The sequence below is a fragment of the Hyperolius riggenbachi genome, chromosome 9 (assembly GCF_040937935.1).
Source record: "Hyperolius riggenbachi isolate aHypRig1 chromosome 9, aHypRig1.pri, whole genome shotgun sequence".
NCBI classification, from domain to species: domain Eukaryota; kingdom Metazoa; phylum Chordata; class Amphibia; order Anura; family Hyperoliidae; genus Hyperolius; species Hyperolius riggenbachi.
The window spans coordinates 62,758,860-63,047,217 of NC_090654.1; the positions used below are offsets into that span (position 1 = coordinate 62,758,860).

At 46.7% G+C, this 288,358-nt stretch overlaps 3 protein-coding genes and 1 long non-coding RNA gene across 4 annotated transcripts; 1 reads left to right on the forward strand and 3 right to left on the reverse strand.

Moving 5' to 3' along the window:
* Nucleotides 1-8,943: 8,943 nt before the first annotated feature.
* LOC137533436 (cadherin-related family member 4-like) lies at nt 8,944-93,928 on the reverse strand. Its single transcript, XM_068254827.1, has 17 exons — nt 93,884-93,928; nt 90,314-90,476; nt 88,786-88,877; nt 76,099-76,191; nt 75,694-75,797; nt 72,133-72,263; nt 70,915-71,098; nt 68,155-68,305; nt 64,967-65,069; nt 62,875-63,093; nt 59,592-59,737; nt 57,948-58,095; nt 51,494-51,711; nt 18,576-18,715; nt 17,462-17,518; nt 12,508-12,610; nt 8,944-9,159 (listed from the first exon to the last, which is right to left on the reverse strand). The coding sequence occupies exons 1-17, from the start codon at nt 93,926-93,928 to the stop codon at nt 9,157-9,159; spliced, it is 2,100 nt and encodes a 699-aa protein (XP_068110928.1). The 3' UTR covers nt 8,944-9,156.
* Nucleotides 93,929-93,973: 45 nt separating this feature from the next.
* LOC137532441 (uncharacterized) lies at nt 93,974-104,715 on the reverse strand. The gene is made up of 3 exons (XR_011023928.1): nt 104,621-104,715; nt 95,958-96,087; nt 93,974-94,077 (listed from the first exon to the last, which is right to left on the reverse strand). It is a non-coding gene; the product is annotated as an uncharacterized lncRNA (long non-coding RNA).
* An 8,549-nt stretch (nt 104,716-113,264) lies between these two features.
* On the reverse strand, nt 113,265-230,027 carry LOC137531613 (cadherin-related family member 4-like). Its single transcript, XM_068251553.1, has 20 exons — nt 229,959-230,027; nt 217,421-217,550; nt 215,015-215,208; nt 209,677-209,839; nt 203,499-203,590; nt 199,616-199,708; nt 193,937-194,040; nt 180,472-180,602; nt 178,256-178,439; nt 175,325-175,475; nt 166,743-166,845; nt 162,073-162,285; nt 156,971-157,116; nt 144,746-144,893; nt 134,886-135,103; nt 127,796-127,935; nt 122,482-122,538; nt 118,553-118,655; nt 117,808-117,835; nt 113,265-113,556 (listed from the first exon to the last, which is right to left on the reverse strand). Exons 2-20 carry the CDS (start codon nt 217,485-217,487, stop codon nt 113,501-113,503), a joined length of 2,391 nt encoding a protein of 796 aa, XP_068107654.1. The 5' UTR covers nt 217,488-217,550; nt 229,959-230,027; the 3' UTR covers nt 113,265-113,500.
* Nucleotides 230,028-241,954: 11,927 nt separating this feature from the next.
* On the forward strand, nt 241,955-256,607 carry LOC137533437 (toll-like receptor 7). The gene is made up of 5 exons (XM_068254828.1): nt 241,955-242,318; nt 242,478-242,911; nt 244,330-244,534; nt 244,635-244,897; nt 253,572-256,607. The coding sequence occupies exons 1-5, from the start codon at nt 241,955-241,957 to the stop codon at nt 256,605-256,607; spliced, it is 4,302 nt and encodes a 1,433-aa protein (XP_068110929.1).
* Nucleotides 256,608-288,358: the final 31,751 nt, after the last annotated feature.

The window sequence follows — 288,358 nt, forward strand, 5'->3', positions numbered from 1 at the left end:
ATGTAATAAAGGCACATTACTGTGATTCCAAACATCTGATCAAATTTTAAGGGATAAAATTGGTTACCTGGTGCACGCAATTTTTATTCAACTACTTATTCCCTTCACATTCACTAATTCAGTGTATCATGTCTTTATATGATGCTGACAACTTCTGCATCGCTTTAGAATACACTGAATAATGTACTAGTTACAGAGGAACTCCAGTGAAAATAATGTAATAAAAAATGCTTAATTTTTTTTACAATAATTATGTATAAATGATGATTAAGTCAGTGTTTGCCCATTGTAAAATCTTTCATCTCCCTGATTTACATTCTATCATTTATCACATTGTGACATTTTTACTGCTGGCAGGTGATGTCAGTGGAAGGAGATGCTGCTTGCTTTTTTTGGACGTTTTAAATGGCTGTTATTTCCCACAATGCACCAAGGATCACACTGTGGGAGGGATTTCACCTCAATATCAGCCATACATACCCTGATGATCTGTTTGTGAAAATGAAAATATTTCTCATGGGAAAGGGGGACTCCACTACTGATTGGGATAAAGTTCAATTCTTGGTTATGGTTTCTCTTTAAAGGGAACCCGAAGTGAGAATAATATGGAGGCTGCCATATTTATTCCCTTTTAAAGTGGATCCGAGATGAACTTTTACTCATTGCATAATTGTGTTCCTTACATACAGTTTATAGGGCATTCCTTAAGCCAAATACTTGTTTTGTTTTAATATCCTAATTTCCTATAAACCAAACAAGCCACGCCCACAGCTTCTCCAGAGTGCCTTGGCGCTTGCAAGGGATTGTGGGATTTCAGTCTGGGCAGGTGAAAAAGGTGTTACTAACTATAGATTTCAGAGACAGAGTTTTCACAATCTGAGAGCTGCAGTCCAGATACAGATCAGTTGCCTGTGTAATGGAGGAGATAGGAGTGGAGTTTTCACAGAAAATGCAGATATGCAGATTAGCATGCCTACATACAGATAAGCTTGCCTGTGTGTGTAATTGTGTAATAGTGACAAGCAGAAAATATGTCTGCTGCCATTGTATCACAGGAAAAATATAATAATATACTGTTGAAGCTGTTTGCAGATAGATTTGCTGTGTAAATATCTAAACTTTAGAGAAGATATATAGACAAGTTACTTGTTATAGTTAGTTTTTCATCTCGGATCCTTTTAAGCAATACCAGTTGCCTGGCTGTCTTGCTGATCATCGGCCTTAAATACATTTAGCCATAGCCCCTGAACAAGCATGCAGTAGATCAGGTTCTCTGACAATATTGTCAGAACTGACAAGATTAGCTGCATGCTTGCTTCTGGTGTACTTTAGCCACTACTGCACCCAAATAAATAAGCAGGGCTGCCAGGAAACTGGTATTGTCTAAAAGGAAATAAATATGGCAGCCTCCATTTCACTCTCACCTCAGGTTCACTTTAAGGCTCATTTACACTATGTGTTACTGAGTTGCAGTAAGTTTTGATGCACTGCACGTAGGGTGCATTTTATATGGAAACATTAAAGTCCATAGAATATCATTTTATCATTCACACCACAACAGTGAGTTGCTGTGCAGTGTGTTTAAACTAATCGGGAGTGATTAAAACTCATATAAATGCGTGAAATGCACAATAAATCATTGACCAATTCATGAGTTTTTACTCATGCATTTCAACTCACTAACTAGTGCGAATGAGCCCTAAAGCTTTGTACACCTGTACAACGACTGTCGTCTTGACAGTGTGGGGCCGAGGCTGTATAAACACATCGCTCTAGTGACACGTTCTGTTTCTATGGAGGAGGGAGAATGTTCTGTTGCTTCTATTGACATAGAAGAGGAAGGATGGCTGTCGGCACGGTACACTATGGAACAGCAGAGGCGTAACTAGAGGGGTACAGGCATAGGTCATGCCATAGGCGCCACTGCACCATGGGCACCATGCCTGCCCCCATACTTCGGCCACTGCTGCCTCCCTATTGGTAAGTCCCTTCCGCCGCCGCTGCCTCTCTGTGCCGCCTGTCATACCTCAGAGCAGTGGTGACAGGAGAGACAGAGAGCGGTCGCATACACTATGCGCCTGATGCACTCCAAATGCAGAAGTGACCAATGACATCACTTCGACATTTGGGCTGCACCAGGCAAGTGTATGCGCCTGCACTCTGTCTCTCCTGTTGTTGCTGTTCTGAAGCGAGGGAGAGAGGAAACGGTGGCAGAGGAGGACTTACTCACTGGGAGGCAGCACTGGCTGCTCGACTCGTGCTGATCTGAGGTCTGTTATAGCGAGCCCCCCAGCCAGCCTCAGCTTCCCCCCAGCCAGCCTTAGCCCTCACTAAGCCTCCAGCCAGCCCAGGGCAGTTTCTAGGCTAAATTACACCCAGGGAGAAGGTGTAAATATTACCCCCCCCCCCCCTTTCCCCCCACCCCCGTGAACTCGCAAACCCTTACTCTTTCGGGACAGTCACACAGCCACAGGTCACAAGTAGATCTGCTTACTTACTAGTGACCAGCCGCTCATCCAGGAGGAAGCAGGGACCAGGAAAACCCACAGGCAAACTGAGCCCGGAAAGCAGACTCCTCCATGGGCGCCGCACACTGACAGCCTGCAGTACTGCTACTGGACATCAGATGTCATCACGCGGTGATGACGTGATGATGACATGCTGATGCAGGCAGCCCAGGAGGAGTCAAGGAAGGTGATCGCGCTGGTAATCTTTCTTCTTCCATTTGGCTGCACCATGTGTCACCAGCTCCCTAGCAGTTATGTCCCCAGCCAGCTTTAGCCCCTACTCAGCCCCCAGCCAGCCTTAGCCCCCAACCAAACTCCAGCCAGCCTTAGCCCCCACCCAGCCTCCAGCCAGCCTTAGCCCCCCGCTCAGCCCCCAGCCAGCCTCAGCCCCCCACTCAGTCCCCAGCCACAGCCTTAGCCCCCACCCAGCCTTACCCCCCCCCACTCAGCCCCCAGCCGGCAGCCAGCCTTAGTCCCCCTCCCTCAGTCCCAGCCATCCTTAGCCCCCACCCAGCCTCCAGCCAGCCGTAGCCGCCATCCAGCCTCCAGCCAGCCTAAGATAGCCTTAACCCCCCCCCCCCCACACACACACACACTCTGCCCCCAGCCAGCCTTAGACCCCCACTCAGCCACCGCCAGCCTTAGCCCCCCACCCAGCCTCGCGCTCCAAAATACACAGACAATTACAAATGCACTCCAGGGGGGAGGGGCACAATTTCAGTGTTTGCCATAGGCGCCATATTAACCAGATACGCCTCTGTGGAGCAGGCAGTGTGAGTAAGGTCAGGCAGATCATTGGCTGAGGCGCCGAGGAGGGTTAGGAGCCACTGTACATACACTAGTTACTCAGGAAAGGGAGCCTTGGCTGAAAGTCATCTAGTGTGTATGCAAGGCTTAACTGCCCTTCAGAGGACTGCACAATCTACTGTACTGCCCCTACCACAGTTAGATATATCTACCATAGTAGGGCCACTTTACAGAGGGTTACTTTACTTTACAGAGTCAGTTTTCTGGTATATTTTGAGATGTGGCAGGAAACCGGAGTGCCTAGGCTAGTTGGAACTCAAACAAATATGGTGAAAACATATCAACACCATACATATAGTGCCCTGGGACTGGGCGGGATCTGAATTTGGGACTTTAACATTTCAAGGTAAGAGTGCTAATAAAAACAAGACATCTGTAAAGCTCTTTTGTCCCATAGGACCCCAAAGTACATAGGTTTAGCTCAGATCAGTGCATAGTTGTGGTTTGTGTGATGTGTAGGGAGAAAAGTTATGTGATCATAAATGCCAGACTAAACAGCTGAATGTTCATTTTTAATTTAAATGCCTTCAGGGTTGGAGCTGTCTTGACTGGGTGCGGAAAGGCTTTTCCAAAGGGTAGGATCAGCATGACTAATCACCTAACCATGCTAAATTACTTAAGTAGTTGCAGTCATGTGATCCTTGTTGTCTACTGAGTAGTGCCATGCTGCATATGACATTTCCAGGGATCCTGCCGCTGGAGTCATGAATGGGCATAGATGGGAGGGGTAAGGATTGACTTTCATGTTAAAGGGAACCAGAGAGGATGACACATACATACCTGGGGCTTCCTCCGGCCCCATACGCACGGATCGCTCCCACGCCGCCGTCCCACGCTGCCTGGATCCGCCACCACCGGGTCCCGTCATTGCCCGAGTCGGCCGGCGGACGCGGCCAATTCTCCGCATCACAGGGTGCTCTCTCCATACAGATACATATGTGGTTGCCTACTGCGCAGCCGCATGCGTACGTGTATGGAGGGAGCCCCTGTGATGCGGACAATTGGCCGCGACCACCAGAAGTGACGGGCCCGGTACCGGCAGATCCAGGAAGCTGAGGACGGCGGCGTGGGAGCGATTCAGGCTTATGGGGCTGGAAGAAGCCCCAGGTATGTATGAAATCTTTTCCTTTTTTCACCCCCCGTTCCTCTATGGTTCCCTTTAAAGCCAAACTTCCTGCTTCCTGGTTAGGTGGCCGGAGAATTTTTAGCATTATATAGTGGAGAAAAAGTAATGGATGCTAACGCACTACTAATGGAGTTGGGTGACCTTGGGGCTTTTAATAGTTTTAATAGTTTTACCTCAGTTCATGTACACTTTAAATGCATATAAAATGCCTGAACTTGGTTATATGTTTGCTGAGAAATACTCAGTGCCGCCCATTTGTAATTTGATAACAAATGTGAAATTTCCCCTCTGTGGTTCAAGGTTATTGTTTTTCTGAATGTAGGTACAATTAGAGTGACCAGATTTTTGTGGGTCCAACCTTGGACGGGGAGGGGGGCGGCGAAATGACATTGTATGGGCGGAGCTAACGTAATGATGTAACAGTGAGGCATAAGAAAGCAGTGTTTATGCCATGATGTGGACAAACGAGACTTTGCATCATGGGTGTGCAGAAACTGTGTGATGCTAATAGTATACCGTAACCACAAAGCAGCAAACATACCCATCTATGACCATTAAATAATAAATGCAGTAACAGTTACCCCGGACACCAGAAAATAAACGCAATAGGCAACATGTCAGCACAAAATAACCGCAATGCGGGCAACATGTCAGTATAAAATAAATGCAATACGGGCAAACATGTCAGTACAAAATAAACGCAATGCGGGCAAACATTTCACCAGAAAATAAACGCAATGCGGGCAAACATTTCACCAGAAAATTAACGCAATGCGGGCAAACATTTCACCAGAAAAGAAACGCAATGCGGGCAAACATTTCACCAGAAAAGAAACACAATGCGGGCAAACATTTCACCAGAAAAGAAATGCAATGCGGGCAAACATTTCACCAGAAAAGAAACGCAATGCGGGCAAACATTTCATCAGAAAAGAAACGCAATGCGGGCAAACATTTCACCAGAAAAGAAACGCGCTGCGGGCAAACATTTCACCAGAAAAGAAACGTAATGTGGGCAAACATTTCACCAGACAAGAAACGCAATGCGGGCAAAGTTCACCTGGAAAAAAAGCGTTTACTCACCTGGCAGAAGTCTCCGGCCTCTGGCGCGCTCCTCCCGGGACCACCTTCCTCCTGCTCGTCTCCCGCGCTGACAGGAGGAGAGAGTGGCCAGAGTCCCAAGGCCAGGACGTCCCGCTGCTGAAAGCGGGACGTTTCCTGGGACCTCATTAAGCCTGGGACAGCGGACCCCGAATCCGGGGCGTGTCCCGGGCAATCCGGGACGTCTGGTCACTCTACTACAATCCACACTCCTAAGTAGGGGCGTAAATAAAAAACATGCTCCCCAGAACTTTGATGGGGTTCCCCTTAATGTTCACAACCCTCCCCTTGCCTCTCCGGGTGACCCTGGCAGCCTGTGGACCCATCTCACAAGGGTAATATAACAAGTGTGGTCATCAGAATCTTCACACCCATAACCTGCAGCCACATAAACACCTGATCTGGAGTATTGGAGGGTATCTGCTCACCGTAATGCAGAGCTCGATGATGGGCGGGGAGGAAGTGTCAGTACTTCCTCCTCTCTGCCCGTCATCAGTAACGCCCCCTGTACTTGCTGCTATTAGTTCCTATGTGCACAGCACGCTGCGGAGCTGCGCTGTGTATGGTACTGAGGTAATTTAGCTAAGAACGATAGTGCACTAATACAGCTACTAGTACACTATCATTCTGAGCTAAATTACCGCAAGACCGCACACAGCGCAGCTACCCAGCATGCTGTGCAGAAAGGAGCTATTAGTGGCGAGTGGAAAGGACGTTCCTGATGATGGGCAGAGAGGAGGAAGTACTGACACTTCCTCCCCGGCCATCATTGACGTTTTGTTCCAGTCAAAGCTTTCAGCTGAGCAGAATGGGGGACGGTCACAGGGACGGGGGGAGGGCGCTAAAGGGAGAGGAAAGTGCTGTGATTTATGTCACAACACAGCTAATAAAAAAACATTAAAAGTATGCTATTTTAAAGCGAGGTCATTAAGCAGGCTCATGGTGCTTAATGGTATGATGGTCATTCCTAGATTCATGCCTAGATAACAGAGTCCTGTGCAGCTCTAATTATCTCACAAGTCTATTTTTGGTTAAGGTTTGCATAAAGGGAGACTTAAAGGACACATCCAAGCAAAATAAAATTAAAAGATCCAGTTACCTGAGGCTTCCTACAGCCCCTGCCTGCCATTCTGTGCCCAGCCGCAGCTTCGCTCCACGCTGGTGGTCCCTACGTCCCCTCCGGCGGATTCCTACTGCGCCTGCGTCAGCGGCTCTCAGAGTCGCGCTGACATCATTTGGACTGTACAGAGCAGGCGCAGAACTACTGCACCTGCGCTGTATAGTCCAGATGACGTCAGCGCGACCAGTGAACCGCACGCTGGAGGGCAGAGGGAGCTGACATGGAAGTTTACCTGGCGAGGTCGGCTTCACCACCGGAGGGGACCGGGAGCCACCAGAGCTGCGGCGAGGGCACAGGACGGATGCCAAGGGCTGGAGGAAGCCCCAGGTAAGTGGATTTTTTATTTTTATTTTCCTTGGACCACTCCTTTAAGTCTGATAAAAAATAGTTTAACTTACCATGGGCTTAGAATGGGAGGATGCATGGATCAAACCATTTGGGTACCTTATTGCATCTAGGGACAAATTGATACAGTTTAAAATACTACATAGGGCATATAAAACCCCTGCCAGGTTGTCTAAATTCGACCCGAACAACCCAGAGACGTGCTGGAGATGTGGAGCACCAGATGCAGATTTAGATCATATTATGTGGTCATGCCCTAAGGTGGCACCTCTCTGGAAAGACATATGTGCATGCATTACTAAGTTAACAAAAAAAATATCCCCGGTGACCCATATTACTGTTTGCTGGGAGATACTACGAAGCTAGCTAATACACGGGCTGAGAGAACACTCTTAGGCCTCTTGCTCTATTACTATCGCAAAGCAATAATCCTAAATTGGAAAAAGGAAGCTCCACCAACAGTACAATACTGGAAGAAACTAATAAATGACTCCCTCCAACTATATAAGGCAGCGTACTTAGCTAGAGGGTGCCCCCAAAAATTTGAAAAAGTATGGAAAACCTGGACCAATAGTAAAGATACAAACTAAAAAATTTAATGAGTCAAAAACAGGTATAATCCTCTTCAGTATAGGGAAAAACCAAAACAGCCATATTTCTCTGGAAAAGGTTGAAATATATTGTTAAATACTCTGATATTATTCAATGACCAATGCACCTGCAGTGTAAACTATATAACAAGTGTGGTTTGTGGGAATGGGGAGGGACGGGAGGGCAAGGATGCGGTTGTGGGCCGCTCCTACTGGTAGTGTGACATGTGTAACTTGTTCTGTGTCTTGATGTAATGTTCTTTTGCTGAGGCTATCCTTGTGTGGCCCTCGGCAATGTTTGTATAAAGTTTTTTTTTGATGTTCATAAAATTCAAATAAACAGAATTTATACATAAAAAACTTACCATGGGCTTCTTGCAGCTCCCTGGAGTTGTATTGTATCTACGCCGTCCTTCTAAGTCTCTCCGTCCAGCAGCGCCGATCCCTGCAAGGCTAGCCTGTCGCCGCCAGTCGGCTGCTACTGTCCATGTGCAGCCCCCGAGCCGCATGCACCCTGATCGTGCTCCCACGCCTGGGACCTGGGAGCACTCTATGCGCATGTGCAGTAGCGATTTCCATGGTGAGGAGACGCGTGGCTGGGAGCATTGTGGGGGTCACTGCTGCTTGCCAGAGGGCCCCGGACCAACATTGTGGGCACTGGACGACTCCAGGTGGCTTCAAGAAGCCCCAGGTAAGTTAAACTCATTTTTTTGATTACACTAAGATTACAAGAGAACCTAAAGTCAACATAAAAAAAGTTTCACTTACCTGGGGCTTCTCCCAGCCCCCTGCAGCTGTCCTGTGCTGTCCTGGAACGATTCTCCAGTCCCTGGCCGCGTGTCCTTGATCACACTTTTGCCACCAGGAGCGTTCTGCACATGCATTTTCGCGTACTGTGCAAGACGCACACAGCCAGGACCGTGCAGGAGCAGTGGCCGGCGACTGGCTCTGTCGCACAAATTGAAACTCAGCCACTGCGTGGGACCAGAGAATCGTTCTAGGATGGCGCGGGCACAGGGCGGCTGCAGAGGTCTGGTAGAAGCCCCAGGTAAGTGAAACTTTTTTTTTTATGTTGACTTTAGGTTCCCTTTAAGATTTCCTTTAAAAAAAAAAAGGGTGGCAGAATATTTCCATACAACGCTACTTAGTGAAATTTTGGATAATTTTGTAGAGGTTGTATTATTGAGTTGCTTCCTTTATAGTTTGTCCTGTGCTGAGAAAAGCAGTTACTGCGCACCATCATATCCAAAGCAAGAAAAGATGCCAATTATAATCAAAATATTATTTATTTTAGAAAACAGACACTGTGAATTACATTAGCAATTTTTTTTAGAAGATTACCGGTAATAAAGTGCATTTGATCAAGTATTTGATTTGGATATCCTTCCCATTACAGATGTTAGAGCTCCTGCGGTATGAGCACACAATCACATCATTTATACGATTGCCCACAAGGATAAATGATTGGATGTGATAGAATTGGAGTTCCCGGGGGTGTTCGCTGCTCTCAGACCCAGCGCCGCTCTCCAGGGTGGCTGTTGAAGAGATATTCACGTCCCGTCACTGCGGAGAAAGCAGAAGAGAGGATGCAAACACAAGAATCCTGATTGCAGCTCACCACAATCCTGCCTGATGTATAAAATATATAGAAACTGCACATGACTGCTGCTGTGTGCTATAGCTGTACATTATGTGCTGTGTACATCATAAGTTGGTGTGAATTAAGGTACCATCAAGAGATGAACTGTATGAGCAAATTGGCCAAGAGTGAAGAGACAGATCTTTCAATCTGATCACAGAGATCTGTTAGCTGCTCATACACCGCAGGCCGATCAATTTAACCATGAAATCTCCCGGGAATCAGCCTTGTGATGCCAGCTCCACTGCGGATAGCATGTGTCGCTTGGGAGAAGCAGCAAACATGGGAACAGTTGGAGCAGATGAGATTTAAAAGCATGGGGGGGGGGATCAGTGTCACATTTAACAATGTGGGATGAAGGCTGTACACTGAGGTCTGTGAATAAGGTGTAAACAAAAGTTATGATGCAGGCTATGCTGTAGGCAGACGCTGTGGTGCAGGCTATGCTGTGGAAGGAGGCTGTGGTGCAGGCTATACTGTGGACAGAGGCTTTGTTACAGGCTATGCTGTGGAAAGAGGGTATGGTGCAGGCTATGCTGTGGGCAGAGGCTGCAGTGCAGGCTATGCTGTGGGCAGAGGCTGCAGTGCCGGCTATGCTGTGGACGGAGGCTATGGTGCAGGCTATGCTGTGGGCGAAGGCTGTGGTGCAGGCTATGCTGTGGGCGGAGGCTGTGGTGCAGGCTATGCTGTGGGCGGAGGTTGTGTTACAGGCTATGCTGTGGACGGAGGCTGTGGTGCAGGCTATGCTGGGGGCGGAGGCTGTCGTACAGGCTATGCTGTGGATGGAGGCTGTGTTACAGGCTATGCTGTGGAAAGAAGCTGTGGTGCAGGCTATGCTGTGGGCGGAGACTGTGGTGCAGGCTGTGCTGTGGATGAAGGCTGTGTTACAGGCTATGCCGTGGAAAGAGGCTGTGGTGCAGGCTATGCTGTGGGCGGAGCCTGGCTGTGGTGCAGGCTATGCTGTGGGCGGAGGTCTGTGAATAACGTGTAAACAAAAGTTATGATGCAGGCTATGCTGTAGGCAGACGCTGTGGTGAAGGCTATGCTGTAGGCAGACACTGTGGTGCAGGCTATGCTGTGGGCGGAGGCTGTAGTGCAGGCTATGCTGTGGACAGAGGCTGTGTTACAGGCTATGCTGTGGACGGAGGCTGTGGTGCAGGCTATGCTGTGGGCAGAGTCTGTCGTACAGGCTATGCTGTGGATGGAGGCTGTGTTACAGGCTATGCTGTGGATGGAGGCTGTGTTACAGGCTATGCTGTGGAAAGAGGCTGTGGTGCAGGCTATGCTGTGAGCGGAGGCTGTGGTGCAGGCTATGTTGTGGACGGAGCCTGTGTTACAGGCTATGCTGTGGAAAGAGGCTATGGTGCTGGCTATGCTGTTGGCGGAGTCTGTGTTGCAGGCTATGTTGTGGATCGAGGCTGTGTTACAGGCTATGCTGTGGAAAGAGGCTGTGGTGCTGGCTATGCTGTGGGCAGAGGTTGTGGTGCAGGCTATGTTGTGTTGCAGGCTATGCTGTGGACAGAGGCTGTGGTGCAGATTATGCTGTGGGTGGAGGCTGTCGTGCAGGCTATGCTGTAGACTGATGCTGCAGTGCAGGTTATGCTGTGGGCGGATGCCATGGTGCAGCACAGGCAGGGACGGATCAAGACCAAGTTGCGCCTGGGGCAAGGTCAGATTTTGGCGCCTAAACTGCCATTCATTTTGCTGCCTTTTTAAGAATTCAACAAACTGCGCCTGGGGCAAGATACCCGCCTGCCCCCCCCCCCCCCCCCCCCTAGATCCGACCCTGAGCACAGGGGAGCAACTATAAGGGAACAGCCACTGCGATCACAGAGGGGCCCAGAGCAGTGAGGGGCCCCATCTAGTAACATTTACTCATTCGAATACAGGGGTCCATCCTCCAAATCAGGTTTTTGTACCTGTTATGGTTAGAAGATCATGATGGACACAATTATTTTATGACCATTGCAAGATGAGACTCCAGGCTGTGAGGGTCACCGAAAGGAGGAAAAGGGAAGGGGTGTGAACATTGAGGGCCTCATCAAAGTTTTGCTGTTGGGCCCCATGATTTGTAGTTATGACCCAGAGTATAGGCTATGCTGTGAGTGTGGACGATGACTGTGGTGCAAGTTATGATGTGGCCAGAGGCTTTGGTGTAGGCTATGCTGTGAACAAACAGAGGCTGTGCTGAGGATGAAGGAGGGCCGGAGACTGTGCTGAGGATGGAGGAGGGGCAGCACTGCAGTAGGATCTGACACTTACCTGGATCCTGACCTCTGCCATCAAATTGCTGTAATGCTGGATACACACCATGAGTTTCCGCGTCGAATGCGTCCGTCGATACGCGTCGATTCAATTATCTCCGAGCATTTCCGAACGAATTTCGATGATTTTTAGGTCGATTGCCATGTAAAGTATGGCAAATCGACCTAGCGATCCATCGAAGCTTGAATCGGACATGTCGGAAATAATCGAATCGACGCGTATCGACGGATGCATCGAACGCGGAAACGCGTGGTGTGTATCCAGCATAAGACAAAAGTTAGAAGAGTCACACATTACTCCTTGTGTATTATATACCATGTGTATTATTTATTTTGAATATGGCTCATTTTCATAGATGTCAGAATATAGTGTGTTATGTAATATTTTATTTAGTTCCATTGTCCCTGCCATAGTGAAAAGGTGTCCTTCATCTCATTCTACATTGTTTGACCCTCAATAAACATCCAGCTTCTGCCCAACCCTTTTGCACCATGGAGTTTTTTTCATCATATGTGCAACATCATACATGTTGCTCTTTTTATTTGAGGTAAGCAAGTACTATTATTTTTTGTAGACGGTCTACAGCCATCTCTCCAATTTTTGAGGATGCCATTGCCACTTCCCTCCCTATATATTGTTAGTCCCACCAATTTTTGGAGGGAGTTTGCTCTAAGCTCCATGAACTTTGAGTTCCTTTGAACTTTTAGTTGATTTTGTAGCGTGACCCTAAGATTAAGGAACCCCAGGTCTTCTCCCCTGCCTTCATACTGTGGTTGCTAGTGCTGCAACCCACTTTTGTGAGTACCACTCCTATATCTACTACTTTCGTTGATGTCCCCAATTACTACATTAGCAGGGGCTCCTGGGGTCTCTGTGTCTTTATTTTTTTGGATGGATCTTTGGACTTCTCCAAACGTCTTTCATTTTTTGCAGAGAACCAATATCAGCTTAGTGACCTAGCTGTTGGACGTGGCATTGTCACCAGTGGCGTGTGGATCTATTCATACCAGGCTTAGCGGGCTGACTGGAGCAACATCTTTCTTCTCCTTCGCAGGGGGTGGTGGCTGCTGGTTATTTGGGTTTGTTGGTTGTTCAGGATTCTGCAGTGAGCTGCCAAAAGGAAGGAGACAGTTCTGTTAAACCAGCACTGATGTGAAGTGACCAAAAAGTGGAGATAGGTGCCATAAGTGGACAAAATGCATGTGAGAGAACTTCTCTCTTCCTCCGCTCTGCACCCTTTACTCTAGAATTCTCCACTACCAAAGTCTTTTACTATCCTATATTCGACATTGGCCTTTTCCTCTATAGCAAGGGTGTCATACTCAACCACACAATGGGCCACATAAAATAGTGAGGAGGACCGGATTCAGCCCATGGGCCTTGAGTTTGACCCCTGTGCTCTATAAGAAAAGGTGGCTGACAGTAGATGGCTGTGTTGCCAGTAAAATCCTGCACAGCCCCTTCTTCTTCTGATCACAGTTTTGGACTATGTCTGACACTCTGATCATCGCCCCCATCCCCCGCTGCTTTGCCCTCCATCTACCATGTCAAACCACTGCACTTTGCGCCTTTGTATGGGAGGTGCTTCCAGATCAGGTCCAGCACGGCGTCCCCCTATGTGGATCAAAGTGATGAACAAAGTCCACCACTTTGATCCCTTCTAGGAGCAATGAGCGTCGCATAATAACAATATTACGCTGGCGCTCGTGCAAGGCCCCACCCCTGCCACTGATGCCAGGCTCCGCCCCCTCACAACTGGTAAACTTGTAGAGCTCGTTCTGATCCTTTCAGGATCACCTATGTTCTCTCCAGCACCATAGGAAAACAGGATTGTAAAGGGTTAAAAAGTACCCGAGGCAGAATAAAATAAAAAAAAAAAAATTGATAGTTACCTAAGAAGAGGGAAGCCTCGGGATCCTGTAGAGGTGTTCCACATCCTGTCGGCCCCCACTGTTGCAATATGAAGACCCCCGGAACATATCTGACAAGAGCTTGTCAGATATGTTCTCATGGCCACACTCCCCGCCATTTATGAGTGTGGCCATACTGTGCATGTGTGAGTATGGCCGTGCCTGCGCAGTAAGCAGAAGCCACTTGTGGTTGCAATCTTACAGAGGGGCCCGGGCAGCAGCGGTGGTCTCCAGGAAGATGTGGGGAGCCTATGGAGGGTCCAGAGGCTAACTTCTTCTTAGGTAAGTATCTAATTTTTTATTTGAACCCATTTGCAGCTTCAAAAGAATTATCTAATTTGATTAAAAGAAAATCTGTAACGAAAACAGTTCCCCTGGGGGGTACTCACCTCGGGTGGGGGAAGCCTCCGGATCCTATTGAGGCTTCCCCCGTCCTCCTCAGTCCCACGGCGGCAGCGATAAAGCTCCCCGAACAGCGAGGATGTAAATATTTACCTTCCCGGTTCCAGCGCAGGCGCAGTATCGGCTCTCCACTCGGAGATAGGTGGAAATAGGAGATCGCTGTCGGGCCGCTCTACTATGCAGGCGCAAATCTCCTGTGCCTGCGCAGTAGAATGGACCTGACGGAGATCGGCTATTTTCGCCTATCTCCAGAGGCGTAGCTAGGGTTTTCAGCGCCCGGGGACAAAGACTATTAATGCGCCCCCCAAAGTCAAGGTTGCGCCGCGCCAAAAAGGGGCGTGGTCACATAATAAATGTGGGCGTGGTTATGGGTGGAGCCAAATGTATATGGAGGTTAGCAGGCTCACGCTCACCCACCCTCCCTCAGTATGTACCTTCCAGCATGTTCCAAGACAAATTCAGCAATCATGAGCCCCCCCCCCATCAAGACAAATTCAGCAATCATGAGACCCCCAACATAACCAACTCAGCAATCATGAGGCCCCCAACAAGACAAATTTAGCAATCATGAGGCCCCCAACAAGACAAATTCAGCAATCATGAGGCCCCCAACAAGACAAATTCAGCGATCTTGAGGCCCCCAACAAATCATGAGGCCCCCAACAAGACAAATTCAGTAACCATGAGGCCCCCAACAAGACAAATTCAGCAGTCATGAGTCACATAAATAGACAGCATTTCACATAAATAGGTAGAATGCCCCCTTAATATGGTAGACACCTCTCACCAGGCAGCAGTTCTCCAAAATACACTCAATCTGACGTGGTTCCCCAAAAATAGGTAGCCCCAGGTCTATAGTTGTCCCCAGAATAGGTGGCCAGCAGTATAGATGTCCCCAGAATAGGTGGCCAGCGGTATAGATGTCCCCAGAATAGGTGGCCAGCGGTATAGATGTCCCCAGAATAGGTGGCCAGCGGTATAGATGTCCCCAGAACAGGTAGCCAGGGGTAGAGATGTCCACAGAACAGGTAGCCAGGGGTATATGTGCCCAGTATATGTAGGCAGGGATATGTGTGCCCAGTATATGTAGCCAGAGGTATATGTGCCCAGTATATGTAGCCAGGGGTATATATGCCCAGTATATGTAGCCAGGAGAATAATATGTGCCCAGTATATATAGTCAGGCGTATATGTGCCCAGTATATGTAGCCAGGGGTATATATGCCCAGTCCATGTAGCCAGGGGGTATATATGCCCAGTATATGTAGCCAGGGGGTATATATGCCCAGTATATGTAGCCAGGGGGTATATATGCCCAGTATATGTAGCCAGGGGTATATATGCCCAGAGTAGGTAGCCAGGGGTATATATGCCCAGTATATGTAGCCAGGGGGTATATATGCCCAGTCCATGTAGCCAGGGGGTATATATGCCCAGTATATGTAGCCAGGGGTATATATGCCCAGTAGATGTAGCCAGGGGTATATATGCCCAGTAGATGTAGCCAGGGGGTATATATGCCCAGTAGATGTAGCCAGGGGTATATATGCCCAGTAGATGTAGCCAGGGGTATATATGCCCAGTATATGTAGCCAGGGGTATATATGCCCAGTAGATGTAGCCAGGGGTATATATGCCCAGTAGATGTAGCCAGGGGTATATATGCCCAGTAGATGTAGCCAGGGGTATATATGCCCAGTAGATGTAGCCAGGGGTATATATGCCCAGTAGATGTAGCCAGGGGTATATATGCCCAGTAGATGTAGCCAGGGGTATATATGCCCAGTAGATGTAGCCAGGGGTATATATGCCCAGTAGATGTAGCCAGGGGGTATATATGCCCAGTATATGTAGCCAGGGGTATATATGCCCAGTAGATGTAGCCAGGGGTATATATGCCCAGTAGATGTAGCCAGGGGTATATGTGCCCAGTAGATGTAGCCAGGGGTATTTGTGCCCAGTAGATGTAGCCAGGGGTATTTGTGCCCAGTAGATGTAGCCAGGGGTATATATGCCCAGTAGATGTAGCCAGGGGGTATATATGCCCAGTAGATGTAGCCAGGGGTATATATGCCCAGAGTAGGTAGCCAGGTGCCCCCCTCCCTGCCTCCCCAGCAGGAGGGGAGCAGCGCAGAGAAGAGGGAGAGCTGCTCTCTCTCCCTCGCTGTCCCCTCCATTAATGTCCGGGTGCTGGCAGCGGCGGGCGGAACTTACCTCCGTCTCGTCGCAGCGCGGATGGATCTGCCGCTACTCTGGTCTAGTCCAGACCAGAGCAGCGGCTGCGGGATCCGAACTTCCGGCCGGCGCTGGAGCGAGACGGAGGTGAGTCCCGCCCGCTGCGCCAGCACCCGGACAATAACGGAGGGGACAGCGATGGAGGGAGGGAGAGCCCTAAGGTGAGAGAAGGGGGGGAGATGGCCTCCTTCTCCACCGTCCACATAGCTCTCCCTCTTCTCTTCTCTGCGCTGCTCCCCTCCGCAGAAAAAAAAAAAATCAGCTCAGCTGGGCGCCCTTAGGGACCCGGCGCCCGGGGGCACTTGACCTACCCCGACCCCCCCTAGCTCCGCGCCTGCCTATCTCCGTGGGAAGAGCCGCAACAGCACCCCCGCTGGAGCCAGAAAAGGTAAATGTTGCACAGCCTGACAAATTGTTGGCTGTGAGTTCCGGGGGCTGCAGCTAGACCGCCGTGGGACACAGGAGGACGGGAGAAGCCTCGATAGGGTCCAGAAGCTTCCCCCTACTGAGGTGATTACCACCCAGGGGAACTTTTTTCGTTGAAGAATCTCTTTAAAGGATACCCCAACTGAAATGTGACATAATGAGATAGACATGTGTATGTACAGTGCCTAGCACACAGATAACTATGCTGTGTTCCTTTTTTTATTTTTCTGCCTGAAGGAGTTAAATATAAGATATGCAAGTGGCTGACTCAGTCCTGACTCATACAGGAAGTGACTACAGTGTGACCCTCACTGATAAGAAATTCCAACTATAAAACACTTTCCTGGCAGAAAATGGCTTCTGAGAGCAAGAAAGAGGTAAAAAAGGGGAATTTCTTATCAGTGAGGGTCACACTGTAGTCACTTTCTGTCTGAGTCAGGACTGAGTCAGCCATTTACATACCTGATATTTAACTCTTTCAGGCAGGGAAAGAAAAAAAAGGAACACAGCATAGTTATCTGTGTGCTGGGCACTGTACATACACATGTCTATCTCATTATGTCACATTTCAGTTGGGGTATCCTTTAAGTGCACTGCTTTTTGACCTCAGTCATTCAGAACTTGTTGTGCTGTAGATTCTTGGAAAGCTTTGATGTCTCTCTACTAGCAGAAAATGTAGAAATTGAAAGCAGTAGTTCTCTATTATTGTCTCACACTGTCCCCTAGTGACAAGTGGCCATAAATACACATTGCAGCAGTACTAATTACTAACAAAGAAAGGTAACAAATATGAAATAAGAAAAACAACTTGCTTAAATAAATTGGCTGCTAAAGGTTTACTCCACCTCGGAGTCTCTATAAAATGCGTTTGTGTATACTAGGGCAAACTTACAGATTAATTATTCAATAGACTGCATGACACTCAATATACGTTAGTATCTGCTCGATTTATAAGGTTGCTGCAACATGTAAAAGTAGATTCACTCACCTCTGCTGCAATAGGGGTTCTGTTTCTTCTTTTGGGCCTCCCACACAAAGCGGATACCTTAGGAGGTGAAAAAACGTATTACTTTCTCTGCCGTATGTGTCTAGCAGGATTGGCCACTGAGTGAGATATTGTGAAGATTTTGCCAAAGAAGCAGCATTGATGAAGTGACGTCGACGTCACATTCCAAGATCTTTAAGACATTTGGAAGATTCCACTACACTCAAACTGCACTGTAGAAGTAATGCATACCTTCCAACTTTTTAAGATGACACTTAAGCCACGCCCATGACACACCCTTAATCACACCTCTAGTCACACATACCATAAATATTTCATAAGAAAAATATGTAAATTCAAAAAAAACTTGTTAATTTTCCTTTATTGTAACAGTTGAAAATAAGAAATATATCAATTTAAATGATGGGAATAAAGTTTAGAGTCAATTAAACATTTTTAGTAGAAAAATGCAAATATTTAGATAGATCTGTACATGACTCCTGAAAGAGGGACAAATGAGGAAGAAAAATTGAATTGAATTATCCCGTAGAACCTTGCTTGGGCTTTTATTGCTGTCTGTGTTCCACCTGGCGATATTTTTCCTCTTTCCCTTTCTTTGGAACTTCTATGACTTTCATATGAGCCCTGATGGACCCAGAGAAGAGAATGGGGACAGCAATAAAAGTTGTATAGGTGTGGCACAGGCAGCAATTAAATCCCAAAAGAAGATACAGCCGATTACCAACTGTCCAAAACCAAAATTATTATTATTATTTTTTTAACTAGATTTTACTAACTAGGTTTAAATAAAATGTGTAGGAAGATCATGGCTGGATTCTGGACTTTCCTGGTCTGTTATGATCTGCTGCAATGATATGCTTTGTAACGTTCCATGGTAATGTAATAGCAATATCCCTGATGGAACAGCCTCCCTACTGTGCTGAGATGTTACAGGACAACTCCATGCAGGAAGGTGGGAAGAGTCTCTGGATTCTGATTGGCTGGAAATAATTATCTTCAGCCTTCAGTGTGGCTGCCAAAATTCTCCATGAGACTGGGCTGACTGGTCCCTGAATTCTACACTCATGTGTCTATCCTACTACGCCACTATACACACCTTGTACACAGTGCCCAGGTGAGCAAAGCTATGGCGCCGAAGAGGAGCGCCCCGGTGATCGTCAGAACCGCCACAAACCAGGCGTCAGGCTGCCAGTACTGCTGCATCACATTCACAATCTTCGTCTGTTTCTGTGGAATCTAGAAAGAGGATCAGAGGGTGTCTTAGCATGAAGACTATAGTTCCCTATCTAACTAATTTAAAGTTAACCTGTAAGAGAAAAAAGTTCCCCTTTGGGGTACGTACCTCAGGAGGAGGTAATGATCCTTGTCACGGAACAGCCGTGAGAAACGCAGGCGAATTGGAAGGAGCCGCGCAGCCCAATTTCTGATCGCTGTCTGGCTAGATTTGTGCAGCCATTACAGGAATTAGAACGGACATTCCTGTTTTTTTAAAATACAAGTTTTTCTCCTCTGCCTCTAATTTAGGTGCAGGATGTCTTTTGAGTTGTTAATTAGCTTAGACATATTCCCTGTGGAAAGGCAGAATAACATGGAGGCATTCATTCCCTTTTCTGTTCTGGGAACCAGGTGACACCTAGCTGATCTCATGTAGATGTTAATTAACCAAAGGGTGATAAGGAGGCCTAGGTTCAGCCAGGCAGGCTACGAATCCCCGGGAGGTCTTGACACCTTGCTCCCTGGTAAGGATCAAAGGGAAGCCAGCTGCTAGCCCACATCCTAAATAACCTGAGGCTCATAGCATAATCCATAACTTCCCAGATCGGTCATATTTCTGGGGTTCCTGAGATGGCAGCTTCGCCAAACGTGGGGAAAGTGTAGCATGAGTCCCGGTGCTGGTTCTGAGGAAGTTTCAGAACATTTGGAGGTAAAGACTGCCAGTTAGGCAGTTTGAAAGTGCCCTGATGATGCCACAGGGGTCCCACCCCTCATGTCTGGTATCAGGGTGCTGGGTAAATCGAGACAGACCTGAAAATGTTAATAAATCTGCCCTGACCTGTACGGTTCTGTGAGATAGAGCCCATATATGGTTAGATATGATTTCTGGTCCCCAGGACAAGGGGAGGGCTCATCTCATCTTCTAAGGGGGTGTGTGGCCCTGCCCTCACTCCCTCCTACTGGATCAGGGGCATAAGAATGGCAGAGGACCCAAACTCAGTGTCCTCCACCCTGAAACTCCATCTTGATCTCATCTGTGCCAGCTTGAGGATATGCTGGCATCCACCTGGTCTGAACTCTGAACTTTGAGCTGAAACAAATGATTTTACCAAGGACTTTATGATTCTTCCCACAAAAGGACATCTTTCCTTTTATTTTTTCTCCCTTTCTTTTATTTTTTATACCGGCTATTAATGTCTCAATAATTGTTGATTTTAATAATTGTGTAACGAACGGTGAAGCACAGAGAGGATCTGATTACCGGTGATCTGCAGTATCACTGGGAATACAGATGTATACCAGATTATAAGTGATCTGCAGTATCACCGATAATCTGATATACCAGCTAACCTCTGTTCACCTGAGTAGAGTGTTTGGTGTGACCGTAACACTTAGAGGACTGGGCCTCAGTGCAGTGAGGAGTACTGCACGGCTTCCTTCCAAAGACCTGAACTCCCCAAGGCGGGAGGAGTCAGGCTGAGAGAGGAAGGTAGTCTGAAAGTGACACTCAGGGGGAAGTGTCACTAACAGGACGGGGAACCGCCTCCAATAGTAAGGTCGGTTCTCGAGGTCGGACAAGCCAGATCGTAACACACGGACAGATAAAGTACAGATTCAGAAGGCAGAGGCGGAGTCTAGGTACAGGCAGGGTTCAGCAACAGGGTATCAGAAATATCGAGGTACAAGATCAGAGTTCAGGAGGATAGTCAGGCAGGCAAGAGGGTCATAACAGATAATCGCAATCAAACTAGTACTTTAAGCTATCAACAGAATCTAGATAAGTGTAGGATTACAGCTCCAGCTGGTCCCGGCACACTTAAGGATCTGACTACAGGTCTGAGTGCTCCCACGTATGTGTTCGCAACGCCAGACAACCAGCAACTAAGCAGCTAGTAGTATATATACACATGCATCTCTCCAGCACCTCCCTAAGTGCTGGACCAATCAGGAGTGGAGCCAGAATCAGCTGACCAGGCTGGTCAGCTGACTCACCTCTGCCTGTCACAAAATCCCTGCCTGAGTGCGCGCGCGCACGTCACTCTAAACCTAGAGGGACTATGTGTCCCAGCCACACCAGCACCGCGGTTTTTCCGCGCTCCGTCATGCCCTGCACGGGGATAGCCGCCTCAGACTGAGTGGAGGCGGCTGACTCCCCGTGCTCTGCCACGCTGGATGCGGAAGCAGCCGCCCCGCTCTGAGAGCGAGCGGCTGTGCTTCCGCGTTTTCTGACAGTACCCCCCCCCCCCCCGAGGAGTGGACTCCGGACAACTCCTACCCGGTTTCTCAGGATGTAGAGCATGAAACTCCTTCCTTAATTCGTCCACATGCATGCGACTCCTCGGTACCCATTGTCTCTCCTCAATCCATACCCTTTCCAATGCACCAGATACTGTACTGAGTTTTGTACAATGCGTGAATCTAATATCTTTTCTACCTCGTACTCAGGTTGGTCATCTATCATCACAGGAGGAGGAGGAGTAGGGCCCACATGAACTGTCGGTTTGAGCAGAGACACGTGAAATGATCTTACCCCACGCATGCTGGCGGGAAGATCAACGGCACAAGTGACGTTGTTGATTTTTTTTGTCACAGAAAATGGACCCACAAACCTGGGGCCCAGTTTGGCAGATGGCTGCTTCAGGGTCAAGTGACGTGTGGACACCTAGACTAAATCCCCTGGCTGAAACTTCCATTCCAAGGAACGTTTTTTGTCCGCTTGACCCTTTTGACCTTGAAATGCTTTCTGCAAATTCTCCTTAACCATTCCCCAATTGTCCCTGAGTGACCTCTGCCAATCCTCCAGTGCTGGGAACGGAGGCCACTGGCAATGGGGAGAACTTAGGCAACCGCCCGCAGGGCCGGGCCGAGGCATAGGCTGGAGAGGCTCCAGCCTCAGGGCGCAGTGTAGGAGGGGGCGCACAATTCATTCAGCTGTCATTCCTAATTGTGTTTTAAGCAGAAAGAAATAAGAAAAGGGGATACATAGCAGTGACTGCACACCAGATAACTAGATATTAAGGTGTTGGGGAGGTTGTGGGCCCTGTGGCCCTCTTAGTGTAATAGCAATCAGTGTGTAACAGCTGGGGTGGGAGGGATGGAGGGGTGGAGGGGTGTCTCAGCCTTGGGTGCTGGAGGACCTTGTCCCAGCTCTGACCGCCCGTTTACTATCTGTAACGGAGAGAACCCCGCGCAGGAACTTTTCAAGTTATTGTGTGCAAACTCAGCGAAAGGCAAGAACCTGACCCAATCGTTCTGTGCCTCCGCAACATAACACCTCAGAAATTGTTCCAAGGCCTGATTGACCCTCTCCGTTTGCCCATTGGTCTGTGGGTGGTAGCCTGACAAGAATGATAGCTCCATGCCCATTTGGTGACAAAATGCCCTCCAAAATCCAGACACAAGTTGGACTCCCCTATCTGACACAAAGTTTTCCGGAATGCCATGCAGCCGGAAGACGTGAATGATGAACAATTCGGCCAGTTAGTGAGCCGAGGGGAGTCCTTTCAGGGGCACAAAATGGGCCATTTTGCTAAAACGGTCGACCACCACCCAAATGACCGACATGCCCTCAGACCTGGGCAAATCCCCCACAAAATCCATGGACAGGTGGGTCCATGGTTCACTCGGGGTGGGTAAAGGCTGTAACCATCCCACAGGTGCCAGCCGGGAGGGTTTACTCTTAGCACAAACCGCACATTCCCTGACATATTCTTTGCAGTCTGTTGCCATGGAAGGCCACCAAGCACATCTGGCAATCAGATCCTGCGTTCTGGCAGCTCCAGGGTGACCAGCATTCTTATGGGCGTGAAACATTTGTAGAATCTGCAGACGGAATGGCAGTGGGATGAACATAACCCCCTCAGGTTTTCCCTCAGGGACATCCTGCTGAAAGGGACTCAAAACCTCTGTCCAATCCTCCCAGGTCTCTGTGGCTGCTAAGACTAACCTCTGTGGGATGATGGACTCAGGAGCGGGGGGCTGTGCTGTCTCTGGTTCAAAACATCTGGACAGGGCATCTGCCTCAATGTTTTCGCTGCCTGGAGTGTACGTGATTACGAATCTGAACCTCGTAAAAAATAAAGACCAACGGGCCTGACGGGGACTTAGTCTCTTAGCCCCCTCGATGTATTCAAAATTTTTGTGATCAGTATAAACCATGATCGTATGTTCTGCCCCTTCTAACCAATGGCGCCACTCTTCAAACGCCAACTTAATGGCCAGAAGTTCCCGGTTGCCTATATCGTAGTTTCTTTCTGCTGGTGAAAACCTACGGGAGAAATAAGCGCAAGGATGTAATTTGCCCTGCAACCCTGACCGTTGAGACAGCACCGCCCCCACCCCAACCTCCGAGGCATCAACCTCCACAATAAAGGCGTAAGACGTGTCTACATGCCTCAAAATGGGCGCTGAGCAAAACAATATTTTCAGACGAGAAAAGGCTGCCACAGCCTCAGGGAACCAGTGGTTGGTATCTGCCCCCTTTCTTGTGAGACTGGTAAGGGGTGCAATGATTGTGGAGTACCCCTTTATAAACCTCCTATAGTAATTTGCAAACCCCAGGAATCTCTGGAGGGCTTTCAGGCCCACAGGTTGCGGCCAATCTAGGACTGCTGTAACTTTGGCAGGATCCATAGACAAACCTGAGGTAGACATCACGTACCCCAGAAACGTGACGGATGTTACCTCGAAAATACATTTTTCTAACTTGGCATACAGCATATTTTGCCTCAGTTTGTTCAGTACAAATTTGACATGGACCCTGTGCTCGGAGAGGTCGTCGGAGTAGATCAGTATATCATCAAGGTATACGAGCACAAATCTACCCAACACCTCCCTAAATACCTCGTTGATTAATTCCTGGAAGACGGCTGGCGCATTGCATAACCCGAAGGGCATCACTAAGTACTTGTAATGCCCATTGGGTGTGTTGAAGGCCGTCTTCCATTCATCGCCCTTTCTAATGCGGATCAGGTTGTATGCACCCCTCAGATCTAATTTCGAGAAGATCTTAGCGTCTGTGACCTGCGTAAATAAATCGTCTATCAGTGGTAACGGATAACGATTCTTCACCGTGATTTTATTCAGGCCACGCTAATCGATGCAAGGTCGAAGACCTCCGTCTTTTTTCTTAACAAAAAAGAAGCCGGCCCCCGCAGGCGACCGAGAGGGGCGAATGAACCCTTTGGCTAGATTGTCACGGACGTACTCCTGCATAGCCACTTTCTCCGGTCCCGTCAAATTATACAGGTGACCCCTAGGGGGCATACAACCGGAACGGAGATCGATGGGGCAATCGAAAGGACGATGAGGAGGTAACCTATCAGCAGCCTTGGGACAGAATACATCCGAGAATTCGGAGTATTGCTCGGGAACACCCTCCACATGAACCTTGGTCTGACACAATGTCACTTTCCCTAGACACTGTTGGGAACAGAATTACGACCAACTAGTCAATTGTCCCGTAGCCCAATCAACCTGCGGCGAATGAAGCTGCAGCCAGGGCATACCTAGGACAATTGTGGAGGTAGTCATATGTAACACAAAAAAACTTAAACTCTCCCTGTGCAGTACCCCAGTAATGACTTCCACCTCTGGTGTCTGAGACAGCGGACGGTCCCTTTGTAGCGGGGAGTCGTCCACGGCAGTAACCTGGATGGGTGGTTTTACTGGGGTGAGGGGAATGCCCAACTTCTCTGCAAACTCGGTACTCTTAAAATTAGCCGCGGAGCCTGAATCAACAAAGGCCTCCGTGGCTACCGATTTGTCCCCCCATGTAATCGTACACGGAAGGAGGAAACGTTTTTCTTTTAGGGGTGTGAGTTGAGCGCCTAGGGTGTCACCCCTTACAACTCCTAGGCGGTAGCGTTTCCCATCGTATTCTTATTTGGCTTAACGGGACAGTCTCGTACCCTATGCCCCCCTTCACCACAGTACAAACATAACTGTTCAGTCATACTCCGTCTTCTCTCCACTTGGGTTAACTTAGACCGACCGATCTGCATCGGCTCAGGTGGAGGCAAGACCGGAGATGATGAGACAGAGGGAGATGGAGTTACTAGGGGTGCAGCAGGAGGAGCTGCGTAAGAAGTCAACCTGACACGATGGCTGCCCCTAGTCTGTCTCTGATGGCGTAGCCTACGGTCGATTCGAATGGCCAATGAGATGGCCTCATCGACTGTTTTGGGCTCAGGTAGACTTAACAATAGATCGGAGACCTGATCTGACAACCCAGACAGGAAGTAATCCAGCAGGGCATAGGTGTCAAACCTGGCAGTAACTGACCACCTACGCAATTCGGCCGCGTACTCTTCGACTGGACCCTTGCCTTGCCATAAAAGCTTGAGCTTCCGCTCAGATGTCGCAGCAAGGTCTGGGTCGTCGTAAATTACTGCCATGGCCTTAAAGAATTCCTCTACCGAGGTCAGAGCTGTGTCTCTAGGAGGCAGGTTATATGCCCAGGTCTGAGAGTCACCGGCCAGTAAAGTTTTGATGAACGTGACTCTCTGGGCCTCAGTACCAGAGGAACGGGGTCTTAATTCAAAATATGATAACACTCTACTCCTAAAATTGCGGAAGTCAGATCTGTGGCCAGACAACCGTTCAGGAACGGGCATGCGTATGTCTGCGCTAGGAGGGGATCGCACTTCATCCACTGATGTCTGGAGGGTTTGGACGGACCCTGTCAAAGCCTCAATCAATGCTTTGTGTTCACCCAGCACTCGATTGACATTATCCACCGAATTGGAAACAAACCTTATGAGATATTGTGTGGAAGGGGTATGGCCCGATTGAATACAAAAAATATATATGTTATTTGTAAAAATACAAAACTTTATTAATCACTTGCAAAAGACAATATCCAAAATTAGCTTAAAACCATGTATGGCAGCGGAAAACTCCATACTCCCCACAACCCCAACCCCCAAAACCCGCTATACCTAGGGCCCTCTGATTCAAAAAAGATCCAACCGGTGGACTTAGTGCACATAGATAATGAATGAAAGCTGCGCAGCTTAATGAACAAAAAATCAAACAAAAAAATGAAAAGCAAAAAGCAAAAGAGTCCAATCTAGCCACATGACTATAGCCAGAGTTCATTGTGGATATTCCAATGTGGAGAGAGGCCAAACAAGGAAAAGCAGGTATCCTCAACTCTCAGCAAACCATGCAGACATCACCTCAGATGTTAACAGCTCATTAATATTCACACATGCTCAATTGCTTATTGGCTCTTCATGATAACCATGCTGACATATGCATATTGATTCTTGTGTCACTGAAAACCAATGCCTATTGCACATACACAGAGAGCCAGATAGTGCAGCATTTAGTGGAAGCAAAAGTCCATGCAGCAGTAGCTCAAGTGAGCACAGGCAGATTGACAGATGTTAGCAATGTTGGCATTGACAGTTCTTTGCAGATAAGCACATTAAAACTGAAAACAGATCAAGCAGCCAGTGGATACAAAGCAGCAGCAGCCATGGAGCATGATGGCAGTGTGTGGCAGCCAAGGCGTGTGGATTGCATAAAGTTGCCCAGTGGGCTCTTACTCATCCGGACAGGATTCCTGCAGGTTTCAGCAGCGTTGTCCGAGAGGAGGTGATGTCCTGTTGGAGCATGGGGAGTCAGGCACCAGGGGGGTCCGCCGCCATAGGAGAGGACGGCGTCCTCGATCGATTTTGCCGGCTACTACCGGCTTCTTCAGGAGGCGTGTCCAAACAGCTGTGACGCACTCCCTATGTAGCAGCCGCCGCCCAATCCCGCCGCACAACACGGCCACTCGCGCCCCCGCCCCCGGGCCAAAGCGAGCAGGGGGGCGGGGCAGGCAGACACGATGGGCGAGCCAACCAAGCCAGCCCCCCCCCCCCCCGCACGCAGGCCCGGGGGCAGGGGCGAGAGAGACCAGGAAGCCGGATCAGGCGGCGGGGGCGCACAGGGAGCGCGCACAGACCATCCATAGACCAGGTAATTGCTCAATTAGATGTCACATCATACATATTATAACCAACCTTTTATCAAAAAGTAAATCCATATGAGACAGCAGCTAGTAAAATCACCCAATATAAGATAATATGCCCCACAGGTAGAATAGGCACCCTCAAATTACATATGGTGCCAATCATATGGGGCAGGTGTACCACCACAACGGTGGAATTAACAAACATAAATGTAAGCTAACTAGCAAGGCTACGAGAATGCTCTTATAGAACAGATGGTCCCCACTATTCACGCAGACAGTGACAGGGGAATGCAGCAGCACAGCATAGACCCACAGAAATCGAAACTCAAAGGGGCAAGAATGGAACATAACTGATATTCTCATTTAAGCCAGGATATCTAGTTGCGTCTAACTCAAATATCCATCTGGCTTCCTTTTGTAACAAGAGACGATCCATATTGCCTCCTCTAGGTGAGCCGTGGATCCTATCCAATCCAATAAATCGCAGAGACAAGTACCTACCATTATGGGCTTTCTTAAAGTGCCTCGCCACCGGGGTGAGATTGGTCACCCTCAAACTCTTGATACTAGTAATGTGCTGTGACATCCTAGAGCGGAGTTCATTCCTAGTCTTACCCACATAGAATGCTCCACAGGGGCAGATCAATAAATAGACAACCAGAACAGTGCCACAGTTAACATAGTGCGAGAGCGACCAATCCCTACCATCCGGCAGCAACACACTCCTTCCAACCTGAATAAATCGGCACATGGTGCAGCCACCACAGGTATATGTGCCCGTTAACTTACAATGCTTAGTATTGGACCGGGGATCCACAAAATGGCTATTCACCACCAGATCACGAAGAGAAGGTGCTCTACGGAAAGATAAAAGGGGAGCATCTGAAACGATGGTACTTAATTTGGCATCATTCGTCAGGATATGCCAGTGTTTCTGTAAGGTACGCGAAATCTCTCTGTGCTGAGCAGAAAATTTAGTGCAAAATCTCGGTCTCTGTTTCTCGCCTCTGGCAGGGCGTTGTTTCTCAGCCAGGAGCAATGTCCTTGAGCTTGCATCTGCCCTTTTATATGCTTTAATCAAGTTCTTATCATTGTACCCTCTTTCTCGAAATCTCGACCTCAGGCGAAATGCCTCTTCATGAAAGGTTTCATCGTCGGAACAATTTCGACGGATGCGTAGGTATTGACCAGTAGGAATACCCTTGATGGTATGTGTAGGATGAAAACTTTCCGCCCTTAACAGGGAATTTGTCGCTGTCTCTTTTCTATATAAGCATGTTGATATATGGCCATCGCCGGAGATCGAGATCAGGAGATCTAAAAAAGGAATGTGTGTTGGGCTCATCTGCATAGTAAATTTAGGATTACGGGTATTATTATTGATAATATTAACAAATCGAGTGAGGAGAACGGGATCCCCTGTCCAGAAAACGAGGATGTCATCGATGTATCTGTGCCACGCCATGATGTTATCAAGAATATAGTAAAAGCATCAGGGCAATGCTCAGTGATCAGAGCAGCTACTGCATGATACATGGAGAGCCTACTCATTCAATACTTAGGAAATTGAAAGATCTGTTATTACTTGGGCGATCGAACGATTGGATTACAGAAAAAGAAATGGAGTTTCTCCTGCCGGAACATCCTCAAAAACCTGTTATCTACGGACTGCCTAAAATACATAAAGGGATCGCACCTCTGAAATATCGCCCAATTATATCTGGCTCTGACTCGGTTACCCAACCCATTGCCCAATTTATTGACTTCCACCTTCAACCCATTGTGCAATCCTTGCCTGCTTATTTGAAGGACACACAGCAGTTTCTATCCAAACTTAATGATATTTCAGTAGATCTTGATAATGTCATCTTGTGTACAATGGACATTGGCTCATTGTACACGTCAATCCCCAATGAAGACGGACTTGGGGCGGTAAGATACTTTTTGTTACAACAATAGAATATCCTTTTACCATCTGAGTTTATCCTGGCAGGTCTTGAGCTCATATTGACATGCAACTGCTTTCGATTTGAGAACATTTGGTTTAGACAGAGCAGGGGGACGGCCATGGGCAGCTCGGCTGCCCCTGCCTATGCTAACTTATTTGTTGGATATCTTGAGGACATGTTTGTGTTTCAGTCGCCGTTGTACCTTGCCCACGTGGTTATGTGGGTAAGGTACATTGACGATGTGTTTGTGCTATGGAGAGGTGATCGCAAAGATCTTTGTGATTTCATTGAGTATCTTAACTCACTGTTTGTAGGTATTGTTTTCAACCCAGAAATCTCGGATCTCTCTGTACCTTTTTTGGATGTTAAAGTGGAAAAAACAGCAAGTGGTTTGAGCACTACTTTGTACAGAAAACCGACTGATCGGAACACATTGTTGCTGTACAGTAGTGCTCATCCCAGTCATCTAATGAATGGGCTGCCTGTTTCTCAATTCCTTAGAGTATTGAGAATTTGCTCAGATACAAATGATGCTGAGGGCGAAATTAACAACATGAGGGATAGATTTATTGAGAGAGGATATCCAGATCACATCCTCCAGGGAGCAATCAGTAAAGCACATGCCATCTTTAGCGGCACGGTCGCGAAACCGGCCAGAAATAACATCCCTTTTGTCCAAGATTTCGGTCCAATGTCTATGATTGTTAAAAGGTCAGTGGACAAAAATCTATCTATTCTACAATCTGATAAAAGCCTCAATCCCATTCTCAGAGAAAAACCACTGTTCTCATATAGATCGAATAGGAGTATCCGGGACATTTTGGTTCAAGCAGACCCATGCCAGAAATATAGTAAACAACAGTTTATTTTCTCAGAGAGGAAAGGATGTTTCAAGTGTTTCAACTGTAATGTGTGTAACTCTCTTATCACAGGCACTTTCTTCACCCACCCAAGTTCTGGTAAGAAGTTTTCTGTGAATGACTATTACAATTGTAACAGCGAACACTGTGTTTACCTATTGAAATGCCCCTGTGGTAAGGGGTATGTGGGAAAGACTACTGGGACCTTTAAAACCAGGTTCCAACACCATAGGAGCGATATACGCATTGCCATAAAAGCACACGAGGAAGGCAAACCTTTGGACTCCACCAAACCTGTGGCAGTACACTTTGTGCAAATGGGTCACCGAGTCTGTGAGCTAAGGGGTCTTGTTATTGATAGGGTAAAAAAACCGAGGTGAGGTGGAAACTGGGACAATCTCTTGCTAAGGAAGGAAACATATTGGATACACACTCTGGACACAGTGTCACCGAGAGGGCTTAATCAACTCAATTCCTTCTCATGCTATCTTGATGAGAGATAGCATCATGTGCATACCCTCTAGGAAATTTGATTGTATTAGCTTAGACAGTCCTCCACTATGGTCCCTAACTAAGCTTTTATTACTGCACGGTTTAATTGTTTGTATTTACAGGCCCTCCCACGAACTTTCCTTTTATGTACTTCCCTTGTCTGTCCCCCGTTTCCCGTCCTTTCCTTGCCCGTTTTCCATCCCTCACCTATTTCCTCAATGTACATGCAGCTTCTATACTCACCGTTGTCCTATGACACGGCAGATGATATTCTTAGATCTATGGTTAGCAGCGTATAGATTATTACTACCACTTTACATATGATGTATGACCTTATGTGGTTGGTGTTATTCTGTGTGTGTGTCACCCCCGGTTCTGGCATTTGAGCTTATGTGTGTGCGCCTTAATGACGTTCCGCCTGAGCCCTTATGCATAGCGAGTATAGCGCGCATCCCGCTGTTCCCTTGCTATTGTTGCCATGGTGATGAGGGACGCCGGGCACACTGGCTTGCGGAACAGTATCCGGCTGCCATTGGCTCCTTGCGGCGTGACGTTGTTCCCGTTCTTCCTCCTGTTGGATCTTGCAGCGTCCTGACTGACCACGCCCCTTCCGCTCCGGCGAGCTTCGCTGGATCTTACGGCTGATCCGATCGGGCATGCCGGAGGTAGACGTGTTTCTTAGTATTCCCACGATCCGGGCACCTTCTCTAACGGCTGCGGGCGGCGGGTGTGGCCCCACACAGATGGCGCCGGCCAATGGATTTAAACTTAATGGTGAGTGACAGCATTGATAGATCAGCACTAGTCTTACTAGTCTTACTTTTTATGCAGACAGCAAAGATTGCCATGAGACCCACTTATTGGGCATTACACTAAACGTCCATAATATATGTTGACATTTGTGTAACCTGCATATATTGTTTTGATCTAATGTTTGCCACATGTTTACATTGCAATGGGTGGGCGTGTCCCACGATAATGGGTTGAGCCTGTTACATTGGTATTTATTGGTGTGCACAATTCTATGTTTGTCTGCACTTTTCTGATGAAGGGGACCCGCAGTGGCCCCGAAACAATTGTCATGCTCTGTGTTTGACATATTATGGATCAATAAACGACACTTTTTGCTCTATTGAGAAGCTGGTGTGCGAGCCCACTCTTCAACTTCATGATGTGGCACAGGTACATTGAGAGACCCTCATCCGCGAACAGCTCTCTTTCCCACGCCCCCAGGTACAGGTTAGCATACGACGGAGCACACGTGGTGCCCATCGCTGCTCCCTGCACCTGGAGGTAGTGGGATCCCTCAAAAAGAAAAAAATTGTTAGTCAAAATAAATTCTAATAGAGTCAGCAAAAACATGTTATGAGCTGTGTGCTGAATACCCAGCTCCCCCAAGAAAATGCTCACTGCATCAACCCCCAGATGATGGGGGATGCTAGAATAGAGGGCCTCTACATCCAGAGCCACCAGCAAAGTGCCAGGGGGCAATTGAAGGCCCTCAAGGGCTCACAATAAAAAAGATGAATAAAAGATGGTAAAGATTGTACATGTGACTGAAGGTGTCTGTCGACATACATTCTAGCACGTTCAGTTAGAGAGCCCCGGCCCGATACTATCGGACGGCCCGGAGGTTTACTCAGGTTCTTATGGACTTTTGGTAATGCATAAAAAGTCGGTAAAATAGGGTTCAAACATTATCCACCGAAGTGGCAAGTTCACCCAGAGGACCAGTGCGTGCGTCCATTTTGTTTTTTGGTCTGGCGTTCTGTAACGAACGGTGAAGCACAGAGAGGATCTGATTACCGGTGATCTGCAGTATCACTGGGAATACAGATGTATACCAGATTATAAGTGATCTGCAGTATCACCGATAATCCGATATACCAGCTAACCTCTGTTCACCTGAGTAGAGTGTTTGGTGTGACCGTAACACTTAGAGGACTGGGCCTCAGTGCAGTGAGGAGTACTGCACGGCTTCCTTCCGAAGACCTGAACTCCCCAAGGCGGGAGGAGTCAGGCTGAGAGAGGAAGGTAGTCTGAAAGTGACACTCAGGGGGAAGTGTCACTAACAGGACGGGGAACCGCCTCCAATAGTAAGGTCGGTTCTCGAGGTCGGACAAGCCAGATCGTAACACACGGACAGATAAAGTACAGATTCAGAAGGCAGAGGCGGAGTATAGGTACAGGCAGGGTTCAGCAACAGGGTATCAGAAATATCGAGGTACAAGATCAGAGTTCAGGAGGATAGTCAGGCAGGCAAGAGGGTCATAACAGATAATCGCAATCAAACTAGTACTTTAAGCTATCAACAGAATCTAGATAAGTGTAGGATTACAGCTCCAGCTGGTCCCGGCACACTTAAGGATCTGACTACAGGTCTGAGTGCTCCCACGTATGTGTTTGCAACGCCAGACAACCAGCAACTAAGCAGCTAGTAGTATATATACACATGCATCTCTCCAGCACCTCCCTAAGTGCTGGACCAATCAGGAGTGGAGCCAGAGTCAGCTGACCAGGCTGGTCAGCTGACTCACCTCTGCCTGTCAAAAAATCCCTGCCTGAGTGCGCGCGCGCGCGTCACTCTAAACCTAGAGGGACTATGTGTCCCAGCCACACCAGCACCGCTCTGCGGTGCCTCCGCAATGGGGTAATGCACGCTAACCGCCGCGTCCAACGCGGCGGTTTTTCCGCGCTCCGTCATGCCCTGCACGGGGACAGCCGCCTCAGACTGAGTGGAGGCGGCTGACTCCCCGTGCTCTGCCTCGCTGGATGCGGAAGCAGCCGCCCCGCTCTGAGAGCGAGCAGCTGTGCTTATTTGTTTTCTGACAAATTGTCTGTATATATTAATTATTTATATTGCTTTCAATAAACCGACGCTATCGTCAGTTGTTGTTCTAGCTACCCTATTATTCAGCATACACAGAAACTGATCCCAGGTCTCTGAAGAGATGTACTATTGTTGCTACTGAACTAGTGTGTAAGTTGTAATTACCGTACCTCACAGGCTCCCTTCTGGTTTGTCTGCGGCCAATTCCCAATGGTTCCTGCGCATTGACTGCGACCAGAGTTCGCACGATCCGTGCGCTGGAAGGCCATTTGCGGTCTGACCACTAGGGCTCCTGTGACAGTGTTTGGCAGCGGTTGGGACCTGTGTTGTGCTGAAAGTATCTAAGATAGCGCTAGCACTATCCAGAAACATACTAATTCGTTGGTGTAGCTGGAAGGCAATATATTTTTTATATATACAGAGAGACTATGTAGCCAGTACCCCTCCCCAAAAGTTTTATTTTATTTGGCATGGAAATGTAAGGGAACTACCAGAACATGTGCCTAGCAGACCTGGAAAATCTTTGCGAAGCGAGGGGCATTGACATCCTCCGCAAGACAAGAAAAAACGGGACCTGATAGCAGACTTGTCCAGATGGGATAGCCAGCAACTGCGGGAGCTGGATGTGTCCGCTGAAGTGGACGCCGGCCCACCGGACTCACGTCGAGGGGAAACAGAGGCTGAAGACCCTAGGCGTACAGAGGTTGAGCAACCTGCGAGCAATGCGGCAACAGTTACGCAAGAGGCTGTCAGTGTGGTCCCCAATCCCAAAGTTTCTGAAAGTACTCGCCCGGAACTGGCCAGTACTGGACTGTCCATGGGTGCTGACCCGGTAATGCAGCAGGCATTACGAAAGCTGATGGAGACTGACCTGGACAAGTACCTGCAGTACATGCGTGAGGAGCGCCAATCTGCAGAGGCGCAGGAGAAACGACAGCATGAGCTCAACATGGCAAAGGTTCAACAGGCCAGCCGGAGTTCACCGCCCAGCCTCCCTGCTGAAGGAGCACCACCCGTAAGTGCAAAATTTAAATTTGCTAATATTGAAAAAGACACTGACATTGACTTGTTTCTGCGGTCTTTTGAAAAAGCATGCCGTCAGTATCGTCTGTCCCAAGACCAGTGGGCCAGACATCTGACACCTTTGCTGCGCTACAAAGCGCTTGATGCTTTCGCAGAGTTACCTGCGGAAAAGGATAATGATTATGCAGCTTTAAAAGACGCTATCATTACCAAATACCAGCTGATGCCAGAAGCCTATCGCAAAAAGTTCAGGGCCTGGCAGAAAAAGTCTTCTGATTCGTACCGAGATGTGGTCAGCAGCTTGCTCACCACACTCCGCCAGTGGACTCTAGGCCTCACCAAAGGGTCTTATGATGTCCTGGAGGACTTGATAGTCCTGGAACAATTTCTGAACATTTGCCCTGCTGATGTACAACAGTTTGTGCTGGAGCGCAAGCCTGCGTCAGCAACTGTCGCTGCAGACCTCGCTGAGACCTTTGCAACTACCCAGGTGCCTGATGCACGCAGAACTGTCCCATCCGGCTGGAGAGGAGGTCAGCGCAATACCTCGGCAGACTCTCCTGCCCCCGTGAGCCGTCAGCCACAGAGGCCACCCAGCGCAGCTGCTGCACCCAGGCCTGCAGCCCCTGGAGAGGTCACCTGTCACTACTGCCACAAGATGGGACACATGAAGTTCACCTGTCCGGAGCGGAGGCAGACCACCCCAACACCTGGACCACCTGCACCTCGCCCGCGGCAGACACCACCCGCCAGTGTACCCCAACCAGGTGCAGCCTCCAACATGATGTTTGCCAAGGGGGCAGGGAACTCCCCCATCACGAGCAATCACCAGCTGGATACTGTGAATGACCATCTTGTCACTGGTTTTCGTGACACCGGAGCAGATGTCACTCTGGTGCATGCACACCTTGTCCCCGCAGAGGACATCATTCCTGACAAGTACCTCACCCTCACTGGAGTGGGGGGCACTCTTTCTCACATTCCCCAAGCTCGGGTGTCCATCGACTGGGGGGTGGGAGTTCAAGAGAAGGTTATTGGGATCCTGGACCAACTGCCGGTCCCTGTTTTGCTGGGGACCGACTTGGGCACGCTGGTGTCGTACTATGAACCTGCACCAAGCCCTGTGGAATGCCAGGACGGAGACGGACTCTCTGCCCACACCCAGGTACTTTGTACCCAGGGGCAAGAACAGGGGGGAGGTGGGTTGAACGTGCCCAGTTCAAGGGTACCGGGTTTCATAGTGCCTGTGTCACAGGTACCTGTGTTTGATGTACAAACTGTCTGTGATGAAAATGTTCCTGTTACTGTTATTAATGCTTGTAACAATGATGTAGGTAATGCCAATATGTGCCATTCTGAAGGTATACCTGTGCTAGCGGTAACACGCAGCTGTACTGCTCAGAACCTGAGCTCAGAACAGGTGGAGGAGGTTCCGGCCTCCTCCCCCTCCTCTGACCACAGGGATGGTACCCTTTAGCCACTAACCTCATATGCCACGGGCCAGCTGGCTGAGAGTGAGAGTGCTGCGTTTGTGCAAGCATTACAGACTGACCCTAGCCTTGAGGCCCTCAGAAGACAGGCTTCTGAGCCCCTCACAGACGAGGCTACATTCAAGGTATACTGGGAAGGTGGGAAGTTGTACATTGAGCCTGTACACCCCACCGAAGATGAAATATAATGGGTACCAAGTTGCTTGTGGTACCTAGTGCCTTCCGGGGGCATGTGCTGAAGTCCGCACATGACATTCCCCTGGCCGGGCACTTGGGGGTCCACAGGACGCTTGATCGTATCCAGGGACATTTCTACTGGCCTCGAATGCGGATAGATGTGACGAACTACTGCCGCTCATGTACCATTTGCCAAAAGGTAAAAAGGGCTGGGAATCCCCGCAAAGCTCCCTTGTGTCCACTGCCAATCCTAGGTGAGCTAGGCTGACCATGTGTCCTCTTTTGCCCGGACAGGTCCACTTTTTCAGACCTGCCCGGGCTGTCCTACCGGATTTTTGAAATGTCCGGTGAAGTGAAGAGCCGAACACACTTGCAGAGATCCATTGCGGCTTAGATGAGCCGAACACTGCGAGCCAGCGACAGAAGAATCGCTTGCAGAGATCCACTGAGGCTGAGATGAGCCGAATACTGCAAACCCAAGCAGCAGAAGAACCGCTTGCAGAGAATCTCTGCAAACGGTTCTTCTGCCTTGGGCTCGCAGTATTCGGCTCATCTCAGCGTCAGTGGATCTCTGCAAGCGGTTCTTCTGCTGCTTGGGCTGCAGGAGAAGCGAGCTAGGAAGTGCCGACAGCTAGGGGGGAGGAGGCGGAAACAAGCCAGCGGCAATAACACACAGGCTGTGTGTGAAAGCAAGTCATCGGAATGCCGGGGATAAGATAAGGAAGCCTCAGATGGGAGGGGGAGAAGAAAAGTGGACAGCCTCACACAGGGCAGAGAGAGGAGGCTGAGATTGGAGGGGGGAGAGGTGAGCTGACAATAATAATAATAATAATCCGAACATTTGTATAGCGCTTTTCTCCTGTCGGACTCAAAGCGCTCAAGAGCTGCAGCCACTGGGACGCGCTCAAGAGGCCACCCTGCAGTGTTAGAGAGTCTTGCCTTGAACTCCTTACTGAATAGGTACTTGCCCTAGCCAGGATTCAAACCCTGGTCTCCCATGTCAAAGGCAGTGCCCTTAACCAGTACTTAACCAGTACTCTATCCAGACAATAGAGGGAGACGGGTGAACAGACAGAAGCAGAGTGCAGCCTCAGTCACTACTAGTGTCCTGCATGCTGTGCACTGTGTAGAAAACTCCAAGCCCTTGCCAGCCACAGTACTTCAACACAAGCTGGACACTTGTTAGACACCCTGTATACATGCTTGTTATATGCTATTAAACCTGTAATGTCTTAAAAAAAAAAAGTCCTCTTGTCTCCTGTTGCAGCCAAGTTTTATTCTCGCAAGTCGATGTCCCTGGCCATGCGCATCTACGTTCGCGTTCCCTTCGCCATGAGTGTCCTGCGCGGGCGCAGTGTAAGGTTTTCTCGTACTGTGCAGGATGCTCTTGGTGATGGGAGTGCGAATGAGGACGTTTGTGTGGGCAGGGGCAGTGGACAATGACTTGCAAGTCCGCAAGAACAAAACTTAGCTGCGGCGGGGGACGGCGTGTGCCCACGGAGGCTGCAGGGGGCTGGCAGAAGCTCCAGGTAAGTGAAACTTTTTTTAAAGACATTACAGGTTTCCTTTAAAGGAATTCTGAGATGTTTAATAGTTTTGTTTTCATACTTACCTGGGGCTTCCACCAGCTCCATGAGGTGCGTGGACTCCCTTGCCTTCCTCTCCAGCCACTCTGTTATCTTATTATCCCCTCCAATAATCTGTCCAGTCGCACTCTTTGCGTTGGTGACTTGGTCAGAGGAGAACGAGGGAGGTATATTTAGGCAGCCGCACGCAGCATGGGGGAAAGAGCATTTTGTGGGGAAAGGTGCTGCCAATCTCATTGCATTTGTGGGGAAATGTGCTGCCAATCTCATTGCATTTGTGGGGAAATGTGCTGCCAATAAGATTGCATTTGTGGGGAAATGTGCTGCCAATCTTATTGCATTTGTGGGGAAATATGCTGCCAATCTTATTGCATTTGTGGGGAAATGTGCTGCCAATCTTATTGCATTTGTGGGGAAATGTGCTGCCAATCTCATTGCATTTGTGGGGAAATGTGCTGCCAATCGCATTGCATTTGTGGGGAAATGTGCTGCCAATCTCATTGCATTTTGTGGGGAAATATTCTGCGAATCTGATTGCATTTTGTGGTCGGCCGGCCTCCGCCATGTGGTCTGGAAAAAAAAAGCGACCCTCCATGCCTGCAAAGTTGGACAGCACACTGCTAAGGTCTTGTATATTTGGCCCCACCCATGACCACGCCCACATGCTGTTGTGATCGTCCTCTTTTTGGAAATCAAAATATGGTCACCCTAAGGTGAGCCCTTTCACAGAGTGGCAGTCGACATAATTGGACTGTTGCCCACTCCCAGCAGCAGTGGCAAAAGGTACATCCTGACGGTGGTGGATTACGCCACCCGCTATCCTGAGGCCATGGCACTTTCCTCCCTGAGGGCGGACAAAGTAGCCGACGCGCTACTTAACATTTTCTCCCGAGTCGGGTTCCCTGCGGAGATGCTCTCTGATCAGGGATCCCAGTTTATGTCCGGACTCATGGAGGCCCTGTGCAAAAAGATACAGATGACGCACATTGTCTCCAGTCCCTACCACCCGCAGACCAATAGACTGTGTGAAAGGTTCAACGGGTCGCTGAAGCAAATGCTGACCACGTTTGTTGAGTCGCAAGGTGGGGACTGGGAACGATACCTGCCTCATCTGTTGTTTGCATACAGGGAGGTGCCGCAGGAATCTACCGGGTTCTCCCCGTTCGAGCTCCTGTATGGTAGGAATGTCCGAGGACCCCTACAATTGATGCGGGAGACGTGGGAGGGCAAGGGTGACCCCACAGATGTCTCTGTAGTTGATTATGTTCTCAGGTTCAGGGACAAGATGGAGTCCCTCACGGAAACGGTAACGGAAAACATGGCCCAGGCCCAGGCCAAACAAAAACTCTGGTATGACCGCACTGCTGGAGAGAGGTCATTTGAAGTAGGTGACAAAGTGTATGCCCTTCTTCCAGTGAGGCAGAACAAGCTGCAAGCTGCCTGGGAGGGACCCTACACTATAGTGCAACGGTTAAACCCTCTGACATATCTGGTGAACATGGGAGACAGGAAACAGAAAAGCTTTCATGTCAACATGCTGAAGGCCCACCATGACAGGACCAAATATGTGCTGCCAGTGTGCAGCCGGTTAGAGCAGGGAGAGGCAGACCCCCTGTTAGACCTGCTGGCTGACATACGAGATGTGGACTGTGACCTAAGCGTCAACCCACAACTCTCCTTGTCCCAGCAAGAGCAGTTGCAGGAGGTTCTGGGTCCGTACCAGCACCAGTGGTGCTCAGCAGAGCTCGAATATTCGAGTAGCTCGAATATTCGAGCTCTTTTTCAGCTATTCGAGCTCGAATACCGAGTTCGAATAGCTACAGCTATTCGAATGGGCTATTCGAGTTAAGTTCGAATAGCCCATTCACTATTCACGCTATTCGAGCAAACAGCGCTATTCGAGCTCGAATACCGAGCTCGAATAGCGTCATAGCCCAGATTGATGTCCTTTGAGCCAATCAGAGGGCTCCCAGGCCCTCTGACGGCAGCTAATCACAGAGGGGGACCCTGGCCAGCCCCTACCCTATAAATAGTGGCCGCCATTTTAGGTTTTTCCGTCCTTGCCTGACTTTGTACAGAGAGAGATCTGCTCCTTTGTGCTTTGGCTTAGCAAGAGCTTTATTGTGGTCAATCACCTAGCGTTTTTGCTCACATACACCTCCTTTATACACCTATATTGTTGTTAGTTAGATAGACATTGTATTTTAGTTAGTAGCTTGTGTGTTACATAGAGACAGCCAGCTGCTGCAGGCAAGCTTACACAGCTTTAGGCCTCAGGGCCTTGCCTGTGTGGGCACAGCTGTCCTCCTGTCCTCTGTTAGTTTATTTCTCATCTATACCAGTGTTTCTGCTGTCCTTTACTACTGAGTGATTGTATTTTGTAGTATACTGTAACTGTACTAGGACACTCACTGTCACTGTTTGTTCGTTCATAGCTCCTGCGTGTGTGCGTGCACTGTCTGTACAGTACACACACTCTATTTCCTTCTGATTACTACTGATTATTGTAATTTCTAGTTGTACTTACTGTTACTACTTACTGTACTAGGGACACTCAGTCACTGTTCATAGGCTAGCTCCTGCGTGTGTGCGTGCGTGCACTGTCTGTACAGTACACACACTCTATTTCCTTCTGATTACTACTGATTATTGTAATTTCTAGTTGTACTTACTGTTACTACTTACTGTACTAGGGACACTCAGTCACTGTTCATAGGCTAGCTCCTGCGTGTGTGCGTGCGTGCACTGTCTGTACAGTACACACACACTCTATTTCCTTCTGATTACTACTGATTATTGTAATTTCTAGTTGTACTTACTGTTACTACTTACTGTACTAGGGACACTCAGTCACTGTTCATAGGCTAGCTCCTGCGTGTGTGTGTGTGCGTGCACTGTCTGTAGTGTACTACACACACTCTATTTCCTTCTACTGAATTTGATTACTACTGATTATTGTATTTTCTAGTTAGTGTACTAGGGGACACACTCACTGTTCACTGTTCACACTTACTGATTACTGAATTATTGTATTTTGTATTAGTACTGTACTAGTAATCACTTAGCGATCTAATCACTTAGTGATAAGTGTCACCTCACCCACCAACCCACTCCATTAAAGTACCCCACTTTTTCACCCGCCCTTTTAAAAAACTTTTTTGTTTACGCCCAAAACATCAAAGATGTCTGGAAGTGGCAGCCAGCGCGGTTTGGGCAAGGGGAAGGGCAGCAAGGGAATCAGGAGGAGAGGGAGCAGCATTGTGGTAAGCCGCGGCCGCGCCATCATGCACAGTTCCGCAGCAGCAGCAGCTGCGTCAGTGGCTAACATTCCGCCTCTAGCCACTGGCCGTGGACGCCTTGGGCGCCGCCCAGCAGGAGCATCTGCAACTCACGCTGCAGAGACACAGCAGCAGCAGCAGCGTGTAGTATCTGCTCCTATTTTCCTCCAGCCGGGTCGGAAACGTCCCATTGAGGAAAAGGATGCAGCCACTGTGGTGCAACTGATGATGGAGGATGAGCAGCCCGCCATCAGCTCTGCATCCGAGGCCTCCACCCTCACCACCACCACCACCCCTGTTCGCAGCAGCCGCCCAGCAGGGCCTGGGGAGGAGGCCAGTTCACCGTCAGTCGCCGACCTGTCATTCAGCAGTCTTTTGACCCCAGGCATGATGAGTCAATTGTCTGCTGTTGTTGGCGATTTGGAGGAGGAGATGCTGATGGGCACTTTGGGGGATGAGGGATTGGACAGCAAGACTGTGGCGACAGTCAAGCAGCCCATCCATGCATCAGGAGAGGAGTTTGGGGGGTCATCATTCCAGCAGGACATGTTTCAGGAGGGGGAGGATGATGATGACACGGTGACAGACAAAGACTGGGTGCCACCAGCTCCTGGGGATGTCGTCGTCAGCAGCTCTGAGGAGGAGGAGGAGGATGCGCTTGTGGGCCTTGCAAGGAGGCGCATCATTGCAAGCATTGGCAGCAGTATGCAGGTCCCACAGCCTGCTGGTGTCTCAGGCTCAGCAGCAGCAGCAGCAGCATCTGCCAGTACCACCACCAGCCGCACCCAACCCCCCCCCCCCCCCCCAACCACCACAGGGAGACAGGCAGCAGCGGCTCCAGGCCGTAGGGGGTTGTTCTTGTCAGCAATCTGGCGATTTTTCACAATGCCCAAAGTGTACAGCAAGTACGCCACTTGCAACCACTGTCAGCGGAAGTTGAGCCGAGGTGCAGACCCCTTAAAGTTCAGCACCAGCTCGCTCATCAACCACCTTGCTGCTAAACATTTCCACCAGCATGAGGAGTTCCAGAGGCTGAAGGCATCTGGTGCTGGCAGTGGCACCACACCCATCACTGCACAGCCTTCAGCAGCAGCAGCAGCAACAGCAGCCACCCGCCCTCCTGCTCCTCCAGCAGCACCAGCAGGAGTGCGGAAACGCACTGCTCCTCCCCCCTCTGCAACTCCTGCCGCCGACACTGAGGCCTGTTCTGGCAGCCAGTCCTCAGTGGCCTCTTCTGCTGTGTCCGCTGATTCCCGTGCTAGCAAAAGGCCACGCCAGAGCCTTTTGAGCGAGTCCTTCCAGGGGGTGGTTAGGGCTCTGCCTCCCAGCAGCCGTCGCGTGCGGCAGCTGAACGGCTTGCTGGCACGGGCCATGTGCTCCCAACTCCTGCCGTACACGCTCGTGCAGGAGGGGAGCGACATGCGTGCGCTGCTTGCTTGTGCAGCCCCAGACTGGCAGCTCCCCAGCAGACACTTCTTTGCCCGCAAGGCCATTCCTGCACTGCACCGCTTTGTGATGGCCAATGTGGAGTGAGGGCTGGAGCACGCGGTTGGTGAAAGGGTCCACGTCACCATGGACTCCTGGAGCAGCCGCTTCGGGACAGGCCGCTACCTGTCCTTCACTGTCCACTGGGTCAGCTTGGTGGAAGGGGGTGAGGATGGGAGAGCAGCTGCGGGCACAGCAGCAGCAGCAACACAGTGGGTGGTGCCACCCCGCAGGGTCAGGGGAACTGCAGCAGGTTCCTCCGATCCTCTGCCATCCTCCGGCACACCTGGCCAAACCCCCCGCCTCAGCAGCAGCGTGAAGGCCCGCCACTGCCAAGCGCTGCTGCAGTTGGTCAGCCTTGGGAAGACCAAACTGACGGCAACCCATGTGTTGGCCAAACTCCAGGAGCAGGAGAGGATTTGGCTGACCCCCAGAGGCCTCAGAGTCGGAGAGGTGGTGGCCGACAATGGGGCCAATCTAGTTGCCGCAATTGACAGGGGAAACCTGACCCACATCCCCTGTCTCTGTCCTCACGTGCTGAACCTGGTGGTGCAGAAGTTCTTGCGCACCTACCAGGGGAGAACGTTGTGCGTCACTTCCGGCGCTCGGCTGCAGCCTGTGCGAGCCTGGAAGACGTGCAAAAGGAGCTGGAGCTGCCACGCCATCGGCTGATCCTTGACTTTCCAACTCGCTGGAACTCCACCCTGGCGATGTTGGAGCGTCTGGTTGAACAGAAGCATGCTGTCAACCAGTACCTTGCCCTGGCCACTGTTTCCGCCGCTCAGAAAAGGGACAAGACCAGCAACATCCTGTCCATCGTCCCCGATGACGACTGGAGGCACATGCAGCAGGTGTGCTTAGTACTGGCTCCCTTTCTGCAGGCCACTAACATGGTGAGCAGGGACCATGCTATGGTCTGCGAGTGGGTGCCCCTGGTTTGTCTGCTGAACAGGGCCCTCGATGCTTTGCTGGAACAGGGAGCGGCAGCCTTGGACCAGCAGGAGCGGCAAGCAGCTGCACAGTCCACCTCTGAGGGGGAGGAGGACTTGGTGGAGGTCCCTGACCTTGCTGCTGATGAGGGGGATCAGCACAGCGCAGCTGAGTTGGTGCGGGGGTGGAGAGAGGATGAGGCTGAGCAGGCAGAGGAGGAGGATGAGGACAGCACTGCCGTCAATGTGCCAGCACACGTGGCCCGCCTCTTCCCAATGGCAGCGCACATGCTGACGTGCCTGCGCAAGGACCCCAGGGTGATCCAGATGAAGCAGAGGGAGGACATCTGGATCAGCATGATGTTGGACCCGCGCCTCAAAGGGAAGTTGAGCCAGTTCCTGCCTCCTGCAGGAGGAGACCCAGCGCAACAAATAAGGAGCTTGCAGCAGGCCCTTGTTGAGCGCTTGGAGGAAGCCTTCCCCCAGCCTTCCACCCCCAATGTCCAGCCAGCACAGAGGCAGCAGCAGGTGCCTGCATCCAGCAGCAAGCGCCCCACAGACCTGCTGTCTCTCAGCAACGAGCTCTACAGGACTGTAGAGGCTCCGGCAGCAGTGACTAGAGAGGAGGTGCATGCAGCAGCATCCTCCTCCGGTCACAGCCAGCGCCTGACCTGCATGGTGGCTGACTACATGGGGTCCTACAGTGGGCTTGACAGCGATGCCCCTGTTGATCCCATGGAGTATTGGGTCAAGCGCCTGGAGATCTGGAGCGAGCTGGCGCAGTACGCCCTGGAAGTGCTGTCCTGCCCCCCTTCCAGCGTGCTGTCTGAGCGCTGCTTCAGTGCAGCTGGTGGCGTGGTCACCGAGAAACGCTCACGTCTGTCTCACAAGTCTGTGGACAGACTGACGTTTCTCAAGATGAACCAGGCGTGGGTGGAAGGCGAGTTCCTGGCCCCTGTTGTCGGCGAGAGGGGGACATGAACTGGCTGCCGGAAGAACCATTGTTAATGTGCCTTACCACCCTTTACCACCTCCTGGCTCCTGCTCACTAAGCCAGCCTGGTTCACTTTGACTATTACGTCGCCTGCAGCCACACATTTTACATCTACAGTGGGCTGCTGTGTACTGCCCTTCTGCTGTCTGTCTGTCTGTGTTTCCCACTGCCAGGGTACACAGATTTACCTTCTGCTGCCGCTCTGCCACCAGCTATTACGTCAAACAATAGCTGCCCCTGCTGCCTGTATTTACCTTTAAAAAAAAAAAAAAGGTTTAATTTTTCTGAGGTGCCCGGGTTGAAAACTGTGTTGTCCCAGTTGTGTATTGGACACGATGTGGGCTGCACGACCGCTGTCTGGGACCTCCTGTTGTGTTTATTTACAGCCCTGGTATCAACGCTAGGTACCAGGGCTATTATGTCACGCTGCCTACCTACCTGCTGCCACACTCACACTACTCCTCCATTCCTCCTGCTGCTGCTGCTGTCTGTCTGTGTTTCCCACTGCCAAGGGTACACAGATTTTACCTTCTGCTGCCACTCTGCCACCAGCTATTACGTCAAACAATAGCTATATCTGTGTAATTTGCTGTAAAAAAAAAAAAAAGTATACCATTAAAAAAAAAAGGTTTAATTTTTCTGAGGTGCCCGGGTTCAAAACTGTGTTGTCCCAGTTGTGTATTGGACACGATGTGGGCTGCACGACCGCTGTCTGGGACCTCCTGTTGTGTTTATTTACAGCCCTGGTATCAACGCTAGGTACCAGGGCTATTATGTCACGCTGCCTGCCTCATTGACTGCCTGCTGCCACACACTCATCCTCCTCCTCCTGCTGCTGAATTTACCTCCTGCTGTCTGTGTGTTTCCACTGCCAGGGAGCACATACAATGGCGCTTCCACCATGCGCCACCAGCTATTTGTTACGCTCAAAAATAGCTGCATTTCTTTAAAAAAACAAAAAAATATATATACTTTTTATTAATACTTTGTGATATTATTTTTAGAGGTGTCCGGGTTGAAAACTGTGTTGTCCCAGTTGTGTATTGGACATGATGTGGGCTTCACGACCGCTGTCTGGAACCTCATGCTGTGTATTTACGGCCTGGTACCACCGCTAGGTACCACACAGCCTATTATGTCTCGCTGCCTGCCTCATTGACTGCCTGCTGCCACACAATCATCCTCCTCCTCCTGCTGCTGCTGAATTTACCTCCTGCTGTCTGTGTGTTTCCACTGCCAGGGAGCACATACAATGGCGCTTCCAACATGCGTGCGCCACCAGCTATTTATTACGCTCAAAAATAGCTGCATTTCTTTAAAAAAAAATATATAAAAGAGAAATAAGTGAAGAAGAAGAAGATATAGAAGAAGAAGAAGATATAGAAAAAGAAGAAGAAGAAGGAGAAGAAGAAGAAGATATAGAAAAAGAAGAAGACGAAATAGAAAAATAATAATAAGAAGAGGATATAGAAAAAGAAGATATAGAAAAAGAAGATATAGAAGAAGAAGATGAAGAAAAAGAAGATGAAAAAGAAGATGAAGAAGATGAAGATGAAGAAGATGAAGAAGAAGATGATGAAGAAGAAGAAGATGATGAAGAAGAAGAAGATGATGAAGAAGATGAAGAAGATGAAGAAGAAGAAGAAGATGAAGAAGAAGAAGAAGAAGAAGAAGAAGAAGAAGAAGAAGAAGATGATGAAGAAGAAGAAGAAGAAGATGAAGAAGAAGAAGAAGAAGAAGAAGAAGATGATGAAGAAGAAGAAGAAGATGAAGAAGAAGAAGAAGAAGAAGAAGATGAAGAAGAAGAAGAAGATGAAGAAGAAGAAGATGAAGAAGAAGATGTTACTTGGAAAAAAAGATGTTTCTTGCATCATTCACCCTCAAAACAAGTGTTGGAAGCTATTTAAGGCCAATTCGAATAGTCAGCTCGAATAATGAGCTCGAATACCGACTCGAATAGTGAGCTCGAAGTCCGAGGTCGAATCGAATAGTAAAAAATATTCGACTCGAATATTCGACCGAATTCGAATAATTTACTATTCAAATTCGACCAAACTCGAATAATAAAAAGGGGTATCCGAGCATCACTGACCAGCACACCTTCTCCGGTGTCCCGGGGCGGACCAGTCTGGCAGTGCATAGGGTAGATACGGGCACCCATCCCCCCATCAGGCAATCCGCTTACCGCGTCTCCCCAGAGGTGCAAGCGGACATGCAGAAAGAGGTGAGGGAGATTCTGGAGCTAGGGGTTGTTCAAAAGTCCTGTAGTGCCTGGGCAGCCCCTGTTGTCCTGGTCCCCAAGAAGGACCAGACAACTCGGTTCTGCGTGGACTACAGGAAGTTGAACGCTATCACCACTACAGACGCCTACCCCATGCCTCGCATCGATGAGTTGTTGGATACGCTGGCGTCTGCCAGGTACCTATCAATCATGGATCTGAGCCGGGGTACTGGCAGATACAACTTGCAACTGACGCGAGGCAAAAGTCGGCCTTCATCACCCCTTTCGGCCTCTTCGAATTCACGATGATGCCCTTTGGGATGAAGAACGCCCCTGCCACGTTTCAGCGGGCCGTAAATGACCTGCTGGAGGGGATGCAAGGGTTCGCTGTAGCGTACTTGGATGACATTGCGGTCTTCAGCCCCACCTGGGAGGAACACCTCAAACACCTGTCCCAGGTACTAGAGAGGCTGGCCGCAGCCAACCTGACAATTAAGCCGAGTAAGTGTCAGATTGGCATGACCGAGGTGCAGTACTTAGGTCACCGGGTGGGGGGGGGTAACACCCTGAAACCTGATACGGGAAAGGTGGACGCCATCCGGGCATGGCCTTGGCCTATCACGAAAAAGCAGGTCCAGGCGCTCCTGGGGACCACCGGCTACTATAGGAAATTTGTTCCAGCCTATAGTACCCTAGCGAAGCCCCTGACCGATGCCACTAGCAAGAAACACCCCAAGGTTGTTAGCTGGACCCCCGCTTGCGAGAACGCCTTCCAAGCCTTGAAGCAGGCGCTCGCAAGCGCCCCTGTGCTTCAAGCCCCAGATTTCAGTCGTTGGTTTGTTGTGCAAACCGATGCCTCGGACTACGGTCTCGGCGCAGTCCTCAGCCAGGTGGATGGAAAGGGAGATGAACACCCTATCCTCTACCTGAGCCGGAAGCTCCTGCCCCGAGAGGTAGCCTACTCCACTACTGAGAAGGAGTGCCTAGCGATCGTGTGGGCCCTACAGAAACCAATCCTATCTGTACGGCCGCTCCTTCACGATCATTACCGATCATAATCCTCTGAGTTGGCTGAACCGCACTGCTGTGACCAATGGCAAGCTCTTACGTTGGAGCCTGTCATTACAGCAGTACGACTTCACGATTCAACACAAGGCAGGCAGCCGACACCAGAACGCCGACGGGCTATCCCGTTGCAACGGAGAACTAGACCAGATATCGCAGGTTAGCGGCAACGACACACATCTTGCTGATGCATGTCTATCTGCCTTCTCCCCAGGGGGGGCTTTCACGGAACAGCCGTGAGAAATGCGGGCGAAGTGGAAGGAGCCGCGCAGTCCAATTTCTGATCGCTGTCTGGCTAAATTTGTGCAGCCATTACAGGAATCAGAACGGACATTCCTGTTTTTTTTAAAATACAAGTTTTTCTCCTCTGCCCCTAATTTAGGTGCAGGATGTTACATAGTTACATAGTTATTTTGGTTGAAAAAAGACATACGTCCATCGAGTTCAACCAGTCTTTTGAGTTGTTAATTATCTTAGACATATTCCCTGTGGAAGGCAGAATAACATGGAGGCATTCATTCCCTTTTCTGTTCTGGGAACCAGGTGACACCTAGCTGATCTCATGTAGATGTTAATTAACCAAAGGGTGATAAGGAGGCCTAGGTTCAGCCAGGCAGGCTACGAATCCCCGGGAGGTCTTGACACCTTGCTCCCTGGTAAGGATCAAAGGGAAGCCAGCTGCTAGCCCACATCCTGAATAACCTGAGGCTCATAGCATAATCCATAACTTCCCAGATCAGTCATATTTCTGGGGTTCCTGAGATGGCAGCTTTGCCAAACGTGGGGAAAGTGTAGCATGAGTCCCGGTGCTGGTTCTGAGGAAGTTTCAGAACATTTGGAGGTAAAGACTGCCAGTTAGGCAGTTTGAAAGTGCCCTGATGATGCCACAGGGGTCCCACCCCTCATGTCTGGTATCAGGGCGCTGGGTAAATCGAGACAGACCTGAAAATGTTAATAAATCTGCCCTGACCTGTACGGTTCTGTGAGATAGAGCCCATGTATGGTTAGATATGATTTCTGGTCCCCAGGACAAGGGGAGGGCTCATCTCATCTTCTAAGGGGGTATGTGGCCCCGCCCTCACTCCCTCCTACTGGATCAGGGGCATAAGAATGGCAGAGGACCCAAACTCAGTGTCCTCCACCCTGAAACTCCATCTTGATCTCATCTGTGCCAGCTTGAGGATATGCTGGCATCCACCTGGTCTGAACTCTGAACTTTGAGCTGAAACAAATGATTTTACCAAGGACTTTATGATTCTTCCCACAAAAGGACATCTTTCCAGGAACTAAGTATTTTTTCTCCCTTTCTTTTATTTTTCATACCGGCTATTAATGTCTCAATAATTGTTGATTTTAATAATTGTCTGTATACATTAAATATTTATATTGCTTTCAATAAACCGACGCTATCATCAGTTGTTGTTCTAACTACCCTATTATTCAGCATACACAGAAACTGATCCCAGGTCTCTGAAGAGACGCTACTATTGTTTGTTGTTGGCTAGACAGAATACAGCGTGTTTTAACCGTTTTTATTTGTAGATCTAGGCACAGACAGTCAGCGGGCTCCTCTGTCCCATGGTAACAGAGGTGGTGGCAGTTATACCCTGAACTAGTGTGTAAGTTGTAATTACCATACCTCACAGGCTCCCTTCTGGTTTGTCTACGGCCAATTCCCAGTCTTGACGGGCGGTGCAGTCGCAGTAGGGGTTTCAGCGTGCGGTAATATTTACCTATCCGTGCTCCTGCACAGCCTAAGTACAAACTTCCCCTCGGGCTCCCGCAGAAATATCCGAACCCGATCTGGTCCCCTCTACTTTTACTGCGCACCCAAGAGCCACCTGTGCAGTAGAGCAGACCCGATCGAATTCTGCCATTTCCTCTGGAGCCCAAGGGGAAGCTTTTACTGCACCTGTGCAGGAGCGCAGATAACTAAATATTGCCACACGCTGCTCATGGGCTACCAGTGCTGGATCCAGGAGGCTGAAGAGGACGGAATGGCCTCATTAGGATCCAGAGCCTTCCCCCTTCCGAGGTAAGTATGGTACACACCAAGGGCACTTTTTTCCTTACAGGATCTCTTTAACAAAGGTTCTGTGCCTAAGCGTACATGTAAAAAGGGCGCTAGTAGAATATCAGCACTAGTTAATTCCGATAGTAAAATATCAGTTATCTCTACTGACATTTTATTATAACCTAACTTTACGCTAACACTAGCCCTCCCTCTTGATGCCACTCACCGATCCCCCTTCATGCCCGCTAGTTGTAGGCGCGTTTTGCATAGTGGGTTGCCTCGGCACCCATAATTTTATTGGATGCCTCAGGAGCCTAAATTAACGCTTATAGCCACTCATTGCGTCTATTACCATTACCACCTATGGCGTTGCAATTCTAACCAAGGAGCCTCCGGCACCCTTTTTACCTGCTTTGATCCCTAACCTGTCAACAGGGGCTGATATTGTTTAGATGAAGTCAGAATAAGGTAGTTATTTTGGAACAGTGCCTCGTCGATGGCCTATTCTACAGCTTACATTGTTATAATGTGTTCTCTTTCAATAAAATAGATTTAAAAAAAAAATAAAAAATGGTGTATGTCCTTATCAGAAGAGAAGTGACTGCCCAGCCCAGCTCTGAAGCTCTGAGGGGCTCTTATTGGCAGCGATGTCCTCAGACCAGTAGTATGAGCTAAATAGAGAGAGGAGGAGTTTGGTGAGTTGATCATTCATTACAATTAGAGTGTACCAGTAGGGAAAAAAGTGCCCAGAAGGAGTAATTACTTCAAAAGGGAGAAGCGTGGAAGCACGAAGCGGGTCTATGCTACTGCACAGGCCCAGTTTGCCCGTGAGCTTGGGGTAGTCTCACCGGTACACCAGCCTGGCAGAGAAGGACAGAGGAAGCCTCTGAAGGATCCAGTGGCTTCTCTCTTCTGAGAAATCGTACTTTTACATTTGCAAACCTCACAGGTTTACTTTAAAGGACACCCGAGGTGAAAATAGACTGATGAGATAAACAATTGTATCTATCCTCCTTCTCCTAAAAATAACTTTTTTAGATATCCCAAAGGGTTATTTTATATTTAAATTCACTTTTTAAGTTTTTACTGTTTGATTGTTTCTGCTCAATGACACATTTATTGAAGTATGCCGGAGCTAAAATCTATGAACTATTGAACCTTTTTATCTCTTTCCTGCTCTCAGAAGCTACAGCAGCGGTGTGGTTTTTTTTAACTTATTCCCCCCTCCGCTCTCTCCACATCGATTGTCCCAGTGCGAACTCCAGCTAGCATGTCACGCTAGCTTTAGATTGGAGCGCACACGCTGGGAGAGGAGGAGGCGGGGGAGTGTCCGTACTTCTGCCGTCACGATGCGACGGCAGAAGCGAAGAGTATAGTGACATACTGCGCATGCGCAGCACAGTATGTCCGGGTGAAGGGTCAGGAGAGTCGGGTAGGTACCGGGAGCTGTAACAGATGAGCGGGACCCATCGGCAGGGAACGAGGGAAGCGGTAAGTATGTATCTTTCTTTCCCTCCACATTGCAACTTTGATTTTACCACAGCCTTTGGGCTGTGGTATCCTTTAAAGGTGGCCATACATCAGACGACTTGACAGCCGATCGTCCATCCAATTCGATTATTATGATCGAATTGAATGAAAATCGGTGCCGCCAAGTGCATACCCGACCAACAAAGCGGCCAATTTCGGGACGGAAAGTGGTCGCACGGTCGATCGCGCATGCTGCAAGATGTCGGGCCGAGGTTGGTTGGTCAGGTGCGTGGAGGAACAAGAATGAGCGACGAAATGACGTATACCCCGCCGCTGCTGCCACAAAGTGAGCCCGGTGTGTGCATTATACATTACATTTCCTGTAGCAGCCTCCACGTGGTGTCCATCTTGCGGGGGTCAGCATACACGCTATCGGCGCATAGCATCTGACGTCAGTTGCTATGCGCTGCTAGCGTGTACGCGTCTATGCATAACCCGGCGAGATGGACGGACACCGCGTGACGGCTGCTACAGGACAGGTGTATAATGCACACACTGAGGGGGCACATGCATTAGGGAGGCAGCGGGGGTGCTGACACGGCGGGCTCAGACAATTCACTGAAGATTTTGTGCTGAAATCGGACGGGAATCGGTCTGTGATGTATGGGCAGCTTCGACAAGAGACACATTTATCTCTAATCAGATTTGATTAGAGATAAATTTGTCTCTGTCGAATCTGCCCATCAGGGACGGATCTAGGGGGGGGGCAGGCGGGTATTTTGCCCCAGGCGCAGTTTGTTGAATTCTTAAAAAGGCGGCAAAATTATGATGAGAAGATTTGTCTGAGCACTCTGGCTGATTTGTGGTCTCGCTTACAAGCACAAGAGATGACGTGAAGATCAAAAGATAAAAATCTCATCTAATTTTTCTTGTGGAACAATCAGAAATATAGATGTACAGTGCTTCGCTGACTCACCGATGTGGTGCTGGTGGTGGTTGGCTGTGTGGTGGTCCAGGGTATGACAGTCACAAACACAAAGGCTGTGGTGTTGTACTGAGGTGAGGCAGTGCTGTCCTTGACCAAGATGAGGAGCTCGTATTTCGTAGGGTCATTTACACCGCCAGGTTTAAAAGAGAACTGGTTGTGAAAGACATCACCAGCTCCACTCACCTGGAAGACACCATTAGTGTTTCCTGCAAAAAAAAAAAGAGAGTTACGTAATAATATACACACAATTTTTTTTTTTAAGATTTAAAGGGAACATGAAGGGTGAAGTATATGGAGGCTGCCATATTTATTTTCTTTCAAGGAACACCAGTTACCTGGCTGTCCTGCTGATCCTCTACCTCTAATACTTTTAGCCATAGACCCTGAACAAGCATGCAGCAGATCAGGGGTTTCTGACATTTTTGTCAAATCTGAAAAGATTAGCTGCATGCTTGTTTCTGGTGTATTTCAGACAGTACTGCAGCCACACAGATCAGCAGGACTGCCAGGCAATTGGTATTGTTTAAAAGGAAATAAATATGACAGCCTCCATGTATTTCTGTTTGTCTGGGGTGTTGGAGAGACTTCACAGCTGGAAGAAGTTACATTTACATTAGGGCTCAACCCACACATAGTACCTGGTTGATCTCAGATAAGGATTCAAACCTCACATCATCCCCTGGTGATTTTCAGATCAGACCATGGTAGTCCTCAGCTTGCCTCTACTGAACTCCAATATGGTCTCAAAACCTCATACAGTTCTCAAATTATCTCAGACAGGGACATAACTTAAAATCACTGGGACCCCCTGTGAAACTTTGGATGGTCCCCCCCCCCCCAGCTGTCGTTGCTGGAGGGGGGAGCGCTGATGGTAGCCCGAGGTGAGAGAAGGGGGAGTCGGCGCCCCCGTCCGTGCTGCTGTTTGTGCCTGCTGCTTCCCCTTCCTGTGCACCCCACCTGCTCTTAAAAATGGTCCTGGAGGGCCCCAGAGCCAGGGGCCCCCCTCAGGCTTCTCCCCCTCAGGTCCCTTCTGCAGCTGCATCCCTTGCAGAGGCTATTGTTGTGCCCCTGATCTGAGATGACTCCTGACTTGATCCCAGATAAGGGACCGATTTCACACGCTCTCTCCTGGCCAAAACTTGGTTGAGTCTTCCTTATCCCCTCTTCTCCAATGCATTGGCAAGAGATCTGGAGTTTGGACTGACGGATAACCTTGGCTGACTCCACTGTGCTCACTCCCACTCCATTGTCCCTTCATCTCCACCATATCAACAGAACACATCGCTAATCTGGAGGCTAGTGAAGCTTCTGTACAGCATTAGGTCCCAAACCCTACAGGCGGAAATAAATTGCATGTGTGAATGTAGCTTAACTGTCCCTCAGATGAGCTCACAATCTATGCATCTGTTCAGCACTTAGTCCTGATGACAGCTGGTAAAAATAATTGTGTGTGTGTACCTTGCTTTAGGGCTCAGATCTTACAATGATACCACCTCATCTGAGACAAGGACTCAAGCCTTATACAGTCCTCAGCTGTCCTATAAAGGTGAATTGATCTATGCATGTAGTAGACTTTTCTGGTCTGAAGTGATAATTCATGATCTTTTTGGGTGACTGTCCATCATGTGTACAAAAGTATGCCAAAGAAAGTCGCTCAGTCTTTCCCCTGTGAGGCTAGATCCGGCCACTTCTGCTGCCTGCTCCCTAGCACCCAAGCTACTGCTCCTCAAGGACGCCATGCCTGCTCCTGTGCACCACCAGATGAGCTGAAAGGAGACTACCCACTGCCCTTGGTCAATAGGTTGGGTGAGCTGTGGACATTGACCTCTGACTCACCCCCTCCCCCTTCCCTGCTTCTGCTCTGGTTACGACTCCTGCCCCTACTGCCCCCCACCCCCCTACTGTACTGGGTCTGACCAGCGTAGCACCGACATGCTAAAGAACAGTGATGGCACCACAAGATGGCAGCCACAGCAACACAGCACTTTACCTACTCTCCTCTTGTACTACTCTACCTCCATACCCCCCCCCCTTCCTTGACCTACTCTACCCTTGCTTCCCCCCACCCCGGGATCTGACCTGCGTGGCACTGACTTGCCATAGAAAAGTTGATGGCGCCCTAAGATGGCAGCCGCGGCAATACGGGACTTGACACTGAAGAGTGGCAGCTGAGGCCACTGATTCACAGCCCCTTTCCCTCTTGGCCTTACCCTAGCCCTCCTTTCTGCTCCCTGTTTGTTTACATTGTACCATCGCCGAACCTGTAAGCCCAAAGACCAATTTTGGGTACAACTGCCTATGGTCAATAGGTTGGATGAGCCGTGGACATTGACCCCTGACTCACCCCCCCTTCTCTGCTTCTGCTCTGGTTACGACTAGTGTTTGGCAAACATCTAGATGTTCGGGCCGAACAGGCCGAACATGGCCGCGATGTTCGGGTGTTCGAGCCGAACTCCGAACATAATGGAAGTCAATGGGGACCCGAACTTTCTTGCTTTGTAAAGCCTCCTTACATGCTACATACCCCAAATTTACAGGGTATGTGCACCTTGGGAGTGGGTACAAGAGGAAAAAATTTTTTAGCAAAAAGAGCTTATAGTTTTTGAGAAAATCGATTTTAAAGTTTCAAAGGGAAAACTGTCTTTTAAATGCGGGAAATGTCTGTTTTCTTTGCACAGGTAACATGCTTTTTGTCGGCATGCAGTCATAAATGTAATACAGATAAGAGGTTCCAGGAAAAGGGACCGGTAACGCTAACCCAGCAGCAGCACACGTGATGGAACAGGAGGAGGGCGGCGCAGGAGGAGAAGGCCACGCTTTGAGACACAACAACCCAGGCCTTGCATGAGGACAAGAAGCGTGCGGATAGCAATTTGCATTTTGTCGCCATGCAGTAATAAATGTAATACAGATGAGAGGTTCAATAAACAATAAACAGTAATTGGTGTTGTCCAGAATGCGCACAATGCGTGGGTCGCGTTCAATGCAGTCCTAGGCCGAAGAGGTCATAGCCTAGGGTCACAAAAACCTGTTTATTTGGGCAATTTCAATGGTGGCGAGTCTGACGTACATAAATCGCAGCAATGGCCGTTAGCAACGTCTGAATCTCACGAAATGTCTCATGCAGGTAGAAGACATATTGTTAGACTTGGGCTCCAAAGATGGGTTCCCTACATCTCTGCAAACCAGAGTTACAGGGCTCCAAATTTGGTAAAATCCCCCATAGGCTTTCATTGGGCCTCCTATTTACAGTTCCAAAATCTCACATCTTTTCAAAGGGCAATTGCTCAGCAGTGGCAAATTTTCTAGCATTGTAGGGACCCTTAGGGGGAACATGACTGGTGAGTTTCGGGCCCCTAGGCCAAAGAGGTCATAGCCTAGGGTCACAAAAACCTGTTTATTTGGGCTATTTCAATGGTGGCGAGTCTGACGTACATAAATCGCAGCAATGGCCGTTAGCAAAGTCTGAATCTCACGAAATGTCTCATGCAGGTAGAAGACATATTGTTAGACTTGGATTCCAAAGATGGGGTCTCTACATCTCTGCAAACCAGAGTTACAGGGCTCCAAAATTGGTAAAATCCCCCATAGGTTTTCATTGGGCCTACTATTTACCGTTCCAAAATCTCACACCATTTCAAAGGGCAATGGCTCAGCAGTGGCAAAACTCACCAGTCATGATCCCCCTAAGAGTCCCTACAATGCTAGAAAATTTGGTACTGCTGAGCCATTGCCCTTTGAAAAGATGTGAGATTTTGGAAAGTGAAATAGGGAGGCAATGAAAGCCTATGGGGGATTTTACCAATTTTGGACCCCTGTAACTCTGGTTTGCAGAGATGTAGGGACCCCATCTTTGGAATCCAAGTCTAACAATATGTCTTCTACCTGCATGAGACATTTCGTGAAATTCAGACGTTGCTAACGGCCATGGCTGAGATTTATGTACGTCAGCATCACTACCATTGAAATTGCCCAAATAAACAGGTTTTTGTGACCCTAGGCTATGACCTCTTTGGCCTAGGGGCCCGAAACTCACCAGTCATGTTCCCCCTAAGGGTCCCTACAATGCTAGAAAATTTGCCACTGCTGAGCAATTGCCCTTTGAAAAGATGTGAGATTTTGGAACTGTAAATAGGAGGCAAAATGAAAGCCTATGGGGGATTTTACCAAATTTGGAGCCCTGTAACTCTGGTTTGCAGAGATGTAGGGAACCCATCTTTGGAGCCCAAGTCTAACAATATGTCTTCTACCTGCATGAGACATTTCGTGAGATTCAGACGTTGCTAACGGCCATAGCTGCGATTTATGTACGTCAGACTCGCCACCATTGAAATTGCCCAAATAAACAGGTTTTTGTGACCCTAGGCTATGACCTCTTCGGCCTAGGACTGCATTGAACGCGACCCACGCATTGTGCGCATTCTGGACAACACCAATTACTGTTTATTGTTTATTGAACCTCTCATCTGTATTACATTTATGACTGCATGGCGACAAAATGCAAATTGCTATCCGCACGCTTCTTGTCCTCATGCAAGGCCTGGGTTGTTGTGTCTCAAAGCGTGGCCTTCTCCTCCTGCGCCGCCCTCCTCCTGTTCCATCACGTGTGCTGCTGCTGGGTTAGCGTTACCGGTCCCTTTTCCTGGAACATCTTATCTGTATTACATTTATGACTGCATGCCGACAAAAAGCATGTTACCTGTGCAAAGAAAACAGACATTTCCCGCATTTAAAAGACAGTTTTCCCTTTGAAACTTTAAAATCGATTTTCTCAAAAACTATAAGCTCTTTTTGCTAAAAAAAATTTTCCTCTTGTACCCACTCCCAAGGTGCACATACCCTGTAAATTTGGGGTATGTAGCATGTAAGGAGGCTTTACAAAGCACGAAAGTTCGGGTCCCCATTGACTTCCATTATGTTCGGAGTTCGGCTCGAACACCCGAACATCGCGACCATGTTCGGCCCGAACCCGAACATCTAGATGTTCGCCCAACACTACACGTGACCCGTTCGGCCAATCACAGCGCTAGCCGAACGTTCGGGGAACGTTCGGCCATGCGCTCTTAGTTCGGCCATATGGCCGAACAGTTTGGCCGAACACCATCAGATGTTCGGCCGAACTCGAACATCACCCGAACAGGGTGATGTTCTGCAGAACCCGAACAGTGGCGAACACTGTTCGCCCAACACTAGTTACGACTCCTGCCCCTACTGCCCCCCACCCCCTTACTGTACTGGGCCTGACCAGCGTAGCACCGACATGTACTTGTCAAAATAAATCCGTTTCTGATTCTGACCTGAAGCAATGACCAAAGATTGATTTTGGGAACATTTATCATAGTGTGTAGCTTTAATGTAGCCTATAAGGCACTGACCAGTCTGTTTTCTTAAGAAGAAGGAGTTCAACTCTTTCTTGGAATGCCATTTACCTATACATTCAATAATTCAGTATAATACTAATACCATGGCAAAAATTGGAATATATATACTGTATACTTACAAGGATAGGGCCTATCTGTATGGCATTCGTATATTATCCCTGTATCTGTGTGGGTTTCCTCTGGGCACTCCGGTTTCCTCCCACATCCCAAAATCATACAGATAAGTTAATTGGCTTCCCCACCAAATTAGCTCTAGACCATGATGGACATATGACTATGGCAGTGACTAGATTGTGAGTTCTACTGAGGGGCAGTTAGAGACACAACTATGTACTCTGTAAAGGGCTGTGGAAGGTGTCAGCTCACTAAATACTAAATAATAGTAACAATAAGGCACAACTTACCGGGATCAGTGAATAATGGCGCACAGCGCCTATGCATAAAAATGGCGCCGCATTAAAAAGATACGCTTATCGCTATTTATCGTTAGTACTGCATAATAATGGCGCACAGGGAAAAAAGAAGAAAAACGGCACACACTAACGTTATTTATCAATAGTGGCACACACTAACGTTATTTATCAATAGTGGCACACACTAACGTTATTTATCAATAGCGCCCTACGTAAGCCAAACTGCAGACGTTATTTAACTGCAAAACGGGGAATGGATTTAATGTAACACTGTCAAGGTTAGGGTTAGGCACCACTGGGGGGGTCTTAGGGTTAGGCACCACCAGGGGGGTCTTAGGGTTAGGCACCACCAAGGGGGTGGTTAGGGTAAGGTACAGGGAGGATTCTGTGTGAGAGTAGTGTTAGGTATAGTTACAGTACAATATACACCACCAGGGGGGTGGTTAGGGTTAGGCACCGCCGGGGGGGTTTAGGGGTTAGGGATAGGTACAGAGAGGGTTCTGTGTGTTAACGCTAAATAACGATAGGGCTTTAACGCTAAATAACAATAAGGCTTTAACGTTAAATAGCGATAAGCAGCAAACGGATTAGCGGCAACACTGTGCGCCATTATTCACAGGCGCCATTTTCAGATGGATGCCAACTTACCACCCACAATGCTGTAATAGAGCACTGCATTTGTAACGTCCTTGTCGCTGCATTGCAGTGATACAACTGGGACTGTTGTTGAGAGGGTGGAATAGATCGTCTTGTGATAAAATGGAGGATTGCAGACAGGAGGATTATCATTATAGTCCTGTACAGACAGCATAAAAAGACAGGACAGAGAACAATCCAGAGGTCACATACATACATCACATTTCCTGCATTTCACTTTAAAAACACAACATTTCATAAATTTCATCAAAAGAAAATACACATTATTTATGAATTGAACACGTAACAGAAAGTATATCGAAATCTCAGGAGGCTAAAAAACCCTTAAAATCTTCCAACAATGCTTTAAATAAGTAAAATTGCCGATCTGTTGCTGCCAAACGAATTCTGCTAAACAGGACCCTATGATGACGTACAGATTACCAATGACTTTTATTATATCACTTGGCCAATCCTTACATACGCGTGGCAGCCAGGTTCTACAAAATTGTACGGATGGTTTACCTTTGAATGTTCAAAGACATTGATTTGACATACCTATTTCTTCTGTTTTGTAGCTTTGCCAGCTATCCATGTAGAATCTGGTTGAGTTGTTTTCAATGTCTTCCAAAGAGTCCACCATAATTGTTTCTATGCTGCAATCTAACTAAAAAACAATGGCTTGACTTCTGGCAGAAACTGTCAAATATCCACTTCTGTGAAACCTTATAGCCAGCATTGTTCAGTACAAGGTTAATGGTGTGTTTTGGGTTTTTTTTTAAAGGGAGGTCCGGATGGCAGGAATGGACCCAACCAACAGAGTGACTACAGACATCATGACGACTCCCTAACCTGACTAACGGTGGCCACACAATACAATTTTCTACATTTCTTTTCAATTCAAGATTTACAATCACTTTTTCTGATTGATTTTAACATTTGAAAAATCTAACCAATGTATCACACGTGTGTTCAATTTTTCCCCAATTATGCAAAAAATAATAATTGAAAACTCTGAAAAAAAGGCTTGCGTCTCTACATTATGAAATTGTCAATCTACTACACACCATACAATCTTGCAAAAAATTGATCCGAAATTTACGCCACTGCGGATTGAGAACAACTGAAAAAAAGGGAAATCTAATTTGAATTTTCAGTCAAATTTGTGTTTAAAAAAAAAGCTTTAGATCTTTCAATAGAAATTATGGTTTTTATTGAATACATTTTATGATTGGCTCAATGTGCTCTGTAAACATAGGCATATACGTACTGGATGGGGTAAACAATTGATAGCTACCTAGAATCAATAATTACCACCTTGCCACTCTCAATGTTAGATGACATGGCACTGGCAGCAATTCTACATAACAGCTACAAAGGAGCTCATTGTCTTTTTGCTTTGCCCACCCACCAGAACTAGCCTCTGACATAGGCGCCTCCCCATCATCCCTCTTTCCTTCTCTAATGATCAGTACAGGATTCTTGGTTACAGACAAGAAGCACGTCTAGAAGGAGCTTGTGTAGTTCAGTGCCACCCCAACGATCAAGTAGTGTTTGTTTAGGGTAAGACAAGATTGAAGATGTGTATGTAGCTAAAGTGTATGGGCACAGACTGGCAAGTGGCAGAGTCTTCTAAGAGGCCTCAGACCTCCTTACCTGCACATTGATGGTGATGCTACAGAAAGTGGTCCTCTGATGCACTGGATCTGGCATGATGTCATTATTTACATCCACCACTTGGATCTGCAGATTATAGGTGGATTTTATCTCGTAGTCCAGGGGTCCAAGTAACATAATCTTCCCTGTGTGTGTAGAAATCTGTTTTATTTATTCCTTTATATAATGCTGACTTATACCATAGCACTGTAAAAATAAATCTGAGACATTCGCATTACTCTGTGTATCAGAGGAGATGACAGTCTATCCTTTCTCTCATAAGGTCAACCAAGACAAGCATGGGGAAGAGACATGGGCCCATATGCAATTCACTTTTTCTCCATAGTTTTCTCCTAGGTGATATTTTTAAACTTGTCAATAAAATGCCTTTTACGCCACCAGAAATCAAGAAAATGCTCAAAATCATTTTTATAGTACTTAGTCACCTACTTTGATACTTTTTTAGTTGAAAAGTGCTGGAAAGTTATTAAAAATTGAAGATGAAAAATTATCCCCTAGGAGAAAACTCAGGTGACAAAGAGAATTGCATATGGCACATGGTCTATACACTTACAAATCTATAGCACTAATGGTAACCATATATCTACCTGACTTTGCAGCCAATCAACCGTTCAATTCAATAATTATTATTGAATTGGATGAAAATCGGTGCCACCACAAGCATGCCCGATCATCAATTCAACTGATTTTGTGCCGATATTGGTTGAATATATTGATTGGACATCCTAGGAAATCGGCGTGCAATAATTGCAAACTACAAGCAATGGAACCCCCCCAGCTGCTGTCCCCCAAAATGTTTTATGTGCCCCCCCGGTGCCCATGCATTTATACTTTACCTGTCACGCTGTGCCCAGAGCAGACCCGGATTTACATCACAGGAGCCTTTAGGCAAGGCACAGATGTCCTGGCACCATAGACTTTACTCCCCATGAACCTACAAACCCCACACCAAACCGCACCACAAGTGTGCTGGATGGCCCAGCTGTCACTTCTCCCTTACTTCCCTTGTCCGTCATAGGTAGCTACAGGTGTCCCTCTTAGCATTAGGTAGCCAGAAGTACCCTCAATATTAAGTAGCTAGAGGTGCCCCTAAGTATTAGGTTATTACGTAGCTAGAGGTACCCTAAGTATTGGGTAGCTAAAGGTGCCCCCGGCTGAAGGGAGATCTGGTCAGTGGAATGCCGAGAGCAGGGTAAGCAACCTCTCATTTACACTCTCATTGGGACTCTGCTTAGGGAAGGATGGAGGAAGTCACTAGGGGAGGGAAGTGAGGCACCTTTCCATCATCAGGCCCCTGTAGGCACATGCCTTTAGTGCCTTATTATAAATCACGCCTTGGCCCAGGGTATCCGCGCTGTATTTCCGCATGCCACGTCACATACGCACCCCATGTGCTATAACATCGGCAGCAAAATGGGGCACCGCGCCAGTGCGACTCCTGCGACAGCTCCTGCTCGCCATCAACAGGAGCTGTCTCTAGGGGAAGCCACGTGGTACCCGAGATGTCTGCAGATCGCCGCCGTTGGAATAGCTGGGAAGGTGAGTCACTCTGCCACTAACTATTCTTTCGCAGGGGTATCGGAGACATGTTGGAGTCGGAGGACCACACAGCAGACCACCGAGAGCTGGAATCAATAGGAAGGTGATCTTCTCTGCCACTATTCTTACTCAGGGGAGTGGAGACCACACAGGGGGACAAGCCAGGGAGTCCCCGACGTCGTGGTGGGTCAGCGGTTCGTATCGGTGGTCATTCGTAAGTTGGGGATTCCCTGTCTTTGGAATATAAGACGCAGGGACTTTTTCTCCTCATTTTTTGTAGAGAAAATACGGTAAATAAGAGGAGCACTGTATATAAAGATCAGACTGTGCTACTGGATAGGAAAGTTGCTGGTTAATAATCTTAAAGGGAACCTGAAGCGAGGAAAATTATTGAATATAAACACATGACTTAGCTGCAAATGAATATTACATACTAACCTCACAGTAAGTTCCTCTCAGAAGCTCACCATTTTCTTCTTACAGTGATCCCCTCCAGAAAATTCCATTGATCACAGTGGACAAATGGGACGCAGGAGAGGAGAAAGAGATTAAGTAGTAGACTACACAGGAGGTAAGTATGACCTGTGTATGGTTATTATGACTTTTTATTTTCAGTTCAGGTTCTCTTTAAGGATGAACTTGTGCTATACGTTTGGAGAAGAGAGTGTTTATTCTTTATTAAGTAATCGACTTTGATCATTCAAGTATTACACCCTGTGAGAAAGTCTTGTTTGCAACTGGTTCTTAGAGATTTTTAATTTATTTTATTTAGTCTAATTGTTAAATAATTTGAGATACATATATTTTTATATACCATATCAGAGTTTGTATATTCTCCCCAGGTCTGTGTGAGTTTCCTCCAGGCACTTTGGTTTTCTCCCAGATCCCCAAAACATATGGATAACTTAATTAGCCTTAGAACTACAATAGACATTTGACTGCAGTAGGGATTAGGTTGTGAGCCCCCTCGGAGGGACAGTAGTAACATGACTATATACGGTAGTTTGTAAAGCGCTGCAGAAGATGTTGTTGGAAGATGTTATAAATACTAAATAATAATATTGGATCTCTTAAAGGCGCCAGCAACTTAAAATCTTTATTGTTGCGTATGACCATATGGGAAGTGGAAAACTGCTGGCTGACTGTCTTCATTTTGAACACTTCACCTATTGCTGAGTAGAAATGGTGGCGAACTGCTTGCTGGCAAACATCTATGGGCAGCCTGGGTTTGTACTTCTTCCGGGTTGCAATGTCCCACAGTAGTACGCATGCCCTGGCCCGGCGGTGCGCGTACTTGATTGCGCGCCTGTGGCCGGGCACGCTCATGTGCAAAGCATACTACTGTGGGACATTGCAACCCAGAAGTAGTACAGGCCCAGGCTGCCCATAGCTATTCGCGAGGAGCAGTTCACCTATGCAGGCGAGCTATTTGCATACATCACTATTTCTGAGTCTGTGTGCTATGCTTTAGTATCTCTGGATCTAAAACACTGCCACTGGTATATAATGCAATGTGCCGCTTAGATTCCTGCTTTAAGTGATGACTCATGAACAGTTTGCCTTTTAAGGCGACAACATTGCCCTTTACACTATCTGCTTGACCAACACATAATAAGAGTAGTCAGAGTGATGATCTGGATGTTGTAAATCATAATTAAATACGACGGCTGCTTTACCTACATTTCAGTTAATAGGAATTACACGCTTGTCTGGGTAATCTTACCAGTTCTGGGGGTGATGTAGAAGACAGGTGGACTCATACCACCAGCAATACTGTACTGCACGTTATTAAATGGATAGTCAGCATCAGTGGCGTTCAGTTGTCCCACAATGGTCTTGTTGTTGATTGGTTTGTTTTCATTGACACTATAGGTATACGGTCCATTACACTTAGGATCATAATTGTTCACTGGGGTGACCGTGACAAAGATTGTAATATTGGCTGAAAACCAAATACAAACAAGTTTATATAATATTACCCAAACATGCAAACATAATTCCATCTCTTCTGCATGGATTCCTAAATAAACAAAAAAAAAATAAAAAAGTGTAGAGCAACATAAACTAATATGTGACCGTGGAGAAACCGGCTTCTCTTTCCCCTCTCCAGTGCTCCACCTCAGTCTGTAGAGTAGTGCAGGGGACAGTAGCGGACTAAGGGGTGGCTGCAGGAGCAGGCCGCTTTGGGTGTCATCAGGGCAGGGGGTGACACCAGAGATGATGAGTATTGCGAGCAGAAGAAAGCTGTGCCATTAACTCACCTGCTCCACTGCCGGAATCCACCCATGTCCGACCTCGTGTCACCACTCAGCTCTCCCCCTAGTGCTGACATCTCTTCCAGCACGCGAGTTATCATGTGATGCGGGAAGACATGCCAGGCGCTAGGGGTAGAGCTGAGCGGTGAAAGGAGAATGCATCGGCAGACTCCGGCGGTGGAACAGGTTAGATAACGGCATGGCTTGCTTCTGCTTGCAATACTCTGCAGTAACAGAGTGTTAGGTGAAGGTGGGCTGCTGACAGAGTCAAGTCAAAGGTGGGGTGGGGGTACTTCAATCAGCAATTCAGAGTCGTGAGTCAGAGTTGTTATCTGCACAAAAGAGCTTCTCTGAGCTATTCAAAGAAATTGGGTCCAATACAGTCTTGTTTGCAGACTGTATTGGAGTGTGCAGATAGCTTATTATAGGTGCTGCACATGTGAGCTGTTGGTCATTTCAGATGCAGCCTTTGTGGTATGCGCTGGCCCTGTCCTTGCTGTCCATTAAAATGTAAGTTACACATTTTTGCTTAGCTGCTCCCAAGGTTATACATATGTTGTTTTTAATTTAGGTTAGGCCACTTGCCCGGAGGTCTGCCTCACCGTGGTGCAAGTGTCCAGTATATTATACTTTGCATGCAGACTATAGTGGAAGCGAAAGTTCCTCCATAGTATAAAAAATGTAGCATTTGTTTTGGACGCAGGGCATGCATTTTCAGCCTAATAGAGGTGGTGCATGCCTGAGCGATTAACCAGTCAATTGCAGCATGTTTTTAGGGATGCGCAACCTCCCCTCCTTTTCATAATTTTGCTAGAATGTAACTACCAGGTTAGCTGCTCCTAGTCGGTTTTCCTGATTTTTCCATTTACATGGTAAGTAATAGTAGTTATGCATATGATTTGTGGTGTGAGGTTTGTCACACTTGGCGAATAAACTGATTCTGATTCTGATTTGCATCTGAATTGAATGCAAAGTGGGCAGATAGCTTATTATAGGTGCTGCACATGTGAGCTGTTGGTCATTTCAGATGCAGCCTTTATGGTATGCGCTGGCCCTCTCCTTGCTGAAGAAACAGTGCAAGACAGCTTGAGATAAGGTTTCACTGCAGGAAAGTTCAGAGGGTCATTAGCTCTGCTCTGTTTTACAGCTTAACCTACAGAGTGTGGTTTCTAAATATGCAAATGTTCTAAATGCAAATATGACAGAATGATGCAGTGTCATAAATAAAGCTACGTAACTGAAAATAAAAATATGATTCTCTTTTCTTTGCTATTTATGTTCTATTAATTATCTGTATTACACATAGAATTAATTATCTCGTAAGTTTATTTTCTCTTTGGTGTCATTTAAATCAGGCGTGAAGCAGGCACTGAAAGCAACTGACTCGTAGTCACCAGTCACGTTTACTAACAATAAAAAATCTGAGAGGGTGAACCAGGGCTTAAAAAATGAAACAGCCAAATGTAACCTGACTATTAGTGGCCCTAAATGCTATGCACTGCCAATTAGTAGTATTAATTTATAAAGCACGAACATATTAATGAGTAATGAATTACTCACTCATCCTTGGTGGATTGCCACTGTCTGTCACCACAACGGTGGCTGAATACTGGAAACTGACACTGGCCATCGCATAGGAGTCATAATTCAGCGTATTATTGATCTGTCCAGAGGAGGAAAAATAACTTTATTACAGAGGAATCATTTTAATTCATATCTACTGTGACACAAGAGGATAGGTAGCGGGTGTTTTGCCTTTTGGGACAAGCACGGTACAAGCAAATTTGATATGAAACAGTCTCTGTATTTCACCAACATCACGTTTATTTGTACTGTACAGGCTACTTACCAGTATTTACACTTTGTACAGAAACTGAAAACAAAACATAAAATAAACACATTGCCCCTTAATGGGCTTGCCTCTTAATATAGTTACGCTATTAACTCCCGTCTGTTTTAAAACTGTATTTATTGTTAACCAGTTTATATATATATATATATATAGTAGGTGTGATGTGGTATTGGACAGGGTAGCCATCTTAACTAGAAGTAGCCTGTGACATCCATTTTGTCTATGTCTGTATACTGTTTGTGTAAAATCCCATCTTGTGTAAATGAGATACATAGGGCTTGATTCACAAAGCCGTGCTAAGTCATAGCACGGTCGCGCTAGCGTTTTGTGTGCTAAAATTCTCGATTGTGCGTGAATTTTAGCTTATAACAGCATCCTTTTTATAAACTAAAACTATATGGCATATATGGGCTACAACAGGCGCCCTTTGTAGCCGAATTTGGCATATATGGGTGTCACGGAACAGCCGTGAGAAACGCGGGTGAATTGGAAGGAGCCGCGCAAGTCAAATTTCTGATCGCTGTCTGGATAAATTTGTGCCGCCATTACAGGAATCAGAATGGACATTCCTGTTTTTTTTAAAGTGCAAGTTTTTCTCCTCTGCCCCTGACTGCAGGATGTCTTTTGATGTGTTAATTAGCTTAGAATGTTTATCTTTCATTACCTCTCTAGTCACCAGCTGGGGACTCTATTCAGAGAAGGCTTCCCTCCCCAGCAGGGGGCTACACCAAACCTACTCCCCCCCCCCCAGACTTCTTGGCACCGATGAATGGCCAATCTGAAAGCCTGGGTGGTATGATTTCCTGTCGGTATAAGAAAACCGAATATCGTACAGCTATGAAATTCATATAGTCTTATTCGGTAAAATCTGGCCATCGTGCTGATATGAAATTCATTGTGATAGTCCGTCCGGTTATTGAGGTATGACCCTTCTCAAGAACTGGACCCGCTGCCCTAGCCATGTCTGATGTCATATTAATCTGTATTTTCCGACAAGTATTAATCTGTTATCCCCCTAAATATAACGGGTATCGTTTGTGAGGTACGGCAGTTTGTAAGTTTAAATCCTAATATCTCTCAGAGGGAATGAACTGTCATTGGTGGGTGACTCAGAGGGGGCGGCATTGCCACACCCCCAAACCAGCTTCATCAAAAGCACATGGTTGGCAGGTGGGCCTTTATTCCTCGATTTTTCCACCTTCATGAACACACGGCCACCGTGAGGAACAAGTGGTGGCCATTTTGATTGAACTTAGCTAAAACAAAGAACTCTGCGGAACTTGAAATCAAGGACTTGATGATTTTCCCACAAAAGGACATTTTCCATGACACTAAGTATTTTTTCTCCCCTTTATTTTCATACTGTGTTATCTCATGTCTCAATAATTGTTGATTTTAATAATTTTCTGTATATATTAATTATTTATATTGCTTTCAATAAACCGACACTATCGTCAGTTGTTGTTCTAGCTACCCTATTATTCAGCATACACAGAAACCGATCCCAGGTCTCTGAAGAGACGCTACTATTGTTTGTTGTTGGCTAGACAGAATACAGCGTGTTTTAACCGTTTTATTTGTAGGTCGAGAAATAGCCAGTTAGTGAGTTCCCCTGTCTCAGAAAACAGAGGTGGTGGCAGATACCCTGAAATAGTGTGTAAAGTTGTAATTACCGTATCTCACAGGCTCCCTTCTGGTTTTGTCTGCGGCCAATTCCCAACGGTTCCTACGCATTGACTGCGACCAGAGTTCGCACGATCCGTGCGCTGGCATTGTTTGGAAGGCATTTCGCGGTCTGACCACTAGGGCTCCTGTGACAATGGGCTACACCAGGCGCCCTTTGTAATGGATTTGACATATATGGGCTACACCGGACGCCCTCTGTAGCTGAATTTGGAATATATGGGCTACACCAGGAGCTCTTTGTAGCCGAAGCTGGTATATGGGCTACACCAGGTGCCCTTTGTAGCCGAAGTTGGTATATGGGCTACACCAGGCGCCCTTTTTGTAGCCGAATTTGGCATATATGGGCTACACCAGGTGCCCTTTTTTCCAGGCGCCCTTTTCAAATAGACGCGTCCACAGGGGTACCGTGTGCCTGCTCTCACTGGTCGCTGGCTGATTCTGAGGTCTGACGCTGGCTGCTGGGATGATCGACAGTGAGTGGGGGTCCTTGGCACTAAACATGGAGGGGGCACCTGTCACTACCTACACTGGGGGCACCTGTCAATACCTAAACTGGGAGGCACCGTCAACACGTAAACTAGGCGGGGAGGTCCCTGTCACTACACATGGGGGGTCCCTGTCACTACCTAAACTGTGGGGCACCTGTGTCGGAGGCGCTCACAATTTAATCCCTAGTCTAATGTCCCACCATTGCTAAGTTCATGTAACATCTTGGTCCATGGCCACGTCCATTTTTCAGCGGCTTGCCCGCCTTTTTTGCCCCCCCCCCGGAGAATTTTCTGCAGACGCCCATGGCTGTCACTTTAGCCACACTGTGCAAGACTCAGCCACCACTAGCAGTCATCCGCAACGCTACTGGTCGACCATCCACACACAGATTCCTGTACCAAATTAAATTATGAGCCCCTCTGAGGAAAAATCTCCTCAGACTTATACACTGCACACTGCTGCCAGTTTTGTAGTGCTCCATGTGACACAAACCTATAATGCTAGATGTTGCACACTGCTCTCGCTTGCAACTCCCACCCACTCAATTAGATAAAGAACAGCTTCCCACGATCAACAAAATGTTTGAACATTGACTGATTTGGCTCACATTTTTCATAGATTTTTGTTGGATTAAACGCTTTGATGTAATCCATTGTCTAATCTATTAAAAATACCAAATAGTATTTGATGGCTTTTAAAGAGAACAGGGCCTCAATCTCACCTGTAGTTGGGTGCCGCTCATGCGAAAAGAGTAGAGGGAGTTGGCATTGGGTTTGATGGAGTAGGTCAGGGTAGTGCCATTATAGTCCGGATCTGTGCACTGAAAATTTGCAAGTGTAAAACCAACTGGTTCAGTCTGTGGAACCTCTTCCCTGTATGTGGAAGAAAATGGGTAAATGTCACCTACAATTCATCAAGGTAAATATTACAAACCGCAGCTCCTCACTCTGCAATGGAACAAGGAGCAAGAAACAAGCTGGAATCTCATATAATAAGCAAGTAAGAGAAGGTGGTCAACAGTGTCTAAAACAGAGGAAAAATGTAATAGGAAGTGAGAGAAGTTGTCTTGAGACTTAGCTCTGACAAGGTCATTTGCTATCTTTGTGAGAGATGGGGAGAGAGTGAGAAAGTAGTAGTGAGGAGAAATAATGTTATTCTGCATGAAGTATGCTAGTTATAATTCCCCGCAGGGCCGGATTTACCCTAAGGCACTGTAGGCACGTGCCTACAAGCGCCTGGTGATGGAAAGGCGGCTCACTCTGCTCCCCGATTGCCTCCCTCCCTTCTTCCACATGCTAATGTCCTAATGAGCGTGTAAATGACAGGTTACCCATCTGGCTCTTGGCATTCCACTGACGAGATCTCCCTTTAGTCAGTTAGTAATTATTTAAGTAACAGGAAATTTGTAATTACGCACAATTATGCAACATTACAAATTATGATGAAATGAATTACGAGTTTGCAGAAAATTACAAATTACGATTTTGCATCGTAATTGCAAATGACAATGCGAAATTATGCTTATTACGAATGGTCTTATTCTGTATACTTTGACCGTACACAGCTCTTGTTGTGTAAAATGACCGAAGCAGGATTAAGGCCGAATAGGGCCCTGAGCGGATTTACAGATTACCAGCATCTTATCTTCTATCAGCGGCTCCCTGGCTAGAATCCCCTCCATGTCGCAACTCCTATCTGCACTCTGCTGCCTCTGCAGCAGCACGTCATCCAGCCCAGACGAACGAGTGAGCAAGGAGGACCCCTTGCTATGGTGATGGGGCTGCATGCCAGCCCCGCTCTCTCCAGCCCAGCCTGTGCAGTCAGGCATAGACTGATGATGTCAGCAGTGTCAGCCACATTGAGTACACTGACATGACGCATGCTGACTGCACAGGCTGGGCTGGAGAGAGCGCGGGTGGCACGCGGCCCCGTCACCATAGCAACGGGCGCTGCTTGCTCACTCGTTCGTCTGGGCTGGATGACGTGCTGCTGCAGAGTCAGCAGAGTACAGAGAGGAATTGCGGCACGGAGGGGCTCTAGCCAGGGATCGGCTGATAGAAGGTAAGATGCTGGCTCCTTGGTTGGCTGATGGGGCCCTTAGACTCTGACTGGGGCCCTAAGCTACTGCTTTGTTTGCCTGGTCGGTAATCCGGCCCTGAAGCTGACTGTAATTTTTAGAATCTGTTTGTACTCTGTACGTTGTTTATGTATGGATGCTGCTCACTAGTACTTCTCTGACTCGGTAGCATAAGTGAAGTTCACAATACAGTGGCGTACCTACCATAAGGCTGCAGGTGCTCACAGCACTGGGTGTAGCCGTGGCTAGGGGTGCGGCTGTGGTGCTCAACCACTGGGTTCTTTCACCTGGCACCTTTTTTCATAGTTTGGGCAACATTCAGGAAAATAGCAGCAGGCAGTGCATGGGACTGTACTACTTCCTGTACTACATGTAACACCACTCCTCCTTCCTATCCAATGGGCAATGTGTTATCTTGCTCTCTACACACAGCTAGCAAGTGAGTGAATGTGCAGAGCAGCAGGGTGAGTGGAGAGAATGATTGCTGTGCTGCCGCTGGGACATTAGCAATGAGAGGTGGCAGGGTGTGTTTAGTGCTTCAGAAGTTTCCAGTCCTTAGTAGCCATGTGCTCTGGCTGCTGTGATACCAGAGTGCCCTAGACTATTGATTAGTTATCCTGATCAGAGTAATTAATCAATAGTGCTGGGCAGTCTGCTGTTGCAGAAACCAGCGATACAGGTGCTGACAGTCGACTTCTGTAGTGAGCAGAGGAGCAAGCTCCAGGCAATTTAGATTAGCTCGATAATCTTATCTCTTTTCCCAGCTCCCCCCCCCACCCTGTTGTCTTCCCCCATGACCCTTTCCTCTTTTCAGATTTTAGTGGCTTCTTTTAACAGCATGTCCCTGCCAAACAGCACTGGTGATGTCTGCAGTCCTGATGAAAGGTCTTCCTGTTATTTCTCCTCTCCCACCAGGCTCTCTGTCTTGTTCCTCTACCTCTTTATCCCCCCCCCCCCCCTCCTCCTATGCATCCCCCTCTTTTGTATGTCCTCCTTTTCTTACTGTCCTCATAGAAGCTCACAGTGTAATCATACCATAGTCATAGTCTAATGTCCTATCATATTTTTATTGTGTATTTATATAGCACTGACATCTTCTGCAGTACTGTATAGAGTACAGAGTTTCATAACGGTGAGCTCTGTCCACATTCTGATGACTCCGTTTCCCCCAAAATTAGCAGTGACACGCTTCGCGTCCCAGCCCGTTAACCCTCCCATCAAAAAAATTGTTTTGTTTTTTTTTGTTGGGGGGGAGGAGGGGGGTGTCTGTAAATAATCAGCACCGGGTGCCAATTTCCCTAGGTACGCCACTGTCACAATACAAGGAGCATTGCAGTCTTCATCTACCTACACTTACATTTCAGTACTTGATCATGTCAGGTCTTGTGAGTGGTTTATACTTACACTACAATGGCGGGGCTGCACTGTGGAGGGAGGTCGTTGACATCAGTGACAATAATAGTCACTTTGGTGGTAGCGCTGTTACTGTGCTGGGATTGGTCATAGGCACGGACCAGCAGGACAGTAGTGACCAGAGATGGGTTGGTGTCCAGGTCTAGATTAAAGGTTGTCCTGATTTCCCCAGTCACTGCAAGACAAGCATAATTTGGTCATATATAGATGGTATATGGTTGTCATAAGTAGCAGGAACAGCGTAGGGCCCATTTCTGCTGAGAATCTAGCGTGTGTATGATGGACCAGATGTGTCACCGGGAGACGTCATCTGAGCTGAGTTCATTGTTCTACTCTTTACCCCTCTAGCTGAAATCCATGCTACTGTCCCTCCTCTTCCCTCCATAGCAACTGAATGCATTGCTGGCACTTATACACCTTATAGTGTAATTGTGCATGTGTATGCACCATAAGGAGTATGTGGTGCCAGGCAGGGGCGTAACTAGAAATCACTGGGCACCCCTGAGAAACTTTTAAGTCTTGTATGACTCCAACGCCACTGACAGGAAGTAGAGTCAGCGGCATTGCGGACATAGAAGACGTAGGTACGCAGAGCACCGTCGCCGCCTGGAACGTGGAAGTGAAAGGTGAGTTCCCCGCCCACTGCCAAAATTTCTTGAGGGGAGAGCTGGAAGCATTGGAGGGTGGGGGGGCTGAGGTGATGGAGGAGGGATTTGGGCCCCCTGCCCACCACTGTGTGCCCACTGACCCTCTACTGCGCAGCACCTCCCTTATGCCGCTGAAAACAGCTCTGGGCTGGCCCCCCACCAGGCTGGGGGCCCCCCTGCGCATGCATCCCTTCCAGGGGGTATTGCTACGCCCCTGGTGCCAGTTAGGGAGATGCTTACTGAGGGACAGCCCAACTTGGATCTTGGCTGTTCCTGCTCACCTTTGGGTGATCATACCTACGTTCCAGTTTTCCCTTCCTCCCGTTACATTCTACATGATATAGGATGAGATGGGAAATTCATCAAACAATAGGCAAGGCTATCATAATGGGAACTCGGGAGAGCAGAGGAGTTACTGTTACCACCAGAGTCCCAAACAGATAGATGAGGCCATTATGAGGTTACCTTTCCAACCTCCACCAAACACTGATATATGGTATAAGTTCAATATAACAGGAGAGGCTGCAGATCTCTGTTTCCAGACATATCCCCTAGGAGATACCTGGTTTAATGTAGTAGGTAGTGCTGGGGTTGATTAGCTCGTATATAACGTTCCTCCCGCTGGCCTTCAGCGTGGTCACAAGATATCCTGGTCCACCGTTCTCAGGGATGGTGAAAACATAAGCTAATGACCTGCAACAAAGAGGAAGAGCAAAAAACATCAAGACATTTCTTACCAGAACTAAGTCTGATCAACTCGAGAAGATTAAAGGATGCCTGAAATGAGAGGAATATTGGGTCTGCTGATTTATATTTTTTCCTTTTTAAATAATACAAATTGCTTGGCTGTCCTGCTGATCTTCTTCCTCTATATAACGGTTTAGACCTTACATCAGATGTTTCTGACTCAAGTCTGACTGGATTAGCTGCATGCTTGTTTCAGGTGTGTGATTCAGACACTACTGCAGGCAAAGTGATCAGCAGGACTGCCAGGCAACTGGGATTGTTTAACAGAAAATAAATACTGTATGTCAACCTCCATATCCCTCTCACTTCAGGTGTCCTTTAAGATGGATGATTCTATTACTACAATTGTGTATTTATATAGCTTTGACATCTTGCACAGCACTTTACAGAGTACATAGTCATGTCTCTTAAGGTGGCCATATACACGTCACCCAATGTAGCAAACAGGTCAGTCCTTCTCCGATCTGAATCTGCACATGGATTTTCAATAGATTTCTCCCTTAAATTTATTTAAATTCTATCAAACTGCAGCATTGCTCTTTTCAACACAATGCAGCGATATGGGCCGTCGGTCCCCTGCTGATTCCCCGCAGGGTCCAATTAAACAGCATTTTCTGCCCAGTCCAACTGTATTTTCGAACGATTTTTGCTGCAAATTGTTCAAAATTAAAATCGATGTAACATGTTGAGCTATAGATTTCTGGTAGATTCGATCAGAGTGATGGAATCTGCAGTTCATTAGAAGAGTTCACTATCTAAGCTGGCTGATGGTGTAATGGTTAAGGGCTCTGCCTCTGACACAGGAGACCAGGGTTCGAATCTCGGCTCTGCCTGTTCAGTAAGCCAGCACCTATTCAGTAGGAGACCTTTGGCAAGTCTCCCTTACACTGCTACTGCCAATAGAGCGCACCCTAGTGGCTGCTGCTCTGCTCTGGCGCTTTGAGTCCGCAAGGAGAAAAGCGCAATATAAATGTTATTTGTCTTGTCTAATCTATACCATATTCATGGTCTGATATATCTGCTAAAGCCTATAGGTCCATACCAACCGCAAGATTTTTTCGCGATGAACAATTGTTTTTGTGATATGGTATAACACTGTGTACAGAAAACACGTTAAAAATGATGTTTTACGACAGCAGACTAAGCATAACAATCCTTAGTTTTCAACGACTGTCATGATGGTTTACATCGAGCTGTCCACATGGGCAGCACAGTGGCATAGTGGTTAGCACTCTCGCCTTGCAGCGCTAGGTCCCCAGTTCGAATCCCAGCCAGGCCAACGTTCGCAAGGAGTTTGTATGTTCTCCCCGTGTCTGCGTGGGTTTCCTCAAGGCACTCCGGTTTCCACCCTCATCCCAAAAACATACAGATAAGTTCATTGGCTTCCCCCTAAAATTTGGCCCTAGACTATTGGCATGTGTGGACATGTGAACAAGGGGGACACTTTCTGCCACCCCTCAACTGGTGTCCCCTTCAAAATACGTGGCCGGTACACTTGCGACTCGAGGTACGTTGTGTACATGATTAAATGCCCCTGTGGTCTGGTCTATATTGGCAAAACCACTCAACGACTCAAGGAGCATCTTTCATCACACATATCAAACATTCGCGACCTGAATTTCGTGTTGGCGGTCGCACAACATTTTCACCTGCATAAACATGCAGTGTCACAATTGAGAGTAATGGCAATCGATGGGGTGCCAGACACTTGGAGGGGCTCCGACAAGGATAAGGCCTTGCTTAAAAAAGAGGCCATTTTTATCAGAAAATTAAATACCAGTGGAGTGGGAGGTTTAAATCGTGAACACGATCTTAGCTTTTATATTTAGTGATATCATAATTTCCGGTGATATATTATGTTCTCATATGTTTATTTTTGCTTTTTTTTTCAGATTTCGCTTTTAATGTAGACCCACAGCGGACCAGGTAGGAGAACAATATATTGCTTCAATATGTATATTTTTTTTTGACAGGGTGCAATGTTTTGGTCACATCTAGCTCATGCTATGATCCTTAGATGATGCGACCTAATGGTCGCGTTACATCTGAGTTTGTACTGACATCTTGTGGCCACTTTTGGCATATGTTCATATTTTTCTGCACAGTGCGACGTTTTCGTCGCATGGATTAAAAGTGAGCCATCTTGTGGCCACTTTTGGTATTTGTGTACAGTTTTCTGCATAGTGCGACGTTTTCGTCGCATGAACTAATAGTGAGCCATCTAGTGACCACTTTGAGCAATGCCGCAGCTTGGATACCCTAATGACGATGATGCGCCTACTGCTTCCGGGCTGACCCGGAAGTCGTCAGAGCGCTGGCCGCACCGATACGAGGTGCAGGCTGGAAGGGATCCACGCTGGCTGAGCATTTCCCTTTTTTGGTATGACTGCCGATCACCCTATGGAGGGGTCAGGGAGCCTTCATAGATGCAGGTACAGCAGATTTTTTTTTATTGGTCAGTTCACATTATGCATGAGCTAATTTTCATATTGAGACACTAGTTCCCTCTCAGGTCCGCTCTGGGGCCCCTCCCATTCAGGGAGGGGGTATTTAAAGGTGTCTGTTTGTCACATTTTATGGCTATTGAGCAGTTTGATAAAGGTTGTGAACCGAAACAGCAGTCTGTCACTGCTTCCACTTTGGGCTATTAAAAGAGCTTTAATACAGACATCGGTGCCGGCCCTTTTTTGCTTTACTTGGACTGTACTTCCCAGGAGGCACTGGGAAAAGGCCCTAGGCACGCTGCATCTTCTCATTGGAATGGTGCTTCCTTCTTCCTTCTGTTTTTTGGCCCTAGACTATGATACATACACTACATGATACATACATAGACATATGACTATGGTAGGGAATAGATTGTGGGCTCCTCCGAGGGACAGTTAGTGACAAAACAATTACTCTGTACAGCGCTGCATAAGATGTTGGTGCTACATAAATAATAATAATAATCGAGGTTGATCATTAAGTTTTCTGGCAAGGCAAAATGCAATTTTGTTTGAACGCAATTTTGAGAGATGGATGAAGGAAGAAACATTCGTCAGCACAGATTCCTAGATCCATCTTTCCATTTCAGCATTTTTCAATAAAGGATTGTTGTTATATAGCATCCTGGTGCGTCTTTTGGTCTCTTTTTCTTTTTGCTTTCATAATTTTCCATGATACTCTCCACAAATGCATTTGATCCAGGCACTGCAGGACCAAGCCATATATATTTCTTGCAAAATGTAAAGAAAGATAAAGCACACTTTGTATGTTGCTAATTAATTCATTATTAATTCATTATCAAATGCATTGAAAAATTGCTGGTTAAACTAAAGCTTATTAGTTTCTAACCCCTCTGCCGCCGCCCCCCCCCCCCCCTTTTGCTGACTCTCACGTGAAATTGATGGCATTGGCGTGGACAGGAAGCACCTGGACATTCAGTGTTCCGTTACACGTGTTACCGCGACTGTCTGTGACCGTAATCTGCAGCTGGTAAACCTGGAGGAAGAAGAAATGCAGCGTAAGACAGGTAAAGGTTGTCCTTTTACTGTTTTGTAATTTTACCAGTGCTGTCAGTTCAATCCATAATATAACACGTTGGGAAAAGTGCGTTATTGCGCATTAATTTCCCTCCTTTAGATCGCACCACACTGTGAGCATAGCCTTACGCTTACTTATTATACTACCCGCTGCAAAGGAACTACCAGCCCCCATTGGAACTGTCTAGGCAGTAAAAAGTTGGGACTTCCAGTATAACATATCTACCATATTTCACATCCAACAACCATGCTATACTCACCGCATTGCTATTTGCAAACCCTGCTGCAGGAGCGCGGACATTTCCTGAACTGGTGATCCTGAAAACTGATGGACTGGGAGAGACGATCTTAAACTGTGGAGAGAGGACAGAATATAGAGAATTCAGTGAGAAGTATCACGCCTGAAGGAGAGCCCGGAAATGTCTGGTGTCCGTGTTATTTTATTTTCCACATGGTGGCATAGCAATAGGTTATGAAGAGGGAGCGACCACACTGGTGCCCATGGACCAGAGGCTCCCACTAAGCGCCCTGCTTCAACTGCTATATTACCTCTTCATTGGTTCTACGCTGGTAATAATCACCTCTATATGTAAATGGAGATAATCATTAACATACTGTCCCCACCTTGATAGGGCCCAAAACTCGCAGTAGGGCCCATAGTAGCTTTTTTGGCTACTTCACGGTTTATATTTTAAAAGCTACGTATACAATTTAGATTTTCCATACCTAAAATAATTGTTGATGCGAACATGTGAACTCGGCGAACCGCCTTAGACTTCAATGGGCAGGCAAACTTTAAAACCTACAAAGACTGTTTCTGGCCACAAAAGTGAGGAAAAAGTTGTTTCAAGGGGTCTAACACCTGGACAGGGGCATGCCAGAGGGGTATCCATGCCAAAAGTCCCCCTAAAAATTACAGAGTTGACGCAAAGTCGCGTTTTAATCCCTAAAGGGCAGAAATCACATTATGCACAGCTCTGGGTGTCAGAAATACAACAGTACTATCAGAATACAGTGAAATAATAATGCACTGGAGTGGTACTGTGCGTGCAACTTAATGTAGCAATAGCAGTAGTGTGCACACAGCTCTGGGTGTCAGTAGGCTGTGGAGTGTCACACAAAAAAAAAACCAGGAAACCAATATGCTAGCCCTCAAAAGGGCTGTTTGGGGTGCTTTCACAGCAAGTGAGGAACAAGAACACAGGCCTAGCTAATGCTTTTCCTACCTATCTGCAGCAAGTCTGACCCAGCCAGCAGAGAATGAATCCAATATTGCCACTGCAACTGCTTTTTGATGGGGGTCGCTACCCGGAAAAGGTAGTATTTGATAACTTCTCAGCCGTTGCTTATGTGTGTGCTGCTGCATTCCCCTTCCGCCTGGCTGCCGCAGTATGTGGGGAGGACGAGCGGGCCCCTCAGAGGCCCCGGGCTCGGGCACACAGGTGACTGCTGCGACCGTGGCCCCTACACCCCTGTATTTTCCACTAGAAATTCTGCCATGACTTGTCAGGAGTATGGCACAATTGTGGTGAATTTCTAACTCAAGGACCGGCACCACACAAGGCAAAGTAAACTCAATTACTTTATTCCCATAAAGACAGCAACAACAGACGCTGTTTCGGCCGCAGGGCCTTTCTCAAGTTGCTCAAAAGTCACACAAGATACAATACATGTCACAAACATATATACCAATATACACACCCCCTTAGGGATGTGTATTAGCCAATCCTGGCAGCAGAAGAAAAACAGACCTGATGGGAGACTGAAAAAGGTCAAAGCAGACCAGTAGAATTAAAAAGTATCAAATATAAACTCACCAATCAGGCGTGCTGCGATGAAACCGCCGCTCTACCGTTAATCCGTATGGCGGCATGACGCTCAATAGTGCGAAGCCACCGCCTCCGATACCCGGAAGTGCCTGGCCACATGACGCGGTCACGTGCTAAGAGGCACATGACCGCGATACACCAATCACAGCGCCCATCTGTCACCCAATGAACACGGAGAGCCGCTCCAGCGTAGTAGCGGTGGGAGGTGCGGCATAACAATATCACCATAGTTACCATCAACATTTCACTGTGTATGAACCACACATACTCACGCCAACACCGCCCGCTGGATCAAAGGCCATCGCTGCACATTTAACTTGCAATGCTGCCAGGTATCTACTGTAAAATAAAAACAGACATATAAAAGTTAAAAACAAAACCAGAAATAGCGTAATAGAGAATACCAGCATTAATCAATAAGGAGTACCAGACAAAGTACAAGCTGACACTGAATATAATTCCTATTAAAAATAACAACTAGTAACAACTAGTTGTTATTTTTAATAGGAATTATATTCAGTGTCAGCTTGTACTTTGTCTGGTACTCCTTATTGATTAATGCTGGTATTCTCTATTACGCTATTTCTGGTTTTGTTTTTAACTTTTATATGTCTGTTTTTATTTTACAGTAGATACCTGGCAGCATTGCAAGTTAAATGTGCAGCGATGGCCTTTGATCCAGCGGGCGGTGTTGGCGTGAGTATGTGCGGTTCATACACAGTGAAATGTTGATGGTAACTATAGTGATATTGTTATGCCGCACCTCCCACCGCTACTACGCTGGAGCGGCTCTCCGTGTCCATTGGGTGACAGATGGGCGCTGTGATTGGTGTAGCGCGGTCATGTGCCTCTTAGCACGTGACCGCGTCATGTGGCCAGGCACTTCCGGGTATCGGAGGCGGTGGCTTCGCACTATTGAGCGTCATGCCGCCATACGGATTAACGGTAGAGCGGTGGTTTCATCGCAGCACGCCTGATTGGTGAGTTTATATTTGATACTTTTCAATTCTACTGGTCTGCTTTGACCTTTTTCAGTCTCCCATCAGGTCCGTTTTTCTTCTGCTGCCAGGATTGGCTAATACACATCCCTAAGGGGGTGTGTATATTGGTATATATGTTTGTGACATGTATTGTATCTTGTGTGACTTTTGAGCAACTTGAGAAAGGCCCTGCGGCCGAAACAGCGTCTGTTGTTGCTGTCTTTATGGGAATAAAGTAATTGAGTTTACTTTGCCTTGTGTGGTGCCGGTCCTTGAGTTAGAAACTGTTGTGACCCCTTGAGTACTGGGGTGGGACCGTGGCACACCATTTTCGATTACTCACATTGGTGCTCCTGATTCTCTGTGGCTTCTACGATAACGTACTCATTTCAGAGAGGCACAATGACGGAGACGGAAGTACAAGCTGATGACACTTTCTTTTATTCTGGAGTGCAAGCCGCCTCTATCCTGGCATCTGTGGGGACTGGCACGCCCTTCCTTGCTAAACCTGATGTTAAACCTTTACAGGTTGAATTTGAATCCTGCAACAAAACTCTCATCAGCCTTGATTTACACGCTAAGACACTGGCAGATTACTGCAGGGCGAGGAGAATACCTAGAGGTGTGAGAGCTCATGTTGCTCCATCTCTTTTTTCCAATGATGTAGAGTTTTGTGGAGTGTGGGAAAGAATTTGGAATAAGGCATCATATGATGCCATGCTACACACCATAGTCCGCATTCAGAAGGAGATTCCTGTCTTGGTGACAAAGATCAGTGACATTAAAAAGTCTATTAAAGGACACCTGTCGGAAGAAGATTTTACAAATTATATCCAATCTGTGGAGAAAAAGATGGAGGTGTTTACAAAATCCTTGGAGGAGGTTAAACGTTCCAGGTTTAACCGGGACAAGGCAGATTACGAGACTGGATACGTATATCCCTGGCAAAAGGTTACTCCACCTTCTCCTCAGAAACCACAACGGCGTCAGAGGAGATTTCCAGCTAAACGACGCCCTGGAGGTGGGGCTTCCGGTACTGGCTCCTCTGATGAGGCTAATACACCAAGGGATGCTTCCCCGAGTCACCCCCAAGACGTAGGAGGAGACGGGGGGGGGGGGGGGGGGGGGCGTCGGTGGAGGTCCAAAAGGAAAGCCTCCAGTGAAAGTCATGAACCTCAGGCCCAGGAAGGGCCATTAACAGAAGGGACATTAGTGGTAAATATCTCTTCTTATGGTTTAACTGCAATAGAGGAACAGGTTTTGAACTATGGACTATCCTTCAGTCTGACTAATTTACCTGATTTCTTTCAGCTGGAACAGGACTTATATTGTTTTTTCCGTACTTTGAAATTGAAGCAATTCTTTAATAACTTACCTCCTGTGCGATCCTTTGGTGGTGAAGAGAGTCAGGAGGACACTAGGTTATATTTGCGTGATACTGGCTTGCGCAATAGTAGTACGTTTAAACCTCCAAGTCACGCTCTCATCGATACATATATCAAAAAGGTTAATGATGATCTGATGGTACTTGAAAAAAACTTTAGAGATGGTCATTTTAGAATTAATAGAAATCTTACTAAAATAGAATACTCTGCATTGCGTTCCCTCCATGAAAACCCAGATATCATTGTATGCCCAGCTGATAAAGGCGGGGCGGTGGTTGTCATGGATCGCTTGCAATATGACCAAGAAATCGAACGACAATTGTCAGATTCTAATGTCTATGTTCCTTTACCACATGATCCACTACCATGTATAAAACGTTGTATTTCCAGGGTGGTACAGGTGGCGGTGTCAAAGGATCTGATTGATGATGACTTGGGCCGATTTTTGCAACGGCAGAACCCCTCCACGCCACATTTCTATATTTTACCCAAAATTCATAAAACACTGTTACGTCCTCCTGGACGTCCTATTGTGGCGGGAGTGGGTTCTGTCTTTGTCCCTTTGGCCCAATACCTTGATAAGCTTCTACAGCCTATTGTTCAGTCTATTGATTCCTATCTGAGGGATACAGGAATGTTTTTGGACAAACTTCATTCCTTGCCTCCCCTGGAGGAGGACATGATTTTTGTGACTCTGGATGTGGAAAGCCTCTACACCTCCATCCCCCATGATCAGGGGAGGACTGGAACCCTTTGGCCTGGGGGGACAACACAACCTAGAGGCCCATTCACGACAGCACCAGCCTGCGCACAAGCCCCCCCCTTAACTTCACTAGGACCCAATCCTGCACCCCTAACCCCAGCCTGCATTCCCCCCCCCCCATTTCACTTCACTATGATCCACAGACTGCACATACTCATTCCTCCCAATACTATTTCGCTTCGCTATGACACCTCCACAACACACACAGGAATTGACAGGCGGCAGAAACATAGCCATTATGACAACCTGACCGGTGTCCAGCAGCAAGCAAGGGTCCCGCTTTCCACTTCCTCGCGTCTCTCAGCCAGGTCACAGCTGGTTGTCTCGTCTTACACACACGTCCCAAATTTTGGAGCCATAAAAAAGGGACACCAACACCTGACCTATACCTTTAACCATGTCACAATTTAACAAGCTGCACACACCCTCCTCTTTACAGTTCCCTGGTGTCTAGTGCTCCCCATGGGACTCTGTACCAATTTTTTAAAAACTTTTTAAACTAAACTCTTAAGGGAGGTTCGTTATAGGATACCTTAGCCCTAATTTAAAAATGATGCCCTGTGTGTATGGGGAGGGGCGCATAGGCTTACCACATCTCTTGTGGCCGTGCGTCTTCAACGGTTCACCCGCTGTGCCTCACGTTTCTGGTTGGCACCCTTTGACCTGGACATACTGTGCTGCACATGCGCAGTATGTCCTATTGGGCTTTCTGTGATGGCACTCGTCAGCACATGCCCGGTATGTGCTCCCCCGTGCCGTCACAGAAAGCCCAATAGGACATACTGCGCATGTGCAGGGCAGTATGTCATGGACAAAAGGTGCACCTCCCTACACACAGGGCATTATTTTTAGATTTAAATTAAGGCTAAGGTATCCTTTAATTGTGTGGGCTTTTGGGTGTGAGCAGGAGCTTAGTAGCCACCCCCCAGTCTATATGGAGGCCTCCATTTTGTCTCTCACCTTGCCAGAGAACCACAGTGATGTCCCTGACAGCCGTAATGCATACCTAGGAGGTGTAATACAAGCTGGGAGCTGTAACTGCATCAATTAACTACAATTCCCAGCATGCATTGTGGCTGCCAGGGACACAGAATGTCACTGTGGGAATTTCAACCTGCAGCACAGAGACCCATAAAATGGAGGCCTCCATATGGGGTGGGGTGGGGGGGGGGGGGGGTACTAAGCAGCCCCCATAAGTATTTTACTTAGTAAATACACACGGCATCCAAAAGCCTACACAGGTAACAAACCTTGCTTAACATACTGAATATTCTGGTGATTAATGAAACAAACAGGTTGCTCACCAGTGTTAGTTGCTGATTTGATATGCAGAGCAAGCCTGTGCACCCTCAGGAAGGATCATCTACTTCTATAGGGATGCCTGCGTTCTCTCAGCTACTCCACGTCACAAAACTTCTCTCAATAAACATTCCTTTTAGCCTTGCAGGGTCGGGTGACAGCGATCTCTGCCTGTGCTGAATAGCACAGGAGACCTTGATGATAAGAGGACAGGACCAGAGAGTTGTGAGGCTGAGCTATAAAGTAGTAACGTATACAGCCTAACAGCCTAGAGACTCCAAGCTAAACAGAGCGCAGAGAGAGCAGAACAACTGCACAGCCAGAGTCAGCCTCACAACTCTTGGAGCACGCTCAGCCCATCACACAGATCTGCCACCAGGAAGAAGAGTGGCTGCGTGTGTTCAACTTTTAAACCTGTTCTGGCGCCTGGTACTGCAGCAATCGGAAGGCTGCTAGTCAGGGGGAGAGAGATCGTGGTCACTGCAGCTAGAGCCAGCCGGGTGTGTCTGCAGTACACTATTCCTGACAGCCAGGAGGACTGAGCCGGTGACCGGCCAAAGACAAACAGTAAGTCTGTGACGGGGGCGGGCCAGGCAGGGGGCTGGCTTTGAAGTGAGAGGCGCGGCTGCAGTAGTACACTAATTGCGAGGCTGCAGCTGCGCACACAGGCTCTCTGTCACTGCGATGCGGTCTGCATCTATCCTGCAGTGACCTGCACAGCTCATCGGCCCTAATTACTTAGAACCAGGGCGGCCCGGGGGGCAATTGCCTCCCGTCCCCCCGGGCCAGTCCGCCCCTGCCCATGATGGAGGTGTGGAGGCAATTGACTGGTACATCATGACACATACGGATTGTACGGAGGCACAGCGCAAGTTTCTGATTGAGTTGCTTAAGATTGTTTTGTTTCATAATTACTTTGAGTTTAAGGGGCGGTTTTTTGGTCAACTACGGGGAACAGCTATGGGATCGAACGTGGCCCCCTCCTACGCAAATTTATTTATGGGATTGTATGAGGAAACATTTATTTATCTCAATCCCTTGTTCCGCCAGCACTCTGTTTGCTGGTGGCGTTATATTGATGATGTCTTTTGCGTGTGGAGGGGGCCACGTTCTACGCTGGATGCTTTCATCCAGCAGGTCCATGAGCAATGCCCACCCATTAGACTCACAGCTGATTGTGACCATGACAGCATTTCCTTTTTGGATGTCCGGGTCTATCGTGGGGTAGATGGAATAGCTACTGATCTCTTCTCCAAACCCACGGACAGGAATTCGACACTACATTTCTCTAGTTTTCATCCTGAGGGGGTTAAAAAAAGTATCCCCCGGAGCCAATTTATTAGGGTCAGTAAAATAGTGAGTGAGCCTGGGGTGTGTGAGACACGGAAGATCCAGTTGGCACAAAAATTTAGGATGAGGGGATATCCAGAGGAAACTCTGCATACCTCTACCTCTACACGTCGGGTTAAACCAAAAAATGTTTTGCGCGTTCCATTTGTATCTACTTATAATACGTGCAGTGATGTGATAACAAGAAGTTTACGTAAACACTGGCACATTTAACGCGACGGGTTACCTCGAGTACCAGAGTTCCGTTATCCCCCTTTAATGTCATTTCGGAGAGCACCTACGGTTAGGGACAAATTACGTGTGCGACCGGCTCCCACCCCCCAGGCGCTTACTGGTAGAACAGGTATGTTCCCTTGCATGTCATGTCACATGTGTGGCAATGTGACAAAGGGCAATACCTTCCAGCACCCAACCTCTGGCACGACTTATTACATCAGGGGAAGATATACATGTGACTCTACATTTGTTGTTTACTTATTAAAATGCCCGTGTAGCAGCATATATGTAGGCATGACTACACAGAGTCTAAAAAGCCGTATATCGGCTCACAAAACAGCTATAAGACACTCTACTGGGGGACAGGCGGTGGCAGAACATTTTTCTGCATGTGGCCACGGTGTCTCCCAGTTGAGGGTCACGGTAATAGATGGAGTTCCCCCGGGTTGGAAGGGAGGTGACAAAACTAAGGAACTATTACGCAGGGAGGCGGGGTGGATCAGGCGCCTAGATGCAATGGGTAGGGCAGGTTTGAACAGGGAATACGACTTAGGTTTTTGCATATGAAACATACTAGTTGTTATTTTTAATAGGAATTATATTCAGTGTCAGCTTGTACTTTGTCTGGTACTCCTTATTGATTAATGCTGGTATTCTCTATTACGCTATTTCTGGTTTTGTTTTTAACTTTTATATGTCTGTTTTTATTTTACAGTAGATACCTGGCAGCATTGCAAGTTAAATGTGCAGCGATGGCCTTTGATCCAGCGGGCGGTGTTGGCGTGAGTATGTGCGGTTCATACACAGTGAAATGTTGATGGTAACTATGGTGATATTGTTATGCTGCACCTCCCACCGCTACTACGCTGGAGCGGCTCTCCGTGTCCATTGGGTGACAGATGGGCGCTGTGATTGGTGTAGCGCGGTCATGTGCCTCTTAGCACGTGACCGCGTCATGTGGCCAGGCACTTCCGGGTATCGGAGGCGGTGGCTTCGCACTATTGAGCGTCATGCCGCCATACGGATTAACTGTAGAGCGGCGGTTTCATCGCAGCACGCCTGATTGGTGAGTTTATATTTGATACTTTTCAATTCTACTGGTCTGCTTTGACCTTTTTCAGTCTCCCATCAGGTCCGTTTTTCTTCTGCTGCCAGGATTGGCTAATACACATCCCTAAGGGGGTGTGTATATTGGTATATATGTTTGTGACATGTATTGTATCTTGTGTGACTTTTGAGCAACTTGAGAAAGGCCCTGCGGCCGAAACAGCGTCTGTTGTTGCTGTCTTTATGAGAATAAAGTAATTGAGTTTACTTTGCCTTGTGTGGTGCCGGTCCTTGAGTTAGAAACTGTTGTGACCCCTTGAGTACTGGGGTGGGACCGTGGCACACCATTTTCGATTACTCACATTGGTGCTCCTGATTCTCTGTGGCTTCTAATTGTGGTGAATTTGAAATTTGGTATGGGAGTAAAAAAATGGACAGTAAAATATTTTGTTTTCAAAACATTTTATTAGCAAAAGCTAATAAAGGGGTTAAACAAACTGCGTTGAATATACAACCGCGTATTGAAAATGTTTTATTTCATTTTTAAAGGATACCTGAGTTAAAGAAGATTGTGAGAACCGCTGTCCCCCTCCGTTCTCTCACAAAAGCCATCGGAAGCTGATTCCGGGTCAACAAGGTAAGGCAATAATGCACAAGCGTTAGGCCCAGCGGCGTGCATCCCTGATTGCGCTACAGTAGCAGGAAGCACTCTGTGCCTGCGCACTACATCACAGCTCATAGTGTGCATGCGCGGATTGCTAAAATCAGGGACGGTCCTACCGTAAAGCCACCTGAATTCCGTGATTCAGGTAGCAAAATCTAGGGGGTGGCGTTTGGATACACAGTTTGGGCCACCTGGCGCCTGCCTCCTCTCTACTCTCCCGCCCGCCTTCCTCGCACACACACTACTCCTCCTCCATGCATCCCTGAATCTCCATCCTCATTCCAATGGTGGCACCTGCCGCCCTTCCCTATGACATCATAAGCAGGTCAGGTGTCGATATATGCCTCTTATCAAGGTATGCTACGGTAAAACCCCATCTCCCATGAGAGCTCACCATAGTAAGTCAGAGGGGAAGCTTTGGCACACCCAATAAACCCGCTGCTCCATTTGCTAACTGGTGCCGATGGTCTCGTGGGCAGGACCACAGCACCATCATTGGACCAATCACTGCACTTGATCAATAGCAGTGACATCAGATAGGTCATTGCTACTGACATCCTTCAAAGTTTGCTTCAGGAAACAGAAAGTTGAGAACCGGCCCTGACTAAACTTCAGAAGGAAGTGACTTTAATTGGCCCAGTTCCAAGCTGCATACTGTTTGCATGAAATTTGTATGCAAGCCAGAATCCATCTCTGTTAGATAGCAACAGTGGAGGTGGCGGTACAACAGCAGTGGACTGGCTGTGGAGAGACACCAGCAAAGAAACAGTAATAGTCTATATACTGTGTATAACACCGCATACATAAAGAATAATACTATATACAATAATACATTTCGCTTTCAGATGTGTCATAAGTAAATTTTCAGTTACACTTATCTTATCATTTTAAAATTCGTTTTTATAAGTATAATGCTTCAATATCATTTTCAAGCTTATTGTATTACAAATATATCGCTTTTGGTATTAACCTCAGGGGCGTAGCAATAGGGGTTGCAGAGGTAGCGACCGCATCAGGGCGCTTGGGCCAGAGGGGCCCCGAAGGGCCCTTCCTCAACTACAGTATTAGCTCACTATTGGTCCTCTGCTGGTAATAATCACTTCCATAGATGCTTTGAATAGTGGTAATCCTTAACAAACTGCTCCCCATCCCCTTCTTGCACCTCTGACACTGTAGTTGCCATTGGCAGGTTTTTGGTGCGCCATATCAATTGTTATGTATAGAGTGCTTAGGGGGGCCCCATTGTAAAACTTGCATCGGGGCCCACAGCTACTTAGCTATGCCACTAATTAACCTTGTTTTCAGAATTATAATGCGTAAATTATAGTTTTCAGATTTATTATCTTACAAATATATCGCTCTTATTATTACTGTTAGTTTAAGATTTTTAATGCGTAGGTGATTGTAAGGCTATTTATTCTATTATACTGTAAATATATAGCTTTTTCTATTTAAAATATTTTTCATGCGTACGTGATTGTAAGGCTATTTATTCTATTACAAATATATATTTGTAATATATAAAATTATTCTTATTTAAGTTATTTGTAGTGAAGTATTTTACGGTATCAAATATATTATTGTTTCTATGTGTGTAAGGGTGTTTGTGCAGTGGGGATGGTTAGGGATCACCAGGGGGTGATTAGGGTCAGGCACCACCAGGAGGATGGTTAGGTTTAGGCACCACCAGGGGGGTGGTTAGGGTTAGGCACCACCGGGTGGGTGGTTAGGGTTAGGCACCACCGGGGGGTGGTTAGGGTTAGGCACCACCGGGGGGTGGTTAGGGTTAGGCACCACCGGGGGGTGGTTAGGGTTAGGCACCACCGGGGGGTGGTTACGGTTAGGCACCACCAGGGGGTGGTTAAGGGTAGGCACGACCAGGTGGGTGGTTAGGCATGTGTAAATATCGTTAGAAACAATAATATATTTGATACCGTAAAATACTTTTTTGTTTTGTTTTAATACTCTAATTCCCTATAAACTGAACAAGCCTCGCCCACAGCTTTTCAGAGAGCCTTGGCACTCAGTCCCAGGTAGCAGGGGCTTATGGGAGCTCAGTCTGGGCAGGAGGAGGCAGGGGCGTAACTAGGCCCCACCGGGCCCCCCTGCAGAATTTCAGGGCGGGAACCCCCCCCCCCCCCCGGGCCCGCTCGTGGCCGTTTCGTGGGGGCTGGAGGGGTGGCAGCATGAGGGGAAAGCCTTGGCCACAGTCGGCGGAGAGAGGGGAAGTTTCCCCCCTCTCCCTCACCTCGGGGCTCTCCCGTCTGCGCTCCCCTCCAGCTTCCGTAAGTGACGTCAGCTGCTAGAGCGAGGAGTCTGCGGTGGATCGCACGGAAGAAGGTATGTATCTGCCCGACGCTGCCCGCTGCCCACGCTATATCTAGCTGGAGGGGAGCGCAGAGCCCCGAGGTGAGGGAGAGGGGGGGAACTTCCCCTCTCCCCGCCGACTGTGGCCAAGGCTTTCCCCACATGCTGCCACCCCTCCAGCCCCCACAAAACGCCCCCCCCCCCCCCCCGCGGTAGTATGGGCTGCAGGGCCTATTGTTACGCCACTGGGAGGAGGAGGTTACTAGCCATTGATTTCAGAGGCAGAGGGGAGGAGGGAGGAGGAGAGGGGGGTGAATTTACACACAGGCAAGCTGATAGCATCTCCAGCCCTCAGGCCTGTGACAAACAGAACATGGCTGTCCTCATTGTATCACAGCAATAAATAATCATAAGCTTTTAAAGCTGTCTGCAGCTAGATTTGCTGTGTTCCTTATACTTATGAAAACAAATTTTAAAACGATAAAATAAGTGAAGACGAAAATTTAATTATAACACTCCTGAAAGCGAAATTTAAAAATGATAAAATAAGTTAAACAGAAAGTCAAAATGAATTCTTAAAGGATATTTGTCATAAACCTTATTCTGAAAACGAAAAGTTTTGTTATCACGATCACTGCAACCGTTATTTGTCGGGGGCCCTAATTTCTTCTCTGGCGTCCAATAGCCGATATTTTGCATTGCAACCTATAGTGTGCCCTTTTTGTCCATTAGCCATATACGCCCATTTTTTTCTTCTTCCCGACAGGACACGTGACATCAGGCTGCATTTGAATGAGCAACTGCATGGATGGGCAGGACCTAAATATAGGCAGGTTACACAACTTGCATTCAGAGCAGATGCAACAAAATGCTGGATGTTGGCACTCGTCAAACATCCTCCATTTTGTTGCATCTGTTTTGAATGCAAGTTGTGTAACCTGCCTATAATTGGGCTCTGCACATCCATGCAGTTGGTCATTCATATGCAGCCTGCCTTGGGAAGTGCTTTCACTTCTTCATGCTATATAACAGTGCCTGGCACTGGTAATGCCACATAGACTCAGATGCAACAAATCCAAAGTTCTTCCTACACAAGGGAAAACTTACCGTCACCGGCAGATACTTGGGCTGCCGTAACACCACGGTGTAGATGACACTGGATGCCGGAACGTTGGAGTAGACCTGGACTTTGTCACCAACTGTTGGCAAACCATTATACATGTTTCTGTTAGTGTCTCAAAAATACACACCGGTATTTACAGTATGTTTTTATACAGGAAATGTATTGAAAATAACTTAATGAATAAAATAGCTTAACCTACAATATTAATTTCTAAATGATTTAGTCAGTGTTTGCCCATTGCAAAATCTTTCCTCTCCCTGATCTACATTCTGAAATGTATCAGAGGAGGCAACATCTTTGGATTTAGCAGGTGATATTTGCAGAATATTTGATTACTGCAAGTTCCGAAGCCAGTACCTAGTATCCTAGACTGCTGGGAGGGTCCACATAACTAATTCCACATAACTAATCAGTCTAGGTCAGGGGTGTCAAACTCAAATACAAAGTGGGCCAAAATTGTACACTGAGACCTAGTCAGGGGCCAACCTCAATGTCTACTGGCCGCCTTCTACCCTTATAAACTTCTCTGGTGTCTAGTAGACCTCCCTCCCCTATACAGTTCCCTGGTGTCTAGAGACCCCCACCCTCCCCTATACAATTCCCCAGTGTTTAGTGCTTTCCCCCTACCTCCCCATATGGCTACCCTGGTGTTCTAGGGCTTCACCTCCAATATAGCTTCCCTGATTGTCTGGAGCGGGCCAAACATAATGCAAAGTGGGGAAACCACTTGAGGGCCACATTTAATGGCTCTGAGGGTCAAATTTGGCCAGGGGGCCGGAGTTTGACATGTATGGTCTAGGTCAGGCATGGGCAAACTCGGCCCTCCAGCTGTTACGGAACTACAAGTCCCACAATGCATTTGCCTTTATGAGTCATGATTGTGGTTGTCAGACTCCTGCAATGCCACAGCTGGAGGGCCAAGTTTGCCCATGCCTGGTCTAGGTTAAACATCACTAGGAGGGCAGGACTACATTTATTATACAGCAGTGTATGGATATAGGTAGTACTTCTGATGCTGAAACCAGGAAAATGACTATAAAAGTGGGTATCCTGAATACTGTACTGCAATCTACTATGTGTCACTGCAGTGCCATTTTAAAGGGACCCTGAACAGAGCCCAAAAACGGAGCAATGAAATTACGCGGGGCTTCCTCCAGCCCCCATAGCCCATGAGGTCCCTCTGCGCCTTTTGGGTCCCCTCCCTCCTCCTGCTGGGGGCTCCATAAGTTGTGCGACCTCGCCAGGAGTCATGCGCAATTGCGCATGGGTGGCCCATCCAGGGGAAATGAGAATGCCAAGAGGGGACAAGGAAGTCTCAATAGGATCCAGAGCCTTCCCTCTCAATAGGTGAGAATCTGACTTTCTTTTTTTTTATCACTACAGATTTTCTTGAACCCTTGTCACTGGAAATGAGAAATGGTGCTGTGTAGTCACATGACTATCATGCAGTGCTGTAAAGTTGCTGAGGCTGCTCATTGACCTGGCAGTGGGCCTGGGAACTTCCCCTCTTACCTTGGCTGGAGAATTGAGGTTCACACTGTGGTTCTGGGACGTCATTTATAACTTTGACAAACAGATAACCAACAACCTTCTCAGTGCCGCACTGAGCTGTGATCTCCAGGACGTACTCATTCACTACTTCTGCATTCAGGGCCGCCGTTCTGCTGAGGGTGATCTAATACACAGAACACACCATGAGACTAATCACCGATACCGAACAATACTCCATGGGTCTGATGCATTGATGGATGCAATGGCTGAAACCCCTCTCCTCCAGCTTCTGGAGAACTACAGGTCCCAGCACAGCGGAGTAGCATCAATTCATGGGCCCCGCAGCAAAACTTTGATGCCCCCTCCTCCCCCTTGTTCACACCCCTTCCCTTGCCTCCCCTTGGTACCCTTCATGGCCTTGGGGACCATCCCACAAGGGTCATGAAGATCTTGATCTTCACAACCATCACAAGTGTAGCTACAGAAACACCTGATCTGAGGTATAGTCCCCTGAGGTATAGTCAGAGGAAGGGAAGGTTAGTAGATGGGCGGCTCCCTGTTAGGTCGGCATCTGCTTGCGCTTCACCATGCGGCTCACTGAGTCACACTGACTTCACACGGAATGTACTGCGCAGGCGCAGAACTACTGCAATCGCAGGAGGGCCCATCTACTCCCTGCCCCAGCACACACTACAAGCCACTGACACATGTATGCATTATACATAAACAATTTTTTAATTCTTTTTTATTACCTGTTTTTTTGTTGTTTGTTTTTTGCATTATTACATGTTATTACCCGGGTAGCTGGATTTGCAAAGCTGTATTTCTGTTCTTATGACAGATATTGCTTGCCTGAGAGAAAAGAAAGTTTTCAACCTGTGTAGACTCTTCCCTCAAGGAAGATAGGAAGACAAGGTCTACCTTCCCGTTGAGTACAGCGCCACCTCTTCCCACCTCCTCCCTGTGCTCCACAGAAGGGAACAGAGGGATGTGGTAGGTGAGGTCAGGTGATCTGCTCTGTGCTGGGAAAGCAACTCTCACTTTACTGGCAGCTCTGTACTTTATAGATATCTGGGTCATGTAACTAACTTTTCCAAAAGGAATTTCTCTGGAATGACTGCATCAAATTTGAAAATTGTACAAGTAATCACACAGCCCCCGTTTCAACGCTACTACCAGTGGCTCAAAATATTGGTCGCATACATTCAGAACAGTGCTGTAATCTATAAAAGGAAGATACCAGTTGATATATGAAAGAATATGCCTTAATACTGTAATCACACAAGATTTTTTTTTTCATTTGAGGATAGTGACCAATCATGCTTTTAACTATGTTGGTGGCAAGGGCCTGAAAACTAGAATAACTATGGAACGGAAAACTTTGGTACAATTGATATCATTTATTATCAGAGGTATAACTGCAGGGGCTGCTAGCCTTCTCTCCCTCCCATGCTCCAGATCAGGTGTTTTTGTGGCTCAGGATTGGATCTACCCCACAGGAGCCTATAGGCACAGATATCCTGGCACCCTAGGCTTTGCCCTCCGTGAACCTAAAACCCCCCACCAAACTGCACTGTAAGTGTGCTGGCAGTCCTAGCTGTCACTTCTCCCTTACTTCCCTTGCCTGTCATAGGCAGCTACAGGTGCCCCTTAGGATTAGGTAGCCAGAAGTACCTTCAATATTAAGTAGCTAGAGGTGCCCCCAAGTATTAGGTAGCTAGAAGAACCTCAGTATTAAGTAATTAGAGGTGCTCCTGACTGAAGGGAGATCTCATCAGTGGAATGCCAAGAGCAGGGAGAGTAACTTTTCATTTACACTTTCATCAGGACTCTGCATAGAGGAGAGAGGGAGGCACTTGGGGACTGGAGAGAGCCGCCTTTCCATCATCAGGCGCCTGTAGGCACTTGCCTACAATGCCTTATGGTAAATATGTCCCTGTTGTGGCTACACTTGTTATGGGTGTGAAGATCCTGATGGCCACACTTGTTTTATGACCCTTACAAGATGGGCCTCCAAGCTGTGTGGGTCACCCAGGGGAAGCAAGGGAAGGATTGTGAACATTAAGGTGGGGAGGGGGGGTCCAAGTTTTTGCTGGGAGCCCATGATTTGTAGTTATGCCTGTGGTATAGAATACAATATCCCTAAAGCAGGGTTAGTCTGAGATATTGGCCTCGATTCATAAAGCATTACCTCATGCGGTAATGCTGAAAACAGCAGACTTTACCGACCATTTAGCAAAATGTCAATTCATAAAGGCTGTTACCGCATGAAAAGCTGACATTACCGACCAGGGAGATAAATTACCGACTTGGCTGCAGTTACCGACAACACATGTCAGTAAATTGTCAGCAAATGTCAATTCATAAAGCCTTCAACAAGTGGTAAGCCTGGCGGTAGTTACCGACACCTCTGGTGAGGTCTTAACACCTTACCGACAGCTCTGACAGCTCTGATTAATGCAAAAGTGCAGAGAGCCGAAGTCTGTTTGAGTCATCAGTGGAGAGAGCCAGAGAGCCCTCTGTGTGAATCATTTGAGCAGGCAGGGAAAGACTGTGTGACTCATCTGTCTGAGTCATCAGTGGGAGAGCCAGAGAGAGCCATCTGTGTGATTCATTTCTGCAGGGCAAAGAGAGAATCGAGACACTCTACCGCTCAATGGGCTGCGGTAATTTACCAACCTCCAAGGGCAGCTGGGGAAATCTTTATGAATTAGCACACAGACCGGGAAAATACCGAGTGCGGTATTTTCCCGACAAGATTTTTTTATCGCACTGCTGCTTATGAATCGAGGCCATTGTGATTTGTACATTGCTAACCTGATTTTTTAAAAAGCTTTTGCAACCAATAATGCATGCTGTTTAAAGCGGAATATAACCCTGCATTTCAACTTTGCTCTAAAACATTATTTACAGTATATTATATGCAACCAGCATTTTTTTTTTTACTAGACCAGCATTGGAAGGGTTACACAGGGCTTTAAAGTCCCTAGAGATTTCTGCAACCGAATCCGAACTTGAGTTAGATACTTTTTGTTTACAAATATGTGTTTATTATGACTCATCTCTCTCACTGAGAAGGAGCTTGGAGGACAGCCAAAGAGATGTATCTATTGATAAACAGTTACACACTAACTAAATAGAATGTAACCATCTGAATGTCTGCACGGAACTTAAAACCTCTGTGTTTAACCCTTCCAATGCTGGTCTAGTAAAAAAAAAATGCTTTTTGCATATAATATGCTGTAAATAATGTTTTAGAGCAAAGTTGAAATGCAGGGTTATATTCCGCTTTAATTCATCATCTTGTTTGTCGTATCACACACACACAAACATTTGCATGCACCCCCCCATAAAAAGTATGCTTCACTGCCACTGTTAGCTCCTGGGTTTTGCGGTAATGCATGCAGTGCATTAAAATGCATCATGCTGTTATACCACAATGCACCCACTGCACTGAGAACGATGCATAAGTGGAGCATGGCAGTAAGGCAAGCCATGTAACAAAGCGGATGCTGTGCCGCAACACACCACTCTGAGCCTCGCCTTTGTGTAGAATATTTTGCCATTGTGCATTACGGTGACTAGACTGACCTCTAGATCATAAGTGGAAGGACCAGCCACAGTCTGCGTCGGCATGTTGAAGTAAGTGCTGGGCGGAGTGACTTGGGTGATGGTGACGGTGGGGCTGCTGCTGGTGCAGTTGATCAGGCTGAAATTGTAGACGGTGGTGCCGATTGGTGCACTTTCCCGTAAAGAAACGGTGTACGGTAAATCTTGAAACTCAGCTACAAGAGAAGACACATAGTCATCAGCTGGTCTGCCACATGAAAGCTGCCCATTCACTATACCTGGTGGCTGGATGTATGTGGGCAGTCTGACTGCCATCAACCACTGGATTTCTATCAACAGGAACACTTAGGGTGGCAGAGAAGAAAGCAAAGTCATTATTCTACAGCTTAACTGAATAAGGGCCAGTGCACACCAAAAACCGCTAGCGGATCCGCAAACGCTAGCGTTTTTTGAAGCTGTTTTTCAGAGCGATTCTAGGAATGTTTAGAGAGATTTTCTAAACATGCCTCACATTTTTTGGAGCATTTTTGTGTAGCAGATTTTATATTTTGTTACAGTAAAGCTGTAACTTAACAGCTTCTGTAACAAAAACACTTGGAAAACCGCTCTGATCTAGCGTTTTTCAAAACAGTTTTCCACTTTCCTATACTTTACATTGAGGCAGAAATGCCTCAGAAATCTAAAAAATGCTGCAGGACCCAAGATTTGCATTTGGGGGAAAAACGAGCCGCTCTGGTGTGCACCAGCCCATTGACTTACATTAGCCAATCGGTTTTCTCAGAACCGCTCTTGGTGTGCACTAGCCCTTAGACAACAGTGGCCAGACTTCTATCCCACCTGATCCCTGGCCCTTCCTTCCCTCAGTAGCATTGTGCATCTGCAAGGAGCCCACAGACACAAACACAGCCAGAGCAGTTGTCCAAGCCCTATCCCATTGAGCCATATCATTCCCTGCCATGTATCCCTGCCAGGCACTGAGGAGGACAAAAAGTCTGAAACAGGCTGTCTGCATGTGGGGTTGGTGTGGCTCTATAAAATTTAAAGAGGAGCTGTCAACCATACTATCTCAGAAAAAAAATCACATTAAGTAGATAGTAAATACTTGCGCTATTTACTTACATAACATACGTATTGCATTATTTTGATATGGACAATATGTATTGTCCATATTTTGATTTTACTGACTTTAGTAAAAAAAAAAAAAAGAGAGAAAATCTTTCTTAGGATATTCCATTTTGACTGTGTCTATCTTGAAGCCAATCCTGACATCATTTCCTCCCTTACTCTGTCTGTGCATCATTGCCCGCCCCCCTCCCAGTCTTCAGACACTACAACCTAGCTCTGCAGTAAAAAGTGCATTGTCTCAGCATGGGAAATATTGGCCAATCAGAGAGAAAAAAGAGCTATGAGAGGGAAAAGGGGGAGGGAAAGAGGCTTCAGCCAATCAGGCTGCATTAGTTATGTCTGAAGGGAAAGTAAAGAAGAAAAAAAGAAAACTCAGCATGCCCTGCAACTTCATTTGCTCTGCAGATGTACCAAATAAGAGCCAGGGAAACTTGGGAATGATGTTTTATGGAGAAGAAAAGTAAGAGTGATTTTTAACCTTTGAATTGCTTGGTTAGTACCATTATCATTTGTTTACCAGATAAAAATAAAGCATTGATTTTTGATTTTATGCCTGACTGCTACACTTTAAAGCTATAGGTTTGCTACACACCAGCGGTTCTGGATGTAAGCCTGACTTCAGGGGCATAAAGAGATAATTTGAATATTCCGTAGCGGTGCATTGTGGGTAACCAGATGTTCACTTATAGCTGAATTATCACAAATTCCTCCTGTTTTAAGAAGGCAAACCACACTTAGCCAGATCAGGTGATACTTGTGTGTTTGGGAGCCTAAAATGCAGCGGTGTGATCAGCCAGGATGAAAAATGCAAATCTCTAGGCACAGCTCTAAAAATGACATTTACTAGCTTAGGATTCAGATTTCTTAAATGAAGGAGCGCCCCTAGTTGGCCCCTCTGGTCCAGGGGCCCTGGTGCAGTCGCTACCTCTGCATCCCCTATTGCTATGCCACCGACTCCCAAGTAACATACCTTGTCCGCAGGCTCCCTGGATAAAGAGGAGGGTGACAAATGGCAGGAGGAGGGAGGATGAACCCATAGCGTTAGCTGGGGACACCCCTTACAGGGTGTTTCTCCTGATATGTGTCTGTTTGGATGTCACCTGTAATGAAACACAGACAGAGGGATCACACAAATGACTAAGTGACTTCATGCAGTATCCTATCCATTTACATTACACTACACCAAACAAATCACCCCAGATGAAACATTAATAATGTAATGCAGAGATCTGCAATATTACATTTCTGATTTCTATTCCAGTTACATGACTCCAGTCTAGCCTAAGGTGGAGGGCCAGCCAGAGAGAGGAACTTCTACAAATGGGGGTACAGACAGCAATGCAAAACCTTACAGTCTGCCAAAACAAACAACTTTTTTTGTAGATCCTTAAACATTTCTATAAACATTAGTAGGTACTAGCCACTGTCACCGTATTATTTACCATGTGAACTCATCATTAGTAAATATCATGTAATAGAGCTTTACACTTTTTTTACATATATCCCTTCACCGCCCTTATGGAACAATTTTTTTACAGCTTTTTTTGTCAAAGGTCAGTAGCGATGCAACTCCTAGATTTTGTTGATGATGTAGAAATGGTGAGTTGATTCTCTGAGGCAGGGCTGGTTTTAGGCATAGGCAAACCCAGCAGTTGCGTAGGGTCTCACCACCTAGATTCTAGAAGAAGCACCAAAGAACCAGGACAAACAGGCTCTTTGTTATAGAAACAATATAAATGGCTCAAAAAACTCAAGAGTGAGATGGAGCTGGCATGCAGGCAAAAACAAAGCAAACAAAAAAAAATAGAAACTATTTAAATCTTGAAAGAGGAACATTTCTGAATATACCTTGTTTATTTTTTTTATAAGTACTTCTCTTGAGTGTGTATGTACACATGGCATATTATGTGGCAATGCTAAAAGTGAAAAGCAAGAGAGGAAGAAAGAGAACAAATGTGAAAGGAGGAAGTGCAACCACAGGGAGACCAGCACAACCACAGGGAGACCAGTGCAGCCACAGGGAGACCAGCGCAACCACAGGGAGACCAGTGCAGCCACAGGGAGACCAGCGCAGCCACAGGGAGACCAGCGCAGCCACAGGGAGACCAGCGCAACCACAGGGAGACCAGTGCAACCACAGGGAGACCAGCGCAGCCACAGGGAGACCAGCGCAACCACAGGGAGACCAGTACAACCACAGGGAGACCAGCACAACCACAGGGAGACCAGCGCAACCACAGGGAGACCAGTGCAACCACAGGGAGACCAGTACAACCACAGGGAGACCAGTGCAACCACAGGGAGACCAGTGCAACCACAGGGAGACCAGTGCAGCCACAGGGAGACCAGTGCAGCCACAGGGAGACCAGTGCAGCCACAGGGAGACCAGTACAACCACAGGGAGACCAGCACAACCACAGGGAGACCAGTGCAGCCACAGGGAGACCAGTGCAGCCACAGGGAGACCAGCACAACCACAGGGAGACCAGCACAACCACAGGGAGACCAGCGCAGCCACAGGGAGACCAGTGCAGCCACAGGGAGACCAGCGCAACCACAGGGAGACCAGTACAACCACAGGGAGACCAGTGCAACCACAGGGAGACCAGTGCAACCACAGGGAGACCAGCGCACCTCAGTGCCAAGAACATCTGTAATACTTTTTGCTTTCCTATCAGTGGAAAGTACCAGGGTATTTGTTAAGGCCAGAAATGCCCAGGTGGGAGGACGTGGGTATTGTAATAGTGATCGGGTGATCTTGGTAAACAAGATTCATTCATTATAAATCAATAATAATTCCATTTAGTTCTGTCTTAGAGGACACCTGAAGTGAGAAGGATATGGAGGCTGCCATATTTATTTCCTTTTAAGCAATATTGTCCTGCTGATCCTCTGCCTCTAATACTTTTAGCCATAGACCCTGAACAAGCATTTGCAGATCAGGCGTTTCTGACATTACTGTCAGATCTGACAAGATTAGCTGCATGCTTTTTTTTCTGGTGTGATTCAGACACTACTGCAGCCAAATAGATCAGTAGGGCTGCCAGACAACTGGCATTGTTTAAAAGGAAATACATATGACAGCTTGCATATTCTTCTCATTTCAGTTATCCTTTAATAAAATAATTAAATACCAGTGGCTCTTGGTTATAAATTACTGTAGAGCAATTAGCTATTTATCACACTTAACCTCTCGAGGACCGCAGTGCTAAACCCCCTAGTGACCAGGCCATTTTTAGTAAAATAGGCCACTGCAGCTTTAAGGCCAAGCTGCAGGGCCGCACAACACAGCACACAAGTGATCCCCCCCCCCCTTTTCTCCCCACCAACAGAGCTCTCTGTTGGTGGGGTCTGATCGCCCCCACATTGTTTATTTTTTTTTATATAAATATTTTTGTTACTGGTTTTTAAAAAAAAACAAAAAAAACCTGTTTCTTTAAATACCTTCCCTCCCTCCCCACAGCCAGCCAATTACGGCGATTGGCTGTCATAGGCTTCTGCCTATGAGAGCCGATCGCTCTCTTGTCCCCCAGGGGGACAGCCGTGTCACACAGCTGTCCCCAGTACAGCGGTGCTGCTGATCGCAGCGCTGTACATGTAAATAGACGACGATCATGCCGTCAGTCTCCCGAGCGGGAATAGCCGTTCAGAGACTAAAGGCGGGGCGGAGCTCTGCCCCCCAAGCAGGAGATGCGCGCGCAGCCTGTGCGTGATCTCCTGCGTTAGCTGGCCCCAGGACTTTACGCCAATCGGCGTTAGGCGGTCCTGGGGCTGCCGCCGTGGCCACGCCTATCGGCGTGACGCGGTCAGGAAGAGGTTAAATGTCTGATTCTGATATCTAACTATGATAATATAATATTAAAAATACCTGTTTATTTGTAATGCACTGTACACAATAAAACAATATAATATATGCAAATTGAACAATGCATGTACACTTTAGTTTGTCACATAAGTAGTATGCTGTTTGCCTCTCATGCCTACACTCCCTCCATTCACTTTTGGAAGATTGCCTGGTACTCCCTTTAAAAAAAAATGAAAAAAACAAACATGTAAGACAAAAAAAGTAATAGAAAATTTTAGAAAAAACAAGTCCTCTCCAAAAATAGATAAAGAAGAGTGGGCCTCTTGGATTGATAAAAGGTGTCCGCAGTTATTACCATAGCTAAGAAATAGAACAATTAGTAGGAAAGATATGAGTCTCATATTGTTTCCAGTAAGGTGGCCATACATCAGATCGACCATCCAATTTGATTATTATAATCGTATTGGATGAAAATCGGTGCTGCCAAGTGAATGCCCAACTGACAATGCAACCAATTTCGGGACAAAAATTGGTTGCATTCTTGATTGCGTATGCTGCAAGATGTTGCTTGATTGGGTGCACATCGGTAACGGCGTGCAATTTCCCGACGATCGACAAGCGTGACAAAACCCTGATGTTGTCCCTCTAATGTAAAATGTCCCCTATGTCCCGTGTAAATGTATACATTACCTCTCCGCTGCCTCCGCTTGTCCCCGCTGGCTTATGTCTCTACATACACGCACGCCCCACATGGTTTCCTGGTAAGGGGGCACGTGTGAAGTCACATACGCGCGCCCTTACTAGGAAACCACGTGGGGGGCGCATGTATGCAGAAACAAAATCCCGAAGCCACGGAGAGGTAATGTATACATTTACAGGCACGGGGGACATACATTAGAGAAGCATAGCAGCGAATGTGGCGCACAAGGCCGATTCCCGAGAGAAAAAGAATGCCTATAAGGTCAGGAGGGGACCGAGGCTGCATTAAGCAATTATAAGGAGTGCAATAAAAGTTGTAAAAAAGAAATAAGGCTGGCAAAGATTGAAGCTGAAAATCAAATCGCTAAGGATATCAAATCTAACCCAAGGAAGATTTACAAGTACATCAACTCTAAGAAAAGAAAGGTTGACTGTATTGAATTCCTAAAGGATGAGGGTGGGAACTCAATGGTGGATGACCAAGGTAAGGCAGAGTTATTAAATGCTTTTGTTGCTTCTGTCTTCACAAGGGAAACAGCACTGTTGCAAATTACAGATGCAGAAGAGTCTCAATCTCCCAATAGTAATATTAAATACTTAACGCAGGAAGAAGTGAAGGCAAGACTAAATAAATTCAAAATAGACAAGGCACCTGGCCCGGATAGCATGCATCCTCGGGTCCTAAGGGAATTAAGTTCAGTTATCGATAAACCCCTTTTTCTCAGCATCAGCATGGGTTTACTAAAGACAGGTCCTGTTTGACTAACATGCTCAGCTTTTATGAGGTAGTGAATGCTAATGTGGATATTGGGAATGCTGTAGATGTGATAAACTTAGACTTTGCAAAGGCCTTCTACACTGTTCCCCACAAAAGTCTGGTGCAAAAGTTAAGGATGCAAGGACTGGAATAGAGTCTGTGTGCATGGATAGGGAACTGGCTAATGGACAGAAAACAAAGAGTTGTGTTCAATGGATCATACTCAAAATGGGTGACTGCTAGCAGTGGGGTCCCACAGGGGTCTTTACTGGGTCCAGTGCTTTTCGATTTATTTATTAATGACCTAGTAGATGCAGTAGAAAGCAATGTTGTTATTTTTGCAGATGATACAAAATTGTGCAGAATCATCAACTCTCAGGAAGATAGTGACATATGGAAACAGGATCTGGATAGGATGGCTATATGGGCACATAAATGGCAGATTAAATTCAATGCTGAAAAATGTAAAGTCATGCATTTTGGTTGTACCAATGGTCTAGCACAGGCATGGGCAAACTTGGCCCTCCAGCAGTTGAGGAATTACAAGTCCCACAATGCATTTCAGGAGTCTGACAGCCACAGTCATGACTCATAAAGGCAAATGCATTGTGGTATTTGAAGTTCCTTAACAGCTGGAGGGCCAAGTTTGCCCATGCCTGGTCTAGCACCATACAAAATAAACAGGATACAGATGGGGACTTCAAACTTGGAGAAGGACTTAGGAGTTCTCATCGACAACAAGTTAAACAATCGTATTCAATGCCAAGCCGCTGCAGCTAAAGCTAATAAAATTTTGGGATGCATTAAAAGGAAAATAAAAACTTGAGATGCTAGCATAATATTGCCCCTGTTTAACTCTCTAGTAGGGTCACATCTGGAATATGGAATTCAGTTCTGGGCACCACATTACAGGAAAGATATTGCAGTTTTAGAGCAGGTGCAGAGACGAGCAACAAAATTGATACGTGGGATGGAGGGTCTCACTTACCAAGAAAGGTTAGATAAACTGGGTTTATTTAGTCAAGAGAAAAGACGCCTAAGGGGCGATAAAAAAGCTTGGCGGATGAGCTTTTTGTCCCTAGGCCTTCACAAAGGACTAGAGGACATGATCTGCGCATGGAGGAAAAACGTTTTAGCCATTTATTTAGGAAAGGGTTCTTTACAGTAAGAGTGATTCAGATGTAGAATGCATTGCCACAGGAAGTAGTTATGGCAAATTCTATATCTGCTTTTAAAGGAGGCTTAGATGCTTTCCTTGCATTGAAAGACATCCATGGCTATAATTACTAGGTATTAGGTAATGCACAGTGGTGTTGATCTGATTGCCATCTGGAGACAGTAAGGATTTTTTTCCCTTTTGGGACTAATTGGACCATGCCTTGTAAGTGTTTTTCGCCTTCCTCTGGATCAACAGGTATATGTGAGGCAGCAGACTGTTGTTGTACATTGTTTTCTGGTTAAACTCGATGGACATATGTCTTTTTTCAACCCAAATAACTATGTAACTATGTAACTTGTTGTACGATTGTCTATGACCTGTTTTTTTTGTTATGACTCCCATATTTTCATGGGAAATATGTCTCTATTTAGCCCCCTGCATGGGAACAGTTTCTTGCCTTGTAAACGTTGAGTTTTGTATAAATTTTCACAATAAAAACGTATTGAAACTAATAGTACCTATTTATTTTTGCCTGCGTACTGTGAACTGTGCTGTAAGCTCTGTACATGATGCATAAGAAAGTTCCTGCTTGGCAGATAAGGTGTTGAGCTATGACACACTGACGAATCCTGGCTTTCGCTCTTTACCTTTCGTCCTCCCGGTTCTGGCCGATTGTTCTGAGAGTCTTGTCGGGGGAACAAGTCTTCTCTCCGCTCTCCGCCGTGAGCCGCTGGGTAAAACACTTCCGGCTTGCTAACTATTTCTGGGTTGTGGCGGCGCTGGTACCTGGTGACGTTACCTCTGTGTGCTATCATTGCCTGTGGGTTGCGGCTTTCTTGCCAATTGATTTTAATAGCCTGGGCACCCACTCAGCTCATAGCATTTGCGACTGAATCGTTTCAGCAATCCTGGCAGCCTTCATCAGAGTTTTGCTGTGATGAAGTTACTGAGCACAATGGCCTCAATTCTGGTACGCTTATCGTCTACCTCATAAGTGGTATTTTACCGCATGCGGTAAAAGCAGTTTGCTATTCTGGTAGATTTTAGTCATAATTTACCGCATGCGGTGAATTAGGTCATAAAATGTATGGTATTTTACCAAAAATTGGAATTCTTATGAAAAATAGGGGGCATGTTAGTACATAATTTACCAATCAATTTAAGACCTGCCTGTACCTGGCGGTAAGGTCAATTTGTATGCATTTTGCAGTTTTTAGTGGAGTTCCTATTTCTGTTTTAGTGGAGTTCCTATTTCAGGCTGTGTAACAGAAAAGAATAGTAGATATAAAACTCTATAATAAAATATATAAAAAAAATGTTTATAGGGGATGTCTATATATATCGTATATACTTTCCATAGGTGGCTACATAATCAAATACACATTTTCCCCCTCAAAAAAAAAACATCTTCCAAAGACTATCCTAACTTATGGCAGAAAATTAAACACTACTATTATTTAATTACCGCATGCTTACCTCTGAAATACTGCACTTTTTACTGCACTTTATAAAAAAAAGAGGAAAATACCGCATGAGATATTTTACAGACAAAAAAATATTTACCGCACATAGCTACCAAAATTGAGGCCGATGTCTTAAAAAATTGTTCAATCCTATTTTGAATAACAAGAGTTTTTCCATATTTTGTATGAAATGTACCTTCTGTAGCAATTCTGTTACAGGCAGGTTGTCTAATTCTAGTGTCTCTCCATCAGCATTTATTAGCTATTGGATTAAGGGCTTTTAATTATTGACAAGGTACAAAAAAAAGAAAAGAAAAAAAAAAACCTTTATTTATGAATAATATATACATATAAATATAAATAAATATACATATAAATGTATAGCCGGGGCAAAAAAAATATGTAAGTTTTATCTACAGTAGCATTGTAAATTTTAACACTATAGGGGATCGAATTGGAGAAATATTTTTATTTATTATATTCTTTTTTTTAATTTTCTATTTTTTTACTTTTAACGTGTATCTCACTAATATTATAAATGCGAAAGTTTGGCTGTTTAGATGTTTGTTACTCAATCACGCAACAATAGCTGAACGGATTTGAATGAAATTTGGCACACACATAGTACATTACCTGGAATAACATATAAGATACTTTTTATCCCCATAGCCAAAAAGTGGGCGGAGACAAATACAAATTTCACTGGGAAAATGTAAACTGCAGCCATTCTTACACTATTAATGGCAGGGTTCTCAAACTTTGCACAGTTGGTCACTTGGGTCACTGGGATTAATATTCAGAAAAGTCTGTGGAGCCCACAAAAAAACAATCAAAATTAACCTATTGATTTTCAACGGGAATATTTAATTGCTGCTATTCTTGCACTGTTAATGGCACAAGCTTCAAACATGGTACAGATGGTCATTGGGTGACTGGGGGTTCAAATTCAGAAAAGGGGGTGGAGCCACAAACAGCCAATCAGATTTGTTTCATTTCAATGCAAATTATTGATGCCAAAGACCGCAAAACTCACAAACTTGGTCATTGAGTAATTGAGTAATTGTGTGTTAGGGTGCGTTTCCACTAACGCGAATTCGCATGCGTTCCCCGCATGCAAATTCGCATAACCAATAAAAGTGAATGAGCCTGTGTCCACTTGTCAGGAAAACGGAGCGTTTTCTTGTGCAGGAAAAATCTGCTCAGCGGAGCCATCCGAATTCGGACACCGCACACACGCATGCGATTCGCATACAATGTATTTAATAGGGAATTTGCATGGTGTTTTTTCATGCGAATTTTCATGCGAATTCGCATACGATTTCGCATGGAATCAATGAAAAAGCACACAGGCACTGACATAGTGAAATTCGCACACAGCGTCATCCATGCGAAATCGTATGCGAATTCGTGGTAAAATTCGCATACAACCGCATGCGATTTCGCTCCTGCATGCGAATTCGTCCGCGGAGAATCCGCGGCGATTTCCCACCGCACTAGTGGAAACGCACCCTCAGGGTTAGAAAAAATGCGCGCAGCCAACACCAGCCACAAAAAAAAAAAAAAAATGATCCTAGGATTCACCTTCTCTGTGTGCCAAAGCATAAGAGAAAGTCATATCTCGGGTTGTTGTTGTTTAGAGTCTATGCAAGAGCACAGGGGTGAGAAAGCCCCAGGATATTCAGCCCAATAGAAGGAGAGGAGAGATATAAGCACTGTTTTATATATTATATTAAACTGTGGCAGCTCCTACCTGTCCTGTGTGCAGCCTCCTGCTGGTAGCTAGCAACACACTCTGACTGCTCCTCACACCCGCTCAGACTGCAGTTGTCCAGGGAACTCCATAAACACCACATATAGAAGAAACGATAAGAAACACAAGTAACTACTTTACTAACGCTACAAATAAAGGAGAAGAAAATACGCAAAAGACATCCATTACATACATGCACACAGATGGCAAGACACTACACACAAGTGACGTACCATGCAAACACTGCACACGCGGGATGTGATAATGAACATAAAAGGCATACAAGATTATTGCTATACACACACGCTATAATTTCATCATTACTTGTAATGATTCTTTGTGATCATCTCAGGTAAAAATGCGCAGGTGTCCCATAATCTTGTGAACAGCGTCGTAAGTGTAACTGATAACAAAAAGTAAAAGCGAAAAAATGTTCTCTGTTCACCTTCCAATCCAATATTGCACTATATACATATAACATACTGTAATTAGGTTTCAGTTGGACACAGTCTTCTGTTATGTGCATACAAAAAATTACATAATACAGTAGTGGATAAAAAATAACCTTTACTTCATCAGTTTACCATACAAGTCCCATATATCCACATTGACAGTTCTAATCTAAAAACAGCTTTGCTCCTAGGTGCATCCCATATCTTACTTAAAAGAGGACCTAAACTCTTCCACATGAGGGAAGAAAAACACAGAGAAACCCACCCTGTGTGTATTTAGAGGTAACAGTTTGCCTAATTCTCCCTTATCTGCTAGTAATGAGCCACTGTAATTTGAGCTGTCATCTCTGTCTGAACTGTGCCTCAGTGTGCCATTTAGACAGGCTAAATGTAAACACTGCAGCTTAACCCTGTATGTGCTCCCAGCAAACCAGTAAGTAGCTACACCGCAGCATCTAAGGAACTCTTTTCCTCACTTCAGGTTTGCTTTAAAGGGAATGTCCGAGCTAATAAAAAAAAAGAGATTTACTGTACTTACCCGGGCTTCCTCCAGCCCCTAGCAGCTGATATGTCCCTCGCCATAGCTCCGCTTCCAGCCGGTGGCCTGTGGTCCCCTCCGGTGCAGATGCCGACCTCGCCAGATTGGCATCTACTGCGCTTGCATGAAAGCCCCACTGGGTCGCGCTGACGTATTCTGGAGAGTACTGCACAGGCGGCAAGAGTGGCTCTCGCGCAGGCACAGTAGATGCGTGTCGGCATCTACACCAGAGGAGACATATCGGCTGCTAGGGGATGGAGGAAGCCCCGGGTAAGTAAATCATTTTTCTTTATTCAGTTTGGATGTGTCCTTTATGACTGCAGTTGTACAAAATGATTAATTTGATGTAATAAATGTATGTATGCAAAATCAAACTGCAAACTTAAAATAAACCTGAGATGAGAAGGATATGGAGTCTGCCAGTGCATTGCTGCATGATCCGTACCTACCACATGGATTATGCAGTATGAAAGCCTATGGCAACGCAGTAAAGTACAACTGCACAGTAGAGATGGCTCGAACGGTTCGCCCACAAACTTATTCGCGCAAACTTCTGTGGTTCGCATTCGCGAACGAACACGAACTTTATTGCAGTTCGACCCGCCCCTATACTACATCATTAGGGTCAACTTTGACCCTATACATCACAGTCAGCAGGCACACGGTAGCCAATCAGGCTACACTACCTCCTGGAGCCCCACCCCCCTTAGAAAAAGCAGGCAGCATCAGCCATTTCACTCACTCGTGTGGCTGCAGTAATTAGAGAAGGGAGAGGTGCTGCAGAGACATTAGGGAAAGCTTAGTTGGGCTACAGTTAGGCTTGTTAGGTTGCTCTTTCTTGCTGATACTTATTGCTAAAAAGCACTCCTCATCCTCAACAGCTCTTTTGAGAGCTAATGTTGTTCTTGTGATCTATTCTTTTTTGTGTGTGTGTCCCACATACACTTGTGTTGCATATACAGCCCTGTCAGTCAGTCTTAGCTGCTGGACCTTGGCCCCTTGGTAATTCCTACTGTGCCACTGCCAGGCCCAGCACATTCAGTGACTACCTGTGTGTGTGACAGCTGCACATTTGTAATACTCATCACTGCATACCTACCTGTTCAGTGCACCTACCCACCTACCTATGTGACCGCACACAGTGTCACTGCACCTGTTCACGGTACCTGTGGGTGTGTGTGTGACAGGTGCACATTCGTAAAACCCATCACTGCATACCTACCTGTTGTTCAGTGCACCCACCTACCTACGTGACCGCACGCAGTGTCGCTGCACCTGTTCACGGTACCAGTGTGTAACAGCTGCAAATCTGTAATACCAGTCATTGCATAATTGCTCACAGTACCTGTGTGACCGCACGCTGTGTAATATACCACTCCGTGCATAACTGCACCTGTGTGACAGCTGCACATTGTATTGTAATACCAGTCACTGCATACCTTTCACTGCACCTGTGTGACTGCACATTGTATTATACCTGGAAGTCAGTTCATACCTTTCACTTGAATGGATGGCAGACTTGCCCTCCATAACAGATTCTCGTTAAAGGATTTAAAGTTGATTCGTCTCATATACAGCAGTACCTCGAAAGACCTCCTGTATTTTTATTTTTTTGTCACTACCTTGAGACTTGCATGCCATGCCTGCTGCCTTCCTTGGATGTGTGGCAGTCGTTCCTGCTCATTTGCCCACAGCATGCCTGCTGCCTTCCTTGGATGTGTGGTGGTAGCTGTTCCTGCTCCTTTGCCCACAGCGTGCCTGCTGCCTTCCTTGGATGTTTGGTGGTAGCCGTTTCTCAGGCTCCCACTCCGGACCGGGATCAAACCCTGACTCCCCGGCCGTACGCTTTCTTTAACAATGGTAGAGAAAGAACCATCGACAGTATGAGCAGCGATGGACTGCTGGGTGCGCAGGCTTGACCTGTGGCCAGAGCTGTCACAATTTACCATCCAACTTCTGGCTTACCCTGCCTCAAGCGTCCTAGAAAGGACCTTCAGCATAGCTGGAGACATTGTCAGTGAGAAGAGAAGTCGCCTAGGTCAAAAAAAGTGTTCTGTACCTCACCTTTATTAAAATGAATGAGGCACGGATCCCAGAGGGCTACTGCCTGCCCGAAGACTAAGTCAGTCCCGACTCCCTACACACACTGTTGTTCTATCATTGAGCTACCACAGCCCGGCGACCATACGGATACGGGCTTAAAAAAACGCCATGTGGCTACAATTAAAACAATGAGAAAAATTCTCCCCTCCTTGGGTTTGTCCTCATTTCCAAGTAAGATTACCCCAATAGGCGATAACTTAGCATTTTCACCAGCTCCTGATGTACCATTTCTCAGAGAATGGACGAAGGATGGTTGTCCCAGAATCAAAGATTTCATTTCTGGAGAATCAGTCAAATCCTACACTGAGATGTCCGTGTTGAGAGAGGGCAACACTCTAACTCAATGGCAATTCTTTCAAATTAGACATTTCTTGAACTCTCTCAAACTAAAATTTAACTGGAAAAAACCACTCACCCCCTTTGAAGAGTTAATACTAGCGGAGGAGAAACCAGGTCACCTAATCTCTATTCTGTACCAGATGATAACACAGATGCCTTGTGTAGATAAACTCAACTTTCAGAAATACTGGGAAGTGGACCTGGGAACTGTTCTGGATGCTGAACAGTGGCAAAAGATTTTCACTCTGAATCACAGGGGATCCTTAAACGTTAACATCCAAGAGATGGGATACAAAATTATCTCACGTTGGTACAGGACCCCATCCTCCTTACACAAAATCTACTCGTCAATCCCTGACACATGCTGGAGATGTGGCCTATCTGGAGGTTCACTCCTACACATATTTTGGGCTTGCCCCTTAATTAAACCATTCTGGACTCAGGTCCATCGAATTATGGAAAAAATCTCTTGTGACCAAATTATTTTCTCACCAGACTCTCTCCTACTACACAACACAATGGAATCAATTAAATCTTACAAGAGATCCCTTGTGATTCACATGGTGAATGCGGCCAGGGCCTTGGTGCCTGCGAGATGGAAAACTTCCACTCCTCCATCTGTGAAAGATTGGATCAGAAAGGTAGATGCGATTGAAAGCATGGAAAAAATGATACACATGTCCAAAGATCAAAATGAAAAACACTCAATGACCTGGATGGTGTGGTTTGAATATCAATGCACAGACGAATATAAGAATTTTTTGGCTTCTTAAACAAATGATAATGTCTACACTGACCAGCTGGGCTCAACTGTCTCCTTGACGATAGGATACTTACCACTTTACTTCCTCCTCTGTAGTTTCCCTCTTTCTCTTCTCTTACTTGGGTACATGGATATACAGGTATGTAAGGCTGTATGGTGTATTTCTGAATACACCTACTGTGTCTATACATAGCTTACTATATTTGCTGTTATATGAGAAGGATTGGTGACTTGATCTTTGTCTTGCTTGGGTTATTTCGCTTTCCCCCATCTTGTTAGCATACTTCTAATACCCAGGCCCCTTTGGTACATTGTTAGAACACATATGTTACCAAATCCGCTTTTCTGATTCTGCCAGTTGTATAATGTTTATCCTACCATATTGTCATGTTTTTCTTTATGTTTAATAAAGCTTGAAATTGTGAAAAAAAAAAACCCGCCATGGGCATGGCCTGCACTCAGAGCCGGGACAAGGTCCTCCAGCACCCAAGGTTGAGACACCAAAGTGCGCCTCTCCATCCCTCCACCCCAGCCGTCACACACTGATTGCTCTTAGACTAAGAGGCACCCCAGGGCCCCCAACACCTTAATCTCTAGTTATCTGGCTTGTAGTCACTTCCATGTATCTCCTTTTCTTATTTCTTTCTGCTTCAAACACAATTAGGAATGACAGCTGAATGAATTGTGCGCCCCCTCCTACACTGCGCCCTGAGGCTGGAGCCTCTCCAGCCAATGCCTCGGCCCGGCCCTGCCTGCACTCTCGCCATGGTGCGCACCAGTCCAGCAAGGCCGTCACTACACAAACAGCTGTTTGCGGTGCGTTACACAGTGAGTTTGGTGTGTCAGTGTGAAGCAGTACACTAATTACACTACCTGATTGATGTATACACATGCAAGATGTTTTAAAGCACTTTATGCCTGCAATTTAGCATTGCAATGTGATTTCTGCCCTTAAAACGCTGCTGTGCGTCAAATCCAGATTTTTCCCCGGGACTTTTGGTGTGTATCCCACTCATCCATGCAAAAACTCAGATGGTAAACATCTTTTCCATCACTTTTCTGGCCAGAATGAATGTTTCTAGTTTTCAAAGTTCGCCTCCCCATTGAAGTCTATTGCTGTTCGAAAATCGGAGGTTCAAGCCATCTCTACTGCACAGCGCGCTTTGCGGTAGACAGCTCTTATTACACATGCACTGGGAATATGCTTTACAACTGCATAGAGCGCAATGCGCGCTGCAACCAGCGGTGGAATGCAGGGACCATAGGAGGAACGGAAAGGCGATATAGGACCCAGGGCCTTCCCTCTCCTCAGATATCTGTTTTGTTTTGTTTCTTTAATTTATTTAAAATGAACCTAAATTTGAAAAAAAAAAATAGTTTAACTTACCTGGGGCTTCTACAAGCTCACTGCATCCGCCTTGTGCCTGCGCTCTCACTGAGAGATCCTCCAGTCGCCCGCAGTGTCCCTTTCTTTTGGATGGGCGCCTCCTGATCCCGCTCCCGTGGATGGGAGCACTCTGCACATGTGCAGTTCAGGGAGATCACTACTGTGTTTGCGCGGAGCATGTTAGAGGCCACGCGTGGCCACGCATGCACAGTGGCCATCAGCTCGCCGAGTCACCCGGCAAAGAGGGGCGCTGCAGGGGACTGGAGGATCGCTCAGTGACAGCACAGACACAGGGCGGCTGCAGGGGGCTGGTAGAAGCCTCAGGTAAGTTAAACTCATTTTTTTTTCTGATTAAGGTTCCCTATAACTGCAGACTCATTTAAGAAAGCTTTAATGGACCACTATCACTAAAAATTGTTAAATGATTTAAAATTCATGTAAACACATACAAATAAAGAAGGATGTTTAATCAAGGGTAAAATTAGCTATAAATTACCTTTCTCCTATGTTGCTGTCACTTACAGTAGTTAGTAGAAATCTGAGAGAACTGACAGGGTTTTGACTAGTCCATCTCTTCATGGGAGATTTTCATTATTAAAGCACTCCCTGGAAAGGATGTATACAAAGATAAGGCTGCTCCCCCGATCCCCCCCTTTCCCCCCCCCCACACACACACACACCTGGTTTGCACACTATTCTGACAGTTGGACAGAGCAACTAGGTTTCCACTTGTGCATTTTGTATTAGATTTTTCGCATAGAAAATTTGAATTAGTTTAGCAACAAATGGCAGTGAATGGGGCCGTTTCTATTAAATGCGAATTTTCATAAGCGTTCGTATGCAAAAAAAAATCTGAGGTCCTGCTTCATTTTTTCAGGAATTTACGCGTATCGGCCGCGATTCGCATATAATGCTTTGCAATGGCATTGGATAGCAATGCAAATTTTTGCATTACAGGAAGTTATCAGCATTCATGACTAAGCTGTTGATAGGCAGATTATGTTAAATTTGACTAATGAATACATTTGACCAATAAAGACGCATACAAATTTACATGCAAATTTTCGCCAAACAGAAAAATCATGTACATTTTTTTGGGACGCGAAAATTTCACAATACAGTTCATATGTTTGTAATGTAGGTGGAACTCCGCTCACAACTCCGTCTACCAACAGTGCAGGAAAAACGGGCTGCTCGAACCCCAAGTCCAGTACAGTAGAGAGTAGATTCCGCACTAGGTCGGTAGAAACAAACTTTGCTTTATTCAATCACGTACATGACAGGCTAAAATCCATCACCACATGCTGACATGTTTCGGACGTTACACGTCCTTAATCATATGCTATGATTAACCACTCTACCCCCGCCCGTACGAAAATCTCCGTCCCTTTTTCCATCCTTTAACCCCCAGGGACGGAGAAATCCGTACTTTCCGCGCTCCCGCCGCTGCCCGCGTTCCCGCTCGTAAACACGCCGCCCGCCGCTAGTAAACATGCCGCCGCCCGCTCGCCCGGAGATCAATGAACGGGAAAATCCATTCCCGTTCGTTGATCTAAGCCCCGCAATGATCCGCTGCTCTCCGATGGGCAGCGGATCATTGTGAAAAAAAACTCACGTGTCCAGCCTCCTTATACTTCCTCCGAGCGTCCGGAAGGACGCTTGGAGGTCGCATTAGACAAAAAGTTACTGTTGCCATCTTGTGGCCAAATAGTAAAACTACACCCTAAACATTTTTCAAACACAAATGAATTAGTTATACACAAAAAATTAACTCATTACCTCCCACACTCCCCATTTTTTTTTTTTTTGTAATGAAAAAAAAAATCAAAAAATTTACAATTAAAAAAAATATATAAATAGTTACCTTAGGGACTGAACTTTTTAAATATTTATGTCAGGAGGGTACAACACTGTTACTTTATAAACTATGGGCTTGTAATTAGGGATGGACGCAAAACTGAAAAAATGCACCTTTATTTCCAAATAAAATATTGGCGCCAAACATTGTGATAGGGACATAATTTAAATGGTTTTATAACCGGGACAAAAGGGCAAATACATTTCATGGGTTTTAATTATAGTAGCATGCATTATTTAAAAACTATAATGGCCGAAAACTGAAAAATAATTAATTTTTTCCCACATTTTTCCTATTTTCCCATTAAAACACATTTAGAATAAAATAATTCTTGGCATAATGTCCCACCTAAAGAAAGCCTAATTGGTGGCGGAAAAAACAAGATATAGTTCATTTCATTGTGACAAGTAATGATAAAGTTATAGACGAATGAATGGAAGGAGCGCTGAAAGGTGAAAATTGCTCTGGTGCTCAGGGGGTAAAACCCCTCAGTGGTGAAGTGGTTAAGGACGTGTAACGTCCGAAACATGTCAGCATTTGGTGATGGATTTTAGCCTGTCATGTACGTGATTGAATAAAGCAAAGTTTGTTTCTACCGACCTAGTGCGGAATCTACTCTCTACTGTACAGTTCATATGTAGCCTAAGTGCTTTTGAAAATAAAGAAAACCCTGAGAATCCCCCATGAGGAGATGGGCTAGTCCAAAACCTGCCAGTTCTGTCAGATTTCTACAACCTACTGTAAGTGACAGCAACACAGGAGAAAAGTAATCTATGGCTTATTTTACTTGGAGTAATTTACTTTATCAAAAAGTTCCGTACCAGTGCGGTGCGTGAACGCATGCTGCATGCATTTTTTAGCAAAACGCGTGGCTGACCCATTCACTACATTGCATGGGATCAACCACGCAACGCATGCAAACGCAGATGGCGTGTGATTGTACACGTTGCGTTCCGATCGCACGGCCATCTGCGTGTGATAATGTGAAAGAGGCTTTAAGGTTTGCGGTTTTAAAAAAAATAAATAAATAACAATGTGACGTTTGACCAGGGGTGGCAAAATATTTGCTTACAACTCCACTTAGTAAAATTTTGGATGATTTGTATACTGTTACATTATTGAGTCGCTTCCTTTATAGTCTGCCCCCTGCTGGAGAAAAGCAGTTACTGCGCATCATCATATCCAAAGCAAGAAGAGACACCAATTATAATCAAAATAATTTATTTTAGAAAACAGACACAGTGAATGACATTAGCTATTTTTAGAAAATTGATTAAGTGCATTTAAGCTGTAATCAAGTATTTGATTTGGATATTCTTCCCATTACAGATGTTAGAGCTCCTGCGACATGAGCACACAATCACATCCTTTATACGATTGCCCACAAGGATAAATGATTGGATGTGATAGAATTGGAGTTCCCGGGGGTGTTCGCTGCTCTCAGACCCAGCGCCGCTCTCCAGTGTGGCTGTTGAAGAGATATTCACGTCCCGTCACTGCGGAGAAAGCAGAAGAGAGGATGTAAACACAAGAATCCTGATTGCAGCTCACCACAATCCTGCCTGACATAAAATATATAGAAACTGTACATGACTCTGCTGTGTGCTCAGTGGCGTAGCTAAGGAGCAGTGGGCCCCGATGCAAGTTTTACAATGGGGCCCCCCCCCCCCCCAAGCACTCTATACGTAACAATTGATACGGCGCGCCAAAACCTGCCAAGGGCAACTACAGTTTCAGAGGTGCAAGAAAAGGATGGGAAACAGTTTGTTAAGGATTACCACTATTCAAAGTATCTATAGAAGTAATTATTATGAGTACAGGACCAATAGAGAGCTAATACTGTAGTTGAGGGCGGGCCCTTCGGGGCCCCTCTGGCCCAAGGGCCCCGATGCGGTCGCTACCTCTGCAACCCCTATTGCTACACCCCTGTGTGTGCTATAGCTTTACATTATGTGCTGTGTACATCATAAGAAGCCTACTGATATTTGTCAGGTGTGAATTAAGGTGCCCATCCACCAAGCGATGTATGGGCAGATACAGGGAGTGCAGAATTATTAGGCAAATGAGTATTTTGACCACATCATCCTCTTTATGCATGTGGTCCTACTCCAAGCTGTAAAGGCTCGAAAGCCTACTACCAATTAAGCATATTAGGTGATGTGCATCTCTGTAATGAGAAGGGGTGTGGTCTAATGACATCAACAGCCTATATCAGGTGTGCATAATTATTAGGCAACTATCTTTCCTTTGGCAAAATGGGTCAAAAGAAGGACTTGACAAGCTCAGAAAAGTCAAAAATAGTGAGATATCTTGCAGAGGGATGCAGCACTCTTAAATTTGCAAAGCTTCTGAAGCGTGATCATCGAACAATCTAGCGTTTCATTCAAAATAGTCAACAGGGTCGCAAGAAGCGTGTGGAAAAACCAAGGCGCAAAATAACTGCCCATGAACTGAGAAAAGTCAAGCGTGCAGCTGCCAAGATGCCACTTGCCACCAGTTTGGCCATATTTCAGAGCTGCAACATCACTGGAGTGCCCAAAAGCACAAGGTGTGCAATACTCAGAGACATGGCCAAGGTAAGAAAGGCTGAAAGACGACCACCACTGAACAAGACACACAAGCTGAAACGTCAAGACTGGGCCAAGAAATATCTCAAGACTGATTTTTGTAAGGTTTTATGGACTGATGAAATGAGAGTGAGTCTTGATGGGCCAGATGGATGGGCCCGTGGCTGGATTGGTAAAGGGCAGAGAGCTCCAGTCCAACTCAGATGCCAGCAAGGAGGAGGTGGAGTACTGGTTTGGGCTGGTATCATCAAAGATGAGCTTGTGGGGCCTTTTCGGGTTGAGGATGGAGTCAAGCTCAACTCCCAGTCCTACTGTCAGTTTCTGGAAGACACCTTCTTCAAGCAGTGGTACAGGATGAAGTATGCATGCTACAAGAAAAACATGATTTTCATGCAGGACAATGCTCCATCACACGCGTCCAAGTACTCCACAGCGTGGCTGGCAAGAAAGGGTATAAAAGAAGAAAAACTAATGACATGGCTTCCTTGTTCACCTGATCTGAACCCCATTGAGAACCTGTGGTCCATCATAAAATGTGAGATTTACAAGGAGGGGAAACAGTACACCTCTCTGAATAGTGTCTGGGAGGCTGTGGTTGCTGCTGCATGCAATGTTGATGGTGAACAGATCAAATCACTGACAGAATCCATGGATGGCAGGATTTTGAGTGTCCTTGCAAAGAAAGGTGGCTATATTGGTCACTGATTTGTTTTTGTTTTGTTTTTGAATGTCAGAAATGTATATTTGTGAATGTTGAGATGTTATATTGGTTTCACTGGTAAAAATAAATAATTGAAATGGGTATATTTTTGTTTTTTGTTAAGTTGCCTAATAATTATACACAGTAATAGTCACCTGCACACACAGATATCCCCCTAAAATAGCTAAAACTTAAAAACAAACTAAAAACTACTTTCAAAAATATTCAGTTTTGATATTAGTGAGTGTTTTGGGTTCATAGAGAACATGGTTGTTCAATAATAAAATTATTCCTCAAAAATACAACTTGCCTAATAATTCTGCACTCCCTGTAGACCAAGAAACAGATCTCTCTATGATCGAATCTTATCAGAGAGAGATCTATTGGCTGCTCATGGCCGATCAATTTCACCATGAAAACTTTTGGGAATTGGCTTTGAGACGCTGCCTCCACCATCTGGCCGTTGTCCCCCAAATGTTAATGTACCCCCCAATGCCTGTGCATTCAAATCTCACCTGTTCCAGCTGCCGAAGCTGTTCAGCTGCTCCCGGTCTCGTCCGCTGCTTCTCCATGAGCCACACCGTCACACACACCACACACGTGATGGCCGTGTATAGCATGTGGCGCTTGGGAGAAGCAGCAAATAAGACCGGGAAAAGTTGGACAGTGGCGGGAGGTGGAGCAGGTGAGATTTAAATGCACAAGTACCCGAAGGGGGCGCACAATTACATTTGCGGCGACAGCAGTCAGGGGTCCATCCTGTATGTTGGCCGTCGTACACCCAATTGACCACGTTGGACCAAGATTTTGCAGCATGCTCGATCGATACATTTGTCTGGATTCGGCCCAATACTGGACAAATTGTTGATCAGGCATGCTTGTTGCGGCAGTGATTTTCATGGTCGATCGGGCCGCAATATCGATAGATGTATGGTCACCTTTTGGCATGCACATTTGGTTATGATTTATTTCTTATTACAGTTGTATGTTAGCTCAGGTGTGAGATGGATATAAGAAGAATGGCCATTTATACTCCGTATTCATGATTCAAAGCAGGGACTCCATTTCCTGCCAGCTTAATTTTCAAAGATAAAGAGTCTCTCGTACGAACCCTAAATAATCCCTAACCAAGACGATCCTCCAGGGTCTTCTCAGCCCAAGAATGTATTGTAGTACATTTGCCACACAATGTCATTTAGTGATTGGCCATGGTGGATCGCTAAACAACACGCAAGTGGCACTCTCTTCTGCGGTTCCTTGTGCTGTTGGACCACAATTACTCATTCACTGCTAGTCCCTTTTTCCCTCACAACAGAACAGCAGATTGTGTTTGGCACTGCCAAGCAGTGCATCTCTAAAGTGCTTGATCCCAGAACTGTAACCCTAAAGATTGCTTGTCACAATGCTGTGGGCGGAGCCTAGGCTGTGGGGAAGGCTATGCTATAGGCAGAGGCTATGTTGCAGGCTGTGCTGTGAAAGGAGGCTGTGGTGTAGGCTATGCTACGGATGGAGGCTGTGGTGCAGGCTATGCTGTGAATAGAGGCTGTGGTGTAGGCTATGCTATGGATGGAAGCTGTGGTGTAGGCTATGTTTTGGTCAGAAGCTGTAGTGCAGGCTATGCTGTGGACAGAGGCTGTAGTGTGGGCTACGCTGTGGACAGATGCTGTGGTGCAGGATATGCTGTGGTCAAATGCTGTGGTGCAGGCTATGCTGAGGGTGGAAGCTGCGGTGCCGCCTGCAGGCTATGCTATAGGCGGAGGCTATGTTGCAGGCTATGCTCTGGGCGGAGGAGGCTGTGGTGTAGGCTATGCTATGGACGAAGGCTGTGGTGCAGGCTATGCTGTGAATGGAGGCTGTTGTGTAGGCTATGCTATGGGCAGAAGCTGTGTTGCAGGCTATGCTGTGGGCGGAGACTATGTTGCAGGCTATGCTATGAGCGGAGGATGTGTTGCAGGCTGTGCTGTGGATGGAGGCTGTGGTGTAGGCTATGCTATGGATGGAGGCTGTGGTGTAGACTATGTTTTGGGTAGAAGCTGTGGTTCAGGCTATGCTGTGGGCAGAGGCTGCAATGCAGGCTATGCTGTGGGCGGAGTCTGTAGTGTGGGCTATGCTGTGGAAAGATGCTGTGGTGCAGGTTATGCTGTGGGCACATGCTGTGGTGCAGGCTATGCTGAGGGTGGAGGCTGTGGTGCAGCCTGCAGGCTATGCTATAGACAGAGGCAATGGTGCAGCAGGCTATGCTGTGGACCAAGGATGGGGTGTAGGCTATGCTATGGATGGAGGCTGCAGACAGAGGCTGTGGTAAAGGCTATGCTATGGATGGAGGCTGTGAACATAGACTGTGTTGCAGGCTATGCTGTGGACAGAGGCTGTGATGCAAGTTATGCTGTGGATGGAGGCTCTGTTGAAGATGGAGGAGGGGGCGGAGAGTGTGCTGAGGATGGAGGAGGGGCAGCACTGCAGTAGGATCGGACACTTACCTGGATCCTGAGCTCTGCCATCAAATTGCTGTAAGACAAAAGTTAGAAGAGTCACACATTACTCCTTGCAGTAAATAGTATATATAATTTGTATTATTTTATATGGCTCATTTGCATAGATGTTATGTCTAAGTAATATAGTGTGTTATGTGAGATTTTATTTAGTCCCATTGTCCCTGCCAAAGTGAAAAGGTGTCCTCCCACCCAGCTTCTACCCACCCCATCGCACTGTGGAGTTTATTCATCTTATGTGCAACATCATACAAGTTGCTCTCTTCACCTGAGGTAAGCAAGTACTATTATTTTTTGTAGACAGTTTACAGCCATCTCTCAGTTTTTTGGGGACGGCTCTTCCCTCCCCATATATTCTTCATCCCACCAATTTTTGGAGGGAGTTTGCTCTAAGCTCAATGAATTTTGAGTTCCTTTGAACTTTTAGTAATTTTTGTAGAGTATGACCCTCCAGAGCCCCAGTGAGTGCGGGATCTTCTCTCCTGCCTGCGGTTGCTAGTGCTGCAACCCCCTTTTGTGAGTACCACTCCTATATCTATTACTTTACTTGGTGTTACCAATTACTACATTATAAGGGGCTCCTGGGATCTCTGGGTCTTTTTATTTTTTGGGAAGGATCTTTGGACTTCTCCAAATGTCTTCCAATTTTTGCAGAGAACCAATATCAGCTTAGTGACCTAGCTGTTGGATTTATCTTGCCATTGTTACCAGTGGCATGTAGATCTATTCATACCAGGCTTAGCGGGCTGACTGGGGCAACATCTTTCTTCTCCTTCGCAGGGGGTGGTGGTTGCTGGTTATTTGGGTTGGTTGGTTGTTCAGGATTCTGCAGTGAGCTGCCAAAAGGAAGGAGACAATTCTGTTAAGCCAGCACTGATGTGAAGAGACCGAAAAGTGGAGATAGGTGCCATAAGTGGACAATATGCACATGAGAACTTCTCTCTTCCTCTGCTCTGCACCCTTTACTCTACAGTTCTCCACTTCCAATGTGATAAAAAAAAAAGTTTTCCAATTTATTTTGGTGAGTAAGTTCAACTTTTAATAAAGATGAAGATATTCTCAAAACTGGTGGACAATGAATGAATAATGAAAAGAGGAGAACAGAAAACAAAATGGTAAGAGTTCAGATTTTTTGACACTTTTATACAGCATATATGGTGATGGTGAACAAAAATGGTGATATTTATCACCAAACAGGTATAGAATCACCTATTCCCAGCTTTAGAAATATCCTCAAACCCTTTCCTATTCTATGTTGGACATTGTCCGACATAGGAAAAGGTGGCTGCTGCTAGGTGGCGCGGTTGCCAATAAAATCATGCACAGCACCATCTTCTTCCAATCAGAATCATCGCTGGCCCGTCTCTCAACTGCCTTTGTAGGGCAGGTGCTTCCGGATCCAGCATGACATCCTCCTATGTGGATCAAAGTGACAGACAAAGTCTGCCACTTTCATCCACTCCTGGAGCAACTGGCATCATGTAATAGCATATTACGCTGGCACTAGTGCAAGGAGGGATGGAGTTACATCAGGTGAGATGGAGCTGGCCCCACCCCCACCACTGATGCCAGGCTCTGCCCCCTCACCACTGGTAAACTTGCAAAGCTGGTTCTGATCCTTTTAGAGTCCCCCATGTCCTCTCAAGCACCCTGGAAAAAATGGTGTTAGGGAGGAAGTGGGTGATCCTGAAAAAGGATCTGCCCAAGGCAGAGTAATATAAAAAAAATTATACTTACCTAAGAAGAGGGAAACCTCTGGATCCTGTAGATGTTTTCCAGGTCCTCTTGGCCCCCATGGTTGCTATGCACAGACCCCCAGAACATATCAGACAAGAGCTTGAGTATGGCCGTGCCTGCGCAGTAAGCAGAAACCACTTGTAGTTAGAATCTTAAAGGGGGTCCCGGCAGTGGCGGCTCCAGGAATTTTTTTTAGGGGGTGCTATGCAGGTGCTGGACCAATTTCCGGGGGAGCTGACGACCTGCGGCGCGCGAAGCGCGCCGCGCCAAAAATGGGTGTGGCTACAACCTGCGGCGCGCGAAGCGCGCCGCGGCGAAAAAATGGGCGTGGTCATGACCGGGTGAGGGCGGGGCTAACTGTAATTTAACGTGAACCCAGGGTGAGAGTGATATGGTGGCTGCCATATTTATTTCCTTTTAAACAATACTAGTTGCCTGGCAGCCCTGCTGATCTATTTGGCTGTAGTAGTGAACTGAATTACACCAGAAACAAGCCATGCAGCTAATCTTGTCAGTTCTGACAATATTGTCAGAAACCCCTGACCTGCTGCATGCTTGTTCAGGGTCTATGGTTGAAAGAATAAGAGGCAGAGGACCAGCACCGCAGCCAGGCAACTGGTATTGCTTAAAGGGAGATAAATATGGCAGCCTCAATATTATTCTCACCTCGGGTTCCCTTTAAAAGTGCAACGCAAAGACAGAGGGCCCAAGTTTTGGTGACCCTTTTCCCAGAAAATTCACATAATTGTGCAGGTTTTCTCAAGAAAATACACGTAATGTGAGCAGATTTTAACAAAAAACACGTCCAATGACCCCAATATGCACAATCGTTATCAGATATGGCCCCAATATGCACAATCGTTATCAGATATGGCCCCAATATGCACAATCGTTATCAGATATGGCCCCAATATGCACAATCGTTATCAGATATGGCCCCAATATGCACAATCGTTATCAGATATGGCCCCAATATGCACAATCGTTATCAGATATGGCCCCAATATGCACAATCGTTATCAGATATGGCCCCAATATGCACAATCGTTATCAGATATGGCCCCAATATGCACAATCGTTATCAGATATGGCCCCAATATGCACAATCGTTATCAGATATGGCCCCAATATGCACAATCGTTATCAGATATGGCCCCAATATGCACAATCGTTATCAGATATGGCCCCAATATGCACAATCGTTATCAGATATGGCCCCAATATGCACAATCGTTATCAGATATGGCCCCAATATGCACAATCGTTATCAGATATGGCCCCAATATGCACAATCGTTATCAGATATGGCCCCAATATGCACAATCGTTATCAGATATGGCCCCAATATGCACAATCGTTATCAGATATGGCCCCAATATGCACAATCGTTATCAGATATGGCCCCAATATGCACAATCGTTATCAGATATGGCCCCAATATGCACAATCGTTATCAGATATAGCCCCAATATGCACAATCGGTAGCAGATATGACCCCAATATGCACAATCGGTAGCAGATATGACCCCAATATGCACAATCGGTAGCAGATATGGCCCCAATATGCACAATCGGTATCAGATATGGCCCCAATATGCACAATCGGTAGCAGATATGGTCCCAATATGCACAATCGGTAGCAGATATGGTCCCAATATGCAGAATCGGTAGCAGATATGGTCCCAATATGCACAATCGGTAGCAGATATGGTCCCAATATGCAGAATCGGTAGCAGATATGGCCCCAATATGCACAATCGGTAGCAGATATGGCCCCAATATGCACAATCGGTAGCAGATATGACCCCAATATGCACAATCCGTAGCAGAAATGACCCCAATATGCACAATCCGTAGCAGAAATGACCCCAATATGCACAATCGGTAGCAGATATGACCCCAATATGCACAATCGGTAGCAGATATGACCCCAATATGCACAATCGGTAGCAGATATGACCCCAATATGCACAATCGGTAGCAGATATGACCCCAATATGCACAATCGGTAGCAGATATGACCCCAATATGCACAATCGGTAGCAGATATGACCCCAATATGCACAATCGGTAGCAGAAATGACCCCAATATGCACAATCGGTAGCAGAAATGACCCCAATATGCACAATCGGTAGCAGAAATGACCCCAATATGCACAATCGGTAGCAGATATCGCCCCAATATGCACAATCCGTAGCAGATATGACCCCAATATGCACAATCCGTAGCAGATATGACCCCAATATGCACAATCCGTAGCAGATATGACCCCAATATGCACAATCCGCATCACCTGAAAAAGAAAAGAAAAACCCATTTACTCACCTACAGCCAGAAGACCTTCTTTCCCGACCTCCTGTCCCGAGTCCCGACCTCATTGTGGCGCGCAGCGCCCGCGCGCCCACGATCCTCTTCCTTCCCGACGTCACCACGAGACTTCCTGCCTGCATGCAGAGAGCAAGGCTACGGGAAAATGGCCGCCCGAAGTCTGCAGAACAGGGCTCCGGGCGGCCATCTTACCGTAGCCCTGCCTGCTGCTCCGTGCTGCCGGTGTGAACTGACTTGGCGTCTTTTAGACGCCTGAAGTCAGTTCACTCCAGGGGGTGCTTTGGGGGTGCTTGGACAATTCTAGGGGGTGCTCGAGCACCCCCAAGCACCCCCCTGGCGCCGCCCCTGGGTCCCGGGCAGCAGCGGTGGTCTCCAGGAGGACATGGGGAGCCTATGGAGGGTCCAGAGGCTTCATTCTTTGCAGGTAAGTATCTCATTTTTTTATTTTAATCTGCATCGGGATCTCTTTACAATGCTTTTATGTAAACTAAGACAAACTTACAGTTTAATTATTCAGTGGGCAGCACTGAATAGAAGGTGGGATCTGCTTGATTATTAATAAGATTGCTGCAACATGTATAAGTTGATTCACTCACCTCTGCTGCAGTAAGGGTTCTGTTCCTTCTTTCGGGCCTCGTACACAGAGCGGATACCTTGGGAGGGAAAAGCAGCATTGATGAAGTGACATACCAAAATTTGAGACATTTGCAAGATTTCACTACACACAAATTGCACTGCCACAAGTGAGGCATACCTCCCAAGCTTTTAGAATGAGGGACACTTATGCCACGCCCCTAATCACCCCCCCCCCCCCACACACACACACACACACACACACATACCATAAAGCTTTCATAAGAGTTGGCCAGTGTCCGTGCCAGTCTTCAACTATCCTCCATTCCCCCGCCGCGGCTTAGTTTGGTTTGGTTTTCGCCGACCACCGCGCCTGCACAGCCCTGGCCACTTGTATCTATGTTCGGGTTCCCATCCGCAATAGCGTCCTGTGCCTGCACAGCGCGCTATTGCGGATGAGAACGCGAGCAAGGATATGCTTGGCCAGAGCTGCGCAGGCGTAGTGGCCCACCGACTCGTGGCAGGGAAACGGAGGATCGTTGAGGACATGTGTGGGCACAGGACGGCTGCATGGGGGTGGTAGAAGCCCCAGGAAAGTGAAACTTTTTTTTTGTGTGGCTTAAGTATCCCTTTAAAGTGAACCCGAGATTAGAGGGATATGGAGGCTGCCAAATTTATTTCCTTTTAAAAAATACCAGTTGCTTGGTAGTCCTGTTGATCTTCTGACACCACTAGTGTTTGTGTCACAACCCTGAAACAAGCATGTGGCTAATCCAGTCAGACTTGAGTCAGTGCACCTGATCTGCATGCTTGTTCAGGGTCTATGGTGGCTGAAAGTATTAGACAGACGGGATCAGGGGGACAGCCAGGTAACTTGTTTAAAAATAAAAAAATATGGCAGCCTCCATATCACTCTCACCTCAGGTTACCTTTAAAGGATGGGAATAAAGTTTAGAGTCAATTAAACACATTTTTTCAGTAGAAAAATACATATATTTAGATAGACCTGTACATGAGTCCTGAAAGATGGACAAGTGAGGAAGAAAGAGGGACGGAGGGATTGGGTTAAAGGCGTAGCAATCACCCCTGTGACCCCTGCCATCGCAGGGGGGCCCAGAGACTTTGGGGGCCTCTCCACAAGGGCAGCCAATCAGCAAAAAAAACTCCGCGTTTGCTCAAAAAAAGTCCCTGCCACCCCCTCCTGCCAGGCAGAGACGCGTGTAGCTGTAATTTTTTCCTGCTTCCAGGCGCTGCTTCACAGCAGAACATTCCCTTCTGCCATTCGCCGACTCCCAATCACATGACCTTCATGGGATTCAGAGACAAAGGGAACCCCATGCTATCATGTTTGCAGCGGGGGCCCTATTAAGTCTAGTTACGCCCCTGATTGGGTTCCCAAAGAGAGACTGTCCCTTCAAACGAGTTGGGAGCTATGAGGAAGGTAACATGACAGATATAAACGTGTGATCATCAGGATGATGACGCCACAAAAGCTGCATTGTGGATATGGAACCTCAGACAGGGAGAGGACACAGGGATCCACCAGGAGCCTCTGAATGCAGCAGTTAGCCAAGTGGTGGGCAGGAAATGTATGTGGTCTACTCACCAGAGTCAGTTCTACGGCAACTGAGATTCAGGAGGACCATTTTCCACTAGCAGTGTTTTGCGATGCGATTCTGATTGCAATCAGATTACAAAATGCTGGTACTTTTAGACTAACTGAAACAGGGACGTTTCCATTACAATACTATGCTGCGTGTACAACACAATTTCCCTGATCACAATCGTCGTCCATGCTGCATTTTCTGTTCAATTGGCCTCCTATAGAAAATATAGGACTGCAGAAAAATCACATAGCAATCGTGTTGCTATGCAATTTTTTTACGATTCAGAATATTTTCTTGCGTCGGAAATCGTCAAACGCATCGCAATCGCGTTGTAAACCCAACAGATCATGAATCACAACTGAATTGCTGTGAAATTGCTGCAATGGAAAAATGCATTTCTCAGTGGACCTCTGATTTTTTTTGGGGGGGTTTCTCCCAAAACTGTTGTGATGATCCGCTCAGCTGGCTGCACAGGCAGACAGCTGTTTGTCCATTCCTCTAGTCTGTGGGCTGCAGGTCTCTGGAACAGAGACCTGTCTTTCCATTGCAAGTTTCTGGTCTGTTCTCTTGCTGGGGAATTTGCATACATTCGTTATGCAAATCCCCTACCTGCCTTCTTTGATGACTGGAACTATAAGAGCTTTATGTTTCCCAGAAGGCTTTGCTGGTCATTTCCCTTCCATGGTCTGTTCCTGATGGACACTGCTGGAGTGTCAGCCATTGCTATCTAGTATAGTTTATTCCTGGGGGTTGCTTTAGGCTCCCCTTCTAGCCCAGTCAGGTTGTATTATCTGTTTGTTTGTTCTGTTGCCATTGTCCTGTCCCAACGGTGGTCGACAGGAAATGGTTCTGATCTCTGTTCTTGGAGTATAGCTGGTGCAGCGGTTGCTACCAGCTATCTCTTCTGTTCTGTCTCCTGGGATCGCGCTAGCCACTTTTCGCTAGCGCTGTGGATCCTTCTGTTCTGTCTCCTGGGATCGCGCTAGCCAATTTTTGCTAGTGCTGTGGATCCTATCTCTCGCTTGTCCCTGTTTTCGTGTGTCTGTCTTGTCTGCTACGCTTGCTGGGGGCTCGGTGAGGTAACCGTTAAGCAAGCGCTCACGTCCTCTGTTTCATGTTTGTCTGTTAATGGTTAGTTAGGCGTGCTTGTCTCTATTGTGCTTATCACGTGGAGACCGCGCATAACGTCTGGTGCGCTGACTGCAAATACGATTCCACAATCGTTACAACTGTGTTGAGTAAACAGTACTAGTATGGTGTAGAAGATAACCAATGCTAAAAGCTCAGGGTAGGAAGGAGTGGAGGGGGACGGCGGGCGGGGGGGGGGGGGGTTAACATAATAATTAAAACAAAATGGAGAGAAAGCGGGGAGAACTTACAGTACTGCCTATAAAGTCGTCAATACTTCACTGGACACAAAACAATGCATTTTGCAGACCTCTGCTTGCTTCTTCAGGTGTAGTGACCTGAAATGTCATGAACACCTCTGTATGGTATTGTTAGCTGTATCGTTAGTGTCTTTAAAAGACAACTGAAGTGAGAGGGATATGGAGTCTGCCATATTTATTTCCTTTTAAGCAATACCAATTGCCTGGCGATCATGCTGATCCTCTGCCTCTAATACTTTTAGCCATAGACACTAAACAAGCACGCACTAGATCAGGTGTTTCTGCCAATATAGACAGATCTGACAAGATTAGTTGCATGCTTGTTTCTGGTGTGATTCAGACACTACTGCAGCCACATAGACAGGTAGGGCTTCCAGGCAACTGGTATTGTTCAAAAGGAAATAATTATGGCAGCCTCCATGTTCTTCTTACTTCATTTGTCCTTTAACCACGTATGTGGTTTGCGATGGTATATCTACATCCCGCAGGATTTCACTTCCTGCACAGGAACGTAGATATTTGTCTATTGAGGCGGATGGCCACCGCTCGCTCCTGCGATCGCTCCCACGTGGGTACTCGTCGCCGTCCATTAGTGGGGAGATAAATAATTGGAAACGCAGTCCCCATTCATTAATCTAAGTCCCCATGTCAATGATCGCCGGCATCCATGAGATACCGCGCTCATTATAACTACCTGAGTAACACCTCCACGTGTTACTTCCTGTTTAGCGTACTTATAGTGCGCCAATAGGAAATTATGCGCAAGGACAAATAGTAAAATTACACCTACATTCATTTTTTTTTTTTTTTAAAGTTATCCCTTTATCTCCCACCCTCTCCCATAGTTGCCTAAATAAATGACATGCATATAAAAAAGAAATTACAACAAAATAAATAAATACATAAATAGTTACCTTAGGCACTGAACTTTTTTTAATATGTATGTCAAAATGGTATATTAATGTTATTTATGAAAAGATGGGTTTGCAATCAGGGATGGACACAAAATTTTACAAAATGCATCTTTTTTTCCTCAAAAAATATTGGCGTCATACATTGTACTAGGGAAATATTTTAGATGTTTTAATAACCGGGACAAACGGGCAAATTAAATGTGTAGGTTTTGATTATGGTAGTATGTATTATTTAAAAAAATATATAATGGCCGAAAACTGAGAAATAATGATTTTTTTTATTTATTTTTTCTTATCTTTACTGAAAAAAATGCATTTAGAATAAAATAGTTCTTAGTAAAATGTACCACCCAAAGAAAGTGTAATTGGTGGCAAAAAATAAACCAAGATATACTGTAGATTGTTTCATTTTGATAAGTAGTAATAAAGTTATAGGTGAATGAATAGAAGGAACGCTGAAAGATGAAAATTGCTTTTGTACGGAAGGGGAAAACCCCCTCAGTAGTGAAGTGGCTAACTAGACAGGAGTTATACAGCTAAAAATACCAATACACACATGCAAAGAAGTATTATGTTGTTCACATTTTGGCTGCTTAATGTCCTTTTAAATTGTTTCAATTATATTAACTTTCTTGGGCTATGTGACACTCAACTCCAAGAAGAAAATGTTTTCCTTCTACATCTTGTGGAAAGGATTTAGAGCCCGATCCAATTCACTTTATCTCCTAAGTTTTCTCCTTGGTGATATTTTCACATCTTATCAAATAAAATGCCTTTTTAGCCACCAGCAGGCAAGAAAATACTCAGAATAATTTTGACAGTACTTTTAATTTTCCTCGTTTTTGGTACTTTTCGAATTGCAGAGTTCAGGTCCGTAGAACCTTGCTTGGGCTTTTATTGCTGTCTGTGTTCCACCTGGAGAGATTTTCCCTAGCTCCCCTTCTCTGGGGGTGACTACTATGACTTTCATATGAGCCCCGAATGACCCAAATGGGGACAGCAATAAAAGTTGTATAGGTGTGACACAGGCAGAATAAAAAGATACAGCAGGTTACCAACTGTCCAAAACTAAAATTATTATTATTATTTTCTTACTAGGCTTTTCCTAATAGGCTGTAATAAAAATGTGGAAGGAAGGAAGATCATGGCTGGATCCTGGACTTTCTTGGTCTGTCATGATATGCTGCAATGATATGCTTTGTAACGTTCCATGTTAATGTAATAGCAATATCCCTGATGGAACAGCCTCCCTACTGTGCTGTGATATTACAGGACAACTCCATGCAGCAAGGTGGGAAGAGTCTCTGGATTCTGATTCGCTGGAAATAATTCCCTTCAGTGTGGCTGCCAACATTCTCCATGAGACTGGGCTGACTGGTCCCTGAATTCTCCACTCATGTGTATACCCTACTACGCCACTATACACACCTTGTACACAGTGCCCAGGTGAGCAGAGCTATGGCGCCGAGCAGGAGGGCCCCAGTGATCGTCAGAACCGCCACAAACCAGGCGTCAGGCTGCCAGTACTGCTGCATCACATTCACAATCTTCGTCTGCTTCTGTGGAATCTAGAAAGAGAAACAGAGGGTGTCTCAGCATCAGGCCTATGGTTCTCTAACTACTTTAAAAAAAGGTTCTCTGCCTAAGCGTACATGTAAAAAGGGCGCTTGAAATAGCCGCTAGTAGAATATCGGTACTAGTTAATTCCGATAGTAAAATATTAGTTATCATTACATTATAACTTTGTCCTAACACTAGCCCTCCCTCGTGATGCGTAACACTAACCGATCCCCCTTTGTGCCCGCTACTTGTAGCCACTGTTTGCATAGTGGGCGGCCTCGGCACCTGCTATTTTATTAGTTGCCCCCAGTCAGAGCCCAAAATACCACTTATAGCCACTCATCACGGCTATTACCATTGGTACCCTTTTTACCTGCTTTGATCCCTAACCTGTCAACAGTCGGGCTGATTTTTTTAGTTGAAGTCAGAATGAGGTGGTTATTTTGGAACAGAGCCTTATCAATATCCTTTTCTACAGCTTACATTGTTATAAAATGTTTTTCTTCAATAAAATGGATTTAAAAGGAAAAAAAGAAAGAAATGGTGGTTGACTGTCTGTCATTATCAGAAGAGAAGTGACTGCCCAGTCCATCATTGAAGGGCTCTTTCTTATTGGCAGTGATGTCCTCAGACCAGTAGTATGAGCTAAATAGAGAGAGGAGTTTGGTAAGCTGATTATTCATTGTCATTAAAGTGAACCTGTAGGGAAAAAAGGCCCCCGAAGGGATACTCACCTCAACAGAGGGAAGTGTCAAAGCCCGAGAGGGTCTATGCTAGTGATGCAGCGAACATGAAATCTTTGGTTCACGAATGCAAATTTTCTGCAAATTTTGTGAGCAGGCGAATCTGGTGAACTACCATAGACTACAACGGGCAGGCAAATTTTAAAACCTATAGGGACTTTTTGTGGCCACAAAAGTGATGGAAAAGTTGTTTCAAGGGGCCTAACACCTGGACCGTGGCATGCCAGAGGGAGATCCATGGCAAAAGTCCCACCAAAAATTGACGCAGAGTCGTGTTTTAATCTCTAAAGGGCAGAAATCACAGTATATTTCTAAATTTGAGGTTAAGTTAAGTGCTTTAAAACGTCCAGCATGTGTACACAGCGATAAAGTAGTGTTTTTACTAGTTGACACCTCCAGGACATAAATGTTAGTCCTCTCGGCGGCAGTCTTTGTGTAGTGGTGTGTAGTGGCCGCCGTGCTTGTGCGCACGTTTGCGGGAGTGCAGGCGATCGTCGTTTTCCAACCCCTACGGTTGAGCTGAGGTAGTTCAATGACAGTTACAGTAAGTGACCAAAAAAACACACTGATTCTGAGTGTTTTTTTTTTTTTTTTACACTGAGTGCAGGCGATCACGGTTTTCCAGCCTCTATGGTCAGACTGAGGTAGTTAAATGACAGTTAAGTGACAAAACAAAACACTGATTCTGCACTGAGGCCTTATGCAGGAGGCAGTAGTGGATACTAGATGCCAGTAGTGGTGGTGAAGGATTATTGGGTTATGGTCGGTGCACTACTAGGACCAGCAGACATGTCTCCAACAGCTAATGTGTGCAGTGGACACACAGGATTGCAAATAGATCAATAGCAAGAAAAAGAAAATCAGTGCTCAGAAGGGTGAACTACTGTAGCACTAAGCACTGACTGCACCTGTCTGAAACCGCTAAAGTGCACTGTGTGGACACACTGAACATCAATATCACAAGATTAAAACAGAGCCTTTAGAAGGGCTCTGGGGTTATGTATATGGTGAATAGGTATTGTAGCAGCAAGAAACTCCAGCCAACGCTTTTCCTATCTGCAGCACACTCACCCTGATCTGCCTAACACAGAAGCCAAACACAGACCGCAACATTGCTGCTGTACTGGCTTTCTGATAGGTGTGTGTGTGTGGGGGGGGAGGTCGGAGGGATAGCTGATTGGCTGCCATGTGTCTGCTGTCTCTAGGCTGAGGGGTAAAAGTTTAGCTCCATTATAATGTATAGGGGGCAGGTCAAACACACCATGTGTAAGCCTGAGGGGGGCAAACACGCAGAGCTGGGACAAGGTCCTCCAGCACCCAAGGCTGAGACACCAAAGTGCGCCCCTCCATCCCTGCCACCCCAGCTGTCACACCCTGATTGCTATTAGACTAAGAGGTGCCACAGGGCCCACAACCTCCCCAACACCTTAATATCTAGTTATATGGCTTGCAGTCACTGCCATGTATCCCCTTTTCTTATTTCTTTCTGCTTCAAACACAATTAGGAATGACAGCTGAATGAATTGTGCGCCCCTTCCTCCTACACTGCGCCCTGAGGCTGGAGCCTCTCCAGCCTATGCCTCGGCCCGGCCCTGCGAACACGTGTTTTTCGCTGTGAACTATTCGCCGGCAGAACAGTTTGGGCCATCTCTAATCTATGCTACTGCACATTCCCAGTGCGTCTGTGAGATTGGGGAGTCTCATCGCTGGATCGCCCTGGCAAAGGACAGAGGAAGCCTCTAGGATCCAGTGTCTTCCCTCTCCTGAGGTCTCGTACTTTTACATTTGCAAACCTCACAGGTTTGCTTTAAGCAGGCAATACCAATAACTCCACTATATGATGATAAACAGAGTGTTTCTTTAAAGTGGAACTTAACTCAGAATTTGCTATCTGCTGTAAAAGATTAGTCACAGCATGATAACTTTTATGGACAAAAACGTTTCTTCATTGCAATTTACTGAAAGCCTATAAAACCCTGAATTTTACAATTGGTTTTGCATTTCAGCAGAGCTGAGACAAGGTCCTCCAGCACCCAAGGATGAGATACTGAAGTGCGCCTCTCCATCCCTCCCACTCCAGCCATCACACACTGATTGCTATTAGACTAAGGGCCCTTTTCCACTAGCAATCGCTAGCGTTCACGCTGAACGCTAGCGATTGCTGAATCGCAATTAGCGCCGATTCCCCGACGTTCGCGGCCGCGATTTTGCTATGCTATGCACTGCATAGCAAAATCGCGGCAAAAGTCGCTCCGCGGCGCGATCGCGATCAAGTAAAAAACGAATCGCGGTAGTGGAAATTACCTACCGCGATTCCTATGTTAAAAAGCAAACCGTAGCGATTGTAAAATCGCTAGCGGTTTGCGTTTTTGCGATTCAGCCAGCGCTGGTGGAAAAGGGCCCTTAGAGGCTCCCCTAGGGCCCCCAACACCTTAATCTCTAGTTATCTGGTTGCAGTCACTGCCATGTATCCCCTTTTCTTATTTCTCTCTGCTTCAAACACAATAGGGGAATGATAGCTGAGTGAGTTGTGCTCCCCGTCCTACACTGCACCCTGAGGCTGGAGCCTCCTCCGTCTCTGCCCGGCCACGCATTGCAGGTAGTAATGAAGGGCTTAAGCCTAATGCTGCGTACACACTGGCGACTACGGTCGTTTGAAACAGCTCATTAACGATCGTTCCGCCGACAATCGGGGAAAGAACTTTACCCAACGATCATTAACACGAACGACAAAAGAACGACATCGGGAAGATGAAGATATCCAACCTGACGGATCGTATCTACCGACAATCGTTGGAAAACTATAGTGTGTACAGACATCAGCCGAGAACGATCGTTACAAGGGCCAATGCGCCTGCGTTGGATTCTGCCCAGCTTCAGTACTTTCTTTGTAGCGCAGCCGTAAAGATTGTTACATTGCTCATTTCAATTAAACTTTGTTTTCAAGTTAACAATCATATATTTGTATCTATTGTAACCCCATGTTAGTGTTTTTTTTTTTTAATTTTATCTAAATATGTACGCAACATTTCCTTCTGATCGTTCTTTTCCGCGAGAACGATCGTTACAATGTGTATGATGATCGCTGCATCCCATCGTTGCATTCCAATCTTTCCAATATCGTTCGTCTGGTAACTATCGTTCCTTGCAAACAATAGTTATCGCAAGTGTGTACGCAGCATAAGTATTAACTGTATGGGGAAAGGTGACTCATCAGCACTCCTGCAGTATATTCACAGCTGATGATAAGAACTAATTAAACTCTATGATCTTGCTAATGAAGCACAGGAACACAGAGCAGTGGATTTTTTTCAGCAACTGTATGTGGAACAAAGTATGCTCCTTGTGTGACATGCAAGAGTTCAATTCCACGTTTTAAAGTGAATGGGAATTTAAAAAAAAAATTGATTGACCAGATACAGTGTTCTTCCTAGCAACTTTTTCCAGCCAGGTGGCATGAAAAAGTAGCCGGGTGGGGCGAGATGAGAGAATGCTGGGCCGGCGCTGCTTCGCAAAATTCTGCTTACAGCATAAGAGGTGGGCCGATGACAGCCGGGTGCTTATCAAAACTAGCTGGGTGGAGAACCCGGCTAAAACAGCCTGAGCAGAACACTGCAAATACTTACCTAAGGAGAAGGAAGACTTTGGGTCCTATAGAGCCTTTCTGCTCCTCTGATAGATCCCTTGTTCCAGCCCTGGCTCCCCCAGTAGCAGTATTCCACCGAATTGGTCAAATACTGCGGCTCTGTACTGCGCTCACGCAGGCGCAGTACAGAGCCGTCCGTCTTCAGGAGCACACCGCTCCCGAAGACTTCTGAAGCCTCTTCCCACCAGGGATTCTAACAGGGTAGCCAGTGCTGCAACGCGGTCACCTTGAGAGGAGCGGGAAGGCTCTATAAGACCCAGAGCCTTCCCTCTTCGTAAGTAAGTATATGGTTCATTTAAATTATTTGTATTCCCATTAGCTTTAAGCCTATTGTATCAACTTTCTGTTCAAGATTTTTTCTGCTGGAAAACATATTCAACCAGAAGGCCAGTCTGTGATAAAATTCTGGAAACCATCTGCTTTGCTTCTGTCAGTAGCAGACAAAGCCAACAGTGGGCCCCATGCCGAATAAATGTAGGGGTCCCCATACGAATAACCATGGCCATGGCTATAGCAGATCAAGTGTGGATACAAAAAATGTTTATAACAGCCACATGGTGGGTAGTGATAGGGAGAGACAGCCACATGGGGTTTACAGAGTAGGACTGACAGCCATGGGAGGGAGAAGGGGGGTTGTTAGTGACAGATGTGAGTAGTGACACAGTGTAAGAGCAGGGGCATAGCAATAGGAGGTGCAGAGATTGTGACCACATCGGGGCCCTTGGGCCAGAGGGCCCCATAGGGCCCTCCCTGAACTCAGTATTAGCTCTCTATTGGTCCTGTGCTCATAATAATCACTTCTTTAGATACTTTGAATAGTGGTTATCATTAACAAACTGCTACCCATTCCCTTCTTGCACCTCTGACACTGTAGTTGCCATTAGCAGGTTTTGGTGAGCCGTATCAATTGTTATGTATAGAGTGCTAGTGTTAGTGCATTCAAATCTCACCTGCTCCTGCTGCTGCGACTGTCTAGCTGTTTGCGGTCTAATTTGCTGCTTGTCCCAAGCGCTGATGGGATTCAACCTGTGGTGTATGGGCAGCCAACAGATCTCTCTCTGGTCAGATTCAATCAGAGAGAGATCTGTCTTTTGGTTGATCTGCCCATACAGCCAGGGCTGGATTTACCATAAGGCACTGTAGGCACGTGCTTACAGGTGCCTGATGATGGAAAAGGGGCTCCCCTCCCCTAGTGCCTCCCTTCCTCTTTCCCTATACAGAGTCCTGAGCAAAGCATAAATAAGAGGTTACTCACATCAGCTGTTGGCATTCCACTGATGAGATCTCCCTTCAGATGGGGCACCACTACCTACTTAAAGGGAAGGTTCAGGGAGGGTGGGTTCACTTTCACTTTAAAGGATACCAAAGCCCAACTGCCTTTGTTAAAAAAAACCTATTGTGCTCGTGGGAGGGGGCTCATTGTCACTTACCGTTCCCTTTGTTCGCCACTGCGTGCCTCTGTTCTCAGTTACCGCACCTGTTCACGCGACCCAACCTGCATGCGCAGTATTTCCTTTCTGCTCCCATGACCGTGGTCCTCTGATATCACTTAGACGCGCCTGCTCACTCCCGTCTCCACAGCATGAAGCTCTGATGGCTGTGGAGTGCACACGCTGGGACGCCAGCAAGACGGGAGCGAGCGAGCGTGTCTAATTGATGTCACAGAAGCAGAAATTTCCATGCTGCGCAGTATTTCCATGCTGGTCTTTTGCTATTTTCTTTAACAGAGGAGGTTGGGCTCTGGTATCCTTTAACCTCCCTGGCGGTAAGCCCGACCTCTGGTCGGGCTATGCGCGCAGGAGGATTTCTCAGGCCCTGTTGGGCCGATTTGCATACATTTTTTTTGTACACGCAGCTAGCACTTTGCTAGCTGCGTGTACTTCCCGATCGCCACCGGTCCACGCCGATTCGCTGCTATCCGCCGCACCGCCCCCCCCCCCCCCAGACCCCATGCGCTGCCTGGCCTATTAGCGCCAGGCAGCGCTGAGGGGTGGAGCGGGACTCCCGATGTCGATTACATCAATGACGACCGTCGCCATGGCGATGATGGAAGCCAAGCAGGAAATCCCGTTCTGAACGGGATTTCCTGCTTGCTCTGATCGCCGGAGGCGATCGGAGAGGGTGGGGGGATGCCGCTGCTCAGCGGCTATAGCGCTAGCTACATGATTTAAAAAAATAAAATAAATTAAAAAAAATAGTGCTGCGCTGCCCCCTGGCGGTTTTAATTGACCGACAGGGAGGTTAATACTGAGAGTACCTCTGGCTACCTAATGCTAAGGGACACCTGTAGCTATGACAGGCAAGGGAAGTAAAGATGGAGGGCAAAGTTTAGGGTGCCCGGACATCTGTGCCTATAGGCTCCTGTGATGTAAATCTGGGCTGCATACATCGCTAGAGGTTTTGGCAGCATTAGAGTTCCACATTAAACCCTAATCATGAGATGATTTGTCTAAGCACTCTGGCTGACTTGTGGCCTCACTCACAAGCACAAGAGATGACTTAAAGATCGAAATATAAAAATCTTGAGGAACAATTAGAAATATAGATGTACAGTGCTTCGGTGACTCACCGGTGTGGTGCTGGTGGTGGTTGGCTGTGTGGTGGTCCAGGGTATGACAGTCACAAACACAGTGGCTGTGGTGCTGTACTGAGGTGAGGCAGTGCTGTCCGTGACCAGGATGAGGAGCTCGTATTGCGTAGGGTTATATATACCATCAGGGTTAAAAGAGAACTGGTTGTGGAAGACATTACCAGCTCCACTCACATCAAAAAGATTATTAGTATTTCCTGCAAAAAAAGAGAGTTACTTAATAATATACACACAATTTTTCAAGATATAAAGGAAACCTAAAGTGGGAGGTAAATGGAGGCAGCCATATTTATTTTCTTTTAAGCAACACCAGTTGCCTGGCAGTCCTGCTGAGCCTCTGCATCGAATACTTTTATGAATAAGCATGCAGCAGATCAGGTGTTTCTGACATTTTTTGTCAAATCTGACATGACTAGTTGCATGTTTGTTTCTGGTGTGATCCAGACACTGCTGCAGCCAAATAGATCAACAGGGCTGCCAGACAACTGGTATTGTTTAAAAGGAAATACAGTAAGTAAGACAGCCTGCATATCTCTTTCAGTTCAGGTGTAGAGATGGCCCGAACGGGTCGCCGGAGAACTTAGCTTAGCTGGTTCGAGTTCGCGGTGAACCGCGAACACTTAGCAAGTTCGACCCACCCCCTATACTACATCATTGGACTAAACTTTGACCCTCTACATCACAGTCAGCAGATACATGGCAGACAATCAGGCAAAAAGGCAGCAGCGTCGGCCATGTTCTCACTCTGTGTGCTGCTGCTGTATTAGTAAGAGAATGGAAAGACATTGGAGAGATAGGGAAAGCGATAGTTTGGAGGTCTGTTAGCTTGCTCCTTGCTGATATTTGTTGATGAAAAGCACCCCAAAACAGCTCTTTTGAGAGCTAATGTTCTTCTGATGTATTTTTTTTGTGTGTGTGCGCCACTGACACTGCATATACAGCCGTCGGTCGCAGCTGGCCCTTGCTAATTGCTGTACTGTGCCAGGCCCAGCACATTCAGTGCATACCTTTCGCTGCCTCTGTGTGACTGCACTTTGTATTATACAATACCACCACCAGTCAGTGCATACCTTTTCCCTGCACCTGTGTGACTGCACAATTGTATTATTGCAGCAGTCAGTGCATACCTTTTCACTGCACCTGTGTAGCTGCACATTGTATTATACCACCAGCAGTCAGGTCAAAAATGTGTTCAGTACCTCCCCTTTATCAAAATGAATGAGGCATGGATCCCGGAGGGCTACTGCCTGCCGAAGACTAAGGCCTCAATTCACGGAGCATTATCAAACGTTTATCAAACACTTTGTCAAACGTTTGATAATTTACCTCATGGGTAAAATCTCATTTTAAATTCACTAAGGTGTCATATATTTATCGAATGTTTTACCGATAAAACGTTCAACAAATATATAACACCTTAGTGAATTCAAAATGAGATTTTACCCATGAGGTAAATTATCAAACGTTTGATAAAGTGTTTGATAAACGTTTGATAATGCTCCGTGAATTGAGTCATCATTGAATCCTAAGTCAGTCCCCACACAGCATCTCCTCTGCCTGCAGGCCGCTTGACTGCCTTCTCCGCCATCACCAACAGGGTCCAGGACTCCAGGTGGATTCCTGAATTTTTATGGCCGCTGCTGCTGCTACCAAACATAATAATAATTTTTCTGGTGCGTGTACATGCCTAATTTTTCTGGCTGCACTGCGGCTGCAACAACAAAACAAAAGGCATGTACATGTAGCAATTCTCCTTTGTGATCGTTACCTTGCCGCGGTGAAGGGGCTTGTGTATCACAATGAAGCAATGACCTATATGAGTGTGTTGGGGGGGGGCACACCCAAGATAATAAGGTTGTTGCTTCATTGTGGACAGACCAAATTCGATCAGCTGGACAGTCACTGTTGTTCTGTCATTGACCATATGGCCTTGAAAACCGCCATCGCCTGCACTCTGGCCACGGTGCGCACCAGTCAGCACGGCCATCACTACACAAACAGCTGTTTGCAGTGCGTTACACAGTGGGTTTGGTCTGTCAGTGTGAAGCAGTACACTACTTACACTAACTGCTGATCCATGTATACACACGCAAGATGTTTTCAAGCACTTTAGTCCTCCAATTTAGCAATGCAATGTGATTTCTGCCTTTTAGGGATTATAGCCCTGCTGTGCGTCAAATCCGTAATTTTCCTCGGGACATTTGGCATTTTTCCCACTCCACCATGCCCCCCTCCAGGTGTTAGACCCCTTGAAACATCTTTTCCATCACTTTTGTGGCCAGAAACAGTGTTTGTAGTTTTTCAAGTTCGCCTGCCCATTGCAGTCTATTGCGGTTCGAAAAGTTTGCAGGTTCGCAAACTTTTTCGGAAGTTTGAGTTCGTGAACCGAAAATCGGAGGTTCAAGCCATCTCTATTCAGATGTTGGGGGTATTGGAGAGACTTCCCATCTGGAGGAACAATATGGCTCAACCCACACACAGTACCTGGTTGATCATAGACAGGGACAGATTTGTTATAAGACACTGTAGGCAAGTGCCTACAGGCGCCTGATGATGAAAAGGTTACTCGCTTCCCTCCATTAGTGCCTCCCTTCTTCCCTATGCAGAGTCCTGATGATGAGAGTGCAGGCTGCAGAGTCTTTCCCCCTCCTACATACCTCCCAACTTTTTGTGATGAGAAAGAGGAACACTTTAAAGAGAATCTGTACTCTAAAATTCTTACAATAAAAAGCATACCATTCTATTCATTATGTTCTCCTGTGCCCCTCTGTGCTGTTTTTGCCTCTCCCTGCTGCAATCCTGGCTTGTAATTGCCATTTTTATCCAGTGTTTACAAACAAAAGAATTAGCAAGTGATAGGCTAAGTGTATGAGTCATACAGAGTGTGCAGGGGGCCTGGAGAGGGTGTGTATAGCTTCTGCCAATGACAAGCAGTGCAGCACATTCCACACATTCCAGCCTCAGCCACAGAGACGACAGAGGAGAGAAGATTAGATCATATAACAGAGATAATACAGCCACTGTGCAAATAGGAAAGGCTGCAGTTAGACAGAGCACATTAGAACAGGTATAGGAACCTATAGGATAGAAGAAATGAGGATGAACATTTTGTTACAGAGTCTCTTTAAGGGCTGGTGCACACCAAGAGTGTTTCTGAGCGCTTTTTAAAATGCTTGCGCTTTGAAAAGCACTTGGCTAACGTATTTGAATGGGATAAAGCACACCAGAGCGATTAACTTTTTTCCCAAACACAAACGTGGCTCCTGCAGCATTTTTGCTTACATCTGAGGCGATTCAGCCTCAATGGTAGGTATAGGAAAGTGTAAAATTGCTCTGAAAATCAGAGTGATTTTCCAAGCATTTTTGTTACAGAAGCTGTTCAGTTACAGCTCTACTGTAACAAAAAATAAAAACCGCTACACCCAAACGCTCCAAAAATCGCTAGAATCGCCTAGAAAAACACTTCAAAAAGCTCTTTATGCTAGCGCTTTTTGGTGTGCACTGGCTCTAAGACACACTCCTGCCACACCTCTAATCACGCCTCCATCACACCCATAGCCATTTATACCACTAAAAAATCCTAAGCAAAATATGTAATTTTATAATTCCCACCACAATGGTCCTTGCTATCATCACAGGCTTTCCTTCATATTAACATTTGAAATTACGAAATATATCATTTTAACCACTTGACCACTGAGGGGTTTTACCCCTTTAGGACCAGAGCAATTTTCACCTGTCAGCCCATCCCCCCATTCTTTCGCCAATAACTTAATCACAACTAATCACAACAACATGATATATATCTTCTTTTTTTCCCCACCAATTAGGCTTTCTTTGGGAGGTACATTATGTTAAGAATTATTTTATTCTAAACACATTTTAATTGGAATAATAAGAAAAAAATGGAAAAAATTAATTATTTCTCGGCCATTATAGTATTAAAATAAAATGTTCTACTGTTTATAAAACCCACACATTTTATTTGCCCATTTGTCCCGGTTATTGCAACATTTACAAATTTTCCCTAGTGCAATGTATGGTGCCAATATTTTATTTGGAAATAAAGGTGCATTTTTTCAGTTTTGCGTCTATCACTATTTGTTAGCCCGCAAATTAAAAATTACAGTATACCCCCTTGACATTCCTTTTTAAAAAGTTCAGTCCCTAAGGCAACTATTTATGTACTTTTTTATGTACATTTCTTTTAATATATACAGGATCTTCTCAAAAAAATTAGCATATTGTGATAAAGTTCATTATTTTCTATAATGTACTGATAAACATTAGACTTTCATATATTTTAGATTCAAATACACACAACTGAAGTAGTTCAAGCCTTTTATTGTTTTAATATTGATGAGTTTGGCATACAGCTCATGAAAACCCAAAATTCCTATCTCAAAAAATGAGCATATTGCATCCGACCAATAAAAGAAAAGTGTTTTTAAAACAAAAAAAGTCAAACTTCAAATAATTATGTTCAGTTATGCACTCAATACTTGGTCGGGAATCCTTTTGCAGAAATGACTGCTTCAATGCGGCGTGGCAGGAGGCAATCAGCCTGTGGCACTGCTCAGGTGTTATGGAGGCCCAGGATGCTTCGATAGCGGCCTTAAGCTCATCCAGAGTGTTGGGTCTTGCGTCTCTCAACTTTCTCTTCACAATATCCCACAGATTCTCTATGGGGTTCAGGTCAGGAGAGTTGGCAGGCCAATTAAGCACAGTAATACCATGGTCAGTAAACCATTTACCAGTGGTTTTGGCACTGTGAGCAGGTGCCAGGTCGTGCTGAAAAATGAAATCTTCATCTCCATAAAGCTTTTTAGCAGATGGAAGCATGAACCCACTTTTGAACCAGAAACAGCGGCAGAAGCGCCTGACCTGGGCTACAGAGAAGCAGCACTGGACTATTGCTCAGTGGTCCAAAGTACTTTTTTCGGATGAAAGCAAATTTTACATGTCATTCGGAAATCAAGGTGCCAGAGTCTGGGGGAAGACTGAGGAGAGGGAAATGCCAAAATGCCTGAAGTCCAGTGTCAAGTACCCACAGTCAGTGATGGTCTGGGGTGCCATGTCAGCTGCTGGTGTTGGTCCACTGTGTTTTATCAAGCGCAGGGTCAATGCTAGCTATCAGGAGATTTTGGAGCACTTCATGCTTCCATCTGCTGAAAAGATTCATGGAGATGAAGATTTCATTTTTCAGCATTACCTGGCACCTGCTCACAGTGCCAAAACCACTGGTAAATGGTTTACTGACCATGGTATTCCTCTGCTCAATTGGCCTGTCAATTCTCCTGACCTGAACCCCATAGAGAATCTGTGGGATATTGTGAAGAGAAAGTTGAGAGACGCAAGACCCAACACTCTGGATGAGCTTAAGGCCGCTATGGAAGCATCCTGGGCCTCCGTAATACCTGAGCAGTGCCACAGGCTGATTGCCTCCATGCCATGCCGCATTGAAGCAGTCATTTCTGCAAAAGGATTCCCGACCAAGTATTGAGTGCATAACTGAACATAATTATTTGAAGGTTGACTTTTTTTTGTTTTAAAAACACTTTTCTTTTATTGGTCGGATGAAATATGCTAATTTTTTGAGATAGGAAATTTGGGTTTTCATGAGCTGTATGCCAAAATCATCAATATTAAAACAATAAAAGGCTTGAACTACTTCAGTTGTGTGTATTTGTATCTAAAATATATAAAAGTCTAATGTTTATCAGTACATTACAGAAAATAATGAACTTTATCATAATATGCTAATTTTTTGAGAAGATCCTGTATATATATATATATAAAACCTGTTTGGGTATTATGGGGGGGGGGGGGGGGGGAATAGTTAAATTTAGGAGTATGTGTAGGTATTTTTTTTATTAAAGCGGTTTAAAACGCTGACAAAATTTTCAACAGAAATGTGTTTTCCTACTTTTTTATAACCCATACAATTATCATATTTGCTTTTGTGCACAAGTATTATTATTCATTTAGACATTATAATTTCCCAAAGTTCATTTAATTTATTTTTAAAGCTGCTGGTGCATTTTATTCATAACTGTTGTAATTCTGTTGTGAATGCTGACACCAGTGATTTCTGACCTGTGTTTCACCCCAGGACTCATCAGCTGAAGTCCTGCACAGCCAGAGAATGTTTACATAAATGTATCAAGTAAAGAATGTGTACACAAGATAAGCTTAACAGCAGTTGGATGCGGGTTCTCCCTGCAGAAGAAAGAGTCAGCCCTGTGATGTAACCCTTTGAATGCTGTTTTACTAAAACAAAACAAAAAACATTGTGTTAGTATATTATATGCTGTAAATAATTTTTTACAGCAAAGAAGAAATTCTGGGTTATATTCCGCTTTAAATAAAATGTGGTGTGATGTAGTTTTACTATTTGGCCCCAAAATATCCTCAGTCAATCGGAAATAATGGGTGGCAGTGTAACAGCTGGAAGATACAATGACGCAGGCATCTAATGGATGCCAGCCTTCATTGATGCGTTCCCATTCATTAATGTCCCCACTAACCTGCGGTAACGAAATCACCCGTGCTCGTGGGAGCGGGCGGCAGCTGCCCGCTCCCACTGACTAACTTTTGCGGCCCTGGGACTTCAGGTGAAGTTTCCCATGACGTGATTATACTGCACCTGGTGCAGTAAGTAGTTAAAGGATGGGAATAAACTTTGGAGCACATTTTTCAGTAAAAAAAAATACATATATTTACATAAATATGTACATCAGTCCTGAAAGTGGAACAAATGAGGGAGAAAGAAGGACAGAGGGATTTGGTTTCCAAAGAGGGACTGTCCCTCCAAAAGAGGGACATTTGGGAGCTATGCTCCTAATGTGAAGGGAAGCAGGTTCAAAGTTTTCTGTCGCTCCTTTGTGGCTATCACTTAGGTGCAGCTCACATGACACAATGAGGAGGGGGAGGAGGAGGGGTGCATTCATGGCGCCCATACGCTGCTGTGCCACCCTATAGATACGCCAATGTATAAGGGTCAGCAGCACGTCATCAGCGAATAGACTAATTTTATTTTCATACGGGGTAGCCTGAGATGTCTGGATTCCCTCTAATAGAGGAAGCGAGGGGCTCTATGGCAAGCGCAAATAAGGCTCCCTGTCGCTATCACGCCCGATGCCTAATGGTGATCGGGTGATGAGTGTTCTTTGGGAGTTTCAGGGTGGCCTGAGGTGCGGAATAAAGTAGAGTAAGCCAGTTTAGGAAGCCTCTCTGTATCCAAACCCTCCTGAACACAGCAAACATAAATTGCCATGTTACAGAATCAAAGGCCTTCTCTACCATACAATTTTTAAAATACCTATTCAATTCAAGAACTGCAATTTTTCTGACCCATTGTATCATTTAAAAAATCTGACCAATGTACCACACACGTGTGTTCAATTTCTACCCAATTATGAAAAAAATGATTGAAAACTCTGAGAATATTGATTGGAAGTATATACAGGTATAAGGAAATTGACAATCTACCCTACACCATTCAATTTTCATACAAATTGATCAGAAAAATTGAGCACTCCCGATAGACTTTTATCGAATAAAAATGGTACATCTGATCAGATTTCTTGTTCGAATGAAAAAAAAGCTTTCGATTTTTCGGAAAATACAATCGTTTTACTGAATTGCCATAAAATCAGATTGTTTTATTGTATGGTGTGTGGCCACCTTAAAGAAAACCTGAACTGAAAGTTAAAAAACAAAATAAACATACACAAGTCATACTTACCTCTTGTGTAGTCTACTCCTCAATCTATTTTTCCTCTCCTGCAGGACGCATTTTCAGTTTGTCCACTGTGATCAATGGAATTCTCCGTCCTCCATTTTGAAAATGACCATTACCCCATAACAGCTTTCTGCTCAGCACACTGTTAAACTGTAACATCGCCCACTTGAGCCATAGGGAAACATGGACACATCAGTTCTCCTCTCAGCTGTAACTGACAGCAACTGATATATAACTGACAACAACCGATATATTTCAGTTCTGACAAAATGTCGTCAGAACTGGAAGGGATCACTGTAAGAAGAAAATGGTAAGCTTCTGAGAGGAACTGATGGCAAGGTAACTATGTAATGTTCATTTGAAGTTACCTCATGTGTTTATTTTAAATAATTTTACTCAGTACAGGTTCTCTTTAAGGTTAGAAGAGCAAGAAGAGGCTTATGACACTGTGCATGAGAAATAAGGCAAAATTCTTTCTAAGGTTGCCAGTAGCCTGCCTGAGGGTGTAAAGCCTACTTGGTCTCTAGAGACAAGGTGGGGGAGGTATTTATTAATACCGGTGGCCGTTATAGAAGCAAGGTTTTTATAATATAAATTTAGAAATTGGATAGTAGTGTTTTGGGTTGAGGGCAGGGCCGAGGCAGAGGCGAGAGAGGGGCGCACTTTGGTGTCTCAGCCTTGGGTGCTGGAAGACCTTGTCCCGTCTCTGGTTGAGGGGGTGTAATGAATAATGAGGAGGCAGCCGCGGCGAACCGCGGATGCCACTATCTCACTGGCTAACGGTGCTCCCGTGCCTCGGGCGTCTAGCAAACCGAGGACGGGTCTATCATTTGCACATAGGGTCGCATTGACGCGTGCGCGCGCGCACCGTCGCGACCTTTATGCGGCAAGGAGGCACATCAGCTGACCTACGGGTCGGCTGACGTCACGCCAGGCGTCCGCCGCTTCTGATTGGTTGGGCGTAGGGGGGCGTGTCTCAGGGTCTCCTCGGGCTCTTAAGCCCGGAGGAGTCAGTCGCAACTTGTCTGCTGTTGCGATCACTTCATGTTACCACTCAAACCTTAGTTAGATCCGGTGTGCTTTGATCCGGGAGGAAACCGGGGATTTTACACAGCTTTAGGGTTGTGCATTATACTGTTTATTATCTGTGTTTGACTCTGGCTCGTTCTGACTACTCTTACGCTCAGTGATTCTGTACCTTTGCACATCTGATCTTGTTGCCAACCCTGCCTGAATACCGTTCTGTCTCTGTCTCCTGAATCTGTACCTTTGCCCATCTGATCTTGTTGCCAACCTTGCCTGTATATCGTTCTTCCTATGCCTTCTGCAATTGTACCTGATCTGCCTGTCTGTTGCCGAATCGATTAGTTTGACCTCTCTACTCTCACCAGGGAGCCCTTGTCTCTGGTGAGGGGCTCCATACTGTTTAGTACCCACCAGCTCCTCTGGTGAGGTCTTGTTAAATCTATCAGTACTTACTATTTGCACCAATCACTACACACAGTGCAATAAAGTGTGACTAAGGTCACGGTCATTCCTTAGTGTTGCTATATTTGTATTATTGGTGATTCTGCAGATCACCATATAATCAGATATAGTATCTGCATTATTTGGTGATACTGCAGACCACCAAATAATCACACTTTTGTACTTGCTGACACCAATCGTTACAGGGGGTCTTTATTGGACAGATAGAATAGTGATCTGGGAGTCAAGGAATTTTATGGGTATTTTTTTTCCATTATTATTATTTTAATTATTATACTATGGCAAAAATTGAAATATATATATATATACTTACAAGGATAGGGTTTCTCTGAACGGCGTTTACATGTTCTCCCTGTGTCTGCGTCAGTTTCCTATGGGCAGCTCTGGTTGCTGTCCCTCCCCCCCCCCACACACACACATTAACATATAGGTACATAAATTGGCTCCCCCCCCATTTAGCCCTAGACTCTGATGGACATATGACTATGGCAGTCACTAGATAGTGAGTTCCCCTGAGGAACAGTTAGCGACACGACTGTACTCTGTAAAGTGCCGTGGAAGATGTCAGCACTATCTAAATACTTAATATTAATAATGCACAACTTACCACCTACAATGCTGTAAAAGAGCACTGCATTTGTAACGTCTATGTCGCTGCATTGCAGTGATGCAACCGGGACTGTCGTCAAGAGGGTTGAATAGATCGTCTTATGATAAAATGGAGGATTGCAGACAGGAGGATTATCATTATAGTCCTGGAGAGAACACAGAGAGAAAAGCTCATATAAGAAACCTATCAGGACCTGTGCCATAGACACGTGCCGTGTTGCCCTCCTGTCTAGTTCACTCCTGATTTCACCTCCCCCCCCCCCCCCCCCCCCCCTCCACACACACACACAAAAGGAAACAGCAATAATAAACTATACTAGATTTTTTGGCAGTAGAAGAGAGAATGATTGGATTGCAAATTACAGCCATTTATTTTTCTCCACAGAAAAATCCAGAGCTCATTAAAATAAAACATAACATTTTATGCATCTCACTTAAAGAAAAAAAAGCTACCAATTTTTTCATAAATTTCATCAAAGGAACACACTTATCTTATATTATAAATGCAAAAGTTTGGATGTTTGTTACTCAATCATGCAACAATGGCTGAACGGATCTGAATGAAATTTGGCACACACATAATACATTACCTGGAATAACATATTGGAAACTTTTTATCCCCATAACCAAAAAGTGGGCGGAGACAAATACAAATTTCACTCCATTCTTACACTGCTAATGATAAAGTTCTCAAACTCTGCACAGTTGGTCACTGGGTGACTGGGATTAATATTCAGAAAACTGGGTGGAGCCTACAAAAGCCAATCAAAACTCACCTATTGATTTTCAAGGGTAATATTTCATAGTTCCTATTCTTGCACTGTTAATGGCACAAGCCTCAAACCTGGTACAGTTGGTCACTGGGTGACTGGGGTTCAAATTCAAAAACGGGGCCAATCAGAATTAATTAATTGCAGTGCAAATTATTGATACCAAAGACCGCAAAGCTCACAAACTAGGTCATTGAGTAGTTGAGTAATTGTGTGTTAAGCATCGTGTGTTAAGTTTCGAAAAAGTGGGCAGAGCCAACACCAGCCAAATACATACCCGGGCAACGCCGGGTCATCAGTTAGTTTAAAAATAATTAAACAATTAACAAGAAACATATCTGAACCTCAGGAGGCCAAAAAAACCTTGAATGCTTCCAACAATGTTTCAAATAAGTTTAAATTGCCGATCAGTTGCTGCCACATGAATTCTGCTAAATAGGACTCTAGATGATGACGTACAGTGCCTCCCCATCATCCCTCTTTCCCTCTCCATTGATTAGTACAGGAATTTTGGTTACAGTCAAGAAGCATGTCTAGGGTAGTGTTGGGCGAACATCTAGATGTTCGGGTTCGGGCCGAACAGGCCGAACATGGCCGCGATGTTCGGGTGTTCGAGCCGAACTCCGAACATAATGGAAGTCAATGGGGACCCGAACTTTTGTGCTTTGTAAAGCCTCCTTACATGCTACATACCCCAAATTTACAGGGTATGTGCACCTTGGAAGTGGGTACAAGAGGAAAAAAAAATTTAGCAAAAAGAGCTTATAGTTTTTGAGAAAATTGATTGTAAAGTTTCAAAGGAAAAATTGTCTTTTAAATGCTGAAAATGTCATGTTTCTTTGCACAGGTAACATGGTTTTTACCGCCAGGCAGTCATAAATGTAATAAAGATAAGAGGTTCAATAAACAGGGACCGGTAACGCTAACCCAGCAGCAGCAGCAGCACACGTGATGGAACAGGAGGAGGCACAGGAGGAGAAGGCCACGCTTTTTGAGACACAACAACCCAGGCCTTGCATGAGGACAAGAAGCGTGCGGATAGCATGCTTTTTACCGCCATGCAGTCATAAATGTAATAAAGATAAGAGGTTCAATAAACAGGGACCGGTAACGCTAACCCAGCAGCAGCACAGAGCACACGTGATGGAACAGGAGGAGGCGCAGGAGGAGAAGGCCACGCTTTTTGAGACACAACAACCCAGGCCTTGCATGAGGACAAGAAGCGTGCGGATATAGCAGCAATGCTTTTTGCCGCCATGCAGTCATAAATGTAATAAAGAGAAGAGGTTCCATAAACAGGGACCGGTAACGCTAACCCAGCAGCAGCACAGAGCACACGTGATGGAACAGGAGGAGGCGCAGGAGGAGAAGGCCACGCTTTGAGACACAACAACCCAGGCCTTGCATGAGGACAAAAAGCGTGCGGATATAGCAATGCTTTTTGCCGCCATGCAGTCATAAATGTAATACAGATGAGAGGTTCAATAAACAGAGACTGGAAACGCTAACCCAGCAGCAGCACACATGATGGAACAGGAGGAGGCGCAGGAGGAGAAGGCCACGCTTTTTGAGACACAACAACCCAGGCCTTGCATGAGGACAAGAAGCGTGCGGATATAGCAATGCTTTTTGCCGCCATGCAGTCATAAATGTAATACAGATGAGAGGTTCAATAAACAGGGACTGGAAATGCTAACCCAGCAGCAGCAGACGTGATGGAACAGGAGCAGGCGCAGGAGGAGAAGGCCAAGCTTTTTGAGACACAACAACACAGGCCTTGCATGAGGACAAAAAGCGTGCGGATATAGCAATGCTTTTTGCCGCCATGCAGTCATAAATGTAATACAGATGAGAGGTTCAATAAACAGAGACTGGAAACGCTAACCCAGCAGCAGCACACATGATGGAACAGGAGGAGGCGCAGGAGGAGAAGGCCACGCTTTTTGAGACGCAACCCAGGCCTTGCATGAGGACAAAAAGCGTGCGGATATAGCAATGCTTTTTGCCGCCATGCAGTCATAAATGTAATACAGATGAGAGGTTCAATAAACAGGGACTGGAAATGCTAACCCAGCAGCAGCAGACGTGATGGAACAGGAGCAGGCGCAGGAGGAGAAGGCCAAGCTTTTGAGACACAACAACACAGGCCTTGCATGAGGACAAAAAGCGTGCGGATATAGCAATGCTTTTTGCCGCCATGCAGTCATAAGTGTAATACAGATGAGAGGTTCAATAAACAGGGACCGGAAACGCTAAACCATCCCAGATGTTCATTGGTCATGTTACTTGGTTGGGGTCCTGGAGTGTTGCGTAGTCGTTTCCAATCCAGGATTGATTCATTTTAATTTGAGTCAGACGGTCTGCATTTTCTGTGGAGAGGCGGATACGCCGATCTGTGACGATGCCTCCGGCAGCACTGAAACAGCGTTCCGACATAACGCTCGCTGCCGGGCAAGCCAGCACCTCTATTGCGTACATTGCCAGTTCGTGCCAGGTGTCTAGCTTCGATACCCAATAGTTGAAGGGTGCAGATGGATTGTTAGACACAGCTACGTCATCTGACATGTAGTCCTTGACCATCTTCTCCAGGCGATCGGTGTTGGAGGTGGATCTGCACGCTTGCTGTTCAGTGGGCTGCTGCTGCATGGGTGTCAGAAAATTTTCCCACTCCAAGGACACTGCCGATACCATTCCCTTTTGGGTACTAGCTGCGGCTTGCGTTGTTTGCTGCCCTCCTGGTCGTCCTGGGTTTGCGGAAGTCAGTCTGTCTGCGTACAACTGGCTAGAGGAGGGGGAGGATGTCAATCTCCTCTCTAAAGTCTCCACAAAGGCCTGCTGGTATTCTTCCATTTTGACCTGTCTGACTCTTTCTTCAAGCAGTTTTGGAACATTGGGCTTGATTCACAAAGCGGTGCAAAGTGTTTGCACGCCTGTGAAAAGCCCTTTATCACGCCTAAACTCAGTTTAGGCGTGATAAGAAGAAACTCGCGCGATCTCCCGCGCGCAAAGTTTTGCGCACGCAGTGTACCGTGCTTCGCGCGAAGCGTCCATTGAGCCCTATGGGACTTTGCGCGCGCAGCGCGGTGCGCTACGCGCGCAAAACTTTGCGCGCGGGAGCTTCGCGCGAAGAGCAGCACAAATCAGTGATAACTCAGCTTTGCACGGCTTATCACGCCTAAAGTCTTTTAGGCGTGATAACTGAGTTATCACCGCTTTGTGAATCAGGGCCATTGTGTTTGTACCGTGGATCCAGAAGGGTATAAACCCAGTAATTGGTGTTGTCCAGAATGCGCACAATGCGTGGGTCACGTTCAATGCAGTCTAGCATGAATTGAGCCATGTGTGCCAGAGTCCCACCAGAATCCTCATCATCCTCTTGTGAGCGTTGTGATAGTTGTTGTGATGCATCATAGTCGTCACCTTCCTCCTGGTCTGCTTCTGCTGACCATTCGCGTTGAATTGTGGAAGTCCAACGTGCACCGCTCTGGCCCTCGTCAGTGGTGGCATGAAACTCCTGCTCCAACTCCAGCTGTTCCTCCTCCTCTTCTTCGTCATAGCTGCTGGGGCCAGCGTTCCCTGAGGCGGATGGCCTGATGTTGGTACCATCACGCTGATCGTTTTCTCCTTCAGATTCCCCCAGTTGCATCATGACAGCTGTTTCCTTGATTTTTAACATCGACCTCTTCAGTAAACACAGCAGTGGTATGGTAATGCTGACTGAAGAGTTGTCACTGCTCACAAGCAACGTGGATTGCTCAAAATTTTGGAGGACATGGCAGAGGTCCAACATGTTGGCCCAATCGGATCCACAGAAGCTTGGCAGCTGGCCGGATGCGCCTCGGTACTGCGCCGTCATGTACTGGACCACTGCACTCTTCTGCTCGCAAAAGCGGGCTAGCATGTGCAGCGTAGAATTCCAGCGCGTAGGGACATCACACAGCAAGCGATGGTGGGGGAGATTGAAGCGCTCCTGCATCTTGGCGAGTGCCCCCGAAGCAGTACTGGAAGTTCTACAATGTTTGGCCACTCGACGCACCTTCAACAGAAGATCGGCCACGCCTGGGTATGTCCTCAGGAACCGCTGAACTACTAGGTTCATCACGTGCGCCAGGCAAGGGATGTGTGTCAGCTTAGCCAACCTTAAAGCGCGAATGAGATTACTCCCATTATCACACACAACCATGCCCGGTTTCAGGTCCAGCGGTGCCAGCCACAAATCCGTCTGTTCCTTTATTCCCTTCCAAATTTCCTCCCCTGTGTGCTGCTTATCCCCAAGGCAGATTAGCTTCAGCAACGCTTGCTGACGCATGCCAACAGCTGTGCTGCACTGCTTCCACGATCCTACTGCTGCTGGGTTAGCGTTTCCGGATGAGGTACAGCTTTGAGATGCGTTGGAGGAGAAGGAGTCAGAGAGGTAGGTGCTGCTGTTATCCAGTGTGAGGGACGGCGGTGCAGCTGTTTGTGGCATGGGCAACACCCGTGCCGTAGCAGGTGAGGAATCGCTGCCAGGCTCCACAAGGTTCATCCAGTGCGCGGTAAGGGAGATGTATCGACCCTGGCCGAACGCACTCGTCCAGGTGTCAGTGGTGAGGTGAACCTTGCAGGCAACGGCATTCTTCAAGCTTCGGGTTATTTTGCTGACCACGTGCTCATGCAACTCAGGCACTGCAGAGCGTGCAAAGTGGTAGCGGCTGGGAACCACGTAACGTGGGATGGCCACTGACATCATGCCCTTGAAGCTGTTTGTCTCCACCAATCGATATGGCAGCATTTCGCAGGCCAGAAGCTTGGCTATGCTGGCTGTTACTGCCACGGCCCGGGGGTCATTTGCTGGCAATTTCCTCTTGCGCTCAAACATCTCCGACACAGACAACTGAACCGTAGCGCTGCACACGGAAGGGCTGTTGGTTGTTGTGTTTGAAGAACACTGGGAGACCTCAAGAGCACTACTCCGGAAAGTGACAGTGTCAGCGTCGTCTGATGTTTGTGAATGTTGTGAACCACGCAATGGCTGGGCTACTGCTGCTGCTGAGGCGGGTCTGGTGAACCCAAGGGAGGCAGTGTTGTTTCTGGTACCCTGTCCTGACGCGTTTGCCCAAAGAGTGGGATGTTTGGATAGCATGTGACGGCTCATGCTGGTGGTGGAGAGGTTGTTAATACTTTTCCCCCTGCTCAGGCGGGTCTTGCACACCTTGCAAATCGCCATGGTAACATCCTCAGTGCAGTCTTCAAAGAAAGCCCAGACTTTGGAGCACCTGCCTCCTTGCTGGCGATTTCTGTTTGCTCCTCTTTTGCCTCTCACTTGAACTTCCACGCTTGTGGTGCCTGAAATTGCGCGCCGCCTACCTTGTGGCACAAGGCGAGCTCGTGCAGCAGTGGGTTCTTCAACAGACTCATCTGTGCTGCTGCTACGACGGCGATGTTCTCGTTCACAAACAAAATCTGGGTCTCTGTCCACATTGTCCATACCCTCCTCTTCCATCTCCTCAAACTCGTCATATGTCATTGTGGGCCGCCGCCGTGGAGTAGAGCTCCCCACAACAACCTCTGCGCAGCACACTCCAACGTCGTCTTCCAGATCTTGTCGGCCGACCTCCTGCAATTGCAACCCCTCCTGCCCAAATTGCTCTGGGATTTGGGTTTCCGAGTCCTCTTCGGACTCGCCTTGTATTTCAGTGCGCGGTGCATTTCCCACAGTTAACGGTTGTGAATCCAGGCACAACATTTCTGGCTGTTCCTCCATTGACCTTTGAAAGGTGGAAGTTTGTTGGGCTGGGAATAGCTCCTGCGAATACCCCATTGTGTCCTGAGGTAATTCATCGGACTGGTTATCTGGCAGTTGTGTGCGTGGTGTCGCTGCCGGTTGTGTCAGCTTTGTGCCCACTGGCTCCTTGTAACTGGCTGAGGACTCGGACCTCGTGCGTGATGTGCTGGTGCTGCTTAACCCACTGCTGGACGCTTGAGAGGTCATCCAAGTAATTATCTGGTCCTGTTCTTTTGGATTTGTGAGGGTTGTTGTCCTGGACAACATGGGCGGTATTGAGTGGGTTTTCTTGGGTGCTCCCCTGTGGCCTGTACGTGAACCGTCAGGGGAAACACCTCTTCCCTTGCCCCTCCCTCTTTCACCGGATTTCTTCCTCATTTCACTTATCCTTACAGTACACGCTGACTGGCAGCAGTACAGTGGCAGTACAGAAATGCTATACAGTACCACTATTCCCAGCAGCGACACAGAGCACAATGCTATACAGTCAGGGCCGGATTACCGACCAGGCAACAAAAGCAGTCGCTTGGGGTCAGAGTCAAAGGGGCCCCATCAGCACATAAACCAGCCCTTGCCATCCTGTCAGCGGTGGCTGGATGGTATAATGGTTAAAGGGACTCTGAGCAGTGCAGTAACTATGGAAAGATGCATATCATTTTAAAGCTCTCTTTCTCCCCTTTCCAATGATATATAAACAGCTGCTCTATGCCTTTTAGTTTTCGATATTTTCGCGATCGAAATCGCGGCCACAGGACGACTTTTCTCCAAAGTCAGCGGTGGCTGGACGGTATAATGGTTAAAGGGACTCTGAGCAGTGCAGTAACTATGGAAAGATGCATATCATTTTAAAGCTCTCTTTCTCCTCTTTCTAATGATATATAAACGGCTGCTCTATGCCTTTTAGTTTTTGATATTCTCGCGATCGAAATCGCGGCCACAGGACGACTTTTCTCCAAAATCAGCGGTGGCTGGAAGGTATAATGGTTAAAGGGACTCTGAGCAGTGCAGTAACTATGGAAAGATTCATATCATTTTAAAGCTCTCTTTCTCCTCTTTCCAATGATATATAAACAGCTGCTCTATGCCTTTTAGTTTTCGATATTTTCGCGATCGAAATCTCGGCCACAGGACGACTTTTCTCCAAAGTCAGCGGTGGCTGGAAGGTATAATGGTTAAAGGGACTCTGAGCAGTGCAGTAACTATGGAAAGATGCATATCATTTTAAAGCTCTCTTTCTCCTCTTTCTAATGATATATAAACGGCTGCTCTATGCCTTTTAGTTTTTGATATTCTCGCGATCGGAATCGCGGCCACAGGACGACTTTTCTCCAAAGTCAGCGGTGGCTGGATGGTATAATGGTTAAAGGGACTCTGAGCAGTGCAGTAACTATGGAAAGATGCATATCATTTTAAAGCTCTCTTTCTCCTCTTTCTAATGATATATAAACGGCTGCTCTATGCCTTTTAGTTTTTGATATTCTCGCGATCGAAATCGCGGCCACAGGACGACTTTTCTCCAAAGTCAGCGGTGGCTGGATGGTATAATGGTTAAAGGGACTCTGAGCAGTGCAGTAACTATGGAAAGATGCATATCATTTTAAAGCTCTCTTTCTCCTCTTTCCAATGATATATAAACGGCTGCTCTATGCCTTTTAGTTTTTGATATTTTCGCGATCGAAATCACGGCCACAGGACGACTTTTCTTAAAGTTGGCAGCTCGATTCAGCACAATGCAATGAAATATAAGGAACCCAGGGGGATATAATTACAAACATCATGCTGGTAGGTGTAAGGATGTAATGAATTAGTTGTGGGTATGCTTAAAGGCATATCCACAGGCACTGCTTGGAGTCCCTTTAAGGGCTCTGCCGCTGACACAGGAGACCAGGGTTCGAATCTCAGCTCTGCCTGTTCAGTAAGCCAGCACCTATTCAGTAGGAGACCGTAGGCAAGTCTCTCTAACACTGCTACTGCCTATAGGGCGCGTCCTAGTGGCTGCAGCTCTGGCGCTTTGAGTCCACCAGGAGAAAAGCGCGATATAAATGTTATTTGTCTTGTCTTGTCAAATGATGCCGTGCGCTGCTGATTGTCTTCAGAGCCAGGCTCTCCTCCTAGGTCCCCCTCCTGCTACTGTGCGCTCTGCCGCTGCCCACTCCACCCTCCCTTCCCACAGAGAACCACAGCTGCAGCAAAAAATGATAGCAGCAGATGGCAAACGCTCACTCACCTATCCATGATCCAAGCGATAGAGATCCCGTCATCTGAAACCCATCTGTCTCTTCTACAGTGCAGCCGCTCGCTCTGAACTTCCTGATTCTCAGATCAGACAGGAAGTAGGAAGTAGTAATAGTAGTAGTAATAGAGTGGCAGCACTCTAGAGGAGACAGATGGGCTCCGGATGACGGGACCTCTATTGCTTGGATCGCAATAGGTGAATGTGATTCATCTGGTGCTGTCATTCTCCCCCACTGCGGCTGCCTTCTCTGCTGGACTATCGTATTCACTGGGATGGAGGCTGCATGGTGGCTGTCTAGTTTGGGAGGAAATTGGTTGTTCGGTGGTGGGAGTGGTTATGTAATTCTGTCTGGGGAACGGCTTCCGGTTTTGCGGTGTCCAGAGCTTTCTGCTATTGCCCGGCTGGAGATGCAGGGGAAAGTGCTGCTGCTGTGATATCTGGCGCACTCTTCACAGGGGTGCCCCAGCCCCTGAGTGCAAATGTCCCAGCCATTCATCTCTCACTCTGCATTTTGCCGCTGCTATTCCCTGCATTGTGCACCCACAGAGGAAAGCGTGCTGTTGCCCATAGCAACCAGTAGCTCGGCTGCCCGGTGTGTGCGGCATATTGCTGTGCAGCTGCATCTTCTGATTCTATTACGACATGATGGGGGGGGGGGCCCAAATCAGTTACTTTGCTTAGGGCCCCATTTAGCCTTAATCCGGCTCTGTATACAGTGACGGGTGAGCGGTGTACCACTATTCCCAGCAGCGACACAGAGCACAATGCTATACAGTGGCGGGTGAGCGGTGTACCACTATTCCCAGCAGACACAGAACAGTACACAGAATGCTATATAGTGTGGCTGAACGAGCGGTGTACTACTGTTCCCAGCAGACACAGAACAGTACACAGAATGCTATATAGTGTGGCTGAACGAGCGGTGTACCACTATTCCCAGCAGACACAGAACAGTACACAGAATGCTATATAGTGTGGCTGAACGAGCGGTGTACTACTGTTCCCAGCAGACACAGAACAGTACACAGAATGCTATATAGTGTGGCTGAACGAGCGGTGTACTACTGTTCCCAGCAGACACAGAACAGTACACAGAATGCTATATAGTGTGGCTGAACGAGCGGTGTACTACTGTTCCCAGCAGACACAGAACAGTACACAGAATGCTATATAGTGTGGCTGAACGAGCGGTGTACCACTATTCCCAGCAGACACAGAACAGTACACAGAATGCTATATAGTGTGGCTGAACGAGCGGTGTACTACTGTTCCCAGCAGACACAGAACAGTACACAGAATGCTATATAGTGTGGCTGAACGAGCGGTGTACCACTATTCCCAGCAGACACAGAACAGTACACAGAATGCTATATAGTGTGGCTGAACGAGCGGTGTACTACTGTTCCCAGCAGACACAGAACAGTACACAGAATGCTATATAGTGTGGCTGAACGAGCGGTGTACCACTATTCCCAGCAGACACAGAACAGTACACAGAATGCTATATAGTGTGGCTGAACGAGCGGTGTACTACTGTTCCCAGCAGACACAGAACAGTACACAGAATGCTATATAGTGTGGCTGAACGAGCGGTGTACTACTGTTCCCAGCAGACACAGAACAGTACACAGAATGCTATATAGTGTGGCTGAACGAGCGGTGTACTACTGTTCCCAGCAGACACAGAACAGTACACAGAATGCTATATAGTGTGGCTGAACGAGCGGTGTACTACTGTTCCCAGCAGACACAGAACAGTACACAGAATGCTATATAGTGTGGCTGAACGAGCGGTGTACCACTATTCCCAGCAGACACAGAACAGTGCACAGAATGCTATATAGTGTGGCTGAACGAGCGGTGTACTACTGTTCCCAGCAGACACAGAACAGTACACAGAATGCTATATAGTGTGGCTGAACGAGCGGTGTACTACTGTTCCCAGCAGACACAGAACAGTACACAGAATGCTATATAGTGTGGCTGAACGAGCGGTGTACTACTGTTCCCAGCAGACACAGAACAGTACACAGAATGCTATATAGTGTGGCTGAACGAGCGGTGTACCACTATTCCCAGCAGACACAGAACAGTACACAGAATGCTATATAGTGTGGCTGAACGAGCGGTGTACTACTGTTCCCAGCAGACACAGAACAGTACACAGAATGCTATATAGTGTGGCTGAACGAGCGGTGTACCACTATTCCCAGCAGACACAGAACAGTACACAGAATGCTATATAGTGTGGCTGAACGAGCGGTGTACTACTGTTCCCAGCAGACACAGAACAATACACAGAATGCTATATAGTGTGGCTGAACGAGCGGTGTACCACTATTCCCAGCAGACACAGAACAGTACACAGAATGCTATATAGTGTGGCTGAACGAGCGGTGTACTACTGTTCCCAGCAGACACAGAACAGTACACAGAATGCTATATAGTGTGGCTGAACGAGCGGTGTACTACTGTTCCCAGCAGACACAGAACAGTACACAGAATGCTATATAGTGTGGCTGAACGAGCGGTGTACCACTATTCCCAGCAGACACAGAACAGTACACAGAATGCTATATAGTGTGGCTGAACGAGCGGTGTACTACTGTTCCCAGCAGACACAGAACAGTACACAGAATGCTATATAGTGTGGCTGAACGAGCGGTGTACTACTGTTCCCAGCAGACACAGAACAGTACACAGAATGCTATATAGTGTGGCTGAACGAGCGGTGTACTACTGTTCCCAGCAGACACAGAACAGTACACAGAATGCTATATAGTGTGGCTGAACGTGCGGTGTACTACTGTTCCCAGCAGACACAGAACAGTACACAGAATGCTATATAGTGTGGCTGAGCGAGGTACACAGTGGCAGTAAACAATGCTATATATAGTGTGGCTGAGCGAGCGGTGTACTACTGTTCCCAGCTGCGACACACAATGACTGGGGGGGACCCTGGCTAGCGTGGCTGGAGCGCGAACTACCCTGCCTGCCTACCCAAAGCTAAACCCGCAGACAAATGGCGGAGATATGACGTGGTTCGGGTATTTATTTACCCGAACCACGTGACCGTTCGGCCAATCAGAGCGCGTTCGGGTCCGAACCACGTGACCCGTTCGGCCAATCACAGCGCTAGCCGAACGTTCGGGGAACGTTCGGCCATGCGCTCTTAGTTCGGCCATGTGGCCGAACGGTTTGGCCGAGCACCGTCAGGTGTTCGGCCGAACTCGAACATCACCCGAACAGGGTGATGTTCTGCAGAACCCGAACAGTGGCGAACACTGTTCGCCCAACACTAGTCTAGGGACAGCTTGTGTAGTTTAGTGTCACCCCAATGATCAAGTAGTGTTGTTTAGGGTAAGACTAGGTTGAAGATGTGTATGAAGCTAAAGTGCATGAGCACAGAATAGCAAGTGGCAGAGTCTTCTAAGAGGCCTCAGACCTCCTTACCTGCACATTGATGGTGATGCTACAGGGAGTGGTCATCTGATGCACTGGATCTGGCATGATGTCATTATTTAAATCCACCACTTGGATCTGCAGATTATAGGTGGTTTTTGTCTCGTAGTCCAGGGGTCCAAGTAATGTAATCTGCCCTGTGTGCAGAGAAAGAAGTTTATTTATTCCTTTATCACTCTGATGTATACCACAGCAAGGTACAGGTAAAACTGAGACATTATGCTAGGTACACACCATTCAACTTCCAGGCATATCAACAGGTCGGAATGATAATTTTGGACTTGTCTGATCACCTTCTGATCAATAACAGGATCAATTTTCCAATCACTACTGCACAAAATTGATCCAGTAATCAAATGGGAGCTGATCGGACATTTTGGATATAATCACTTTGATGCGTCAATCTGTCAGGGGATTGAGGGCCATGAAAGAGATAGGTAGCAGTTCCCTGCCCCTTTTGCCTGCGGTGGAACGCTGTAGATTTGGCCCGGATTTGGGCATAGAGGAAATAAACTCTAAAGCAGCTGGCCATACATATATAGACAGTGGCGTAGCAATAGGGGGAGCAGAGGATCGACCGCATCGGGACCCTTGGGCCAGAGGGGCACCGAAGGGTCCACCCTCTATCACAGTAGTAGCTTTCTATTGGTCCTGTGCTGGTAATAATCACTTCTATAGATGCTATGAATAGTAGTAATCCTTAACACACGTTCCCCATCCCCTTCTTGCATCTCCGACACTGTGGTTGTCATTGGCAGGTTTTGGTGAGCCATATCAATTGTTATTTATAGAGTGCTTGGGGGGCCCCATGTAAAACTTGCACTGGGGCCCATAGCTCTTTAGCTACGCCACTGTATATAGATTTACCCAGTGTTTCCTGATTCCTACCACACATAGCACATCAGTTTTCAATAGATTCCAGCAAGAAATGAATCAAACCACAGCATTGTATGAGCCATCGAATCAATACTTTCAATCAATTTTTGCTAAAAAAAATTGGTTAAAATATATGACAGATCAGACATTTAACCATTTCAGCCTGCGGGTATTTTTCACCCTATGGACGAGAGAAATTTTCACCTGTCAACGCTCCTCCCATTCATTCGCCAATAACTTTATCAATACTTATCACAACGAAATGATCTATACCTTGTTTTTTCCACCACCAATTAGGCTTTCTTTGGGTGGTACATTATACTAAGAATTATTTTATTCTAAATGCATTATGATCGGAATATAAAAAAATGGAAAAAATTCATTGTTTTTCAATTTTCAGCCATTATAGTTTTAAAATAATTCCTGCTACCATAATTAAAATCCACACATTTTATTTGTCCATTTGTCCCAGTTATTGCACCGTTAAAATTATATCCCTAGTACAATGTATGGTGACAATATATTATTTGGAAATAAAGGTGCATTTTTTCCGTTTTGTATAAATCTTTTTCAGGGAATGTCTTTATAAAAAAATAAAAGCGTCGGAAACCGGTGGAAATCAGTGGCTCTATGTAAGAATAAACACTGTTTTTGAACAAAAACAGTGTTTATTCTCGGCGGACATGCTCGGTTTGGCACAACGGACTTTTGTCCCCTGCAGCCAATCCCCTCTGCTAGCAGCAGCGTGATCGCGGGCATCTGCCCACACGATCGCCTGCAGACCACTCAAACTACAGGGACGTGACTAGCACGTCCCTGCAACTCTAGCTGCTGCCGTTGCGGTCGTGAATAACACCAGTTGCCTGACTACTTTATAGTCCGGCCCAGTCCCAACCCGGACAGAAGCTGTCACTTTCATGCCTGATGTTTAACTCTTTCAGGCAAAGGAACACAGCATAGTCATTTCTGTGCTTGGCACTGTACATACACTTGTGTATCTCATTACAGGGGCAAACACAGGATTTTCAAGGAGGGGTTTCTTGAAAGGTCTCCCTCAGCCACGCACAATACAGTATATTAATGTTAGGACATCATGCTGAGTACACACAATGCAATTTACTGTCCAACTGACACGATCTGACAATTATTTCCGACATGACCGATCTGCTCCTGATCGACAACAGGATCGATCAGGAGCAGCTAGGATACAGATAATAATGAGGACAGCTGACATTGGAAATGAAAGGGAAAGGGAAGTATTCACACAGCAGAGGCACAGGGCTGTGCTTATATCTGGCTCTGAGCTCTGCTAAGTACCCCAGAGCTGCTCCATGCTGTGTACACATGCTGCTGCTACATTCAAATACATATTAGAAAATCGTCCATCTAGTCAGTTATCAATCATTAATAATCATTAGCCGCCAAATAATACACAATAACAATACTTTATTGAGGACTTATCCCAGTAACAAAAATATAATCAATTAAAACCATACAGTGCACAGGTTGGTTGTAGCGGATCACATGAATCAATACATGATATAATATCGCATTTGTTTTGTCTGCAACAGAACTGGTAATCAAATAGATTCCACCGGCTATATGGATATAGTTATACCTTCCATTAAATTTATGATCAAAGTATTATCCAAACCGCCAAAGCAAAGGTAAGTCTTACCCAGAGTTGCAAGAGTGGATCCGCTGCCTCCCTGTGCCCCCTCATGCGTTCCGTGACCCAGTCACTTCTCCCGAAGGTGAAGTTACCGGGATCCCGTCCTCGCTTAAGATCCATAAGTCCCTCCCCTTCCTATCACCTGACTTCCTCATCACTCGTCTAAACATCACGTGCCCTGTCTGAATAGACAGGACATCGTGACCGCGTACCTATCTGTCCATAGTAATTGTTTGCAGGTCTGGGAGGGACAATAAAGTTTTTCAGGCGGCGTTGTTTTTTTTTTTTTTTATATAACATCATTATTAAACAAAAGTCACTTTAACAAAGTAGTACAGATAACATTTGCTTACCTGAGGAAAAATGAGCATTGCCTCATGAATAGCCAATTGAGCCAGATTTGCAGAGCCAGACTTGCTAGGGTTAAAACTTGGTGTTAGAGCACGCATACATTTTCCTCAGGTAAGCATTTTTTGCAGTTGTATCCTTTGAAGGCAGGTGGAAGATGGCTTGCTCTGGTGGTGTGAGCCCTGGAGTGAGTTGTTTGCACCTGTCCTCCCCCCCCCTCTGGAGTGTTGTGTGTGAGCCAGCCCTGAGCTCTAAAGCTTGGGGTGACCCATGCTTCGCTCCTTTCTCATGTGGTGCCCCCAAGTTAATGCGCATGTAGCAGAACGCAATGGACGTTAAGGTAAGTGCCTGTTTTTAATATTGGGAGGTTGGAGCGGACGGCTCCCCCCAGGCACTGGCCACGCTGTGGCTCCCAGGCGGTGAAAGTGCCTGGGACCCCGCGGTCCCCCGGTTGTATGGGGGCATTGGGAAGCCTCCCCTGGCGCTCCTGGGTAGTGCTAATGTGGCATGAACTAATTCCCGCAGGGCGACCGCTTTGCGGTATTCGTTTTTTGACCCTGCATAGTTTGGTGTGCGAAAGCAAATGCATATTTGCATGAGCATTGCCTCATGAATAGCCAATTGAGCCAGATTTGCAGAGCCAGACTTGCTAGGGTTAAAACTTGGTGTTAGAGCATGCATAAGTTTTCCTCAGGTAAGCACAGATAACATTTGGATACACATACAATTTTAGATTACTAGGATACCTTTCATAGAAATATTTGTTCATATTGCAATACTCTTCTAGATAGTACACAGAAGTATGCACACATATATATATCTCTATGCTGCCATCTATTGGTGGAACAATTATATACAGGTTGAATTATAAACGGAAGGGTCTAATACCAATTGTAAGATAATAATATATGCATCAGTACATATACATGTGTGCATATGTGCATAAAATAAAAAATCATAACTATAATCATATTTTGATATACATATATACATGTGCATGTTAAAAAATAAATCAATTAAAATAAACCAATTAAAAAGTGATATGCAAATTTATGTGTAGTAGAAGACGTGTTATTTCTTTTTGAAAATGCTGTAGTGCATTCCATAAAGTTGGATGGATCGAGTGGTTCCTTTGAATTGCTGTGAATTAAATCAACAATATTATAATATTATAATATTGTTGATTTCATTCACAGCAATTCAATGTGCAGTGCAGAGGGTGCACGACAGCGGTGGAGGATGTTTTAAAACATCTGTCGGTCCGTTAATAGGGAACAACAGGATGTTTTAAAATGACGCGCGGTCAACTAGTGGTTAAGCCTCATACACATGCCTGACTTAAGTCAGCTGAGGTGGCTGATAACAACCCCCTCAGCCGACAATCAGGCGTGTGTATGGCACCCAACGACCCCCGATAGCCAACCTGCGAATGATCCAATGGACGGATGTACTCAACCCCAGCACTGCCGATCCCCCTACCGATCCCATGGTTAGGGCCCCACCCCTGGGTGATGTCATGCGTGCGCCTGTCCCTTTCCCCCCTCCCCCCCACCCCCCGCATAGCAACACAGCACGTCATCAGCTACACAGCAGATATGTGCGTGAGCAGCCCAGTCCAGCAATGTTGTCCGAGAGGCAGGGCTGGAGCTACCATAGAAAAAAATAGGCAGTTGCCCCAGGGCCCCAGAGCCTGTAGGGGCCCCCAAGTTGTCCCTCCCCATCTTAACTGTTGCTCCCCAGGGACTCTGCAGAGTCTGTTAAGTTAGGCGGTGATTGGGGGAGGGTCAGCAGCCAGCTCAGGGGCCCAGGAGGGAAATTTAGCTGCAACAAAGGGCCTCTAATGACGCTTTTTGGTCAGGGGGTGTCTGTTGGGGGGCCCCCAGGCTAATCTTGCCCTAGGGCCCCATTGTTACTTGAACCGGCCCAGCCGAGAGGATCCGTATCTCCGATGGGTGACATGTGTTGGAAGTATGCAAGAGCCCTTAGATTCCTGCATTAAGTGATGACTCATGTACAGTTTCCTTTAAAGGCAGCAACACTGCCCTTTACATTATCTGCAACACATAATAAGTGTAGTCAGAGTGGTGATCTGGAAGTTGCAGATGGTTATCAATTATGACAGATGCTTTAATCAGTAGTTACAGTGACTTGAAAATTTCAGTTAATTGGAATTACATGTTTGTCTGGGTAGTCTTACCAGTTCTAGGGGTGATGTAGAAGACAGGTGGACTCATACCACCAGTGATACTGTACTGCACGTTATTAAATGGATAGTCAGCATCAGTGGCATTCAGTTGTCCCACAACGGTCCCAAATGGTTCATTTTCATTGACACTATAGGTATACGGCCCATTACACTGAGGTGGGTAATTGTTCACTGGGGTGACCGTGACAAAGATTGGAATATTGGCTGAAAACGAAAGACAAACAAGATGATTCAATAACACCCAAACATACAAACATAGTTCCATCTCCTCTGCCTGGATTCCTAAGAAGAACAGTGTAGAGTACAGTTCCCCAACCCTGTCCTCAAGGCCCACCAACAGTACATGTTTTGCAGAAAAAGTCACCCCTTAAACTTAACTGTGCTTCCTGGGGCCCTGCAGAATCTTCAGCAGAGTAGCGTCTCACCTGTCCCGGCCAGTGCACTGCCACTGCTCCTTTGTTAGTCTTTGCTCCCCATCTTCATCAGTTGCTCTCTGCATCTTCTCTGTGATCCATGGGATCTTGGTATGTTACTACGTATTAACTTGTGCCAGGTCACTGAGGAGAGGCTCCCCTGTGAGGACGAAGATGGGAGTGCACAGCGCCACGGCTTGACAAAGGAACAGACAGACAGGTGAGGCGTTATTCTGCCAAAGATTCTGCTGGGGCCCTGGGGTGCACAGTTAAAATGGGGATTGACCCAGGGGGTTGCAGGAGTGATGGGGGTGGGTGGTCAGGGGGGCTCCTTGGTTAATTTTGTCGGGGCAGGGACAGTTCTAGACTTTATGGAGTAATTTCTTTTTTTTTTTTTTTGAGTGATTTATGCTGATGGGTTCTGCATGTCCTGCAGTTGAAACTTTTCCACTGGCAATTCATTGACTATTCCAGTTCTAGACTTTTTGCTGCCTTGTGAGGATGTGCCCCCCCCATTTGGAATGATCGCATATCACCCATATCGCAAGCCAGTATAGTTGCCCCAGTATAGGTAGCTAGTATAGTTGCCCCAGTATAGGTAGCTAGTATAGTTGCCCCCAGTATAAGTAGCCAATATTGTTGCCCCCTGTATAGGTAGCCAGTATAGTTGCCACAGTATAGGACAGGTTGTTAGTATAGTTGCCCCAGTATAGGTAGCATAGTTGCCCCAGTATAGGTAGTGTAGTTGCCCCAGTTTAGGTAGTATAGCTGCTCCAGTATAGGTTAGCCAGGAATGAGGAGCAGCAGCGTCATCTAGTAGCATCTTGAGACACAGCGGTATCATCCTTGGGGCACATCTGGCTAAGGGGAGAGGGAATCACTTGTACTGTAAGCACATCTGGCTACTGTGGAAGGGGGCTATACTAAAGAGATGGCTTACATGCGAGTCAATCACTTTTTCCTGGTTTATTAGAGAAATGGGGTACCTCGGCTTATACGCGGGTCTGCTTATGTGCGAGTAAATATGGTATTTACCTCTGAAACAGCATTGGTGGTAAATCATATTCTCAGATGCACTGAGGATTGTTTGTTAACAACCTTTATGGCTATGTTAGTGTATACTCTGTTATCTACTCCTTAGCAGAGAGCCATCATGGAACCCCACCCACCTCTGTCCTCTGCTGCTGAGAGCAGGGCCGGATTTCCGCACAGGCCACCTAGGCCCGTTCCTAGGGCGGAAACCTGCCGTCAGAAAAGCTGGGGCGGCTGTCGCACATTGTACACTAGGCAGCTGCGCTGTCCCCAGTCTCTCCTAGAATCTGCATTCTGCAGTGCACGGTGGAAAGCGCCCCTCCTTTCCTCTCTGCTCTGACACTGAGGGAGGAGGGGCTGAGCAGAGAAGCCAAGCCGCGAGATTCAGATTCAGGAAGAAGACGGGCGGCTACTCTCAGCACAGCATACAGGTATCTGTGCATGGTGGCAGCGCTGTGAGAGGGAAGGGAGGGAGGAGAAGTGTCTGCAGAACAGCAAGCATTTTGCAGACTAGAATCACGCTGTGCCTGCCTGATCCTGTGCAATGCGTGACCAGCTGGGATCCCCCTCTCTCTCCCCTCCCTCCCCCTCCTTCTTCCTTCCCGGGAGCCTGTGACTCCCGAAGCTAGTAGCTACTAAAACAGGGCTGCCTGGTGCTCTCCTGTAGCCTGGCTTCCATCTCTTCTCTCCATGCACCCCTGTTATTCCTTTCATCATTTTTATCAGGTAGAATTGTTTCCCTTCTCCTCCCCCCACAGTCATTTGTCTTTCCATCTTCTGCAGCACATTACAGAGTACATAGTCATGTCACTGACTGTCCTCAGAGGAGCTAACAATCTATTCTACCATAGTCATAGTGTAATGTCCTACCATATTATTATTATGTATTTATATAGCACTGACATCTTCTGCAGCACATTACAGAGTACATAGTCACGTCACTGGCTGTCCTCAGAGGAGCTCACACTCTAATCCTACCATAGTCATAGTCTGTCCTACCATATTATTATTATTATGTATTTATATAGCACTGACATCTCCTGCAGCACATTACAGAGCACATAGTCATGTCACTAACTGTCCTCAGAGGGGCTCACACTCTAATCCTACCATAGTCATAGTCTGTCCTACCATATTATTATTATTATGTATTTATATAGCACTGACATCTTCTGCAGCACACTACAGAGTACATAGTCATGTCACTGACTGTCCTCAGAGGAGCTCACACTCTAATCCTACCATAGTCATAGTCTGTCCTACCATATTATTATTATTATGTATTTATATAGCACTGACATCTTCTGCAGCACATTACAGAGTACATAGTCATGTCACTGACTGTCCTCAGAGGAGCTCACACTCTAATCCTACCACAGTCATAGTCTAATGTCCTACCATATTATTATTATGTATTTATATAGCACTGACATCTCCTGCAGCACATTACAGAGTACATAGTCATGTCACTGACTGTCCTCAGAGGGGCTGACAATCTAATCCTACCATAGTCATAGTCTAATGTCCTACCATATTATTATTATGTATTTATATAGCACTGACATCTTCTGCAGCACATTACAGAGTACATAGTCATGTCACTGACTGTCCTCAGAGGAGCTCACAATCTAATCCTACCATAGTCATAGTCTAATGTCCTACCAATATATTATTGTTATGTATTTATATAACACTGACATCTTCTGCAGCACTTTACAGAGTACATAGTCATGTCACTGACTGTCCTCAGAGGAGCTCACAGTCTAATCCTACCATAGTCATAGTCTAATGTCCTACATTATTATTATTATGTATTTATATAGTGCTAACATCTTCTGCAGCACTTTAAAGGACCACTATCATAAAAAAAGTAGGCAGTTAATATCTGACTGAACCGACAGGGCCAGTCCATCTCCTCATGGGGGATTCTCAGAGTTTTCTATGTTTTCAACAGCATTTCCTGAACAGCAGTTGCAAAGTCTAACTGACAAAATAGTGTGCAAGTGAGTAGGGAGGCCGGCTGGTGTCTTACTATTTTGGCAGTTAAACTGCTGGTCAGGAAATCCTGTTGAAAACAAAGAAAACCCTGAGAATCATCCATGAGGAGATGGACTGGCCTAAAACCTGTCAGATTGTAACTGCCTACTTTTTTCGCGATAGTGGTCCTTTAATCACCTTAGTATTGTGATCAGCAAAGGTCCCCATACACACACATTACATTTCTAATGTGATTCCCTGCTGATTCGTTCACTCTGATTAAATCAAATGGAAATCAATTCATTTATATTTCATTGATTTTGACCAAAAATTCATCTAAAGTATCAATCAAACAGGACGCCTGGGTCAATTGGGGGTGGAGCAGGAGTGGCAGATGATTGATAGGCCATAGCATTATATCAAACAGTGCAGCGTTGGGGCTCGATCAGTTAATAGATTCTTCAATAGATTCCCTGCTGGAATCTATTAAAAAATGAATGTGCTGTGTGTGGTAGGAATCAGTTCCTTCTGAACTAGCTTTGGAACATTGGGTAGAAATCAATAGTCGTATGGCCAGCTTCACTCTAACCTGATACTTAATTTTAACCCTTTTCCCATAATGCTATTCTCAAATTCCTAGCCTCAACCTAAATTGCCAAAAGCCCTAGTTTTTAATCTTTCCTAAGCACTTTTTTTTTTTTGTAAGTACCTAAACCTAATAACTTGATCTATTAGTATTTCTAACCTCCCCCCTTTTCTATGGCCGATAACCCTATCCTAACCACGTTGTTGTCATGGGGCGGCTGGAGGTAATGGGCCTTGGGCGGTAAAAAGTACAAATCCGGCCCTGGCTGAGAGATTAAGCTGTCAGCAGCAGAGGGAGGTTGTGTTGAGAAGGATAGGGTGGGAATGGTCTGAGGTGATAGCTACAGGCCTAGGAATGGAAGCCATTTAGTAGCTGGGGAAGGCCCACTCCCTAGGGAACTACCTGTTTTCTAAAGTGACTCCTTGGTCACATGACTCATTTTTTTAAAGGTAATCTTCCTGGAGCATCTGCAAGTATGAAAATTGTGTGAGTAATGGCCCCTCCACTAACAATAATAAATCTGAGAGGGTGAAACAGGGCTTTAAAAAAAATCAACAGAATGTAACCTGATCATTAAAGGCCCTAAATTTAATGTACTGATGATAATTAGTTGTATTGGTTTATAAAGTCTAACATATTACTGAGTTACTCACTTGTCCTTGGTGGCTTGCCACTGTCCGTCACCACAACGGTGGCTGAATACTGGAAACTGACACTGGCCATCGCATAGGAGTCATAATTCAGTGTATTATTGATCTGTCCAGAGGAGGAAAAATAACTTTATTACAGAGGATTCATTTTATCTAAATTACTGTCCAAAAGAAACGCACACACAGAATGCATCACCCATCAGTCTACTGGGGTGTCTGTGGCAGGAGAGATTCTGAGCCTTGGATTTAGTGAGGCCACTTTATTCCTAACGTACAAGTCCAAAAGATGATTCAAACCACAAAGAGATTACTGCTGAGCCTGAGTGACATGCTTCACCTCCACCCTTACCCAAAAACTTTTATACTGCTCCAAACCCAACACTAGCCTTAAAGAGAACCAGATATGATTAAAAAAAAGCTTTTATACATCCCTGGGGCTTCCTCCAGCCTCATACGCACGGATTGCTCCCACGCCGCCGTCCTCTGCTGCCTGGAACCGCCGGTACCAGTCCCGTCATTGCCGTGAGTCGGCCAGTCGGCCGGTGGACGCGGCCGATTCTCCGCATCACACGGCGCTCCCTCTATACAAGTACACATGCGGCTGCCTACTGCACAGCCGCATGCGTACAGGTATGGAGGGAGCCCCTGTGATGCGGACAATTGGCTGCGTCCGCCGGAAGTGACGGGCCCGGTACCGGCGGTTCCAGGAAGCGGAGGATGGCGGCGTGGGAGCGATCCAGGCTTATGGGGCTGGAAGAAGCCCCAGGTATGTATAAAAGCCTTTTTCTATTTTTAGATTGTATTCCTCTCTGGTTCCCTTTAACTCTGCTGCAAATCCCAACACTAGCCTTTACCATGCTCCAAAACCCAACTCTAAACTTCTCCTAGCTCTAAATCTCAACACTAACCATCACCCTTCTCCAAACCCTAAGACTAGCCTTTACTGCAATTCCCAATGCTAGGGTACCCTGTGCCCGTCTCCTGGGCACCACCATCTCCAGAGATCTCAGCTGGAATCCCAGCATCACTGCCATCCAGTGAAAAGCCCAGCAGAGACTCTTCTTCTTCCTCTGCCAACTGAGGAAGTTCGGCATGGCCCAAGAGGTTCTGACAAGCTTTTACTCTGCCACCATTGAGACGATCCTCTGCTCCTCCTCCTTGGTCTGGTATGCTGGCTCCACCGCCAATGACAAGCATAAACTACAGAGTGTGATTAGGTCAGCGGAAAGGATCATTGGAAGACCCCTCCCCACACTCGCCCGCCTATATAACACAAGACTGCACTCTAGGGTGGTGAAGATTGTCAATGATTCCTCTCACCAAGACCACTGCTACTTCAGGCTGCTTCCTTTAGACAGGAGGCTTTGGGCCATCCCCACCAGGACTGCTAGACACAGCACACAGCAACTCTTTCTTTCCCTCAGCAGTCAGCCTCTTAAACTCCTTTCACATACTCCCATCAGAGCTACCCCCCTAGCCGAGGCCAGGCTGTGACACAGCCAAACAGACAGCCGCCCTTTAGAGTTGGGCCAAACCTCCGATTTTAGGTTCGCGAACCTGGTTCGCGAACTTCCGCGGAAGGTTCGGTTCGCGTTAAAGTTCGCGAACCGCAATAGACTTCAATGGGGATGCGAACTTTGAAAAAAATAAATAATTATGCTGGCCACAAAAGTGATGGAAAAGATGTTTCAAGGGGTCTAACACCTGGAGGGGGGCATGGCGGAGTGGGATACATGCCAAAAGTCCCGGGGAAAAATCTGGATTTGACGCAAAGCAGCGTTTTAAGGGCAGAAATCACATTGAATGCTAAATGACAGGCCTAAAGTGCTTTCAAACATCTTGCATGTGTATACATCAATCAGGTAGTGTAATTAAGGTACTGCTTCACACTGACACACCAAACTCACCGTGTAACGCACCGCAAACAGCTGTTTGTGTAGTGACGGCCGTGCTGGACTGGTGCGCACCATGGCGAGAGTGCAGGTTTTGGTGGCTTTACAGCCCATATGGTCGCCTGGCTGATGTAGCTGAATGACAGAACAGTGACTGTCCAGCTGATCAAATTTGGTCTGACCACAATGAGGTATGCAGTGGCGGGTTCACTGAACAGGTATACAGTGGCGGGTCCACTGAACAGAACAGGTATGCAGTGGCGGGTTCACCGAACAGGTATACAGTGGCGGGTCCACTGAACAGAACAGGTATGCAGTGGCGGGTTCACTGAACAGGTATGCAGTGGTGGGTTCACAGAACAGGTATGCAGTGGTGGGTTCACAGCACAGGTATGCAGTGGTGGGTTCAATGAACAGGTATACAGTGGCGGGTCCACTGAACAGAACAGGTATGCAGTGGCAGGTTCACTGAACAGGTATGCAGTGGTGGGTTCACAGCACAGGTATGCAGTGGTGGGTTCACAGAACAGGTATGCAGCGGTGGGTTCACAGCACAGGTATGCAGTGGTGGGTTCAATGAACAGGTATACAGTGGCGGGTCCACTGAACAGAACAGGTATGCAGTGGCAGGTTCACTGAACAGGTATGCAGTGGTGGGTTCACAGCACAGGTATGCAGTGGTGGGTTCACTGAACAGGTATGCAGTGGTGGGTTCACAGCACAGGTATGCAGTGGTGGGTTCAATGAACAGGTATACAGTGGCGGGTCCACTGAACAGAACAGGTATGCAGTGGCAGGTTCACTGAACAGGTATGCAGTGGTGGGTTCACAGCACAGGTATGCAGTGGTGGGTTCACTGAACAGGTATGCAGTGGTGGGTTCACAGCACAGGTATGCAGTGGTGGGTTCACAGCACAGGTATGCAGTGGTGGGTTCACAGCACAGGTATGCAGTGGTGGGTTCACAGCACAGGTATGCAGTGGTGGGTTCACAGAACAGGTATGCAGCCAGACAGGAACAAGTTAAGCCTAACTAATCTTTCCCTGAGAGACAGTCTGCAGCAGCTCGCCCTACTCTCACTAACGCAGGCAGCACACGAGTGACCGTAATGGCCGCCGCTGCCTGCCTTATATAAGGGGGGGTGGGGCTCCAGGGGCTAGTGTAGCCTAATTGGCTACACTGGGCCTGCTGACTGTGATGTAGAGGGTCAAAGTTGACCCTCCATGTGCATTATGGGGCGAACCGAACTTCCGCAAAGGTTCGCCTGCGGGACGCGAACGCGAACCACTGAAGTTCGCATGGAACCGTTCGCAGGCGAACCGTTCGGCCCAACTCTACCGCCCTTTAGACTAATTACTCACGGTTGATTAAATCACGCATGACTATGCACTCAAGGCTAAAAACCTTTTGGTCCTATCTCATATCACATTTTTGGAACTGCTCTGTGTGAAATTGACACTGCTGCTACTATTGCTGCTTTCTGTTGGTAAACTGCATGCTATGTCTCTGTTTGTCTCTTGCTTTCTATATTGTTCTAGTCCTGAACTTTGTTTTTTTTTATTCTGCCAAACCCGGGCTTGACCCAGTCATGCTTGGCGAAATAAACAACTCTGCTCTGATTCTAACCTTTACCATGCTCCAAAACCCAACTCTAGACTTCACTTAGCTCCAAATCCCAACTCTAACTTGTGTAGAAAGGTGACCAGCACTCAGCATCAAAAACTAGACCATGAACAACCATTTCATTCAAGCTATCAGGGGCGTAACTAGAAATCACTGGGCCCCCCTGCGAATATTTGGATGGCCCCCCCCCCCCCATAGGTGCCAAATAATCGTAATGGGGCAGCGTTTCACTGTAAATTAATTGTAAAGTGGGCAGCATTTTACCAGACAATCGTAATGTGGGCCAGAAAATCGTAATGTGGGCAGAGTTCACCAGAAAATCGTAATGTGGGCCTTTAGAAAATCATAATGTGGGCACCAGTCACCAGAAAATCGTAATGTGGGCACCAGTCACCAGAAAATCGTAACGTGAGCAGCAGTCACCAGAGAATTGTAACGTGGACAGCATTCACCAGACAATCGTAACGTGGGCAGTGTTCACCAGAAAATCGTAATGTGAGCCAGAAAATCGTAATGTGGGCAGCGTTCACCAGAAAATCGTAACGTGGACAGCATTCACCAGACAATCGTAACGTGGGCAGTGTTCACCAGAAAATCGTAATGTGGGCCAGAAAATCGTAATGTGGGCAGAGTTCACCAGAAAATCGCAATGTGGGCAGCAGTCACCAGAAAATCCTAATGTGGGCAGCAGTCACCAGAAAATCGCAATGTGGGCATCAGTCACCAGAAAATCCTAATGTGGGCAGCAGTCACCAGAATATCGTAATGTGGGCAGCAGTCACCAGAAAATCCTAATGTGGGCAGCAGTCAGTCACCAGAATATCATAATGTGGGCAGCACACACCAGAAAATCCTAATGTGGGCAGCAGTCACCAGAAAATCGCAATGTGGGCAGCAGTCACCAGAAAATCGCAATGTGGGCAGCAGTCACCAGAAAATCGCAATGTGGGCAGCAGTCACCAGAAAATCGCAATGTGGGCAGCAGTCACCAGAAAATCGTAATGTGGGCAGCAGTCACCAGAAAATCGTAATGTGGGCAGCAGACACCAGAAAATCGCAATGTGGGCAGCAGACACCTGAAAATCGCAATGTGGGCAGCAGACACTTGAAAATCGCAATGTGGGCAGCAGACACCTGAAAATCGCAATGTGGGCAGCAGACACCTGAAAATCGTAATGTGGGCAGCAGACACCTGAAAATCGTAATGTGGGCAGCAGACACCTGAAAATCGTAATGTGGGCAGCAGACACCAGAAAATCATAATATGGGCAGCAGACACCTGAAAATCGTAATGTGGGCAGCAGACACCTGAAAATCGTAATGTGGGCAGCAGACACCAGAAAATCGCAATGTGGGCAGCAGTGACCAGAAAATCGCAATGAGGGCAGCAGTGACCAGAAAATCGTAATGTGGGCAGCAGACACCTGAAAATCGTAATGTGGGCATCAGTCACCAGAAAATCGCAATGTGGGCATCAGTCACCAGAAAATCGCAATGTGGGCATCAGTCACCAGAAAATCGCAATGTGGGCAGCAGACACCAGAAAATCGCAATGTGGGCAGCAGACACCAGAAAATCGCAATGTGGGCAGCAGACACCAGAAAATCGCAATGTGGGCAGCAGTGACCAAAAAATCGTAATGTGGGCAGCAGACACCAGAAAATCCTAATGTGGGCAGCAGTCACCAGAAAATCGCAATGTGGGCAGCAGTGACCAGAAAATCGCAATGTGGGCAGCAGTGACCAGAAAATCGTAATGTGGGCAGCAGACACCAGAAAATCCTAATGTGGGCAGCAGACACCAGAAAATCGTAATGTGGGCAGCAGACACCAGAAAATCCTAATGTGGGCAGCAGACACCAGAAAATCGCAATGTGGGCAGCAGTCACCAGAAAATCCTAATGTGGGCAGCAGACACCAGAAAATCCTAATGTGGGCAGCAGTCACCAGAAAATCCTAATGTGGGCAGCAGACACCAGAAAATCCTAATGTGGGCAGCAGTCACCAGAAAATCCTAATGTGGGCAGCAGTCACCAGAAAATCGCAATGTGGGCAGCAGACACCTGAAAATCATAATGTGGGCGGCAGACACCTGAAAATCGTAATGTGGGCAGCAGACACCTGAAAATCACAATGTAGGCAGCAGACACTAGAAAAAAAAAATGCACCTGTGAAAAAAAAAACAATTCACTTACCTGACAGAAGTCTTCTCCTCTCCCGGCATCTGGCTCGCAGCTCCCCGAGTCCTCCTGCAGCACATCTCCCGCGCTGACAGGCAGAGTGCAGGGCTACGGCAAGATGGCTGCCGAAGCCCTGTACTAGAGACACAAATAGTCTCCAGTGTAGGGCTTCTTCGGCGGCCATCTTGCCGTAGCCCTGCTCTGCCTGCCGGAGACTATGCAGGCTGCTGGAGCGGAGCGGGGCTGCGGGGAATGAACTGGCGCAGCATCTATTAGACGCTGCGGCCAGTTGAGCACCTTGCTGGGGGGTCCAGAGCAGCGCTCCCCCCACGCACAGTGAGCGGGCCCCAGAGCAGCCCCGGGCCCCCCTGCGGCTGAGGGGGTCGCATCCCCGGTAGGTACGCCGGTGTTTACAAAACAATGTATGCATCTCCTGCTGACTGTATACTGTATATAGCTGTGTGTCCTAACATCTTGTATACAGGAACAAAGTCTGAAGATGGCTCATTAGCCAAAGGCTCACGGTTTTCTTTTGGTTAGCCAATAAATATTATCATTCTATTACAAAGCGTAAAAACTTCCTGCTGACTGATTAAGATCTGTCTTAACTTGCCCTAAGTGCTAAATTGTCACTGTGTAAAGTACACCTGAACTTATGCTAGGTACGCATGATGCAATTTTCTGACAGATTTACTGTCAGATCGACTATTTCCAACATGTCCGATCTGCTATCCGATAGATTTTCTGAATTATTTTTTCATAGAAATGAACGGAAAATCTATTGAAAAATTGATCGGAAATCAGATCAGACATTGGAAATAATCGATCTGACAGTAAATCTGTCAGAATTGCATCGTGTGTACCTAGCATTACACAGCGTGTGTAGTGTCGGATCCCTCTACTTACCTGTTCTGTTTTGGATGGGTTTCTATCCTTTGCGCTGCACCATCACCGGCTGTTTGTGACCTGTTTGTGACTCTGACTGCAGCTAGTCGCACAGAGGTCAAAGAAGCAGTGCATACTCTGTCCTCTCGGGCTTCTTGTAATTTCGCACTCCTGGTATGCAGGTGCACAGCAGCCGAGGCTTGGAGTGTTATGGGTATGGGTATGTGTACTTGACAAGTGCTGTGCTCATGTATGAGCATCATTTCTGAATTATGCAAGCCCTGAACACTATCGGCTGCTGTGCATCCAGGCTGGAGTGCAAAATTACATGGAGTGGACAGAGCATGCACTGCTTCTTTATTGAACAGGGCAAAGCAGCAAAACAGACAGGAGCCCATTTAACCCAGTGATGACTAGTCTCAGAGTTGGACAGAATGGGGGGGGGGGAGGGCGGTTGGTGACAGCCGGCCTAGGGCACTGAAAAGTACAAATCCGGCCCTTCCCGCTTCTTCAGGTCAATACAAGTGCCTTTAAAATATGATCACAAGCAAGGACGCCAGAAATTCATTTCCATGCTTGTGGATTTGGCAGGATTTGGCACAGTGGAAGTAATACGACATTGGCAGTAAGACAACACAGATTTACAGAGACAGCAACATGTTACAAAAGATGAAAACAGTAGTACTAGTACAACCTCTAGCAATACAATGAACAGTGAACAGGGCAGCGACAGCCGCGGTCAGATGGCAGTCAGTAGATGGCTACAGGGGGAAGTGTTTGTGGAGAGGGCAGAGTTCAAAAGTCTAACGGCCATGGGGAAAAAGGTGTTCCTACACCGTGTGGTCTTGGCCGGGATGGAACGCAAACCTCCGGCCCGATTTGTGCTGAATGAAAAACCTGTGGCCTAGGCGGGAGAGGTCGCCAGCGATTTTCATTGCTTGGGCAAGCAGTCTAGTATTATAGATGAGGTCTAAAGGCGGGGGGGGGGGGGGGGTTAGGTTTCTCAATCATTTTCTCCGCTGAGCTGATGAGACCCCCTGAATTTTGTATCTGTCGCTGGCGGAAGAGCTAGTGTACCAGACCATGGACGAGCAAAGGACTGACTTGATGGTGCCAAAGTAGAAGGATCTCAGAAGTTCCTGGGCCATACTGAACTTCTTTAGTTTGCCATAGGAAGAAGAGTCTTTGCTGCGTCTTCTTCTGAGTTGAGATAAAAACATTGATTGAATTGGCCTAAATGTTTCATACATTAATATTAGATTTAATGCTTTAAATTGAATCCAATGCCTAATCTATTAAAAATACTGAATAGTATATGATGCTCTTTAGAACAACTGAAGGAAGAGGTATTATGGAGGCTGCCATATTTATTTCCTTTTAAGCAATACCAGTTGCCTGGTTGAAATGCTGATCCTTTGGATCTAATACTTTTAGCCAAAAACCCTGAACAAGCATGCAGCAGATCAGCTGTTTCTGACACTATTGTCAGATCTGACCAGATTAGCTGCATGCTTATTTCTGGTGTAATTCAGACAGACACTACTGCAGCCAGAGATCATCAAGGTTACCAGGCAACTGGTATTAATAGGAAACAAATATGGTAGCCTCCACATTTTACATTTTTATTATTATTATTATTATTATTATTTAGTATTTATATAGTACCAGCATCTTCCACAGCTCTGTATAGAGTATATTGTCTTGTCACTTAACTGTCCCTCAGAGGGGCTTACAATCTAATCCCTACCATAGTCATATGTCTATGTAAGTATCATGTAGTGTATGGATCACAGTCTAGGGCCAATTTTATGGGGAAGCCAAATAACTTATCTGTATGTTTTTGGGATGTGGGAGGAAATCAGAGTGCCCAGAGGAAACCCACAAGAGAACATACAAACTCCTTGCAGATAGTGCCCTGGCTGGGATTCGAACCGGGAATCCAACGCTGAAATGCAAGAGCGCTAACCACAACGCCACCGTGCTGCCCAGAGTATCATTAATCTCACCTGTAGTTGGGTGCCACTCATGCGAAATGAGTAGAGGGAGTTGGTATTGGGTACGATGGAGTAGGTCAGGGTAGTCCCATTATAGTCCGGATCTATACACTGAAAATCTGCAAGTTTAAAACCAACTGGTTCATTCTGTGAAACTTCTTCCCTGTATGTGGAAGAAAATGGGTAAATATCACCTACAAATCATCAAAGCAAATATTACGAACAACATCTCTTCATCCGGTAATGCAGAGAACCAGAGGAATAAGAAGCAAGCTGGAATATCATATACCGTATTTTTCGCCGTATAAGACGCTCTGGCATATAAGACGCACCCAGGGCAAAAATCAGGAACAAAAGAAAAAACTAAACCTAGGTGTGTCTATGATGCAGGGGTGTCTTAAAGACTTTTACCCCCCCCCCCCCTTTTCAGTTACATTACATACTATTACGCCACATAAGGGGACAGTGTTATGATTGGTTGTTCCCATGTTGCCTACCTATGTTCCTCTATGTGGTCAGTGTAGTGATTGGCTGTTCCTGTGTCCCCCTGTGCTGTGTCTCCCTGTGCCTGCTGTGTCCCCCTGTTCTGCCTGCCATGTCCCCCTGTTGTGCCTGTGGCCCCCTGTGTCAGTGTCCCCCTATTGTGCCAGTGTCCCCCTGTTGTGCCAGTGTCCCCTGTGGCAGTGTCCCCCTGTTGTGCCAGTTCCCCCTGTGCCTGCCATGTCCCCCTGTTGTGCCTGTGCCCCCCTGTTGTACCTGTGCCCTCCTGTTGTGCCAGTGGCCCCCTGTTGTGCCAGTGGCCCCCTGTTGTACCTGTGCCCCCCCTGTTGTGCCAGTGTCCCCCTGTTGTGCCAGTGTCTCTTGTGCCCGTGGCCCCCTGTTGTGCCAGTTCCCCCTGTGCCTGCCATGTCCCCCTGTTGTGCCTGTGCCCCCCTCCCCTTTTGTGCCAGTGTCCACCTCTGTAAGTGTCCTCCAGTGCTGGTGTCCCCCCTGTACAGGCAGCGTGAGTACACTTAATACATTACCTGCTCCTGCCGCCGCGCTCCTGGCTCCAATCCTGCCCGATCCTCTTCTTCCATCTACTGCTGCCCGCTGCTGCCCCCGCCGAACATCGCTGGCCAGTCCTAATTAGCCGCAGGGATACGCTATCATCACACGCATGCCGCCAAACAACGCTGGCCAGATCTAATTAGCCGCACAGGGATACGCCGCGCACGCTGATCTCGTATCCCTGCGCGGCTAATTAGGACCGGCCAGCGTTGTTCGGCGGCATGCGTGTGATGATAGCGTATCCTTGCGGCTAATTAGGACTGGCCAGCGATGTTCGGCGGGGGCAGCAGCGGGCAGCAGTAGATGGAAGAAGAGGATCGGGAAGGATTGGAGCCAGGAGCGCGGCGGCAGGAGCAGGTAATTTATATACTGCTTCCCTGCGCACCTCTGCACCCCAAAATCCGTACCTTCGCCGCATAAGACGCACCCACTTTTCCCCCAACATTTTGGGGAAGAAAAAGTGCGTCTTATACGGCGAAAAATACAATAATAAGCAAACGCTTTTTGTAACGTATACAGCTGTATTTCGTATCTCCTGTGCGCTGGGTGTACTTCTCAGTATCTGTTCATTTTTCCTTCCTAATTGGTATTGCTATACTTCTCAGTATCTTTTCTTATTCTGTGTGTTCGGTTTTATCCAAGATTTATTTTTTAGCCATCCACGATGATATGGCTGTAATTCTTAGTATACGTTTTTATTTTGTACATTCTTTAAGTATGGCCAGCGCTCTCATTGCGGCAAGGGGGACAAATGCCCCAGGGCCCCCAAGCGCTGCGAGCCCCGGGACTTTGTCGCCCCCCTTCCCCAGTTTTCTCCCTGATTCAAGGCTGTCATCCTGGGACCCCCTTACGTAATAACATGTGCCGGGTCACTAAGGAGAGGCAGCCATCGTGGGGCACAGATATACCCGGACAGGTGAGTTCATAGTGCTCACAACACTGCAGGAGCTGCAGGCAGGGCCGGGCCGAGGCAGAGGCAAGAGAGGCTCCAGCCTCAGGGCGCAGTGTAGGAGGGGGCGCACAACTCACTTAGTTATCATTCCCCTATTGTGTTTGAAGCAGAGAGAAATAAGAAAAGGGGATTCATGGCAGTGACTGCAAGCCAGATAACTAGAGATTGAGGGGTTGGGGGCGCTGGGGCGCCTCTTAGTCTAATAGCAATCAGTGTGATGGTTGAGGTGGGAGGGATGGAGGGGCTCACTTTGGTTTCTCAGCCTTGGGAGCTAGAGGAGTTTGTCCCGGCTCTGGCTGCAGGTACGACATCCTTGGAGCAGGAAAGGTGGGGGGGGGGGGTGGCTCTCGTAAGCCGGGGGGATAAGTCCCCCCAGGTTCATTTTGCCCCAGGGTCTCAGTGTTGTGTATGGATTTTGCACACTAGTACTTCTCTGACTCAGCAACATAGGTGCAGTTCTCAATACAAGGAGCATTACAGTCTTCATATATTAAGGGCTCGTTTCCACTAGTGCGGTGCGAATCCCTGGGATTCCACCGCTGACGAAATCGCATGCGGATGCGATTCCGCGTGCGTTTTTTGCCGCGAATTCGCATGCGATTTCGCATAGGCAGGGTCTATGCGAATTTAACCATGTCACTGCCTGACTCAATTTGTATTACTTTTCAAAAACGCACGTGCGTTTTCCCTATTAAATACATGGGCTGCGATTCGCCTGCATTCCTCACGCAGGCGAATTCTGCAGGCCCTACCATGCAGAAAAATCCTGCACAGAAAAACGCACGAAAACAATGACAAGTGGAAACAGTCCCATCCACTTTCATTGCCTATGCGAATTCGCATGCAGGCCACGCATGCGAATTCGCCCTAGTGGAAACGGGCCCTTATTCTTACATTGCAGTACTTGATGATGTCAGGTCCTGTGAGTGGTTTATACTTACACCACAATGGCGGGGCTGCACTGTGGAGAGAATTCGTTGACATCAGTGACAATAATAGTCACATTGGTAGTAGCGCTGTTACTGCGCTGATATTTGTCATATGCACGGACTTGCAGGACAGTAGTGACCAGAGATGGGTTGGTTTCCAGGTCCAGATTGAAGGCTGTCCTGATTGTCCCGGTCACTGAAAGAACAACACCATTTGGTCACATATAGATTGTATATGGTAATCAGTAGCAGCAGAAGCAGCACATGACTCTCCGCATTACAAAAACCTCTATGCCCTATTGGTATTTGTTTACCCATCTCAGGCAGATAAAACTAAAGCCTCATACACCACATTAGAGCTTTGTCGGCTAAGGAAACAGGAAGTGGGGCAGTTTCTGCTAAAAATCAAGCATGTATATGGTATAGGAGATGTCATCTCAGCAGAGCTCATTGTTCTCCTTCTTATCTCTCCCACTCAATCCTGCTCCATTGTCCCTCCTCTTACTTCCTTAGCAACCAAATGCATTGCAGGCACCTATACACCTCATAGTGTAATTGTGCATGTGCATGCACTATAAGGAGCTTGTGGTGTCAGGTAAGGAGATGCTTACTTAAAGAGACACTGAAACGAAAAAAAAAATATGATATAATGAATTGGTTGTGTACTATGAATAATTACTAGAAGATTAGCAGCAAAGAAAATATCCTCATATTTTTATTTTCAGGTATATAGTGTTTTTTCTAACATTGCATCATTCTCTAATATGTGCAGATTACACAACACTCAGCATTCAAAATGATTCTTTCAGAGCAGTCTGTGAACTAATGACCTCTCCTCTGGCAGAGAAAAAGAAACCAGTTGAGATAATAAAAGTCAGATAACAGCCTTCTCCACGACTTTGAAAGTCATAGAGCTTAATGGCTTTTTTGCATAGAGATAACAACTGGAGTTTCTTAACTCTTCCTGTACTGGAAACAATTAGACTGATGTATATGATCTTAATGTTTTATTTCTTAGCTGTACTACACATACAAATCATAATATCATAATTTTTTTTTTCGCTTCAGTGTCTCTTTAACCACTTGAGGACCCACCCTTTACCCCCCCCCTTAAGGACCAGCGCTGTTTGTTTGGATCTGTGCTGGGTGGGCTCTGCAGCCCCCAGCACAGATCCGCGGCCACACAGAGCGATCAGATCGCCCCCCTTTTTTTCCCCCTATGGGGATGATGTGCAGGGGGGGGTCTGATCGCTCCTACCTGCAGGCATGTTGCGGGGGGGCACCTCAAAGCCCCCCTCCGCGGCGACATTCTCCCCCCTCCCTCTCCTACCTGCTCCCCCGGGAGATCTGGGCTGCACAGGACGCTATCCGTCCTGTGCAGCCAGTGACAGGACGTCCCCTGTCACATGGCGGCGATCCCCGGCCGCTGATTGGCCGGGGATCGCCGATCTGCCTTACGGCGCTGCTGCGCAGCAGCGCCGTACAAATGTAAACAAAGCGGATTATTTCCGCTTGTGTTTACATTTAGCCTGCGAGCCGCCATCGGCGGCCCGCAGGCTATTCACGGAGCCCCCCGCCGTGAATTGACAGGAAGCAGCCGCTCGCACGAGCGGCTGCTTCCTGATTAATCAGCCTGCAGCTGGCGACGCAGTACTGCGTCGCTGGTCCTGCAGCTGCCACTTTGCCGACGCACGGTATAAGCGTGCGGTCGGCAAGTGGTTAAGAACAGCCCACCTTGGACATTGGCTGTTCCCGCTCACCTTGGGATGATTATGCCTATGTTCCAGTTCCCCATTACTTCTGTTACATTCTACAGGATATAAAACAGACAGGAAATTCTTTAAAGACTAGTCATAATGACAAGCAGAGGTGTTACCACCGGAGTCCCAAAAAGATAGATTAGACCATTATAGAGTTACCTTTCCAGATTCCACCAAACACTGATATTGAAGTTATAACAAGAATATATTTTTTTCCTGAATGGAAACTTGAAGTGAAAAGTATATAAGAGGCTGCAACCATAGACCTGCAACCTGTGGCACTGGGACTGTCACCCCTTTGTCCATAAACAACCTTAGACCAAAGTGTCCATAATCAACCTTAGACCAACAGTTATTCCTCATAGTCTTTCACAGAACACCACTCCTGCTAGCTAGGTAACTTGTCAGGAGAAGCTGTAGATCTCTGTTTCCATACATATCCCCTAGGAGGTGCTGGTGACCAGATACCTGGTTCAATGTAGTAGGTAGTGCTGGGGTTGATTAGCTCGTATATAACGTTACTCCCGCTGGCCTTCAGCGTGGTCACAAGATATGATGGTCCACCGTTCTCAGGGATGATGAAAACATAAGCTGATGACCTGCAACAAAGAAGAAGAGCAGAAAACATGAAGATGTTTCTTACCAGAACTAAGTCTGATCAATCCAAGAAGATTAAAGGACACTTGAAGTGAGAGGAATATTGGGACTGACATATTTATTTCCTTATAAACAATACAATTTGCCTGGCTGTCCTGCTGATCATCTACCTCTTTAATGTTTAGCCGTAGACCTTAAAGCAGTGGTGCCCACACTTTTTCGACTGGTGAGCTACTTTGAAATTTGCCATGACCAAGAAATCTACCAATACAGGTAGCAAAGTCTAGGTGCCCAGTATAGGTAGCTAAGTCTAGATGCCCAGTACAGGTAAAGAAGTATAGGTGCCCAGTACAGGTAGCTAAGTATAGGTGCCCAGTACAGGTAGCTAAGTACAGGTGCTAAGTATGGGTGCCCAGTATAGGTAGCTAAGTATAGGTGCCCGGTATACGTAGCTAAGTATAGGTAGCTAGGTATAAGTGCTGCTAGTATAGGTGCCCAGTATAGGTAGCTAGGTATAGGTGCCCAGTATACGTAGCTACCGTATTTTTCGGCATATAAGACGCTCCGGCATATAAGACGCACCTTGGTTTAGAGGGCAAAAATAAGGGGAAAAAAAATAAACTAAACCTAGGTGCGTCTACACTGCTGGGGCGTCTTATGGACCTTTTACCCCCTAAAACTGCCTCTAAGCTACTCTATCTACACTACACTAATCCCTGCTGCCCTAACAACTAAACTACACAGCAATACAATACACTACACTACCACAACACATTAATACACTTCACTACACTATGCTACACTACACTACCACAACACTAACACAACACACCACTGCAATACCCTTCACTACACTATACTACACTACAATGCACTGACACAACACACAGCTTCACTACACTACACTGTACTATACAAACACTAAGCTGCACTACAATGACATGAATACTACACCTGTTCTTGCCGCCATGCTCCTCTTCCCCTCGCTTCAGCCGCGATCCTCTTCACCTCCTCAGGCGCAGTTCTCGGATGCCACCTCCGCCGCCAGGTCCTCCGCTCCTGTGAAGGGGAAAAGAAAACATTAGTGGCATTGTCCCCCTCTCCTGCCGCGATCCGCTCGGCGCTGCCACTCACGGAAAGCCGCCGCCGCCCCCTCCGCCGCTACACGCCGAGCGTCCATCCTCTTGCCCTCCTACTTCCTGTTTACATCACGTGCAGCCGCGTCATGCGTAGCCCCAGCCGCGTTGCACTCGGGCTACGCATGACGCGGCTGCACGTGATGTAAACAGGAAGTAGGAGGGCAAGAGGATGGACGCTCGGCGTGTAGCGGCGGAGGGGGCGGCGGCGGCATTCCGTGAGTGGCAGCGCCGAGCGGATCGCGGCAGGAGAGGGGGACAATGCCACTAATGTTTTCTTTTCCCCTTCACAGGAGCGGAGGACCTGGCGGCGGAGGTGGCATCCGAGAACTGCGCCTGAGGAGGTGAAGAGGATCGCGGCTGAAGCGAGGGGAAGAGGAGCATGGCGGCAAGATGGGTAAGCGCTTCCCTGCGCACTCTGCAACATTTTTTTGGGTGCATTTGGCATATAAGACGCACCCAATTTTTCCCCCCTGTTTTGGGGAAGAAAAAGTGCGTCTTATATGCCGAAAAATACGGTAAGTATAGGTGCCAGTATAGGCAGCTAGGTATAGGTGCTGCCAGTATAGGTATCTAAGTATAGTAATTACTTATCTCCCTCCAGCTCCAGCGTTGGTGTCTGCGTCCCAATCTCCCCTGGTGTGGATCTCTACAAAATGACTTTACTGAAAATCCTGTGGTGCCCAGAAAGTGTTTTCTGCACGCCTCAACCAGAGCCGGCGCTACCATAGAGGCAAAGGGGGCAATCGTCCCAGGGCCCCAGAGCCTATAGAGGCCCCCAAGGTGTCTCCCCACCATCTTAACTGTTTCTCCACCGGGTCTCTGCAGAGTAGCATCTCACCTGTGCTGGGGGGCAGGTGAGATCCTACACTGCCTAAGACTCTGCAGGGGCCCCAGGGAGCACAGTTAAGTTGGGAGGTGATTGGGAGGGAGGGTCAGAAGCTGACTCAGGGGCCCAGGAGAGAAATTTGGCTGCAACAAAGGGCCGTAATGCTGCTTTTTGGTCAAGGTTTCTGTTGGGGGGCCCCCAGGTTAATTTTGCCCTAGGGCCCCATTGTTACTAGAACCGGCCCTGGCCTCACCCCCCATCATGGGTGGTCAGCCAGAGAGTGCTGCTCCATATGAAAGAGCTCCCAGTCTCCCCTCCGCTCCTGCTTCTTCATGGAGAGCAGATGAGACATTGGGCATTCGGTCCGGTGAGCCGAAAATGTGGCCGCTTCCCATTAGATTCTGCTGCCAGTGCTGCTCCCAGCTAATTAGGAAGGGAATGGGGAGGGGAGATGCACGGCTGAAGGGAGAGGCCCTCCACTTCATCCAGGCATCTCCCCATCCCTTCCTTCCCTGATTGGCCTCACGGCAGCAGCAGAATCTGATCGGAAATGGCCACAATCTACAGCTGCTACCAGCCAAATTTGCTGGGAGTCTGGACGCAGGTCGGTGCTAGTAAAAAAGGGCGCACAGGCATAGTGGACAAAAAGGGCGGTTTAGGCACCACCAGTGTAGTGGTTAGATTTAGGCACCACCAGTGGGGTGGTTAGATTTAGGCACCACCAGGGGGTGTTTAGGTTTAGGTACCACCAGGGGGGTGGTTAGGTTTAGACACCACCAGAGGGGTGGTTAGGGTTAGGCACCACCAGGGGGGTGGTTAGGATTATTCACCACCAGGGGGGTGGTTAGGTTTAGGAACCACCAGGGGGGTGGTTAGGGTTAGGCACCACCAGGGGGTGGTTAGGGTTAGGCACCACCAGGGGGGTGGTTAGGGTTAGGCACCAGGGGTGGTTAGGGTTAGGCACCACCAGGGGGATGGTTAGGGTTAGGCACCACCAGGGGGGTGGTTAGGGTTAGGCACCACCAGGGGGGTGGTTAGGGTTAGGCACCACCAGAGGCGTTTCTAGGGTCCCTGGAGATCGGGGGCACCTGTGGGCACCAGGCAGGGAGAGCAAAAAATGGGCGTGGCCATGCGGTGAGTTGGCGTGGCCATGGGTGGGGCCAAATGTACATGAACTTAGCAGCGGTGTAAGCTACGGATAACGGGCCTGCCCATCGAAATATTGGACGGAGCCCCCTGTCCTTTATTTAGATAATTTACAATCAGTATAGGCATAGATCAAAGATGTATATGCACATACAATTTTGATTGGTCAATCACTGACCCCCAATTTTCCCACCCCCGTGCAGGAAGTGGGCCAACAGACAATGCATTTTATGAACAGAGCTAAAATTGGCTAATCAAAATTGTATGTGTGTACCAGGCTTTACAGCTAATACTGTACATACTGAAAGTAGCAGGGATCAGCATACAATACAGCTGGTTTACAATCAAAGGCACAGTACACACTGGAGGTAGATCAGCACACAGTGCAGGCACTAGAGAACAGCGTATACTGTACATACTGTAGGCAGCAGAATTCAGCACACTGCAGCTAGCGTGCCAAAAATATGAGGATCACGTTGTGCGGCGTGCTTATCGCGCCGCACCGAAAAATGGGTGGGCCATGGACCAGAATATAGGTGTGGTAACGGGTGGAGACAAATTTACATGAACCTAGCAATGGTGGGACATCAGATTAGGACAGTGGTGGCGAACCTTTTGGAGGCCGAGTGCCCAAACTGCAACCCAAAAGTCACTTATCTATAGCAAAGTGGCAACAGCAATTTAAACTAAATACTGTACAAACGTTTTAACTCATACATGAACATTATGGAAAATCCAAGTTGAAAATACACTGTGAAGATAAACAATTTCATCCATCCTACTCCTGAAAAATGTATTCAATTGTTTAGAACCTCCCAGTTTTATTTTCTGTTTTAAAAAGTAGGTTTAATGCTATTGTCTCATATGTTAAGGATTCAGCTTTTCCCATAGTCTCGCAGTTAGCAATCATGTGACCCCCAACAAGACATATTCAGCAATCATGAGGCCCCCAACAAATCATGAGGCTCCCAACAAGACAAATTCAGCAATCATGAGGCCCCCAACAAATCATGAGGCCCCCAACAAGACAAATTCAGCAATCATGAGGCCTCCAACAAATCATGAGGCCCCCAACAAGACAAATTCAGCAATCTTGAGGCCCCCAACAAATCATAAGGCTCCCAACAAGACAAATTCAGCAGTCATGAGGCACATAAATAGACAGCATTTCACATAAATAGGCAGAATGCCCCCTTAATAAGGTAGCCCCCCAAGTTAGGTAGTGAGTGACAGGGACCCCCAGGTTAGCTAGTGAGTGACAGGCGCCTCCAGTTAGGTAGTGAGTGACAGGGACCCCGATAGTGAGTGACAGGGAGCCCCTTTAGGTAGTGAGTGAGTGCCAGGGAGCCCCTTTAGGCAGTGAGTGAGTGACAGGGAGACCCTTTAGGCAGTGAGTGAGTGACAGGGAGCCCCTTTAGGCAGTGAGTGAGTGACAGGGAGGCCCTTTAGGCAGTGAGTGAGTGACAGGGAGGCCCTTTAGGCAGTGAGTGAGTGCCAGGGAGGCCCTTTAGGCAGTGAGTGAGTGCCAGGGAGGCCCTTTAGGCAGTGAGTGAGTGCCAGGGAGGCCCTTTAGGCAGTGAGTGAGTGCCAGGGAGGCCCTTTAGGCAGTGAGTGAGTGACAGGGAGGCCCTTTAGGCAGTGAGTGAGTGACAGGGAGGCCCTTTAGGCAGTGAGTGAGTGACAGGGAGGCCCTTTAGGCAGTGAGTGAGTGCCAGGGAGGCCCTTTAGGCAGTGAGTGAGTGCCAGGCAGGGGAGGACTGGGACCTTTTGGCCTGGAGGGAAAACACAAACTAGAGGCCCATTTTCACGGCAGCATGGGCCCAAATTACATCACACACGTGCCCCATGTGCTATATGCCAAAAGTCACATGGGAAATACAGCAAGGACACATGAGGGACAGCGTGACAGGTAAAGTATAATGCTCTGGCAATGGGGGGCACAAAACATTTTGAGTTACAACAGCCGGGGTTTCCGTCACGTTCATTGTTCGTGATTATCGCACTGGATCGACCACATCAGCCCGAGATTTCCCAGCATCTCAGATCGATACTTTCAACCAATTTCCAACCGAAATCAGACAAATATTTTCCCACGGACCCTGCAGGCAAGCCTCTGCTCTGCATCGTGCTGTTTATATTTACCAGCTTGCCCACCCTCTAATTACTCTGTAATTAGGCATCGATTTCCCTCGGCCAGCCTAGTGGTTAACATTGCCTTATACAAAAACATGTAACAGGCACTGTACCAGCCCTAAATCATTAAATGAGAGGCAGCCTGGGGGGAAATTTCCGCCCTTCCCCCCTGGCCAGTCCTCCCCTGGTGCCAGGGAGCCCCTTTAGGCAGTGAGTGAGTGCCAGGGAGCCCCTTTAGGCAGTGAGTGAGTGCCAGGGAGCCCCTTTAGGAAGTGAGTGAGTGCCAGGGGGCCCCTTTAGGGAGTGAGTGAGTGCCAGGGAGCCCCTTTAGGGAGTGAGTGAGTGCCAGGGAGCCCCTTTAGGCAGTGAGTGAGTGACAGGGAGGCCCTTTAGGCAGTGAGTGAGTGACAGGGAGGCCCTTTAGGGAGTGAGTGAGTGACAGGGAGGCCCTTTAGGGAGTGAGTAAATGACAGGGAGCCCCTTTAGGGAGTGAGTGCCAGGGAGCCCCTTTAGGGAGTGAGTGAGTGACAGGGAGCCCCTTTAGGGAGTGAGTGCGTGCCAGGGAGCCCCTTTAGGGAGTGAGTGAGTGACAGGGAGGCCCTTTAGGGAATGAGTGAGTGAGTGAGTGAGTGACAGGGAGGCCCTTTAGGGAGGGAGGGAGTGAGTGAGTGAGTGACAAGGAGGCCCCCCCTCTAGCCGCCGCTCCCCCCCTACCTCTCAGCAGACCTCAGGATCAGCGGCGACCCGACCAGTTGTACGAGCGGGCGCTGGACGCACCAGCTCTATATGCGGAAGTGATGTCACTTCCGCATATCAGTGCGGGCGCTGGGTCCTAGCGCCTGCACGATTGGTCGCCGGCTCGCTGCCTGATCCTGAGGTCTGAGACTGTCAGTGACGGGGCGGCTGGATGGAGCCGCTGAGTCTGACAGAGGGGGCGGCCGGGCGGAGATCCGTGGCACCCCAGGACAGATTGGGGGCACGTGCCCCCCCAAAACAGGGCTAGCGACGCCCCTGGGCACCACCAGGGGGGTCTAGGGGTTAGGGATAGGTACAAGGAGGGCTCTGTGTGAGAGTAAGGTTAGGTATAGTTACAGCACAATATATGTAATATATACAATTTATTAAATTATGTATATTTAAACAAAGAGGGGTTAGGGATAGGAAGAGATATGTGTAAGCCTACAGTTAGGTATAATTGCAGTAAAATATCTGTAAAATCTACCATTGCATTGCTATGCTTAATACAAGTGTAAATATCGTTTTTGTTATAGACGCTATTTGACATTTCATTTCAGAATTCGTTTGTTGTTATAGACGGTATTTTGCCATTTCATTTCCGTTTATTTAACGTATTTTGCACTAAATTTTCATTTCCAACCTCTTAAACGAAAAATATGGTTTTGCATTAAAACTTACAATTTCGGCTATACCCCGCGCCCTTTTTTCCAGGCGCCCTTTTTTGATACACGCACGCAGGTCTGCCGATCAGACAGTCGCGATCTACCAGTAGATCATGATCAACCTATTGGGCACCCCTGCCTTAAAGAATATACAAGGAGAATAAATAAATCTAACTTTACTTAAATGGGGCATAGCGGCGTAGCAGGAGCACTGGACTCCAGTGCAAGTTTTACAGTGGGCCCCAGAACAATTGATACAGCGCATGAAAACCTGCCAAGGACAACCACAGTGTCTGAGGTACAAGAAGGAGATTGGAAACAGTTTGTTATTGATCACTACTATTCAAAGCATCTACAGTATAGAAGTGATTATTACCAGCACAGGACCAATAAAGGCCCAAGGGCCCCTGTGCCGTCGCAACCTCTGCATCCCTATTGCTACGCCACTGCTGGGGCTTCTTCCAGCCCCCAGAAATCATGTGTGTTCCTTGCCGCAGCTCCGGTTTACTCCCGTTTTCCCTCGGCAGAATCTGCAGTATCGCCAACCCCCGATGGGCATGTGCCTGCATCGCCCATGAACGTGCCTATGTCATTGGAAGGGCATGCCCGCGCATGCGCAGCTGGCCCATTGGGGTAGGCGATACTGCAGAGGCTGCCGGTGGAAGATGAGAGAAGAGCTGCAGCGTGGGACACACGTGACTTCTAGGGGCTGCAAGAAGCCCCAGGTGAGTAAAGATAGATTTATTTATTCATCTTGTCTGTCCTTTAAATCAGATGTTTCTGACTGAAGTTTGACTGGATTAGCTGCATGCTTGTTTCAAGTGAGTGATTCGGACATTACTGCAGGCAAAGAGATCAGCAGGAATGCAAAGCGACCAGGATTGTTTAACAGGAATATAAGTATGTCAACGTTCATATCCCTCACACTTCAGGTGTCCATAGCTTTGACATCTTCTGCATCACTTTACAGAGTACATAGTCATGTCTCTTAAAGGGAACCTGAACAGAGTAAAATTATTTAAAATAAACACATTATCTTCCCAGCTATATGGTTTAGCTGAAACATTGTTTTTAAAGGGGACAGCACAGTTTTTGGGATGGGTGCTGCACAATTGATAGCAAGAAAAATGTTGCATGTTTTAAAAGGATTTGTGAATACATTTTGATAATTTTGCAATATTCTGGAATTTTTTGTATTTTTTAGTATTAGATATGGTGTGCAATGACACACATGGTGAGAGTTGGCATATAAACACATGATGTATCTGCAAATGAATTTCCTCTCAGAAATTCAACCTCTGTGTATCGCAAACCTACAGACCGTCCCACATACCTAAGATATGACAGTTTTCATCCCAAGCACATTAAGAACTCTATAATTTACAGCCAAGCTATAAGGTACAACCGGATTTGTTCTGACAGGATGGACAGAGACAAGCACCTTAAGAACACTTTCATTAAACAAGGTTACAGTCCTCCAATGGCTGAGGCCCAAATCAGGAAAGCCAGCAACATCCCCAGGACTGAACTCCTGAAATATAAGCAAAACCAGAAAGAGGAACGTGTCCCTTTGGTTGTCACCTACAACCCACACCTGGAAATCTTAAGGAGGATTGCTAAGGAACTTCATCCCATTTTACACAAGGATCACAGACTGAGAACGATATTCCCTAAACCTCCACTCTTGTCATATCGGCAACCACACAATCTAAAACAGATGATTGTCAGGAGCTCTTTGAATAGGCCTCAACAAAACGGAACATCACCCTGCCGACAAAAAATATGTGGGACCTGCAGACACATTTACTCCACTGACAGGGTAACGATACCAGGTTCACAACAGGAGTACAGAGTACAAGGTAAATTTTCTTGTGGGTCCACCAATCTGGTATATCTGATCATGTGTGCTAAATGCCCCAATGTTATGTACGTGGGAGAAACTGGACAAACTCTGCGCAAACGTATGAATGGACACAGGCACACTATTAATGATACCAAATGTGGACTCCCAGTTACTACACACTTTCGGTCCAACGGACACAGCATGGATGATCTTCGTGTCACTGCCCTGAAGGGCGGCTTCAAAACGTCAAATGACCGATTAATAGCAGAAACAAAATTCATAAATTGTTTCAAAGCTGTGCAGAAGGGTTTGAATAAGGACAACAACTTTCTATATTGGTATGAGATTGATGATATATGAACTGTCTCAGCCACCCTAGCTGAACTTGTGAACTAAGAATTTACGATACCTCTGGGTCAATCCTAATACCAGGTCTGTGAGCAATAAAGTAAACAAGGATCCTTATCTTACCCCATTTAGATGGTCTGTTTGTATTAAGGCATCTTAATGATGTATTTATGCTTGAAAAAAATATATGTTTTCCCTTTTGATGTTGCATGTATATAAGCTGTCTGTACCACCAGCTTGCAAACTAACAGGATGTAAACCTGACGAAGGCTGCAAGGCCGAAAGCTTGTTTATTCTTATTCATTTGTAGTTAGCCAATAAATGGTATCATCCTGATTTAAAACTTCTTGCGTTTCCTCTCAGAAGCTCACCATTTTCTTCTAACAACTATCCCTTCCAGTTCTGACAAGATGTTGTCAGAACTGAAATATATCAGTTGCTGTCAGTTATATATCGGTTGCTGTCAGATACCATATATAACTGAAAGTAAAACTGATGTGCAAAGTAATGTCCATGTTTCTGTATGGCTTACATGGGCGATATTACAGTTTAACAGTGTGCTGACCAGGAATAGATAGATTAGAGTCCGCACACTTCCAGGTTGAAGAAAGTCCAAAAGAGTTTTATTTATCAACACACATGTACAGCAAAATGGCTGACATGTTTCGGACAACAGTCCTTACTCATAGCCTAACAAATACTGACATCTTAAAGTGGAGCCAAATTAAAAATACAAGATTTCAGAAATAAAATCTATTTTCTAAATTATAATAATAAATAGCAGCCTTTTTTCAGCTGCATGATGACAAATATAAAATATTTTACATTTATTGGTGGAACTCCTCCCTTCCTTTCATATTGCTGGGCCAGAATCCGGCAAACTGGTGGAGTAGGTGGTGTCCGGCAAAGGAGGAATTGCTAATGGCTGCCACCTGTATAACCCTAGTTATGAAAAGAGAAGGGTGAAAAGCATGCACTGAAATGCTCATAGGCTTGAAGGAGTGTTTATTTATATTTGTATGTGTCAGAGTGGTGCAACTAAATATTTTGAATTAAAAAAATTTTTGGTTTGGGTCCGCTTTAACAAGACATATATACACATATGTTCTCCAGGTACCACCCCAAAAGTGGGTGTGTCTGGGAAAAACTTCCAATCATTAAAACTTAAAGACACAGTAGTCTAAAACCTCAGTTGTTACGATAAAAGGACATGAACTTATATTTTATATATTGATATCTTTTTATAATTTTCTTTAGATTCTAAAGAAAATTATAAAAAGATATCAATATATAAAATGTAAGTCCCACCTCGCATTTAGACCCGTAGGGGTTCTGGTGCCCAACTGGTGAATCCAGAAGGCTTCTCTAGTTCGTAGTTTTTTATACAGATCAGATCACCCCATCTTATCAGAACAGTGACCCTCTCAACTCCCTGAAATGAGAAACCCTGCATGCTGCCGCCATGCACCTCTCTATAATGCCCTGTCACATTGCTAATATTGTTGGCATTCTATAAGGCACCATTAAAATGTTCCGATATCATCTGTCTGAGGAGACGTGTGGTGCAGCCCACATATTGGAGGCTGCAGATGGTACAGGAGATCCGCCGCTGACAGACGCGTTTGAGGCAGGGCTGCAGCTCATAGCCGTGCCTCACACGGAAGCGCACAGGGGCAGCAAAATCCACGACCAAGTTGGTTGTGGATTTTGCAGGGGGGATTTGGGGGGTAAAGACCCCTTTTAGCAGGGGCAAACATGCCCCTGCTGAATATAAGCTTAAAATCCATTTTTAATCTGGCTTCAGACTCTTTAAGACTCGCCAGGACATGTTTTGTGTCTTTAATAAGACCAGGCAATCTCAGAACCAAGGGTTGCAGATGGGAGTCCAGCCATTTGCCCAGCCTCTCCTCAAGGGACCCAATCCCGGACACAATTGGTGTACCCTCTGGAGGGAGACCCGGTTTGTGTACCTTGGGGAGATGATGGAATATGGGAACGACTGGACTCCGCACTCTGAGAAAATCACCCATATTCCTATCAATGAGCCACATAGATTCCCCAATGGAAATAAGCTTGTCAAATTCTACTTTAAAGTCCAAAGTGGGGTCACCGGGCAGGGGGTGATATGTGATGGAATCGTGGAGCTGTCTTAGGGCTTCGATCCTGTAGCCTTCAACATTAAAGAGAATCTGTTGTGTTAAAATCGCACAAAAGTAAACATACCAGTGCGTTAGGGGACATCTCCTTTTACCCTCTGTCACAATTTCGCCGCTCCCCGCTGCATTAAAAGTGGTTAAAAACAGTTTTAAAAAGTTTGTTTATAAACAAACAAAATGGCCACCAAAACAGGAAGTAGGTTGATGTACAGTATGTCCACACATAGAAAATACATCCATACACAAGCAGGCTGTATACAGCATTCCTTTTGAATCTCAAGAGATCATTTGTGTGTTTCTTTCCCCCCTGAGGGGGGAGTTCATAGCAGAACCACAACACTGAAGAACTTGGCAGCCTTCCATACACAGGCTGACAAGTCTGACAAGGGAAAGATACATTGATTTATTACAGAGACTGTGATAGTACAAAGTGCTGCAGTAAGCCAGAACACATTAGAATAGCTTTTGGAACTTGTAGTATGATAAAAAACAGGATGCAATTTTTGTTACGGAGTCTCTTTAAGAACAACAATGCCCCCCCCCCCCCTCCTCATTTCTTATTACTATGTCCTTCCTGGACTTTAAATTATTTAATTATTTAGTGCCTGTAGTTCAGAGGGGTTAAGGTTGGGTCTATCTTGCTATTGTCTGCTAAGGATTTAAATTCTTTTTCCACTACATCTTGAAAAATCTCCCCAGGAGACGATCTACAGTAAACTGATAATATTCACTGTTTCGTGGGATGGGTAATCTAATGTCATCTAGCCTCACTAGGCCTCCATTTTCTGCAGCTAATTGTTGTGCGGTGACAAGGGTTTGGGTGTCATTAAAGGGGGTAAATTTCAGGTCTTTCAATCGGTGTTCGTGGGTGGAGTTTATGTGAATTTGGAGAATCTTGTGAGATGAAATGTATCCTGAGCATAAGTGACCTCACGAATCTGTTTACATCCATGAGGGTGTCAAAAAGGTTAAACCTACATGAGGGGAGAAAATTCAATCTCTAGACAAAAGTGACATTTCTTCGTGTTTAAGGGTGATATTAGAAAGATTACCGGTAATTATATTAGTGGGATGATTTATTAACTTCTTTTTGTGCTTCTTCCCCCCTCTGCGGGTCTTGCTCCAACTCGGCCTGTTTGGGGTTCCCGTGGTCCCCTCCACCTCCATTTGTGTTTTTTTTAAATAATTTTCTTTAGATTATTTTAACTGTATTTTGTGCAATAAAGTTCATGTCCTTTTATTGTAACAACTGAGGTTTTATAACCTTAAAGACCACTGTGTTTTTACATTTTAATGATTGGAAGTTTTCCCCAGACAAACCCACTTTTGGGGTGGTACCTGGGGAACATACGTGTATATATGTCTTGTTAAGATGTCAGTATTTGTTAGGCTATGAGTAAGGACTGTTGTCCGAAACATGTCAGCCATTTTGCTGTACCTGTGTGTCGATAAATAAAACTCTTTTGGACTTTCTTCAACCTGGAAGTGTGCGGACTCTACACTATACAGTACATACCATGGTTGCAGCGCTGGTTCCCGGCACCTTCATTTGGTGAGGAGGTAGAGTGGTGATCTTTCTCTGCACTGTGCTGACCAGGAAGCTGTTATGGGGTATTGGCCATTTTTAAAATGGAGGCTGGAGAATTCCATTGATCACAGTGAAAAAAACAGGACGCAGGAGAGGAGAAAGAGATTGATGAGCAGTCAATCGTTACGTTTTCCGCTAAAGTCAATGGACTTAGTGAAAATTTAAACAATTGTTTAAATGCAATTTTGAGAGATGGATTGGGGAGCAATCGTTCGTCGGTACAGATTCCCGTAACCCACGTTTCCTCTCAGCATTTTTCAATAAAGGACTGTTATTATTATGTGGCTGGATGGTGTAATGGTTAAGGGCTCTGCCTCTGACACAGGAGACCAGGGTTTGAATCTCGGCTCTGCCTGTTCAGTAAGCCAGCACCTATTCAGTAGGAGACCTTGGGCAAGTCTCCCTAACACTGCTACTGCCTGTAGAGCGCATCCTAGTGGCTGCAGCTCTGGCGCTTTGAGTCCGCCAGGAGAAAAGCACGATATAAATGTTCTGTTTGTTTGTTATTATATGGTTTCCTGTTGCGACTTTTGGTATCTTTTTTTTTGGTTTACATTATTTTCATGATACTCTCGAAAAATGGATTTGATTCACACAGTATGAGGCCAAGCCAAATATATTTATAGAAAAAAAGTACAGAAATATAATGCATAAAACTTTGCACATTGCTAATTAATGCTAATTCATTATCATATGGAGTAGAAAATTGCTGGCTAAACTCAAGCTTATTTGTTTATGGCCCCCCGCCGACTCTCACGTGAAATTGATGGCATTGGCGTAGACAGGAAGCACCTGGACATTCAGTGTTCCGTTACACGTGTTATTGCGACCGTCAGTGACCATAATCTGTAGCTGGTAAACCTGGAGGAAGAAGAGACACAACGTAAGACATAAGAAGATTGTCCTTTTTCAGTTTTGTAATTTTACCAGTGCTGTCAGTTTGATCCATATTATTCCCAAGGATGATCATCAGTTTTGTGGAATCTAAAGAGTACATCATTTCGGGTCCCCGGTTTGAATCACAGCCAGGGCACTATCTGCAAGAAGTTTGTATGTTCTCCCCGTGTGTGTCTGCGTGGGTTTCCTCCAGGCACCATGATTCGTCCCACATCCCAAAAACCCATAGAGAAGTTAATTGGCTTCTTTCTAAATTGGCCCTAGACTACAATGGATATATGGCTATAGTAGGGTTGGATTGTGAGCCTGTAATGATCGGCTCAGTTGTCTGCACAGGCAGACAGCCGTTTGACCATTCCTTAGGTCTGAGTGCTGCAGGTCTCTGGAAAAGAGACCTGTCTTCACTTTGCAAGTTTCAGAGTTGCTCTGCTGTTGAGGAATTTGCATACAATTGTCAATTGTCAAGAATTCCTTGCTGGTCATGATGGTTTGTTCCTGCTAACTTACCTGGAGTATCAGCCTTTGCTAAGATTATCTTAGAGTAATTCCTTGGGACTGCACTAGGCATCCCTTCTAGCGTAGTCAGGTTGTATTATCTGTTTTGCCTAGTACTGTCTATCTGTTGCGATTGTCTTCTCGTCAGCGGCGGTCGACAGGAAATCGTTCTGTCTGTAAGGGTGCAAGCCAGAGCAGCGGTTGCTACTGTTTGCTAAATCTGTTTGTCTGTCTGGATCGCATTCGCCCTAGCGGTAGTGGCGGTGGTTCCTTCTGTACTCCGTCTTAGGGGTGCAAGCCAGAGCAGCGGTTGCTACTGTTTGCTTCATCTATTTGTCTGTCCGGATCGCATCCGCTCTAGCGGTAGTGGCGGTGGTTCCTTCTGTGCTCTGTCTGGGAGTGTAGCCAAAGCTGCGGTTGCTGCTGGCTACTCCTTCTCTCTGTCTTGTCTGGTACGAACGCTTGCTGTAGGCTCGGTGAGGTAACCGTTTAGCAAGCGTTCGCGTTCTCCATTTCGTGTTTGTGTTACTTTGGTTAGTTAGGGTGGCACGCTTATCACTGGGCGCCTAACGCGCGGTGATCGTGCCTTTTACGCGTTCGCTGTTGCGAATGAGTGCAGAGTTCGCGTTTAGCTAGCGTTTGTTATTTTCCTTGGCATTCTGATCATTGTTATTTGCTATGTCTTTCTTGCTACACTTGTGCTCTGTCTAACTCGGTCTTGTGTCACTATTGGCAATCGCCACTCTTGCGATTGCGTTCCCACTTCGTTTCCGCTGTTGTGTGTTCACCGTCGCTGGGTGGCGAGTCGCGACTAGATTGGTGGACACAAATACATTCTGTCTCTGTGCTCACTTTCTCTCTACAGGTGCATTGCATCAAAGCTGGGTTCTGTCGTTTTACACGCTTGTGGAGAACTTCCGCAGTGTCAGCGCACATCTTGTGCGCTGACCACGGAGATAGTTCCACAAACGTTACAGAGCCCCTCTGAGGGACAGTTAGCAGTGACAAGTAAATATACTTTGTACAGCACTGCGGAAGATGTTGGTGCCATATACATTTTAAATAATAATTTCCCTAGAACTGGCCGTCCACATGGACACTTTGAGCTACAATGAAAAGATGATAAGTTCAGATATTCAAGATACAGTATGTCTGTATGGGAGCTGAAAAAACATAAAAAGCTGGACTTGTGTGAACAAGACAGTAAAAACTTCAAAGGGGGATCTTAAATGATACCCGAGTTGAAACTACAGAATCCACTTTAGTTACCTGGGGCTCCTTCCAGCCCCCATTGTCTTGCATTTATTTATTTATTGTATTTATAAAGCGCCAACATATTACGCAGCGTTGAACATTAGTTTAGTTTACAGACAGTATTTAGGGGTGACATACAGCAATACGACAATACATGAATACATGCAAACCAGATCATGTAGCACAGTATGAGTACAAGGTAATGCTTAGTCAGTCACTAGATGGGAGCATAGAGATTAGGCAAGTTAGGTTCACTCAGATGCATAGCATGAGTGCACAGTAATGGAGGTGCATGATCAAGTAGGACACAAAAGAAGGAGGACCCTGCCCAAAGGCTTACAATCTAGAGGGAGAGGTAGGGACATGAAAGGTAGGGGACCAGAGTTCAGCTGCAGGTTTAGAGCACTTGTGAGGGGTGGTAGGCCAGAATGAGAAGGTGAGTTTTGAGGGCCTTCGTGAAGATGTTGGAGGGGGCTGCCCTAATGGGTGGAGGTAGGGAGTTCCATAGTGTTGAAGCAGCTCTTGAGGTCGCATGATGATCTCTGGAGGACTGTGAGATCTTAGCAGTTACAGCAAATTTAAGAAATGGAGAAACATGGTTGACATATGTGGCCGTTAATCAATAACTGAGCTCAAGACAGATCCGTGTATTCAAAATATGAAAAATCAGCAGTTACAGGTCTATGGACTTAAGTCCCTTCCCCACTTATGTGCTGGTGATTGCATTTTCAGCAACGCACAGTGTGTGCGACATGCAATGACATCAGAAGTGCATAGACTGCACTGTCTGATGTTTCCAGCCATGCATTGCCACTCAGCGTGATATCGACACACATGGCTGCATGCAATTTTTTTTGCATGCATGCGATATCCCTTGATGATTTATGAGAGGTCACTAAAGCTCCAGTGACAAAATATTTGGGAAGAGGAGGGAGGCACTAAACCACCAGGAAACCTACATGGTGGAGGAAGAGGGGCTACTAGACACCAGGAAATTGTATAGGGGTAGGAGGGCGTCATTAGACAACAGAGAAATTTATAGGGGAGGCAGGGGGCTACTAGACACCAGGGATCTGTATAGGGAGGGAGGGGGAGCTACTAGACACCAGGGAACTGTATAGGGGAGGGGGGCCTTTAGACACCAGGGAACAGTAGGAAGGAGGGGGGGGCAATAGACACCAGAGAACTGTATAGGTGAAGGAAGTGGTTCTAAACACTAGGAAACTGTAAGAGAGAAAGGAGGAGGGGGGGTTAGACACCAGGTAGTTGAGGGAGGTGGCCACTAGACATTGAGGTTAGCCCTCAACTTGGTGCCAGTTCTCTATTTAAGCCCACTGTGTATTTGAGTTTAACACCGTTGCAGCACTGGATATTCTGTTTTTTTATGTTAAGGGGTCGGGATGCAATAGATGGAGAAGGAGCACCACAAGGTGGAAGGTTGTAAGGTGGAAGGTCTAAGACTGTGGTCCTCAAACTAAGGCCCGCAGGCGGAATGCCACCCCCTGAGGCTTTTTCACCGGCCCCCCACTCACAAAATGTATTGCTTATAGATGCAGTTCACTGCATCTTTAAATATTTAAAAATAGGAAAAAGGAGTCACCGCTTAACTGCACTGTGAAAAAGCAGTGCTGGACCATAGGCAGCCAGGGCTATGTACTGGAACATTCAACGAAGAAATGTGGTCCGCAACAAGGTCTCTCCACAAAACTCGATAATTTATTTAGGACGTATCCTCACAGGAGATAAAAAGTACAAAAGCTAAATATTGGTGTCTCGCAGATAGAATAGCAGTGCTGGGACCATCAAATCAAAGGGAAGTCAGCGAGCAGTCATTTGCTGGCTTCCAATCCAATTCCGCATCAGGTGACAATGCTTTGCTATTGGATGACAGGTTGCTCCCTGAGTATGCTTCACTGTCTGGCGAAAAGAGGTTTTTTATTATCTGCACATTGGGGGCAAAATATCTGCTTTGGTTAAATGGGAGACAAAAGTGCTGCACGTGTTTACACTACCTAGGCTAAATGTAATGTTTTATACATCATATTATATATATTCTGGCCCCCCATTACTTTAAAGTGTGTTGACCCGGGCCTTGATCGAAAAAGTTTGGGGACCCCTGGTCTAAAAGAACAAGGTGAGCAGGTACAGGAACTATAGCAGGGACATGTCACCACAGGGATCATCAAACCACAGAAGATCATCAGTAGACGACCACACTCACAAGAATATCAACAAAAACCTTCCCATGGTCGCTCTAGGCGCTTTTGCTTTATTTTTCCTTTGCACGTCTTCATACGAGGTTCATCCAAACAGCAATTTGCAGCTACATCATGTGTTTATTTTAAATCATTTTACTCGCTTCAGGTTCCCTTTAAGTGTAAGGCTGTATTTCCACTTGTGCGGTGCCAATCGCCGCGGTAAAAATTCGCATGCGGGTCTATGCGAATTTTCGTGCGAATTCGCATTGATGACGATGTATGCGAATTTAACCATGGCAGTGCTGGTGTGCTTTTCCATTGTTTCTATGCGAATTTTCATGCGAATTCGCGCGAAAATTCGCATATCCAAACCTCATGCGAATTTCCTATTAAATACATTGTATGCGATTCGCGTAGCGGTATGCGATATGCGAATTCTGATGGCTCTGCCATGCGATTTTTTTCTGCACAGAAAAACGCAAAGGAATCCTGACAAGTGGAAACAGTCCCATTCACTTGTATTGCTATGCAAATTTGCATGCGGAAAAACGCATGCGAATTCGCGATAGTGGAAATGGGCCCTCAATGGGGCCAAGGGTCCTTTTAGGGCTCGTTTCCACTATTGCGGTGCGGAATCGCTTGGTTTCCACCGCTGATGAAATCGCATGCGGATGCGATTCCCCATGCGTTTTTTGCCGCAAATTCGCATGCGAATTCGCATAGGTGAGGCTATTTGCGATTTTAACCATGTCACTGCCTGTGTGAATTTACATCGATACCTATGCGAATTTGCATGCGAATTCGCGGCAAAAAACGCATGGGGAAAATGCATGCGATTTCCCTATTAAATACATTGCATGCGATTCGCATGCATTCCACTCTCAGGCGAATTCGTTGGCTCTTTTGTGCGTTTTTTCACCGCTCAAAAAACGCACATGACTAACGCAACAGTGGAAACAGGCCCATTCACTTGCATACCATGTGCGAATCCGCATGCGTTGGACGCATGCAGATTCGCGATAGTGGAAACGAGCCCTTACACTTACTCAGTTGCTTTCAGTTATAACGGAAAGAAAACTGATTTTCAAAGTAATGCCCATGTTTTCGTACGGCACAGTTCCCACTATACGCATTTTAACTGAAAGCTTTTCACGATGCACTGCTATGGAAAAAACGCGTACCAATGCACACTAATGCATACCAACGCATTAAGTGTAAAAAGTGCATGTGGCAAGCAGTTCAGGGGAAGAAGAGTTGAGAAGAGAAGAAGAGTGTCTCATACTGGAGAAGAATCTCATTCATTAACAGAGTTTGAGCTCTGCATGCTCCATGTTGGAATACTGGAGTCCATTGGATTGCATTGCACTGAATGTACTCTGAACGTCGCATAGACTTTTAAATGCAGTACGTTATTACGTGATATATTCCCTCCTTAGATCGCATCAGCGCACCACTGTGAACCTAGCCTTACACCTATTCATTATACTACCCACCACAAAGGAACTACCAGCCCCCATTAGGACTGTCTGGGACTTCCAGTATAATCTACCCATATTGCACATCCAGCAACCAGTATATCATACTATACTCACCGCATTGCTATTTGCAAACCCTGCAGCAGGAGCGCGGACATTTCCTGGACTTGTGATGGTGAAAACAGACGGACTTGGAGAGATGATCTTAAACTGTGGAGAGAGGGCAGAATAATGTATTTTTTCTTGTTTTTATTCTTGTTTATCCCTATAAAATGCATAGAAAATAAAGTAATTACTGAAAACAAGTATCGCCCACAATAAGCCTAATTTATGGCAAAAAAAAGAAATAGATTATTCAGATGGAAGAAGCAGTGAAAGTTATGGCCAAATAAATAGGAGGAGCCCTAACAGGTGAATATGACTCCTAAGGTGCGTACACACATGCGACTATAGTCGTTTGTAACGATCGTTCCCCGATCTTTACCAACGACGATCGTTACAAAAAACGAACCAACGACTATTAAGGCAAACGACGAACGAGGCAAATTGCTACAAAACAAAGTTCTGTCTTGGTGGATTTTTACCACCGACGATCGTTAGCAAAAGTGGTACATCGTTGGAAACGATCGTTCGTACCAGGCTGGACATGCGTATTTCACTTTTTCTCCAAGGAACTTTACAATTTTATGCGCAGGCGCATTAAGTGCTTTTACGTGGTGTAACGTTCGTTCTAACGATGTGATCGTTACACACTTTTTACAACTAACTTTACTTCGGTCGTTCTTTCGTCAATTAAAAGTTCGTTCGTCGTCCTCAACGAACGATCGTTGTCGCATGTGTGTACGTAGCATTAGAGGTAAGGGAAAATTACCTGTGGGCTGAAGTGGTTAAATTCAGTAGGAAGTGGCTATAATTTGTGCAGTTCTAAGCTGCATATCATTTGCATGAACTTTGCATGCAAACCAGAATCCATCTCTTATAGGCCTAGTGCACACTGAGCGGTTTTGGTAGCGTTTTTAGAACCGCTTGCGGATGTGGAAACGCTTGGTTAATGTATTTCAATGGGCTGGTGCACACCAGAGCGATAGGCGTTTTGCAGAAACGCATACTCCCGGGCTGCAGCATTTTTGGGATTTCGGAGGCGTTTCTGCCTCCAATGTTAAGTATAGGAAAAACGCAAAACACTTGATAAAATGCCAGATCAGAGCGGTTTTCAAGGCGTTTTTGTTACAGTAGCTGTTCAGTAACAGCTTTACTGTAACAATATCTGTAATCTGCTACACAAAAAAAGTTACACAAAACCGCAAAACGCTAGCAAAACGCTTCATAATAGGAAGAAAAAAACGCTTCAAAAACCGCTAGCGTTTTTGGTGTGCACTAGGCCATAGATAGACTTCTTTTACATGACATTCATGCAGATCCTTTAAATTGTAAGCTTGCAAGGGCAGGGCTCTCTCTCCCTTTTGGGTCTTGGAAATTGTAATTAATTGTATACCTTGCACTGTTATACATTTTATTTATCATGTTACATCTGTCATTGTAATCACCAGTTCTGTATTTTGTACCAGTGTCCATATTTGATGTATATCATTTTCTCTATCACTATGTACCCCATATTTATTTTTCTAAATGTGTACAGCACCACAGAATATGTTGGCGCTTTATAAATCAATAATAATAATAATCAGCCTTCCATCTGTCAGTCAATGAGTGCAGTGATACTTTGTTTAAGGGCTTGTTTCCACTGTTGCGACGCGATTTCGCCGACATTCCGACGCTTGTAAAAACGCATGCGGATGCGTTTCCACATGCGTTTTTACCCGCGATTTCGCGTGCGATTTCGCATGGCAGGGTGCCATGCGAAATTAACCATGACACTGCCAGGGCAAAATAAAATTGAAAAAGGTGCGAAATCGCACGCGAAACCGCGGGTAAAAACGCATGTAACAAACGCATGCGTTTTTACTATTAAATACATTAGCGCCGATTCGCATGCATTCCACTCACAGGCGAATTCGTTAGCTCTTTTGTGCGTTTTTTTACCGCTGAAAAAAACGCACCTCAACAACGCTACAGTGGAAACAGGCCCATCCACTTGCATTACATGTGCGAATCCGCATGCATTGGACGCATGCGGATTTGCGATAGTGGGAACGAGCCCTTACACACAGTGCGCTTACCCAGAGTAAAAAAAAAAAAAAAAAAGCATCAGGCCACATGAAAGTACAGCAGTGCTCAGATGTGACTGAATGCGACAGACACCTCTGCACTGCCCATGCCGAGTGTTACCAAGCGCCTGGCCAGTGCACGGCAACAGCTGATACCTTCATTCTGTCTGTTACCAAACTAAGCAATTCTGGAGGTGTACACAATGGACCTCTGAGGCCGGCTCCACACTGCGGATTGGCCGGGGGCCGCTACACTGACCACATAGGGGGACACAGGAACAACCAAACATCACACTGACCAGGTAGGGGGACACAGGAACAGCCAATTATTAGACTGACCACGTAGGGGGCCGGGACAGGCAAAAATGGCGCACAGAGCCATTAGTGTCAGAATGGCACTGCAGTAATTAACTTAAAACTATATTTATCGTTTTATATGTTAAAATTTTTTTAACAGGGATCGGGCTGGAGAGGCAGCGGGCAGTGGGCTGGCAGCGGGGGTCGGGCTGGAGAGGCAGCCAGCAGTAAGCTGGCAGCGGGGGTCGGGCTGGAGAGGCAGCGGGGTGGAGGGAGGATTACGTAGCATTGGTATACATTACCTTGTCCCGGCCGGCGATCGCTCCTTCACTTCATAGCTTGCAGGAGTCCTGCATCCAGCCAATCACCATGCGGCTTCAGTTTCTGTATGGTGATTGGCTGGATGCAGGTAAATAGCGTTTTATGATTGGCAGAACGGTGCGCCATTTTTTACTCTGCGCCATTTTTTACTGTATGCAGGGGTGCGCAGGCAGCCAAATGGGAGCAGCCAATCATTACACTGATCACATAGGGGCACACAGGAACAGCCAATGGCTATTTCTGTGTCCCCCTATGTGGTCAGCCTGCACCGCACAGCCAAAAATAGGCCTTCAGGGATTACCACATTGGTACATGGTAATCCTGTCTGGCACCCGGCCAACAGGAAGTGATGCTCACTTCCTGTAGGGCAATCGATGATGTGCGCGGATGTGCGTAGAAGCGTATTGCTAAAATACGCTTTTGCACATGCGCAATGCTAAACACTGGGTAGGGTTTTTTAAATACACATACATTGCCATAGACTTACATGACTTCCCATCCGACGCAGATCGATTCAGGATGGCCACAGGAGCCGCACAGTAACATAGGCAGTGGCGTAGCAATAGGGGATGCAGAGGTAGCGACCGCACCAGGGCCCCTGGACCAGAGGGGCCAACTAGAGACCCTCCCTCATCCATCTTATTCCTTTTCATTGGTGCTATGCTGGCAATGAATACCTCTACATGTGCATTACATGGTGTCAATCCCTAACAAACTGTTTCCGTACTCTTAATACAGCTCTCTGACACTGCGGCGGTCCTTTGTAGATTTTGGGGCTTAATATGAATACAGTGTTTGGGGGCCCATGTAAAACTCACACTTGGGGCCCCAAGCTCCTTAGTTATGCCACTGAACATAGGTATTGAAGTGCGTTAGATAGGGCACCTGGGGAGTGTGAACTACAAAAGGTTATCATTAGGCTGCGGTGGGGTGCGGTAAATTTACCACAGCGCCCCAGTGTGAAAGGGCCCTGAATATGTGAAGGCAATCCCCTAAAAGGTAATACCCCTGGGAAGGCACACTCAATCTTTGCCAGGAACAGACTGCATCCAGTTTGAAATGGACATGGTGCACCATCTGCTCAGTCGTGCTTAGTGATTGCGCACACAGCTGAGGTGTCACTGGCTGCTACATAAGAGTGCCTGGCGCTGGTAATGCCACATAGACTCAGATGCAACGAATACAAAGTTCTTCATACACAAGGGAAAACTTACCGTCACCGGCGTATACTTGGGCTGCCGTAACACCACGGTGTAGATGACACTGGATGCCGGAACGTTGGAGTAGACCTGGACTTTGTCACCAACTGTTGGTAAACCATTATACATGTTTCTGTTAGTGTCTCAAAAATACATATTTATGTATTTAAAGAGGAAATGTAGCGAAAAATAACGTAATGAATAAAATTGCTTATTTTACAATATTCATTTATAGATTATTTAGTCAGTGTTTGCTCCTTGTAAAATCTTTCCTCACCCTGATTTACATTCTGAAATTTATCACAGGTGGCGACAACTTTAGTACTGGCAGGTGATCTCTGCGGAATGTTTGGTTACTGAGAGTTCCGAAGCCAGTATAAAATATCAGGGCCGGATTTGTACTTTTTACCACGCAAGGCCCACTATCATTAACCGCCCCCGGGCAGAGAGCATCCTAAACCCCCTCCCCCCACCCCAAACATGGCAGGGATTAGATTATAAACTCCTCTGAGGACAGTTAGTGACATGAAGGCAGGGATTATATTGTAAACTCCTCTGAGGATAGCTAGTGACAAGAAGGCAGGGATTATATTGTAAACTCCTATGAGGATAGTTAGTGACAAGAAGGCAGGGATTATATTGTAAACTCCTATGAGGATAGTTAGTGACATGAAGGCAGGGATTATATTGTAAACTCCTCTGAGGATAGTTAGTGACATGAAGGCAGGGATTATATTGTAAACTCCTCTGAGGATAGCTAGTGACAAGAAGGCAGGGATTATATTGTAAACTCCTATGAGGATAGTTAGTGACAAGAAGGCAGGGATTATATTGTAAGCTCCTATGAGGATAGTTAGTGACAAGAAGGCAGGGATTATATTGTAAACTCCTCTGAGCTGAGGATAGTTAGTGACATGAAGGCAGGGATTATATTGTAAACTCCTCTGAGGATAGCTAGTGACAAGAAGGCAGGGATTATATTGTAAGGTCCTATGAGGATAGTTAGTGACATGAAGGCAGGGATTATATTGTAAACTCCTCTGAGGATAGTTAGTGACATGAAGGCAGGGATTATATTGTAAACTCCTCTGAGGATAGCTAGTGACAAGAAGGCAGGGATTATATTGTAAACTCCTATGAGGATAGTTAGTGACATGAAGGCAGGGATTATATTGTAAACTCCTCTGAGGATAGTTAGTGACATGAAGGCAGGGATTATATTGTAAACTCCTCTGAGGATAGTTAGTGACATGAAGGCAGGGATTATATTGTAAACTCCTCTGAGGATAGTTAGTGACATGAAGGCAGGGATTATATTGTAAACTCCTCTGAGGATAGTTAGTGACAAGAAGGCAGGGATTATATTGTAAACCCCTATGAGGATAGCTAGTGACAAGAAGGCAGGGATTATATTGTAAGCTCCTATAAAGATAGTTAGTGACATGATGGTCGGGATTCGATTTTACGCTCCTCTGAGGATAATTATGCTGGGAATACACGGCTCAACTTTGCCACTTGATTTCGCGCCCGATTGTTTTCCGTGCTCGATGCAGCAGGCGATTCTCTTATCTTCCGCTCGTTTTTCTTATCTTTTTCCTTTGTCCTTCATGCAGAATCGAGCGCGGAATCGATCGGGCAGGAGATCGGACATGTTGGAAATTATCTATCGAGCCATCTATTCCCAGCATTAGTGACACAATGAGCAGGCATGCGCGCTGTCACCAGTTTGCATGTTTGTTTTATGAAATGTGTATACCATTTGTTTGACTAGCTGCACTGGAAATATTGTGTTTTTATCGCTAGATTAGCATCGGTCTTCCCCAAGGGGGTACGTCACAGCCGTGGGGAAGTCTATTAGGTTATAATTTGTGCACATATTATCACTGAAGCTAACACCCCCCTTTGCCTGTAGTGTAAGCTAGGTGTGTATTTTAGTCCAGTAGTTATTGGAGCTCTGCACATTTTGGCAGATAAATCACCCAGGTATAGGTTCACTTTTCACTGAAGCTACGTCTCCCCCTTTGTGCCTGCAATGAGTGTTGGTGTGTATTTTAGTCCAGTAGTTATTGGAGCTCTGCACATCTATGCAAAAAAAAAATCATTCAGGTATGAGTTCTGAAAGCGCTGCCATTCCTCCTGCTGTATGAATAGCAGGCATTAGTTGGAAGCTCCTCAGTGAGCTGTGCGTTTAGTGAATGACAGGCAGCTCAGAGGTCACTGTAAGTGCCTGTTTGCTGCCCCTTCATCCCTAAATGCCAGAGCCAGGTATTGGTAGCCGCCCACCACATGTGCTAACTGTGAGAAGCAAGGCGGCTGTGGACCAGGTCTGGCTGCTAATGTGTGCAGATTGCAGCACAGCCAGCATCAGGAGTAGCGTGATCAGGCACTGACCCGTCTGCTGTGGATGTTTGGCAGGCTAACTGCCAGTGCCAGCCGCAAGCCTGTCCCTTGCTTTCCTGGTGCCCCTAGGCCATGGCCTTTGTGGCCTTTCCTGAAATCCTGCCATGGGGGGATGGAGGGGGGGGGGGGGTCCACATAACTAATTCTGCATAACTAGTCAGCCTAAGCTAAACATCACTGGGAGGCAGTGGCGTAGCTAAGGAGCTGTGGGCCCCCATGCAAGTTTTACATTGGGCCCCCAAAGCACTCTATACATAACAATTGATACGAAATCTGAAAATGGCAACTACAGTGTTAGAGGTGCAAGAAGGGGGTGGGGAGCAGTTTGTTAATGATTACCACTATTCAAAGTAGCTATAGAAGTGATTATTATGAGCACAGGACCAATAGAGAGCTAATACTGAAGTTGAGGGAGGGCTATTCGGGGCCCCTCTGGCCCAAGGGCCCCGATTCGGTCGCAACCTCTGCACCCCCTATTGCTACGCCCCTGCTGGGAGGGCAGGGCTACATTTAGTATACAGCAGTATATGGATCTAGGAAGTGTTTCTGATGCTGAAACCAGCAAAATGACTATAAAATTGGGTGTTCTGAATATTGTACTGCATTCTACTATATGTCACTGCAGAGCCTCTTTAAAGTTCATCTCCAAGCACAGATATTTTCCTAGTCCTGTGCAGGTAGCCAGTGGCAGAATTCCCATTTAGCTCCTTGATTAGCTGATGTCAAATACAGCTGAGTCTCATTTACCCGGAACTCAATCAACCAGCAGTCTCAACCAACCAGCACAAATCGCAGGCAGTACTCACAGTGGTGAAGGCCAACATCTTAGGCTGTTTGTGGCTGTGCTAAACCCCCTTGGCGGTACGAAGTTTCTGAGGCTGCGTCCGCCGGGAGGTTTTTTGCCCCCCCCCCCAAATTTTCTAAACGCTTTAGCTAGCATTTTGCTAGCTAAGCGTATGGCAAAAGCTGCTCCGGTCCCCCCCCATGCCCGCCGATCGCTGCCAGCTATACGTACCTCGCCACGATCCCATGGAAAGCGCAGTTTCCCGGTCGGCTTCCGGCGTTGCTATGGCGACGATCAGAGATGACGTCATCGACGTCATGCCGTCAGCAGCAATCCCGATCGCCGTCATCGCGAAGCCTGGAGCCGATTGGGGGCTGCGCCGGTGTGGGAATGCTGGGGGGTACATATACCGGAAGGTATTGCAGAGCGATCACCGGGGACCGGAGCAACTTTGTGCATACGCTAAGCTAGCGAACCGCTAGCTAAAGCGTATGCCACCATTAAAAAAAAAAGAAAAGAAAAAAAAAGTCCTGTGGCCATGTGATCCTCCACGGCGGCTACCCCGTGTGTAGCACGGGGTTACAGCTAAGGAGGTTAAAGGAAAACTGTAATGAGACGAGGGGCATGAAGGCTGCCACATTTATTTCCTTTTAAACAATACCAGTTGCCTGGTAGCCCTGCTGATCTATTTGTCTGAATAACACCAGAAACAAGCATGCAGCTAATCTTGTCAGATCTGACAATAAGGTCAGAAACACCTAATCTGCTGCATGCTTGTTCAGGGTCTATGGCTAAAAGTATTAGAAGCTTTAGAAGATGAGGATCAGCAGGATAGCCAGGCAACTGGTATTGCTTAAAAGAAAAAAATAAGTCAGCCTCCATTCCCCTCTCATTACAGTTGTCCTTTAAAGGATACCAGAGCTTAAGAGTGTAGGACAAATGGGGGAGAAGGCGTGTATGGTAAGCAGGGCCGGATTTCTGGCAAGGCCGCATAGGCCATGGCCTAGGGCTCTAGAAATATAGGGGCGGCTCATTGAGCGGCAGTAAAGCTGTTCTATTAAGCCATCCCTATCTACAAGAACAGCTTTAACCTTTGAACTCTCTGTCCTGTACTTGTGTCATTCCAGCAAGACCTGTAAGCTCTATCCTGCAGGTACACATCAGCCTAACTGGGTCCATCATTAACAAAATGACAAGCATACCATAAAAATTCTTAAGGAAAACATAACTTATCATCTATATGCATATTACTAAAATAGCTATTGTCTGTGAAACCAATGATGGAAAGTAAGGGAATTCTCATCGGGGGACACAGAGATAACAACCATACAGATGGTATAGTCGGCCTAGGGTGGTAAAAAGTACAAATCCGGCCCTGATGGTAAGCTTTCCTGATGCCCACTGCCCCACTGTCCCCCCAGTCCCCCCAGTCCCCCCCCCCCCCGTTCCCCCTACTTTGATACCTAAGGCCTTGAGGCCTAGGACCTGGAGATAGTCTAGGGACCGGATTGTCCACTAGGCAAACCTAGGCAGGTACTTGTGGCCTAGTGGGTGGGCCCACCTGCTACCTTCTTTGATCTTTCTTCACTTCAGCTTACCAAAAATACCTACCACTCTAACTAAAAAAGCCAGGTGACCAGCAGCAGCGGACAAAAACTGCTATATTGCCTAGGGCCCCATTTCATCTTAATCCTTTTCTGTCTGTCCCCCCCACTGCATGCATTCATCCAACTGGTGGAATATGCCTTTGCGCACGATTGTGCATGCACAGTACAGAGCTCCCATCTTTGGGAGCAGTCAGGGAGCCAAAGCCGACTGAGGGCTTATTTCAGGCTGCATAACTTCACTAGGGGCTGCGAGGAAATGAGGATGCCAAGAGGGGACAGGGAGAGCTCAATAAGATCCAGAGCCTTTTCTCTCCATAGGTACAGTGTTTCCTGCAAAATAAGACACTGTCTTATATTATTTTTTCCTTGAAAAGATGTGCTAGGTCTTATTTTCAGGGAGGTCTTACATATTTCCCTGTTGCGCATAGCCAGATCCCCTCCCGATTCCCCCACCTCCACTTTACCTCCTTCAGAAAGTTGCATCCGCTTTCTCCACTGCCCGCCGACATACTGGTAATTCAAACAGCAGATCAGTGGTAAACTGCTGATTCCCTCACCGCTGCTTGTGGCCGCGTTCTCCACTGCCCGCCAGCATAATTCAAACCGCAGATCAGCGGTAAAGGTAGCTAGAATTTCACTGTAACAGCGCTTCCGTGTACAGAAAGTAAACAGAAATGTCACTTCCTGTACACGGAAGTGCTGTTACATTGAAACTAGCTGCCTTCACCACAGTTTACTGCTGATCCGCGGTTGAGGTATGTCGGCGGGCGGTGGAGAAGGGGGTTGAGCCGGAAGAGGTCGGAAGGAGGTAGAGTGGTGGCGGAAGGGGAGGGGGGGCAGACGGACGGGCAGGACTTCCACAGCCACTAGGGCTTATTTTAAAGGTAGGACTTATATTTCGAGCATGCTTGAAATAAATACTAGGGGCTTGATTCACAAAAGAGTGGTAACTGTTAGCACGGCCGTTTTCGCGCGAATTTTAGCATTGCGCGCGATCACGAATTTTCGCGTGAAACGATAACGGTTTTCGCACGCAAATGCGCATTTTCACGCGAAATCGATATCATTTGAGGAAAAAATTGCGTTTGCATGCGAAAACCGTTATCATTTCGCACGCAAATTCGCGATCGCGCGCAATGCGAAAATTCGTGCAAAAACGGCCGTGCTAACAGTTAGCACTCTTTTGTGAATCAAGCCCTAGGTCTTACTTTAAGAGGATGTCCTACTTTCGGGGGAAACACGGTAAGTATCTGCCCTTTTTTTATAACTACACTTTTTTTTTAACGCTTGTCCCTGGAAACATGAAATGGTGCTGTGTAGTCACATGACTATCATGCAGGGCTGTAAAGTTGCTGAAGCTGCTCTTTGACCTGGCAGTGGGCCTGGGAACTTCCCCTCTTACCTTGGCTGGAGAATTGAGGTTCACACTGTGGTTCTGGGACGTCATTTATAACTTTGACAAACAGTTGACCAACAACCGTCTCATTGCCGCACTGAGCTGTGATCTCCAGGACGTACTCATTCACCACTTCTGCATTCAGGGCCGCCGTGCTGCTGAGGGTGATCTAATACACAGAACACACCATGAGAATAATCACTGATACCGAACAATACTCCATGGGTCTGATGCATTGATGGATGCAATTAGTGGCTGGAACCTCTCTCCTAGGCCTGGATTTACCTCACAGGAGCCTATAGGCACAGATGTCCTGGCACCTTAGCTTTCGTGCTCCATGAACCTACAATCCACCATCAAACTGTCCCAGATGCCACTTCTCCCTTACTTCTCTTGCCCATCATAGGTAGCTACAGGTGCCCCTTAGTGTTAGGTAGCCAGAAGTACCTTCAATATTAGGTAGCTAGAGGTGCCCCCAAGTATTAGGTAGCTAGAAGAACCTCAGTATTAAAGAGACACTGAAGCGAAAAAAAAAATATGATATAGTGAATTGGTTGTGTACTATGAATAATTACTAGAAGATTAGCAGCAAAGAAAATATTCTCATACTTTTATTTTCAGGTATATAGTGTTTTTTCTGACATTGCATCATTCTATAATATGTGCAGATTACAAAACACTCAGCATTCAAAATGAGTCTTTCAGAGCAGTCTGTGAAGTAATGACCTCTCCTCTAGCAGAGAAAAAGTTAACAGTTCACTTACAGTGATAAAAGTCAGATAACAGCCCTCTCCAGGACTAAAGGGGGCCATACACTCAGCCGATTTTCTGGCCGACCGATCGATCCCGATCGATCGATCGATCGATTGATCGTTTGCAAATCGGTTGGCCAATCGACTGATCGATAGCCGATTTCGATCGATTTCGATGGATTTCCATCGAACTTGCAGGGTGGAAAATTTAGGTCGATCTGATGAGATTGCTTATCAGTTTGCATTGGCCTTAATGGAAATCTGATGGCAAAAAAAATGCCATCAGATCGAATTTCAATAGATTTCAAACTGAAATCTATTGGAATTCTATCCTGGTAAAAAATGTTCTAAAAACGCATCAGATAGATCATCAGATGCATTTCTTATCTATCTGCTGCCAATCTGACGAGTGTATGGGCACCTTAAGACTAAAGCAGTCCATACACTCAGCCGATTTTCTGGCCGGCCGATCGATCGATCCCGATCGATCGATCGATTGCAAATCGGTTGGCCAATCGACCGATCGACGGCCGATTTCGATGGATTTCGATGGATTTCCATCGAACTTGCAGGGTGGAAAATTTAGGTCGATCTGATGAGATTGCTTATCAGTTTGCATTGGCCTTAATGGAAATCTGATGGCAAAAAAATGCCATCAGATCGAATTTCAATAGATTTCAAACTGAAATCTATTGGAATTCTATCCTGGTAAAAAATGTTCTAAAAACGCATCAGATAGATCATCAGATGCATTTCTTATCTATCTGCTGCGAATCTGACGAGTGTATGGGCACCTTTAGTCGGAGAGCCTAATGGCTTGTTTGCATAATGATAACAACTGGAGTTTTTTAACTCTTCCTGTACTGGAAACAATTAGACTGATGTATCTGATCTTAATGTTTTATTTCTTAGCTGTACTACACATACAAATCATAATATCATAATTTTTTTTCCGCTTCAGTGTCTCTTTAAGTAGAGGTTCCCCTGACTGAAGGGAGAGCATGTCAGTGAATTGCTGAGAGCTGGGTGGGTGAGTAACTTTATTTATGCTCTGCTTGGGACTCTGTGTAGGAAAGGAGGGCTCGGGCATGGGAGACTTTCCACTATCGTGCGCCTGTAGGCACGTGCCTACAGTGCCTTATGGTAAATCCGGCCCTGCTCTCTCCTCCATCTGCTGGAGAACTACAGGTCCCAGCACAGTTGAGTAGCATCAAGCCATGGGGTCCCCAGAAAAACTAGGATCCCCCCCGCCTGTTCAAACCCCATCTCACAAGGGTCATAAAACAAGTATGGCCATCATGATCTTCACACCCGTAACAAGTGTAGCCACACAAACAGTGTTTGTCAAACACCTGATCTGTATAGTCCCCTGTATCGGAGGAAGGGAAGTTTAGTAGATGGCCCCCCTGCAATTGCAAGAGCTGCTCCCCTCTAGTTCTGCCCCTGTCCCAGCGTACACTGCAAGCCACTGACACTTGTATGCATTACATAAACCATTATTACATTATTTTTTATTACCCGTTTTTTTTTTTTTTTGGGGGGGGGGGGGGAGTATTGCATTATTACATGTTATTACCTGGGCAGCTGGATTAGCAAAGTTGTATTTCTGTGCTTATGACTGATATTGCTTGCCTGAGAGAAAATAACCTGTCTAGACTCTTCCCTCTAAGAAGACAGATCTATCTTCCAACTGAGTACAGCGCCACCTTTTGGCACAGCTCCCCATGCTCCACAGAAGGGGACAGAGGGAGGTGGAAGGTGATCTGCTCTGTGCTGGGAAAGCAACTGTCATTTTACTGGCAGTTCTATACTTTATAGATATCAGGGTCATGCTACTAACTTTTCCAAAAGGAATTTCTCTGGAATGACTGCCTGAAATATGAAAATTGTACGAGTAATGGCACAGCCCCCGTTTCACCACTAACAGAGGCTCAAAATATTGAACACATACATACAGAACAGTGCTGTAATGTGTAAAAGGAAGATGCAAGGTGATGTATGAAACAATATGCCTTAATACTGTAATCACACACGTTTTTTTTTTCATTTGAGGATAGTGAACAATCATACCCTTTATAAAAATTGCAATACGTGTCAAAAAAATATTTAAAGAGGAACTGTAACGACAAAACGTCCCCTGGGGGGTACTCACCTCAGGTGTGGGAAGCCTCCGGATCCTAATGAGGCTTCCCACGCCGTCCTCCGTCCCTCAGGGGTTTCGCTGCAGCCCTCCGTGCAGCGGTGACGTCAATACTTACCTTCCCGGCTCCTGCGCAGGCGCTCTGATGGCTGTCGGCTCCGAAGTAGGCAGAAATACCCGATCGCCGTCGGGTCTGCTCTACTGCGCAGGCGCAAGTTTCCGGCGCCTGCGCAGTAGAGCGGACCCGACGGAGATCGGGGAATTTCCGTCTATTTCCGTGCCGAAAGCAGCCACAGCGCCCCCGCTGGAGCCAGCAAAGGTAAATATTGAAGTCACAGTCGGGCCTGTCGCCGGCTGTTCGGAGGGCTGCAGCGAGACCCCCGTGGGACAGAGGACGGCGTGGGAAGCCTCATTAGGATCCGGAGGCTTCCCCCACCCGAGGTGAGTACCCTCCAGGGGAGGTTTTTCATGTTACAGAGTCTCTTTAAAAAAACACGAGACAAAAACTATGTTGATGACAAGGGCCTTAAAACTAGAAACACTATGGAACTGACAACTTTGGTACAATTGATACATTGATACATTTATTATCAGAGGTATAACTTCGGGGAGCAGCCCCTTCAACCAGAGGTCGGGGGGGGGGGGGGAACTACTAGCCTTCTCTCCATCCCATGCTCCAGATCAGGTGTTTTTGTGGCTACCCATTTTATGGGTGTGAAGATCCTGATGGCCACACTTGTTTTATGACTCTTGCGTGAACATTAACCACTTTATCCACCACTACAGTATATCTACGTCCTCTGTGACTTCATCTAAGCCACGAGGACGTATATATGGGTCTTGTAGCTGAAGCATAGCTGTGCATGATTGGGCTTGTTCCTGTGCGCACCTCCAGCACTATCTGATGCAGCAGATAGGGAATATATGTTCCCTGAACCAATAAGACTGATTTTTACCATTAAAAATACTTTTATTCACTCAGTTCATACTGAAAAATACACACTGTATCATTATTTCAGAATCAAATATTTCACCATAAATTGTAACAGGAACATAATCTAAGTTTTGTGATAAACGGTAGAAATAGCCAAAGAAAATGTGTGTTTTTTATTTACACTAGTGCTTTTTATTTTTAAACCGGAATTGGCAAAACTGAGAAATAACGTGTTTTTCCTATTTTTTTTCCTCTTATTACAATTAAAATGCATAGAAAACAGAATTGTTTGAGGGAAAAAAAAGCCATACAATGCAGCCTTGTTTGTCATGAAAAATATATATATATATATTATTTAGATGTCATAAGTAGGGATAAAGTTATTGAAATCAATTATCGGGTCTATAAATCAAAAAGTTAACAATCTATATCCTACACTATTCATTTTTCTTAAACATTGATCAGAATTTTCCACAACAGCTGATTGAAGATTCTAGCTGGCTGGCCACACGCCTCCTCATTGCGCTCCCTCGGCTGTGAGCATTCTGCGTATGTGCAGAATACAAAAATCACTACTGCGCATGCAGAGAGCGCTCCTGACCGCGGAGGCATGATATCAGGATGTGCGCAGCAGGCACATGTGCAGTAGCCGCCGACTGGTGGTGACCAGCCAGCTTAACAGGGGCCGCCGCTGCTGGCCGGAAGGAACTTGGACAGGCGTCATGGGAACAGGAGGACTCCAGGGGGTTGCAAGAAGCAAGTGTCCCTTTAATGCTTGTGTTTTGCAGTAACGCATGCATTGCATTATAATGCATCATACCGTTATACCACAATGCACCCACTGCATGAAGCAAAAACATTCAGCCCTTTGAAAAATAGCACCACACCATATATATACGAAAGTACCAAAAAGTTTATTATATATCAATAACACTAGTATACATATATAAAAACAATTAAAATATGCAGATAGCACCATACCAATTGATCATATACAATATGTCATATGCAATAATAACATGAAGTAAAAGCCTCCAATGATGATAATCTTATGATAATCTTATGACCATCAGGATGTTCAATTTTGAACTATCCTGGGTCTGAACCCGGGTTCACGTATCAGAGCTATAGAAGTGCATGCAAACCAATCAATAAAGTGTACATATAAGAATAATGAATGTAACTGCATAAAAAACAATCCTGTTATATATTGACAGTGATTAAGACCCTGTAATAGGGAACCTAAGTGAGATCAGACGTGATATATAGGTGAACCAATAGAGACATATAGCTGAGATACTTAGCCAGGCCAAATTTGAAGAATGTGGAGGATGGTGCGAAAGAGAACCCCCGGTGGACTGCCCCACCGGTATCGCGGCCGTCACGCCGCTTTTTCAGAGAGCGGGGGAATCTGCAATTGGTAATGCACCCACTGCACTGTGAACAACGCATAAGTGGAGCATAGCAGTAAGGTAAGCCATGTTACAAAGCGGCCCCTGTTACGGTGACTAGACTGACCTCTAGATCATAAGTGGAAGGACCAGCCACAGTCTGCGTCGGCGTGTTGAAGTAAGTGCTGGACGGGGTGACTTGGGTGATGGTGACGGTGGGGTTGCTGCTGGTGCAGTTGATAAGGCTGAAATTGTAGACGGTGGTGCCGATAGGAGCACTTTCCCGAACAGAAACGGTGTAGGGTAAATCTAGAAACTCAGCTACAAGAGAAGACACACAGTCAGCAGCTGGTCTGCCACATGAAAGCTGCCCATACACTATACCTGGTAGCTGGATGTATGTGTGCAGTCTGACTCAGTGGTAAGGAGCTATGGGCCCCAGTGTGAGTTTTACATTGGGCCCAAGCACTCTATACAAAACAATTTATACGACGCACCAAAACCTGCCAAGGGCAACCACAGTGTCAGAGGTGCAAGAAGGGGAACGGGAACAGTGTGTTAATGATTACTACTATTTAACCACTTAAGGATCTCAGGCTTACACCCCCCTAGTGACAAGGCCATTTATCATAACATAAGGCTGTGCAGCTTTGTTGGCGTGCTGCACAGCCCTACAATTCAGCGCACAAATTAATTTAACTTCCTTTTAGTGTCCTTATTGGAAACTATGTAGGAGGTATCTGATCGCTGCTTTGATTTTTTTTTTTTAATTGACAGAAGGGAGGCTGTTCTCTCCCTGCTTCCTCCCTCTCCCTCCCCCCGTGCCGTCCTAAATCGCCATAGGATGGCGATTGGCACTGTTCCCCACCTCTCATAGGTATCAGCATATGAGAGGCTACGCAGATCGAGCTGCTCTGAGGGACAGCCCAGTGTCCCTCATACAGCGCTGCAGGAGATAGCAGTGCTGTACAAATGTAAACAAAGGGGAATTCTTTCCCCTGTTGCCTCTTAGCCTGCTAGCTGCGATCACAGCAAGGAACGATCGCGCATATGTTCCCTGCTAAACTGCAGCTCCAGGACTTGATGCCAATCAGCGTTAGGCGGTCCTGGGGTTGCCGCCGCGGTCAGCTCCAGGACTTGATGCCAATCAGCGTTAGGCGGTCCTGGGGTTGCCGCCGTGGTCACGCCCATCAGCATGATGTGGTCATTAAGTAGTTAAAGCATTTATAGAAGTGATAATTACCAGCACCAGACCAATAAAGAGCTAATACTGCAGTTGAGGGAGGGCCCTATGGAGCCCCTCTGGCCCAAGGGCCCAGTGCGGTCGAGACCTCTGCAACCCCTATTGCTACACCAGTGGTCTGACTGCCATTAACCACTGGATTTACATCATCAACAGGAACATTTAGGGCTCGTTCACGCCTAGGGCGTTTTTTTCCCCTTTTTTCAAGCACCGGCGATTTTGAAAATCGCCCTAAAAAGCTTGTGCAATGATTCCGAGAGTGTTCTCATCTGAGCGGTTAGTTTCCGGTCCACTTAGCAAAGCGCTGCCTGTACCATTTTCTGAGCGTTTTTGCTCAATAGAGGGTATAGGGAAATTGCAAAGCGCTTGAAAAAGGCCTTTGTATAGCGATTTCCCTAGCGCTTTGATGAATAAATACATTGTATTTATTCATTTGGGGGTCAAAAAGTTCACTTCCTGACTTGCCGAAAAAAAGCCGAATCGCTCTGCAAAAGCGCTTAGAAAAGCGCTTAAAAAATGCAACGCCCTCCTAATTGCTAGGAGAGGGGGAAATTTAAACCAAAAAATTGCAAATTGCTGGCGTCAGCGATTGCGATTTTAGATGTGAACAAAGCCTATGGGTGGCGGAGAAGAAAGCAAAGTCATTATTCTACAGCTTAACTGAATAACAGTGGCCGAACTTCTATCCCACCTGATCACTGCCCTTTCCTTCCCTCAGCAGCGTTGTGCATCTGCAAGGAGCCCACAGACACAAACACAGCCAGATCAGCCCTAACCCTTAGAGCCATATCATTCCCCTCCATGTATCCTTGCCAGGCACTAAGGAGGACAAAAAGTCTGAATCAGGCTGTCTGCATGTGGGGTTGGTGTGGCTCTGTCTGTAAACTTTAAAGCTTTAGGTTTGCTACATACCAGCGGTTCGGGATGTAAGCCTGGCTGCAGAGGCATAAAGAGATAATTTGCATATTCAGTAGCGGAGCATTGCGGGTAACCACAGATGCTCACTTAAAGCTGAATTATCACAAATTCCTTCTATTTTAAGAAGGCAAATAACACTTAGCCAGATCAGGTGATACTCGTGTTTTGGAGCCTAAAATGCAGCGGTGTGATCAGCCAGGATAAAAAATACAAATCTCTAGGCATAGCTCTAAAAATGACATTTACTAGCTCAGTATTCAGATTTCTGAAATGAGGGAGGGCGCCTAGTTGGCCTCTCTGGTCCAGGGGCCCTGGTGCAGTCGCTACCTCTGCATCCCCTATTGCTACACCACAGACTCCAAAGTAACATACCTTGTCCGCAGGCTCCCTGGATACAGAGGATGGTGACAAATGGCAGGAGGAGGGAGGATGACCCCATAGCGTTAGCTGGGGACACCCCTTACAGGGTGTTACGCCTGATATCTGTCTGTTTGGATGTCACCTGTAATGAAACACAGACAGAGGGATCACACATATGACTAAGTGACTTCATGCAGTATCATATCCATTTATATAACACTACACCAAACAAATCACCCCAGACGAAACAATAATGTAATTTATTATTATTATTATTATTTAGTATTTATATAGCGCCGACATATTACGCAGCGCTGTACAGTGTATATATATATATATATATATATCTTGTCACTAACTGTCCCTCAAGGAGCTCACAATCTAATCCCTACCATTGCCATATGTCTATATCATGTAGTGTAAGTACTGTAATCTAGGGCCAATTTTTTAGGGCCAATTAACTTATCCATATGTTTTTGGAATGTGGGAGGAAACCGGAGTGCCCGGAGGAAACCCACACAGACACGGAGAGAACATACAAACTCTTTGCAGATAGTGCCCTGGCTGGGATTCGAACCAGGGACCCAGCGCTGCAAGGCGAGAGAGCTAACCACTACGCCACCATGCTGCCCCTATTGTAATTCAGAGATCTGCAATATTACATTTCTGATTTCTATGCCAGTTACATGACTCCAGTCTAGCCTAAGGTGGAGAGGGCCAGAGAGAGGGACTCCTACAAATAGGGGTACAGACAGCAATGCAAAACCTTACAGACAGTCTGCCAAAACAAACAAACAAAACTTTCTTGTAGATTATTTGGGCCCTTTTCCACTGATTAGTGATGCAAATGCGGCTACCTCGCCGCATCGCATCACTACTGCTGCTGGCTGCGTCACTTCCACATCTCCTGATGCGGAAGTGACTGGACGAGATGCGGCTGTGCGAGAATCTGCAGCATTCTCGAATCGCTCCCCGCCACTCTGCACGTAATGCACGCAATGGAAACTGTTCCATTCATGCTTCCAGATTGTCTTTGAACCATGGTTCACGATAATCGAAGGATGCAACTGCCTTTTTCTCTCACTCATGTATAACTGTTTGACTGTTATTGTCAAATTCTATATAATAAAACCCTACTGTCTCTGCGTCCCGTGTCCCTGTGAGTGTCCCATTTGCGCTCTGCGCATGTGCAGGGACGCAGAGACAGTGAGGGGGAGTGACGTGAGCCGCACGGCCAAGGGACAGGCTGGCGGGCGTGCATGGCGTGCTCGGGCGGGCGCGTGTGCGGCTCGGGAATTTTAAAAATGTAACAGTCATATTAATGACATATCTTACGTAAACAACATAAATGGACCAAGGTGATTGAACTCTACGTCCTGTTTTGGTGGTTACCTGGCTGGCAGGGCGTAGATTTCAATCACCACCGCTGAGTGCTCCCGCCGATCTCGCCGCTGAATCCCTGCCGTCTCTTGCCACAGCTCACTTGCTCTGCCTGTCTCTGTGACGGCAGAGCCCTGTGAGCGGGTGAGGAGCTGATTTCATTGGCTCCTGACCCTGTCTTTCAATGTAAGAAACTCCCATTGGCTTACATTGAGAGACAGGGTCATGAGCCAATGAAAGCGGCTCCTGACCGGCTCACAGGAACTCTGCCGTCATTAGGACAGCAGAGTGGGTGGCCCAGGATCCCGATGTGCGGCGGTGTTGGCGATTGCGGCTGGTATGTGCGGTAATTCGTTGGTGTTCCGCCGTTTATTGTACCAGCAGTCTCTGGTCCTTAAGTGGGCAGAGACCGCTGGTACTTAAGTGGTTAAAGAAGAAACAAAGTGAATCGGACCATATTTTATCTGGTTACAGAAAAATTTGTCAATAGCAATGAAATGTAGTCACTACAAAACGTATTATCATATAACAGCAATGTGATTACTCACATTACATCCTTCATAGTGGTGCTTCTCGAGATGGACCCGGTCCTCCTGGGAACTGGGGGACTAAAATCCTCCCTACTAAGTTTCCAGGAATCGCAACCATCGCCTTCCATAGAATGTAATGCAAATATAATTTTTACTAAGTAGTAATGTAAATTATGAATGACATAACAGTAGCAATAGATATGCCTAAAACAAAAGTGTATATACTACCAGGGGCGTAGCTAGAAATGACTGGGCCCCATAGCAAATTTTTTGTATGCCCCCCCCCCCCCCCGCGCCGCCATCCCCACCGCCATTTCACCAGAAAATAATCGTAAAGTGGGCAGCATTTCACCATAAAATAATCGTAGAGAGGGCAGCCTTTCACCATAAATTAATTGTAAAGAGAGCAGCATTACACCATAAATTAATCCAGGGCTGTGGAGTCGGTACAAAAATCTTCCGACTCCAACTCCGACTCCTCAGTTTATGAAACCACGACTCCAACTCCGAGTACCCAAAATGGCTCCGACTCCTTAGTCTAATACTTAACAGGGCTGTGGATTTTGTACAGAAATCATCCGACTCCGAAGTTTATGAAATCAACGACTCCGACTCCGGGTGCCCAAAATTCCCCCGACTCCGACTCCTTGACTGCGACTCTACAGTACTGAATTAATCATAAAGAGAGCAGCATTTCACCATAAATTAATCGTAAAGAGAGCAGCATTTCACCATAAATTAATCATAAAGATAGCAGCATTTCACCATAAAATATTTGTGAAGAGAGCAGCATTTCACCAGAAATTAATCGTAAAGTGGGCAGTATTTCACCATAAAATAATCGTAAAGAGAGCAGCATTTCACCAGAAAATAAGCATTATGCGGGCATCATTTCACCAGAAATCGTAAAGTGGGCAGCATTTCACCAGAAAATAATCGTTATGCAGGGAGCATTCACCAGAAAATATTTGCTATGTGGGGAGCATCCACCAGACAATATTTGCTATGTGGGGAGCATCCACCAGACAATAATCGCTATGTGGGGGGAGCATTCACCAGACAATAATCGCTATGTGGGGGGAGCATTCACCAGACAATCTCTCGCTATGGGGGGGGGGGCATTCACCAGACAATAATCGCTATGGGGGGGCCATTCACCAGACAATAATCGCTATGGGGGGGGACCATTCGCCAGACAATAATCGCTATTTGGGGGGAGCATTCACCAGACAATAATCGCTATGTGGGGGGAGCATTCACCAGACAATAATCGCTATGGAGGGCAATTCACCAGACAATAATCACTATGGGGGGGACCATTCGGCAGACAATAATCGCTATGTGGGGGGAGCATTCACCAGACAATCACTATGTGGGGGCAGCAGCCAGCACCTCTCTGTCTCCCCCATCCCCCCCCCCCCCCCCCATAGCAGCCAGCACCTCTCTGTCTCCCACAGCAGCCAGCACCTCTCTGTCTCCCCCATCCCCCCCACCACACACAGCAGCCAGCACCTCTCCCTCCCCCATCCCCCCACAGCAGCCAGCACTTCTCTCCCCCATCCCCCCCCCCCACACACACACAGCACCTCTCTCTCCCCCATCCCCCCCACAGCAGCCAGCACTTCTCTCCCCCATCCCCCCCCCACACACACAGCAGCCAGCACCCCTCTCTCTCCCATCCACCCCACAGCAGCCAGCACTTCTCTCCCCCATCCCCACACACACACACAGCACCTCTCTCTCCCCCATCCCCCCACAGCAGCCAGCACGTTTCTCCCCCATCCCCCCCCCCCCACACACACACACGCACAGCACCTCTCTCTCCCCCATCCACCCCACAGCAGCCAGCACTTCTCTCCCCCATTCCCCCCCCCCCCCCACACGCACATCTCTCTCTCTCCCCCCCCCCACACTCCCCCCCCCCCCCCCCACAGCAGCCAGCATTTCTCTGTTTCCCCCATCCCCCCACACACAGCAGACAGCAAGTCCCCCGGCCAGGCCGTTCCCCAGCATCCACCCACCTCCGACCGTGCTCCACAGCAGCCAGCAGCACCAGCCAGCCAGGCACATGTATTAATTTACTTGCGGGCAGCTTGCGTGGGACGGTCACGGTGGGGTGGGGCCGGGTCGGGTCGCTCCGCTCTCCTCCGCTCTGGCCTCCTCCAGTCCAACAGGCACAGCACCCTGAGCAGTCCGCTCCCTCCCTCGCACGCGCATAGGACGTCACTCCTCCTTCTCCCTGGCTGGCCGGCCCGGAAGCCGGAACTATAGAGTAACTGTCGGGCCGGCCGCCAGGAGTATCATTGCGCCCAAGTAGTCCCCCTCCTCACAGCCACCTTATCAGAGGAGGAGGGCCAGGGAGGGGGGGCCCGCAGCTCTAAAAGTATGGGGGGTGGGGGCCCCGGACAGGACCGACATTAAAAAAAAAAAACTAAACGAAAAAAAAACAAAACTGATGTACGGGCAGGCGGGCCCCCTGTGGCGTAGGGCCCCGTAGCAACGCTATGGTTGCTATACTTGTTGCTACGCCACTGTATACTACCCCTCACAAGTGCTCTAAACCCACAGCTGAACTCTGGTCTCCTACCATTCGTGTCCCTACTTCTCCCTCTAGATTGTAAGCCTTTGGGCAGGGTCCTCCTCCTTTTGTGTCCTACCTGATCATGCACCTCCATTACTGTGAACCCATGCTATGCTTCTGAGTGAACCTAACTTGCCTAATCTCCATGCTCCCCTCCAGTGACTGACTAAGCATTACCTTGTACTCATACTGTGCTGTGTGATCTGGTTTTCTTGTATTCATGTATTGTCATATTGCTGTATGTTACCTCTAAATATTGACTGTAACCTAAACTAATGTCCAGCGCTGCGTAATATGTTGGCGCTTTATAAATACAATAAATAATAATAAATAATACCTCAATAAGAAGATAATAATGAATAATAAACATATTTACAACTTCAAAAGTCAAACAAGGGAATATCCAACAGGAAATATTACTGAGTACACAAATAATTTTATCTTTGAGTAACACAATCCGTACAATCTTTAGCAGAGCTTTTGATCAAGGATATTTAGTGCAAGGTGAGCATGTAAATGTAATTATATCTCCAATAGCTTGGACTCTTGGAGATAGATTGAAGGCCAAAGACTTGCCCTTGTAAGAAAAGCCTGAAAATTTCCAGACGTAATGGCCCAAAAAATGTTCAGCTTTTAGATTAAAATCAACTTTTTTGAGTATTTCTTCAATTGTGGGAATATCTGAAGATTTACGATTATTAGCATTCTAGTTGCAATGAAAGCATGATTAAAGATCAATCTTTCTTTTAGGGGCAAGTCCATGGTCTTGAGGTGTAATAAAGCCATACCTGGGGGGATATGTGTAAAGCTCATTGGAAGTTTTTTAAAGCAGTAGTATCAGTCATACTATGCCAGGGAAAAAAACACATATATAAGTAGATAAATACTTGATCTACTTACATAACACATGTATTATACTGTCCACGTTTTGATTTCAGTTAATGTTATATAGTAAATGATAAGAATTCTGTTCCTGGTGGGGGCCATGTCTTTTGCCCACAGTTATGGCTAACTCGTGATGTCATTTCTGCCCTTTACTTTTTTTCTTGTCTCCTCCAATCGCTGAGTCGCCTCAGCCTTGCTTGTAAACACACGTGAGTAGGGCAGGGGTCTCAAACTCAATTTACCTGGGGGCCGCAGGAGGCAAAGTCAGGATGAGGCTGGGCCGCATAAGGAATTTCACAATCGCGGCGCATCGCTGCCTCTGCCCGCCCCTCTCACTCTTCCTTCACAGAGAGGGGCGGGGAGAGGCGGCTATCCGTGCGGCGATTGGCGTCAGGCAGGGCCGGGCCGAGGCATAGGCTTGAGAGGCTCCAGCCTCAGGGCGCAGTGTAGGAGGGGGCGCACAATTCATTCAGCTGTCATTCCTAATTGTGTTTTAAGCAGAAAGAAATAAGAAAATGGGATACATAGCAGTGACTGCAAGCCAGATAACTAGATATTAAGGTGTTGGGGAGGTTGTGGGCCCTGTGGCCCTCTTAGTCTAATAGCAATCAGTGTGTGACGGCTGGGGTGGGCGGGATGGAGGGGCACACTTTGGTGTCTCAGCCTTGGGTGCTGGAGGACCTTGTCCCAGCTCTGGCGTCAGGAGGGGCAGAGCTGAAGCTGAAAGCTCTGCACCTTCCAGGAAATGCCGGCGGATTGCCCCCCGGGCGATTTGGGGGCTCTGCAGCCCTCGTTTAGTGGCAGGGATGCGGCAGATTACTTGGGAGCACTGAAGCGAACTATAAGGAAGCTTTTGCCGGCGAGGGCCACAAAATATTGTATTGAGGGCCGCAAATGGCCCGCGGGCCGCGAGTTTGAGACCCCTGGAGTAGGGGATTAGGTTTCAGATAAGCAGCTGGCAGGGAAATAAAGGGAAGAGGAGGAATAGATTATAGATAAAAAGAACCCCCAGCATGCAATTCTTTGGCACGACTACTAAAAGGGCCAGTGCTCCATAGGTATGTGATAACTCCAAATCATAACAGCAGAAAAAGTTTTGAAAGTTTTGAATCCAGGATTAGCATCTTTATTACTTAAAGAGACTCTGTAACTTTAAAAAGATCCCCTGGGGGGTACTCACCTCGGGTGGGGGAAGCCTCCGGATCCTAATGAGGCTTCCCACGCCGTCCTGCGTCCCATGGGGGTCTTGCTGCAGCCCTCTGAACAGCCGGCGACAGGCCCGACTGTAATTTCAATATTTACCTTTGCTGGCTCCAGCGGGGGCGCTGTGGCTGCATTCGGCTCGGAAATAGACAGAAATACCCGATCTCCGTCGGGTCTGCTCTACTGCGCAGCGATCGGGTATTTCCGCCTACTTCGGAGCCGACAGCCGTCAGAGCGCCTGCGCAGGAGCCAGGAAGGTAAATATTACGTCACGGCTGTACGGAGGGCTGCAGCGAGACCCCCGAGGGACGCAGGACGGCGTGGGAAGCCTCATTAGGATCCGGAGGCTTCCCCCACCCGAGGTGAGTACCCCCCAGGGGACGTTTTGCCATTACAGTTCCTCTTTAATACACTCAGACCAGTTGCTGTTGAAATTTGATTTTTATGGTGACGATACCGCTTTAAGAAACCTCTCTATTTCTTCACATAGTTTCTGTATCTTTGGGGCAGCACCAAAGATAAGTTCCAAGGAACCCAACTATTTACAGTTCCTCCAACATATTGGAGATGGCTTTGCTGTCAAATTTGGACATTTTTACAGGAGTCATGTACCATTGGCAAACCATCTTGATAAGATTCTCATGGTGTGATACACAATGAGAAGCTTTTTTTTAACAACCTAATTACTAAATCCCAATCTTCGTGATCAATATCGTCTTGGAGAGTTCCTGCCATTTCATGAGCTGCCATTTGGGGAATGGGATATCATCCTTTATAGATAAGAGAGTTCTATAGAACACAGATGTTCCTTTTTGGTTGAGTTTTGAGTTTTTCAGGCTGAAGTAGATTATTAATTGGAGGTATAAGGGATATGGGATTAGAAGCATGTTTTGGCAAGAATGTATGTAGGCTGAGATATTTAGGTTTATCTGAGTAAGGGATATTATATGATGTGACTAATTCTTCAAAGGTTTTTATCTCTAAACCAGTGGTCCTCAAACTAAGGCCCGTGGGCCGAATGTGGCCCCCTGAGGCTTTTTTACCGGCCCTCCACACATAAAATGTATTACTTATAGATGCGGTCAGCTACATCTTTAAATATTGGTGGTCTGCATATAGAATAGCAGTGCTGGCACCACCCATCCACATCCAATCAAATTCCACATCAGGTGACACTGCTGTCCAATTGGACTGCGGGTTGTTACCTGGTTATGCTTCACTGTCCGGCCCGCAAAGACTTCTACATCATATTATGTACACTCCGGCCCCCCAGCAGTCTGAAGTATGTTGACCCGGCCCTCGACCCAAAACCTTTGAGGACCCCTGCTCTAAACCTTCAAACAACTCGTCTATTGAGTTTAAACCTAAATCTACCCAGTTATCTAAGGATACGTTTGTTTTTTTTATAACAGTCAACAGGTGAGTTAATAGTATGGGAATATTGATTGCTAAAGGGTCACCACTGCATAATTTGGTCATTTCTTTCCAAATCCTTAAAGTGTTGGCTGTAATGGGGTTCGAAATATTCTGCCGAACTTTCCATACCAATCTGGATTCTAAATATGCTTTAAAGAATTTGAAGGGGAGTTAATTCTGTTCAAGGCTTACCCATTGTTTTGACATATCATTAGTCCATATTACTCTTGATTGCTCTAAAATTGTAGCTTTATAATATTTTTCGATATCAGGGACCCCTATACCTAAATCAGATGTATGAAGAGTTAGTATTTTATTGGAGAATCTAGAGAATTTAGCAATATAGTCCCCTTAAAGGGGCAATATGGTTCCCTTGAAAGTCACGTGGACGAAACCGGTCGGGGAGAAGCTACAGAGCGGGAGAAGGAGTGTGGAAGTGCGCGGATGTCAGTGGGACGGCGGTACTACATGGAGTATACGGCTGTTGGGCGGTCCGCTACCTTTCTTACCCTGCTCTTACCTGTATGCCTGTGATAGACATACATGGTCAATATGTGAGTGTATTTTAACATTGTTTTATGGAGAATAAATTTTACTGAAACTTTATTACGCTATGTGGAGCATTTTTATGTTTCATGCCATGCAAATGAGGTATTGAAGATGATGCAGAGCGGAGCCCAACTTTGATCAGAGGGACATACGTTTATTTGACAGAACGCATATGATCATTTTGTATGATCCAAAGAGCTGGTGAGTGCGTTCACAAGAGGTGTGGTGGTGGATATTGAAGTTTGTGATTCTGCGCTGATCAACCGAGACTATATTGCTACATTTTTGGAGATTGTGTCAGAATCCGCTCTGCTGGCCTTGATTCCCTGGACAGTTTGTTCGTTTCTTATGCAGGTTGCATAGTTCAGTCCAGGGAAAAAAGGCCCTTTTGTCAGTTTTCAAGCCTGACTGATTTTCATCTACTTATCTTGCAATCTGCTTGTCTGCTTCCTTTGAAGGTTTTCAGTATAAATGTCACTTCCTCCCAGAATTCCTTGCTCGTCATAGTTTCTGTTTAGTGAGACTAACCTTAGAGCCTCAGCCTCTTTGTATCTTGTTGCTAATATTCTAGTGTAGTTTATTCTTGGGGAGTGCATTTTGCACTCCTACTAGTGCAGTCAGGTTGTATATTATTTGTACTGCCTAGTCTTGTCCTGTCCTTGCGATTGTACTATCATCTGCGGTGGCTGATAGTGAATCGTTCAGTTCTGTTCCTAGATCGCATTCGCCCTAGCTCTAGAGGTGGTGGATCTCCCCTGTCTGTGTCTTGGAGTATAACCTTGGCAGCGGTTGCTACTGGTTACTCCTTCAGTCTGTTTTGTCTGGAACGAACGCTTGCTGTTGTCTGCTGTTAGGCAACCGATTAGCAAGCATTCCCGCTATCTGTTTGTGTTTGTTTTCCGTGTTCATTCGTTAGTCAGGGTTGGTAAGTTTTGTCACTGTTGCGCTTAACGTGCGGTGACCGTACTATTAACGTGCTTGTCACTGTTGCGCATAACGCGCGGTGACCGCGTTTAGTTAGTTCATTTGTTATTTTCCTTGGCGTTCAGATTGTAGACATTTGCTGTGTCTTCCTTTACTCAATTCATGCTCTGTCTTTGCTCAGTCTTGTGTTGCTGATAGCAATCGCCTCTCTTGCAATTAGCTTTCTCACTCTGGTCTGTTCTGTTGTGATATGTCTACCGTCGCTGGGTGGCGACTAGATTGGTAGACATTCACATAGTCTGTCTCTGTTCTTGCTTTCTTTTGAGTTGCTACTTGTTTATATTACCCGGTGTTGCTTTATCGTGCAATTTCAATCTGGCATCTGTGGATGTATAAAGGACTTGTTCCTCTGTACTCCACAGCTCCACCTGCTGGTTGGAATTCCCCTCTACAAATATATACTGGGTACTTTGTTTCTGTGATTGTGGGGATTTCCATCTGCTTCAGCGCACTTGGTGTGTGCTGACTGTGGAAATCGCCCCCAGATCATTACAGATTGACATTGTCAATCATTGTCATAGACATTTATTTAGATCGTCAGCAATTTTGATTGTATTGGAGTGTGTGTGGAACTGCGCACGGAATTCTTTGTATTTGTTCCAATCTAGAGAATTTATTCATTAATACATATTTATTAGTCATTTTCTGCATAATAGTGAAGAATTTTTTAGGGCTTGTTCACACTGCAGGCGTTTTTGTTATTTTTTAAGTGCGGGCAATTTTTCTAAATCGCCCTGAAAGCGCTTACACAATGATTCTGTATGAGATAGTTCACATATGAGCAGCTCGTTTGCGTTTCGCTTTGTAAAGTGGTGCTTGAGCCATTTTTGAGGCGATTTCGCCTCAATGGAAGGCATAGAAAAAAACGAAACCGCTCACAAAACCGCTTTGTGGAGCGATTGCGTTCGCGTTTTTTAAGAATAAATACATTGTATTTATTCTTTTCCACATCAAAGAGTTCACTTCCTGACTTGCGTCCGGGAGTGAATTACCAAAACGCTCGGGAAAAAACGCTTCAGAAACCGGTAACCACAAAAACGAATCACCCACCCAAGCGCCGGGAATTGGTAAAAATAAAAACACCTAAAAAAAAAGCCCACCGCTATCATAAGCAATGTCCTTGTTGTATCTTTAATATATGGTTCTGTACATATTTCTTTATATGTAATGTTTATCTTTCAAAATAAAGAATATTTTAAAAAAAAGCCCACCGCAGACGGACATGCAAGCTGAACGCAATGTGAACAAGGCCTTAGGGAGTTTTATAGGTAAGTTTCTAAATAAATATAAAAGTTTAGGTAGTATCATCATTTTAAATGCTGCTGATCTGCCTCACACACCATACAATTTTGGTTGTTCAATCTTACCACTTTAATGTAGTAGAAGAGCTTATCCAATCAATCATTCAAGGTATTTTCAATCTGTTGGCCCTTATACTACATAGATTTGGTAAATCTGTACAACCAAGAGTGTATGGTGTGTGTTGAGCTTAGCCAAGAGAATTCCATTTTTGAAAGGGCTTCTAATTGTGTTTTTTAATGTAATAATCCAAAGTTTGAAATTTTCCTTGTGTAATTGGGTAGCATTTTTATTTTCAACCAACACTTGGTTATTTCTGAATATCAGAAAAAAAGTTTGCAATAAACATCTTGGAAGTCTGACATCTCCAGCACTGCTAAAAAAAACTAGTTTAATTCTGTCTGGATCTATTTCCTATCCTCCTTCAGCCTAAAATAGAGTCATGTGACCAGCACTGGAGTTTTTGAGATTTTAGGGCCCGTTCTCACTTGGGCTGCTAGCGGCCGCTTACCGCTAATCTCCAAAGCGCTAGAGCAACATTAACTATATTCAGTGATCTCACTGTTGCGATTGCCACTGATTACGGGTGATTAACGGTTAGTGGCAATCGCAAAACACGGTGAATACTGCGTTTAGCCACGGTTGAAGAGCAATCACGATTAGCGTGCTATAAAAGCGCTAATCGTGATCACAAAATGTGAAGTGTACAGTGATTTTACCTTGACTATTGCGGAAAAATCACCCGTGCAGAACGCTAGCCCTAGGCGCTAGTGTTTTGCGTTTACAAGTGCGAATGGACCCTAAAGGTAAAAGAGGATCTCAAGGGTTTTTGTCATTGCTTAACATTGGTCCTCAGTGCTGGATCTGGTGTTGTGAGGACTGAGGATGAGAGGGAATCTACCGGTAGTTAATTCACACTCCAGTTTTCTCCTGAAGGACACTTGTCTTTTATTTTGCCACAAAAAAAAAAAATGTAAAAAAGATTATCCCAGGATTCACCTTCTCTGTCTGCTTAAGCATAAGAGAAAGTCATATCTCTAATTCATCTTTATATGAGAATATAAAAAGCAAATTAACCTTTTTAAAGAGACACTGTAACAAAACAAAAAAACCCTCTGGGGGATACTTGCCTCGGGAGGGGGGAGCCTCAGGGCCCCAATCAGGCTTCCCCGTTCTCTGTAGCCTGTGGGAATCCAGCGCTGGCTAAACCAAAAGTCCCTTGACAAGGGTGTGCGCAGGCAATATTTACCTCCCGCTATCCTGCGCAGGCGCACTAGCAGCTCTTCGTTTGGGTTAAGGCAGAAATAGCCAAACCCGATCGGATCCGCTCTACTGCAAGGCGCAAAGGACTCGCGCCTACGCAGTAGAGCGGATCTGATCGAGTTCGGCTATTTCCGCCTTAACCTGAAGGAAGAGCCGCTAGTGCGCTTGCGCAGGATAGCGGTAGGTAAATACGTACCTCGTCGCTGTTTGGGGGGTCGCCGCGCTGGATTGCCAGGACACCGGAGGACGGGGGAAGTCTTGTTAGGATCCAGAGGCATCCCCTCCCGATGTAAGTATCCCCCAGAGGGTTTTTTTTTTACATCACAGGTTTTCTTTAAGTGTTGTTTAGAGTCTATGCAAGAGCACAGAGGTGAGAAAGCCCCAGGATATTTAGCCCAGTAGAAGAAGAGGAGAGATATAAGCACTGTTTTATAATATATTAAACTGTGGCAGCTCCTACCTGTCCTGTGTGCAGCCTCCACACTTCTGCTGGTAGCTAACAACACACTCTGAATGCTCACACCGGCTCTGACTGCAGTTGTCCAGGGAACTCCATAAACACCACATACAAAGAAGAAGTTTAGAAACACAACTTTACAAACGCTGCAAACAAAGGAGAAGAAAATACACAAGAGACATCCATTACATACATGCACACAGAAGGCAAGACACTACACACAAGTGACGTACCATGCAAACACTGCACACGCAGGATGTGATAATACACACAAAAGACATACAAGATTATTGCTATACACACACGCTATATTTTCTTCATTACTTGTAATGATTCTTTGGGCCTGATTCACAAAGTGGTGCTAACAGTTAGCACGCTGGTGAAAAGCCCTTTATCACGCCTAAACTCAGTTTAGGCATGATACGTTTAGGTGTGATAAGTTTAGATGTGATAAGTTTAGGCATGATAAGTTTAGGTGTGATAAGTTTAAGCACCAACTGGGTTAGCACCGCAGTGCACAGCTGATCAAAAGTTTTGTGCTAGCAAAGTCTGGTGCACTTCGCATAGAGTTTAATGGCGCTGCTTTGCGTGCGGGAATTTGCGCGTGATCTAAACTTATCTAAACTTATCACGCCTAAACTTATCATGCCTAAACTTATCACGCCTAAACTGGCTTTTCACCAGCGTGGTGCAATGATTATCACACCATGGGCTCGATTCACAAAGCGGTGATAACCCAGTTAAAGACTTTAGGCGTGATAACCATTTTTATCATGCCTAAACTCAGTTTAGGCATGATAAGTTTAGGCATGATAAGTTTAGGCGTGATAAGTTTAGGTGTGATAAGTTTAGGCATGCTAAGTTTAGATAAGTTTATATCGCGCGCAAAGTCCCGCACGCAAAGCAGCGCCATTAAACTCTATGCAAAGTGCACCAGACTTTGCTAGCGCAAAACTTTTGATCAGCTGTGCACTGCAGTGCTAACCCAGTTGGTGCTTAAACTTATCACGCCTAAAAACTTATCACACCTAAACTTATCATGCCTAAACTTATCACACCTAAACTTATCACACCTAAACTTATTATGCCTAAACAGAGTTTAGGCGTGATAAAGGGCTTTTCACCATGGTGCTAACTGTTAGCACCGCTTTGTGAATCAGGCCCCTAAAGTCTCTAACTGGGTTAGCACCGCTTTGTGAATCGAGCCCTTTGTGATCGTCTCAGGTAAAAATGTGCAGGTTTCCCATAATCTTGTGAAGAATGTCGTAAGTGTAGCTGATAACAAAAAGTAAAAGTGAAAAAACGTTCTCTGTTCACCTTCCAATCCAATATTGCACTATATACATACAACAAACTGTAATTAGGTTTCAGTTGGACACAGTCTTCTGTTATGCGCATACAAAAAATTACATAATACAGTATTGGTTAAAAAATATTTTTTACTTCATCAGTTTAAAACATACAGTACAAGTCCAGTATATCCACATTGACAGTTCTAATCTAAAAACAGCTTTACTCCTAGGTGGCGGGTCAGGAAAATATGGCGTGGGGAAAAAATGGCGCACAGTGATAAATCTTTTAAAACGGTATTTATAGTTTTAAGGATATGCAGTAACTTTATTTAAAACGCTATTTATCGTTGGTCTGACCCCCGCCCCTCATGTCCTGCGGTGTCCCCCGGTTCCTGTCTGCCTCCCCCTCCCCCCCTCGCACGTCCAATTTTGTCTCCCAGTGATTTCATCTCTGCCCCGGACTGGAGTGTAATGCTACAACAGTCCTACCTAAGCAGACCTTACGAACAGCTGGTGGATGTATCTGCTCGCTGCCGCTGATGACTTTCTGATGCACCAATCACGCTGGGGGCGCTGCTCCAGAACTGCCAATCACCGCTGCTCATGTCTCTGCTCCGTCTGCTAATTGGACGCGATGGTCTCAGAGGCGGGAGCATTGGGTCCAATTAGCAGACGGAGCAGAGACATGAGCAGCGGTGATTGGCAGTTCTGGAGCAGCGCCCCCAGCGTGATTGGTGCATCAGAAAGTCATCAGCGGCAGCGAGCAGATACATCCACCAGCTGTTCGTAAGGTCTGCTTAGGTAGGACTGTTGTAGCATTACACTCCAGTCCGGGGCAGAGATGAAATCACTGGGAGACAAAATTGGACGTGCGAGGGGGGGAGGGGGAGGCAGACAGGAACCGGGGGACACCGCAGGACATGAGGGGCGGGGGTCAGACCAACGATAAATAGCGTTTTAAATAAAGTTACTGCATATCCTTAAAACTATAAATACCGTTTTAAAAGATTTCACTGCGCCATTTTTTCCCCACGCCATTTTTGACTGTACGCCTAGGTGCATCCCATATCTTACTTAAAGTGGACCTGAACTCAGAACTCCTCTCTGCGCTAAAAGATACACAACAGCATAATAACCTTTAAACAAAAAACATTTCTTTGTTACAGCTGATACACATCCTAAAATAAATCTGCAGTTTTTACTTCCTGATTTATGGATGCAGACATATTGTTAACAGCCTGTGCTTTCAAGTGGGCTTATCTCCTTATCTGCAATAGGCAGTCATGTGACACAGGAGGAAAGCAAATTACAACTAGTGATTAGACACAGATGAGGGGTAATTGCACAGGCTAAACTCTTTAGATACATACAGGGTGCATTTCTGTTATGTTTTCCTTGTGTCTGTGCAAGAGTTCAGGTCCACTGAGTGTAATTAGAGATAACAGACTGTCTAAAGCCCCATCTACACCATACAATGTTTTGTGAGATTCGATTCATCGATTAGATTCAATTCAATCCGACGTGTCTGATCGGGATTCGATTCAATATGCCATTGCAAAACAATGGCAAATCGAATCGAATCGCGATCAGATATGTCGGATTGAATTGAATCGATGAATCGAATCAAATCGCACAAAAAATTGTATAGTATAGATGGGGCTAAATTCTCCCTTATCTGGTAGTAATGAGCCACTGTAATTTGAGCTATCATCTCTGTCTGAACTGTGCCTCTGTGTGCCATTTAGGGCTGGTTCAGACGGACGTTCAGAGGCGTTGTGTTCGTTGGCGTTGCGTTCGTGATGCGTTCAGGCTTTCAGCAGCGTTCACGTTGCGTTCGCATGCGGTCGCGTTTTTTCTTCCCCTAGGGGGACATTACCCGTCGCGGTTAACCGCCCCTGGAAGCTACATGTAGCTTCCAGGGGCTCCTTGAACGCCAGGGAAAATCGGGACCCGAACGCCGCGTTCGTGTAAACGCGCATAAAAGCTTGGTACAAACGCTCCCATTCACTTGAATGGGAGCGTTTAACGCCAAGCCCCAAACGCTGGCAGTAGACGCTGCACAAACGTCCGTCTGAACCAGCCCTTAGACAGACTATATGTAAACACAGCAGTTTAACCCTGTATGTGCTCCCAGCAAACCAGGAAGTAACTACACCGCAGCATCTAAGGAACTCTATAAGCTGTAACAAGGACATCATTTTTTTTGTAACGTTTATAATGCTGTTGCTTATCTTTTAGAGCAGAGAAGGAGTTCTGGGTTTAGGTCCGCTTTGCCTAACATGTTTTGCAGCTCTCAGGGCCAGAACCATCAGTACTTTCTGTGCACTCGCTGATTCGCACAGCACTAGGGCAGCGGAACCCTATGAGTGTAATTCCACAACAGGGCTTGCGATTTGTTGAAACTAAGAGATTGCGACTGAAGGTAATGCAGCCCAAATATCCCATTACTTCAAATCCCTATCGCAAACACTTCAACGGAGGCAGTGTAAATTTGTACTTTACAACACATATGTCAAAGGACCATATTGTTCCAAGGACTTGTATATCAAAAAACTGTGGTTTATTTTTATCAAGATAAGGCCTGTAAGTGCAGAGCAGCGCAATCTGGAAGGCCGCACATGATAGTGCAGCCTGCCAGGAAGGATAGGGTTAAGGGAAGGCTGAGGCCGGACAGGAGTGGGGGCGGAGACGGACAGGCAATGTAGAAGTAGGGGGTGGGCGGAGTTACTCAGACGTGCGTGGGACAAGAAGCTGGAAGAACGTACCTTGCCTGCATCTCAACATGGAGGATTTGGAGGCCTTGGTGGAGAGGGTTCGGGCGGAGGCGGCGTCCAGGGGACCAGAGTGGGTACAATCCCAGATGGCGGCCATGTCAGCAGGGCCCAGCACCAGCGGCCAGCAGCAGGAGTTGGGGCGCAGAACTTCGCGGCCGCCAGAGCGGCTCAGCCCGGATCCGACCTCGCGGTCGCAACGGAGGGGCGGGAGCCCAGTGCAGAACCCTCCGGCGCCCCCTGCTAAGAAGGCAGCGGCGGGTGGGTCAGCCGGGAGGACCAGTAGCGGCAGGAGCGCCAAGAGCAGCACGGCGGGAGGAGCCAGACGCGGAAAAGCGGCGGACAAGACGGGGGCGGCGGTCGCCGCACCCCAGGCCGCGTGTCACAGGAGCCCTTGTGGCTGACCGCACTTAGCCTTCTAAACGGTGCCAGCGCACAGATCGTGCGAACTCTGGTCGCAGTCAATGCGCAGGAACCGTTAAGAATTGGCCGCAGACAACTCAGAAGGGAGCCTGTGAGACACGGGTGATTACAGCGTACACACGATTCCAGGGGATTTGCCACCACCACTGGTATGGGCCAGTGGACCCGATTTACTGACTGACTGGTCCTGCGAATAAAACGGTTAAACACACGATATTCTGTCTAGCCAACAACAAACAAACAGTAGCGTATCTTCAGAGACCCGGGATCAGTTCTGTGTGTGCTGATAAGCAGGATAGCGGAACAGTGAATGACTTGGAGGAAGTCTTTATTCACAGCAATATAAATAATTAATATATACAGACAATTATTAAAATCAACAATTATTGAAACAGTAATAGCCAGAATGAAAAATAAAAGAAGGGAGAAAAATACTTAGTTCCTGGAAAGATGTCCTTTTTGTGGGAAAAATCAGAGTTCTGGTTTCCAATCAAGTTCAAGCAAAACGGTTTCAAGTTCTTAGAGTTCTTTGTTCAGATGGGTCAGCAAAATGGCCACCAGCCCTATGTCCTCTGGCTGGCAGCAGCTTGTCATGAAGATGGTAAAGGGAGGAATGATGCCCTCCTGCTGGCCAGGTGCTTTTGATGAAGCTGGTTTGGGGGTGTGGCAATGCCGGCCCATCTGAGTCACCCACCAATGACAGTTCATTCCCTCTGAGAGATTTTAGGGCTAAACTTATGAAATGCTGTAACTCCTGAACCATACACGTTATATTTAGGGGGGTAACAGCTTCAGACTTGTTGGAAAATACAGATTAATATGACATCAGACACGGCTAAGCCAGCGGGTCAGGCTCCTGAGAAGATTCATATCTCGATAACCGGACGGTCTATCCCAAGGAATTTCATATCAGCACGATGGCCAGGGTTTACCGGACAAGACGATATGAATTTTATAGCTGTGCGACATACGGTTTTCGTATGCCGACAGGAAATCATATCACCCATGCTTTCCTTATGGCCCATGCTCGGTGCCGGATCGGCTGGCTTTCTATGGCCCCCCTGTGGAGCCAGTTTCCTGGTCCTTTTCATGGGGACATCTGCTGTAGGGGGAATAAGCTGGGCCCTGCAGGGAGTCCAGCCACGTGCGACATTCCGGAGGGGTGAGGGGACTGCTCTGGCTCACAGGGGAACATATCTCTGGATTTAAAATAACACAAAATGTCATTTTCGGATCGCTTGCACGACTGCTCAGATCCGACAGGGAGCGATCAGGAAAGCGACTGTGAATTCTCTAGATTCACCTGCGTTTCTCACGGCTATTCCGTGACACCTCCCTTTCCTGACGCTGTGTAGAGGGTTGTCAGCAAGACATCCGTCGTAGCAGCCATTGGCGCTGTTGGGCCTAGTTCCCCCTGACACCGGGACAGCCCATCAGCGTTCCAGTGTCGGCCAACCTGGCTGACGGGTCTCGGGTTGCCGGTGCGGCAGGGAAACCTATTGGAGCCTGTGGCTCGGTTCCCCTGGACCGGTCGCGGTCTGCTACCCTCAGGGTTGACCCAACATGGACCGTTCTGGACAGGGCGTTTGCGCCACTGCAGTCGGACGTGGTGTCTGCCGGGACTGCTGACAACGGGCAGTGGGTTGGTTAGGTCAACAGCCAGCCCACGCAGGGTTCCCCTGCTGAGTGGCTGTGGACCTAAGGGAACCCCGCGGGAATCCCTGGACCTTCCCAGCTCTTGACAGACGGCACATGCCCTGCAGTAGTTTGCTACATCCCTGTTCATCCGGGGCCAATGAAACTGGTTCCGAATACCGGCGAGTGTCTTGCGGACACCCGAGTGCCCTGTCAGAGGATTACCATGTGCGGATTTCAGCACATGTCCCCTGAACGCACTCGGGACCACAAGCCACTTGGTATTCCCGTGGGATCTACCTGTAGGGGGCTGTACAGACTCACTGTACAGTCTCCCACCTTCCCAGTACACCTTGAAAGCGGCCCCGTCTGCGAGGGGCTCAGCGGCTTGCTGCCTGAGCACCTCCAGGCTTGGGTCACTTTGTAGTGCGGCTGAGAATACGGCGCTGTCAGTTTCAGCCAACTGGCTCATGTCACACGAGGCCAGCGGCTGAAAGGTCTCATCCCTGCGGTCAGAGGAGGGGGAGGAGGCCGGAACCCCCTCCACCTGTTCTGAGCTCGGGTTCTGAACAGTGCAGCTGCGCGGTACTGCTAGCACAGGTACACTGTCAGAATGGCACAGACGGGCATTACTCAAATCATCATTGCATGCAGTAATGACATTGACAGGTATAGACATTTTTTCATTACAGACAGGTTGTACAGGAAACTCAGGTACAGTTACAGCATCATCACAACAGACAGCCTGTACCTCAAACTCAGGTGCCTTTGAAGCAGGCACTATTGAACCTGGTACCCTTGAACTGGGCACATTCAACCCACCTCCCCCTGGTGCTCCCCCAAGTGTATAAAGTACCTGGTGGTGGGTGGAGAGTCCGTCTCCTTCCGTGAGCGACAAGGCGGTCGTGGCAGGTTCATAGTAGGACACAAGCTTGCCCAAATCAGTCCCCAGCAACACAGGGACTGGGAGATCCTTCATAACCCCAACAACCCTTTCGTGGACCCCTCCCACTCCCCAATCCAGCTTCACTTTTGCGTGGGCTATGTGGAAAAGGGTGCCCTCTACTCCAGTAAGGGCAAGGGATCGGCTGGAGCTGATGCTCTCCTTTGGCACAAGATGTGAGTGAACTAACGTGATGTCAGCTCCGGTGTCTCGAAATCCGGTGACAACTTTGCCGTTCACTCTAACAAGTTGCTGCTGGTCGGTTCGGTCACGGATTTCCTTTCCGCGGGCAAACAGGACAAAATCTGATGATCCAGGCTGTGGTTCGCTGGCGGGATGCCTCTGCTGTGGGTGAGGTACAGGTGATGCAGATGATCCAGGTGCTGGTGGTGTCTGTCTCCGCTCCGGACAGTCGAATTTCATGTGTCCGGGCTGGCGGCAGTAGTGACAGGTGACCTCTCCAGGGGCTGCAGCCCTGGGTGCAGCAGCTGCGCTGGGTGGCCTCTGTGGCGGACGGCTCACAGGGGCAGGAGGGTCTGCCGAGGTATTGGGCTGACCTCCTCTCCAGCTGGATGGGACAGTTCTGCGGGTATCAGCCACCCGGGTAGTTGCAAAAGTCTCAGCAAGGTCTGCAGCGACAGTGGCTGAAGCCGGCCTGCGTTCTAACACAAACTGTCGTACATCAGCAGGGCAAATGTTCAGAAATTGTTCGAGGACTATCAAGTCCTCCAGGACGCCATAAGACCCTTTGGTGAGGCCTAGCGTCCACTGGCGGAGTGTGGTGAGCAAGCTGCTGGCCACATCTCGGTACGAATCAGAAGGCTTTTTCTGCCAGGCCCTGAACTTTTTCCGATAGGCTTCTGGCGTCAGCTGGTACTTAGTAATGATAGCGTCTTTTATAGCAGCATAATCATTATCCTTCTCCGCAGGCAATTCTGCGAAGGCATCAAGCGCTTTGTAGCGCAGCAAAGGTGTCAGATGTCTGGCCCACTGGTCTTGGGACAGACGATACTGACGGCATGCTTTTTCAAAAGACCGCAAAAACAAGTCAATGTCAGTGTCTTTTTCAATATTAGCAAATTTAAATTTTGCACTTACGGGTGCTGCAGCTCCTTCGGCAGGGAGGCTGGGCGGTGAACTCCGGCTGGCCTGTTGAACCTTTGCCATGTTGAGCTCATGCTGTCGTCTCTCCCGCGCCTCTGCGGCATCCCTCTCCGCGTGGCGTTCAGCAGCAGCAGCAGCAGCTGTGCGTTCCGCAGATTGGCGTTCCTCAGCCGCCTTGCGTTCTGCAGATTGGCGCTCCTCACGCATGTACTGCAGGTACTTGTCCAGGTCAGTCTCCATGAGCTTTTGTAATGCCTGCTGCATTACCGGGTCAGCACCCATGGACAGTCCAGTACTGGCCAGTTCCGGGCGAGTACTGTCAGAAACTCTGGGATTGGGGTCCACACTGACATTCTCCGGTGTAACTGTTGATGCAGGGCCCTCAGGATGCACAACCTCTGTACGGTCCGGAGTCTCAGTCTCTGGTTCCCCTCGATTGTCAGATGGGCTGGTATCCACCTCAGCGGACACTCCCGGCTCCCGCAGTTGCTGGGTATCCCATCTGGACAAGTCGGCTATCAGGTCCCGTTTTGTCTTGCGGAGGATGCCAATGCCCCTCTCTTCGCAAAGATTTTCCAGGTCTGCTAGGCACATGTTCTGGTAGTTCCCGGACATTTCCATGCCAAATAAAATAAAACTTTGGGGAGGGGTACTGGCTACACAGTCTCTCTGTATATATAAAAAATATATTGCCTTCCAGCTACACCAACGAATTAGTTCGTTTCTCGATAGCGCTAGCGCTATCGTAGATACTTTCAGCACAACACAGGTCCCAACCGCTGCCTAACACTGTCACAGGAGCCCTTGTGGCTGACCGCACTTAGCCTTCTAAACGGTGCCAGCGCACAGATCGTGCGAACTCTGGTCGCAGTCAATGCGCAGGAACCGTTAAGAATTGGCCGCAGACAACTCAGAAGGGAGCCTGTGAGACACGGGTGATTACAGCGTACACACGATTCCAGGGGATTTGCCACCACCACTGGTATGGGCCAGTGGACCCGATTTACTGACTGACTGGTCCTGCGAATAAAACGGTTAAACACACGATATTCTGTCTAGCCAACAACAAACAAACAGTAGCGTATCTTCAGAGACCCGGGATCAGTTCTGTGTGTGCTGATAAGCAGGATAGCGGAACAGTGAATGACTTGGAGGAAGTCTTTATTCACAGCAATATAAATAATTAATATATACAGACAATTATTAAAATCAACAATTATTGAAACAGTAATAGCCAGAATGAAAAATAAAAGAAGGGAGAAAAATACTTAGTTCCTGGAAAGATGTCCTTTTTGTGGGAAAAATCAGAGTTCTGGTTTCCAATCAAGTTCAAGCAAAACGGTTTCAAGTTCTTAGAGTTCTTTGTTCAGATGGGTCAGCAAAATGGCCACCAGCCCTATGTCCTCTGGCTGGCAGCAGCTTGTCATGAAGATGGTAAAGGGAGGAATGATGCCCTCCTGCTGGCCAGGTGCTTTTGATGAAGCTGGTTTGGGGGTGTGGCAATGCCGGCCCATCTGAGTCACCCACCAATGACAGTTCATTCCCTCTGAGAGATTTTAGGGCTAAACTTATGAAATGCTGTAACTCCTGAACCATACACGTTATATTTAGGGGGGTAACAGCTTCAGACTTGTTGGAAAATACAGATTAATATGACATCAGACACGGCTAAGCCAGCGGGTCAGGCTCCTGAGAAGATTCATATCTCGATAACCGGACGGTCTATCCCAAGGAATTTCATATCAGCACGATGGCCAGGGTTTACCGGACAAGACGATATGAATTTTATAGCTGTGCGACATACGGTTTTCGTATGCCGACAGGAAATCATATCACCCATGCTTTCCTTATGGCCCATGCTCGGTGCCGGATCGGCTGGCTTTCTATGGCCCCCCTGTGGAGCCAGTTTCCTGGTCCTTTTCATGGGGACATCTGCTGTAGGGGGAATAAGCTGGGCCCTGCAGGGAGTCCAGCCACGTGCGACATTCCGGAGGGGTGAGGGGACTGCTCTGGCTCACAGGGGAACATATCTCTGGATTTAAAATAACACAAAATGTCATTTTCGGATCGCTTGCACGACTGCTCAGATCCGACAGGGAGCGATCAGGAAAGCGACTGTGAATTCTCTAGATTCACCTGCGTTTCTCACGGCTATTCCGTGACACCGCGCGTGCCAGTAAGCAGAAGGGAGGCGGCGGCAGATCCAGCAGCACGGGCACCTACTCTTCGCAGAGCGGGGGGAGGGGGCCCCGAGACACTTCAGCGGACAGGCCAGCCACCAGGAGGAGTGGGGAGACGGCGACAGCCAGGCAAGGAGGCGAGCAGCAGGAGGACAGGACACAGCAGCGGAGCAGCCAGGCGGGTCACTCGGCCCAGCAGCAGGGCACGGCCGCCGGCGGGTCCAATGACGCAGCACCACGACTTGATGGAGGGGCATCAACCTCGGCAGGATCCGGAGCAGCGGTCGGGCAGGTGGGCTTACCTGTGCCACCAGGTGAGGCCTCTATAAATCCTAACATTGCCAGTATTTCATGTGGGTCAGGTTTGGGGGTGCAAGGGGAGCTAGCGCAGACTGGGGCCAGCTTGGGGGGCAATGCGCAGGCTGTGATTATCCCGGCGTTAGAATCATTCATGGCGGGTATGAGAAGTTTGTTGGGGGGGCCTCTAACAGCGTCAGGTTTACCTGTGGGGGTGTGGGCGGGCCAGGGGCAATCACCGTTAACACCCTTAGCGGGTCAGCAGAGGGAGGTTCAACTGCCAAGCGGCATCGGTTTAGTGACACAGCAGCCAGCGGCGACAGTATCGGTCGCTGCGGGTCCGGTAGCCACGCAGGTTTTGTCCCAATCTATGCCTGCAACAGTGACGCTGGCCAGTGCGGAGGTAGCGGTGCAAACCAGTGAGGTTTCAGGGGATCTTGCAAAAGCGGGAGAGGGGGATTTTGTCAGATTGGCGGTGCAAACCAGTGAGGTTTCAGGGGATCTTGCAAAAGCGGGAGAGGGGGATTTTGTCAGACAGTCTGAGATGTACGTGTGCCTTACAGGACCGCTAGGGGTGCACCTGAAGGCAGAGGTTCGTGAACGCATCTGGAAGGGTGAGTTTATCGAAATTTTTTCATTGTTGCAACTGGCAAAGTTCAATCTGGATAAGGTGAAGTCTACCGAATCCAAGAAAGAGGAGGAGGAACGGCGCAGGTATCGCTTGATTCCGCGCACTTTCCAGAACTGGTTGCAGGCATTTGAGATTTTGGCCTGCGTTATTGGCGAGAAGAACCCTGAGTGCTGTTCGGCGCTTTTCTGCTATCAGAATGCGATTGGAGAAGCGTACAGGAGGTATGGGGGTGATGCCTGGCTCAGGTACGACGAGTTATTTAGGCAGAGGAAGGCGGTTCGGCCTTCAGTGTGTTGGAACCACAAGGACATAGAGTTATGGATGAGCCTGATGATTCCAGCAACAGGGCAGCAGTCCTTTCGGGGGCAGGATAGTGCAGGTGCCACGGGAAAACCAGGCAGTAGAACAAAAGGTCTGTGCTGGCAGTTTAATGACGGCACATGCAGGTTCGGGTCCTCGTGTCGTTTTAAACACGAGTGTTCCGGGTGTGGGGGGTCACACCCGTCATCACGGTGTTACAAGCAGAAGAAGGGTAGGGTGTCGGACGCTGGACACAAAAGGGATGACTCCGGTGAGAGTTCAAAGGATGGAACCATACCTTTGTGAGTATCCGCGGGCCGAGGACGCGGCTTTTTTTGCGGGGCGGGTTTTCGGAGGGTTTCATTATACCCAGTCACTGTGCAGCGACAGGGGGGGGGTCCACATAAAAATCTTAGGTCGGCTATGGAATTTCCTGAGGTCGTGTCATCCAAATTGGCCAAAGAAAGGGAGGCGGGCCGAGTAGCGGGACCATTTACTGATTGCCCGCTGGACGGCTTGATTGTCTCGCCATTGGGGGTGGTCCCCAAGAAGGAGCCAGGTTCTTTTCGCCTCATTCACCACCTTTCATTTCCAAAAGGGTCGTCAGTAAATGACGGTCTGTCGGGACAGGACACATCGGTTGTGTATACGTCTTTTGACGTAGCTCTCCGTTGGGTTAGGAAGCTGGGACAGGGTTCCCTGTTGGCTAAAACGGACATTGAATCGGCCTTCAGGCTCCTGCCGGTACACCCTTCCAGTTTTCGTTTGTTGGGGATTGTTTGGGAGGGTAAGTATTTTGTTGACCTTTGCCTTCCTATGGGTTGCGCAATATCCTGCTCATTTTTTGAAAAGTTTAGTTGTTTTGTGGAATGGGTGGTAAAAGAAGTCGCAGGTGTCCATTCAGTAATACACTATCTGGATGACTTCCTTTTCATGGGTGCGGCAGGTTCAGCTGACTGCGCTGCCGCTTTGGCGGCGATGTATCAGATCTGCCAGTCCTTTGGTATTCCCCTAGCAATAGCAAAGACAGAGGGTCCCACCACATCACTGAAGTTTTTGGGGGTTCATATTGACACACTGGCCATGGAATGCAGTCTTCCACTGGACAAGGTTAGCGACCTGAAAACTACCATCCAGAATATGGTGGGTAGGAAAAAGGTCACCCTTCGCGACCTTCAATCCCTGATTGGTAAATTAAATTTTGCCTGCAGGATAATGCCGATGGGACGCATCTTCTGTAGGCGTTTGTCCAGCGCCACGGCAGGAATTTCTGCACCTCACCACCGGATCCGAGTGACAGGGGACATGAGAGAGGACTTAAAGGTATGGTTGACATTCTTGCAGGATTTCAATGGCAGGTCTCTTTGGATGGAAGAGGAGGTGAGTAATTTTGACATCGAATTGTTCACGGATGCGTCTGGCGCTCACGGTTTTGGCATCTTTATGGCAGGAAAATGGTGCGCTTCCCCCTGGGATCCTTCGTGGGTGGAGGCGGGTTTTACAGCTAACTTGGTGTTGTTAGAGTTGTTTCCCATAGGGTGGCGGTAGAGTTGTGGGGGCAGGTTTTGGCCAACAAACGCATTCGCTTCAATTGCGATAACTTGGGCATAGTGCTAGCGGTAAACAAATTTTCAGCATCCTTGCCGCCGGTGGTTAGGTTAATGAGGCAATTGGTTTTGTCATGTTTACGATTCAATATTTGCATCTTTGCGGTGCATCTGCCAGGGGTGGACAACATAATTGCTGATGCCCTCTCTCGATTCCAGTGGGACAGGTTCCGGGCAGCGGCACCATCAGCGGAAGAGATTGGGGTTCCCTGTCCAGAGATGATGTGGACAATTCCGTTCGGGCAGTCTCACTGCTGATTAGGAGGTCACTGGCAGAGTCTTCATGGGCAGCGTACGCGCCCGTCTGGGAGGCGTGGGACGCTTTGACGGCACAAGTTGGGGGCTGTTCATCGGACGAGGATCGGTCGTGCTTGCTCCTATATTTTGTAGGGAACAATTTTGCGGAGGGCACGTCGGCGGCGGCCATGTCTAAAAAATTGGCGGCATTGGCCTTTTTGTTTAAGTCCAGGGGTCAAAAGGACGTGACTAAGGATTTTAGGGTTGGGCAGGCGATGAGAGGATTCAGGGCAGGATCGTTCGCAAGGGATTCCAGGCGCCCGGTCACTTTTGAGATTTTGAGTAAAGTTGTACTGGCAGCCCAGGAGGTGTGCTCTAGTCAATACGAGGTGGTGCTTTTCAGCACTGCATTCGTTTTGGCCTTCTTTGGGGCGTTTCGGGTGGGGGAATTAGTCAGTAGGTCAAAATCTTTGGTGGGAGGGATCCTCTCCGGAGATGTAGCAGTACAAGAGGGATCGGTTTCCATTAATTTACGTAAGTCAAAAACGGATCGTTCAGGCAAGGGAAAGGTCATTACTCTTTTCCAGATCGGGGGTTTGTTGTGCCCCAGGGACAACATTTTGCGATTCCTTCAGATCAGGCCGCAATCCGCACGGGTTTTGTTAGTACATGTTGACGGTTCTCCTTTGACCCGTTTTCAGTTTTCAGCCATATTTCGTAAGTGCTTGGAAAAGGCCGGCCTCCCGCCCGGCGAGTTCGCCTCACACTCCTTTCGTATAGGGGCGGCGACTGAAGCTTCGCGTTGGGGACTCAGCGAGGAGGTAGTCAAGAGAATAGGCAGATGGGATTCAATCAGATATAGGTCTTACGTTAGATTGCATTTGATTTAAGTTTGCAGCGGTAATGGTTTATGGCTGTTAGTTTGTTTCTTGTGTTTTCAATTTTGTTTTCCAGGTAGGCCGGCCCTGGTCTGGATCTTCGGTCACTCCTACGTCGCTAGGGGTGCGAGAAGAGCTGCGGTTCGCCCTGAGGGGCGACAACTCGGATTCCCAAGGCAGGAGGTCCTTGTTCGCTGGCTGGGTTTCCCTGGCATGTTGTGGGCGAGAGTCTGGCCTGAAATTAGCAGATATGCAGGATGGGATAGGGCCCCAGCGTGCTGGTACTGCACGTCGGGGGCAACGACTTAGCTGCGAAATCTACCAGGGCCATCATCCGGGACATCAAATTTGATGTTTTAAGGATAAAAAATGTGTTTCCAGCTACGGTGCTGGTATGGTCGGACGTGGTGGCCAGGACATCGTGGAGATTGGCAAGATCAGTTAGTAAAGTCAATAGGGCGCGAGTCAAGCTAAACAAGGAGGTGGCGAAGTTTGTTATCCGGAATGGGGGGGTAGCCGTCAGACACATTGAGCTGGAAAGCGATTTGCACTTACTTCTCAGCAGAGACGGGGTGCACTTGAACGAGATAGGGACAGATTTGTGGGCCCTGGCGATAGAGGAGGGTATCCAGAGAGCGTTGAGGGTGTGGGCCTCTCTGCCGTGAGGGGTCACGTCGATTCGTGGTGGAGGGGTAAGGGCTCCGAAGGTTCGTTTGTTTCTCGGGGATTTGCCTCAGGTGCGAATCACCAGTTTAGGTTATCAACAAGTGATAAGTAATTCGGTGGCATTCAGCTGTCCCTGAGCCGGTGATCGCGGCGGGGGCCGGTTACAGGCTGCTTGCCCGGTAGCTTAAAGTGCAATGGTTTTGGACAATCTCGGATCCCTTACCTCAGCTCTCTGAAGAAGATGTTATGTGTTATATTTTGGTAAATAAACGGGCTGCTTTGGCCTATTAAATCCATACTGGTGGTCATGTGTATTATTGGGGTTCTCGGGTAGCGTAACTGGGGAAGCTAGGTTTGCTACTATCAAGATAAGGCCTGTAAGTGCAGAGCAGCGCAATCTGGAAGGCCGCACATGATAGTGCAGCCTGCCAGGAAGGATAGGGTTAAGGGAAGGCTGAGGTCGGACAGGAGTGGGGGCGGAGACGGACAGGCAATGTAGAAGTAGGGGGTGGGCGGAGTTACTCAGACGTGCGTGGGGCAAGAAGCTCCCTCCCTCCCTCCCCTTTTTTCTGTTTGTACAGGCGGATACACTGCAATTCCAGAAGGAGTGTTGATCGTCGTCATGGCAGCAGGAGGGGTAAGGGCTCCGAAGGTTTGTTTGTTTCTCGGGGATTTGCCTCAGGTGCGAATCACCAGTTTAGGTTATCAACAAGTGATAAGTAATTCGGTGGCATTCAGCTGTCCCTGAGCCGGTGATCACGGCGGGGGCCGGTTACAGGCTGCTTGCCCGGTAGCTTAAAGTGCAATGGTTTTGGACAATCTCGGATCCCTTACCTCAGCTCTCTGAAGAAGATGTTATGTGTTATATTTTGGTAAATAAACGGGCTGCTTTGGCCTATTAAATCCATACTGGTGGTCATGTGTATTATTGGGGTTCTCGGGTAGCGTAACTGGGGAAGCTAGGTTTGCTACTATCATGTGCTTACAGCATGGGTTGGGGTTGGGATGCAGTTACACAGTAATTCATGAGAGGCGGGGAGAGGGGGAGAGCTATTGGGCACATTAATTACCAGGTCCAGATTTACCTTTACAGGAGTCTATATGCGCAGATGTCCTGACAACTTAGACTTCGACCCCTCCATGAATCTACAATCCTCCGCCGAACCGCACAGTAAGTGTGCTGGCTAGTCCAGCCATCACGTCTCTCTTACTTCCCTTGCCCGTCATAGGTAGCTACAGGTGCCCCTTAGTATTAAGTAGCCAGAGGTACCCTCAATATTAAGTAGCCAGAGGTGCCCCCAAGTATTAGGTAGCTAGAGGAAGCTCAGTATTAAGTAGCTAGAGGTGTCCCTGACTGAAGGGAGATCTGGTTGGTGTTATGCAGAGAGCTGGGTGAGTAACCTCTCATTTACACTCTCATCAGCACTCTGCATAGGTAAGACAGGAGGGAGACGCCCGGGGAGGAGAGTGAGACGCCTTTCCATCATCAGGCGCGTGTAGACACGTGCCAACAGAGCCTTCTGGTAAACCCGGGGGGTGGGGGGGAAGACATGTATTGAGCACATTTATCACCAGAGGGGGGAAAGAGACAGTTACTGGGCACATTCATTACTGAGGGGGGAGAAGTAACCCGGTCTATGCCCTCTAGTGATGATCGAACAACTAGATGTTCGGGTTCGGTTAGGTTCGGCTAGGTTCGGCTGACGTCATCCAGCCCGCCTGCCCCCCTCCCGCCACCGGGGGCCCCGGTCCTCCCGAGAGCCGGCCTGCCCCCCCTGCGCCACCAGCGCGCGGGGGGGGGGGGGGTACAGGCCGGCTCTCGGGAGGACCAGCGCCCCCTGTTACTACACATATATGACATGTTATAAACAGAAATCAAGTCAGAAGTGGTAATACACATTTGTGATACCCAAAATATCTGTAAGCGCCGCCGGCAGAAGGCCAAGACTCGAGCTGCGGCTCTGACTTCTGGGTCTCGGCAAGCCGCTGACGTCACTGGAGCGCAGGAGGCTGCACAGCTCTCATTGGACAGGCGGAGGACGCATCCTCAGTACGCCCTCCACCGATGTAAACAGTAGCCATGTGGGTGTATTGTGTGTCAGCTAATCAGCTGACACGCTGAGCGTCTATTGGTTGTGTTCAATTCTATTTTCTTCTGATTGGTTAGTCCTTGTATTTAAGCTTTGTGCGCGCCCCCAGACATCGCTTGTGATAGCATTTAGCTTTGGCTTGTTGCTGGGTGTGCGCTCTCTTCCTGATGGATTTCTGTTGCCAATTCTGCTTGTATCCTGACCTTGATAACCTCTGATTGATTCCTGTTGCCGACTCCTGCTTTGTATACTGAGCACGCTACCTCTGATTGATTCCCTGTTGCCGACTTCTGCCTGTTAATTGGATTTTGCTTGAACGCTGCCTGGTCCGACTATTGGATTCACTCGATATCTCTAAGAAGTACAGTATATCTGGACTGCTCTGTCAACCTGGGACTCTCTCTACAGTCACCTGGTTCATTCATCTGGATTGCATCATCTTCTAGGCCAGTGGCCACAGGTGACTTTATATATATTTGTTAACACCGTGCCCATTGCATTTCTAGTTACAGGTTCTGTCGGTGGATTACTATCTGTCAGTCTGTACGCTGCATCTACTTGCAGGGTGTATTGTAGTATTGTTCTAGGAGTTCTCGCAGGTGTTACGGGCTGGGCTATAGGTCAGTCATATGAGCATACAGCCTGACCTATAGTCATTGACCAGACAAGCCTGACAATATCATGTTAGAATTGGCAATGTGCATACATAGCATCACGTTTCTTTTATGATAAGAGGAAGCAGACAATGAAAAGCAGAACTTAGGTATAAAAGTGATGGCTGGTTCCTGATTTAGCACACACAGACAGCATCTCTGGGAAGTATGGTGAGTACTGCTGTCCTTTGTAGACATTCAGCGTGTCTCAGTGTACCGGGTTTCCCTTCTCTGGAGTTGTCACTGCTTCACTCAAGCCTGGATTCCACGCACTGTATAGCTGCGACGGGGACGTTCGCAACCCTATATTGCAAAGCTGCTTCTTAATACAGTGTGCTTGTGTTTATCAGTGAGACGCTTAGCAGGCAGACTAGGATAGCAGGAGCATGAAGGCATTTTCTGCAGAGAACAGTAGAGAAAACGCACTGTGAAGATGGTGTGATCAGGGGTGTAATTAGACTTAATAGCCCCGCCCCCTGCAAAAATGATAGCATGGGGCACCTTTGGTCCCCGAACCCCATGAGTGTCACGTTATCAGAGCCGGCGAATGGCAGCGGAGAGTGTTCTGCTGTGAAGCAGCATCTGGAAACAGGAAAAAATTACATGCACCCTCTACTCTCTTATCTGCATGGCGGGAGGAGGTGACAGGGACAGTTTCTCTGAGCGAAAGGGGAGGACATTTTGCTAATTGGCTGCACTTGCAGTTGGGGAGATGGAGGATGAGGGCCACCTAAAGCCCCTGGGGCCCCCCTGCAATTGCAGGGGTGATTGCTACGCCCATGGGTCTGATGATGATGATGCTGGATGGGGGTCTTGTATATTTACCTGAGGAAGGTAAGTATTAGTTAGCCAGAGCTTCCCCCAGTATTAGGTAGCCAGGGTAGATGGGCAGAGATGCTGCCCAAATAGTATTAGGAAGCCAGAAATGCCCCTCAGTATTAGGTAGCCGGGGTTAAACCCAGTATTAACTAGTCAGAGGTGCTCCCCCAATTGTATTAGGTAGCCAATAGCCAATAGACATAGTTCCCCCAGGGATTAGGTATCCAAATGTGTCCTCCCAGTATTAGGTAGCGAACTGTGATTCCCAGTATTAGCTAGCCAAATGTGCCCCCCAGTATTAGGTAGCCACAGAGCCAGAGGTGCAATATTTGGTAGACAAAGGTGATCCATCCCCCCCCCACTCATATTAAGTAGCCAGAGGTAGCCCCCTGTATCAGGTAGACAAAGCTAGTCCCCTGTACTAGGTAGCCAGAGGTACCACGCACGCACGCACGCACGCACACACACACTATTAAAGTAGCCCTCTGAATTAGATGGTCAAAGGTGCCGCCCTCCCCCCAGTATTAGCAGCAAAAGGTACTTCCTTCTCCTCCCAGTATTAGGTAGCCAGTGGTTTAATTATACTTAAGTGTGGTTAAAGTGTTTTAAAAGGAGGCTCTGATCAATAAAGCAATAATATGCAGAACTTGCATAATTGATTTGGCTGTGCTTTAAAGGATACCCGAAGTGACATGTGACATGATGAGATAGGCATGTGTTTGTTCAGTGCCTAGCACACAAATAACTATGCTGTGTTCCTTTTTTTCTTTCTCTGTCTGAAAGAGTTAAATATCAGGTATGTAAGTGGCTGACTCAGTCCTGACTCAGACAGGAAGTGACTACAGTGTGACCCTCACTGATAAGAAATTCCCCTTTTTATCTCTCTTTCTTTCTCTCATTGCTCTCAGAAGCCATTTTCTGCTAGGAAAGTGTTTTATAGTTGGAATTTCTTATCAGTGAGGGTCACACTGTAGTCACTTCCTGTCTGAGTCAGGACTAAGTGAGCCACTTACATACTTGATATTTAACTCTTTCAGACAGAGAAAGAAAAAAGGAACACAGCATAGTTATTTGTGTGCTAGGCGTCATTGTAACTTCGGGTATCCTTTAAAATACTGGCATGTAACTCACACTATGACTCATCATTAGTCAGTACTGGGACTGGGTGTGTGCTGATATGCATAAAAGCACTGCACAGAAATAATAAGACGTGCAGACAAACAAGTTACATTAAGGGAAGATTAAAAGCTGTGGAGAAATTGTGCTTATAGCCACGGGCGTAACTGCAAGCCATGGCCCCCCTCTCCCTAAGTTTCATCCTCACCCCACAATGAGCACCTTAACCAAGGCCGGATTTTTACTTTTTAGGCCCCTTTGGGCTGCAACCGCCCAAGGCCCAACCCTTTGTCGCCTTTCCAGAAATCCGGCCCTGATATTAACTATTTCTGCCATCCGGACGTGAAGCTCACGTCAGGGCGGCTGCTCTGCTGCAGTGCCGCGCTTCGGCGCGCTCCCGCACGCAATCGCGGGCGTGCCACCGTAGTGTCCCCCGGTAGCCCTGGGATCAGTGAACGGGAACATGGTTCCCGATCACCGATCCGTGTCTCCCGCAGAAAAACCGAAGCGATCTTACAAGAGGCTTCAGTCTTTCTACGCATCAAAATTTCCGCATCCCCCTTGTGTTTCCGCTTAGTGAGTAGCACAAGGAGGGAAAACAAAAAACTGAAGGTGGCTATCTTGTGGCCAAATAGTAAAACTACATCTACATATTTTTTACATTACAATTTACACATATAACAACATTAAAAATTAACTGTTTATTTCCCACACCAAGATATTACCCAAATAAAATTAATAAAAAAAAAAATTATAATAAAAAAAAAAAAAGACAAATAGTTACCTAAGGGTCTGAACTTTTTAAATATGCATTTGAAGGGGGTATACTACGAACATTTTTTTAATTATAAGCTTGTAAATAGTGATGGACGCAAAATGGAAACAATGCACCTTTATTTCCAAATAAAATATTGGCACCATACATTGTGATAGGGACAAAATTTAAATGGTATAATAACCGAGACAAACGGGCAAATAAAATACATAGGTTTTAATTATGGTAGCGTGGATTATTTTAAAGCTATAATGGCCGAAAACTGAGAAATAATGAATTTTTTCCATTTTGTTCTTATTAATCCTGTTAAAATGCATTTATAAAAAAATAATTCTTAGCAAAATGTACCACCCAAAGAAAGCCTAATTAGTGGCGGAAAAAACAAGATATTGATCAATAAATTGTGATAAGTAGTGATAAAGTTATTAGCGAATGAATGGGAGGTGAAAATTGCTCTGATGCATAAGGTGAAAAATCCCCGTGGGCTGAAATGGTTAAAGTGAACCAGAGACAAAGCACCGTCATGTATTTTACCATATATATCAGTGGGAACATTAGAGAAAACACCTACCCTGCTCTCGGTTTCATTCTTCACTGCTCAGTCTGCTTGTTATCAGCCCTGATAAAATCCCCGACAGAGCATTCAGTCTTGCTTTGCTCAGGAATCACTATAGCGGATTCATTATAGAAGAGCCAGAAGGGGTGCAGGCTTGGGCTTGAAAAGACATCAGAGAAGGCAGACTCAGCTATAATGATTCCTAAGCAAAGCCAGACTGAATGCTCAGTCTGGGATTTTATCAGGGCTGATAACAACCAGGCTGAGCAGTGAAAGATGAAGCAGAGAGCAGAGTAGGTGTTTTCTCTAATGTTCCCACCGATATATATGGTAAAATACATGTGGGTGCTTCGTCTCTGGTTCACTTTAACATCTCTTATATCTCAGTAGAGATGGTGAATGTGATCCCAATAATTCTGGTTCCTATGGAAATTTCATGCAAATTGTATGCAGCTTTGAACTGGGCAAATCAAATGCACCTCTTGCTGAAACTGACTTTCCCAATTCCAATCTGCATACAATTAGCATGGAATTTCTCTTTTTTTTTATACACACATTAACCCTCCTGGCGGTTTGCAAAACATCCGCCAGGGGGCAGCAAACTCTTTTTTTCTTTTTTTTTTTTTTTCTTTTCATGTAGCGAGTCAAAGTCTCGCTACATGATAGCCGCAGCTCAGCGGCATCCCCCCAGCCCCTCCGATCGCCTCCGGCGATCGGAGATCAGGAGATCCCGTTCAAAGAACGGGATCTCCTGCAGGGCTTCCCCCGTCGCCATGGCGACGGGCGGCATGACGTCACCGACGTCATCGACGTCGTGACGTCATTGGGAGTCCCGGCCTACCCCTTAGCGCTGCCTGGCACTGATTGGCCAGGCAGCGCACGGGGTCTGGGGGGGGGGGGGGGGCGGCGCGGCGAGCGGAGGCACCTAATCGGTGCGGAGCGGCGGCGATCAGACTGCACACGCAGCTAGCAAAGTGCTAGCTGCGTGTTGCAAAACAAAAAGTGAACAAATCGGCCCAGCAGGGCCTGAGAAATCCCCCTGCGCGGCATAGCCCGTGCTCAGCACGGGCTTACCGCCAGGGAGGTTAAAGAGACACTGAATTGAAAAAAAAAGTTATGATATAATGGCCCTGATTCACAAAGCGGTGATAACTCAGTTATCACGCCTAAAAGACTTTAGGCGTGATAAGCCGTGCAAAGCTGAGTTATCACCGATTTGTGCTGCTCTTCGCGCGAAGCTCCCGCGCGCAAAGTTTTGCGCGCGTAGCGCACCGCGCTGCGCGCGCAAAGTCCCATAGGGCTCAATGGACGCTGCGCGCGAAGCACGGTACACTGCGCGTGCAGCGCGGCGCGCAAAACTTTGCGCGCGGGAGATCGCGCGAGTTTCTTCTTATCACGCCTAAACTGAGTTTAGGCGTGATAAAGGGCTTTTCACAGGCGTGCAAACACTTTGCACCGCTTTGTGAATCAAGCCCAATGAATTGATTGTGTAGTACGGATAATTACTAGAACTACTCAGCATGCTAAATGACTTTACAGAGCAAGCCAGTGAACTTTTGAACTGTCCTCTACGGGAAAAAAAACAATACAGTGCTAGAAATTTAAGATAATACGCTTCAGAAGACTGGCTCAATGGCTCTTTTGCATAGATAACAACTGGAGTTTCTTAACTCTTCCTGTGCTGGAAACAATATTAGACTTATGTCTCTGCTCCTAATGTTTTATTTCTTAGCTGTACTACACATACAAATCATTAGATCATAATTTTTTTTCGCTTCAGTGTCTCTTTAACTCTTCCTTGTGAGAGAAAATCTTTAACTCTCGGACAGCCCTCCGAAACCCAATTGGCGAGGAAGGGAATGCAAGCTGAGGGCCCAAAGGAAGGAATTATCACTAAGGGCTCATTTCCATGGAAGTGCAGAGCCCTGTGGCTCTGCCCTGCGTGTCACTCCCATCAGGGGGCGGGGCTTGTGATCCCATCATTAGGGCCTGAGCCCACTAATGCAGTTGTGTCCGTTTTTCAGCAACACATCGATGTTACAGATGCTGAATAGTGGGCACAACTGCGTTAGTGGGCTCAGGCCCTTATTGAATGGGATCGCAGGCTGAAGCGCCCCGAAGTGCAGCAAACTATGCATGGCAATTCAACGTTGAATCGCCGCGCATGTATGGAAACAGCAGACAGTGCAGTCTATGCACTGTCTGCTGTCCCTGGGATCAAGTTTCCATAAGCGCACTATATGGGAACGAGCACTATATGGAAACAAGCCCTAAGGTGTGTATGTTGTCCTGGGAACTGGGCAAGGTCCAGTACTGGCAGAATCCACCTAATGCATAAAACCGAAGCCAATATAAGAGGATTTTGCCAAGTTTTATGTACCTGACTCGAGCAGTCAGCCCAACCCAAGGCAGCAGCAGCGCATCTTGCTATCTCTCGTTCAACCTCCACCCACTTTTTAGGTACCTTACAGGTCTTGCATGGAACTTCTATGCGAATTGGAATTATTTGCAACTTATTGACCATCTCTACATTCAGTAACTGCTACCCTCAATGTGGTTTTGTTGTTCCTAAAAACAGATTAAAAATGCCAACATATAGCTTTACACATAACTAATGAGAAACTTTGTTTTTATGTCTTTAAGGAAAGGAAATGGCTCCCAGAACTTGCTCTGCTGTTGATAATTGGGGTGAGCATCTCTATGAGCAAGTTCCCCCTGTATCTTCCTTGTGACGATGAGAACAATGCTACACTTGCAAACTGCAGAGAGAGGCACCTCTGGTACGTGCCTTACATCACATCAGACCTCGTCACCAAATTTGACTTGTCACTGAATGAAATAAGGTATCTTACAAACAGAACTTTTGCCGGAGTGCCAAATCTGATCAAGCTAAATATGAGCAACAATTGCCAGCCAACCAACTTGAGACCTGACAAAGGTGAGTGCCAGCTGTCCATCCATGATGATGCCCTAGTGAGTATGAAGCATCTAGAAGATCTGGACCTGAGTGGGAACAGTCTGACCACGATTCCTTCCCTACCCAAAAACATTAAATATTTAGACCTTAACCTCAACAAAATTTACACATTGTCATACACAGATCTTGCTGGACTGACAAAGCTGACAAGCTTACTGATTGGCTGGAACTGTTATTACCGCAGTCCATGCTTCACGGAATTCAGCATTTTGGGACAAGCTCTCAAAAACATCAGTTCCTTGAAAAAACTGGACCTGTCATTTAATAACATAAGTTCTTTCCCCAGGAACCTTCCTTCTTCTCTTGTTGAGTTACATTTAGCAGAGAACAAGATCTGGAAGATTGAAAGGAAGGACTTATGCTACCTCTGGAATCTCAAGAAAATAGACATAGAGTGGAATTGCCAAAGATGTGATCATGCAGCTCAGCCTTGTTTCCCCTGTCAGAATAACAGCGCCTTGCAGATAGAATCTGGAGCTTTTGATAACCTGACCAAACTCTCCTACCTCAGCCTCAGGGGCAACTCTATCCGCACCATCAACAGCTCTCTGTTCAGCAAGTTGGGGAAACTGACCACTTTGATTCTGTCTGATAACTTACTAGACTTGGAACAGGAGACCTTTTTTTCAAAGCTCGGAAAGGTGGAGACATTGGTTTTAGATTTCAACTTTCAGCCACTGCACATGCACAAAAGGTTAATTGTGAACCCCAGTGCTGCTTCTATGGTGTCCCTCCGCCACATCTCCCTAGTGGGTTATTTCTTCTATGGTCTAGATTTTCATGGCATTCAACCTCTGCTCAGTCTCCCAAAACTTCAGCAGATCAGCCTCAGAACAAACTTTATTCTTAAAGCTAACATAAGTATGCTATTATCAAACAGAAGTATAAACACAGTGGATTTGGCAGGAAATCTAATATCTTTTGAGCCAGCGTGTAAACCAGAAGTGAAAAGAACAGAAGTCGTGGATCCTCTGGCCAGTCGCGATGACTATAAGTTCTCCAATGGGTTTGGAACCAAAGATTACTCAGAATGTTGGTACTACAACCGCTCAGTTGACTTATCATTTAATAACCTGATGAGCCTCTATCCAGACAATTTTCTGGGCATGGAGGACGTTGAATGCTTGAACCTTAGCTACAACTACATCAACCTGCGCTTAAACGGGAATCAGTTTGGTCACTTAAAGGCACTGCGCCACTTGGATGTCTCACACAACAGATTTGATTTGTACTATTACCTGGCTTTCAGTGAGTTACCAAACCTCAGGGTATTAAACTTAGCCAATAACAGGTATCAGTTCCTATTGAAAGGGGTAAATCATAAACTTGATTTCTTGAAGAACCTTACCTCCTTGGTCGAGTTAAACCTCAACAACAATTTGATTGGCTTACGCGTTACTCACGAACTGAATAACCCTTCACTGGAGAAACTCTTTTTTAGGCACAACGAGCTAGTTAATTTGTGGCAATATGGGAAAGACGCGTACAATGCAATGTTTGCCAACCTTACTCGTCTTAAGTTACTCGATATTAGTTATAATGAGCTTCTTGTCCTTCCAGTCCAGGTCTTAGAAAACTTACCAGCATCACTTGAAACACTCTCTATTTCCCATAATTTTCTGTATGCTTTTCACTGGGAGAAGATCACCCATCTTGTCAATCTCACTTACTTAGATCTCAGTCACAACTCACTGACATCATTGTATAGCAACATCACTAGCATCAAAAGCAAACTTACCATTTTAAACCTTAATTCCAACCAAATCAGCACACTGAGGAAAGAATTTTTTGATTCCCATTTGCAGCTAAAGTTTATCTATCTAAGTAATAACAAGATTCAAGCCATTGACAGGAACAGTTTTCCAAAACAGCTCCTCCAAACACTGCAGTTAATGGATGTAAGCGGAAATCCTTTTCACTGCACCTGCGAGACCAGCTGGTTCATTCAGTTCTTGATGGAGACAGATGTTAAAGTTCATCATCTCTCCACAGAAATGAAATGTGATTCTCCAGACACTTTAAGGGGTAAACTACTGCTCTCTGTGAACCCCCACTCATGTCAGGACTTGTATGGACAAATGTTCTTTTTTAGCTCTTTTTTTCTGGTGGTTTTCTGGTTGTTAATTACCCTCATCTGGAAGCTCTTCTCATGGGAGTTGTGGTATATTAGTCAAGTCATCATGGCATTTTTAAGACGTTACTCAAGGCTACCAAAAAAATCATCTGAGGCGTATGATGCTTTCATAGCTTTTAACACAAAGGATGCTGCTGTAAGTGACTGGGTGTACCAAGAGCTTTTGGTACATCTGGAGGGATTCGAAATGGGTAGACTCAACTTATGTCTGGAAGACAGAGATTGGCTTGTAGGGAACTCAAAAATTGAGAACTTGTATGAGGCTATATGTAAAAGCAAAAAGACAGTCTTTATTCTTGACCATACGGGCTTTAGCACAGGCCTCCTCTGCCATGCCTTCTTAATGTCCCATCAAAGACTAATGGATGAGAAGAAGGATGTGGTGGTTCTGGTGATTCTCAATCCCAAGATGAAAATGTCCAGATATCTGCTGACCAGGAAAAGGATTTGTCCAAAAACTTTCTTGAACTGGCCAAGGAACCCAAGGGCACACACTTACTTTTGGCATAGCTTGAGGATCCTTCTCAGTCAGGACAGCCGTTATTACAATACTTGCCTCCGAAAATAGGTTAAAATCGCTACATTCTATCAGTCCCTTACTGCATCCATATGCCTGTATGTTTGATCACTAATTTGACCTGCACTGAACTTAAAAGCGATCCCTTACTGCATCCATCTGCCTGTATGATTGATCACTAATCTGACCTGCACTGAACTTGAAAGCGATCCCTTACCGCATCCATCTGCCTGTATGTTTGATCACTAATCTGACCTGCACTGAACTTGAAAGCGATCCCTTACTGCATCCATCTGCCTGTTTGTTTGATCATTAATCTGACCTGCATTGAACTTGAAAGCGATCCCTTACTGCATCCATCTGCCTGTATGTTTGATCACTAATCTGACCCGCACTGAACTTGAAAGCGATCCCTTACTGCATCCATCTGCCTGTATGTTTGATCTCTAATCTATTGCATGTGGTTAATTTCTGCAGACCTGCTCTGCTTCTCACATATTAGTAGCACCTAAGTAACATATTTACATTGTAATTTACTAATTGCTATTGAAATTCACACTGGTGGCCTGTCTGTAATTTCAAACAAAGTTGTAACACCTACAAGTTTGTTTGACTTGCAGGAGACTCTAGTGACCCCCCCCCCCCCTTAATTGTAAATTGACTGCCAGGCCATCCTGATTACTCATTTGCTCTGATGCTGTGTGTATATCAGGAGGTCTGCTAGTTGGTTTGTCAGCTAAAGCCCCATCTACACTATGAGATGTTGCAGCGATCCGGCGGCTCGATTAGCCGCCGGATCGCCTCTTCCGCGTGCCCGCCGCGTCCCCGGCTCGCCGCGCGTGCGCCGCATTCGATTCCCCGCTCGTGCCCGCCGGGGCCGCTTACCTTCCGCTCGATTACGTGCCATTGTCCCCTAGCGGGGAGCGAGCAGGGAATCGGAGGTGCGGAGATCCGTCCTGTCGGATGTTATCAATCGAGCTGCATCAGCGGCTCGATTGATAAGGAGTATCGCGGCCTCATCTACTCGTGTAGATGCGGCTTAAGGGTGGAAAATAACCAGAATTTACCAGAATTCAACAGCAATTCAGCAGAATTGAGCATTACACCAAGGTAACTTCCTCAAACTTCTAGCCTCACCTGCATTCCTGATCACTATCCAAACCTTGCACTCCTATTTCTTCCTCTCTCCTACTCCATGCCTCTTTCACCATTCTCTACACATCCACCTCAGTCCAAACCACTGCCAGCCTCATCACCACACAACGCAATGTACCCCTTCCCCCCTGCCCTTTCCCTGGCTCACCCACACTTCACTCACCATATTCCTCCTAACCCTTTACCACCCCTCCACCACTACCACATGCTATTCCTCCACCTGCTTCTCTAGCTTGTCCCAGTACTTTCTCCCTCCATCCTCTACCCACCCATCCCTAGACCCCCACTGGTCCCTAAACTCCCAGCCACCCCCCTTCCAGCCCCACCACACTCCTCTTGCATCCACAGACCACACCATAATAATATCATTCCCATCCATACAACCCTCAGGCACGCTCTTCCCTGTGTTTTGTGGTCTCTGGAATGCCAGATCTGTCCGCAACAAGGTCACATCCATGCATGAGCTAATCCTCTCCAAATCCCTCACCTTCCTCGCCCTCACAGAGACATGGCTCACCCCCTCTGACTGTATCGCAGCCGCTGCTCTCTCCTATGGGGGACTGCACCTCAGTCACGCCCCCAGACCTGACAACAGGACCAAAGGAGGGGTGGGTCTGCTTCTTTCCGCATCCTGCACTTTCCGGGTCCTATCACCACCCCCTTCCCTGCACGTCTCATCCTTTAAGGCCCATGCAATCCGCCTGTACCAACCTCTCTCAGCCATCATTGCGGTCCTATATCACCCCCCATCTGCTCCAACTTCACTCTTCCTTGCCAACCTGGCCTCCTGGCCCCCCCACATCCTGTCATCTGACCGCCCCACCTTCATACTCAGGGATTTCAACGTACCTATCGATGAGCCTAACTCCACTGCTGACAAACAGCTACTCTACCTAACTGTCACGGACGATTGCGGGGACGCAGGCGCGTCCTGGAACCGCCCGTGAAGAAAAGAACGATCGCACTCGATTCCTGCATCGATTGCGCCTCAGATCAATAAAGCCAAGATCTGATGTGCAGTATCCCTCTGCTTAGGAACAGCTGGGAAATCTGTCTTAGCTGAAATGACAGCCTGGGGGGAAGGTGTTAATTAGCTTGGACATATTCCCTGTGGAAGGCACAATTTCCCTTTTGGCTCTGGGAACCAGGTGACACCTAGATGTTAATTAGTCAGCAGAGAACTCACTCTGCCATTTGGGGAAGACAGGATGAGCTCCCAGCAGGGGGCTATTCAAAAAATCTGCTCTGCTCAGACCGGCCGGAGCCATATTAGAAAGCATGGAGTTTAGTATTTTGAGCATGTTTAAGCAATACCGTTCAGGTGAGAAATGTGAAAGTTATATCATTCTGCTGGTCCGGATCTTGTGAGTGTTTTGATATTAAATTTGGGCCACTGTCCTAAACAGAACTCTGGGAATTCCACCGTTTTTTAACCAGGCATGCAAACATGCCCAAGTTTGATATCATATTAATCGGTAGGTTCTGGGGATCGAGAATATGTACTTATTATTTGTGGGCCGGCCGCGCAGGTCTGCCTAGGGAACATGTCAGGATTATGAGGTTGCTAAAGCCCCTGCCCACATGTGATTACCATAGTCCGGCCTGGAGGGCCGACTCTGGGAGCCCGCCTCTGAGCTCAGCTCCATAAAAAGTGAATGAGCTGCCTGGGAAGAGGTCCTCCACACTGAACCATCTTGCACTCATCAGATGCCAGCTTGAGGATATGCTGGTATCCACCTGGTCTGAACTCTGAACTCTGGACTTTGAAACCAAGAACTTTATGATTCTTCCCACAATAAGGACATCTTTCCAGGAACTAAGTATTTTTCTCCCTTCTTTTATTTTTCATACTGGCTATTACTGTTTTAATAATTGTTGATTTTCATAATTGTCTGTATATATTAATTATTTATATTGCGTGAATAAACGACTTTCCCCAAGTCATTCACTGTTTCGCTACCCTGCTTATCAGCACACACAGAAATGATCCCGGGTCTCTGAAGATACGCTACTGTTTGTTTGTTGTTGGCTAGACAGAATATCGTGTGTTTAACCGTTTTATTCGCAGGATTAGTCAGTCAGTTAGTGGGCCCCACGGTCCCATAGTAACCGCGGTGGTGGCAGTTTACTCTGAACCAGTAGGTGACGTTGTAATTACCCGTGTCTCACAGGCTCCCTTCTGAGTTGTCTGCGGCTAATTCTTAACGGTTCCTGCGCATTGACTGCGACCAGAGTTCGCACGATCTGTGCGCTGGCACCGTTTAGAAGGCTAAGTGCGGTCAGCCACTAGAGCTCCTGTGACAGTGTTAGGCAGCGGTTGGGACCTGTGTTGTGCTGAAAGTATCTGCGATAGCGCTAGCGCTATCGAGAAACGAACTAATTCGTTGGTGTAGCTGGAAGGCAATATATTTTTTATATATACAGAGAGACTGTGTAGCCAGTACCCCTCCCCAAAAGTTTTATTTTATTTGGCATGGAAATGTCCGGGAACTACCAGAACATGTGCCTAGCAGACCTGGAAAATCTTTGCGAAGAGAGGGGCATTGGCATCCTCCGCAAGAACAAACGGGACCTGATAGCAGACTTGTCCAGATGGGATGCCCAGCAACTGCGGGAGCCGGGAGTGTCCGCTGAAGTGGATACCAGCCCATCTGACAGTCTAGGGGAACCAGAGACTGAAGATCCTAGGCGTACAGAGGTTGAGCATCCTGCGGGCCCTGTTGCAACAGTTACGCCAGAGACTGTCAGTATGGACCCCAATCCCAGAGTTTCTGACAGTACTCGCCCGGAACTGACCAGTACTGGACTGTCCATGGGTGCTGACCCGGTAATGCAGCAGGCATTACAAAAGCTGATGGAGACTGACCTGGACAAGTACCTGCAGTACATGCGTGAGGAGCGCCAATCTGCGGAACGGGAGCGCCAACGACAGCATGAGCTAAACATGGCAAAAGTGCAACAGGCCAGCCGGAGTTCACCGCCCAGCCTCCCTGCTGAAGGAGCTGCAGCACCCGTAAGTGCAAAATTTAAATTTGCTAATATTGAAAAAGACACTGACATTGACTTGTTTTTGCGGTCTTTTGAAAAAGCATGCCGTCAGTATCGTCTGTCCCAAGACCAGTGGGCCAGACATCTGACACCTTTGCTGCGCTACAAAGCGCTTGATGCTTTCGCAGAATTGCCTGCGGAAAAGGATAATGATTATGATGCTATAAAAGACGCTATCATTACTAAGTACCAGCTGACGCCAGAAGCCTATCGCAAAAAGTTCAGGGCCTGGCAGAAAAAGTCTTCTGATTCGTACCGAGATGTGGTCAGCAGCTTGCTCACCACACTCCGCCAGTGGACACTCGGCCTCACCAAAGGGTCTTATGGCGTCCTGGAGGACTTGATAGTCCTGGAACAATTTCTGAACATTTGCCCTGCTGATGTACGACAGTTTGTGTTAGAACGCAGGCCGGCTTCAGCCACTGTCGCTGCAGACCTTGCTGAGACTTTTGCAACTACCCGGGTGGCTGATACACGCAGAACTGTCCCATCCAGCTGGAGAGGAGGTCAGCCCAATACCTCGGCAGACCCTCCTGCCCCTGTGAGCCGTCCGCCACAGAGGCCACCCAGCGCAGCTGCTGCACCCAGGCCCGCAGCGCCTGGAGAGGTCACCTGTCACTACTGCCGCCAGCCCGAACACATGAAATTCGACTGTCCGGAGCGGAGACAGACACCACCAGCACCTGGATCATCTGCATCACCTGCACCTCACCCACAGCAGAGGCAACCCGCCAGCGAACCACAGCCTGGATCATCAGATTTTGTCCTGTTTGCACGCGGACAGGAAATCCGCGACCGAACCGACCAGCAGCAACTTGTTAGAGTGAACGGCAAAGTTGTCACCGGATTTCGAGACACCGGAGCTGACATCACGTTAGTTCACTCACATCTTGTGCCAAAGGAGAGCATCAGCTCCAGCCGATCCCTTGCCCTTACTGGAGTAGAGGGCACCCTTTTCCACATAGCCCACGCAAAAGTGAAGCTGGATTGGGGAGTGGGAGGAGTCCAAGAACGGGTTGTTGGGGTTATGAAGGATCTCCCAGTCCCTGTGTTGCTTGGGACTGATTTGGGCAAGCTTGTGTCCTACTATGAACCTGCCACGACCGCCTTGTCGCTCACGGAAGGAGACGGACTCTCCACCCACCACCAGGTACTTTATACACTTGGGGGAGCACCAGGGGGAGGTGGGTTGAATGTGCCCAGTTCAAGGGTACCAGGTTCAATAGTGCCTGCTTCAAAGGCACCTGAGTTTGATGTACAGACTGTCTGTTGTGATGATGCTGTAACTGTACCTGAGTTTACTGTACAACCTATCTGTCATGAAAAAATGTCTATACCTGTCAATATCATTACTGCATGCAATGATGATTTGAGTACTGTCCGTCTGTGCCATTCTGACAGTGTACCGGTGCTAGCAGTACCGCGCAGCTGCACTGCTCAGAACCTGGGCTCGGAACAGGTGGAGGGGGTTCCGGCCTCCTCCCCCTCCTCTGACCGCAGGGATGAGACCTTTCAGCCGCTGGCCTCGTGTGACATGAGCCAGTTGGCTGAAACTGACAGCGCCGTATTCTCAGCTGCACTACAAAGTGACCCAAGCCTGGAGGTGCTCAGGCAGCAAGCCGCTGAGCCCCTCGCAGACGGGGCCGCTTTCAAGGTGTACTGGGAAGGTGGGAGACTGTACAGTGAGTCTGTACAGCCCCCTACAGGTAGATCCCACGCGAATACCAAGTGGCTTGTGGTCCCGAGTGCGTTCAGGGGACATGTGCTGAAATCCGCACATGGTAATCCTCTGACAGGGCACTCGGGTGTCCGCAAGACACTCGCCGGTATTCGGAACCAGTTTTATTGGCCCCGGATGAACAGGGATGTAGCAAACTACTGCAGGGCATGTGCCGTCTGTCAGGAGCTGGGAAGGTCCAGGGATTCCCGCGGGGTTCCCTTAGGTCCACAGCCACTCAGCAGGGGAACCCTGCGTGGGCTGGCTGTTGACCTAACCAACCCACTGCCCGTTGTCAGCAGTCCCGGCAGGCACCACGTCCGACTGCAGTGGCGCAAACGCCCTGTCCAGAACGGTCCAGGTTGGGTCAACCCTGAGGGTAGCAGACCGCGACCGGTCCAGGGGAACCGAGCCACAGGCTCCAATAGGTTTTCCCGCCGTACCGGCAACTCGAGGCCCGTCAGCCAGGTTAGCGGCGCCGCCACACATCTTGCGGATGAGTGGCTAAGCCACGGACAAGGGGGAGGGCTGTCACGGACGATTGCGGGGACGCAGGCGCGTCCTGGAACCGCCCGTGAAGAAAAGAACGATCGCACTCGATTCCTGCATCGATTGCGCCTCAGATCAATAAAGCCAAGATCTGATGTGCAGTATCCCTCTGCTTAGGAACAGCTGGGAAATCTGTCTTAGCTGAAATGACAGCCTGGGGGGAAGGTGTTAATTAGCTTGGACATATTCCCTGTGGAAGGCACAATTTCCCTTTTGGCTCTGGGAACCAGGTGACACCTAGATGTTAATTAGTCAGCAGAGAACTCACTCTGCCATTTGGGGAAGACAGGATGAGCTCCCAGCAGGGGGCTATTCAAAAAATCTGCTCTGCTCAGACCGGCCGGAGCCATATTAGAAAGCATGGAGTTTAGTATTTTGAGCATGTTTAACCACTTGCCGACCGCATGCTTATACCGTGCGTCGGCAAAGTGGCAGCTGCAGGACCAGCGACGCAGTACTGCGTCGCCAGCTGCAGCTTAATTAATCAAGAAGCAGCCGCTCGCGCGAGCGGCTGCTTCTTGTCAAATCACGGCGGGGGGCTCCGTGAATAGCCTGCGGGCCGCCGATGGCGGCTCGCAGGCTAGATGTAAACACAAGCGGAAATAATCCGCTTTGTTTACATTTGTACGGCGCTGCTGCGCAGCAGCGCCGTAAGGCAGATCGGCGATCCCCGGCCAATCAGCGGCCGGGGATCGCCGCCATGTGACAGAAGACAGCCTGTCACTGGCTGCACAGGACGGATAGCGTCCTGTGCAGCCCAGATCTCCGGGGGGAGCAGGTAGGAGAGGGAGGGGGGAGAATGTCGCCGCGGGGGGGGCTTTGAGGTGCCCCCCCCCGCAACATGCCTGCAGGTAGGAGCGATCAGACCCCCCCTGCACATCATCCCCCTAGTGGGGAAAAAAGGGGGGCGATCTGATCGCTCTGTGTGGCCGCGGATCTGTGCTGGGGGCTGCAGAGCCCACCCAGCACAGATCCAAACAAACAGCGCTGGTCCTTAAGGGGGGGTAAAGGGTGGGTCCTCAAGTGGTTAAGCAATACCGTTCAGGTGAGAAATGTGAAAGTTATATCATTCTGCTGGTCCGGATCTTGTGAGTGTTTTGATATTAAATTTGGGCCACTGTCCTAAACAGAACTCTGGGAATTCCACCGTTTTTTAACCAGGCATGCAAACATGCCCAAGTTTGATATCATATTAATCGGTAGGTTCTGGGGATCGAGAATATGTACTTATTATTTGTGGGCCGGCCGCGCAGGTCTGCCTAGGGAACATGTCAGGATTATGAGGTTGCTAAAGCCCCTGCCCACATGTGATTACCATAGTCCGGCCTGGAGGGCCGACTCTGGGAGCCCGCCTCTGAGCTCAGCTCCATAAAAAGTGAATGAGCTGCCTGGGAAGAGGTCCTCCACACTGAACCATCTTGCACTCATCAGATGCCAGCTTGAGGATATGCTGGTATCCACCTGGTCTGAACTCTGAACTCTGGACTTTGAAACCAAGAACTTTATGATTCTTCCCACAATAAGGACATCTTTCCAGGAACTAAGTATTTTTCTCCCTTCTTTTATTTTTCATACTGGCTATTACTGTTTTAATAATTGTTGATTTTCATAATTGTCTGTATATATTAATTATTTATATTGCGTGAATAAACGACTTTCCCCAAGTCATTCACTGTTTTGCTACCCTGCTTATCAGCACACACAGAAATGATCCCGGGTCTCTGAAGATACGCTACTGTTTGTTTGTTGTTGGCTAGACAGAATATCGTGTGTTTAACCGTTTTATTCGCAGGATTAGTCAGTCAGTTAGTGGGCCCCACGGTCCCATAGTAACCGCGGTGGTGGCAGTTTACTCTGAACCAGTAGGTGACGTTGTAATTACCCGTGTCTCACAGGCTCCCTTCTGAGTTGTCTGCGGCTAATTCTTAACGGTTCCTGCGCATTGACTGCGACCAGAGTTTGCACGATCTGTGCGCTGGCACCGTTTAGAAGGCTAAGTGCGGTCAGCCACTAGAGCTCCTGTGACACTAACCAAATCCCTTGGTCTCTCTCAGCACACAAATTCCCCCACCCACCGTGCTGTCATACTCTTGACCTCATATTCTCAAAGTCCACCTCCCTCAGCAACCTGGACATCGCACCTTTCCCTATCTCCGACTCACCTCCTCACCTTCACCATTTCCCCATCAACCACTTCTCTCCCCACCCCTCAGCCTGGTCGATGGCAGAGAGACCTACGTAATCTCACTCCAAATGTGCTAGCAAGTCCCCCTTCTCTCCCTCTCCTCCCACCTACCCACCCTCACATGCCCCAAGAAGCGGCTGCACAATATAACCTTGCCCTCTCATCTGCTTTAGATCAAGCTGCCCCTTAATCTTCTGCCCTAACAAGCCCCCCAACCCCAAACCTTGGCACAACACCCACACACGTAACCTCAGGAAACAAAACTCGAGCAGCCGAAAGGAAATGGAGGAAATCACATCTCAATTCTGACTTCCTAGATTACAAGGCCAAACTGTTACTCTTCCACACTACCCTCTCTGAGGCTAAACAAAGGTACTTTGCAGCACTGATTGGAACCCAAGCTTCCAACCCTCGACGGCTTTTTGCTACCTTTAATTCCCTCCTCAACCCCACTCCTCCCCCTCCCAGCTCCTCCCTCTCAGCCAACGACTTTGCCAACCACTTCACCACTAAAATTGCAACAATACGCAATGAAATTTCCCTCCTCCATCCCTCCCTTCCCAATGCCTCAGTCTCAGGTTGTCCCCTTGCCTTCCCTCCCAGCTGCTCCCCTGTCTCATCCACCCCTCACCTCCTTTGCTCCTGCCACCATTGATGAAGTCAGCCTGCTGCTAGCGCCCCCCCCCCCCACCTCTTCCCCCTGCGCTCCTGTACCCGCAAATACTCTTCATCCCCACTTCCATGACCTGGCCCCAGTCCTAACCTCCTTGTTAAATCTCTCCCTTTACACAGGCACCTTCCCCAAAGCGTTCAAACAGGGCACTGCACTTCCCCTGCTGAAAAAACCCTCACTCGACCCATCCCTACCCTCAAACTACCGACCCATCTCCCTCCTTCCTATGCTTCTAAACTCCTCGAACGCCTAGTCCACCAACGCATTACCCAATACATCAACACCAATACCCTACTTGACCCCCTACAGTGTGGATTCCAACCTGCACACTCAACTGAAACAGCCCTCACCAAGGTGGTCAACAACCTTATCCTTGCCAGGGCCAAAGGCAGTTATTCCATCCTGCTCCTCCTTGACCTCTCTGCAGCATTTGACACTGTTGACCACCCCCTCCTCCTCCAATCACTACAGTCCATGGGCACCCATGTTCTTGCCTTGGCCTGGATCTCCTCCTACCTATCCAATCGCTCCTTCACAACTTCCTTCAATGGCTCCTCCTCAACCCCTGCCCCCCTCTCAGTTGGGGTCCCCCAGGGATCTGTTCTGGGCCCCCTTCTTTTCTCCATATACACTTTCTCATTTGGCAAGCTTATCTCCTCCCTGGGATTCAAATACCACCTTTATGCCGTTGACACTCAGATTTACCTCCATTCCCCCCGATCTCTCATCCACCACCATAAACAAGGTCTCCTCGTGTCTCTCAACAATTTCCTTCTGAATGTCTGCTAGGTTCCTGAAGCTTAACCCAGACAAAACTGAGCTCCTGATCTCTCCACCCCATGCTGCTGCACCCCTCCCAGATTTCCACCTCACAATCGACAGCACAACCATTCGCCCTACCTCCCTCTAAAGGAGAGGTCACCTTGGACTCTGACCTCTCCATCCCACACATCCAAAACATCACCAGAGCCTGCAATTTCCACCTCCGTAATATCTCCAAGATCCGCCCCTTCTTAACCTGCTCATCCATGCCCTCATCATCACCCGCCTTGATTACTGTAAATCCCTCCTTTCTGGCTTCCCCTTGAAACGTACTGCCCCCCCCCTTCAATCAGTGATGAACGAGGCTGCAAGACTCATCCATTCTTCGCACCGCTCCGCATCCACATCTCCCCTTTGTGAATCCCTGCACTGGCTCCCTATCCATTTCAGGATAACTTTCAATGTCTGGCGTATAAATCTGTGCACAAAACCTGCCCTACCTACATCTCAGAGCTTGTTCACAGGTATACACCAGCCAGGTCGCCCCCTCCGATCCTCCAATGGCCTTCGCCTCACCACCCCATGCATCTCCCACTCCCATGCCCGCCTGCAGGATTTCTCAAGAGCCGCCCCCACCCTCTGGAACGCCCTTCCACCACCCATCAGACTTGCTCCCTCTTTCAACACATTCAAGCAAGCCCTCAAAACCCACCTCTTTATGATGGCCTACCCACCTCATACCACACACTAACTGTCTACTGAATATTTCACAGCCCCACCTAGTGTTTCCACCCCACCCTTCAGATTGTAAGCCTCTGGCAGGGTCCTCCACTCCCTAGTGTAATCTACAGGATCATGTGCTCCTGTCCTATGACAGCCTGTACTTGTATTACTGGGCCTACCTAACCAGCCCATATCGCATGATCATGTATTTTGTACAATTTGCATGTATAACTTTGCTCTTTGTTGTATAACCTTGTTATGTCTGTCATCCTTGTATCATTGTATATATTTATTGTCCAGCGCTGCATAATATGTTGGCGCTTTATAAATACAATAAATAATAATAATACCCGAGGCTCCAGAATATGGTATAGCTACAGATCTTCTCAAGACTTGTAATGTGTGGATAATATGCATGTTCCTGTGGAATCGTGTTGATAAAATGTATGATTTTCTACAATTATTTCATATATCCGTGAAAGTGCAGGTTGCCATTTTAAGAAAGTTTGTGTAATCTCAAGATTAGCTGATCAAATGCACAAATATCAAGTTGGCTTGCCAGTTCTTGCACTATATTGCCTGCTTGCCTTGACCTTCCCATTATCTATTCTGATCAACCATTTATTTTACATTCCTGTGTAATTGGAAGACCACCCGGTGACCCTTATGCAAAAGGTTTGGGACAAGATTTGATGTATGCAAAGTGTGTTGGGCTGTACAATGTACAAAAGAACGAGAACAGCAGTTCCCTAAATCACCGCACCACTCCAAACCAATTCTCAATAATAATGATCTTTATTCACGATAACATTAAAAACACATAAAAACACATATGGATCGCCATGTACGCAGATAATGTGGGTAATGGTAGTAAATTACATGATCAATTATAACCTTTAATACAAACTCCACAATACAATAATGAATGGGCAATGGGAGAGAAAAATATTGTTGCACCTCCCCTGTCTCATAAATATGACAATTATGACAAATAACACCCTAATATGGAAAGTATCAGCCAACAAAGAATGTTGCAGAAAGTGCTAAGTGCAAACAATGAAAACAATGGCAAAGTACATACAAAGGAGTGAAAGAAAGGAGGGGGGAAAGAAGGAACAAAGTGCAGTGTGCAAGAACAGACTGGCGTACACACGTCAGAAAAGTGCAGAGTATATTAACACGTGTAAGGGGATAATTATCCCACCAAGGTGCAGGCTGGGACTTACCACAAGGAGATTAGTGGAGTAGAAGGACCATGGCGTCCAGAAAACGCCGTCGCGATTCGCCGCTATTCAAATACAGCAGCTTCCACTGGGCTAAAGTTTCAAATGGCGTCCCGGCAATTTTAAATAGATGAACCTGAGCGGGCGGGCGGGGGGCGTGCCTATCAGAGCGTCATGTGCGCGGCCGCGCACAACAGTGAAGTACCAATGGCGCTATACAGCGCCACCTCACTTCCCTGTCCTGCCTCTAAGGGTTCTGGGAAATGTAGTTGCCGGGATGTAATTTAAGAAACGTGATTCTGGATCAGATAAACACGGCTAAAGAAGCCGAAGAAGATGTAAAATAGGAAAAAGGCTCAGAAATAGGTATAGATACAATCAATGTATAAACATTCACAAAAGTTAACAATATTCAGTATATAATTCCATTTGCCATCACATATATCAGTAAAGTGGACCAATATCGCCACCATGTGGTCAACCTAAAAAGAGTTTACAAAGGGAAGCTATTTCAAACAGGAAACATAATCAACATATTCGCAAAGTCTGGTAAGTGGTTACAAAAAGCCAAATAAAATCAAATCAAATAAAATCAGGAAGGGGTCACGGTTCTGGAACACTCCATTTATGAAGGAAGACGGTATGTTGTTCACTCTGGTCTTTATCAATACGGTGTATATTCAGCAAAATCCAATATAAATTGCTAAAAATACAAAATACAAAAAATATATAGATATCAGAAAAGTAACAATAACAAACATTTCTGAAGATGCGCATATATAACCATCAATTGATATCCAAACACGTCAAACCACACCAACAAATGAGAACAAATCACAGCAAGTGTAATCAACATGCCATGAGGACTACTCACAAATCCTCTACTAGAGTAATACTAAGAAAAATATCACACTATATCATGCCACATAAGTCTAAGTCAAAAGAAACCACACACATGTGGCAACGCATGTTATGAGGACTACTCACAAATCCTCTGCTCGGGCATCACTGTATAAAAACATAAATGTAGTGTCAAACACACGTGCTCCCCATATACCAACAGGTGACACAGATAACATTAGGGACAAGAGGAAAGGAGGAGGGCCCCCTCACCATGGGTCCCCCTCCCCCTACAAAAACATCAACTAGTCTTCAGTGTAAGAATCCCACAAAAGAGAAGTCCTCATTTAAACCCACCGGTGATCTGGACCCCAGGTCATAGATCCACTTGGTTTCTTGTCTCAGCAATGAAGCCACCACATTACCGCCCCTAGAAGACAAAATGACACGTTTTAGACCACAAACAGTCCATCCCACAGTAGAGCCCGCATGGACTCGTAATGCATGGTCCGCAACCGATGTCAGCATTTTCCCCTCCGCAGCATCCCTCTCAGCCAAACGAATGGTCGAGAGGTGCTTTTGTATCCTTGTCTTAAGTTTGTTTTTGGTTTGTCCAACATAAAACAAGTTGCAAGGGCACCTCAACAAATACACCACTGCCTCTGTTTGGCAGTTAATAAATTCTCTAACTTGGTGCAATCTGTTGGTCTTCGGATTGCGGACCTCTCTTGTTGGTGTCATAAGCGGACAAATACTGCAGCGACCACATGGGTAACTCCCTGTTACTCCATGACCTGTGTTGGAAGACCTCTGGAAATGGCTCCTACACAAACGGTCTTTCAAATTAGGAGCCCTCTTGGCTGTCAACGATGGCCTGTCCGTGATATAATTCTTTAGAACTGGGTCTGTATGCAAAATTGGCCAATGTTTTGAAAGCACTGCCCTTAAATCACTCCAATGGGTGTTAAATGGAGTACATATTCTCACCAAATTGTCAGTTTTTCTTTTTTTACCATACAATAAGGACTCCCTTGTGGAGTATAATGCTCTCTGATAAGCCTTCTTGACTATACCTTTGGGATATCCTCGCTGTAAAAATCTTGCCTCCAATTCTGTAGCCTGCCGTCTGAACTCCTGATCGTCTGAACAATTCCTTCGAAGTCGTAAGAATTGACCCGTCGGGATGTTGTTCTTGAGTTGTGAGGTATGGAAGGAGCCATAGTGGAGTAAACCATTTACAGCAGTTGATTTACGAAATAAAGTACTCCCAATCTGTCCGGTTTCTGTAAAATAAAGATGTAAATCTAAGAAATCAACTGAATCTTTTGAGTAGTGTGAAGTCAGCACGATGTTCATATCGTTGTTTCCTAATTTAGAAACAAATTCTCTCGCCAAGTTTTCAGGGCCCTCCCACAAAATCAATATGTCATCTATAAAACGGTACCACCCCAGCAAGTGGGGGTGGTACCGTTCCAGGGTGGGGCCCCAGACATACTCTCTCTCCCACCATCCTAAAAATAGATTGGCTATGGCCGGAGCACACTTGGCGCCCATAGACACACCATGCGTCTGTAAATAGAATTGACCATCGAATGTAAAAAAATTGTGGGACAATATAAAACCCAAAAGGTCAATCAAAAACATATTAAACTCCACCCTACCTGTAGTTGTCATAGAGAGAAAATACTGCACAGCCCGACAAGCGTCCTCATGCCGGATGTTTGTGTAGAGCGATTCTACGTCCAATGTAATAAACAAGGTACCTGAAGGGACAGAGACGTGATTCAATTTTGTAATCAAATCTAAGGAGTCACGTATGTATGAGTCCAATGTTATTACATGTTCCTGAAGAAAAAAGTCAATAAAGCTACAACTCTTTTCAATGAGGCTTCCAATCCCCGAGACTATTGGACGGCCCGGGGGATGGTTCAGATCCTTATGTACCTTAGGTAGCAAATAAAAGGTAGGCAACACCGGTTCATTAGTAGTCAAAAATAACCTCTCCTTTTGGGAAATGATCCCCTTGTCCTTGGCATCATCTAGAAGTGAGTTCAACATGTTTTTAAAAACGCCTGTTGGATTACCAGGTAAGCGTCTATAGTATTTTTTATTGTTGAGTTGTCTCAAAACTTCCTCAATGTAATCCTGTGTTGGCCATAAAACAACATTGCCCCCCTTGTCCGCCTCCCTGATGATAAAATCATCCCTCTGGGTGAGCTCCTTAATGGCTTGATTTTCCTCCCTACTCAAGTTGTATACCTGTGGTAACTGCAAATTCATATGTTCAATATCCTGTACAACCAAATCAAAAAATATTTTTATAGGAGGGAAAAGCGACAAATTAGGCAAAAAAGTTGAGCGTGGTCTGAACTTACCTCTTGATGTATTAGTATTCTCACTTGATGATGCACCACTTTCATTTTCATTTAGTAGGTCCATTAGATCTGTAAGGACCTGTCTATCATTAGAATCAAGTAGGTCAATGGCCTGCTGTGTTCTTGTATCAACTTCCCCAGTCTCCCGATGGTACATCCGCTTAAGTGCTAATCTCCGACAAAATAAATAAAGATCCTTCACCACCTCAAAAATATCCATATTTCTCGTGGGCGAGAAATTGAGGCCTTTTTGTAACACACCTAATTGTGCAGGAGTCAGTTGATGCTGGGTTAAATTGATAATCTGTAACTTATTGGTCTCCTCCCCTATTCTGGACTCACATGTAGCTTCCTCCTCTTGTTGGTAATGTCCGCGGGGCTGTTTATCCCTCTTTCTCTTAAAAGCGAGGCCGCCCCTTCTGCCTCGCTTTCTGTGTCCAAAAAATCTGTACTAGACTCCGAGATAGGTGTATATTGTGGGATATCTCGTGCTGAATTCACACTACTCAAAAGATTCAGTTGATTTCTTAGATTTACATCTTTATTTTACAGAAACCGGACAGATTGGGAGTACTTTATTTCGTAAATCAACTGCTGTAAATGGTTTACTCCACTATGGCTCCTTCCATACCTCACAACTCAAGAACAACATCCCGACGGGTCAATTCTTACGACTTCGAAGGAATTGTTCAGACGATCAGGAGTTCAGACGGCAGGCTACAGAATTGGAGGCAAGATTTTTACAGCGAGGATATCCCAAAGGTATAGTCAAGAAGGCTTATCAGAGAGCATTATACTCCACAAGGGAGTCCTTATTGTATGGTAAAAAAAGAAAAACTGACAATTTGGTGAGAATATGTACTCCATTTAACACCCATTGGAGTGATTTAAGGGCAGTGCTTTCAAAACATTGGCCAATTTTGCATACAGACCCAGTTCTAAAGAATTATATCACGGACAGGCCATCGTTGACAGCCAAGAGGGCTCCTAATTTGAAAGACCGTTTGTGTAGGAGCCATTTCCAGAGGTCTTCCAACACAGGTCATGGAGTAACAGGGAGTTACCCATGTGGTCGCTGCAGTATTTGTCCGCTTATGACACCAACAAGAGAGGTCCGCAATCCGAAGACCAACAGATTGCACCAAGTTAGAGAATTTATTAACTGCCAAACAGAGGCAGTGGTGTATTTGTTGAGGTGCCCTTGCAACTTGTTTTATGTTGGACAAACCAAAAACAAACTTAAGACAAGGATACAAAAGCACCTCTCGACCATTCGTTTGGCTGAGAGGGATGCTGCGGAGGGGAAAATGCTGACATCGGTTGCGGACCATGCATTACGAGTCCATGCGGGCTCTACTGTGGGATGGACTGTTTGTGGTCTAAAACGTGTCATTTTGTCTTCTAGGGGCGGTAATGTGGTGGCTTCATTGCTGAGACAAGAAACCAAGTGGATCTATGACCTGGGGTCCAGATCACCGGTGGGTTTAAATGAGGACTTCTCTTTTGTGGGATTCTTACACTGAAGACTAGTTGATGTTTTTGTAGGGGGAGGGGGACCCATGGTGAGGGGGCCCTCCTCCTTTCCTCTTGTCCCTAATGTTATCTGTGTCACCTGTTGGTATATGGGGAGCACGTGTGTTTGACACTACATTTATGTTTTTATACAGTGATGCCCGAGCAGAGGATTTGTGAGTAGTCCTCATAACATGCGTTGCCACATGTGTGTGGTTTCTTTTGACTTAGACTTATGTGGCATGATATAGTGTGATATTTTTCTTAGTATTACTCTAGTAGAGGATTTGTGAGTAGTCCTCATGGCATGTTGATTACACTTGCTGTGATTTGTTCTCATTTGTTGGTGTGGTTTGACGTGTTTGGATATCAATTGATGGTTATATATGCGCATCTTCAGAAATGTTTGTTATTGTTACTTTTCTGATATCTATATATTTTTTGTATTTTGTATTTTTAGCAATTTATATTGGATTTTGCTGAATATACACCGTATTGATAAAGACCAGAGTGAACAACATACCGTCTTCCTTCATAAATGGAGTGTTCCAGAACCGTGACCCCTTCCTGATTTTATTTGATTTGATTTTATTTGGCTTTTTGTAACCACTTACCAGACTTTGCGAATATGTTGATTATGTTTCCTGTTTGAAATAGCTTCCCTTTGTAAACTCTTTTTAGGTTGACCACATGGTGGCGATATTGGTCCACTTTACTGATATATGTGATGGCAAATGGAATTATATACTGAATATTGTTAACTTTTGTGAATGTTTATACATTGATTGTATCTATACCTATTTCTGAGCCTTTTTCCTATTTTACATCTTCTTCGGCTTCTTTAGCCGTGTTTATCTGATCCAGAATCACGTTTCTTAAATTACATCCCGGCAACTACATTTCCCAGAACCCTTAGAGGCAGGACAGGGAAGTGAGGTGGCGCTGTATAGCGCCATTGGTACTTCACTGTTGTGCGCGGCCGCGCACATGACGCTCTGATAGGCACGCCCCCCGCCCGCCCGCTCAGGTTCATCTATTTAAAATTGCCGGGACGCCATTTGAAACTTTAGCCCAGTGGAAGCTGCTGTATTTGAATAGCGGCGAATCGCGATGGCGTTTTCTGGACGCCATGGTCCTTCTACTCCACTAATCTCCTTGTGGTAAGTCCCAGCCTGCACCTTGGTGGGATAATTATCCCCTTACACGTGTTAATATACTCTGCACTTTTCTGACGTGTGTACGCCAGTCTGTTCTTGCACACTGCACTTTGTTCCTTCTTTCCCCCCTCCTTTCTTTCACTCCTTTGTATGTACTTTGCCATTGTTTTCATTGTTTGCACTTAGCACTTTCTGCAACATTCTTTGTTGGCTGATACTTTCCATATTAGGGTGTTATTTGTCATAATTGTCATATTTATGAGACAGGGGAGGTGCAACAATATTTTTCTCTCCCATTGCCCATTCATTATTGTATTGTGGAGTTTGTATTAAAGGTTATAATTGATCATGTAATTTACTACCATTACCCACATTATCTGCGTACATGGCGATCCATATGTGTTTTTATGTGTTTTTAATGTTATCGTGAATAAAGATCATTATTATTGAGAATTGGTTTGGAGTGGTGCGGTGATTTAGGGAACTGCTGTTCTCGTTCTTTTGTCTAATTATATATTAGTTCCTTTCTGCACACTCTGAGGAATGTTTCTATTATAACAATATATACATTGAGTGGTAGATGGTGCTTGCCCATTTTGTGTGTTGTCGGGGCTGTACAATGTATTCTACCCTGCATCATCAACAACAAAAAATGTGTAAAGCGCTTTTCTCCTGTAGGAGCCATGGCACATAGGCTTGTCTCAGATCAGTACATATTTGCTGATGTCAAAAAAACAGCGAGATGGGTAAAAAAGCAGGTATGACCCGGTTGAGCACAAATCACATAAGATAATCAATACAAAAACAGTTTACTTTATTATTTAAAAAATTGTATCACACATCCTAAAAAGTAGCCAATAAAAATGTGCCCACCCAGCACCCCCTCCCAGACCCCCCCAGAACAAGGGAACCCCAAACAAGCCTCCCAAATCTCCGCTAGTCCGTATAATTCAGCAATCCATATACTTCAGCAGATCAATAGATGTGAGGGACCTATTACACCAATGAGCGTAGCTCAAAAAGTTCCATAAAGATCACAGTCAATGCTTGTAAAAGGGACTGGCAGCTGCAGCCAGCAAGTGAGAGGTCCTCAACATTTGTATTGTAACAGGCCTGTTATACACAGCAAAGTGATTCAAATGAAGCAAAAAAAGGATCCCAGTAAGTTCCTCAAACCATTGTCTTGATATGCTGAACAATGCAGGGTACATTGGAGGAGCATGTATTCACGATCATTCCAGGCAGGACACATGGCACATTGTAATTGTAAAACACAGCACAGCATATTGCAGTATAGCAGGCATAAGAAGTCCAGCAGGCATAATATGTCCAGCTTCTGCATAAGCAAGGCTTAATGAGCAGCAGAGATTGATAGCATTGAATGCTTCGATATTAGTTAGCTTCATGCAGAATATTTGCTGATGTGTTACAGGGGGAAAAGTTATGTGATCATAAATACCAGACCAAACAGGTGGCTTTTCAGTTTTGATTTAAAGTGTATCTGTCGGACATCAAATCAAAAATCAATTATTTATTTTTGTCTGGTAAACAAGTAATAAGGATGCTAACCAGGCAATTCAAAAGTTAAAATCACTATTACTTTTCTTGTTGATAAATGATCATTCCCCACTCGCCAGTTTACCTGACTCTTATTTGGTACACACAAAATTTGGTACGCAAAAAGGAAGTTGCAGGGCATGCTGGGTTGTCCTTTTTTGTTTCTCTACTTCCCCTCAGACTTAACTAATGCAGCCTGATTGGCTGAAACCGCTTTCCCTCCTGTTTTCCACTCCCACATGAAGTTTCTCTCTGATTGGTGAGCATTACTCATGCTGAGACAATGCACTTTCTATAGTGGAGGGCGGGCAATGCATACACAATCAGGCAGAAGAGAGTAAGGGGGGAAATTACATCAGGATTGGTTTCAAAATAACCACATGGGAAAAGCCGAGAAGGATTTTCTCTTTTTTTACTGTAGAAAAATTACTAAAATCAAAACGTAGACAGTGCAATAAATATGCCATGTTAGTAGAGCAAGTATTTATCTACTTCTATATGTGGTTTTGTTTTCTGAGATAGTATGGCTGACAGCTCCTCTTTAAATGCCTCCAGGGTTAAAGCTGACTTGATTAAGTTTGGCAAGGCATTCCAAAGTGGTAGGGGAAGCATGATAGGATCCTGTTGAAAGGAGGTTGTGGGAGGTGTGATGCAGTTGCAACAAATCCTTCAGGTATCCGGGGTCTAGATCGTGTAGAGATTTGACTGCGAGTTTTGAAGAGTATTCTCCATTTTGTGGGTATCTAGGTGTTGGGCCATCCACTCTATTATGCTTTCAATACACTCAATTCCAAAATGCTTATAAAAGCGCAACACTCTTCTTTTGATTTAAATTTAGATCTTTAATAATATTAGTCAATCTTTATCAAGGAAATGTTTTTTTTTTTTTTAAAGATTTTTATTGTGTGGTAATCTCACATCATAACCATGTACATCATCAAAATATTGAAATCGCAAGGCAACAAGTACAGTGAGTAAGACCACAAATTTTCTTTTTTATAACCCTTCCCGAAAGACAGTAGTAAACCCACCCCTGACCCAAAATGTCCACCCTTCCCACCCCTTCCTCCCTACGAGTCATTGTGTACTACAAGATTTCTAGCAATGGAGATAAGCAATTACAGGAATTAGCGTCTGGAAGTATCTTTGAGAGGTCCCAGATTTTCTCCTAGGTCTTCAAGGCAGTACCAGGAGGTCCACATAAAATCTCTCATTAAGGCTTGAATCTGTAGTGATGTGAATTGTCTAGTTACAAAGTTCTTCCAAGTTTTAAAGAAAGTTTTTGTACGCTGTTCTTTAGCCTGAAGCGTATTTAAACGTTCCATTTGGAAGATATATGAGAGTTCCTTCTTGAGCGTTTCTATACTTGGAGGCTTGGGATCAATCCATTTGCATAGAATAGCTCGACATGCAGCTATTAAGATTGTATGATACAGTTGTGATGGAGCGGAGGCGGGATCGGCCGAAGCTGTATTATAGTAGTTAAACAAGAGCAGGAGTCTATTTTTCCCAATCCTTGTTTTTGCCAATTTTATTTGCGTATTTGAGTACTTTGCCCCAAAAGGTTTGAATAATGGGACATTCCCACATACAATGAAATAAATCTGCATTTTTAACCTGCTGAGCGGTCTGGACGAGCTCAGCTCGTCCAACAACGCCAGAGGCTGCCGCTCAGGCCCTGCTGGGCCGATTTTTGTCAAATAAAAAGCAGCACACGCAGCCGGCACTTTGCCAGCCGCGTGTGCTGCCTGATCGCCGCCGCTCTGCGGCGATCCGCCGCGAGCAGCGTCGAAAGAGGGTCCCCCCAGCCGCCTGAGCCCAGCGTAGCCGGAACAAAAAGTTCCGGCCAGTGCTAAGGGCTGGATCGGAGGCGGCTGACGTCAGGACGTCGGCTGACGTCGATGACGTCACTCCGCTCGTCGCTATGGCGACGATGTAAGCAAAACAAGGAAGGCCGCTCATTGCGGCCTTCCTTGTTTATTCTGGGCGCCGGAGGCGATCGGAAGAACGCCTCCGGAGCGCCCTCTAGTGGGCTTTCATGCAGCCAACTTTCAGTTGGCTGCATGAAATAGTTTTTTTTTACTTTAAAAAAAACCCTCCCGCAGCCACCCTGGCGATTTAATCAGAACGCCAGGGTGGTTAAACCTGCATTTAGGACACCAGGGATTGTAGTAGGTAGGGGGGTTCTTATATTTTATGTTGAAAGCAAATTTTCCTCTATGTATAAACAAAAGATGAGATGCTCTCCACTTCTCATCTTTTATAGCCTTCCTAACCGTCATGTTTCCTGCAAGTATGTGTTCCCCGACTCCTTCTTCCTGTAAAATATGCTTCTACTTTTTCATAGCTTTAGCTGAGATATTGTTATTATCTATTTCCTTCAGGGCCGGATAAAATTCTGCCAAGGAGCGGGTATTATTTCCTGGCTTAAGAAGTGCGTCAAATTTAGTGGGAATCATAATGGATTTTAGTGATGAGAGATTTTGAGCAGCCATCGAGCGAATCTGGGAATAAGAGAGAAAGTCACTAGCAGGTAGTTGATATTTTTGTCTTAGCTCAAGGAAGGATAGCCAATTTCCTTTTTGTATGTCAAACATGTTGCCTAGTGTTTTTAGGCCTTTGTCGTCCCACCTTGCAAATTCTTTCTGCTGAATACTAGGAGGGTAATTTGGGTTGCCCCAGAGAGGTAGGTATTTAGACATTTTGAAAGGGAGGGAGCACTTTTTCCGTACTGCCTTCCATGTGGCAATTGTATCTCTAAAGACTGCATTATGTTTTAGCCTCAAGGGTAAATTTTTGTATTGAGCATGAAGGAGACCTGTTAGTGACCACGGTTGGCTTTGCTCATTTTCTAGCTTGGTATTTGAGTAGGATTCACTTCCAGTGATCCAATCGTGGACATGTCTAAGAAGGGAGGCCAGATTGTAGTCTCTTAGAGAAGGAAGGTTCAAACCTCCTAGTATTTTTGGGAGGGCTAAGTTTTGTCTTGCGATTCTGGGTTTTCCTCCTCTCCATATAAACCTGGACCACAGTGAATTCAAAAGCGTGATATCACGATGTTTCAGGAGGAGCGGGATTGTCTGTAAAGGATAGAGGAGTCTTCCCATAGAGACCATCTTTATCAATGCGACTCTGCCTGCGAAGCCCAATGGTAGGTTGTGCCACCTTTCCAATTGAGACTTTATGCTATTTATCAGGGGTATGTAGTTTAGATTATATAGCTGAGTGGGGTCCCTAGAAAAGAGAATATCCAAATACCTAATAGTAGTGGTTGTCAATTTGACCCCTAAAGACATCCAAGTTGTAGTATCTACTCTGGGGGAGAGGGGCAGGAGTTCACTTTTTGTACTGTTTATCGTAAAGCCCGAGTATTTTCCAACTTCTTGAATAGTTTGTAGAGCGATTGGAACTTGTGTAGTTGGGTCAGATAAAAATAGCAGAATATCATCCGCAAATAGGGCTTGCTGGACGATTTTGTCCCCAATATTTATACCCCCTAAACGTGATCTGAGTAGGATTGCCAAAGGTTCTAGGGCTAAATTGAAAAGAAGTGGTGACAATGGACAGCCCTGTCTTGTTCCTCTCCTTAGTTCTATAGCTTTAGAGAGAAAACCTGGTAGTGAGACCTGTGCCCTGGGCCTCGCATACATAGCTTGAATCGCATTGACAAAGGGCCCGGAAAAACCCTGTTTCCTGAGTACCCCAAAAAGCCAGTCCCACTCCACCTGGTCGAAGGCTTTTTCTGCGTCAACACTTAATATAGCAGCAGAGCTATATGAAATCGGAAAAGCTCTAACCTGTTCCAGAACTGTAAGAAGTTTACGAACGTTGGATACTGCAGCTCTGCCCCTAGTGAAGCCCACTTGGTTCGGGTGGATTAAGCGTGGCAAAATATCAGCCAACCTATTTGCCAGTATTTTTGATAAAAGTTTGACATCAAGGTCAATTAGTGAGATTGGGCGGAAAGAGCTAACCAGATGCGGGTCCCTTCCTCCTTTGGGTATGATTTTAATGTGGGCTAAGTGGCCCGTGGTAGGATATTTACCTGTTAGCATAATTTGATTAAAGACCCTGACTAAGGTTGGGGCTATATCTTTTTTTAGGATTTTGAAATATTCTGCAGAGAAGACATCTGGGCCTGGCGCCTTGCCCAGAGCTAATGAGGTAATGGCCATTTTGACTTCTGCAATTATTTTTTCATTTAACGCCTCACATTCCTCCTGTTTTAGAGTTTTAAGTTTTAGATTATTTAAAAAGGCATTAAGTTCAGGTTGAGGGTTAGGATTGGACGAATATAGGTTTTTATAGTATTCAGCAAAAAGCTCAGTGACTTTAGCAGGATGGTGAGTTAAGGTTCCCTGTCTGTCTTTGACAGTTATAGGTTTTTTATTTGTCTGAATGTTTTTACAAAGAGTAGACAAAAGTCTACCTATCTTTTCCCCATGTTTGTAGAAGTAGAGAGTGCTATAAGGTCTATAGAATTCTTCCCTTACTCTAAACCAGGTATCCCCTGTTATCTTGCTCTTTATCCAAGTTTTACGGTTTGTATCAATGGGGTCTGCTCTGTATTGCTTGTAAGCTTTTCTTACCTCGCTGACTGCATTTGCATATTGTGTATCTGTTTCAAGTTTTTTTGCTTTGAGATAGGCTATGATTTTTCCCCTGAGTACCTGTGATGATTTGCTCAGCTGCCTGTGCAGGCAGCCAGCCTTTTGACCATTGTGTAGGTTTGCATGCTGCAGGACTCTGGAAAGAAGAGCTTCTGTCAGTTTTGCAGCTTGTGCTTGCAGAGGAATTTGCATACGTTGTCATGCAAATTGTCTGGCCACATTCATTGGAGGCGTGTACTATATGTACTATGTCTTTCCCACAATGCTTCGCTGTTCATAAGGATTTTGTCCTATGTAACACTCCTGGTGGGGTGTCAGCCTTGCTCTCTGTTTGAACATCAGCTTAGAGTAATTCCTGAATCTGCGCTAGGCAGATTTCCCTAGTGCAGTTAGGATTGTATTATCTGTATTGCCTGTTCTGTCTTGTCTTGCCTGTTGCCATTGTCCAGTCCCAACGGTGGTCGACAGGAAATGGTTCTGATCTCTGTTCTTGGAGTATAGCTGGTGCAGCGGTTGCTACCAGCTATCTCTTCTGTTCTGTCTCCTGGGATCGCGCTAGCTACTTTTCGCTAGCACTGGGGATCCTTCTGTTCTGTCTCCTGGGATCGCGCTAGCTACTTTTCGCTAGCGCTGGGGATCCTTCTGTTCTGTCTTCTGGGATCGCGCTGGCCACTTTTCGCTGGCGCTGGGGATCCTTCTGTTCTGCTACTCTGTACCTGGATCGTGCTAGCCACTTTTCGCTAGCGCTGGGGATCCTTCTGTTCTGTCTCCTGGGATCGTGCTAGCTACTTTTCGCTAGCACTGTGGATCCTATCTCTCGCTTGTCCCTGTTTTCGTGTGTCTGTCTTGTCTGCTGCGCTTGCTGGAGGCTCGGTGAGGTAACCGTTAAGCAAGCGCTCGCTTCCTCTGTTTCATGTTTGTCTGTTAATGGTTAGTTAGGCGTGCTTGTCTCTATTGTGCTTATCACATGGAGACCGAGCATAACCGCATGCACTGTTGCGAATGAGTGCGGTGTTCGCGGTTAGCTAGCATTTGTTATTTTCCGTATCTCCTCATTGTATTATTTGCTGTGCCTTTGCTAACCTCGTATTCTGTCCTGATCTGCCTTGTGTCTCGTCTGGCGATCGCACCTCTCGCGATCGCGTTCCTATTTCATATCTGCTGTTGTGTGTGTGCGGTCACAGGGTGGCGACTGGATTGGCGCGCACACACATACAACCTGTCCCTTTGCTCATTCTCATTCGCAATCGCCTCTCTTGCGATTGCGTTCTGCGTTTCGTACAATTCCTGTCTGGCATTTGTGGAGGTACAGAGGATTGGTTCCTCTGCACTCCCCAGCGCCATCTGCCGACAGGAATTTTCCCTCTACGGGTGCGTAGCACCTTTTGCTGGGTTCCTGCAAATTATACGCTTGTGGAGGATTTCCGCCGTGTCAGCGCACGCGTTGTGCGCTGATCATGGGGAAATTTCCACAATCGTTACAGTACCACCTTAGAAGTTTCCCAGAGCAGTATTGGATTATCATTATGTTGAGCATTGTCGCTCATGAATTCAAGCCACCAATTATTCAGTAGGGTAGTACATTTTTCGTCTTGATATAGTTTGGATGGAAATCTCCAAATTATGTCAGTGCCTTTAGGAGTTAGGTCTAAGAGATTTAAGGTGATAGGTGCATGGTCCGAGATGACCATGTCCTCGATTGTGGCAGATTGTAGTCTTGACAATAGGTTGCCTCTGATTAACAGTAGGTCTATACGCGAATGTGTCTTATGTCTATGAGAATAGTAGGAATAATCACGTTGAGAGGGATTTAAAAATCTCCATGAGTCTAGGAGATTGGTGGCTTCCATCAAGGCGACAAGTCTCTTATCATATGATCTGACAAGGGAGTCTCTAGTAGATCTGTCTTCATTTACATCTACCACTGAGTTCATGTCGCCACCAACAATAAGGTTGGTGGTGGCAATTTTTGAGAGCCTGGCAAGCAAGCTATCAAAAAATCCTTGGTTTTGCTCACTGGGAGCATATACATTGCAAAAAACAAAGGGATCATTTGCAAAAGTTGTGTGTATAGTGACCCATCTACCTTGTTGATCTGCTTCACATGCGATTAAAACCCCTGCTTTATTATGGAAGGCCAGGGCTCCGTAAACTTTTCCCACCCAATTTTTTTTCATATACTTAAATTGGTGTTGGTGTAAATGCGTCTCCTGCAAAAAGCAGATATCTGGAGACAGTTTTTTGAGATGAGTTAAAATTCTAGATCTTTTACCTGCAGACTGAAGGCCTTTGACATTCCATCAGACTACGCGCATGTTATATCAGTTTCAACAAGGTATATTGAGCAAGCTGTTAACCCATAAGATATTAGTAGTAATTGACCTATCTTGTACATCAGTGACTCGTTACCCACCCTTACCCTTACCCCTACCCCCTTAAGAAAGTTCCTATTTAAACTGGGGAGGTTTAAGTGCAGATTAAACGTTGACCATAATAGGGAGAAAAAACACATTTCCCGTAACACTACTTCTCTTTTTTCCCGGTGGTGGGTGATCTCCTTCATAGACGCTCCGTTGCAGCCAAGTCCACTAGTGTGTGATGAGGCCCCTCATGTGAAATCTGGAGTAGCTGAAATGGCGGTGAGTTTTGAAATCTGAACTCGGGTTTCGTTGTCATCTAGATCGTGGGAAGGCGATCCTTGAGGTGAAGTGGTTGCCGAGTGTGTTGAGCGTGCAGGGCTGTTGGCATTTTGTGCAAATCTTCTTGCTTCTTCTGGGGAGAAAAAGGTGAGTTGTTTTCCGTCAGCAGCCGTGATGCGCAATATAGCTGGGCATAGTAGCATAAACTTGAAACCTCTGCTTGCCAGAGTACTGCAGAGAGGGACATAGGCCTGTCTTTTTTTGGAAACTGCTGCTGAATAGTCGTTGAACAGTCTCACTGAAGAGTTTTGAAGATTTAGCATATGGTCATCATGTGCTCGGTAGGCAGCCATCAGTTTAGCTTTTTCAGCGAAATCCAGATAGCGAATCATTATCATTCTGGTAGAGGCACGATTGCTTTTGGTTTTCAGCGGGCCCACTCTGTGTGCTCTCTCTACCTTTAAAGGGCAGTCTATTCCCAACGCTGCTGGAAGCTCTTTAGCACAAATGTCCATTAGCTGATTAGCTGGGATATCCTCAGCAAGGCCTACCAATCTGACATTGTTTCTGCGTGATCGGTTTTCTAAGTCCTCGATTCTATCATGTGACTCAGAGTTGTATTTTAGTAAGATGTCAATCAAGTATTTTGCTTTCTGTAGGTCATCCTCACAGGTACTTACACGCTGTTCAGCCTCTTTCAGTCTTTTACTGTGCTGTTGCAAGTCCTGCTTGATTCCCTGCAACAACTTTTTAATGGCGGATTGTATGGTGGCCTGCAGTTCAGGCATGAGGGCTTTACCTACTTCCGCAGCCAGTCTCTTGTAGTCTATCTGGAACTGCGCGCCCTGTCTGGAGTCGGCTGCAGATTCATCCCCTGAGTCGTCGGAGGTATGGTATTGTTCTTGTGGTGCCGCTTCTATTTCAGCTGTCTTAGTGGCCTTCTTGCTCGTCTTCCCGCCCGCCATCTTGGGTCCCTCCCCCTCTTGCTCTCCTTGCTGCTTTTTCTCGGAGCGTGTGAGATAACTCTCCATCCGCCTCTCAGCGTGTACCCGGGGGGTCTGTGGGGTGTCAGAGGACTAGCGCAGAGTCAATGGCAGGCTTAATGCTGCTAAAATTGCTTACGTGGACCGCGGCTTTCAGGAGCTCCAAGCGCTCACATCCACCTCGCGGGCGCCGGAACCGGAAGTCCAAGGAAATGTTTTATAGCCTCATGCTATGCGATGTTACTGAGCGGTTGCAAAAATATCCTTTGTAATGTTTTGACCACAGGTCCAAGGGTTTAGATGGGGCAACTAGTGAATATTGGTTTGAGATTCTGCAGGTTATACAAAACATGCTTAACTTCAAAGCACCTTTATAGATAGAAGGGGAGATCCAGATTATCCTGTCTGCAAATGTGATCATGGGTATCTAATTTAATTATAAACCATAATCTGGAGAGGTTCTCCTAGAGCTCTGTCATTCACCAAGCCCAAAATGCAAGACTGAGCATTTCTAGAAATATTTGCTTAAATGATCCCATTCAGTAGACCGAGAATATTTGTTCTGTAACTAAGTAATTTGGGACAGTTCCATATCCCTTTGCTAAGCCCCAACCCCCCCCCCCCCCCCCCCCCCGTTCAGATCCCAGATAAAAACATATTTAAATGAATCTCTGCACGTGGAGGAGTATTATTATTATTTAGTATTTATATAGCGCCGACATATTACGCAGCGCTGTACAGTGTATATATATATATATATATATATATATATATATTGTCTTGTCACTAACTGTCCCTCAAAGGAGCTCACAATCTAATCCCTACCATTGCCATATGTCTATATTATGTAGTGTAAGTACTGTAGTCTAGGGCCAATTTTTTTAGGGGGAGCCAATTAACTTATCTGTATGTTTTTGGAATGTGGGAGGAAACCCAAGTGCCCGGAGGAAACCCACACAGACACAGAGAGAACATACAAACTCTTTGCAGATAGTGCCCTGGCTGGGATTCGAACCAGGGACCCAGCGTTGCAAGGCAAGAGAGCTAACCACTACGCCACCATGCTGCCCCGTGCTGCCCCACAAATTTGAGAAGATCTGGCGTAAATGGCTAGATATCCTGGGAATGGCCGATTTGGATCTCATAAGACAGTGGGTTTTCAACCTGGGGATCCTTGGGGATACATCAGCACTTGTCAGGGGGTCCCCCAGGAGCCGCAGACAAAATTGTGGTCTAGAGGAAATACATTCCATAGACCTTTACCTCTGCGGAAATCAATGAATTAATGCGGAATTTTGTACTGACCTCATGGTATTGTCAGGAAGATATTGGTGGCTCTTTATGAGCACTTAAATACCACCCCCCAAATAGTGAGACCTAATAGGAAATTATACTAATGCAATTTTTCTGAGATAACAATGTTCACACTGGGTCATAAAGCTTGTAAATGAAAGCATGGTGCCAAGAGGTTGGGGTTGCTTTTTGTTTTTTCAGGGGAGGGACATTTTTCTTTTGGGACCTATGTTAACACTGGCAAGTTCTGAACTAAGTTGTGAAGTGGATAGGTAGTCTAGTAGGGGGAAAAAACTGTTACTTTTTGTAATTTTCCAATCTCTTTCCTTGCTGGTTCCCATAGAGTTTTATTGCGTATGCTGTTAATAGTGTGACTAGTGCAAGGCGAATGTACTGTCACTCCTGCCCAGCCCATCTACCCAAACGTGGGTTAAAAAACATTTAATAATTGTTCTTTGTTCAATTTTTTTCCTTGTTGGCACCATATTTTACCAAATTTGCTGAAAACATGCAACAACAAATTTCACATTAACTTTTTTACCAAAAGGATTGGATAGCACTCCTGTAAGGATTAGCTGATGTGCCTTGCAAATAGGACTCACAGCACTTGAGTCCCGATAATGTCTTCAAGTAAAAGATATGCCGGCACCATGTGTAAATATATGCTCTTTTATTGTTTAAAGAAAGACAGACATGTTTCCATAACGACGTTTCGGAGGCGTACCTCCTTTCTCAACTTGAGAAAGGAGGTACGCCTCCGAAACGTCGTTATGGAAACATGTCTGTCTGTCTTTAAACAATAAAAGAGCATATATTTACACATGGTGCCGGCATATCTTTTACTTGAAGACATTAACTTTTTTAAAAAAAGAAAAAATCTCTGGGACCTTCAATTGTATAAAATGTATGGCGCAAAACACACTTTTGGATTATGAAAAAACTTAGGGGGTACATTGGCTTGAGGATGACCCACAAAGGGGTACATGGGCTGAAAGGGTTAAGAACCACTGTCATAAGAGATAGGATTCTTGGACACAGGATAAGAGGAATCTCTGATTTGCTCACTCTTATTCTTTTAAGTTAGCCAATAAATGGTATCATCCTGATTCAAAACTTCTGATTAGTACAAGATACAAATATGTGTAGGCCTTATTGGGTTAAATTGTCCCTGACTGGCTGCTGGGGTTGTACTGAAACAGAACAAGTGATTGTTAGTAGGGAAGATCAATGAGATGGAAACAATTCAATCATTAATAATAATTAATTTTGTATGCAAATGTATGCAGCTTGAAAATGGATCAATCAATTAAAACCTTGGTGGGACTAGATTGGCCATATTCAAGCTACATAAATTTGTCCCCAAAATTTACATAATCCTGCATAAACCCAACATTAATTGCACCTCAATGATCATCCCTAATTATCAGTTAATATGATATATCCTTTTTATGCGTATTATCCTGTTTCCCTGAAAATAAGACCTACCCTGAAAAAAAGCCCTGGCATGATTTCTTAGGAGTTCTGAGGCTGCTTGAAATATAAACCTGACTCTAAAAACAAGCACTAGAATAATTGTAAAATACAAGAACTGGTTCCTATAATTCCAGTATTTGAATCAGTGCATAAAATATGTTTCTAGTACAAAAGCACCACCCAGTGGCTGCCAAAAAGTTGGCCAGCTGAGAAAGTACATGTCGCGTAGTAGCAGGGGCGTAGCAACAGCTATAGTAGCTGTTATGGGGCCCTGGAGCATAGGGGCCCAGTGGGTTCTTAATGTATTCACCATTAACTTGTTTTGTGTTTTTCCACCCTCTGACTTTGTCTGAGTACCCATGAACTATGGTCAGTTTTGATTGCATGATAATGTAAATTGCCCATTTAACTCATAACCATAGTGTTGGGGCAGGTGGCATTGCTTAAGAGTGCCTCCATCTGAGGGCCCTATGAAAGTCTTGCTATGGGGCCCCATGATCTCTAGCTATGCCACTGCGTAGTAGTGTGTTTGTACGTTTTGAGAAATGACAAGGAAAGGAAATAAATGGTCCATTCTTTTCAAAGATTTCAGAGATGGTTCCATAATAGTGATTCAGGCTCTGACAATTCTTCTTGAGGCCCCTTTTAAACTTGCAGGGTAAACCTGTGTTGTCTTACCCTTTATTACTGCAAGGGGCCACAAAAGCAAAGTAAGTCTAGGGAGCCTTGCACACTTATTGCGGTCCGTTACGGTGCGCGGGAAGCTCACAATCCGAGGGGCTGCAGCCCGTTACCACAGGCACAACGCTTTATAAATGGAGCCTACTGTAATGCAAGTCTATGTGCAACGCACGTAGTGTAAACGACGGAGCATGGTGCGTTGCAGTACGCATGTGCGGACCGACGGGTATCCCAGTGACATACTTCCTGCCCAATAGGGAGTACGTCATTGAATAGGGGGGCGGTGCTATGCATATATGACCGTCAATGAACTCTACTGCAGGGTCATATGATTGTAGTTTTTTTAGTTGTTGTGTGATGCGGCAGGAGTAAGGCAACGCAAAAAAATGTAAAAGGGGCCTAGGTGAATAAAATAAGGATGTGATTACAAAATAAAGAAATTATAGTAATTACATAAATATATAGGGGAGCCCAAAGCAGGGACAAGGTCCTCCAGCACCCAAGGCTGAGACACCAAAGTGCGCCCCTCCACCCCTCCCACCCCAGCTGTCACTCACTGATTGCTATTAGACTAAGAGGGCCACAGGGCCCACAACCTCCCCAACACCTTAATATCTAGTTATCTGGCTTGCAGTCACTGCTATGTA

Coding starts and splice junctions, on each gene's coding strand:
- LOC137533436 (XM_068254827.1), bottom strand. CDS start 93,928: ATGCCGACGCAGACTGTGGCTGGTCCTTCCACTTATGATCTAGAG. Junction 88,878..90,313: donor ACCTCAATTCTCCAGCCAAG/GTAAGAGGGGAA, acceptor GTTTGCCAACAG/TTGGTGACAAAGTCCAGGTC. Junction 51,712..57,947: donor CTATTACAGCATTGTGGGTG/GTAAGTTGGCAT, acceptor TTTTTTTTGCAG/GAAACACTAATGGTGTCTTC.
- LOC137531613 (XM_068251553.1), bottom strand. CDS start 217,487: ATGGGGTCATCCTCCCTCCTCCTGCCATTTGTCACCATCCTCTGTATC. Junction 135,104..144,745: donor CTTTTACAGCATTGTAGGTG/GTAAGTTGTGCA, acceptor CTTTTTTTGCAG/GAAATACTAATAATCTTTTT. Junction 127,936..134,885: donor CCACCACCAGCACCACACCG/GTGAGTCACCGA, acceptor TTCTCTTTCTAG/ATTCCACAGAAGCAGACGAA.
- LOC137533437 (XM_068254828.1), top strand. CDS start 241,955: ATGGAATTTCCTGAGGTCGTGTCATCCAAATTGGCCAAAGAAAGGGAG. Junction 242,319..242,477: donor GTTGGGGATTGTTTGGGAGG/GTAAGTATTTTG, acceptor TGGGTGCGGCAG/GTTCAGCTGACTGCGCTGCC. Junction 242,912..244,329: donor CTCTTTGGATGGAAGAGGAG/GTGAGTAATTTT, acceptor TTTGTTTTCCAG/GTAGGCCGGCCCTGGTCTGG.